The sequence below is a fragment of the Urocitellus parryii genome, chromosome 2, assembly GCF_045843805.1.
Source record: "Urocitellus parryii isolate mUroPar1 chromosome 2, mUroPar1.hap1, whole genome shotgun sequence".
Taxonomy (NCBI): domain Eukaryota; kingdom Metazoa; phylum Chordata; class Mammalia; order Rodentia; family Sciuridae; genus Urocitellus; species Urocitellus parryii.
The window spans coordinates 224,493,561-224,764,831 of NC_135532.1; the positions used below are offsets into that span (position 1 = coordinate 224,493,561).

The 271,271-nt window shown below is 56.1% G+C and overlaps 5 protein-coding genes and 1 non-coding gene across 13 annotated transcripts; 4 read left to right on the forward strand and 2 right to left on the reverse strand.

The window, feature by feature from the left end:
* Nucleotides 1-6,997: 6,997 nt before the first annotated feature.
* On the forward strand, nt 6,998-80,126 carry Agpat3 (1-acylglycerol-3-phosphate O-acyltransferase 3). Of its 4 annotated transcripts, none has more exons than XM_026410110.2 (10): nt 6,998-7,113; nt 22,789-22,848; nt 56,249-56,475; nt 61,757-61,926; nt 65,088-65,249; nt 65,904-66,057; nt 66,525-66,627; nt 69,605-69,680; nt 74,841-75,039; nt 76,029-80,126. In XM_026410110.2, the coding sequence occupies exons 3-10, from the start codon at nt 56,298-56,300 to the stop codon at nt 76,115-76,117; spliced, it is 1,131 nt and encodes a 376-aa protein (XP_026265895.1). In that variant the 5' UTR covers nt 6,998-7,113; nt 22,789-22,848; nt 56,249-56,297; the 3' UTR covers nt 76,118-80,126. The 4 variants fall into 4 exon arrangements, with proteins under 4 accessions (XP_026265895.1, XP_026265898.1, XP_026265897.1 ...); XM_026410112.2 differs by lacking the exon at nt 6,998-7,113 and adding an exon at nt 9,588-9,611; XM_026410113.2 differs by lacking the exon at nt 22,789-22,848.
* A 22,876-nt stretch (nt 80,127-103,002) lies between these two features.
* Trappc10 (trafficking protein particle complex subunit 10) lies at nt 103,003-179,572 on the forward strand. 3 transcript variants are annotated; one of them, XM_026410060.2, is made up of 23 exons: nt 103,003-103,129; nt 119,206-119,287; nt 123,580-123,715; nt 135,351-135,547; nt 139,683-139,878; nt 143,432-143,543; nt 145,463-145,710; nt 156,659-156,805; nt 157,365-157,479; nt 157,890-157,966; nt 158,958-159,049; nt 160,595-160,735; nt 160,997-161,109; nt 163,510-164,024; nt 164,742-164,883; nt 166,098-166,256; nt 166,913-167,142; nt 168,128-168,228; nt 169,448-169,574; nt 170,421-170,591; nt 174,442-174,619; nt 177,223-177,417; nt 178,178-179,572. In XM_026410060.2, the coding sequence occupies exons 1-23, from the start codon at nt 103,063-103,065 to the stop codon at nt 178,414-178,416; spliced, it is 3,780 nt and encodes a 1,259-aa protein (XP_026265845.1). In that variant the 5' UTR covers nt 103,003-103,062; the 3' UTR covers nt 178,417-179,572. The 3 variants fall into 3 exon arrangements, with proteins under 3 accessions (XP_026265845.1, XP_026265846.1, XP_026265848.1); XM_026410061.2 differs by lacking the exon at nt 119,206-119,287 and having other exon boundaries at nt 103,062-103,129; XM_026410063.2 differs by lacking the exons at nt 103,003-103,129; nt 119,206-119,287; nt 123,580-123,715 and having other exon boundaries at nt 135,423-135,547; nt 139,796-139,878.
* Trnav-cac (transfer RNA valine (anticodon CAC)) lies at nt 137,681-137,754 on the reverse strand. The gene has a single exon. It is a non-coding gene; the product is annotated as a tRNA-Val (tRNA).
* A 1,913-nt stretch (nt 179,573-181,485) lies between the features above and the next one.
* Nucleotides 181,486-198,040, forward strand: Pwp2 (PWP2 small subunit processome component). Its single transcript, XM_026410070.2, has 21 exons — nt 181,486-181,568; nt 182,303-182,415; nt 183,709-183,803; nt 184,098-184,197; nt 184,628-184,771; nt 186,218-186,353; nt 186,609-186,838; nt 188,893-189,036; nt 189,358-189,428; nt 189,806-189,942; nt 190,200-190,348; nt 190,443-190,590; nt 190,855-191,005; nt 191,773-191,953; nt 193,357-193,504; nt 194,347-194,455; nt 194,777-194,842; nt 195,863-196,081; nt 196,182-196,332; nt 196,483-196,557; nt 197,541-198,040. Exons 1-21 carry the CDS (start codon nt 181,551-181,553, stop codon nt 197,725-197,727), a joined length of 2,772 nt encoding a protein of 923 aa, XP_026265855.2. The 5' UTR covers nt 181,486-181,550; the 3' UTR covers nt 197,728-198,040.
* A 6,541-nt stretch (nt 198,041-204,581) lies between these two features.
* On the forward strand, nt 204,582-213,702 carry Gatd3 (glutamine amidotransferase class 1 domain containing 3). 2 transcript variants are annotated; one of them, XM_077795426.1, is made up of 7 exons: nt 204,586-204,844; nt 205,105-205,157; nt 207,437-207,550; nt 208,139-208,258; nt 210,809-210,901; nt 212,146-212,302; nt 212,922-213,702. In XM_077795426.1, exons 1-7 carry the CDS (start codon nt 204,683-204,685, stop codon nt 213,048-213,050), a joined length of 828 nt encoding a protein of 275 aa, XP_077651552.1. In that variant the 5' UTR covers nt 204,586-204,682; the 3' UTR covers nt 213,051-213,702. The 2 variants fall into 2 exon arrangements, with proteins under 2 accessions (XP_077651551.1, XP_077651552.1); XM_077795425.1 differs by lacking the exon at nt 212,922-213,702 and having other exon boundaries at nt 204,582-204,844; nt 212,146-212,572.
* A 48,930-nt stretch (nt 213,703-262,632) lies between these two features.
* On the reverse strand, nt 262,633-271,090 carry Icoslg (inducible T cell costimulator ligand). Of its 2 annotated transcripts, none has more exons than XM_026410086.2 (7): nt 270,974-271,090; nt 270,069-270,109; nt 268,934-269,284; nt 267,828-268,031; nt 265,656-265,823; nt 264,910-264,945; nt 262,633-264,118 (listed from the first exon to the last, which is right to left on the reverse strand). In XM_026410086.2, exons 1-6 carry the CDS (start codon nt 270,982-270,984, stop codon nt 264,926-264,928), a joined length of 795 nt encoding a protein of 264 aa, XP_026265871.1. In that variant the 5' UTR covers nt 270,985-271,090; the 3' UTR covers nt 262,633-264,118; nt 264,910-264,925. The 2 variants fall into 2 exon arrangements, with proteins under 2 accessions (XP_026265871.1, XP_026265868.1); XM_026410083.2 differs by having other exon boundaries at nt 267,828-268,112.
* Between the last annotated feature and the right edge of the window lie 181 nt (nt 271,091-271,271).

The window sequence follows — 271,271 nt, forward strand, 5'->3', positions numbered from 1 at the left end:
GAAGGAGCTGAACCTTCCAGGGTGATGGCCATAGTGGGAAGGCGCTCCCCAGGAGGACCGTGGAGCTGATGCCGTGGGATGCAGACTCCTGCATGGCCGCTGTGGACATTGCACGGGTGCCTCTACCTCATGGCTTCGGGACGGAGGGCCACAGGCCCTGGGAACGGCAAGCATAGGAAGGCTTTGGTGCAAGGGTTTCAGCCAGAGAGGGGACAGGCCCCAGCCAGGTCCAGCATTCAGGAAGGTGGAGGCAGGATGTGGGGCACAGCAGCGGGAAGGGCACACCAGCCTGCAGGGAAGCAGGCACTTGGCGCTCACTGGCCAGGCTTCAAGAGGGGAAGCCCTGCAGCTGCCCAGCTGTGCTCTGGGCAGGAGGCGGGAGCAGGCGCTCGCACTGTGCGCATCCAGCAAGGTCATGGGCAGCATCAGCTGGGAGCCGCGGGACGCAGGGCACTGGCCTCTGCAGCAGGGCCACTCTTGCAAATCCAGACCTAGTCTCCTCTGGTGCAGACATTTAGAAACGTCACAGCCCCTGGGTCACACGGGCTGGGAACTAGGGTTGTTGACTGCACTGAGGAACAGCTGCTCTCAGCAGGCCGCTGCCAGGTGACCAAGCAGAGTTCAGACCCAGATCTCAGGTCCTGGGGGTCCAGCTGTGCTGCCCACTCAGTGGGCCCGTGCTGGACCTGGGGGGGGGGCTTCCTCTGCAGCACCAGCCACTCTTGGGCCCACAGTGCCCACGGTGCACTGCCCTGGGTGGGGACAGCCCGTTCAGACTCCCTTCCCGTCTCACTCAGCCTCACGACCCTGAGAGCAGGGGTCCAGTGCCTGTCCTTGGAGGCCAAGCCACTTGCCAGGGAGACAGACTGTGAGGTTGAGACTGGCCGCTGAGGGAGTGGGCTGCGCAGGAGCCAGAGGGTGCAGTCCCCAGGAAGAGGGACCCAGACAGGACGGGCACACACTTGCCCAGGTGTCCCTCTTGCCCACGGACTCAGCCTCACCTGAACTTTGAGACGGTCCAGGCCAACCTCTCTGACCACTCCCCAGCCATGGCCTCTCCCCTCAAACTGGGAGCCAGTGTCCCTGGCCAGCCTTTAGCTGGGCACAGCAGGAGGTGGGCCTTCCCTTCTGTTTTTACTCAAATTATTTACCAGGGACTGAGTAAAGACACTTCATGGCTGAAGGGACATTTCCCAGCTGTGTGACCTCAGGCAAGTTACCTAGCTTCTCTGTGCATCCTCAGTTGGAAACCAGGAAGAATAACCATCCCTCCCTGAGCGCTGGAAGATCATGTGAAAAGCACTTAGCATGGTGCTGTGCGTGCAGCACGTGCAGCAAAGGCCAACTGCTGTCACGCCATCATCACTGCCTGTCCTGATGTGGTCGCTCAGGTTCACAGGGTGGGGCTCTTTCTGAAGAAGGCATGGACAGAGGCAGAGCAGGCCTGACCCTCCCTTCAGATCCAAGGTTCCTTTAGGTTCTGTCCCAGGAGGTGGCAGGAGCTGTAAGTCCCAGCTGCAGGGGAGGCAGGGACAGTGGAAACCAGGCGAGCCTCTGGCTGACCCGGCCCATGGCGTCTCCCTTGTCCACGGGAGCTTATAGCCAGCCCCGGCTCCCGCGCTGCATCGCTGTATTTACCTTAAGAAGCCTTTGGCATTACATAACCCCCGTGGTCCCCGCAGAGACAGGACGTGCACCACAGTGAGCCTCTGGGGCCGTGGGGCTCCGCCAAGCTGGTGTGTCCTGACCCCGGGACCTTGGCATGTGGCTGGACACGGAGGCAGGGCCTTTGCAGGGCGATTAAGTTAAAGTGAGGTCACAGGGTGGCCCTAATCCAGCAGACCCGTGTCCTTATAAGAAGATTAGGCGGGTACAGTAGCACACGCCTGGTCCCAGCTGCTTGGGAGGCTGTGGCAGGAGGGTCACGAGTTCAAAGCCAGCCTCAGCAACCTGGCGAGGCCTGAAGCAACTGAGGGGGACCCTGTTTCAAAATAGAAAGTAAGTGCTGGGAGGTGGCTCAGGGGTTAAGCACCCCTGGATCACACGTGGAGAGACATCCCCGTGGGGACAGAGGAAGACACCTCTATGAGCCCAGGGAAGATCCCCGCAGGGATCGGCCCTGAGTCACCTTGACCTCTGACGGCCAGCCTCTGGGACGGAGAGGACATCAGCGTCTTGTGAAAGCCCGGCCTGTGTCCCTTCTCAGAGCAGCCTGAAAAACTCACACAGCACATAAACAAATTAAGAATCACCTGTCCCCAGGGGTGGGGGCCCTCCTGAGGTCTCCGAAGAAGCGGGGAGTTTGTTTTGTGCCTGCTCAGGCAGCGGGCATGAAGAATGGGCCTCCGGGAGCCAGACTCTGCCTAGGGGCTGGGCACAGCAGGGCCAGGACAGGACGCTCCCTCCCTGGAGGTGGGCTGCTACACAGAGGGGAGTATGGGTGAGGGCCCAGCGGGCTGGCGGGTGGCTCCCTAGGAGGTAGCTTTGTGGATGAGAGACCTCCCGGTGGACCTCCCAGAGGCCTGGTGACCCTTGCCAGGCCCATGCATCGACCCCTCTGATCAGACAGAAAGCCTTGACTGAGGCCGGTCCACTTGGCTGGCCGGTGAGTACCCTGTCCCGAGGGGCAGTGAAGGTAGGTATCCTCCCAGAGTCTCTCGAGAGGGCCCTGACGCTGCTTGGCCGCCTGGCCGTGCGCGTGGACTTGCAGACCAGCGCGGCGGGCCCTGGCTTTCCCGGAGCTTGCTTCTATCCCAAAGGTGCAGAGTGCCTCTGTCTCCCATTTCCTGGGAGTTGGATGGCGCAGGGTCTGTGAATGGGTTAGGCTTCTCCTGCATGCATCAAAAACATCAGTCTGAGCAGTGAATTTTTAGAAACAGCTTGTCTATATTTTTTAACCCCAGAGAATACCTCGGAGAATATTTGTGCCAAAAATAGTAATAAAGTTTTTCTTTTTAAACTTTTACTTTATTTTTGGTACTGGGGATTGGATCTAGGGGCACACTCTCACTGAGCTACATCCCTGGTCTTGCCACGTTGCCCAGGCTGGCCTTGAACTTGCGACCCTCCTCCCTCAGCCTCCTGCCTCCTGCGTATCAGGGATCACAGGTGAGTGCCGCCACACCTGGCTACAGTTGTGCTTGCTCACCACGTCCAGGTGGGGTGGGGGCGGGAGGGAAGAGGGGAGGGTAGCTGGGGCGGAGGCTGCCCAGGGGGCTCCTGCGTCCTGGGGAGCTGGGACTCCCTGGCTGCCTCTCAGGGGTGGTTGTGGGTCTTGGGTCCAGAAGGATGCAGCACAGGGAAGCGCCCCTCCGCGTGCCCTGCCAGAGCAGCCTTCCCAGGGAGAAGGCTAGGGGTGCTGCGGCAGGGGGGGGGGCTCGGGGGCACAGGGCCTGGGGTCTGGCGAGGCCTGCGAGAGACAAGGAGGGGAGGAGGGTTGGTCAGGCAGGTGGCGCCTCAGACCCACGGTCCTGGGGAAGACCTCCGGGGTCCTGCCAAGGAAGCTCACCTGTCCCTGACGGGCCGGGGCAGTGCTGTGAGCCTGCAGCGTCATCCTGGCTTCTGGGCCCTGCCCCTGGGCCTGGCCTCTGCCCACTGGCCCCTCTCTCCAGTCACACTGGGCCCTGCTGGCGGGAGCTTCAGCGCTCACCTGCCCCGGCCTGTGCCCGTGGAGGCCGAGGCCCACAGCCTGGCAGCACCGCGGTGCTCTTCTGTTCTCCCCGCTTCACCCTGGGAGGTGGAGCCTGGACTCGAACCTGGGGCCTTTCTGTTTGTCTGGGTCTGCTCTGGGTCGGATTCTGGCTTCGTGCACAAGACAGTGGCCCTGGCCTCGGCCCACGTGGGTCACTCCTGTGTTCTCAACTGGCCGCTGGGTGTGTGCTGGCCAAGGCCATCTTGTCCCGCTGGGGGGTCCACACTTCTCAGAATCACTCCGTGGGCGAGGGCTTAGCTCGGGGTCTCCAAACTCTTTGCTGCAAAAAAAGCTCCCACCTACAGCCTTTGCCTCTGTGCAGGTCTCTGTGCAGTCTGTCTCCTCAAGGACCCATGTGGTCGCTTTCCCGACCCGAATTAGTTGGAGAACCCATGTCTCTCCACTTGTGAGGGGTCCCCATGCTGGGGTTGCCCTGGGGCCATTGACCTGAGGCTTTCTCAACCCTGGACTTACCGGACGGTCTAGGGCCCTTCTGAGCTGGGAGCCTCCTCGTTTTACAGAAAGGAGACTCGACCCTTGTGGGTCACTCCCTTGTGTGAGGTCACAGGCCAGCACTGAGCCTTGGTGCTCAGTTCCCCAGCGGCAGCAGCTCCTGGGGGTCCTTACTGCGACTGGCCATGGCCTGTCCTCCCCATGGACTCTCCAGGAGCCAGACCGTGGCACAAGCCCTTGGACAGGGCTTGATGGGAAACCTCTCCAGAGAGGCCACCTTAGAACTGGGAGACCACCCCAATTTGGCCTTGGGGTGTGGGTGTGGGGTTCCTCGAAGACTCGGTTTACTTGTCCATGAAATGAAACGCCAGAAAATCACCTTCTGAGAACTAGAGCCAAACTGAATGGGGGACTCAGGTGCTGTCCTCCTTCTCGCACCTTGAGAAATTCCCTAGCTCACCTCCTGCCCCCACCCCCATTTTAAACATGAGAATCTGGGGACCTGTCACCAGCCTGCTCTGTCATTAACAGAGATGAAACACATTTGTCAGAACTTACGGAATAACAATGGACTTCCAGGGTCACCACCTTCCCTGCGGGTCACCTGTGGGACAGGCAATCACAGGTGCTCTCTAATATCTGTCACGCTGCAGTCACACCCGACATTTCATACAGTTACAGATAGAGGTTTCAGAAAGGCTAGGACAGGGTTATGGCAGCCTCAGGGGTCAGATGGCTGCCCTGAGAGCCCAGGTTACTGACCAGCCCAGAACAGTTCAGGGGCAGAGCTGGGCAAGCATAGAACTTATTCTAGACCAAGGTCCTGTCAGACGGCAGTTTCACAGTGTCAGCTTGGAGTGGGACTTACGGGCAGGAGAAATGGCACTCTGCTAAAGCCTGAGGACAGACTTTTGGAAGGTCATCACAGTGGTGGTTTTCCTGGGCAAGGCTCATGGTAGGGACCAGGTGAAGGGGTCAGGGTGACACCATGTCCAGTCTTAGGGGTCTCGAGTGACCCATCATTTGGTGTCTGCTGTGCCCCGTTGGCTCATGGGCCTGCTCTGTGTAGAACCCGAGTTTCTCCCCTAACAGGAAGGCAGCAGCATCAGTGTCCATGAGCAGTGGGTGCACTGTGGACAGCTAGGCTGGGCCAGGGCGGTGGGCCCTGCTGCTGGGCGCTGGGGGACACCAAGGAGCAGCGGGCATTTCCTTACATGCACAGCAGGATTTCAGAAGCCTCCACCTTGCGTCCTTGCTGTGCCAAGTGGAATGCCCCATGCAGACACATGCACACTCCGTGGGCGGGTGCATGACTGAGCCGAAGTCATGAGCCAAAGCACAGGCACCTGGTAGAGCCCAGGGAGATGTCCTCCAAGCCCCCTTCCAATGTGTATGTGTCCCACTGCAGCTTCCCAGGGGGAAAGTCTGCGCATGTCTGAAGGACCACACCTCCTAACCGAGCAGAGATCAGATTACATCCAGGAGGCATTACGCCACGCAAAGTGAAGGGGCATCAAATGTCAAAGAAATGAGATGCATTTTAACTAGTCTGAAAAAGTGACTGTAAAATGTTTACTTAATAAGTCTAACATCACTCTCTGGCATATAATAAGAAGTTTACACCTGCCCATCAATTTTCCTCATGTTCATTCTTTCAGTAGCTTCCTGGACAGCGGCATAGACTGTTTTTTAATATAGTAGATCATTGTGTATCTGTTGCTCTTTTTATTTTTAATTCAGCAAACTTTGGAGATTATGTTGTATCAGTGTACACAGCATGACATTAAAATGTTTTAAGTTAAAGTATGAAGTGAACATTCTGGGGTTATTTAACCAGGTGCCCTTGGTTATTTCCAGGTGTTTTGTAATTACAGGTAACACTCCCAAGTCAGCACATCCTCCTAATCAGCCTGCAGGTGCCTGTGGGAATTTATCCGAGGGCTGGATTACTTACAATGGAAGGCAGGGATCAGGGTTTTGAAATATTGAATTTCCATGAACCATGCAAACCACAGCTGCTTTTCCAGGAGGAGGGGAATTTTGAGTAGGACAGGTGACTCACTTTTTTTCTACTCAGGTATTTTCTGAAAAAATTTGGTGAGGCTCAGCCGAACAGTACAAGCTCTAGGTGTCTTCAATCAGTTTGAAGCCGGTCCAAGCTCAGAAAATCCAGTGAGGACCTGGGCACTGAAGCAGGGCCCGGTCCACTCGGTATGAAGCGGAGCCAGGGGAGGGCAGATGGCCCTGCTCCCGGGATGAGCCCTGCAGGCAGGTCCTGTCCTGGGCCCTGTGTCCCCACGGGCCTGCTGGTAGGATCGTCCTGCCGGCCAGGTATCAGAGAAGGCAGGTGGCGGCTCCCTGGGCGCAGTCTTGGGCCAGGAGGGGACAGTGGTCAGTGACTGCGGGCTTGGGGAGGGGGTGCTGTTCCGGAGGCCAGCTCTGGGGCGCCGGCCCTGGGAGTCAGGTATCGATACCCTGTGGCCAGCCCGGGCCACAATAAATAAGTCAGAGAGCCGCACGTGGGTCTGGAAGGCGATCCCAGCCAGAGCCGCGCTCGCAGGACAGTCCCCGCCGCTCCTGGAGGCGACCCCGAGCGGGCGGGGCGCGGCCCACGCCCCCAGGCTCCGGCGGCGGGGAGGCCAGGAGGCCGGAGGCCGGGGTCTGCGCGGCCTCGCCCGCCGCCTCGCGCCGCCCGCCCGTTGGCCCCGCGGCGGCCGGGTCGCGCCGAGCCGCCCGCGTCCCCCTGTCCCCCGCCCGCCGCGCGCCGGCGGAACTGTGGCTGGTCGCGCACAGGAAGTGGCGGCGCGGCGAGGGCGGAGGGCGGCGGGCGGGGCCGCGATGGGGGCCGGGGGCGGCGGGCGCCGCACTCGCTGAGGCCCGACGCAGGGCCGGCCGGGCCCAGGCCGAGAGCGCAGCGGCCAGCGCGGCCGCGAGCGACCCGGACCGCGACGAGCAGGCGGCGGCTGCAGGTGAGCGGCGGCCCCCGCCCGGGGTCGCCCCCGCCGCCCGAGGTCGGGCGTCCCGGGCCTGCGCCGCTGCGGGCCCGAGAGAACGGGGCGGCGGGTCCCCGCGGTCCCGGGCCTCCGGGCCTCCCGGGCAGCCGGTCCCGCTCGAGGCCCGGCCTCCTCCCGGCCGCCCGCCTCGGGCCCAGGGGCCTCGGCCCGGGAAGGGGCGCCCCCAGAGGGGCCGGCGGCCGTGGGGGGGCGACGCGAGCTCCGGCGGGGCCCGGGCCCCCTCTCCCGCGGGACCGCGCTCGGGACCCTCGGGGCTCCAAGGGGGACGCGACGCGCGCGCCCCCTGCCTGATTTCGGGGCGCGGGATCCGGGACCCCGCTGAGCGCCCCGGCCCAGCCGCCGGCTGTGGGCTAGTTTCACTTTTTGCTGGCTCAGGCCGAGAGGAGGGCTGCAGGTGGGACCGCCAGGCCGATGACGCGTGCCCAGGGTTCCGATGTGACTTTGGCGTGGAGACCTCAGGCTGGCTGTGAGCCTCCGCCGGTCCAGTCAGGTGATGGGGTCAGTCGATAGCCAGAGAGCCTTTTGGGAGGAAAATACCTCCATCCCAGGGCCACCCGAAAGACCCTTGGAGCAGTGGACCCAGGTACTTAGGAAAGGAGAATCACTAGCAGCTAGGCTGCACTGAGAAAATGCAGGTTTTTTTTTTTTTTTTTTTAACTTTGAGAGAAGTTTAGTGAAATAGAGAAAATGATTCTTACCAGTGGCCTCTCTGAAAAAAAAAATTAAATCCAGTATTTAAAGTCTTGTCTAAGAGAATAATGCAGCAATTGGGTTATTTTCCTGGGAAATGTTAAGGTCTTATGAGAGAGAACCGTGTGCAGTGCTGTCCCAGGCAGAATGGGATAAGGGCCACCATGTTAAAAAACAAAACCGTCCCAGAGAGCCAGGATACAGGGTCCCTCTGGCTGGCCAGGTGCTGGCGGGGAAGGCTATGGGACCCATGCTGTTGAAACTAAAAGGGAGTCTCCTGTTTACACTGCGGCTCATTTAGGGATTGCTGATCCATGTTTCCCCAGTTGGCAAGCCTTGGAGGGGCCTCGGTGGGGTCCTTTCCTTATGGCCACCCACCCCAGTTTAGGAGTCAGTCCTGCGCTCACCCTGTATCCACTTTCCCTGCGCTCTCAGGAAGCGCCTTGGTTACATTGTTTCTGACCACTGCTACTTGGCCTGATGGGAACAGAGCCTCTTCTGGCCTTGGGAGAGGCTTCAAGGAGTGATTCCCCCTGCAGCCCGCTGTCCCGCTGACTGTGGGCCACCTGGGCTCATCTGCAGCCTGTCCAGCGCCGGAGGTCTCCATCTTGGCAGGACCTGAGAAGTGTGTCAGATCTGGTTGAAGACAGCCAGGTGACAAAGGCCGACATGATGTGGGGACTGTGGCAGTGCCGCCTGGCCCCAGACTGGCCCCTACCCGAGGCCCCCCCTGGCCAGGATGTAGCCTGTGCTGACAGGTCTATGTGCCAGGGCTGGGGCGGCCAGTGGGAGATGACAGTTTTGTTTTTGATAAGTGACCTGTTCAGTCGCGGTCGTGTCTGCTTCCCGCGCTGTCACCGCACATGCTGACACGCAGGTGCCTGCCCTCCACATGTGCTGTGGCTGGCACTGGGGGGTGCCAGACAGTGGTCTGAAGAAAGAGAGGGTCAGTTACTTGCCCACCATCATGTCATAGATGGGCACAGCCAGAATTTGAAGATCCTGGGGACGCCCAGTCCTCAGACCCACCAAGCTTCATCTCTGATGGAATTGGAGGTGGAGGAGATATGGAGGTCTGTTTGTAAACAGGGGAAACGAGGTGTTGGAGAAGAGCCAAAGTCACTGGCTTTTTGGAGCAGAGAGAAGGACAGTCACTGGCCCAGTCCCATGTGGTCCTTTCCTAGGCTCCCGGCCTTGCTCAGCTCCCACTGTACTGCCCAGGGGTGCAGCCCTTGGGGCCACATGTCCACCCTAGTCACCATCAAATCCACCTCTGGCCAAGGCTCAGCCTCCCCTCCCCACACTCCTCTTCCTCCCTTGGCCTGTCAGAATCTCTGTCTTGATTTTCCTGTCACAAGTTGGGCAGGCTGGTATTTAAAGAGCCAAGCGCTGGCCACATCTGTTTCCTCTGTGCTGACTTGTGTGATGTGGGATCCCCACACCTTAGTCTTCCCATCGTCTGCGTGGCCGTTCGGTTGGACTGAATTTTATGAAACAAAACAATTGCTCAGAAATTTTGTGGGGTTTGCTTTAGTTAACCAGAGTTTGGGGGTTTACATGAGCTGTTCTATGTTCTAGGTCATAAAGCAAAGCGACCGTGACAGTCTGTTATTCCTAAAGCCACTTCATGGTGTTGAGGATTATTCTGAACTACTAATTTCAAAATGCTGCACTTAGTCACCGTTCTCATGGGTCACCTCCAGATAGTCTCCCCTGGTGATTTAGAAGAATCTGCCATGTTTTGATTATCTTTGCAAAACAAGGTATGGAGTTCACACTGATGACACAGGTTGGGTCTGGCTGAGTTGTGGGGACAGAGAATCAGGTTGATGGTGATGAGAGGGCAGTGGGCACTGTGCCCCATCGCCACACTGCCCGTGTTGTGTGGAAGGGCTGCAGAAAGGGCACGTGCAGTGGCAAGCAGGCGCAGCTCGAGGGCCACGGGGATGCTGTGGCAGGCTTCTGCTGGAGAACTTGTGTCACCTGGGGCCAGGAGCTGGAGCCAGTGCCCCTGTGCCAGCATGCGTGCATCAGTGATGGAGACTGTCCCTGTTGCTTTAAAAGTGGGTGGGGAGCGAAATCCATGATAAACGGCCACGGTGAGGAGCTACTAAGTGCACAGCACTTGGAAGCTGTTGCAAGGCCACGCTGTGCCCACCCTGCTGCTCACGTGCTGCTGCTGTCCCTGCCACGTCCAGCCACAGCTCCAGGCAGGACGGTTCTTGGGCTCTTCCTTGCAACATTTTGTAAGTGTTTGCTGATATTAAATCTGCCCCTGCTTGATAGCTTGCTCTGTTTATTGTTCTGGGGGGCGCCAGGGTCGCACCGCTGCGAGCTGCTTTACGTGCCTGTTGTTTTAAGTCTCAAGCCCACAAGGAGAGTGGTGCTGCCCCGTGTCTGATGAAGAGACTGAGGTGGGGAGGCCTGGGCAGCATTGCCCAGTTTGATGGAACTGGACTTCAGAGGTTATTTTTCTACCCACCCGCCTTGATGCTCCGAAAACTCAATATATGAAAACCCACTTTTCTAAACCAAGGAACTAAGTGATTGGCTCGATACCTATATCGCTCTTAAGATTTTTCACTTGTAGGAGGCTGTGCTTGCCAGACAGCGGCTCAGAAATTCCATCCAAAACAAGAGAACGGCCATGTGCTGAGTGTGATGCTGGATGGGGGCCGGGAGCCCCAGTCGGTGTGCACAACTCGGGGCACGCTGAACACGGAACGCAGGGGCTGAAGAGCTGCTGGTGACTTTTTTGGCAAGGGGGTGGCTGGGGACGGAACCCCGGGCCCCACCCTTGCTGGGCAAGTTCACTACCACTGCGCTTCACCCCAGCCTTTTGAATTCTGAGACAGGGTCTTGCTAAGTTGCCAGGTTGTCCTGAGTGCCAGGCCTCCTGTCTCGGTGTGCAGCGTGGTGGGGACGACAGGCCTGCCCCATGGTGCTGGGCCATGAGCTGATGCTCAGGGCGGGCTTCCCAAGGATTGATTTCTGATTTCAGCTGCTGTCCTGGTGTGGCTGGAGTCGCTGAGTGAAAGAGTGTTCGTCCCTCTTCCTAGGGAGGTGCACAGACGCTGTTCTTGCAGAGAAGTTTGCAGTGGGGGTACCTTTGGGTTTGGTCTGGTAGTGGTGATTTGTGCCAGAGGAGACAGAAATCAGATTGTGAGGGGAAGACCACTCAGTTAGGTTGTGTGGGGAGCAGGTGCCGGGGTGAAGCTCAGCCTGCGAGAGAGGTTTGCTGAGGTAGCTCCGGAGGCTGGAGGGAGGGGCAGGAGCGGTGGTGGAGGAGGCTGGAGGGCGGTGGCTCCAGAGCAGCTCTGAGGAAGGGCCGGCCAGCGCAGGACAGAGCCCCTCACCTCCCTCAGGATGCTCCATGTGCATGCCCCCTTGAGTTGCCCTATGGTGCAGCCTGAGCGTGCCCCTGCAGAGGTCCCAGGGTGCTGCAGTGAGCTCTTAGCTCCCCTGGGGTCACTCTCCCTGCCCCCTTGCAGCAGCTCTGTGGCCGAGAGCAGGAAAGCCCCTGGCTCTGGGTGGCTGACTTGAGTACCTTTGATAATCCACAAAGATGGAAACACACAATCTCACGTGTGAGCCATAAGTGATGGGCAGTATTTTGGTTCAGCTTTAGAAGCAACCTGGGGCTGAACCCCCGCTGGGCGGCTTTGCTGGGACCAGCAGGCAGCTGGCACGTGGGGATGCTTGCCAGGTAGGAGCAGTGCTGCCCGGCAGACCCTGGAGACCAGAGCGCACTTTCCAGCAGAGGGCGCTGCCTTCCGATTCCCACCATGGGGCAGGTGTGCTGTGGCTCACTTGGGTCTTGCTCCAGGCTGGTGGTTTCATTTTCCTGGAACCCCATGGTACCTTTTAATTTTTTTCTTTGATTTTTATTGAGTTATTGGTTACAGAGCGTTTCTTTTTGATGAACAAAGTTACTAAACATCGCAGAGACTAGGCAGGAAGGTCAGGGGAAGGGCGGTGGGCAACTGCAAACAGGGCGTGTGGCCCAGGGGCCGGCTTGCCTGACCACCACCACTGACCTCAGCCACATGTGGCCTGGCAGAACCAGGACCAGATTTACCATGTCAGTGTTCTTCCAAAAGAAGTCAGAAATCTGGATTTTCCTGCAAGTTGTTTATTTTTAACACCGCACATGCAAAATTAACAATGTTGCTGTCTGGTTAGGCCCTAGGCCACTGTCTTTACAACTTCCGGTCTACAGTATTTGTTTATTTCTTGAAATGAAAAGCTGAACTAATTAAATGAGGACAAAATGGGCACTTCCAAAACACATGCAAGGGAAACAGGAAATGAATAGCAAAACTAAACATTGTATGTGTATGTGAAAGCCGAGAGTTGTCCACCCTGCCTCAGGCATGGCTGCTGGGCACAGGCCAGGGCTCCTGTGATGGTCTGAGAAGTGGGCAGGAAGAGGGCAGAAGCTGGGGAGCCCGGTGGACGCCACATCACTCAGGGGACTTGGTGAGAGTTCTGTGGAGGTCAGGTCAGTAAAGGGACATCTCCAGCGCAGTGTGGGTTACCGGAGGCCTGGCTCCTGGCGCACACGTGAAGAGTCCTCCAGCGGCCAGTGCTCTGGCCTCGAGGTGGCTTTCAAGAGTGACTGTGCTGGATCATGCACCAGCGTACACTCTGGGTGCCCACGCTGGCCTCCTTCCTGCAGACAGGGCGGTCAGAGTGCTGTCTGCTGGCCTTGGCCGCCCTCCCTGCTCAGGAGCTGGGAGTCCGTGTGTTCGCCGGCCACCGTGTTTTCTCTGTGGCCGTGTGCTCACGTCCATTCCCTGCTCGTCAGGTGGTCGTTTCTCTTGGCGTCCTTCACATCTGGCCTCTGTGCGGTGCACCCTCTCCACTCGGCTCCCCTGGGCTCCTTTCCCGGGCAGGCCTTCCGCTTGCTTAGTCGTGTTTTTACAACTTATTCACCTCTTATTTTGGGGCATTGCCTCCCTGTGCTGCTTAAGAAGGTCCTTCTGCGCCCAGGCACACGTGCGTTCTCGTTCTCTTGTGAACTGTGTGGTTCCTTGGCAGTCCCTGGGCCTTCGGTCCCTGCAGAGTGGCTGTGTCTTGGCAGCCGGGTCCTGTGAGCCCGCGATGCTCCGCCTGCCGCCCTGTCCCCGGGTCCCCAGATGCACTCGTGAGTTCTGTTGCTTTTGTAAATCGTGTTTTTGAGATGCCTGGCTCCTCGAGGTGCCGCAGAGGGATGCGGTTGACTTGGGGTACTGATCCAGCTGCCAGTGACCCGACCGTTGCTGATGGTTCCTTGGTGTATTTGGAACCTTCTGAGAGCCACAGCCTCTGGGAATGGCCGAGGTCTGTTTCCTCCCGTGGCTTCAGCAGCCTCCTTTCTGCTTTGCTGCCCGGGCGGAGCGCGGTGGGGCACCCCCATCTCGTCCTGACCTAGAGAGTGTTCCAGGCTCCCCTTCTGGGGTCGGTACAAACACAGTGGCTGCCTGGTTCTGACCCGTTGCTCCTCCTCAGAACATGGAGAGTGCGAATAAACTGCAGCAAAGCACAAAGGTACGAAGGTGAAAGGCTTCCCCCCACCAGGTGCCTCAGGAGGTGCCGGCCCAAGGAGGTCACGTGGCTGAGCGCTGGCCACACTGTGGGCAGTGGAATGCTGGTCCAGGTGTGGTATGGCAGCCACACCTGTGTAGCCACCGTGGGGGCCTCAGACTGCAGGGCGGCTGTGTCCCACAGAGGTGTGCACCTACTGTGCGCCTCTCAGGAGCCAGGTGCTGGAGTGCCTACAGCAGGTTTATTATTACAGCGACCCCAGGAGAGCCCCAAATGCCTGTTTTCAAATGAAATGAGAGAACAGCTCTGGCACCTAGTAATCCACTGCCTGTGGTCAGTGGTGGCCCAAAGATATTAAATAGCCCAGAATGAACACTTCCTAAGTTTGAAGTGTCACCCCATTCTGCGTGCCTAGTGAACTCTGACCCCTCCCTGCCCCATCCTACATGAGATGAGAAGCGCTCCTTTGTCTAGCCTGTCCCTACTGTGCGCTGCCTGCTGGCGAGATGCTCAGTATTCTCTTGGTTACCAGATCCACTGTCTGGGTATCAGCACCGTGATCAAGTGACCCCCAGTGACCTGATGGTGGACACGTTAAGGAGGCGCTGGCATAAACACAGAAGGACAGGTGGACTCCGATGAGACGGGGCGATGCTGCAGGACCTCAGGAAGCCCTGCATCTGCAGCAGGGCAGCACTCCTCACAGACACCCGGGCAACGTCCCGAGGATGAGGGGCACTACGGCATTCACGCCAGGGAGAAGCAGCTCCGGACCTGCTGGTCACTCTCCCGAGGATGGTGGCCAGCCATGGGAAGCCAGAGTGCGCCATTATGTCCACGTGAGGTGCCAGCAGGGCGCGTGGGGCACTGGCTCCCCTGGGGCACTCCAGCGATCCTCCTGGTGCTGGTGCACCTGAGGTCTGGGCACCTTCACCCTCGGGGGAAGTGAGATCAGGAGAGTCGCAGGAGGTGGGCGGCGGGGTCCAGCACATACCAGGGGAAGCCAGCTGTGCCTGAGCAGGGGCTCAGAACAGCGGCACCTCCGGCCCGCAGGTCACGGCCATGTCTCAGGGGACACCAGTGCTGGTGCCGCTCCGCTTCTGCTGGGAATATTGCTGGCTTGGCCGCCCTCAGGCGGAGGGAGGAGGTGACAAGGCTGTCCCTTGGCCTTGGGCTTCTCTGAAGTCCTGGTTTCTTGGCACATGGACTGTGGTTCCTACCTTTGTGCCCTCCCTCTGTAAGCGACAGGCAGTCCCCCCCATTCCTGAAGCTTTGGCCCCTTCTCCTTTCTTGTCAGACGGGGCGTACTTGTTCCGTCATTGTCACAAGGAGCCACCTAGGCTCTCGGTTCTCCCTGTGTCTGCTTCTGTTATTTCCTCCTCCCTGGGGTTTATCCAGGGTGCTCTTCCAAGGCTGTTTTGGGTGGAAGCTCAGCTTTGTGATGTTCTCCAGGCTTGCTTCCTTGCGCGGGTTCCCTGGAGAGACTCGGGGCTGTGCGGTCCTGCTGTGCGGGGCTGGGCCTCTGAGCTCGGGGTTTTCACTGTTCAGTTCTGAGGGCTGAAGAGTTTGCCTGACTCTCCCCGACCCCCGAGTTTCGCAGTGGGTGCTGTTGTGCCCTGAGTGCGGGGCCTTAGGTCAGTGTTTATTCCTGGCTTGGGCTCAGAGGCCTCCCGGGCAGGGCCGTGTGGGGCTGGCTCTGGCTCTCCCAGGGCTCCACGTGGGCTGTGTCGCCCTGCGCCCCGTCCTGGGCTCTGGCCTCCTGCCTCGTGGGGCAGGGCTGCACCCTGCGTCCTCCCAGGTCTGCCACAGGTGCCACTCTGCTGCGTGCTCCTGAGCTCCCCGGGGTGCCAGTGTGGCCCTCTGCCCGCAACGCCCCAGCCATCACGCCCCTGGGCCTCTGACACACGGTCCGTCCTCTTTGTTCAGCTTTGTCTCGTCTATTTAATCAGTTTTTAAAAGCAATTTATTTCAGGGATTATATTTTTCATTCCTAAAAGTTCTCTGGCACTATTTAATAATAATACAAGTGGAATGGCAGAATCTGAGCTTCTTTCTTTCTCTTGCTGTGGTGGGGATGGAACCCGTGGCCTCGTGTGTGCCAAGCAAGGGAGCAAGCGCTCTACCCTGTGCTTCCTCCGGCCTCCACCCTTCATGCTGCTGCCCGTCGCTCAGCCTCGTCCACGTGCCTGTGGTCCTGGGTTTTGGGCAGCTTCAGGTCAGGAGTGGGACTGATCTGAAATCACTTCAGGGTAATTTCCTGCACTCAGAGGGGACCTGTGAAGATGTCACTCACCAGGAAGGAAAAGGACCCCCACAGAACTCTAGTGTAGAGGTTGCTGTTGGTGGGCGTGAAGCTCTCCGAGTCCAGGTGGATGAGCAGGACTGGACAGGTGAAGGTACAGTGGACTTGAGAGGCAGGATGCTGGGGAACCTTGTCCTGGTGGGCAGCTGCTTCGCAGAGGCAGAGGGCAAGGTCCGGGCCCTTCCACTGGAGCACCTCCCGTCCGTCATCCCCCGGGCTTTGAACCAATTTGGGACACACTTTCAAAACTGAAGCCCTGGTGTCCTGAACTTCCCTGTCACTGTCCGACTGCAGATGGAGAAGGGGCCGTCACTATCCTGTCTGGCAGCTGAAGAACCACCACAGGGCACTGTGCATGGGACCCCCAGCGATGCCCGGGAGCGTGGCATTTAGAGGGTGACTTCTGAAGGAGGCTGACTAATGGTGAGCCAGGAGCGTGGTTTATAAAAGGTGGAGCCTCTCAGCCCAGCAGAGTTTGAAAGCAGGAATTAAGTGTAAAGGGAAGGCTTCCGGCCGGGCGCCTCTCCTGGGCTGTGCCCCCAGACCCACTTCTCCCATCTTCGTGTCTCCATGGCCGTCTGACCCCTCCTCTATCCACAGCCCTGGCCCGGCTTCACCCCTCACCTGCAGCACCCAGGGGTGCCCACCAAGTCCCCTGTGCTGTACAGGAGGCCGCAACTCAGAGGTCCAGATGTTGGGAGCTCCATGTGGCTCCTCTTCACGCTCCCTGCTCCCCACCTCCAGCCTTCAGACTTCTACGCCAGATGCTCTCTGCCCTGGGCCCGCCTCCTCCCTGGGCCTCCTCTGACAGCCTTCCTGTCTTCCCTCCCTGTTACCCAGCCAGAGTCTGAGTCAGGTGTGCGCACACGCAGGCTGCACCACGGCTCACATGCTGTCTCCACACCTGAGTCAGGTGTGCGCACATGCAGGCTGCACCACGGCAAGTGCGCCCTGTCTCTGCACCTGAGTCAGGTGTGCGCACACGCAGGCAGCACCACGGCACACGTGCTGTCTCTGCAGTCCACTTGGTTTTCTTCTTGCTTTTTCTAGCGCTGGGGATTGGACTTGGGGCACAAGCACACTAGACAAGTGCTCTCCACCGAGCTGCGCCTGGCCTCTGCAGCCCACTTCTTCCAGTGATCCTGCTGACCTTCCCTACGGCCCTTGTCCCTGGGTAGGACTGGGGGGCTGTGCTTGGCTCTGTGGCATGGCCGTGGGGGTATGGCACCCATGGTGAGCACTGGAGCTGTTCCACCTCCCCGGCTTCAGCAGGTGGGAACCCTGGCATGGCTCTCCTGGGGTTAACAGGCTGTGGAGACAGAGTCCACATTTTGGACTTTAGATTCAAGTTGCCAGCAGTCAGGGCACACCTGTTCCGCTCACACCAGGAGCTTTTGGAGAATGGCAGGGATGCAGGTGCTCGACAGACTGACATTTCCACTGTTTCCTGGGCCTGAAAGCCAGTGTGCTGATCTCGCACAGCCATGGGCTCCCATCACGAAACCCGCAGTCGCCTCGCTGGTGCTGTACCCGATGTGTGAAGTTGGGCACTGAGGACGGGTAGCAGGTCACTGGTCAGCTGTGCTGCGCACAGGCCTGGTCTCCCCTTGGGCTCGAGGCTGGATCTGGGTAGTGCTCACTGCAGCCTCAGCTCCAGCTCCGTGCTCCCCAGCAGTGTCAGGGTTGGAGGGAGCCCGTGTGTGCAAGGCCTGCCATGTGAGCCCTGGTCACAAGTACCTCACCGAGAAAGGACCCAGGGACTCTGGGTCTTGTGGCCACAGTGCCCTCGCCGTCTGGCTCTCCCCTTGAAACTGGTCTTGAACATGAGGATCCCGTCCTTGTCCCCCGTGTTGAAGATCAGACATCCGAGAAACACTGAGACAAGGAAACAAGCTTTGCTTAAAGGGGAGAGGGGGTCCAGAGCTGGGAGTGGGGTGTCTTGCCCCTTTCATAGATTTCAGCCCTACGTGACCCAAGGGCAGGAAGACAGCCTTCCACGGGGTGATTGCTTGTGGTGGGAAGGGATCCTTCCCCTCAATGGAGGCTGTTAGCAACCAGGTGGTGGGGATGTGCCGTCTACCCATTTCCTTGTCTTGGACAATCAGCTACCTGTCCTTTGCCCTTCTCACTGTCTCCTTCCTCCTCCGGGTGGCTCTCCCAGGGTGGCCTCGTCAGCCCCTGTCTGTTCCTGTTCTGGTTCCTGGGCTGTAGGGCTGCTGACCCCTGAGCCAGGACTCATCCTGTGTTTCCGGGGTGTGCCTGGGAGGTCGGGGAGCTTGCTGGGGTGGTGGCTCCTCCCTCCCTCACCTTGGTCTCCACAGACCTGCTGTTGGTCAGTGCTGGCCTCAGGGCTCCTGGGCCCGAGTCCTCCCATGCCCAGCAGGCTGAGGGCAGCCTCCAAGCCCCCCACTGGGGCAGCGAGACGCTGCCACTGCCAAGCCTCCGCGAGCTCCTCGTCCACCTGCCCGCCCTCCCCGGGCTGCTTCCTGGAGAGCAGAGACAAGGGCGTTTGCGGGGCCTGCTGGCTGATGCCGTGAGTCCCTCGAGACATTTTGGAGTCCGGCTTCATGGGCAGGCATTGCCACACTCAGAGCAGGGGGATTCCCGTCCTCAGGGAATGCGGGTGAGGATGGGTGGCGCGGACGCCCGGAGCCTTGCCACAATACGCCAGACATCTGTAACGCCTCGATGGTGGCGCAGGTTTCAGAGACCTGGCCCATCATTCCCTCTGCTGCATCTACCCGAGCCATGATGCCCCGTGGCCTCCTGGGCTGGCAGGCAGTGGGCAGGGACGGTGAGGCGACCTGGATTCCCATCAGCTGGACACTGCGTGGAACAGGGGCCGGATGGAGTGGAGTGCGCTGTCTGCCCAGCCTGGTGGTCTTCCTGACACGGGAAGGGGAGAGAGGATAAACATAACTTTAGAAAGGAAAGAAACTTGGAAAGGAAATGATAATTACTAACTGTTCTCACTTTTCATCCATCACTTACTTATTCCAGAGAGGAATCCATTTCTTCCAGATTTTCTGGAAGAGAAAAAAATGAGAAGTATTTAATAGTGTCGTATTTTTATTGTGCACCTTGTGGTTTTGTGGTATTTTGGGGGAATGGCTTGTCTTCTCTTTTTAGTTAAGAAATGCTGTAATATGTGAAAATACATAAATAAAGTATGGGACCCCTGAGCCTCCCATCTAGTGGAGGAATGGCCATGTGAATACGTTGGATGGAAACCTTGTGGAATTCTTCCCACGTCAGTGGCTGGGGGAGGCGCCCACTGTCCCTGCACACAAGCTGAGCCTCAGGGCTCTGGAGCCACTGGGCCAGAGGCTGGTGGGAGCTGAGGGCACTCAGGGTGCCACCACACCTGGGACTTTTTTTTTTCCTTTTTTACGTGGGAGGGAACCTAGGGCCTCATGCCTGCTAAGCGTGCACCGAGCGTGGCAAAGAGCAGACGCCATTCCCTGTATTTCTGAATTTCTTAGCACAGGAACGTCAGAGGCTGACCAGGCCATGTGTTTGCTCTCTGGAGGGCCCTGATGGCCTGTAGTCCCCAGACACTGGGGAGTCTGAGGCAGGAGGATCGCAAGTTCAAGGCCAGCCTCAGTAACTTAGCAGGACCTGTCTCAAAGTAAAAAAGGCTGGGGACATGGCTCAGTGGTCGAGTGCCCCAGTGGGGAGGTACGAGCAAAAAAAACGCTACTGGTTGTGCAGCTGTGACACCATGGGCATTGTGTCTTCTCCCCTCCTGGCTGGGATGCCAGCCTGGCCAGGGGACATGTGCGCACATGTCCCTGGGCCACCTTGGAGGCTGGCCAGGCCATGTGTTTGCTCTCTGGAGGGCCCTGATGGCCTTGACCTCCTTGTCTACCCAGGGAGGGGAGCAAGTGGCCCCAGCTCCAGGGGCCCAGGTCCCATGTCCCCCTCCCTCTCGCAGCGCTGGGATGTTGGGGACGCTTTCCCAGGCCAACCCCCCAGGCCAACCCCCCAGGCCAACCCCCCTGGCCAACCCCCCGGCAAGTCTTAAAAGCAGGAGCTCCATGTAACTGAGCCAGGACATCCCGTCAGACCACGTGGTCTCCGGGATGTGGGCCGCTGGGGCTTTCCCCTTGTTATTCAGCCCAGCTTGTTTGGAGAGTCCTAAATAGGCCTAGGGCTGAGGGCCAGGTCACATGTCCAGCCCCGCTTCCCCGCCCCCTTCACCCCTGCTCCCCCACCGGCCTCCCCATCCCTCCCGCCCTCCCCTACCCTCTCCCTCCCTCCCCCACCCTCTCCCGCCCTCCTCTGGCTCCATATTCTGGAGGTGTAGGGCTACAGGGGTTGGGTAAGGCCTCCTTCAACCAGCAAACCGGGCTGCAGTCCCTCTGCTAGGTTGGGCTGAGGGCTGCTCTGCCGGCTCGTGGGTGACGAGGACAACGGGAGCAGCCTCGGGCGCCCTCTCTCCTGGGCGCTCCTGTCCCTGTTTCTGCTCAGGGCGGCCCTTTGCGTCTGAGGGAGCCCTGGCAGCGCCTGCCCTGCCTAGGCCGGCTGACCTGGCCCACTGCTCACGTCCCAGTCCCCACTAGCCTGGAGGTCTGAGGCACTCCCCGAGTGGCAGGACTCTGCCATCTGTCCTGGGTGAGAGGACCGTCAGCATTCCAAAGCAGATACTTGGTGACTGTGGTCGGACTTCTCTCTGTCTCTCCCTCTGACCTCCTCTGGACTCCCTGGAATCACTCAGCACCGACCATCGCGCCTCATGGTCCCTGCAGATGGTAGCGTTCACCCCACAGGTTTGAAGTGAAGGCTCAGGGGCTCAGAGTCTTCCTCTTGGCTGGGGTGAGGTATTTACTGTCCTTACAGAGGAGGTTGCCGACCTTGCTGCAGGAGGGCCCCGGAGACCACAGTGGCCAGGTGCCACATGCGCCTTGGTGACAGTCTGGCTGGAAACCCAGCTGTGTCCTGTTTCTGGACACGTGGGTGTGCGGTGTAGATTGCTGTTCAGTGGATTCCAGGCCTGGTTGCTGAAGTGATCAGTGTGATAACTGCTCTGGTTACGGAGGATGCCACACCCTGAGGAGAGACCCTCGGGATACTTAGGTGTGAAGCACTGTGGGGTCTGAGCAGCCCCCTGGCTCAGGAACGGGGAGGTGTGAGGAGGAGCCTGGTGCCCAGCCTGGTGCCTACCAAGTCTCGGTGGCTCGGGGTCAGGGAGCCAAGACCTGGTGGAGCCAGAGCGGTGTGAAGTGATCGTGAGAGGCTGGAATTAGTGGAGGGAAATAAAGGACAGGAGGGAGCTCTTAGCAAAGGAGCCCCGGGGAGCAGAGAGGCTGCTCTAGCCCCAGCCCTCGGAGAGCTCCTGGCCTTGGCCCAGGCTGGGGTGCAGTGTCGCTGCAGCTAGCAGAGAGGCCCCTCGGCTCCTCCAAGCAGCACCTGGCCTGAGCTGCAGGCTGCTGGGCCTCAGCCTTACAGCGCTTGACGGTGAGACTGGAAGGAGTCAGGCCGACTCAGCCACAGCCTTTCCAGGACCAAGCCCAGTGACAGCTGAAGGCCTGCCACCGTGCACAGCGTCCAGTTCACAGTGACCCCAGCCACCAGAGGAGAACTGTCAGTCATCCAGATGGGAGTCAGCAGATGAGGGGTTCAGGGCTGTGGGTGGATGTCCAGCGACAGGCCAGCTGAGCAGTGAAGAGGACGTGGGAGACAGAGAGGCCCAGTAAATGGAGAGGAGAGCAACGGGGGATTCAGTCAGTGTTGCCGGAGATGAGGTTGGCGAGCCTGAGGACACAACCCCGTGACGTGGGGCAGAGAGAAGAAAGAGAAGGGGGCCCTGGAGCAGCCTCATCTGGTGGAACAAGGGGCACGTGGTAGGAAGCCCTGGAAGAAAGGCAGCAGTTCTTCCAATTGGATGAAAACTTCTATCCAAGAAGCCGGCGCCTCCCGAGCCGAGGAGACAAAACCACAGCAGCGCACGTCAGACCTGTCCCGTGCCAAGGAGCGGGTGAGAATTAGAACAGGTTCTCCTTGGAAAGTGCAGTTCAGAGACAAGGAGGGGCAGTACTGGGCCCCTCTACGCAAAAGCAGCGGCTTGACCCTGCCTCACACCATGTTGAAAGTGAGCTAGAAGCGGGTCCCCGAGAGAGTGAGACCGTAAGACCGGAGAGGAAAGGCTGTGTCACCGGCCTGCCTCGGCCAGCTTGGCCGACTGACGCTTCTCACAGTCCTGGGGGCAGCAGGTCCTGGGTCTGGGTGCCGGCAGATCGGCTTCTGCCCGGGTCCTTCCCGACTGCCCTCGCCTGGCAGAGGGGGAACGGGCCAGCCCAGGCTGCGGGCCCGCTCTCAGGCCCCAGAACCTCATGAGGCCCCACCTTCGTGTCCTGTCACGTTAGGCTCTGGGGGAGGGGACACAGCCCACGGTGTGTGTTCAGTGGAACAGATGGCATGGCGACCTGAGGCATCAGGGCGAACCTTGGGGACATGGTGAAAAAGGCCAGTCACAAGAAGACAGATGTGTGATTCCAGCAGAGTTCCAGAAGTGGTGGGAGTCATAGACCAGAAAGGCGGATGGCAGGGCCGGGGAGGGGCAGGTTGTGGAGATGTCTGACCAGTGTCAGGCGGCCAGCGCCCCGGCCTGTGCACCAGGCGCAGTAGGATGGTGAGTTCTCTGTGGTGCGAATCTCGGCCTAGTTTACAGCAAGTGAACCCAGGATTTGGTGACCTGGGAGGGCTCGCTGTGACGGAGGGAGGGCTTGGTTGGGCTGGTGTCGGGGACTGTGGGAAGGGGCAGTGTGGACAGGGCTGGGAGAGCCCTAGGGGGGGAGGAGCAGGAACCTGGCACCTTCTGCTCCACCCGGGGACAGGCCACCCTGGCTGCTGCCAGAGCCTCAGGGCTGCAGGTTGCTGCCCTGTCCTGGGTTGTGGCCTCCAGCTGCCTCAGCGTCTGCTCGTGTCCAGGGCGTCCATTGGCCTCTTTGTCACCTACTGATGGGTCCCAGGGGCGGCGCTCTGGTGCTGGTGGGAAGGGAAGGTGAAAGTGCAGCTCCGGGTCCCTCCCGGCCTCTGTTGACAGGAGCCTGCCCGTCCGGGTCACCTGGCGGTCCTGTTCCCTCACTCATGGTGTGTCCTCTCCCTTCCAGGCCCTTCAGGTCAGACATCTCCGAGGAAGTCGTTGCCTGCCCCGCTGACCCCGTGCCTTGGTGAGTGCCGAGGGTGCCTGCAGCATGCCGCGTCTCCATTCGTGTCCCTGGGCCCCTTGGTGACATGGCCAGCTTTGGCCAGTGGAGGCTGGGGACCAGTGACCTCTGCACCCCAGGTTCCCACCAGCTTAGATGTGGCTGTTGGCACCACGGGGGCCGTGGGCGCGTCCCGAGGGCCCGCGTAGGTAGTTCCTGTGCTCAGAGGGGGTCCACAGAGCTGCTGCCGCCTGCTCCAAGTCTGCAGGGTGAAGTTCAGATACTTCTGTGCCTGGGAGGGACGAGCTCAGCTGGAAGGGGCCCAGCCCAAGTGCCACTGGGCCAAGGCCACTGCTGGGGCACAGCTGGGTAGGGGTCCCCCCAGCAGAGTGGCCCCAGGAGCCCCTGGGTCTCCTGGAGACTGGCTGGTAGCCCTCCATCTGGGACCCCTGGTGAGGCTCTGGGTCAGTGCACATGGACCTGAGAGGTGGAGCCTGCTCCTGCAGGAAGCCCCCGGAGCCTGTGCTGGTGGGGATGCAAAATTGGCTGGCCACTCAGGCAGGTGACAGGCCCCAGGCCCGAGGACAGAGCTGCCCCTCCAGGAGGTCTGCAGGCCTGGGGCGTCTCTCCTGGGCTCCCACAGCCCCTCCTAGGGGTCTGCGTCGTCCGCGGGGCCTGCTGGTGTTAGGGCTGCGCCACAGGCTCATCCACAGTGGTCAGGCCTGGGCGGGGGCCTTGGCTCTCTTCCGTGGACCTGGTGACAGCTGCCTTGGAAGTACCTTCTGTGGAGGTGGATCCTGTCCCCTCTGCCTGGAAACTTCTAGGGTTAGCTCATAGTCCAAGTTCTCAGTGGGCAGTGGCCAGGCAGTGTAACCTCCTGGGTCGCAGCATGACCCTGGTGGCCGAGAGCCACTGCTCCATGAAAACACACCTGACGGGACGGACGCAGCCTGCCGCCAATCAAGTGGTTATTTAGGAAATCTGACTCAAAATAGCGTCAGCCCTGTGGCCCGGACCCTGAAATGCCTCTTTTTTCCTGAGTTGAAATGGCTTTGTGTGGTGTCTCTGTGGAAGTGAGTGCATTATTGACTACTCTGTAAGAACTACTGTCACAGTGAGGGCACTAGTTGGGGAGCCCCTGCCCTCCGGTTCTCTCATTTGCTCCTTATTGATCTGCTACCTAGCCGTGTGCTTTGTTAAATTGCCACAAACCACTACTATGTACCAAAGCAAACAAAGCACATTCGACCTAAAGCTAAACACCCTCCCTGCTCCTTTCTTTGGACTTAGAATAGTGGTCCCCTGCTGGGCTGCCAGGAAGGGTGAAAAGGGTTGGGGTGGCATCGGGGACCCTGGGGCGTCAGGAAGCCTGGTGGGACTGCAGCCGGAGCCCGGGAGGCGCCTGGTCTCGGGCACACTAACCCTTGCTGTGCTGGGGTTCCTCGCCCCAGAGGGGACGTGAGAGGGCAGAGGCTCAGACTTTGCCCCGCCAGGTGTCTGTGGAGGCCGGTGTCCTCCAGGGGCAGCCCTTTTCTTAGACGCAGCAGCAGATCTCACCAGGTTCAGGGCCGTCGAGGAGCCTGTGGAAACCACCGCAGACAGAAGGTCAGAGCGGGTTAATTTTTTTCTTAGTATTTAAATCTTAGTCATAGAAGTAATATGCTTGTAAAAACCGCACCCAGATGCACATCTAATGAGCAGCTGAAAGTGTGCTTCCCCGAGCCCTGGGGGGTCTGTGCAGCCCGCGGCGTGGGGCAGCTCTGGGGCGTGGTGCCTTCGCGGCCAGGTCGCGCTGTCTTGGGGCTCCCTTAGCACAGAGCTGCTCATCTGTTAAGGCCCCTGTGTTTGTGCACGTCCTAAACCTCACACATGTGCCTTGCACACGTCCATCTGGGTGATCCTTAGGTGCAGACGCCTGGCCATCGGTCATTGCTGCGGCATGGCCTGGAGAGCCAGTGGAGCTGGTGGGCTCGCCCTGTGTTGAGGGGCTGGCTGGGGTCAGAGGTCACCTGTCCAGATCAGAGGAGCCCTGGCTGCTGGCTGGCCCAGATGCCGCCTCCGCGGAAGGTGGACTTTGCCTTCCAGGTGGTGTGGACCTGGCCCTGCCTCTGTCCCTCTGGCCTGTGCTCTTTGTAAGTCCCTAAGGTGACGAGGTGGTGTCCACGTGGCCTGGGCTGGGATCCATTCTCCACTGGGAGCATTGCTACCTGATCCGGGTGGCCGCGCCCCTCCTGTGAGGCATGGGTGAGGTCTCGTGTCCGGCCTCTACTTTCTGGTGCCTGGTGTTCAGCAGTGCTGCTTCCCCAGCCCTCTGTGGTGCTGGCCAGCAGATAAGAGGGGCTGTGGCCTCTGTCCAGCTGTGCTTGGCCTTGCAACTGCTGAGCATGACCATTGTGTGTCTTGTCTTACGGACGCCATCTGTCCGACTGGGCGTGGTGCTGGGCGTGGTACACGATCCAGCAATGAAGGCTGCCTCTGAGCGGCCTGGCCCTGGGGACCCCAAACGTCTTCCGTGCTGGTGATTGGGTGTCCAGAGTCACCAGGTCTCGGGATGGACTCCTCTTGGCAGGTGTCCCAAGGCTCCAGTGTGTCCTGTGGTGGAGGCTGGGAGGCAGAGTCTGGGAGGTGTCCTCCTGCTCCTCGGGGCCCTGCCTGGTCTTTCCTGGTCACTCCCTGGGAGCTGGCATCAGGAGGTCAGAGCTGGAGGGCCCTGGGGGCACCCACCTGATGGTGGACACAGGGGGCCGCACCTCACGCCTGCTGTCTCCTTGTCCCTCTAAGCAAAGGTGGATTTCTCTCATGAGGCTGCTGGCCACTGGAGGCCCTCGCGGAGGGCAAGAGCCGGCTGTGTGAGCACTCTGCCTGCCCATGGCCTCCTGCCACACTTGTTACTGCCCACAACTGGCCTCGAGAACTTGGGCGTTCTGTGTGGACAGCTGGGCGTGCCGGTGGAGGGAGCGTGCTTTCTTCTTCCTGATCTTTCTCTCTCTTACTCTGTTTTTAAGAGACAGAGTCGTGCTGTGCTGCCCAGGCTGGCTCCAAACTCATGGGCTCCAGTGACCTCCTGCCTTCGCCTCCAGAGAGGCTGGGACCACAGGTGCTCGCCTGGCGCCGGCTCTCAGGACGGACACCTCTGTGGCAGGTGTCCTGAGGCTCAGCACCTGCTCTTCTTGCTCTGATGAAACACATTGTCTCCCTCCTCTTGTCTGACAGTGGTCACACTGATTGATCTTCTGTGGCAAACAGAGAACTCCTGTGTGCTCAGCTCAGCCAGAGCTGGCGTGGTCATTGGCTGTCTTTGTCAGTACGCGGCTGGGACTGGTTTGCTGATAAGTGTCATTGTGAGTGTCCGTTTATTCCTGGGCGAGGCTGGCCAGTCTTATTCCTGCTGCTTGCCATGTCCCTCCATCAAGTGAACCACTGCCATTGGAGAGGGTGGCACCTGGCAGGGGCCTCAGGTGAGTGTGCACCTGAATGGACCCTGGTTCCAAGCGTCTTTACAGGAAGTGGTTGAGTTTGTCAAGCTGGTCCACATGGTCAGAGAAACACTACGGCCTTCCTACAGGTCACCTCATGCCCTCCATCCTGCGTCCACGGAGCCAGCCCCGGCGAGGGGTCACCTGTCGGCTTTTCGACTGTTAGGCTCTGCTTGCTAGTTCTTTAAAAGGACTCTTGCGTTTGCTCTCCGTAGTGGTGAGCTCAGGAAGGGCGTCCACCTTTTGGTCTCCACACGCTCTGAGAAGAGCACTTGTTTCCAGGAGTTGGGTCTGTTGTGGTTCTCAATGAGGCGAAATCCCCTGTGCCCTAGTGGACACCTGGCAAGGTCCGAGGTGGTTTTGATTGACACAGCTGGTGGGGAGCAGTGGCCGCTGGTATCTAGTGGGTGGACACGAGGGAGGATGCCGAGCAGCTGCGTACACAGGACATGCCACCCCAGACAGGGTCCTGCCCAGGTGTGAATAGAGTGTGGTTGGGAGATCCTGTTAGTGACATGTATCATATTAGAAATTAACAGAGGACATGGAAAATATTTGTCACAGGGCTTGGGTGTGGGCCAGTGGTGGATCGTGTGCTTAGCGTGGCCAGGCATGGTGGTACACTGGTAATCCCAGTGACTTGGGAGGCTGAGGCAGGAGGATGGAAAGTTTGAGGCCAGCCTGGGTGACTGCAAGACCTTGCTTCACAATGGAAAACCAGGTCTGGAGGTGCAGCTCAGGGATCGAGCACCTGCTTCAATTTCCAGCATCAGAAGAGAAAGTGGCGGGGAGGGGGGGTGGACTTGAAGACTGCTAAGGGCAGGGCCTTGTTTCTGGTTTCACACGGCACACACCCCTGGTGGGCACACACCCCTGGCAGGCATCACTCTGCACACAGCGGCCCTGGGCCATCTGGATCTGGTGCGTCCTGGGCGGCTGTGTGTCTTCCTGGCGTGTCTGCTGCTTACCTTTGATCCACACTCCTGTCCCTCCAGCCTCCTGTGTCCCAGGCCATGTCTAGGGCTTTGCTTGTCCTTCAGCCTGTGCCTGCGTGTCGCCTCTCACTGCTCCGGGTCAGTCTCCCTGCTTCATGGCCTCTGGCCGCACCCCTACTCTGGTTTCCCACCCACCTCTCGCTGCTCCTGCGGCGGGACGCCCACCGCTGTCCACCTTGCCCGCCTTCCTCCCGCAGGGCAGGACTCAAGCCAGCCTTGGGGTTCCTGAGTTTCCAGACTGTGTCTCCCGGCATGCTGGCCACCTGGGTGCCCAGGTCCACCTGCAGCTCTGGAGACAGGCTGGGTCATGGCCTGCAGACGAGGGGCCTGACCCTTGGAGAGGGGACCCTGGAGCGCATCGCAGGACAGGCCATGGCCACCAGCACCTGACCCCACGCATGGCTGGGGTCTTCCTACGTCACCTCCTGCTCCATGGCATGAGGCTGTTCCCCTGTGCAGCTGGGGACAGAGCCTGCCCTGGACTCAGGGCCACCCGCAGGTGTTTACACGTGGCATGTGGGGTGTGGCGTGGTGTGGGTGCTGTGGTTTGTGCTCTGGTGTGTGTGCTGTGTGCACTGGTGTGTGTGTGCGTGCTGGGTGCTGTGGTGTGCTGTTGCACTGGTGTATGTGTGCACTGGTGTGTGTGCTGTGTGCACTGGTGTGTGTGTGTACTGGTGTGTGTGTGCACTGGTGTGTGTGCTGTGTGCAGTGTGGTGTGTGTGCTCTGGTGTGCGTGCTATGTGCTGTGGTGTGCTGTTGCACTGGTGTGTGTGTGCACTGGTGTGTGTGTGCACTGGTGTGTGTGTGCGCTGCGTGTGTCCCCGGAGGACTGCTTGCTGGGGCAGTCCGTGCACACCAGCTGAGTGTGCACTGTGGAGCTGTGGACAGTGGCTGGCCTTGGAGAGGCAGCCTGAGGGGCAGGTCTCCCTGGGGGACGCGCTGGCTCAGGCTGCTCTTTCTGGACTGATGGGAACCGCTGGGTGGCTGGTTGTGCCTGGTTAATCAGTGACCAGCTGCGGCTGGCTGGTCTTTCTAGGGATGAAACATGCTGTTTTCTTAACTGGACACTGACCTCCTGGCCTGGCTTCTGGGTCTGGAGGGTGAGTGACCAGAGCAGCACTGGGACTGGAGCTGTGGGATGTCTGACGGCCATGTCTACGTCCTGAGGCTGCTGCGGTGCGGGTGCAGGTTCAGCAAGCAGTGGACGGCTGAGGCAGGCTGTTTTGTCGGTGGGTGTGTAGCAGGGGCTTCCCTCTGTGCAGTCAGCCCTGGGTTCTGTGATCCAGGTGGAAGAGGCGTAGCCCGGAGGGAGGCGCAGCTGGCATGGTGGGTGGCAGTGCCAGCCAGAGCTGGGCCTGCTCTGCAGGCAGGCGCTTAGCCATGTGACTGGGAGACCCACTCCAAGCACCAGGAGTGCGGGATCATGTTGTTTGTGAGGGAGGGCCTTGAGGCGGACAGACTGGGACAGGCCAGGGGCGGTGAAGGCACAGTGGTCGTGGGCTGGGAACCTGGCTGGTCAGTGCTCAGCAGACAGTGCGTGTCCTCCTGTGGCCTTGCCGGCTCCCCAGGGAGTGCCCTGCTCCCTGCCTCTTGGTCACCCCAGGAGCGTGGAGACTGGCTGCACTGACCTTGAGACCCCCGGGGGCCTGCAGCTCGTTGTTGAATAGTGGGAACCGAGGGCCTGCCCTGTGCCGGGCATCCCCTTGGGGTCAGGGGCTGAGGGAAGGCTACAGGTGGGAGTCCCCTGCAGTGTGTGCTCTTAGGCTTCCTGGGGCCCGCTGAGCTCCAGAGACTTGTGGGACTCCCGTCCTGGGAGCCCTGACCGCACGGGGCAGCAGTGGGCAGGAGGAGGCGCGGTGCTGGCCGGTAGCACGGGCTTGGTCAGGAAGGCAGTCCCCTCTGGTGCTGTGTGGGCCCTGGCGAGGGACAAGGGGTCAGAGCTGCTCTGCACCTCCTCAGTGGCCCCGGGGGAGGTGAACCACAAGGGCCCCTGCCCGGCCCCTCCCATGCCAAGAGGGTACCATGAGGAGGAGCTGTCCCTGCAGAAGCCAGAGCCCGGCCGCAGCCACCGCTCTGCAGCCAGAGGTGTGGGTTGCCAGCAGAGGAGGTCCCAGAGAGGGACTTTGGTTCAGGGCTGGCAGGGTTCTGGGTGAACCTGGGAGGAAGGAATTTCAGCACGAGTTTTTGAGAGAGTGCGTCGTGTCCAGGGAGAGTGCGTCGTGTCCAGGGTGACCGGCTCAGGGAATGCCGAGGGGCTGCTACTTTCAACAGAGGGCCTGTGCTGGGGCGGGTCTGTGCGTGGCGACGGGCGGAGTCACTACTGCAGCACCCTGTGCGACAGCTCTGCTCTCACGGAGGTTCCTTTTGGCAGTGAGGATGAGGCGGGCACCCGGGCAGGGTGCAGTGGCAGCTCAGGGTGGGCTTCCCAGCGCAGGGCTTGCCGCCTTTCCGAGACTCAGCATCTCTCTCTCTTGGTGTCCCCAAGTTCCTGTAGGCATGCACACCCTACCCTCACCATGCACAGTCATACGTGCACGCACGTTCTTACACACCGATGCACGCACCTCACACACTCACACACACTCGTCACAGGGTCGTTTGTTGGCCAGATCAGTGGCGGTCTTGGCCAGTGCAGGGCCTGTGGCTCTGTGCCTGCTCCTGTCAATCAACACCACGTGTTGGTGTTGCGGCAGGGAGCTGACAGGGCGTGCTGAGGGACAGCAAGTTGGGGCCGCGTCCCAGGGTGGAGCGATCTGTAGGTGACAGGCCGTGGCAGGCACCAGGCAAGACAGTGGGCGTGAAGTCACAGCGTCTGCCCCTCGTGGGACCAGTTGTGCGGGTGCCGTGGGCAGACCAGCCGAGGGTGGGGCCTGCAGCACAGGAGCCTGTCCCGTCAGGAGGCCCTGCTTCTTCTCCCAGCGCTCTGCACAGTGTGCCCACACCGCAGGGTCTGCCCTGCAAAGGGGAAGAAAGGCCCGGGCACTGGGCACATTTGAGGAGTTGGGGATCGGATCTGCAGCCTGCAGGGGCAGTAGGCACGGCCTTGCTGTCTCTGGGTGGAAGTGGGCTCGGCACCCCTACACCAGTGTGTCCGCCAGCGTGGACCAGTTTGTGTGCTGGAGGGACTGAAGCCGGGGAGCCGGGGAGCCGGCGAGCTGCAGGTGAGTATGTCTGCCGTTTCTCGACCCCTGGCCATGGCCTCTCCGGATGCAGGCTTGCCTGATGGTCGGACCTGAGCTCCTGGACTCTCTCCTTCTGCCACTCCCTCGACGGCCAGTCACGTGTCGCACCCTCGCGCCTGCTGGGTCTATGTGGACGCCAGCTGGGCACCCTCTAATCTGATCCCAGGCTGATGCTGTCTGATCCCCTGGGTTGAGGGCTCACCTCCACTCCAGAGGCTGTGACCTGGGCTGTTGAGCTCAGGGCGTGGTCAGGCCCCCTCCTCAGGCTCTCTGAGCTCAGGAGACACCTGGATTGGCCAGTTCCTGATAGAGGGTCCCGTGCACACCATGCAGGGAGGCGGAGGGTCCTCCTGCGGGAGACTCCGATCAGGGCTGGCTGGGCCCCTCCACAGGTGGATCCGATCGCAGCCTGGAGCCCGTCCACTCTCGGGCAGGCGTCTCTGGAGCTGGGCTGCCAGCCGTCCTCCCGAGGTGGGTGGTGGCCCTGCGATGGCCTCGCGGGTGTGACGCCCCGAGCTCCGGGAACGCCGAGTGGCAGGGCGCTGTTCCTGAGTGTGAGCCGACTCCTCTAACAAGAGCTGCTTCTGCCCCTGGCCACTCAGGAAATCCCAAGGGGTCTGGGAGCTTGAGTCAGGAACTGAGACCAAGATAAAAAGTCAGTGCTTCCTATTTCACAGCCTCTAGTTCTAGGCCTATGGACATTCTCACAGCAGGTCAGTTTGCTCCTGTTGACGTGGCTGGTCGGGGTGGGCCTGTGCCTGCTGCTCTACCCTGGCTCTGCCCTCCCAGTGGGGCCTTCTGACCTCAAGGTGGCTACTGCCTCCTGGCCATTTCATCTGCATCCCAGGCACATGCAGACTTTTCCTTTTGAAGAGCTTGCCCCAAGTCGCTCTGGTGGCTGTCCTGTGGGTAAGGAACAGGGACATGGCAGCCAGCTCTCCTGCCTCTTGCCAGGATTCCTCTGTATTTGTCCTGCATCCAGTTGGGTGCAGACAGGAGTTTTTCTGTTTGTGCCTCCCTTGTCCTGCCTCCAGGCACAGCCCCTTGTCCTGGGGTCACTCCGCAGCCTTAGCTGGCCAGGTCCAGATCTCACTCTCTGTGGAAATCTGAAGGCACTGGGAGACTCAGGGCGCCTTCTCAGCTGGCTGCGGTCTTGGCTCCGGGCCTGGGCATGTGCAGCTGGCAGCCTGGGCACCGCTGAGCCTCCCCCTGACAACTCGGTCACAGGTGAGGGGACCGGAAGTCCCTCTCTTGCTCCTTTCAGTCTGGGAGGGAACGAGGGTGGATAAGACCTGGGCTCGTCACCTCCCTGCCACCTCCTGTGCCACTCAGCCCCACTGGGGACCCACCCAAGCCTGGCTGAGCCACAGGTAAGGGCTGAATCTGGGCACCCTGAGCAGTACTGGCTCTCAGCCTGCCCCCGGGGACACTCCCCACCCCAGGAGTCCAGGACTCGTGTGTCCCTGCTAACCCCGAGCTCACAGCACAGGGGACCCTGGGTGCGTGGGACCTCCCCGCCCCTCCCCTTGACACCGAGACGTGCCTCCCTGCTGGAGCGCATCTGGGAGGTCAGAGGTCACCTGAGTGACTCCACAGGCTGGCTGCCAAGGCCAACTGTGAAGCTCTGGGTCTCAAGGCCGGACTGCGCCCGGGGCCTGTCACCACCCCACTGCGAGGTGCAGGGTGAGTGGACTGTGACCTCAGTGTGGACTCCCCTTCCACCCTTAAACTTCAGTCCTCTCCCCTCAGTACCGTCCGCCAGGCGGGGCAGCGGATCTTGAGTTAGCGTCCTGTTCTGGGAGAGCTGAGGTGACCAGCTCCCACGTGGTTTCTGAGGAGCTCATGCGGGCTAGACGCGGGGCCCTGGCCTGCACGCCCCACCTCCAGCAGTGGACGCCAGGGTAGATGTCGGGAGCCACCCCAGTCACCCCAGGTGCTGTGTGGCCTCGCAGTGGGGTGGAGGAGAACACTTCCTAATGGAGTGGGTGGGGGTCCTGCTCTGCAGATCCTGGTGCGTGGGGAGCCGGGCTGGGACAGAGCCCCTCACCCTGAACTATGCCGGCTTAGGCCGCAGGGGAGAGGCAGACTAAGGAGATTCTTTCTGCACAGGGCCCACCCTGGCGCCTTCGGCAGACCCCTCTACCCTCTGGGAACCCGCCCCATGTGTGTGATGCAAACAGGAGGCTGAATTTATGAATCAGGTACAGGAGGAGACCCACAGTGTGACTAGTAACAAAGTAGAGCCTCTGCAGCGCTGTCCTGGGGAGAAAGCCACTCACAACGCGCGCGCGGTTCTTGGCGCTTTTGGAGGGTTGACCTCAGGTAGCTCAGCCCGAGGGTGAAGCCACGGTGTGGGTGGCAGCGCCGGGCAGTGGACCAGGTGGTTGTCCCCAGAGGCGCTCAGGCTCTGCTGGCTGCAGGACAGGTACGGGCACCTGTGGCTACAGGAGCGGCAGTGGGGTGGGCGTGGAGCGCGTGAGCGCCCTGGCCTGTTGAGGAGGGGGTGCCCGTGCCTGGCTGGGCAGGAGGACCAAGCCGCAGCCCAGCCCCGCGCACGTGGCTCCTGGAGTGCTTGTCTCGGTGTCCGGCGCCTGCGGTCTGCCCTGCTTTCCTCTCTTTTCCTTTCTGCTGGGGGTGGAACCCAGGGCCCTGCACGTGCCCGGGAGGCGCTCCGCCGCAGAGCTGGTGGGAGCCCCCGCTGTGTCTCTGAAAGCAGCCTGCAGCTTTCTGGGGGCTGTCGGTGCAGAGTCCTTCTGAAGGGGGCTGCTTTTTCTGGTCTGACAGTCCCCCCTCCCTGTGTGGTCTGACCACTGGCCTCTTGTGCTTATGAGACGTGTCCACAGGAATGGCCAGCTGTGGTCCGTCCTGCACTCCTGTCCCATCCTGTGCTTTGTTGGATGCAGCCACTTGGCCCCTGAGTGAGGGAGGGCTCAACCGAGTGCGCAGGAGGAGTGGAGCAGCCCCACAGCCCTGTGGCCGGGGGTGCCGGGCTCGGTGCTCTGCACAGGGGTCTCTGGCTGAGGGTCACGTCGAGGTTCACTGTGTGGAGAAGACACACTGGCTCGTTCGCTGCCCTCCCCCGGGAAACCCATGCCACCGAGGACGGTGCCAACGCACAGTGCTCAGGGCCCGAGGCCTGCACGGGGCGGGACAGGGCAGGCCAGGTGCAGCTCAGAACCAGGGGGGAGGGACAGAACCAAATGGCTGCTGCCTGTTTCTGTGGCTGCTGTCACTCAGGAAGCTGGGACAGAGGGAGGAGTAGAAAAGGACAGTCCCTCCACACTGCAGGAAACTAGCCAGCCTTGAGCAGGAGGGGCTGTGGGTCGGGGCTCGGAGGGGCACACGCAGTGCCAGGCTGGCGGAGGTGACCGGCAGCCCTGCTGCTGCGCTTGCTTGTCTGGCCACGTGGCCTGATGCCAGCTGCGGAGGTGAGGCCCGAGGAGCCCGACTTCAAGGCCATCCTGGGCAACTCAGCAAGGCCCTGTCTCAGAATAAAACAAAAGGGCTGGGGAGGTGGCTCAGGTAGAGCACCCCTGGGTTCCATCCCCAGCACCCCTCCGAAAAAACCCCCAAACAAACCAAAATGGTGGAACTGGGCTTCCTGGCTGAGAGCAGCGGGCAGCATGGCTGGGGTCTCAGGGCAGCGGGCACCTGGGGCGCATGTGACGAGCCCGTCGGCGTGGGAGACTTGGCACCGGGTGGGGCCGTGTCCGCCAGGGTCTGTGTCGGGTGGTGGAGGCCTCTTTCTGGAGGCCCTGAGAGGGCTCCTGCTGTTGGTCCCTAGGAGGGTGAGGCGGAGCCGCCCGAGGGTGCCTTGCTGTGCAGAGGGCAGAGAGGACCCGGCAGGCTGGGGAGCAGGGGCTCTGGGCCGGGCCTGGTGAGCTGGGCAGGCAGGACTGCTCTGCGCCCCTGGGTTCCCAGCCGCTCCGCGTGGCTGCAGCCCCCCTGGGCTCCAGGGAGACCGTTTACCTCCCACCAGGCACATGCGTGATCAGGGGCCTGCTGTGGGTTGGGAGGCCATCCCAGATGCCCAGTGCAGGCTTCCGGAGCCACGGCAGCAGGGAACCTGCCCTTGCAGGCCATGGCTGCTGTCCTGCGAAAGCTGCCACCACCCCTTGCTCCAGCTCTGGCAGAGGCCAGGGACCCTCTCTGCCCCTTCTGTTGCTCCACATCCCTCTGTGGGCAGCAGGGCTCATGGGTCCAGGGGTCCCCCACTTGGGAGCGTTGAGGCTGGGCTCCCCAGGGCCCCACAGCCTGCTCTGGGCTGAAGGGAGGAGGTGCCCTGGTCACAGGGATCTGTACCCGGAACCTCCCTGGGTAGCAGGTGCTTCTCACATGGTGGACTGGGCCTGGAGCCAGCGCTTCATGGCTCAGCAGCTGGCCACAGGCTTTGAGTTGGGAGCAGGCCTTCCTCTGCATGCTGCTCTTGTCCCCAGACCTTGGTGGCTGAGGTCCTTCCAGTGAGAGACTGGCCCTGCGTTCACTGCAGCTGTTGAGACCCTCTGTGCCCCCCCACCCCCCGGGCAGCGGGGCAGCACCCTTGCTGGGCCCTGCCTTCCCAGGCCTTCCGTCCTGTGTCAGGGCCTCTGCCAGCCCTGCCCCCCTCTGAAGCCCTGTATTTTTAGTAGGTGACCTTGGGGAAGTAGGTGACCTGGTGCCTTCAGGGAGGCACGGAGCACACTGAGGCCACTCATCTGACCAGCCTGGAGAGCAGGAGGGGCCGGAGGCCTTTGCCAAGGGCCTCCTTCCTGCCCAGCCGTCACCCCCAGTGGGGGCGTGGCTCCCCACTGCTATTGGTGCTGTTTTTTGTCCTTGGCTCCTGGCTACTCAACCAGATGATTTTAAAATTTAATATTGGCTTTCTCTGGAAGGTTCTAGGTGTGGTTTCCAGATCACTTGGTTTCTACTAGGAGTTTTCATAGCAGGAGTCTCAGGAAGGGCCTTGGTCACCACTGAGACTCCCTGGGCCCGTTGCACATGGCTGTCCCCGCCAGCGGTGCGTCCCCTCCCAGGCCACCTGTCCAGTTGTGGCTGCTTCTCACCTCCTCTTGGCTCTGCAACTTTTAATGGAAATCATCTCTCCATGTGTCTTTTATGTTCATTGTCTATGTAAAGATCGTAATGATAGTGCATGCTCATTTAAAAAAATAAAGGATTTTAGACTGACTTCTACCAGGGTTCTTCGACGACTGGACAGGGATAGCGAGGGAGGCCCTGGCATGGCGCCGTCAGCTGTGGGCAGCTGTGGGAGCCAGGGGAGCTCAGTCCTCTTTGGCCAGCTGTCTCCAGTGTTACCATCATGCCCACCGCGGGCAGGTAAGGGGTTGCTGCTGGTCAGCTGTGGCCCGAGAGCCGCCATGGGGCCGGTGGTGGCGGTTTCTAAGGTGAGTGCCAGACCTAGACCAGGCAGGCATGAGGCGGTCCCTTGTCTTTTGAAGGTTGTAACTTGAGAAGTGAAGTGCTTTAGACTTCCTCGCACAGAGCCCAGTGCTCTGCCCTTGGGGGGCGTGGCTGCTCATGATGTGGGTGCACAGATTCTTGGGGTGTCCTTTCTGCTCCCCAAGACTTGGTGGAGAGGGTCACTTTTCACTGCTGCACTGAGGACAGCCGGAGCCTGGGCAGTGCCCTGGTCCATCTCCCTGTGCTGGTGAGCCTGGAAACATCTAGCCGGGCTGGCGCAGGATGGGGACTTGGGTGGGGCGTAGAGCCGGGTTTTCCCCTTGATCACACTGTGGTTAAAGGGCCTGAAGACTGCCCCACCCGGGGGGGGGGGGGAGACCTTCTAAGGTGTTGGCAAGTGGGGTTTGCTTCTTAAAATTCCTTCCTTCTTGTCCCAACCTTTTTCTGTAAAGTTTTTTAAAAAGGTCTTTTTACTCCTCTTGGCAATGGTCCACGTGTCCCTTGGGCAACGTGAGTGATCATCCGAGTAACTCTGTCACCCTACCGGCACGCCACTCTGGTTCCACCTCTGCCAGCTGCGGGCACATCCTCTGCCAGTTTACATCCTGATGCCAGCAAGCCAGCAGGTGTCCAGGCGTGGGTTCCGGCCTGAGAAAGGCACCAGGAGTCCCGCTCTGCCCTGCATGTGGGTGTGGGGCGGGGTTCCGCGGCAGCAAGGCGTGCTTCTCTCAAGGGGAAGAGCCACTAGAAAGTCATTAGGAGTGTCACTTTTTGTATTTTTGTTTTCTGGCACTGGGGATTGAACCAGGGTGCTCAACCACTGGGCCACATCCCCAGCCCTCTGTATTTTTCATTTTGAGACAGGGTCTTGCCAGGTTGCCCGGGCTGGTCTTGAACTTGCAATCCCCTCCCCCAGCCTCCAGGTAGCTGGGATGGCAGCCGTGGCCACCGTGTCTTGCTTGGTTTGACTCCTTCGAGGACTAAATGACGATGCCTTGAACATGCACTTTGACCGGGCTGTCCCTTGTGTCCTTGTCTTACCTCACGAGCGTGTCGGGACGTGTGTGGAGGATGTGTCAGGCAGGGGTGTGGCAGGCCCAGGGTCCTCAGAGCGAGTGTGGTCCCGCACACCTTGCTGCATCCACACAGTAAAGGTCTCGCAGATGATTCCACCAGAATGAAGGACAGCTGCCCAGCCCAGCTCAGCCCACCTCACTCCGGTAAGCCTTGGAGCCCAGGATGTACTGTCCTGTCCTGCCTGGGCAGCGGGTGGGTTATGCAGAGGCCAGAGAAAGTGCCCGGAGCAGCATGCAGGACTCGGGCTTCTCGGAGGAGGCATGTAAGAGGTGGGAGTCTTCTCTGAGAGGAGCCCAGGGGCCTCTGGCCAGTAGGGCTGCCTGCCCTCGAAGCACTCAGGCCAATGGTGGCCAGGGGGACAGGCAACACGCATCCTCTCCACAGTGCCCTGGGCTCTGTGCCTGTCCCCGTGCAGAGAGGGGTTTCATATCTCACACTGCAGGGGCAGTGACATCACCAGCAATAGCCTGCCTGTCTGACCAGCATCCCGAGGAGCAAGGTCCCTGAATACATGCAAGGAAGTAGCCTTCTCAGATCACACACCTGCCAGATCCCCGAGTGCAGAGAAGGGCCGCGTCCCGCGAGATAGTACACATCTAGTCTGCAGCCTGCTTGTTCTCATTGCTCTCCTAACTTGGTGAGGTTTTCAGGAATAGAGAGGGGGCCCTCAGGGACAGGTGTTTTTCTCTCCACATTTTCTTTAAGGTCAAAACGTGTAGGAACTAATTACCCCCATTCTACAAATAAGGGAATGGAGGCCCAGAGAAGTTCAGCATCCTCCCCAAGGCCACGCAGCCTGCTGGCGATGAGCCAGGTTCACCTGGCAGCGTGCGCCATGATCTTACTTACTGCACGTTCTGCTCACGCGGCGTAAGGACCCAGCAGACGACTGTCACAGCACCCAGTGGGGAAATCAAGTCACAGAGCCACATGATGCCACGGTGTGCAGTCATACTTAGTGCTAGCCTGTGTCCAGCATGAGTGGGCTCAGAGTGTGCCACCCTGCTGCATCCAGTGCCCTCTCCTGGCTCACGTTGGCGGTGCTGGGAAGGGACCCCTGCTGCAGAGGTGCCGCCGAGCTGCCCCACCCCCGGCCTGCTCTGCCCTGCTAACACCCACCTGCCGCCTCCTGCAGGCTCCTGAGGCTGTGCACCACTTCCCCATTGTCCCTGCAGGGCAGTGGCCTCTGCCCACCAGACCCCTGACTTGCTGGCAAAACAGACTTGGCAGCCCTGTGCCTGCTGCCCGAGGGCATCAGGTCCCGCAAGTGGCCCCCATCTTACACCAGAGCCCACTGCAGAGGGGGCCCTTCCTGTGGGAGGCTGGACCTGGCCTCTGCGCTGTGGGGTCACGGTGAGGCACACGGGAGCCCAGGAGCCGCAGGCAGAGGAGGCTCCCCGGTGGCCTCCGCGTGCCGACCGGATCCTGTTTGCTTCCCTGGCTGTTTGCTCCTTGTTTGGTTTGCATAGTAACCTGCTCTCCAGGTAGGAAGGATGGTTACCCCTGGCCCCTGAGGTCCCGCCAGCCTCCTCCTGAGCCTTTGCCGCTGTCTGTGTCAGCACAGTGACACAGTGAGCTTAGCGCCTGTTTATGGGTGGGGCTGTCCTTAGTGGCACGTTCTGGGGGAGGGCAGGTTGGGTTGAGGAGGGGGTACCTCCTGGCCAGAGGGCACAGTCGCTTCCCGTGGCCACCTCTGTCCTGTGACTGAGGCTGGCCCCTGCAGCACTGGGAGAGCCGAGTGGGCATCCAGGGCCCCAGCTGCCTGCTGCTTCTCCGATGCCTGCCATTCCATAGTGAGTCCCACAGAAGCACCTGAAGGAGGGCGCCCAGGGCTCTGTGCCAGCCAGGTGGTGGGTACATGCCCTGAGCCTGGGGGCACCTCTCCTTGCCCCTGGGCCCTGGCCCTGGTGTCTGGGCTTCGGATGTGGTCAACAGGCTGGTGGGGGCCACCCCCAAGGAGCTGCATGGGCTGCATGTGACACGTGGGCTTCCCGGGTGCGGAGGTGACTTGGGACCTTCTCCCGCCCTGGGACCTGCAACCCCTGTTTTCCATCCTGTTCAGCCCATTTCTTGAGGCCCGGACATCTCCCAGGCAGGTGGACAGTGTGGTTCACCTGTAGCTCACCCTCTGCTGCCACCCGGCTGCCGGCCCTGGAGCACTCCTGAAGTGACTGTCAGGCTGCTGGGGTAGAGCCACCAGCCCTGGACTGCGGTGGTCTGGGCTCCTGGCGGGGCTATTTGGGGTGGCCGGGGTCCCAGCAGGGGAGAGCTTTGGTCACTAACTGAGAAGGCTCCTGGCCGGGTGGCCTCAGAGGCCACACTCTTCTGTGCCTCCGTGGGACAGGGAGACTTGTTCAGTGGAGTGTTGGCCGGGCGGCCCTCGCGGCCACTCTGGGACCTTTGCACCCAGCTTCTTGATGGCGTGGAACCTCGAGGGGGAAGGCAAGGAGTGTGTTCGTACCTGGGCGGGGTGGCAGAGCGCAGCAGGGGCTGATGGCAGGCCGAGGGGACCAGGGGCCTGGCACCTGGGCTGCACCATCTGAACCAGGGCTGGGGCCGCCTGCCTTCACCTTCCCCGGAGGTGCAGATGGGGTCGGGCTGGGGGCCAGAGGTGGTGCTGGACCCAGTAGGTGAGGTTCCAGACTCTTTAGGAGCCACCTGTTTTCCACAGCGGCTGAGTCTGTTGGCATTCCCACCAGCACTGTGGAGGGTCCCTCCACTCCAGCCTTGCTGGCCTGTCCTCATGAGGGCCGGGTGTGGCCGTGAGGCTGACCTGTGCTGCCGCAGCTCTCTGCAGGGACAGGAGCCTCCCCCGGGAGATTGCCCATGGCTCTGTCGGAGCCAGGCCCTGCGGTCAGCGGCCTGACCACCTGGGGATTAGCCTTAGCCAGCACCAGGATGCTCGGGGGATCCCCGTGCCCCGCTGGAACCAGGTGGCTGGATCATGACGGATGGTGTCCCCGATGGTTTTCTGACCTGCTGGAGAAGCCGCAGGCAAGGTGTTCCCACCCGGGGCGCGCATTTCCCCGTGGTGCATCTGAAGCTATCTCTCGGGGGCCTTCAGGGGGCCGAAGGAGCAGCACCCCTGGAAGAAAGTGTGCAGCGGTGGAATCTCACCCTGGCTGTCCTCACATCCTCTCCTAGCAAATGGCCTTGGACCAAGCCGGTGTTGGTGGACAGCAGGAGGCCCTGGTTGCTCCTGATGCACCGGGAAGTCTCTGGCAGAGGGAGGCTCCAGTGGGAGCCTGAGCGTCCCAGAGGTGTCACACCTGGAGGCCCATGAGCTCCTTGCGCCCTTGCAGGTCTCCGCTTTGCCATGCATGGCCCTGGTGCTCCGTGATGGCCCCTGGCCCTGGTGTTCCGTGATGGCCCCTGGCCCTGGTGCTCCGTGATGGCTTCTGGCCCTAGTGCTCTGTGATAGCTCCTGCAGACATGGCCGAGGCTCGTGGGCCCTGAGGGCATCAGAAGCCATCCTCTGGAGGTTGTGGCACAGGCCAGGTGTCTGAGCTTTACCCCAGCACCCGCTCTGCTGGGGGTGGCCCCGGGGGCAGAAGAGCTTCCCTGCCTGCCCACTGTTTGCCCACCCCCTCTCCCTGGGGTGCATTACAATCTGGATGACGTGCCCAAGCTTCCCGGGGATGCCTGTTCCCAGTAGCTGTCTTTGGTCTGGTTTTAAAAGCACACTCTCATCTTTTGTGCTCTCCATACTGTTCACATCTGCTTTACAGTAAGACCGTCCCTGCCCTACACCTGAGTGGATGGACGCTCCTGCTGGCCAGCCACGTGGGCCCCGGCTTCTCTGCTTGCGCTGTCAGCTAGAACCCTAAGGGACCCTGCCTTGAGGAGAGGGGCCCCGTAGAAGGTGGCCCTTGGTGGCCGTAGTCCAGGGTCCCTGGGACGGGGCATGTGCATCGGGGCAGAGCACAGCAGCCTCTGAGCCACCCTGGGCATGGCCGCAGCCAGCTGGGACCAGCCACGGCTCAGCTTGGGCGCCCACCTGCCTTTTCCATGGCCCTTGCCACACTCCTGCCAGGTCTTACTAGCAGGAGGAAAGTACGAGGCCCTCGTGGCGTGGGCTGCCGGTCACGCTTGCCCAGCTGGGGGCAGGAGTGGCGTTCCTGGGGCCCTGTGAGCTGGGCTCTCTGCACGCCTGGGACTTGCAACACGGCCCAGTGGACCTTTGTCTTGCCCCTCGGTGTCCCCGGGGAGCTGGGTTGGCAGCAGTGCTCTTTGGAAGGGGGGATGCCGGAACCTGTCGATGGCCACCTTGTGACGGAGCAGTTCTGAAGCATGGTCAGAGGGCCACACGGGCCACAGAAGCTGCTCCGCGTTTGCCACTGCCACTGTGCAGGAGGCCCCCCACGTGTCTCACGCCACCCAAGTGACAGGCGTCCAGTGCCTCACACAGTCTGGGGACGGAGCGGCTCAGCAGGCAGTGTGGGCTTCCATGGAGTCAGGCAGGGTCAAGATGTTGGCCTGGGCTGAGCTCCTGAAGGCTCAGTGGGGCCCAATGCCTCCTGAGGCCCAGGTCACACTGCCCCCAGCCCATCACCAGGGAGGAAGGCCAGCAGCCTCAGGATGGGAGTGAAGTGTCGGCCCTGCCAGAGGCCCTGTGTGGTGGTGTGGGCTGCTGTCCAGCCCCAGTGTGGGGCCCCACCAGGCCTGGAGTCCTGGTGTCCAGTACCATTGGGCAGCTCCGCTGTGTCTGGGCTGTGGAGGACACAGAGGAGAGCCTCCCCCGCCCTCCCCATGTGGCTGTTCCCCTGCAAGAAAAGCCATGCTGGGCGCTGCTGTCTTCCAGGCGGGTTCTTGCCGGGTCTTGTCCGTCTCCCAGCCCGGCCTCTCCCAGCCCGGCCTCTCCCAGCCCGGCCTCTCCCAGCCCGGCCTCCTGGCTCTGTCTGGGGCACCTTCCTTTCAGAGTCAGCTTCAGGCTGGAGCTGCAGGGTCAGACCTCCGGCACCCACCACTCGTCAGCCAGGCCACCAGCTCTGAATCCGGGGAGTCCACACGGAGCCCCTGCCTGGAGCCGGGGACAGGTGAGCTGGGCGTGGCCTCTGTGGACCCTGTCCTGTGCTCAGGGCCACTTGGGGGTTCCCTCAGCCCTGGCAGATGGGGTAGGAGCACATGGTGCTCTTGGGTGCCCAGCCACATGGGTCAGTGCTGGGCGGGGCCCAGTGACCTGCGGCTCTCCTGTTGACTGTGGCTCCCGTGAAAGCTGCTTACTGGATTAGTGGGCTTGACGGCAGCGGGTGGAGGAAAGGCCAGTGCCGTGTGTCCTGCTGCGGCGCATCCTGCTGTCCCTGCGGGAGTCTCTGCGGCCGCCAGGTCACTGTTGGACTGCTCAGCCCCAGAGTCCGTCTCCCCAGGAGGGTGTCTCTGAGCACCCGGCTCCCTCCTGAGCACAGGCTCTGGGCAGCTGTGGCGCCCTCCAGACGTGGCACGGGCCTGGTCACTGTGCACATCTTGGATCGCATCCCTCACCTTCTGGCCTGAGGCCGACACCTTCTCACCCGCCAGGCTCCCTCCTCCCATTGAGAGAAGCCCAGGAGGCTGCAGGATGCTGGCCGGGTCCTCAACCTGCCTCTTCTCGGGGGTCTGCGCTGGGCTGCTGGCCGTGGCCCTGGCCTACTATCTCTACTGGTAAGCGAGGCCAGGTGGCCTCCCTCTGCCCACCACTGGCGCTCCACTCCCCCTCACAGGTCCCTGCTGTGGCCGGGGTCTCGGGGCCAGGGAAGGGGGCCCAGGTGGCAGCATGCATCTGGCCCTGCACAGGGCCTACAGGACTGTCCCCTTTTCAGCAAAGGCGTCTCTCTTCGGGATGTCCCTGAAAATGGCGCAGAGGTGTCACTGTGTCCTGTGGGTCCTGAGGCTGGCTGCCTTCCCCAGGAGGACAAGGGTCCCACCTGCAGACTCAGCTGTGCCCTCTGCCTGCTCTCGCCGTTGAAGGCCTCTGTGTCCTGCAGGGTGCACTGGGGGAACAGAAGATCACGGTGCTTTAACTTGATAAGTGGCAGACGTAAAACCCACTGCCCCGTCGGTCCACGCCAGGCCCTGCTGCTGGGCTGACCCAGGGCACCTGACCCTGGGTGGGAGTGGCAAGTGGGGTCCAGAGCATGCTGGTCACTCTCCAGGGACAAACCAGGGAGAACTCTGGCATTACAGGCTTGGGCCGTTGACCTTTTTGCTAAATCTACTTGCTGGTTGACTTTGGTCTTCAGGATGGGGAGAATGGGGTTGCCTGTCCTCAGTTTCAGTGAGACCCTCTTGTAGTAAGTCATTTCTTGGGATTAGGGCTTAGTCATGCAGTTTTGCAAATGCCAGAAATGATCAATCAGAAATGATCAATTTGTTGGGAAAATGGCACCTTTGTTTCTGGCTAGAACCTGAGCGACCTCCATAATTGGCTTAAGGGATCTTTCAGATGTAAGCCTGTCACTGGGTGGGGGACGGCCCTTGCTCCCGTTAGTCCTTACAGTCACCTAGTGGCACTGGTGGCCGAGGTCCGCTTGTTATTTTAACCTTCAGGTGAGAGACTGGCCTTCAAATAGTCCCCTCATGTGCCGAGACAGAAACAGGTCAGAAACCCTGGCTCAAGCACTCTGGCGGGCTCTCAGTGGACACCCGCTCCTGTGCCAGGTGGAACAGACTGCAGCAGGTGTGCGGGGCCCGCTGGGCCTGGGACACTGAGAAGTGACCTTCTCTAGATCATTCTTTACCAAGTTGCAAAAGGAGCTGTTTGTCATCGTCACATAGGACACAGATGGATCGTTACCTTGGTTCAGACATCGGCCTGTTAACTGGAGTGTGCAGACAAGAGCCAGGCCACCCCCCGGCACCCGGCGCGCACTCACGGCTGCACGGCCCTGGGGCTCTATGGGGCAGCTCTGCTGATCTGGGACGGGGCAGATACAGTGACCTCCAGAGAGAGTGTTGTGGGGCTGGGGTGTTGGCCCGGCGTGCTCGAGACCCTGGGTTCTGTGCCCAGTTCAGAGAGGGCGAGAGCAGATGCTATCAAACATTTCCACCTCTGTCGCCGTAAATGACTTTGGATGCTGTTGACTTCCAGGATGTCTTTTGGGTTCTGATGACATTTATCATCATATAAGTGACGCCCATTTCATGACAAAAACGAGAAGAGCCCAAGTGCCCTAACCTGCTCCTGCCCGAGGCCATCGTCAGGAGACCCCCTTTGGTCTTGCTGGGGACAGTGTCCGTGTGCCCTTCTCGCCCAGCTCAGGGAGAGGTGTCTGGGTGTCAGTAACTCCCGCGGCTGGCTCTCGGTGGCCACGTGTGTGCTGGAGGCCGTGCTGTGGGTTCCCAGCCTCCCTCTCCTGGGCATCCCGACTGCCACGGCCGCCGGGAACCCCAGCCCCGGTCTCCTCAGGCTGCCTTCCGTGGCCTGGGGGCTGGAGGGCACTTGCCTCGGAGCCCGGGGACAGCAGGGAGACACCTCCCAGGTGGCCACGTCTCTCCCGGTTCCTAAGCCCTTTCTCTGGAGCCTGGTCTTTCCGAGGTAGGTTGTTGGAAGAGTCGAGGGCACCTGAGGCGGCTTCAGGGTCAGCTGGTGCTGGCCAGCAGCTGTCTGGGGTGTGCTGGGAGCTTCGGAGCCTGGGCTCGTGGGCCTCTGCCCTCCCAGTGGCCTGAAGGGCCTCCTGGGCGGCTTGGCTTTGTGGGGACAGAGAGCTGGAGCCCAGGTTGGCTGCTGGACCTGATGTCAGGAAGATCCTGAGTCTGACAGCCCTGTTCCCAAGAGTGGCCTTGACCTGTCCCCTCACAGGATAGGAAGGGGACTGCAGCAGGGGCACCAGCCCCCACGTGGTCACTGTCCGCTGCACACTGGGGAGATGGTTGCAGCAGCTGCTGTGGTCTGTGGGTGTCCCCAGAGGTGCTCTCGAGGCTCTCCATGTGGCGCTCATGCGCTGAGTCAGGTGATGCGGGTGACGGGTGGTCACGCTGCTGGGCGTCGAGTGTGGGATTTGATGTCCTTCCTGGGGGCCGCCCACCCAGCATGTGAATCAGGGCCTCTCCCCGGCCAGGCTTGGTGGTCTGCACGTGAGGCGGGCCCTGGGCAGTGAGTGGCGGCCCGCCTCCTGCCCTCCCTCCGATTCAGAACTAGCCTTTGCCAGGGGACCAGTCCTGGGTTCTGTGCCCTGAGCTCTGCCTCAGCGTGGACTGGGAAGGTGGACGCTGTCTTCCTCCCCAGGTGGCAGCAGGTCACTCTCGCAGCCCCCAGCCCTCTGCAGTGGAGCCGGGTTCCCATGTCCCATGTCACCGCAGCTCTGTCCGACACCAGCGCTGCAGGTTCTGCCCCTCCCACTCCCAACTTCCCATTTTTCGGGGGGGCCCAGTCCCTCATGGAGCCAGCCCTGCTGTGCCTGTGCTGGGCTGGCCGTCCTCCTGCCCAGCAGCTGGGTGAGGCCGGCTGCCCAGGGCTGCCCTGTTGGCTCAGAGACAGGAGGTGGTTTCTACATTTGGCAGAGGGGGCAGGGGACTTGGCAAGGTCAGGAGAATGAGGTTCACAGAGTCAGGAGTGGGGGCTGCGGGGGACTGCGGTGGCGGGCGTGGGCCCTTCTGTGTCCTCCGACTTCCTTCCTCCTGGAGGCGGGGGCATGGCGCTGCCAGGCCGGGGGTTGCTTGAGGCTGCACCCTCAGGAGCCGCACGAGCACCGCAAGCTTCTGGGTCCCCAGGGTCGGGCCGGTGTCCCAGAGCTCCTTGCTGTGTGCCAGGTCCCCATCACACAGGCCTCCACAGCCTTGTCCCGCCCTGGCCAAGTGGGAAGGAATGGCCCCACGGCTGGCCTGATAGGTCACCCACTTGGCAGCATGGCTGTTGTCACTCGTGGCCGAGTGGTCACTGGGCTGTCCTTGTGTCCTGCTGGCTGAGTCCTGTTGTGCTGCTCTTGGGCAGGAGGCCACAAGTTCCTCCAGCCGTGTGCCCTGGTGGTCAGGCACCCAGAGCTAAAGGAGACGAGGAAGATAAAGGACGGGTACGGAGCCTGTGGCCGCAGCCCAGCGTCCCTGCCACATTGGGGAGGGCCAGGCAGCAGCACACCAGGAGGGACAGCATGGGCCAGGGCCTGAGCAGCTCTGGGGGCCTGGAGCAGCGCAGAGTGGGAGACAGGAAGGTCCCCAAGCACAGAGAGCCGGGTGCGTTCCCCAGCTCCAAGATGATGTGCCTTTCCTGGCAGCCAAGGCAGGTGGCACGGTCAGGGGCGGGGGGCACCTCTCCCGTGGGGACCTCAGCCCTGGCCTCTGTGGGTGGAATTACCAGTGGGAGTTGTGGACAGAACTTCAGTTTAGTTTGAACTCTGGGACTTCGGCGGGGGAGCCAGAGAGAGAACACAGGCCAGTCTGTTGAAGGAGAGGGCAAGGGACGCAGGTGCCCGGCTGCTTCTAGACCAGCCCCGCGTCGGGGAGAGAGGGTTGCAGTGGGTCCACAGGGCTCTGCAGACCTGGAGATGGTCGCTTTCCCCGGAGAAGCTCATGTGGGCAAGGGGAGCAGAGCGATGGGTTTGGCACTGTGTGGCGGGCATAGGGGGCCTCACACAGTGTCCACCTGCACCAGAGGTGGAGCCCTTCCCCTGGGGACCGCAGCGGGAGAGCCATGATCCCTCTCCTGTTGGCCTCACAACTCCCACCCAGAGCTCCACGTCCACGGTGCCAGGAGGGGGTCGTGCACCCGGGATGGGGTGCAGGGTGGGAGCTCTGCATCAGCACAGCTCTTCCTGGTCCCTAGTGTGGGACAAAGGTGGCAGGAGGAAGTGGGAAAGCAGCTGGTCGCACTGGGGAGACCCCGAGCACCACACGCCTTCTCAACAACCCCAAAGAAGAGGCCCTGGCACTGCGTCTCGGGGCACAGCCTCCGCCGTGCTTCCCCTTAACGTTGCATTCTGGTTTCTGGTGCTGGGGATCGGGCCGGAGTGCTTCTCCCCTGAGCCACATCCCCAGCCCTCGCTGTTGATTTCTTATTTTGACATAGTCTCACTAAGTTGCTGAGGGTCTTGCTAAGTTGCTGAGGCTGGCCTCAAACTTGTGACCATCTTGCCTCAGCCGCCCGAGTTGCTGGGATCACAGGTGTGGCCACACTGCACACGGAGCCTTACGCGTTGCTGGCGTGGTCAGGTGTTTGGAGACGTCTATAGGTAGAACATTTTTGTAGCTGAGATCTTTCTGAACTTATGTCCAGACAGGTAACTCCAGTGGAAGCCTGGCCTTCCCCGGTCGCGACCACAGGGGCCTCCGCAGCCGTGTCCCTCGCTCTTGAGGGGCATCCAGAGGCGGCAGAGGTCCATCCAGAAACCCACTTAGTTTAATTCATGTTAAAGCTGTGGGTCATGATGCCTGTTCAGGGTGACTGTGGCGACATTTCTGTCTCTGTAAAGGGCTGTGTCCCTCCTGAAGCCTGCTGCTCTTGTCTGAGAACCTGTTGTGCCTGCCATCCCAGGCGCCTGGGGCCGCCCTCAGGACCCTCACGTCCTGCGAGCACCTGGGGTAGGGCCTGGGGGCCTGGAGGAGGAGCATCAGGATGGCCGCGCCCCCTTCCCCAAGACCACCCAGGGCCGCGTCCATTCCTCTCCCCACGTGGTGGGGTTCTGCCCTGCCACTTCTGTTTTTAAAGTACTTTTTTGTTGGTTGGACACGACACGGTACCTTTATTTTACTCATTTGTTTGTACGTGGTGCCGAGGACCGAACTCAGTGCCCCACATGTGCTAGGCAAGCGCTCTGCCACTGAGCTGCAGCCCAGCCCCCTGCCCTGCCACTTCTGACCTCCGAGGGGATGAGGAAGTGCTGTGGACTTGCGGTCCATCAGCCTTACATCTGCCCTGATGGGGGAGTGACAAGCTGTCCGTGTCCCAGGGGACCTGCACTCCATCTCCCTTGTGGCCTTGTAGGATGGAATAAGACCATGTCTGAGAAACGTATGAGCCCGCATGATGAGCCTGAGGCAGCGATCTGCAACAGGCACTGCTGCAGGCCTGAGGGTGGACTCTCGCTACCATAGCCCAGTTCCCCATGTCCAAGTCAGCTGGCTGTGACCACCTCATGTGTGCACACCCAGTGGGTGTGCACACGGGCATCTTGCAGGGGTACATGTTGCATGCACATGTTGTGTGCATAGACATGGGCGTGCAGCACCGCGACTGCCCCGCCACAGAGCACTCTTCTGCCGCACTTGGCGGCACCTGTGTGAGCAAACTGCCATGCCCGCAGGCCCAGAGGCTGGCCACAGGCCCGTTGTGCAGTCACCAGGCCCTGGAGCTGTGTACAGCCCTCTGCCCACCCCAGCACCCCCTCCACTCAGGCCTGGGAACCAGCAAGACACTCTGGAGGCCACTGAAGAGTTTGGAGCTTGGAGGATTGGGGGAGGTGGGGGTTCTTCACCAGCTGCCCTCTTGCTTGGTGGCACCAGGACACAGTCCTTGTACCCCATAACCCCCATCCACTGACCCTGCACAGCCCCATCCCCCTGTGCTCTCCTGCCAGGGTTTATGGAGTGGAGATGGCCAGTGGCCCCCACACCTCGGGATCAACCCTCGACCTGTTCAGTCTGTGGCCCCACCCCCGTAGGGACCTGGGGGAGCTCCCTGCCCCCTTCTTGCCTCCCTGGGGCCTCTAGGCTGCTTTAGCAACCCACTTTGTGGGGGGTCAGAATGGAGCCAGGACACTGTGTGGCTCCTGTAGGCTGCTGTGTGGCTCTTGCCCATCTGCCGGGCAGCCAGGCTGGACTTGCTTGACCCTGCCTGCTGGAACGGTGCCCAGCGTCCCCAGTGAGACCGGAGCCACAGGGCTTCCTCTTCACTGGGCGCAAAGCCACTCCCTTCTCGCCCTGGGCACTGCTATCCATGGCCCTGCCCCGGATTTAACTCTCGGAGTTTTGGGTTCAAGTGCTACACAGGCCCTCGCATGACCTTGTTCTTCCAGGAGATTGGTCAGGTCAGCTCTGATGACAGGTGGACGAAGCCTCGCTGCAGCTTGGCCCCAGTGTATTTACGGCAGGCGCACAGTGTGTGCACAGCATCACCAGGGCCACTCACCGTAGTGTGTGCCTGGCCGGCCACCGGCACGACCTCAGCTGCCCAGCAGTGCCCAGGACCTGGTCAGCCACCTGCAACCACGGCCTTGGTCTCTGGTCTGCCCCTTTGTGCTTCAGACCCCTGGGAGGCCCCCGCCCCACTCGGGAGGGAAGGGACTCTGAGGGCGGGGCCAGGGGCGTTGGTGCTTTCCCTCAGAGAGCGAAAGCCTCCCCCAAGGCCCTGCGGGCCCCGCCGCCATCTCCCTGGCCTGACCTGGCCCCTACCTGCCTCAGGTCAGCTCCTCCAGGAGCGGCTGGGTCACCTTCCTGGCTCAGCTCTGGGCTGGGGCTCCACTCCAAGAACCCGGGGGGTGGGATGGTCCTGGTGGATTTGTCCCCAGCAGCAGGCAGCTCGGAGCCGCCAGCCACAGCGACTGGTCACCATGAGAGCAGAGTTCTGTCAAGGACTGGAGGGCAGTTTAGGAATGTGATTGGATTGCACCTTCTGTCCCTTGGTGGGGAAAATAAGTGCTGCTAAAAGGTTCCTAGAACCCAGTGATGATTTAAGTCAGTTTTGCATTTTATTGGCTTTAGCGATATCTAAATCCAACAAATGCAAAGCCCGAGGCTCAGGGAAGGCACGGGTGAGCTGTTGCCACTCTCGGCCTGTGTGCTTGGTGCCCAGTGGCTGCGGTCAGCCACTTTCCATGTGAAGGACACAGAGCACCTGCCTGGTGGCTGGCCCCTGGGACGCGGGCGACTCGAGGGGTGTATTCAGTGGGCTCCGTGGGCTCGGTCCCTTTCACGGTGGGTCTTTCACATAACTGTGGAGTTGGCTGGTCCAGCTCGGGACCTTGGGGTGTTCTGAGGAGGCTCCAGCTTTATCCGTGTGTGGCGCCTTGGTCTTGTCTGGTCAGTCTGACCTCAGAGTGTGGCGACCAGAGACCCTTCTTCAGGGGCTGCAGTTGGGGCGGGGCTCAGCTGGGTGGGTTTTCTGAGGTCATCTGCCTGCTGGCAGCCGGTCTGGTCTGGGGACCTCGGTAGGGTGGTCCATCTCTGCCCCCGCAGGCTCACCCCTGTGGGCTTGCCCTCCTTTGAAGGCCAGGGGGCAGAAGGGAGGCTGTGGGTCGGGAGGCCAGCTGGAAGTCACAGGATGCCACTCCCACAGCCCCGAGCCATCCAGGTTCCAGGATGGGAGTGGGCCCCACTCTCAGGGAGCAGGGGCGTGGCTGGACCAGGGCAGCTGTGGGGAGGGGCATGTGGCCCGGGCACAGGGTGCCGTTTGTTCTGTCTGCGCTCATGTCCGTCTGTCAGCATGCAGAGAGCTCCTCCTTCACCTGCCCTGATGCTGTGTCACAGGCCCTCTCCTGTGTCCTCCTCTGCCTGGACCCACAGCTTCCCCTTTCTGCCTGCCCAGAAGGCAATGCGCAGGATAAGCTGGAAGCCACGTGTTGAAGATGGCAGAGCTTCCAACCAGGACCTCAAGTGACCACGTGGGGAGAGCTGCCAGCAGCTCGGGCCCTGAGTGACCACATAGGACCCAAATGACCACGTGGGGTCCGATGGGGTGGAGCAGAGGTTCCAGCAGCCAAGGCCCAGATGACCACATGGTACAGAGCTGTCAGCGACTGAGAACTGCTGAGGGGGGAGGGAGCTTCTCCTCTGGGTCCCTGCGACCCCTGGGGTGGCCTCGAGCTCCACGTGGGGTGTCCCTCCCTCTTAGCTCCCCGGCGTCTCCTGTGCACACGGCACTTGGTGAAGCAGACCCCTGGCCTCAGGTGCCCTGTCTGCCCTCTGCGAGTGGCGATTTCCCTCCCCGTCCAGGCCCAGACCTCCTGCCAGTGCCAGGTGTGGCAGGTGGGTGGGCCAACGCGCAGGTCCATCCGCTGCCCCAGGCTTGTTGAAGACAAGGTGTCCCTCTGGCGTCACCCCGGACTGAGTCAACCTTCAGACCTCACGGTCAGATTGGGTTTGTTTCCTCTAAACTTCTAGTTGTGCCCTCGATTTCCAGACTGGCTGAGTGACTGATGAACAGGCTGCACCCTGCGGGGAGGCCCGGCTGGGCCACAGCTGCATTATGACCTCGCTAGTGATGGTCACCAGATCTGTGCCCCCCGCCCCCCCGCGCTGCACAGCCTCCCAGGGGCGCCGTCTCTGCTGCTGGGCTTCTGTCCTCTGCTTGGCTGCCATGGTGTCCCGCCCCACAGCCCCTGGTGACACGTGTGGCACTGAGAGGCAGGGGCCGAGGGCATGGGGGGCTCACCATGGGGAGCCGACTGACTCCTGCACCCAGTTGGTGGCACCTCTCAGGTCCCTAGACCTGGCCCTGTGGGGCAGATGCTGCGCCCTGGATGGAGACACCTGAAGCTGCGCCCAGTGCCCTGCTGCCCTTGTCCCTCACGCCGTGCTGCCTGTGGGCTCCTTCTCCAGCATCTCCTGGCCCAGGGCCTCCGACCACGGCAGTGATGGGCAGAGGGTGGGCGGACGGGGAAGGGAATGAGGCCGAGGGAAGGGGCCAGTCATTTCCCCGTCCTCCTTTGTCGTACCCTTGAACATGTACATCACTGAAGATCGCAAACAACCAGAGGGCTCTGTATCCTGGCGGCCAGCCTCCTGTGTAGGTGTGGGCAGCAGACGAGGCCTCGGCACACGTAGGCTGGAGGCCAGTCTGGCCAGGCGCCGCTGGTCGTGGGGTTGGGTGTGTCTCCCCCAGAGTGGCCTCGGCACACGTAGGCTGGAGGCCAGTCTGGCCAGGCGCCGCTGGTCGTGGGGTTGGGTGCGTCTCCCCCAGAGTGGCCTCGGGGCTGCTACCTTCTCGCTGGACTCTCAGGTCCCAGGGGCAGCAGGTCACCTAGAGCAAGACCTGGCTGAGGGTGAGTGGGAGGCAGCTGGGGGAAGCTGGTGGCTCTTCCAGGGCCGTCTGCAGAGCCAGAGGGCTCTGGACGGAGGGACTGACCTCCCCCTCAGGGGAGCCAGACAGTCCTCTACATGCAGAGCAGGTCAGCAGGGTCTCGCGTGAGCAGAGTCTCGGGGCCCTGGCCATCACTGGTGGCCAAAGGGAGCTGGACCAGGGACTGAGGTTCTGGCAGAGAAGGGGCGTGCCCGGGAGGTGACCCACAGGGGCCCTCTGGCTGGCTGGTTCTTGAGGAAGTAGATGGAAGGGACCAACCATGGGGAGCAGGACTGGTGAGGGGTTGAGAGGGACACAGGCACCTGGCGATGGACTAGGAGGTCGGGGAGGGTGCTGGGTCAGCTGGTGTCTGGGAAGGCAGGGGACACTGGGGCAGCCGGGCCCCGTCTTTGGCATAGTGGGGCAGGGGCAAGGATGTTCTCAGGACCGCGGGATCCAGGAAGCCGAAGGAGGCCCATGTGTCTGAGGGCATGTGAGCTCACCAGGGCTGCAGCAGCTCCACAGACCAGGGCTGATGTCCAGGGTTCCTCGTCTCAGGGCTCTGGAGCCGGGAGCCCTAGGTGGCAGCGTGGCAGAGCTGGTCTCCTCTGCCTGGCTTGTGCCTTCAGTCTGCACCCTCCAGGAGTCCTCGGGTCACACTGGATCTGGGCCCAGCCCATGATGTGGCCCTGATCACCTCTGCAGCAGCCCCATCTCCAGATAGTCAGGTTCTGGGTCCTTGGGTCACCTGGGGCGGGCTTGACTCACTCAGGTGCACTCAGAGCCCCCCCAGCATCCTTGGCAGGTGCCACGTGGGTAGGGTGGGCTGGGTATTCACCTCCAGCTGCTGAGCACTGGCCTCGGAGGTCACACTAGGCCCCAGAGGTCATGCCAGTGCCTGGAGGTCATTCCGGGCCAAGGTCCTGCCCAGTGTGACTTCCTTCCTGGGTGGGGAGAAGCCACTGGTAGTTCCTGCCCCAGCTCTAGGGATGTGCGGGGTGTCCACGGGAACCCAGGGTGGGGAGGGTGTGAAGAGGACCCCACCCCCATGAACCCCATCCTCACGTGTCAGACATGCAACTAAAGGAGGGCTTTGCGCCCCAGAGCTCGGCTCCGGCCCTTCTGGTCTTGGTTTCCCATCTGCGATGCAGGGAGTTAGACCTGAGGACTGGCCGCATTGGGGTCCTTATGACATCGCAGCAGCAGGAACATAGAAGTCACGCCCGCCCCGTGATGCCGCCCCGTGATGCCACACCGTGGACTGTGCAGCACAGTGGCCCAGGAAGCTCTGCAAGCTGCAGTGCAGTGGACGCTGGTTCCCACTGGGCCCTCCCTGGGCACCATGGGCACAGGAGAATGCTGGGCACCTTCGTGCCTTCTAAAGACGCAGCGCCTCTCCTCCCTGGAGGGCGCAGGCTGGCCACATGTGCCCCTCCGGCAGGATCTGTCCAGCGTGGGAGGAGCTTCAGCTGCACGCAGTGCTGCAGAGGGGCTTCAGCCAGGGCTGAGCCAGGACAACGGTCAGAGGCCTGAAGTTCGGGTGTCTGGCCTGTGCCCTGTGGGCTGGCGGGTGCCCGCTGTCTGTCTTGCTGTGCTCTTCGCACTAGAAGGCCGCCCGTGACATCCGAGACCTCAGACTCAGTGAGCGTGGGTGGACCTGGGGCCTGTGGCTGCCTGTCTGTTTCCTTGCCCGGTGGGCACGAGCTCTGCTGGCCTGCTCAGGGAGGTCTTCAGGGATGAAGCAGGAAGGTGGTGTCCCAGCGCTGCCTGTGTTGATGACCACATGGGATGGAACATCGGCTCAGCCCAGACTGCCCCTAGCCAGGCTGCTGGAGGCTCAGCAGCCACCAGCTTCCCAGTGGTGGTGGCCAGTGGTGCAGCTTCCACCCTGGCTGGGCCGGGACCCTGAGGGACGCCTGGTGCAGGGTACCCAGCCCCCCGTAGAGTTTCCAGAAATGTCGAGCCTACAGCAGCTGAGGACGCAGGCACATCGGCTGGGGGAACAATCTCCTCGGCCACTCCGTAGGCCCAGAACCTGGGGCAGAGGACCTGAAATCCTGGGAGGGGTCCTGAATGTCATCGGGACCCTCGGTGGGCTCCGTGTGGATGGAGCCCTGAATGCTACTATCATGGCAGTGCCGAGGTTCTTGGGTGCCATTGAGATCATCCTGACTCTGGGGACAGAGGGTGACATCCAGCTGTGGAGTGTCCTGCAGCCAGACACTGAGCCGGAGCCTGTGCAGGAGAAACATAAAGGGAGCTGCAGAATAGTAGGTCAGAGTGTTCAATAAGCCCTTCGTGGGTAGCATCCAGCCCTGGGGCAGAAGGCCCCTGGGCCCGGACAGCCAGGGAGCAGGGAATGAGTGGTCTTCCTGGTGAGAAGGGCCTGAACTTATATCCTGTTAATCTTGAGTTTAAAAATGTGAAAGTCACTTTAAAACCGGGGAGAACATTGTTTGGAAGTTGCTCTATCGGGGCACCTGAGCAAACCCTCCTGGGGGTGGAGTTGAAACCCTTCCCCATGCTCTTCTGCTCCGCCATCCAGAGGAGCTGGGAGACAGACGGGCAGCTGAGGGCTGAGAGGGGCAGAGGTGTTCTGTGCGGAGGCAGCTGCAGGTGGTGTGTTTATCAAGGTCCGAGCCGCTGAGGCCGGAGGTGGGACAGGGCACCCAGTGGGTCTGACAGCTACAACAGACCCCCTGGCAGGGGCGCAGTGTGGCGATGGCTGAGGCGGTCATCCAGCAGGTGTCTTAGGATAGCCAGGTGGAGGTGCTCCTGAGAGCAGCCGGCTGAAATTAGCAAGTGAACAGAAGATGTCCCCCAGCTCGGGGTCTGGCCACAGCACATGGTGAAGTCATCACCTGAGCATCGGGTGGGGGGGGGTCGATGGCCCAGCAGGGGGTCAGTGGTGAGGAGCCACGTCAGGTGGCCGGGAGCCTGGCAGACAGGTGGCAGGATACCATCTCAGCTTGGGGTGGATGAGTTGGGGGGCCTTGCTGCCATCACCAGGCCCCGGGGCTGAAGTCAGTTGGGCAGCCAGCTGGGCCTGTCTGTCCTCGGCAAGGTTCCCACGAGCCTCGGAGACTGCGACCTTGAAGCTGGACTCCAGGCACCAAGTTCCAGACAGCAGAAAGGAGTGGGGTGCGGCAGCTGGGCTGTGAGCGCAGGGACAGAGAGGGTGGTGGGGCTCAGGTGTCCTTCAGGGCCACATACATGGGGGCAGCCTCCACACAGCAGGGCTGGGGGACTCCTGTGACAGCCCTGTCCACTCAGACACTGGGATGCAAATGGGCGTGATCTCCAGGCTGGATGCAGCCCTAGGGCCCCCAGCAGGTGGGGCATGGTGGTAGCCCTGGGAAGGCCACCCAGGGACTGCAGGTGAGGCCTGCACCCCCCGACGGCCAGGCCAGGACCCCCTGAGCCTTTTCGAAACAAGAACAATGGGTCTGTCGGGAGCCTGTTTGGTGTTGCTAGCTTGGAGACCAAAGGGGACAGCACAGCCCATGGTCTCACCGTGGTGGCTCTTGGCGCCTGGACGTGTCAGAACTCACCACACTGCACCTCACTCAGTGAGCGTGATGTGTGTGTGAGCCACACCTCGAGGTGCTGGCTCCACATCAGACTGCTGGGGCACTATTGAGGGCAGGCACCCGCTCAGCCTTGAAGCTGGGCAGGGAACCTTACTCTCTGGCAGGCCAAAGGGCAGCAACCAAGTGGCCTCTGCGCCCTTCAGCCCCCAGCAGGAGCTACAACACATCTATTATAGCCCAGACCACCACAAAACCACAGGCAGAGGAGGAAGTGGGTCGGAATAACCCAGTTCTAACCCAGGTTAGGGGACATTGCACAAGAATAAAAGCCACTGCGCATGGCCACACAGGTGTGCTTAGCAGGAGGTGGGTTACAGAGGCGGGGTTCTCACGCGGAGTCGAGGGTAAGACGAGTTGTCTGCTCAAGGCACGTCTAGCTTGGCCCACCGCCAGGCTCCTGAGCCTTCCCTGGAGATGGAACCGCAGGAGTGGTGTGGAGCTGGACCCTACTCCAGGGCATCAGGGCAGCTGTGCCGGTGTGCCAGCTGGCTTTAGGACCTGCTCATCCTGGCCCAAGTGGAATAGCCAGAGAGCCAGTCAGGCTCCATGATGGCTGCACAGCTGCCCTGGCCTGCCAGTTGTGCTCCAGACTGCCCGGGGGGGGGGGGGGCTGCTGGACCTGAGGCTGTGCCCGTGGACTCTCAGACCTCATGGCCTAAACTGGCATCTGGCTCACCTGCCAGGCTCCTGTGTGACTCTGAGTAAGGCACCCAACCTTTCTGTGTTTCAATTCACTGACTGTCAGGTAAAGTCAGAACAGTGTCCACTCTCTGGTGCTGACCGCTTCCTATCCTTGCAGGACTGCTGTGCTCAGCGAAGGACCCTGCGCCCGCCCCTGAGCAGCGACCATGGGCCTGCTCGCCTACCTGAAGACCCAGTTCGTGGTGCACCTGCTCATCGGGTTTGTCTTCGTGGTGAGCGGGCTGGTCATCAACTTCACCCAGCTGTGCACGCTGGCACTCTGGCCCATCAACAAGCAGCTGTACCGCCGCCTGAACTGCCGCCTGGCCTACTCACTCTGGAGCCGTGAGTGTCCGCCCGCCCTCTCCTCTAGGGGTGGGCCTGAGGGGCAGAGCAGGTGGGGCCTGAGCCCTCTCCAGTGCAGGGACTGAGGGGCTGCTCCGTGCTGTCCGAGTCACGCCTGGCAGCGGATCTCAGTGCCAGCCTTTGCTGGGCTGAACCATGTTGTGTCCACACGCGGGAACATCGGGACCCCGCGAGGCCGATCCACCTGGTTTAGTGCTGGGGATGTCTTCAAGAAAAGTGAAGGCAGCCGTCAGCTCAGCCTCCCAGCCCAGCTCCCAACACACAGCTGGTCTGGCTGCCCGGTACCAGAGCCTGGCGGAGCAGACCTCAGGCACTCCACGCTCCTGAGCGTCCTGCAGTGTGCGTCACCAAGAGAAAAGGACGGGACTGCCCTTAAATAATGTGTGTGTGGGTGTCCGTCTGTCCATCTGAACGTGCTAGCGCACATGTGTGCACCTGTGCACAGACCCCCCATCCCCCGCCATCTGCAGGATGGCAGAGAGCTGCTCACGCCAGCCCAAGGGCGTACAGGCAGGCATGTCCTCGCAGGGAACATGGCAGTGCTGCTGGCAGCTCTGGTGGTTTGGTTTTGGGTCCAGTTCCTCCACGAAACAGGAACACAGGCTAGAGATCTGCAGGAGCACCTGTGCGGACAGGCGCCCGCATGGTACCGCATTCATTTTGGTGCAAAGCTGGCAGTAAGCCTGGTGCCCTTGGTGGGGACTGCACGTGGCTGTCCCCACAGTGGGAGCCCCCATGGACACCAGGAGCACCTCTGCTGGTAGCAGCTGTCTGCCAAACACTAAGTGAAAGCAAGGTTCACCACAAAGTTCAGGTGTGCTGTTGTTTGTGTTTTGTGGTTTTTTAAGACATTGTGCGTGGGTGTGCGTGTGAGTGTGGCAGAGTACGTGACACGCTGCCAGAGAGGTGTTCAGGGAGGCGCAGGAAGGGTTTCTCGTCTCCCTCGCACGGCCTGCTCCTCAGGTGTCTGGGCATGCGTGTGTGAGCGTGCGCAGGGGGAGCGCGTCTCCTGGCCTCGCCTCCACCCCACCCTGCTCAGGAGCCAGCAATGGCCCCCCGATCCACTGCCTCAGAGACCCAGCCTCACCCTCCCTTCAACATAAGAGACCTCGGCTCCTCTGTGGGAAGGGAGAATTAGGAACCTGCTGTCCAGCACCTGTGAATGAGTGTGGGTAGACTTGGTAGAAATGCACACAGAAGGGGCAGCATTAGTGAGGACTGAATCAGACTCCCATTTCCAGTAACGTTCAGAAGCAAAACATAAAACAACCAAATCTTTAAGGAAAGGAAACCTCTCAGCAGAAACGGAGAGTCAGGTTAAAGTAGGGTGCTCGTATTCAGGCCCCGACAGCAGGCAGCCACCATGGAGTGGAGCCCACACCACCTGGGGGCATGCACAGAGGGTCGCCAGCGCTGGACTCCGCAGAGTGGGCGGTGCGGGCTCTGCAGGCTGGAGAGCATGCAGTTCACACCCATGATCAAGGGCAGACCCCAACTGCAGACTTGAAACTACCAAGACCAAATTGAGAAGGAACCAAGAAGAACTTAAATAAATGAAAATCGTAGACTAGACTTTTTAAACGTGAAAACTTGATGGGTTGATTGGACATTGCGTTAGTCCCACAGAACAACAACGTACCATCCAGACACAGCAGAGGGGCCGGAGATGGGAAGTAGGGAAGGACATTAAAAGAGATGGCGTGAATGTCCTTGCCACGGGGTTCGGGTTCCCATCCCAAGGAGGGGGGCAGGTTGGAGCACGTAGGAAGAGGTGGTGGCTGAGAATTTCCCCACGCTGACTCGAAGAGGGTTCTGCAGGCGCAGGAAGTAAACACGTACAGACCTTGCAGGAAAAAACACAAATGTGCACCTGGGCACCAGGCTGAGATAGAGGGGCCTTGAGTGTGCCAGGAGGAACGTGGGAGACCGGTCAGGGCAGGCAGGGCCTCACAGCACTGCAGGAAGAGGGCCCGATGTCCTCCGTCTGCAGAGGCCAGCTGCCTTCACCTTCACCTGGCATCAGCAAACGGCCTTTCAGGAGAAAGAATGAGATAAAATAACGGTGGCCATGTAGACAGACAAAGGAGACCCCGCAGAGTCTCACCAGTGTCTTCTGAAGAGCATGTTTCCCTAAGAACAAACCGTCCTGGAGATAGGGACTGAATCCCGAGAAGGAATGGCGGCTGAAGACATGGGCACAGGTGACTCCAGACGGCCGCATCACACAGCAGTGATGCCCAGAGGGTAGGACGGAATGAACCGTGCTGGGCAGCCTGCTCGGGAGGGCAAGCCAGGTGACCCTGCCTGGCCTCAGGCTGGTCGGGAATCGGGTGAGAGTCTTACCTGGAGACTTCACCAACTGCGTGGGGGGAGGGCAGCGAGAAGCAGGCAGGACTCCCAAAGTCTGGACAAGGGTAGATCGAGCTGGTGTCGGCTGTGGCCCCAAGTCCTCGGTGTGCTGAGGAGCATCCCTTGAGCCCTGAGTTCAAGGCCAGCCTGGGGAACACAGCGAGACTCAAGATGAAATGGCCTGGGGCTGGGGCTGGGGCTCAGGGGCAGAGCCCTTGCCTTACATGGGTGAGGCCCTGGGTTCCCTCCTCAGCACTGCACAAAAATGGATAAACAAAACAAAGACATTTTGCCCATGTACGATTAAAAATTATTAAAAAAAAAAAAAAGATGGACTAAGAAAACAAAGACAAATCCTGGTTTAAAAGAAGACAAGACAGTTTAAAAAAAAAAAAGACATGAAAGCCCAACAGTAAGAATCATTGAGGCAGAAATCAAGAAAATCAGCGTCGAATCCTCAAATATTTGAAATGAAGGCAGCCCAGGGACGTGCCAGCCCACCTGACTCCAGTGGGGGACATTCCTCGTCTGCGTCTCTCTGATAATGTCCATGTGGCCGCAGCCCACAGCATGCACTGGGGACCTAATCCCTGCTCCATGCTGCCCCCAGCGCTGACCCAGCCCTTCCTGCTGCCCCTGGGCGAAGCCTCACACAGCAGGACGCAGACTCCAAACCTCAGCTCCAAACCTCTCTCTGTGAAACAGACGCGATCCCCCTCTGCTGTGTGGTGGAGTTACAGGAACACAGAGCACTGTCCTACAGTGGTCAGGGGACCCCTGCTGCTGTCAGGCACTGTGGTGAAACGTGCAGAGACGGCTTGGTCGTTGAATGAGGGGGACGTTAAGTCAGCTGACTGAATCTCCGCTGCCGGCTCTCAGACTGGAGGGAGGCCAGCTCTGAGAACGCCCGCCCCAGACACCTGTCTCTCCCTTCACAGGAGCAAGCAGCAGTGGCCTGAGAGCCACCAGCAGCTGGGGGTGAAGACAAGGCGCAGCGGGTGATGGGGTGCTGCTAGCAGTAGACAGAAAGGGGATTTCTGGGGGGGGGCCAGTGTGGGTGACCCTGAGGACGTGGTGTAGAGTGGGTGAACCGTCACTGGAGGACAAATGCTGCGCACCTCAAGTGCCAGGAAGCAGGGTGTGCACCGAGGAGGGGAGGGGCAGCAGCGGATCGGGGGGTGTGACAGGTCCCAGTGCCCACTGTGCCTCCGATGGCCGTGCTGCACTAGACACCTGAACGTGCAGTAAGAGGGCAGATCTCATGTGGAGAGTTCCTACTGCAATTAAAAGAAAAAGTCCCCATCTAGCAGAATGCACTGTGAACAGCAGCCCCCCAGCCCTGGGGGGCCCTCCCCCAGTTAGGTCCGAGTGTGCTGGTGGGAAACAGAGCCACGCCACCAGGTCCTGTCCGTGTCCACCCCAGGTGGCCCTGCTGGAGAGGGGAAGCCGGTCAGCGGGCCCTTCTCAGATGCGCAAGCCAGACGTCACCTTGGTCACCTTTGTTTTCTTTTCAGACAGTTTTACTGAGTTAAAAGTCCCCACTTAGAGTGCATGGCCCCCTGGTGGGGCCCCACCAGGCTCCTGTCTGAGCCCAGAACGAAACCTGGGGCCTTAAGGGTCATTCCTCAGCCCGCCCTGGCCCAGGCAGCCCTGAACTGCTTTCTGTCCCTGTGGTATGCCTGTCCGTGTCACGAGGTGGAATCACAGTAGGTGCAGCAGCCTCCGAACTCAACCCTTGCTCTGGCTGAGCTCCGCCCGTGCGCCCAGACAGCAGCGGGGCTGTGGGTGTCGGCCACGGGCTGCGCAGCCTGCGGCTTCCCAGGCACATGCCAGGTGGGGCTGCTGGCCTAGGTCGAGTGTGCTGGGGACCGTGGCTGCAGACCCACCCGCTGCTTTCCAAGGCAGCTGTACGATTTGACGTCACCACCATGAGTGCACAAGGGTCCCAGTCCCCACAGCCTTGCCTACTCTCGCTCTTGTCTTGGTGGCCGTGAGTGCTCTCTGGACTGTGTCCCGCTGGTTCTTGGCAGGGGAGTCGGCGGGGGCTCCCTCGGGAGCTATCAGTTATCATCCTGTGCCAGAAACACACGGCCGTCCTCTGGTTGTCCTGCACCTGGAAGCTGTCCTGGTCCTTTGAGGTCACCCTTCTCAGACAACTGGCTATGGGTCTGGCTCCAGCTGCCCTTCCATGGGCAGATGAGTGCCTGCCCCCCACCCCCTCCCGGGCTGCACAGATGCAGGGTTCTTACAGCAGAATTCTCTAGACCCCGAGTTCTCTTGAGAGTGAACGTGTGCATCCCATGAGCCCTCCAGGAGGAGACACGGTGGATGCCACACGCCTGAGTTGTCCTGAAGCAGCCACTGTCCTGCAGGCTTTGTGCGGACGGTGGTGGACGTGGGGCTCTCAGTGAAGGTGACCGCCCAGGTTCCTGGGAGCGTGCTCCAGTGCTCCCGCCCAGAGCCCAGGAAAGAAGCCGGCAAACTCCTGTTGCTCTTTGTTTCAAGTCAGAGACACAATGTAACAGGAGAGTGGACCCCAGAGAGAGCCTGGCAGGGGTTGCTTTTCCATGGTCCTGTGGGGGGGGGGGGGCTGCAGCTGTCACCAGCTCTCAGGCTGGGCCCCACTTGGTCCTTGGTCCCACCTCTGCGCTGCAGGCTGGTGCAGTCCCTGTGAGCAGCCGTGCAGCTGGGCCTGCCCATCACCTTTCACCTTGAGAAAGCTGGGTTGGGAAACTTGTTAATATAAGTCCTCAAAACTTAGTTTGGGAAGAGAATTCTCCTCTAGTGAAAATACTGGCCCTGCAGGCACTCCCAGAGCATGCCAGAGACTGCGGGGGACACGGCTGCCTGCACAGAGGCGGCCCTGCCATGGTCAGGGCTGTGCAGTGCCAACTCCCTCCTCTGCCCCCAGAACTGGTCATGCTCCTGGAGTGGTGGTCCTGCACGGAGTGCACTCTGTTCACCGACCAGGCCACGGTGGAACACTTCGGGAAAGAGCACGTGGTCATCATCCTCAATCACAACTTCGAGATCGACTTCCTCTGTGGGTGGACCATGTGTGAACGCTTTGGTGTGCTGGGGGTGAGCAGGGGGCCCCAGGGAGGCTCTGGGAATGAGCAGCAGGGAGGTATGGGGGGGGGGGTGAGCAGTGGGTTCCCAGGGAGGTGTTGGGGGGTGAGCAGTGGGTTCCCAGGGAGGTGTGGGGGGTGAGCAGCTGGGTACCAGGGAGGTGTGGGGGTGAGCAGTGGGTTCCCAGGGAGGTGTGGGGGGAGAGCAGTGGGGTCCCAGGGAGGTGTGGGGGAGAGCAGTGGGTTCCCAGGGAGGTGTGGGGGTGAGCAGTGGGTTCCCAGGGAGGTGTGGGGGGAGAGCAGTGGGTTCCCAGGGAGGTGTGGGGGGAGAGCAGTGGGGTCCCAGGGAGGTGTGGGGGGAGAGCAGCGGGGTCCCAGGGAGGTGTGGGGGGTGAGCAGTGGGGTCCCAGGGAGGTGTGGGGGAGAGCAGTGGGGTCCCAGGGAGGTGTGGGGGGTGAGCAGCAGGGTTCCCAGGGAGGTGTGGGGGGAGAGCAGTGGGGTCCCAGGGAGGTGTGGGGGGTGAGCAGCGGGGTCCCAGGGAGGTGTGGGGGAGGGGTGAGCAGTGGGGTCCCAGGGAGGTGTGGGGGTGAGCAGTGGGTTCCCAGGGAGGTGTGGGGGTGAGCAGCAGGGTTCCCAGGGAGGTGTGGGGGGAGAGCAGTGGGGTCCCAGGGAGGTGTGGGGGGTGAGCAGCGGGGTCCCAGGGAGGTGTGGGGGAGGGGTGAGCAGCAGGGTCCCAGGGAGGTGTGGGGGTGAGCAGTGGGTTCCCAGGGAGGTGTGGGGGTGAGCAGCAGGGTCCCAGGGAGGTGTAGAGGGTGAGCAGCAGGGTCCCAGGGAGGTGTAGAGGGTGAGCAGCAGGGTCCCAGGGAGGTGTGGGGGTGAGCAGTGGGTTCCCAGGGAGGTGTGGGGGTGAGTAGTGGGGTTCCCAGAGAGGTGTGGGGGTGAGCAGTGGGTTCCCAGGGAGGTGTGGGGGTGAGCAGCAGGGGTCCCAGGGAGGTGTGGGGGTGAGTAGTGGGGTTCCCAGGGAGGTGTGGGGGGTGAGCAGCAGGGTCCCAGGGAGGTGTGGGGGTGAGCAGTGGGTTCCCAGGGAGGTGTGGGGGGTGAGCAGTGGGGTCCCAGGGAGGTGTGGGGGTGAGCAGTGGGTTCCCAGGGTGTTGTGGGGGGTGAGCAGTGGGTTCCCAGGGAGGTGTGGGGGGTGAGCAGTGGGGTCCCAGGGAGGTGTGGGGGTGAGCAGTGGGTTCCCAGGGAGGTGTGGGGGTGAGCAGTGGGGTCCCAGGGAGGTGTGGGGGTGAGCAGTGGGTTCCCAGGGAGGTGTGGGGGGAGAGCAGTGGGGTCCCAGGGAGGTGTGGGGGGTGAGCAGCGGGGTCCCAGGGAGGTGTGGGGGAGGGGTGAGCAGTGGGGTCCCAGGGAGGTGTGGGGGAGGGGTGAGCAGCAGGGTCCCAGGGAGGTGTGGGGGTGAGCAGTGGGTTCCCAGGGAGGTGTGGGGGTGAGCAGCAGGGTCCCAGGGAGGTGTGGAGGGTGAGCAGCAGGGTCCCAGGGAGGTGTGGGGGTGAGCAGTGGGTTCCCAGGGAGGTGTGGGGGTGAGTAGTGGGGTTCCCAGGGAGGTGTGGGGGGAGAGCAGTGGGTTCCCAGGGAGGTGTGGGGGAGAGCAGTGGGGTCCCAGGGAGGTGTGGGGGTGAGCAGTGGGGTCCCAGGGAGGTGTGGGGGTGAGCAGTGGGTTCCCAGGGAGGTGTGGGGGAGAGCAGTGGGTTCCCAGGGAGGTGTGGGGGGTGAGCAGTGGGTTTCCAGGGAGGTGTGGGGGAGGGGTGAGCAGAGGGGTCCCAGGGAGGTGTGGGGGTGAGCAGTGGGTTCCCAGCGAGGTGTGGGGGTGAGCAGTGGGTTCCCAGGGAGGTGTTGGGGGAGAGCAGCAGGGTCCCAGGGAGGTGTGGGGGGAGAGCAGCAGGGTTCCCAGGGAGGTGTGGGGGGAGAGCAGCAGGGCTCCCAGGGAGGTGTGGGGGTGAGCAGTGGGGTCCCAGGGAGGTGTGGGGGGAGAGCAGCAGGTTCCCAGGGAGGTGTGGGGGGTGAGCAGTGGGGTCCCAGGGAGGTGTGGGGGTGAGCAGCAGGGGTCCCAGGGAGGTGTGGGAGGTGAGCAGTGGGTTCCCAGAGAGGTGTGGGGGTGAGCAGTGGGGTCCCAGGGAGGTGTGGGGGTGAGCAGTGGGGTCCCAGGGAGGTGTGGGAGGTGAGCAGTGGGTTCCCAGAGAGGTGTGGGGGGAGAGCAGCAGGGTTCCCAGGGAGGTGTGGGGGGAGAGCAGCAGGGTCCCAGGGAAGTGTGGGGGGTGAGCAATGGGGTCCCAGGGAGGTGTGGGGGTGAGCAGTGGGTTCCCAGGGAGGTGTGGGGGGTGAGCAGTGGGTTCCCATTGAGGTGTGGGGGTGAGCAATGGGGTTCCAGGGAGGTGTGGGGGGTGAGCAGTGGGGTCCCAGAGAGGTGTGGGGGTGAGCAGAGGGTTCCCAGGGAGGTGTGGGGGTGAGCAGTGGGTTCCCAGGGAGGTGTGGGGGGAGAGCAGCAGGGTTCCCAGGGAGGTGGGGGGTGAGCAGTGGGTTCCCAGGGAGGTGTGGGGGGAGAGCAGTGGGGTCCCAGGGAGGTGTGGGGGGTGAGCAGCAGGGTCCTAGGGATGTGGGGGTGGGGGAGGGATGAGCAGCTGGGTACCAGGGAGGTGGGGGGTGAGCAATAGCAAGGTGGGTGGGCTTTCCTTCCTTGGAGGTTTTCAACCCTGATTCCTCGGAGCTAGGCAGTGAGTGGCTGGTTCGCAGGGCCTGTCTGCAGGATGCCCTCCACAGTCCCCACCTGTCCTGGAACTAGCTGTCAGCTCATTTCTCATGGTTACCTTCTCCTGTTGGACGATGGCACCTGAGCTCTCGGAATTGCTCTCACTAGCTGAGTGGCTGCAGACAAACGCAAACACCACTGAGGCAGGATGAGGGGCTTTCACTGTAGCAAAAGCCTCTGTCTGTCTCAGGAAGCCATGGCACATCTGTGCCTCCAGGTGACACTGATTCAAGTCACATACTCTTGCAAGGTAGGGTCCCCATGAATAGCACATGCTTTGAATCAGGTCCCTGGGGCAGGATTGCAGCTGGCCTCATGCTGCCCTGCGGTCTGCCCCTCACCATGTACTCCATGCCCCCCTGCCCCCGCAGAGCTCCAAAGTCCTCGCTAAGAAGGAGCTGCTGTACGTGCCCCTCATTGGCTGGACGTGGTACTTCCTGGAGATCGTGTTCTGCAAGAGGAAGTGGGAGGAGGACCGGGACACAGTCATCGAGGGGCTGAGGCGCCTGGCTGACTACCCCGAGTACATGTGGGTGAGTGCCTGGTGGGCAGGGACTCCCAAGGGGCTGCCCTGGCTGGTGACAGCTGGCATTCGTAGCCTGCCCCTGTTCATTCCGGCAGCCCAGATCACGGTTGTCAGGCCCCAGGGGACCTCCTGCCTCTGGTGGTGCAGACCTGGGGGCTTCCTCAGGGAGGTGGGGTGGGGTTTCTGCCACCCCACCCACCACAAGACCCTCCCCAAGCCCGCAGGCCCTGCTCAGCCTGTGCCCTTGTCTTTTTCTGCATCTTCCCTCTGGTCTGTTCTTGGAAGCCTGGCTCCTTATTTAGTATGTTTAATGCCCATGCTGTCAGGGGTGGACAGACCTTCTCCACCCTGCTCAGAGGCTGCTGCCCAGAGCTGCTTTCAAGTTTCACTTCTTTCTGGAGACTTCTTTCAGGAAAGCTGGGCTGCATTCCATTGCAGCTAGAAGGCAGGGTGCAGCCCTAAAATAAAATTGCATTTCAAAGAACACCATGGCTTGTCACCAGAGTGGTTCTGTGTCTGGTTCTACCAAGTCAGCAGCAAGTGCTTCGCTGTGGCTCAAGGCCTCCTGAGACCTGGATCATGCTGAGCCTGACACTTCCAGGCTTCGGTTCCAGCCGCAGGCCCTGGCATAACCCTCTTGCCCCCATGTTCCGTGCCCTAGTTCCTCCTGTACTGTGAAGGGACGCGCTTTACGGAGACCAAGCACCGCGTCAGCATGGAAGTGGCCGCCTCCAAGGGGCTGCCCCCCCTCAAGCACCACCTGCTGCCTCGGACCAAGGGCTTCACCACCGCGGTCCAGTGCCTGCGGGGCACAGGTAGGAGCCCCAGGGCCGGAGCAGAGCCTGCCCGTCGCGGCCCTCTGGTCCCTTGAGCCATAAGAAAAGCAGGGACTTGTTCAGAACAAGCGTGTTTCCTGTATACACAGGACACCAAAGCATAAAGGGGAGAATGGAGTAGGTGGGTCATTGGTCTGCAGGTCACTTTCTGAGGTGATGAGATGCTAGGTAGTGGGAAACAACTTTAGTAAAAAATAATAAAATAAAATAATAAGAAAACGTATGTGGTGGCAGACTTCACGCAGGAGGACAGAGCAGCAATGTGTCTAGTTAGTCTGAAAGGCTGGAGGGAAAGGGAGACAGTAGGGACCCTGGAGCCACAGCCACATTGGGGAGCAGGCTGCATGCTCTGTGGGTAAAGCTGTCCAGTCGCTGTCCCTCGGGCAGCAGCACCGCCCTGCAGTGTCCGTGTCCATCCGCTCACAAAACCGGTTTCTCTTCCTCAGTTGCAGCCGTCTATGACGTGACCCTGAACTTCAGAGGAAACAAGAACCCATCTCTGCTAGGGATCCTCTATGGGAAGAAATACGAGGCGGACATGTGTGTGAGGTGAGCACGCTCCGCCCCTGCTCCTGCCAGGAGCCCAGGCTGCACAAGCCGCAGGGCACATCGCAGTGTCAGAGCTCTGCAACAGCCCTGTCCTACCTGAGCGGGAGGCCTTCCATAGGTCATGTCCAGGCCTGGGGGCTTCAGGCCATCCACTGGAGAACGTGGGACCAAGGGAGGAATAGAGGGGCCTATGCGTCCCCAGCTGTGTCTGCCCTGGGCCAGCACAAGGCTCCTCTCCTGCCCCTCCCTCCACCCTTGGAAGCCCAGGCGGATCCCTAGGAGTAAAGCTCCCTGTCCCTCCCTGGTGTGCTGCAGGTCTGGCCAGGGTCAGAGGTCTGGAGCCCCAGGTGCTGACCACTGACCTCCTGTGGAAGGCTGAGAGCCAGGTCCCTGCAGAGCCTTCTGGTGGAGAACACCTGGCCCCTGAAGACACCAGTCCAGGGAGGGCTTCAGCAGGGTCCAGGAAGGCAGGGCCTGTTAGATGCCGTGTTGGGTGTGAGGGCTTCAGAACACTGTGCCCTGCCCTGTCCTGTGAGGCTCAGGAAGGATGCCTCTCATGCCCGTTCACAGAGCGCCCTGTGCCATCGCCACTCCTTGGTGCCCCCAGTCTCTCTGGCTCCTCAAGAGGAGGTGACCCACCGAGCCCCGATTCGAGGCCTAGGTGTGTCTGAGTTAGCCACAGGTGTCGTCCCTGTGGGCCTCCTTATCTGTCTCTCCTCTGCGTGAGGGGCCAGGCGGCCGGACGGTGCTCTGCCTCTTCTCCTCGGTGGCCCCTGGCCTTCCCCAGCCTGGCGCTCTCCTGGTTCCTGTTGGCTGTCCAGCCTTTTCTGATGGGTTCATCCTGGTCACTGACCTGGGAGATGGCACCTGCCGCCTTCATGTTAGCGAGTTTATAAAAAAATGCCAACAGCTCTTGTGTCCACACTGTGGGAAGTTCCCAGGGACAACTCGTGACCTGTACAACAGGCTCGATGACTTTCCTGGCAGTTGGCAGGCTAAGCAGAGGTTAGGGTCTCTTTGCACCCTAGAGGTGCACAAGGGGTGCGAGCCGGGCTCTCCTCCTTGTATTGCTAATCTCTGGCACAGGTATAGTAGTTCACCTGGGGCGCTGGTCAGTTCCCGTGGCCAGGTGCTCGTCAGCTTTGTGTCACTGTACAAGTACCTGAGGTCATCACCTTATAAAAAGGAAAGGCTCAGCTCAGCTGCCCCTCAGTCTTCACCCACAACTGGTGGGCCGCTGTTCCAGCCTGTGGGGAGGCAGCGCCTCGTGGCCCCACGGCCCCCTGTGAGGCAGGCCCCTGACCAAAGGCCGCCCACAGCCCCTCGTGAGGTTCCCACCCCCCGACAGCCTCCCTGCAGTCCACACCTTGACAGCTGGGTCTTTGGGAGACACTCGAGACCCAAGCCCTAGCTCTAGGCTGGCGCCCAGACCAGGGTTGAGCCTTGGTGGTTCTGTCACCCTGGCAGGGAGCCCTGGGGGATAAGTGGCAGAGACTGTCTGGGCAGCTGCCCAGGGCCAGAGCTGCTCGGTGGCCCCCTCCGGGGCTCAGCCTGCAGAGGCCGCCTTGGTCTGCCCATTGCCCTTCGTGGGGTCTGTTCTGCCGTCCCACTTCAATAGCTGGGTCCTGAGAGCCCCGGGGCTCAGTGGCTGGTCCTGGCCATGTCGTCCTTCAGAGCAGCTCCATCCAGCGGTCCAGCGTCCCCGCCCTGCAGGGCCCAGGTCTTCGTGCCATGGCCTTCCGCCTCCCTCTCACCCCACAGGGGCTGAAGTCTAGGAGCTGTGGCCGGCCTGGCTGGTCATCGCCGAGGCCCCAAGGGCCTCTGTTCTCTCTGCTTTCTGCTTTTCACTGTTAGTTTGAAGCTACGATACAGCTGATTTGGCCCCCGTTAAGTCCACCTGAGCCTGGTTGGCTCTCAGGGCAGCTGACCTGTCCCCACAGGCGGCTTCAGTGCTGCTCCTCCTTAGCCAGGTGACCATGCAAAGCTATGGCGGAGTTGAGCAGAGGTACAGCTGCCCCCTGCGAGTGACACGGGTCATCTCCTCTGCTGCCCTTCTGTGTGCCAGGACTTGTGCGCCTTCCCAGAGGGAGGAGGAGCCAGTCCTGGGGCAGAGGCCCCTCCTGCCTGTGCCCTGGTGAGATAGGTGTGGCCCTTCCCACGGGCCACTGCTCCTCCTGCTGATGAACACAGAAGCACTGAACGGTCTAACGGGATCTTAGTGACTTGTACTTTCTATTTATTCAACGTCCAACTTACCTTCAACATGGGAGCTGTGGTATGTCACATATGGAGATTTCTCCAGTTACTGTCAGGCTTTACCTGCGTACCCCTCTTCCCCTGCAAACGGCCCCAGGGCTGGCGACGCAGGTGTAGATTTGGATGCAGCGGGTCAAGACTCCATCTGAAGCAGCTGTTGGGAGGCTAGTTTAAAGCTGCTCTGTTTCTTAATTTCCACATTTGAAGCAAGTAGGTTCCCGTTGTGAGGAAGTGACCTTCTGTCCCTAAGGAAAGATGTTTTCACTCAGAGAACGAGCATGTCACTGGGCGCAGTGGCGCACGCCTGCAATCCCAGCAGCTTGGGAAGCTGAGGCAGGAGGGTTGAAAGTTCCAAGTCAGCCTCAGCAACTTACCAAGACCTTAACAACTCGGTGAGACTCTGTCTCTAAATAGAATATAGAAAAGGTCTGGGGACATGGCTTAGTGCTCCTGGGTTCAATCCCCAGTACCAAAAAAAGGCGGGAGTGGGGGGCTTGCTGGAAGACCCAGCCTCCCAGGAAGCACAGTTAATGTGGTGGCCTTCACAGGGGACCGGCTCATGCTCTGTGGCTGGGTCACTTGTGGTTGTCCCCAAGCCTAGAGGCATCCCTCGGCCTCTCTGGGTGCCCAGCAGAGTCAAGACTGCAGTGGACTTGCAGTAGTGTGTGCCTAAGAACCGGCGTCCCCTGTCACTCACTCTACTCTTGGTCCCATGAAACAGGAGGTTCCCGGTGGAGGAGATCCCTCAGGATGAGAAGGGGGCAGCGCAGTGGCTCCACAGGCTGTACCAGGAGAAGGTAAGGACATCCGCTCCCCTGGGCCCCGACTCCCAGGCAGGTGTCGGGCCGGCGAGGAAGGGCAGCCGGTGGCACAGAGCACACGCTCCTCACGGGCTTTTGGTCCTCCTCTTTTTTCTTCCCTTTTCCTCAACTTCTGAGATGTTAACTAGAGAAAAAGGAGAAGGATGACATCACGTGCACGTAAGCATGCTGAGACTGTCTCATCACACCTGTTCTTTGTACGCAAAACAAATTCTAGGTACTGAACAGAGACACTCAGGTCCTGGATGAGATACAGACAATGCTAGAAGGCTCTTATGGGAACCACCCATGTCCTGTTCCCATCCCCCACAGCGCCTCCCCCATACCCGCTTCCCATGCACTTTGAGCACACAGTACCTGGGATGTTGGGTCTCCATTCTCAATGTGCTCGGTAGTCACTAGAGAAATTCCTGGAGCCTTTGAAAAACAGCATTTTAAATGCCCTGATAGGTTCTTAAGAAAGTAAGGGAAATCTCTGGGGACCCAAAAGGGAGACAGAACTGAACACCAGGGTGACCAGCCCACACACCATGTTACAACCTGGCTGCGGCATCTCCTCTGACTTCCGTGCCCTCAGCCTGGGCATGGGACTTGTGCCAACAGGCAGCTCTGGAAGCATAAAAAGTGATTCCAAGAGAATCCCCTGGAGTTGCTGAGAGAAACCAGCACCACACTGGAGGAGCATGACCCAAGCCACGCTGTCCAGCTTCGCACGGAGGAGACTCCGCAGAGATGAGCTCCTCACTCCAGTCCAGGCACTGGGAGAGCAGACCTCCTCCAGCCCGGCAGGCTGGAAGCCACAGCCTCGACAGAGACTGACGGGCGAGCAGGGAGAAGCCCACCCAGGAGGAGGGTGTTCAAAATGAGAAGCACAAGAAAGAAGGGAAGGGAGAGGACGAGACCTGGGAAAGGAGGGGAAGTCCTGAGAGCAAGCAGAGGACGGCAAGCGGCCAGAGAGGGCAGGCACTGGACGGGCGTGAGCCGTGCCCAGGCTCCCCATGCTGAGCATGCACATGTGCACACATTTACATGTTCGTTATGTACAGGTGCACGATAGAGCAAACCCAGAGAAAGTGACAAAAATGACGGCAGGAATTATTTAAACAGAAATTAAAGCTATAGAAAAGCAAGTGAGATACACCAAAAGCATTTTCCATAGGAATATTAATGAAATAGAAAACCTTAGGCAAGAGCAGTTAATGAGATTGTGGACTGAACAGGAATGTGAAAGGAGAGCAGGGAGGAGTGAGGTGGACTCTGTGCCGTGTGCTTGGGAACTTGGAGAGAGCACATCATTTCTGTCAACCTCTCTTTATGATAAAAGTGCTCCTCAACACAGTTAAGGCCAAATATGATAGCCACCGCGAGCATCATCCTGAGTGGGTGGAGACCGGAAGTCCACGGTTTGCCCTAAGGCCTGGGGCGAGGCGAGAAGGCCCACCCTCACCGCCCTACCCAGCTTGGCCCGAGCACTTAGTCAGGAGAAGGAAAGAAGGGCCATCACAGTGGAGATGGCCTACCCCATTTGCAGAGGGTGTGATCTCATGAAGAGAAAAGCCTAAAGACACCATCAAAACCATTAAGATTGATAAATTCAGTAAAGGTACAGGATACAAGATCAACGTATAGAAATCAGTATAGCTTCTATGCACCAAAAACGAACTAACTGAAAAAGAAATCCCAAGAACAGCCCAGTTTACAACAGCTACAAACAAAACCTAGGAATACACTTAACCCAGGAGGTGAAGAATCACTACCATGAAAACTGTAGAACATTTATGAAAGAAATTAGAGACATACAGCAAAAACTAGAGACGTTCAATGTTCACGGGCTGGAGAATCAAGATTCCTGTGGGACCACAGCACAAACCAGCAAGATCAAGGTGGAGGCTGCAATGCCTTACTAACTTCAAAGCACCCTTCAGAGTCCCAGGGACCCAGACAGCATGGTCCAGGAGTCACACGGGCCCTAGGCCAGCAGAACAGGACAGGGAGCCCAGGAATAAGTCCCTGTGTTTTAGCGCCCTCACTGCAGGCCTCCCCTCGGAAGAACTTACATTGGAGCCAGGACGTTCTCGCCAATGAGTGGTCATGGCAAAGCGTTCTCCTCATGTGGAAGACTAAAAGCAGACGCCTGTCACCACACACCAACTCAGAGCAGGTTGAAGGCCTCAGTATGAGCCTCGAAACTGAAACTGCTACAGGAAAATACAGGGGAAATGACCTAAGCGTGTCCGTGGTTTGGACATAAGCCCAGAAGCCTAGGCACCAAAGGCAAAGTTTGACAATGGGATTCCATTCAACTAAAAAGTTTCTGGACAGCAGAGGAAACAATCAGCAGAGGGAAGAGATAACCCAGAGGGTAGGAGAAAATGTATTCCAGCTATTACCTGAAAAGGATCGATAATCCACAGTACTGTCATTCAAGCAGTTGAGTACGAGGAAAAGAATCCAGTTTAAAAATGGGCAAATGATCTGAAAGGATGTGTTTCAAGAGAAGGTCTGCAAACGACCAACAGTACATGAAAACATGCTCAGCCTCACTAATGACCGGAAGCGCAGCAGTGGCATCTCGCTCTAGTTAGGACAGCTCTTGTCAACAAGACCAAAGACAAGCCTGTTGTTGAGGATGTGGAGGGGGGACGCTCATACACTGTTGGTAGCAACATAAATGGTACAGTTGTTATGGAGAACACTACGAAGAGTCCTCGGAAAACTAGGCATAGGGTGGCGGGCGGCTCAGTGGCGGGGGAGTCCTAGAACACATGAGGCCCAGGTTCCACGGCCAGCCCACGAGGCAGGGAGGAAGGGGGGACTTGAAATGGCACCATGCAGCCTCACACCCACCCCTGGTCTCTCACAGTGCTCATCAAGTAGCCAAGATGTGGGATGGACCAGGCGTTCCTCAGTGGATGTACCCAATATGACACTCCTCACCCTAAAAACTATTACAACCCTCATTTGAGTAACAGAGATGGAACTTGAGGACAGGGTGTTAGTTGAAAAAAGTCAGGCATAGTAGGACAAATACCATGTGTTCTCACTCAGATGTGAGCTCCAAAAGAAAGCTCAGAGGTAGAGAGTTCTGAGATGCTAGGGAGGCAGGGGATAAGGAGGGTGGAGAGAGGATGCACGCAGATGGATAAGAGACACCCTACCACCAGCACAGCAGTGATTAATTATGTGTTTCACAGTCAATAGTAGAAAGGTTTTGACTGTTCCCACCATGAAGAAATGATAAGTGTTTGAGTGACGGATGTGCATTTCCTGAACTGGTCATCACACACTGCATGCATGTACTGAGACCTCACTCTGCGGCCCATAACCATGTGCACTCACTGCGTGTCCTCCAAAATGTGAGGGCCAAGTGTGGGCCCCTAAAGCAGCGTGACTCTCACAAGAAGAAAAGACAAATGGAAATAGTGTGTCCTGCATCCTGTAGCTGCACGGCTGTGTCTGTCTGGTTACACCAAGTGCTAAGAAAAGTGCCTCTGGTCTCAGGTCACGATTTGAGACTCTGGAACTCCTAAGTGGAGTGACGCTTGCCAGCAGCAGTACTGGTCAGCAGGAAATTAGAAACAGCCCAGAAGTTCGTGATTAGGAACAGTTACGTCGTGTTCGTCGGTCCGTTTGAGGTGACTTGATGGTTAAAATGAATGAACTAAATGTGCTCTCAGCACAGCTGGATCTTGAGAATGTGCCTGTGGGAAAGCAGGCTGCGGGATGCTTGCAGCCTGTCTAGCTCCCAGGACGCTGTGGAACCTGCAGGCAGCGCCGGGCACCTCTGTTCATGCACACAGGGCATGGCGACGCGGGTGAGCCAGGCACAGCCCTGTCCTCCACCTCTGGCATCTGTTGTCTAGAATAAGCTGAGGCCAGTGCAAGTGGGAGTTCTGACAAGTGACCCGGGCTTGGGTTTCACGTCACCTGCAGTTTTCCCAGAAGGTGTGATGCACAGTGACAGCACCCTCAGTTGACTCTCAAGTCCTTGTTTTGAGGTTTGCATCAAGGACAGTGCACCGCAGAGGGACACAGTGTCCGTGGCAGTCTTTTGTTTCTTTCTTCTTGGTCACTGCTGTTTCTGAGGTCCATCCTTAGTGACAGACTCGGCTCCTGCTCCTGTAGGAGCCGGGAGGCTCCACGTGAGCAGTGTCCATTCAAGTGGCTCCTTTTCCTGCCTGTGAATGTTGAGGCCATTTGTACTCCTAACAAGAACAGTGCCAGGCTGCTATGTGTGTCCAGCACAGCTGCTCCTGGCCATGCAGGTCCTCCATGAGCGGCGGGAATGGGCACAACTGCAAGCCCGTGTTTGTTACCCCGCCCCCCATTTTCTATACCACAAAATACAGCAGAATAAAATTGAATGCGAATTGAAAATGAAACTGAAAACGAAAAGGAAATAAAGTGTATGGCGTCACACTCCCCAGGCAATTACTGACATGCGCTGCATCTTTCTAAATTCAGGACTACACACGCTCATAGTCATGCGTATTCTGTAATTTCGAGGGCATTGTTTGGCACTTTAACCTCTTCTGTCAAAACACTAATAATGCCACACATGTGTCCCCTTCTGGATGTGGAGCTACCTGGCGGTGTGTGCTGGCTGCAGGGACCTGTCGTGGCAGACCTGCAGCTTGTCCCCCAGCCAAGCTCTGTGTGCAGTGAGCCCCCGTTGTCACTGTGGAGAGAGCCTGGACAGTGTTGTTGGCGGATCAGCTGTGGCCAGCTGCACCTGCATGCCACCCAGCTCATACCTCCTCCACCCCTTCCATTAGCAGAGGACGCCTCTCTGCTAACCAGGACCTTTCAGGGGCAGGCACCCCATGGTGGTAGTGCAAGACGTTCCAGGTCCAGGACCCCAGCAGGTCCCAACAGCTGCCACACCTCTCCCGTGGAGCTGCGGCCCTGCAGGGCATGCCCCTCCCAGCCAGCCCTCTGCTTGCCGTCCTGCGGGGCAGCCTCTCTGGCTTGGCAGGTTGCTTCCTGGCAGCTTCCCGGTCAGAGGGCTGCGTGGTTTCTAGGACCACTGTGGTGCCATCGCTTGGCAGGACACCAGAGTCAGCTCTCGCTGTGGACAGTCCTCCTGCCTGAGCGCAGTGTGGGTCGAGCCTGACCCTGTTCTCTCCCTGCCTCCAGGATGCGCTGCAGGAGATGTACAAGCAGAAGGGCGTGTTTCCCGGGGAGCAGATCCGGCCTGCCCGGCGGCCGTGGACCCTGCTGAACTTCCTGTGCTGGGCCACCGTCCTCCTCTCCCCGCTCCTCAGCTTTGCCTTGGGCGTCTTTGCCAGTGGATCCCCTCTCCTGATCCTGACCTTCCTGGGGTTTGTGGGAGCAGGTAATGAGCACTACGGTAACAGCCCACCGTGTGGGAGTGTCCCCGCATGCCGGCTTCGGTGCCCAGGACTGGACAACTCATCCTGGTGGCCCTGTGGGGCTGTGGCTCTCGCCCCTAAGCTGCAGGGTCAAGGAGTTCACGGGCCATGTCCTCGGCCCACCGCTGCGGTACTTGCACTGAAGCTGTCTGGTGAGGACACCATTGAGATGTCCCCAGTCACTGTGTCTGCATTCAGGCCCCTGGGGGGTGGGCTAGGCTGGTGGCCTGAAGGTCCACCTGGGACATTCTCATTATTCAGCCCCCTCTTGAGCTTTAGTGATCCTCCTGGTGGGCCTGTCCTGGATTACATCGCCAGGTGCCTGCTGGACTTGGCCTGGCTGGCAAATGGACACCCACTGTGCATGTGCCCCTGTGGACTGTCCCTGCAAATGGATGGGCTTCTGTGGAGGGACACAGTGTCCACCTGCATGGCCCCCAGCTGCCAGGCCCACTTCCCTAGGCGGCTCCTGGCGTGCCCTGCTTCTCCTTCAGGACAGTGGGGGGGGGGGTCCTGAGAGGTGACTGACCTCTGCCATGGGACAGCACGTTCACTTGGGACCACCCTCAGGGGACAGGACGTGGCTGGTTTCATCTGAGCATCCTGCTTGTCCGTCTCACCTGCTGGGGTTTTGTAAGGCCAGTCTGTTCCCGCCTCTTAGGCCCTGCTCAGAGCAGCCAAGGCTCCTAGACGGGCAGGCCGGGCACCAGGCACGCAGGTCGGCTGCCTCTGCCCCTGCGGGAGAAATGCCTCAGCCCTCACCCGTGGCAGTGCAGCCCAGACCCTGCCTGCCCCCAGTGGCAGCCCGGCCCCGAGCTCAAGGAGAAGCCGAAGCCCCCTCCGGTGGCCTCCCTGGGTGGGGCAGGAGAGAGGCTGGCAGAGGAGGGGCCGAGCCTCGCGGCTCAGTGCGGAGCTCAGCCTGACCTCTTCTTTCTCTCTCCTGTTTTTCAAGCGTCCTTTGGAGTCCGCAGACTGATAGGAGTGACTGAAATAGAGAAAGGCTCCAGCTACGGAAACCAAGAGTTTAAGAAAAAGGAATAATTACTGGCTGTGATTGAACGCACATAACCCGACGTGGTATCAAATTAACTCAATTAAAAACAGAACAACACCCACAGAGCGAGGGGAAAGAGACACTTAGAAACTATTTTTCTTATTAACTGGTGACTAATATTAACAAATAAAACTTGAGCCAAGAGCAAAGCACTCAGAAGGCCTGCGGTGACGGCGTGCGCTCCCAGCTCCCACGTGCAGGACCCTCCCGAGTCCCGAATCCCGGGCAGAAGCAGCTCCTCCCGGGAGCCCCTCAGGGCTGGCAGGATGGAGGAGGCCCCTGGGGTGCTCCTCAGACTCCCCTCCAACAGGGGCCTGGGCTGCTCTCTCCTTAAACTTTGGTGGAGGTTTTGGTTTTTATCAGTCATCTCGGGAACCCACCCTGGCCCTCCTCCTTGCGCCCCAGACACTGGCTCTTAAAGAACTTTCTGCTGTCCTCCCCGTGTGGGGGCACGGCCCAGCCCCAGAGCGCACTCATCCCACCCGCTTTGCACCTTGGCTTCTGGATGGTGGGAGGGCTCCAGAGAGAGAGTCCCTTCTGTGATCAGCACACACTGAATGTAAATCAGACTGATTCCCAGCAGGCCCCATGGTTGTCCTGCCTCCCCTGGGGCCGGCTGCCCCCCTCCTTAACCTGTGTGGAAATGCCTTCCAGCTCTTTTAAAGTGAGTGGGCTCCTGGCAGCTCCAGGGAATGCGGCATTCTCCTGTTCCCAGAGCTGCATTGTCCTGTCCCTGTCCTTGTCTTCATGGCCACCAGGCTCTAGCCCCCTGGACTGGGGCTGGGCTAGAGGGTCATGCAGGGCCCACAGATTAAGAGCCAGCCCTGTGGGGGCCTTGGAAGGAGGCGCGTGGGGACAGCGGATGCCACCTGTGGGCTGACTTGATCTCACTAGCTGGCCTCTGGCTGGCCTTCCTGATGGAGGGGGCACCCTGTGTCCCGGGGAGGGCCTGCCTCTGTCCAGGCAGATGTCATCTCACCAGGCCTGTGCCCACAGTGCCCCGCTCCCACCTTGGTGACGTCCCTGAGTGTCCCCACAGGACAGGGTGTTCTCACCGAGGTCCCCTGGGCCCACCGGGAATGCTTCCTCCTGCAGCACAGTTAATGCACGCTGGGCTTGGTGAGGGCAGCTGCTGGGTGGACAGGAGTGTGTCAGGCCCCTCCTGGCTTCCAGTGAACCCAGGCCTCCTTGGCTGCTGTCCACCCTGTCCACCACCTGCATTGGGCTTTTGTCTTGAACCTTGAACTGGCTCTTTTAAAGTCACTCCCTTCATCTTTTTTAGCAAGGGAGAAAAAAACGGGTGTTCTCTCTGATACATTGTAACCAGCATTCTGAACACAGGCAGAAATGGAGGAAGGGCCTGGAGGAGACTAGGGACCGAGCGAGAGTGACCGTGCCTCGGCCCTCAGTGCTGGGGGAGATTGGGCGAGGTGGTGCCTCCTCTCTAGGGGACGCTTCTGAGCCGTGTGGTCTGTGTGGAAGGCAGAGGGGAGCCCCCGTGGGCATGTGCGGGCTGGTGGGTGACAGGGAGTGGCACGTTCCTTGTGAGGGTGGCGGACAAACCAAGCAAGACAAGAGGAGACACTGAACCTCTTCCCTCGGCCTCACCCGTCACTCCCGGCCTCCTCCTTTGCACAGAGCCGGGTGCCCCTCTGGGTGGCCCCACCCTGAGGTTTCCTCCCGTGCTGGCTGCTCCTCTCTCTGCCCCTGGTTAGGTCTGCATCTGCCACTAGTTCACTGTCACCTAGGAAATCCCAAGGGAAAAGGCCAAGGGCACTACATGCACGTCCATGCCCCAGGAATGCAGTCTCCCATTCTGCCATGAATTAATAGCTCTGGCTTCCCAGAGAGTCTCCCTCCCTTTGAAGTCAATATATAATATAGATTCCGCATTGAGTCCATGAGTGAACCGTGAGGGGTCCAGGCACAGGCTTTACCTCTGCCGTGGAGAGGCTGATGACCGCAGCCCAGCGTGCACATCTGATACGAGCCTTCTGAGAGCAATAAAAACTACACCGTGAATGTTTGGGGTTTTTTGTATTGTTTTTTGAGGGTACTGGATTTTGCTTTCCATTTGCTTCAGAAGGAAAGGGGAGGAGAGCCCCTTGATTTTAAATTAAATGAGTCTCTGCACGGTGCTGTTCTCTCTTCCTTCATGCTCTACTTCTGAATCCAGTCGTTTCTGATGTCATGTCCAGGTTCAGGCTGTGTTGGGGCAGAAGCAGTCCGACGGCCCTCAGACATGTACTCATGTCCTCCGGGGCTACAGGTAGGGAGGTCCTGCCTGCTGCCCTGTGGCTCATGGTGCTCCTCCAGAGCCCAGCACCTGGCCGGCTGAGCTCAACCTGGGACAGGGTCTCCTGGGCTGTCTGCTCCGGCCCAGGAGCAGGTGCCCTGGGGACTCCATCCACAGCCTTCTGCTGCGGCCAGTTTGTGGAGTTGCCCCCACAAGCCAGCTGAGGCAGACTCTGATGCCGTGGGGAGCCGGGAGGAAGCGGCCAGCTCTTGGGGCCTCTCTAGGGAGCTGTGTGATGCCTGGCATGTCACAGTGCCTTTGTGCAGCTACCAGTGTCTAGGGACCTTGTGCTCTTCTCCAGGGGTTTTCTACTAGTGTCCTAACAGTGGTTGTCCCCAGGGCTCAGGGAGAGAAACTGGGGACAGCTGAGTGGTCAGAAGGGAAGGCACTTCTTCAACAGGGACACTCTCTCCTCCCAACAAAGGCCTTGAGGGGGTCTGAAAAGGCTTCTCCCTGACAAGCCGCCAACCCAGAGAAGGGGGCCACCCAAGGCCCAGCTGGTGAGGTGCTGTGAAGTCCCTGTCCTCAAGGAGCAGAGCTGGTTTGAGGAATTGAGCTCTGAATAGATGAACCACTGAGCAACCCAACCAGCACCATAAAGCACTTTCTTATAAAAAAAACCATGCCAGTCATTACCACCAACCAGTTCTGAATCTGCCTGTCTGCCCCGTCCTTCCCTCTGCACCGGCTGGAGAACCCCCCCGGCCCTGGTCTGTTCGGGGTGTTGCTGAGCACTGACGCTGAAGAAAAGGCAGTGGCCGGACCCAGCTGTGTGTCACGCTCTTGTGTCATTTATGAGATGTCAGGAGGCCACCGTGCCCCTGGGGACTACCAGCTAAATCTGATTCCGGGGGATGAATAAGTGGCTCTTTCTGCATGTTGCTTTGTCTCTGCCTGAGACCTTATAGGACAGGCCAAGTGACACCCTCCTAGCCTTGCTGACTGTCTTCTGGATCGTGCCACCCAGGCATACCTGCTGCTGCAGACCCCTCCCCGCTGGCCGACTGCATGCGGTCCCTGCATGCATCTCTCGTGCTGAGCGGTGTGGCGTGGCGTGGCAGATTCTGACCCTTCTACAGTGTGACGAGGCTCGGGGTTAAGACAACGAGTCTGATGCACCCGCCTACCTTCTTTCTGTCCCTGGTCCCCGGGCCTGCCCCTTTCTCTAGTGGGCTGTCTCCCCAGCCCCAGGCAAGCCACCCCAGAGCAGCTTGGGCCTGGGGGGTGCACCACTGATCTGGGCTTTGGCTTTATCCCAGAACACTGCTGGGGACTGCCCGGAGGGTACTGGCCATGGGCTCCAGATTCTGTTGTATCAGGGCCAGGGATGTCACCCTGCGATCTGCTTGCTGGAGAGGGGTGGGCGTGTATGAGTGAGGTTTGTTACAAGCATTGGCAGCTTCGGGGGAAATGGCAGCACTCTCCTCACCTGCTCCGAGAGCACTCTTGCGAGCCCAGGAGGTCACCGGAGACGCTGACGTGAGTCAGCCTGGGCAGCAGCCACACGGGCTCTTCACAGATGACGGGTTGTTGCAAATTGCTTTGTGCTGACAAGGTCACCTGGAGCTCTCTTTTCTCCTTAATTTTTCAGATTAACTTTTTGTTGCAGAAGTATTTAGACAGCAATTGAACTGTGAATGAGATACTGAAATGCACTAAATCGTATTAAATTAAACTGGAGTTACTTGATCCAATGAAGACTTGCATCTGCTCTAGTTGTATTTATTGTCTCAGAATTGTATGTTGTGACAATCAAATGTTCCTTGCCTCCATGCCAGGAGACGCCACTGGCTTCTTAATCCTGAGGATTGCCAGCAAGCGCGGACTCCACACGACCATCTCTGGAAAACCACGCAAACCACCGACTGCAGTGCCGCGTGGCAGACGTTGGGGTTCTTTTTCTATCCTTGAAAAATTGCCATGCCCGACGTCATCGCCACTTTCAAAGGGATACATTGTATACAGGGTGCAAATGTATTATAGGGTGTTTCCTTTTGTATACTTCATTTTTACAAGTTTTGCTACTCACGAGCTTTATGTAGTCGAGGAGAGGTATTTTGGTGTGGAAACTGGTCGGTCGGGGTGGGGGTGACTTAGACTTCATAGGCCCGTGTCCCCAAGGACTGGCGGTGCTGTTCTGCAGATGTCTGTCTGCAGGGCTGCGTGGAAGGCTGCGTGAGCGGCGCTCAGCTCTCGTGCGGTGGTATTTTCTGGATAAATGCTGCAGGCATCATTCTTGTTTGTTAGAAATGCTGCTGTGAAGGAGAGAAAATGTCCACAATATAAGAGAAAGTGACTCTCGGCCTCCTTTCGTTTCTTTATTTGTGGTCTGCACAGATCTTTCCAGGGGGGAAGCAGAGGGCCACCGGACGGTCCCTGTGCCCTGGCTCTGACCTGGGAGCCACACAGCTGAGGGCACTGCCCTGTCTCTCCCTGCTGCCTGATGGACAGGCTTCTCTGGGGCCTCCTTCCAGGTGGCCTTGGCAACAGCGACCTGCCCCACTTGGGCTCCTGGGAGGCTGGGAAGCCAGGGCTCAGTCAGGATCTCTGGAGAGTCCCACCCGTGCCCTGTCTGTCACACATGCACACACCGCACACCCACGCACGCGTGCCGTGTGACCCAGCATAGGTAAGGGCACACACATCCCGAGTGGTGTGGTCCTCCAAGTACAGCCCCTCTAGGAAACGGACTTTGGAGAGTGTCCTCACGAGCAGGCCTCCTCCAGGGCCAGGACTCGAGCCCTGACGTCCGGGTCCCTGCAGCAGCAGGCGCACGGGGAGACAGCTCACTGAGAACACGCTCCCAGATGGCCTGCGGTCCTGGGAGGAGGCCGCTTTGCGGCAGACACTGCTCCTCCTGCTCAAGGCCTGCTGCTGGGCTGGGCCAGGACAGGCCAGGGAAGCTCGCCATCAGACTTGTCCTACCTGTGGTCAGTGGGCCACGTGGGTGCACCCACACCACCCGACTCCCATCCTGAGCCCCGGGAAGGGACAGGGAATGGTCAGTGCAGGCGCTAGAGGACCAGCTCACCAGGGCTCCCAGGGTCTCTGCAGCCCCCTGCTGTGGGTGTTGGCCTCACAGCACCTGCCAGGATGGAGTCGCTCTGAAGCCTTAGAAGCTCAGGCATAGAAAGTACCAGAAAGATTCTTCCGTCAAAAATCTGTCATAGCTTCTGTTGCCTGCAAAGCAGCCTGCTCTGCCTCTGCCCGACCTGCATGGTGCTGGCCTCCACTCCCCCTTCCTCTGGACAGCCAGAGCCAGCAGCTGTGTTTCCATGGGACAGGGTGGTGGCGGAGGGGGAAGGATTTGGATTCGGGGTCTGGAGGCCTCTGAATTTTAATCCAAAACACACTCCTTATTGCCAGAATGGCCCAGCACTTGCCCTGTGTGCCCTTGAGTTTCCAGTCTGTAAAAGAACTTTGAACAGAAGAAGTGAGTGGTCGCAGACCTGGCAATCTGCACACCCTGGAGCACTGGCCTCACTAGAGACCTGGTGTCCTGCTCTGGACCCTTTGCCTGGGCAGCTGCCATGGCCAGGTGGAGTGACCCCTCAGAAGGGCTCCTTCCTACACAAGGGCACTGTCCTCCAGGGAGGAGAGGGCATCACTGTGGCTGTGGCGGGCTTCTGGACACTTCCCCGTGGACCTCACACAGCTCCTCTGCCCCAGTGTCCATTTTTCTGTCACTTTCAACCTTCTCTGTGTCATATTTTCCAAGCCCAGTGTGTCCTGACACTTCCTTAGGTCCCTGCCTCCGTCGTGTCCACTGTGATGTGCCGAGCTGCTGTGGTAGAGATGATTGCGTGGAGCACCGTGGCCAACAGCGTCCACCTCCACGAGAGAATGGCCTCAGGCACCCAAGGAGGTGGGCGCCTGGCCAACCACACCATGACCTGACCGCCCAGAGCAACACATGGAAGCCGGGGATGGGGCCCCAGTCCCCCGCCCAGGCAGAGAACCCCGCACCCGAAGCAGCGTCCCACCGAGGAGCCTGTTTGCAGAGACCTGAGTCAGGAAGTCAGATCAGGCAGCAAAGGTGCACGGAGCTGGGGATGTCTCTACAGAGCTCCCCGGGGAGATCCTGCCTCTGGGCACACTTGTCCCCAAGGTCCCCAGGTTCTCATCACTTTCAGGACAAGAGGCTCCACACACTGTCTTAAAAGGTCTCAGTTCATCCAAAAGACTCTCCTGATGGCGATGGCTCAGTGGTCAGACCCACCTGCCAGGGCTTTGTAAGAAGCCTGACTCACAGGGCCAGCCGAGCCCACTGCCCTATGAAAAGGGGGCAGTGGTGCCTCCTTCAGTGTCCTGCTCATCTCCCATCGCCAGAGCCAGCTGAAGGACAGGGTCGAGGACACCCCGTGGTGTGGCCATTCGGGACACGGAGCCGGGGAACAGGGCGGGAGGGGGTGGAGGGTGAGGGACTGCAGGAAGGGGTCTTGGAAGGGGGGCCGGTGGGTCTCCAAGGGGAATGTTGCTGGAAGCTCCCAGGCTGCCTGCACGGCGGGCTCATCTCTGTCCGGGGGCTGTTCTGCATGGCTCTGGAGGCCTGGGGAGCACCGGGGTGGGGGGGGTGAAAAGGAAGAGCCATGAGGCCTTCAGAGAAGTGGGGGGCTCCAGGAAGAACCTGCCCCAGCAGCACACCAACCCGCGGGCAGAGGAGAGAAGGGGCGCGAACACTCACGTGCCCACCCCGGACTTGGGGGCCCCGGAGTACCTGCCCATTACCACTTGGTCCCCTGTCCCACAAGGGATGGGGTGTGTTAGGTCAGTGGTGGCAACTTGGTGGCACTTAGAACAAAGCAGCCCGCGGGTGGGGGGGGACATCAATCAGGCGCCAGCAGAAATGCCTGTCAGTCAGCCAGATCTCCTGACTAACGCCTGTCAATCAGCAGGACCCCCTGGCTAATCCTGGAGTTCAGCCAACTCCCCTGACCAACTCCAAGGGGACAAGGGACACTAAGAACACCTTTTCCTGTCCCAAACCCTTCCCTTCCTGCTGTGAGTCCCGTAAAAGTCCAGTCCGGTCAAGCTCCCACGCGGTTTCTCCTCAGACCCTCCTCCTGTCCACTCTGTGAGTCTGATCGAGTTCTTCCCGGGGGTGATATCTCAATAAAGCCTGTTCAGCGGCCCTTTTAAATCTGCCTCCTTGGGTCGCTGCCTGCCTCGCCTGATCTGACAGAGTGAGCTCAGGAAGTGCCAGTCTTCCCACGGCTGGCACCTTGATCCCCAAACCATAACAAAGGCAGGAGCGCCCCTGGCGGCGTCCTCAGGCCATTACAACCATCAACTCACCTCGCAGTGACATGAGTGGCAAGGCTGACCTTGAGCTGGTCAGCCTGGTGCCAGCATCCACAACAAAGAAGGTGCTGCGCAGCTGCTGCAGCCTGCGGAGGCGCCCCACGGTTTTCAGACCGAGGGAATCCCATCAAGGGGTCGATCTTATTTTCTCAGTGTTGTTCAGAGCCAGGACTCAGTGGGCTGGTCCCCAAGTTCATCCTCACAGCTGTGTCACTACAGTCCATGCATTTCCTGTGGGACTGCGGCTTCATGACACTGACCACCCCACACATACCTCTGAGAGTTCAAGGTGAGATACGGAGGTGCAGGCTGAGAGAGGACTCACTGGGAAGAGGTGGGCTCTGCTCCCTGGACCCTCCCACTGTGGCTGGGCTTGCTCCCCCCTTGCTTGCTGCCGTCGGGTGGCTCTTGGTGTTGATTTTGGTTCTGGTGCTGGGGAGCAAGCCTGGGGTGCTTCACCCCGAGCCCCACTCTCAGTCCTTTCATTTTCAAACAGGGTCTCACTAAACTGCTGACAATCTTGCTAAGTTGTCCAGGTTGGCCTTGAACTTGTGCTCCTCAGCCTCAGCCTCCCGAGTGGCTGGGATCACAGGTGTGTGTGACCACACCCACTTAGCTGACTTTTAAAGTCACCAACATTGGAGGTCAGGCAGCTGCAGTATGCATCCCACCCGGTAGCGCTGCTGTAGATGACACCTCTGTCCCCGGTCCTGTGGGTCGTGATGATAATGGTTGTCCAGGCTGCTTTTCAGGGACTTAAAGGCTGCTTTTGTTGATCACTCACTCTTGCCTGGGGACTGCACAGGTGTCAGATGGCTGAACTTTGACCTCAGGGGTCCAAAAGTCCACACCCAGAGCAGGGTGACACTGCCATTTTCTGCACATGCATTGTGCACAGACGCCGTGACTTCACCTGCACCGGCCCTCCGGGCCCCACCGACTACCCTGCCCCTCTGCCCCTCACCTGGGGAGCTGGACTCAGCCCTTCTCTTCCGTCTCTCATGCTGACTGCCCAGGGAGTGGGATTCTCTTTTGGAGGCTGGTCATCAGGGTGATGGTGCAGTGGGCTGAGTGGTGGGCAGATGTGACCTGCTGGTGTGGAGGGGGGTCTGTCTCAGCTCGAGGTGGCCAGGGAGCGAGCGTGCTGGACGCTGGGGCTTCCTCTCCTGAAATCTCCACAGCTTCCCTCCTTTCCTACGGCACGTTTACCTTTTTCTGATTGATTCACAAGCATTCTGCATAGAATTGGGATGCACTGATCTTTCTGTCAATCTTTTTTGTGTTATAAAATTCCTCATTTCTGGCTTGCGTTTTCCCTTTTTCATATCTTGTGATGCACAGGCTTCTTTCATTTTAATGAAAGTGACTTTAAGGATTTTTCTGTTATGTTTTTCATGTCCATATCTTGCTAGGAAATCCTTTCTTGCTTCCAGTCATAGAATCAGTCTCCTGCATTTCTCTTCTGAAAGTGGTTGTTCAGTTTTTTCGCCTCTGAGTCGGAGGCACGGCACGTGGAGGTGTGTCCAGCTTTACCGCAGTGTTTCCTGCCTGAGAAGCACCTTGGCCAGGGCGGCTGATGGAGCAGCCCACCACCTCCTCCCGGTGCTGTGAGGAGCCCTCCTGGAGCACGTGTTGGGGGCTGACTGGGTCGTCAGTCCACTTGTCTGTCTGCACAGAATCACACTCTCCTGATGACCGGGGCTTCGGAAGACATTCCTTAGGCCTGGCGAGGCTCAGTGGTAGAGCCCTTGCCCACAGGCATGAGGCCCTGGTTCTATCCTCATGGCCAAAAATAAAATCTGGTAGGGCAAGCCCCCACCTTTTGTTCTTCAAAATTTTCTTGGTTACTCTTGAACTGTATTCTTTCAAATAGATTTTAGAATAAGGCACACATGTAATTTTTTAATTTTTTTACTAGGGTTTGAACCTGGGGGCACTGAACCACTGAGCCACATCCCCAGTTCAATGCTACCATCCAACTGTGGCACTGGCCACCTGAGGACGGTCACTCTGGGGCCCTAGTGACAGCAGTGCCAATCGCTCATGCAGCCCTCTGCCTCAGTGAGGGGTGTCTTGTGGGGAGCACTGACCGCACCTCCTCGAGCCTCTGCCCCTTCCCAGCACGCGGCCACTGCAGGGCAGCCCTGACCACCATCAGCAGTTGACCCGCCTCAGTGTCCCACCTGTGGCTTCTCTCCCGCAGAGCTGCGGAGTGTGACCAGGTGACATGAGGTGATACTCACCACCCCAAGCCTCAGGCCTTTTATCCATCACCCAGTTAGGCCCCTCGTCCCCAGCCCCAGACAATCACTACCCCGCTTTTTGAACAACGCCTGCAGCAGCACCACGCAGCCCTGATCTTTTGTGTCTGGCTGCTTTCTCTGAGCATGATGTTTTCGAGGTTCAACCGCAGGGCGGCGTGCGGCAGTGCTTCATTCCTTTTTATGGCCGAATACTATTCCACTGCGGGAGAGACCCGCTTTATTTACCCATTCTTTCCTAGGTGACATTTGGGCCGCTTCCACATTTTGGATCTTGTGATGCTGCCACTGTCCAAGTTTTCCTGTGGACGTTTGCAATGTCCTAGGAATGGAATTGCTGGCCACACAGTAGTTCAGTGCTCGGTGCTTTCCGCAGGGGCTGATCATCTGGCACTCCCACCAGCGCTGGGAGAGAGGCCCCCTCCAGCCCCACCAGCACTTGCTCTTCTGACGTTTTGAGTCTAGCTCGGCTGTGGTGTGAGTGGCACCTCGCTGACGTTGGGGCTGTGCGTCATCCTCAGGGTGCTGGACTTCCTTTAGCACAATACCTGCTCTCAAGTCAGCAGCAGCACGCCTGTCCTCCAAGGCCACAGAGTAGTTTTAGTCAATGACATCACCTAGAACTGCGGCTTAGCTTCTCACTGCTGTGACCAAATGCTGACAAGAACAACTGAGAGGAGGAGAGATGTCTTTACTTTGGCTCACGGTTTCAGAGGGTTCTGTCCCTGGTCAGCCAGCTTTAGATCAGAAAACTGATGGTGGAAGGCCTGGCGGCTGCCAGAAACCAAAAAGAAAAGGGAAGGGCCAGGGGACAGATCAAACCCCCCCGACCCCCCCGGCATGCCCACGTGACCTACTTCCTCCAGCCGGGGCCCACGGCCCAGTCGCCTGTCCAGCCGACGGAACCTGGTGCCCAGTGCGTGTGTGCGATGTCCCCAGCCATGGTCTTCTGGCAGACATTCCAGGCCCAGACCCCAAGGAGAACTCCACCACAACCACCAAATGCCCGTGACCCTTATCTCTCAAAGACCATGAAGAGAAGGTACAGCGCGAGCCAGCCCATAGTGGATGAGGGTCCGCCTCACTCCACCTTCGCCCCCCATGATGGACCCGGCTTCAGGGCCAGGCTCAGGCTCAGATCCCTAGGAGTCTGACCTGGGTGGTCCCAGGACAGACTGGGTACCCTCCTCAAGCCCACCTGCTGTGCCCTGCCTGAGCCACCCCTCTCACATGAACCCCAGAAATGTCTCGTCACCACGGCTTGGGACCGGAGTCACCATAGCTGATCCTTGTCTTTTAAAAGCCTGGAACCATCAATAGCAAAAGCACAGGGAGGGAGGTCAGCCCCGGGGGCCCTGGAGAAAGCCCTCAGGAAGCACCGGGACCCAGCCCCACCGCCCGGCGCCTTGCCGCTGTGCTTTTGCTGGCCTGGGCTGAGAGCCGCTGGGACAGTCGGTCTCAGAGCAAGGAGGAGCAGGGGGCCTGTTCTTGGTGCCCTGTTGGGTTCCTGCCAGGAGGCCACTGAGGGTGGAGATGTAACCCTGCCCTGCATCCTCTCCGGGGCCTCCTGCCACCTGGTTGGAGCCACTGAGGTTCACACAACCCATTTAGAGGGTGACCCCCAATTGATGGCCATTTAAAAATGCATGAGGAAGCTCCTGCCAGCTCCTCTGCTTTGGGAAGGATCGATCCTGGGGAGTCCAACAGGCTCAGGAAGCCCTGGCTCAGCCCCTGCTTCTGGCGCTGCCCACCTTCCCTGTGCCTCCAGGGGCAGGAGCTGCTCTCCTGAGCCTGATCATGGGTCTTACCAGCTTCACGACTTCTCTGCCCAGTGGGGCTCAGGGTCCCCATGTGTCCTGCGGGATCAAGAACTGACCCTCGCCTGCGCTGGCCAGGGCTGTGGTTGGCCAGTGCCCGGCTCTGAGTGCAGGAGGTGCCTCAGGAACCCCGTGGGTGCCCTCCCCAGCTCTGGCCCCGGGATGTCTCCTGGTGTGGACCAGCTCTGCTTAGGCTGCAGGACTCGCTCCCGGCCCCATGGCTCCAGCTGACTCGCACAGTGGGTCTCGAGGCTCCAGTGAGCCTCTTCACGCCCCTCTGCTTTCCAAGCGGCCCCTAGCTCCGAGCCCTCCCTGCCCTGCAGGACTTCCTGTAGCTGGCCGCTCACATCAAACCCCTGCACACTCTGCCCACATGGCGGGCAGCGCTGCTCCTGTGTTGGGGGCACAGCCCTCTGGGGCCTACAAGGGAGGCTCTGGGGTGGCTTCTTGGCCAGGTGTTCCTGGAGCAGGTCACACGTCCCTGCACCTGTTCCCGGACACGTCAGTATGTCTTGGGAGCCCCGGAGTCTCTGGGTATGCTTCACCCACGGAGAGGGACAGGCTGCTGGTGGTCACCACAGTCCCAGCCAGGGACACAGGGGCCCGAAGGTTGGAGAAAAGGGCTGACTTCAAAGAAAAGTCCGAAGGAGGCTGCTGTGGTCTGATTGTCTTTGTCCCCCAAACTCACATCTTAAAACCTACCATCCAATGTGACCATGCTACAAGGTGGGCCATGAGGCTGGGGCCCTGTGATGGGGTTAGTGTCCTTTAGAGGATCCAGAGAGTCCACCCACCCACAAGGGGAAGTCTCTGAACCAGGACACAAACCCTCACCTGGACGTTGAACTGCCAGTGAGAAACGCATTTCTGTGGTTGATGAGCCAGATTTACGGTGTGTTGTTCCAGCAGCCTGACGCACGAGGCCAGACGGCTCTGTATTACAACAGAGCCCCAGCTCTCCCAGATTTACTCATTACATCTGACTGCATAGGAAGTTCAGGTAAGAAATTCCCTGCATCTCGCACTTTTTACATTTCAGGGCTGAACAGGGCTCCACTGTGTATAAGCGCTATATTTTCTCTGTCTGCTCGTCTGTTAGTAGACGCTTAGTGTTAGACCAGGACGCAAGAAAAGACCACTGACTCGAATTAAAATCAAATTAAAGCAAGCTTATTACTTCCACCAGCCGGGCTGCCTCTCCCACCCCAAACCGCAGGAACAAGACAGCCCCCAGCTTTCCTGCAGCCCAGCTTTATAGCCCAGAAAGTTACACAAAGGGGGGGCAGGGTTACAGATAGCAAACTCTGATGGGCATGACAGTTTTGCTAGCCCCGACATCAGAATTTATGAAGGTCCTTAGAGCCTCAGAGAGGGTCGTTATCTGGCCAGGGAAGGCCAAGATTTGTGAGACATCACTAAAATTTCAGAGACTGAAATAACTGGTTGGAGAGCCAGACAGGGGTGAGTTCAAGGCACGGGCAGGCATTTCAAGCTAGTTCAGAATTTGCAGTAACTTATAGTAAAGCCAAAATTAGCTTTTCATGGCTTTGTGGCAAGATGGCTCCCAATTTTAAGAGAAAACCAGACTGGGTCTATCATTAGGTTGACTCCTTGTCTAGGCGGCTGTGAAGGATGCTGAGGATTCTTCCCCGAGCCCACTTCCTCTCCTTTGCTGTCGTCCGGGCGTGGGGCTGCGGGTCTCATCGCAGCTCTATTTCAGCTCTTTGAGGAGCTTCAGTGCGGCTCCCCACGACGGCCATGCTGGCTGGCCTTCCCCCCTGTTCTCCTATCCTCACCAACCCTGCTTCCTTCTGTCTTTTTTAGAGTAGCCATTCTGCAGGTGTAAGGTGACATCTCACTGTGCTTTCAATTTGCATTTCCCTGCAATGCAAATGACTAGTGATGTTAAGTGTTGTTTCAAGTACCTGTTGGCCATATGTCTGTCTTATTTTGAGAAATGTGTATTCAGTTCCTTTGCCACTTGAAAAATCAGGTTGTTCTCTTGCAATGGAATTCTCTGTGTTCCTTATGTATTTTGGATATTAACATCTTATGGCATGGTGATGGTGATGCATGCCTGTAATCACTTGGGAGGTTGAGGCTAGAGGATCTCAAGTTCAAGCCCAGCATTGGTGATGGCGAAGGTGTTGGTAATGATGGTGGTGGTGGTGATGTGAAACTGGTAATAGATGATGGTGGTAGTGGTAATAGTGGTGGTGATGGTATTGGTATGGGTGATGGGGTAGTGGAGATGTTGGTCATGATGAAGGTCAGGGTGATGGTCATGGTCATGGTCATAGTAGTGATGGTCATGGTGGTGATGGTCATGGTGGTGATGGTCATGGTCATGGTGGTCATGGTCATGTTGGTGATGGTCATGTTGGTGATGGTCATGGTCATGGTGGTGATGGTCATGTTGGTGATGGTCATGGTGGTGATGGACATGGTCATGGTGGTGATGGACATGGTCATAGTGGTGATGGTCATGGTGGTGGTGGTCATGGTCATGGTGGTGATGGTCATGGTGGTCATGGTCATGGTGGTGGTGGTCATGGTGGTCATGGTCATGGTCATGGTGGTGATGGTCATGGTGGTGATGGTCATTGTGGTGATGGTCATGGTGGTGATGGTCATGGTGGTGATGGTCATGGTGGTGATGGTCATGGTCATGGTGGTCATGGTCATGTTGGTGATGGTCATGGTGGTGATGGTCATGGTCATGGTGGTGATGGTCATGGTGGTCATGGTCATGGTGGTGATGGTCATGGTGGTGGTGGTCATGGTAGTGATGGTCATTGTGGTGATGGTCATGGTGGTCATGGTGGTGATGGTCATGGTGATGATGGTCATGGTGGTGATGGTCATGGTGATGATGGTCATGGTCATGGTGGTCATGGTCATGGTGGTCATGGTCATGGTGGTCATGGTCATGGTGGTGATGGTCATGGTGGTGATGGTCATGGTGGTCATGGTCATGGTGGTCATGGTCATGGTGGTCATGGTCATGGTGGTCATGGTCATGGTGGTGGTGGTCATGGTGATGATGGTCATGGTGGTGATGGTCATGGTGGTGATGGTCATGGTCATGGTGGTGATGGTCATGGTGGTGGTGGTGGTCATGGTGGTGGTGGTCATGGTGGTGGTGGTCATGGTGGTGGTGGTCATGGTCATGGTGGTGATGGTCATGGTGGTGGTGGTCATGGTGGTGATGGTCATGGTGGTGATGGTCATGGTGGTGGTGGTCATGGTGGTGGTGGTCATGGTCATGGTGGTGATGGTCATGGTGGTGATGGTCATGGTCATGGTGGTGGTGGTCATGGTGGTGGTGGTCATGGTGATGATGGTCATGGCGGTGATGGTCATGGTCGTGGTGGTGGTGGTCATGGTGGTCATGGTCATGGTGGTGATGGTCATGGTGGTGATGGTCATGGTGGTCATGGTCATGGTGGTCATGGTCATGGTGGTGGTGGTCATGGTGGTGGTGGTCATGGTGGTGATGGTCATGGTGGTGGTGGTCATGGTGGTGATGGTCATGGTGGTGATGGTCATGGTCATGGTGGTGATGGTCATGGTGGTGGTGGTGGTCATGGTGGTGGTGGTCATGGTGGTGATGGTCATGGTGGTGGTGGTCATGGTGGTGGTGGTCATGGTCATGGTGGTGATGGTCATGGTGGTGGTGGTCATGGTGGTGGTGGTCATGGTGGTGATGGTCATGGTGGTGATGGTCATGGTGGTGGTGGTCATGGTGGTGGTGGTCATGGTGATGATGGTCATGGCGGTGATGGTCATGGTCATGGTGGTGGTGGTCATGGTGGTGATGGTCATTGTGGTGATGGTCATGGTGGTCATGGTCATGGTCATGGTCAAGGTGATGATGGTCATGGTGGTGATGGTCATTGTGGTGATGGTCATGGTGGTCATGGTCATGGTCATGGTCAAGGTGATGATGGTCATGGTGGTGATGGTCATGGTGGTGGTGGTCATGGTGGTGGTGGTCATGGTGATGATGGTCATGGTGGTGATGGTCATGGTCATGGTGGTGATGGTCATGGTGGTGGTGGTCATGGTGGTGATGGTCATGGTCATGGTGGTGGTGGTCATGGTGGTGATGGTCATGGTGATGATGGTCATGGTGGTGATGGTCATGGTCATGGTGGTGGTGGTCATGGTGGTCATGGTCATGGTGGTGATGGTCATTATGGTGATGGTCATGGTGGTGATGGTCATGGTGGTGATGGTCATGGTGGTCATGGTCATGGTGGTGATGGTCATGGTGGTGGTGGTCATGGTGGTGATGGTCATGGTGATGATGGTCATGGTGGTGATGGTCATGGTCATGGTGGTCATCATGGTGGTCATGGTCATGGTGGTCATGGTCATTGTGGTGATGGTCATGGTGGTGATGGTCATGGTGGTCATGGTCATGGTCATGGTGGTGGTGGTCATGGTGGTGATGGTCATGGTGGTGGTGGTCATGGTGGTGATGGTCATGGTGGTGATGGTCATGGTGGTGATGGTCATGGTGGTGATGGTCATGGTCATGGTGGTGGTGGTCATGGTGGTGATGGTCATGGTCATGGTGGTGATGGTCATGGTGATGATGGTCATGGTGGTGATGGTCATGGTCATGGTGGTGATGGTCATGGTGGTCATGGTCATGGTGGTGATGGTCATGGTGGTCATGGTCATGGTGGTGGTGGTCATGGTCATGGTGGTCATGGTCATGGTGGTCATGGTCATGGTGGTGATAGTCATGGTTATGGTGGTCATGGTCATGGTGGTCATGGTCATGGTGGTGGTGGCAGTTGTGACAACAGTGGTGGCATAAATCATCCATCCAACTAAATCAGCCCTTTTTTTAAAATGGCAGTAAAAGGACTGAAAGACAATTTTGTGTTTCGTTATTCAATGCCTCTCCTCCTGCTCTCTTCTAATACTTCCAAAATATTCATGTAAAGTCCATTTTAGTTCCCTTCTGCTTGAAGTTCCCAGGAGCGCGGAGCCTGCCCTGAACTGCGCCGTCTCTGTTATGTGGGTGCCCACTTTGCGAGGCTCTGCAGAGCGCCCTGCGGCCTGGTCGGCTGGGCTCCCTGCTCTTCCTCTGCACATTTTCCTTTCCACTCATTTCTGTTTATATTTTGTGTATTTTTGGAATCACCTTCTCTTCTGCAGCAATCCTACACCAGTTAGTATATTTTATTATAAGGAGCTCATTAGATTTAGTAATGACTTAGGAGTTGGCAGAAGTGTGACTCCGTCAGCTTCCTGGCCGGTGTTTGTTCAGGTCAGTCTGGGTCTCTCAGGGATTCCTTCCTGTGTCATACCTTGCTTGGGACATGGGTTTCTTGGCATTTTATCTTTTACGTGGCTCTTGTGAGTCCCTTCTTCCATCACTTCTTCTATATCACACACACACACACACACAATCTCTCTAGTTATTGATGTATTATCATTAATATTAATTGATGACATAGATATGTGTATATATATAATATGAATGCTATTGCCTTTCACCCATTAAGGTTGATGTTATGATGAGTCTACTGAGTACTCCTGTGATGGTGTTCATTTAATATTGATTTCATATAGTCGTATGATGATCTAATTTCCAAAACAGTGATAGTCTTTACACCTCCAATTTCTGTGTCCTGTCAATTTCATTGGCCAATAATGGACTCGATGTGAAGTCCGTCTCGTTTCTGACTTTAATGGGAAAAACTCTGCTGACTTTGGCATTTATGTGTGTATAATGCTGCATATGCTGCCCTGTTCAGAAAGCATCCCATTTTAAATGATACCCATTTCATTGAGAATTTAAAAAATTAAGAATGTGTGTGGAACTTGAGTAAATGCTTTTTTTTTTTTTTATAGAGGGGTACCAGAAATTGAGCTCAGGGGCACTCAACCACTGAGCCCCATCCCAGCCCTATTTGTATTTTATTTAGAGACAGGGTCTCACTGAGTTGCTTAGCTCCTCACTTTTTCTGAGGCTGGCTTTGAACTCGTGATCCTCCTGCCTCAGCCTCCCAAGCTGCTGGGATTACAGGCCTGCGCCTCTTACCCCGTGAGTAAATGCTTTTCCTGGAAGGATTGACCTCAGTCGTTTTGTGCTACATAGCAAATGCCTCCAACTGGGTAATCCGTACCCAATAGGAATTTGCTCCTTGTGGTTGTGGAGGCTGGGAAGTCCCAGGTCCAGGTGCTGGCATCTGGTCAGGGCCTCCTCTTGGAGTGTCATCCATGCTGGAATAGGAAAGGCGGAGAGGGTGAGCGCAGGAGCCAGAGGGTGAGCTCAGAGCCTCCAGCCCTCTGTGTGCGCCGTAGGGCTCTCGGAAGCTCACGAGCCGACAGTGCTGCAGGGGGTAGGTTTCCAGCATGTGGCCTGTGGGAGCCACATTCAGACCACAGCAGTGACCACGAGGCTTTCCCTGTAAGTCCTCCAATATGCTCGGCTCCAGGATCGTTTCCTCTACGACCTCATCTCTTCATTTTGCAATAAACCCAGTTAAGTGACAAAGGGTGTTCTTTGTTTAGCATGCTGATGCTAAGTCATTTGTTAATATGCTATCTGGGTGTCTGAGTTTTGTCAGGTACGCGGGTGTCCGCGTTTCTCTCTGTGTGCAGTCTGTCTCAGGCTTGGGCGTCAGGCCACACTTGTGTGGTAAGAAGCTGTGTGTCTTCATGCTCTCCTGGTGCTCTGGGGAGGGGGCTAAAGGCTGCTGGACCTTCCCTGGGAAGCTGCTGGTCGGTGGGATTCTGTGGAGGGAGGGGAAAGGGCTCTCCAATAAATGGAATGTTCCATTGGGTCTGTCTGTTCCAAGGTTAGATTTCCCTAGATAATCATATTTCATCCTGATTTAAAATGCAAAAGTCACTTGGATTAAGAACATCTTTTCTTGGCTCTGGGCGACTCTCACCTTGTCTTTGTCGGGGTTTTGTGTCCGGGCTTCCTCTGCCTCCGCCTCGCCTCCTTACCCACAGTGCTGGTCTCTGCTGTCTTCTGTTCTCTCATCACTGATTCTGCTTTGTCTTGTGACTCGTTCCTTCTACTCTCCAATTGTTCATTTTGCCTTTGGTTTTCCAGCCTTTTCAGTCAGTACAAAGTCCCTCATTTTCACTTCTCCTTTAACAAAGTGGACTTTGGGGTTCAGGATGTGTTTTCCAGGAAGCGCGGCTCACCGTCCCGCCACAGCGTGTTCTCGCTGGGTTTGATTTTAGGGATTGTGCGGTTAAGGTTTATATTGCCCTTTGATCCAGGAGTTAGGAGACATTTGTAGATTTCCAGGTAAACTCGTGGGTTTTTTCCTTGTTGTTGTTGTTTATTTTTTTTCCAGTTTTGCCAAACTCTGGTGTGTTTGTATCATTATCAGAAAATGTCCCCCTTCACATGGTGGAAACTCACAGAAATTTTCCTGGTGGCCTAGCATGAAGACAGCATTCACGAATGTGCCCTCGGCTGGGGGAAGAGGAAGTGCACCTCTCTTCTGCCTGGGCCTGGGAAAGCCCTGCCTGGCACCTGCTCCGTCGGACTCCCCTCTGAGCAGCTGGGATGGCCACTCACTTGTTTCTGCTGGGAGGGTGCATGTTTTAAACTCACTTCTTTTTGTGAGCCTGGGGATTAGAGCCGAGGCCTTGCACATGCTAGGTCACGCTCTGCCACGGCACTGTGCCCTGCTCCAGGATGTACCCTAAACAAAGACCTGCCTTCTCCTGGGCTCGGGTGCTTCAGCTACCCTGGGAGGGCAGATGCTTTCCTTCCCAGCTCTCTGCCAACCTCCCTTGGCATCTGCTCAGTCACATGTGTCTGCCCAAGGCCTCTGCATACATCTCCAGGAGAAGAGGCTAGAAAAGGAGCTCAGGGGGCAGAGTGGCCCCTGGCCCTGGGAAGCAGCCCTTGGGGTCAGGCAATGGCAAGAGCCACATGGAAAAAAGCAAGTCTTTGCTGAGAAAGCCCACTTGTCCCTGTGCCAGCCTGGACATAACAGGGCAGATGGACCTCTGTGGACACATGCCAGCCCTGTCCTATTCTGCCAGGGAGAGCTGGCCAATTGCTTTCAGGGTCCTTGCTTGCCACTGGCACTGTGCTAGGCCTGTGGGCTAAGGCCTGGCCAGCATGGCCACTCGGCCCTCTTTGGCCTGTGATCTCCAAACATGAAAGGATACAGGAGAAACTGGGCTTTCTATGAACAATAGCAGAAGCTCTTCATGCTCAAAAGGCAGCCCTTACTGCTGCACTCGCCTTATAGCCCCTCCAGGGCGTGGGCTGGACAGTTACCATCCAGGCAACCAGGCCACGGAGGCACCTCTTCTGCAGTCCTGGGCAGCCCTGGAGCTGCTGGACAGCAGCCTGAGTGGAAACGCCCCACCACAGAACAGCGAGTCCTGAGAGTGAGCAGGGACCCGGTGCAGGTGGTGTATTTTGGGCATGGAGGGTGGGGAGGGGAGACAAAAACAGGTAATTGTGACAGGGACTGTCACTGAGAAGGTCCCACTTGGGCTGTCTCCTGAGCTTGAAGCCCCTCTGAGCCCAGGGAGGTTTGCCCAGATATCTACCCACCCAGAGCCCCCGTCTGCGCCTCTATCCTTGGAGAAGTTTCCAGACCTGGGGTAAAATGTGCAGTCCTTATCATCTCAGATGGGTGAACTTCTGGTTCTGCATTTGAACCAAAATGAGCTGGGTTTCAAGGGACCTGGGACACCAATGGGTCTGCCATCATCTATGTGTACTGCAGGGACCCCTGTCTTGTGGCCATTTAGGCCACTCCCCTTGTCCCAGTGATGTGGGTCAGACAGGAATTCTGGTAGCTGACCCACCCTTCCAGCCTCCTCCCACAAAGCTTGGGTGCCCTTGGAGTCTGGCATCCTGGCAGCTCAGCTCTCCCCTGGCCCTTCCTTTCACCACCCTCTGTCATGTCACCCCAATATCAGATGTGCCAGGAGCTGATGTGAGAGAAGTTGGCCTCGTCCTGTGGCTAAGCCAGGTCACAGATGGCTGTGGCCCCCGGGGCAGTGGGTGGCTCTCTGGGTCCTGAGAACAGCTAGTAAAGTGTGGAGTCAGATGGCAGCATCAGGAAGGCCGCGGCTCCGGCCACATTGTGCCGGGATACACGATGGGGACAGGAGGCAGGAGCACAGCAGGCGTCTGGGGGAGTCCTCTCAGCTTGGAGAGAGGGCATGAGAGTCCAGACTGTCAGGAGGCCAGAGAAAAAGGCAGCTGTGTTAAAAATAGGAGCATGGACTAGAGTGTCCGGAAACACCGTCCACGGTGCCAGGTCTGATTTCATTATTGCTGCTTATTTAAATCCCATGATGCAGAAGAAAGCCCAGGAGGGCGTGCTGTTCTGTGCAAGCCGGTGACGCGAGCAGGCTCTCTGACACTGATGGCTCGGGTGTGCTGAGCACTACTGAGACCAGCAAAGGGGGGCAGGCTGCTGAGGGCTGGCGCAAGCTACGTGGCCACACGTGGTTTTATTCACCGAGGTCTGGGGGGTCCTTCCTTGGAGCACTCTCAAGGTGCAGTCACTGGATCAAGGAGCACAGGGACAGAATTCCTGCTTCTCAGGGAGTGGGCCCTTGTTGAGAGCCACAACTAAGTCAAGATGGCGTCTGGCATTTTGCCAGGAGTGGTTGAGAAGTGACACCAGCGAGCCATTAAGATGATGATAATTAAGTTAAGCTGTGTATAATTATTAAGATAATGACTGATTGCTGTAACTGGATGATGCGAAATTGAAACAAACTGTGTATTCAGTTGTGTATATAAACCCCTGCTGTCCGGCAATAAGGCGGCTCCTGCTACCTCGGGTGCCCGCTACTTTTGAGTTCTCACGGAGTTCCCGTTGAGTGCCCAAGGAGTTCGAGTGGGTTCTGGAATAAAGTTTGTTCCTGATTGAATCTACATGTGGTTTGTTACCTCCAGGTTATTCGTGCCCAGCCAGGCGGCAGCAGGCCCTCCCCAGCCTCCCTGGATCCATGGCTGACTGGGTGCTGCCCCGCGCTCTGCCAGTTCTCCCCGCCCTCCCTAAGTTTTAATTCATTTAGTGAAACAATGTCCCCATGGCATCTCCTGGGTTTCTCCTGAGGGGATTGCTCCCCCATAAAATCGCACTGCTGCTGTCTCCACTGTGGACAGTTCGCTTCTGGACGGGAGGATGGGCTGACCGTGTGCAGAGACTGCCCATCAGGAAACATCTGAGCCAGAGGGCGGGGCTGGGGGCCTCGTGGAGCCAGCCTAGCGCTGCCTTGGAGACCTCCCCAAGCACCTGGAGCCTGTAGGAATGACAACCAGGATGGGGAGCTAAGTCAGGGTCCAGAGTAACAGCCACATGTGGCTCCCTTTGGCAAACTCGGGAAATCCACATGACACCTCTCAGGTCAGCTGGCTTTTAAACAAAACTTAATTTTGAGATAATGTAGATTCACGTGCAGTTGAGAGGAATCTGGTGTGCCCTCCCCAGTTCCTCCCAGCGGTAACACCTTGCAGAACAGCTCAGTGTCACACCAGGTATTTGCTGAGAGCCATTACCAAGTAGGAATGACACATCGTATCCTTGCCAGAGTACCCCATGTTAAATGGACTTGCCTTGGAAATTTGCTGCGACCTTGCTTGTGTGTTTGAGAAAGGTGACCCTGCTCAATCACCAGGGTGGATCCAGGATTAGGGTGTATTCCTGCAGGAAGTATCCCCGTCCTTGGGTTTAGGGCGTGACAATAGGAGTTTTAGGGAAGTTGGAGGTTGAAGATTATTCCTGCTGGGAGTAGGGCATGCCTGCTGCCTGAGTTCCCGCTGAGTTCTCGTGGAGAGAAAGTATTTAGGACGTGAATTGTGCGGGGGATGGGGATTGCCCCTGTACGTGTGTGGAGGCTGGTGTGAGATCGGGAATAAAGAATTGCTGTTTGAACCTACAAAGCTGTGTGGTGGCTCGTGATTCTGTGCCAAGCCGAGACATTGGCATTTGGCAGGTATTGATGGCCATACAGTCCAGACAGAAGGCCCTTCCCCACCAGGCAGCTGCCCTTGTACCCACCCCACTGCTCTCTGCACGCCACAGCCCCCTTTGCCCCTGAAAACCACCGACCTCTTCTCCAGTGCTGTGATTCTGTTACTTCAGGGGGGTTCTATTAACGGAAGCCACAGTCGATAAGCTTTGGCATCAGATTCTGTCCACTGAGCCCTATTCTCAGGAGGCCCCCTAAGGCTATCACCTGTGCTGGGACTTCCTTCCTTTTCCTTTCTGAGTAGTGCTCCAAGGTGTGGATGTGCCAGTTCATTTAGCTGCTCACCCACTGCAGGGCGGTGGGGTTGTGCCTGTTCTGGGTTACTATGAATAGAGTGCTATGCATATTCACTGACTTGCCATTACTTTTGGCTCAGTCCTCTGCGGAGAGGGCCTAGGCAAAGCCTGTGGGCCGCCCTTTCAATGTAGCTCACACAGTATCCCCACGCACCATTTAGCAAGCTCTTTGTAACCTGGAGGCAAAGTATCAGGAAAGACCATTTGAGCTCAAGTTCCAGCAACTTTTCAAACAAACAAATAAACCCACCAACCAAACCAAGACACTATCTCATGAGAAAAGGGAGTGGGAAGAAGCATGGACACTGAGGAAGGGAGCAGCACTGTATTTACCATTATTAAAAGGAATTGCTACATCAGCTTTTAGGCTCAGTCTGAGCACTTCCTGAGCTCCCTGTTAAAAAGTAACAACAACAAAAAACAAATAACAAAACTCTAGCAGGTGTCCTCAGAGGGAAAACAGCCCAGCAGTGGTTTCCTGTCCAACAATCAAGCCAGAGAGCTGCCTGGAAGAGAATGAGAGACCGCCGGCCTTTGCCTTCCCGCCCTCCCATGCCCCGCTGTCCCATGGTCAGACCTAGCCACGTCCATATGGCAAGCTGCTAGGGCCTGCTTTTCCAGAATATCTGAACTTAGCTCTCTTTGAGAACAGACTGAAGATGTAAAAGACACACAGATTCCTTGGCTAGGAGTCTACACTTGGTATTCTCTGGGTTTTAAAAAATTTCATTTTAGCTATTTGAGTGGATGTGAGGTAGCATCTTATTGTTGGGCATTATTATTATTATTATTATTATTATTATTATTATTATTATTTTATTATTAGTGTGTGTGTGGGGGGGGGCGTGCTGGGGATCTCAGGGCCTCACACATGCCAGGCACACCTCCACCCCTGAGCCCACCCTCTCTGCACTTTGATCTGTACCCTCACATCTAACAGATGTGGAGATCTTCTCATGTTGTAACTGGTCATTTGCATTTGTCCTTTCTGTCCATCCTTCTTGCGGTGGGACCGAGGGCCTGGTGCATGCTTAAGCAGGTGCTCTGCGCTGAGCTGAACCCCAGCCTCCTTTCTGTTTTTTTATTCTTCAGTTATTCTTTTCTTGTCTGCTTTTGGATTGATCAAATATTTTCCATTACTTCATTTTCTTTCCTCTATTGGCTTCTTAGCCAAACCTCTTTCATTTATTTACTTTCTAGTGGTTTTGCTCTAGGGCAGAAAATAAGTCCTCACCACATCACATTCTACTCTTCCCTCTTTGTACACAGCCCTTTCCGTTTCCCACTCTGTACCTGAAATTTCACACTGCATGCATGTAGCAAGCTAAAAATCTGATATCCTTTCTCCATCCATTGTTCACGCTATCGTGGTCTTATCTTTACCTCTACATACATTCAAGAGGAAAAGGCATACTCTTTACTATTTCCCACTTGGCATTAAGTCCAGAGCTCTTCCCTCCCTCCTGACACCAATTCCCACATTTCCTTTCATGGAAGAGCACCCTGCAACAGTTTGTGAATGCCCTGCCCTCTGGATATGAATTGTCTCAATTTTAGTTCATTGGAATAAAATCTTTTTCTGCCCTCATTCAAAAATAATAATTTTGCAAGTTACAGAGTTTGGGGTTGACAGGCTTTAAACCTTGGCATTTTAAATATTTTTACCATTGTTTTCTGGCCATGATTGTATCAGATGAGAAGTCTGTGTCACCCCCACTGTCCTTCCCTTGAAGTTCATGGCCATGTCTTAATTTGCTGAATGCTTTTTTTTTTTTAAAGATGGACACAATACCTTTATTGTTTATTTTTATGAGGTTATGGGGATTGAACCCAGTGCCTCATGCATGCTAGGCAGTGCTTTACCACTGAGTCACAACCCTGGCCTTTGCTGAATGCTTTTAAGATTTTCTCTTAAAATTTTATTCTCTGTATCTCTTTTTTCTGACAGTGATGTGCTTGCATGTGATTTTCTTTGTATGTATCCTGCTCAGGTTTTGCTAAGTTTCTTGATCTGTAAGTACATATTTTTCACCATTTAAAAAAAATTTTGGCCATTATTTTTTTTAAAAAAATGTTCTGCCCTGTTCTTACTTTATTTCCCTCTGGAACTCCTGTAACGTGAGTGAGGCCACTTAATACCGTCCCCTAGGTCTCCGAGGCTCTATTCATTTTTCTCTAGTCTTTTTTTTCTTCTTCAGATTCTGTGATGCCACTCATCTGTCCTCAAGATTGCCAACTCCATCCTCTGCTACGACCTATCTGCTGACCATCAATACAGTTAGATTTTCATTTCAGTTAGTGTCCTTTCAGTTCTACGGTCATTTTAAGAAATAGTTTCTATTTCTCTGCTGTGAGTTCCTGTGTCTTCATTTAGCCTTTTGAATGTACTTATTGGAGAGCATTTTGAGTCTTGGTCAATCTCACCTGGCCCTTGGTAGTTGGTTTCTGTTGGCTGCCCTTTGTCTTGGCTGTGGCTTATATTTTCCTGCTTCTTTGCCTGTCACTAGTAATTCTCTAGGGTGTACTGGACATTGGAAAATAACAAATGTCAGAGACTCTAGATTATCTTCCTCTCAGGAGTCTGTTCCAGTTTGCAGTCCAGTCATTCTCCCTGTGGGCTGGCCTAGCCTTAGTTCTGCGCTGCCCATTGGGTCTGCTGAATGCCTGGGGTGTTTCCGGCCCCCCTAAATGGCAGAACTTGATGTCCAAGCTCCTTCTTTCAGGAGGATCTCTCAGGGTTTGCTGTAGGGTTTCTTCAGGCAGGTGTAGAGTGGGCCTTATTTTAGGGTAGGGTCAGCAACATATGGCTCACAGGCCACATCTGGCCTGTGAATGCATTTTTTTTTTTAAAGGTGGACACAATACCTTTATTTTTGTATAGCTCTTGAGCTAAGAATGGTGTTTATATTCTTAAAAAGCTGTTTTAGAAAAAAAGAGAATGACAAAATCTGTACTGTGGCATGTACAATTCTGTGACTTTTCAGAACAAGTTTGCTGGCACCTGGGGACAAGGTCCTTAATCTCTGTCTCAGTTAAATGTCCCAGATGTGTTAATGGCATGGACAGGTCTTCCCTGCAGCACTGCTCCACCGCAGTCTTGGTGGCATTTCCAATCTCTAACAGCCACTCCTCCAGGAGCTCCGTGGGGTCTCTCAGCCCCAGCCCTCGCCTCCCGGACGCCGGAGGCCTTCTCCTTCAGCAGGCTGCCGGGGTCCCCGCCCGCCTCCCGGCCCCGCAGCCTCGCACCCAGGATGCACCCGGCACCCTCCTCGGCAGAGGCGTCCGCTTGCGGACTCGCCCCCGGTCATTCCCTTGCAAGTCCCCGCAGACCCGCCTCCGTGCCGTGAAAAGCCAGGCTTTATTTCGCGGCATTCCCAACACGTACCACGCCAGGCCCGGCGTGGCAGGCGAGGGTGAGGGTGGGGACACCAAGGGACCGCCGCGACCCGCGGAGCGGTTAGGAGCGGACGGCGGCGGGGGCGAAGCGCGGGGACGCCCGAGGGCCGGCTCGCGCCAGGGGAAGCGGGCCTCTGCCCGTGGGGGCGGGGCCGGGATCTCGGTGGCGGGAAGGCCGTCCCTCGGGTCCCGCCTCCTGGCAGTGACGTGACCTCGCGGCCAGGGAAACCCGCGAGCGGAGGCCCGCCGGAGCCTGGGGCGTGGGCGCGCGCAGGAGACGCGCGCAGGTGCACGGCCGCGGCGCCCCGGGGCCCTTTCCGTCGGAGGGCAGGCGGAGGGAAGGCCCAGGGAAGGCCCGCCCCTTTAAGCCGCGCGCCCCGGAAGTGGTCATGCGGCGGCGCCGAGGCCGGAAGTGGACGCGGCCGGCGGCGGCGGGCGGCGCGGCGGACGGCCGGCTCGGGAGCGGCCTCGGGGCCGGCGGCGCGGCTCGGGCTCGGGCGCGGCGGGCCCGGCGCGGCCTCGGGGGCCCATGGGGCGCGGGCGGCCGGGCCGGTGAGTCGGACGCCCATGGACGCCCCTGAGGAGCCGCTGCCGCCGGTGATCTACACCATGGAGAACAAGCCCATCGTCACCTGTGAGTGCGGGCGCGGGCGGGGGGCGCGGCCGGGCGCCGGCCACCCCGGCCACCCCGGCCACTCGGGCCCTGTCGGCCGCACCCGCCCGGCTGCCGCTTCCTGGAGGTGTGGCCGGAGGCGGCCCGGCCTCCCGCTCCCGGCGACCTGCGACCCGCGGGGACGCCTCTCGCCGGGCGGTGGGACAGCGACTGCCCCGGGCGGCCACTGCCAAGACCCGGGCGGGGAGCGGGGCCGCGGGATCCAGCCTAGAGTAGTCTAGCTGGGTGCAGCCCCCAGCACGCCGCCGGCCAGCGGATGTCACCTGGTACAGCCCCCAGCGACCCGGGCGGCCAGCTGGTGTCACCCGGTGCACCCCCCAGCGACCCGGCCGGCCAGCTCCTGGTCACCCCGTGCTGTGCCCAGCGGCCCGGCCGACCAGCCAGGTGTCACTCGGTGCAGCCCCCAGCAGTCCAGCCGGCCAGCCGTGTCACCCCATGAGCCTGCAGCAGCCCCGCCGGCCAGCCCCTGGACACCCAGTGCAGCCCCCAGCGCCCGACTGGTCAGCCCCTAGTCACCCCAGATACACTGGCCGGGACCGGGTGGGCCTTTCCAGTGGGCTGGGTCAGCTTGCTGGTGGCAAGCCTCTCAGTTCCGAGTTGCAGGCGCACAGGGAGTGAGCACAGGTTGTTTTTGGTAAGTGTTAGGTAGCCAGAGTTGCAGGTGACCAGTGCAACCCCGTTTTGACACAGCTGGTGTTCCCTGTCATTGAAGCTTCCTGCAGCCCTCTGGGCAAGTGCTGGGCACTTTTTCAGAGGAGAATCCTAGGCCTGGTGGTCAGAGGAGTTGTTCCACGTGCCAGGCCCAGCTCAGGACAGCTGAATTGCTATCTCTGTGCCTGTGGTTATTTTCCTTACATTAAATGCACACACAAAGGAAATGCTTTTTAAAGTATAACTTTAGAAATAAAAACTTTAAAAAACAACGGGGCTTGTGGGAAGTGTTGAGATGTTGGCTGACATTTTGATGACTTGCTGAGCAGGATTTCAGACTACAAGTATTTGGATTTTTGACTGTTGACAGCATGTATTTTCTATATATTAATGACATTGTGCAGTTAACTTTTTCCAAGTTCTTTCTATGCTTTGAAAAGAAGCAGAAGCTCTCTTATGTTGCAAAGCCCAGTGTTATGTAGGTCTCCAGAACTCTGCTCTCTCTATTTGTTCCTCTTTCCCCCTTCATTCCTTTTATGAATAAGCATGATCCTTGTAAACTCCTCTTGTTGGATGCCTGAGAAATTGTATAAAGTTTACGTTATTGCTTCCTCTTTACATAATGGATTTTCTTATAGAGGTGACTGTCTGATTTAAAGTTGGAGTCTTGCATAGTTTTGCAGTAACTTCTCAGAATGTTAATTGAAAGTCTTGCTTGACTCTGCACATTCTCTTGGAGTGGATAGATGTGTCAGAGCTTGTCTGGAGGCCTTGCCACTCCTAGGTGCTTCTTGATTCCTCAGGGAAGGTGAGCTCAGTTCACGTTCAGTTTCAGTGTCTTCCAAATCATGGAAAATTTTCTCATGGAGTGCTGCACGCAGTATGAATGCTGGATAAGCGTTCATTGCAGGTGGGGCATCTACATACCAGATTGTATTTCCTCCTCTTAGTTTGGGAAGAATTTCCACAGGCATTGTATAAATGCCCGAGAGCTCCTACTCTGTTAGGTTTTGCCAGGTCTGAGGGCTAGAATCTGTTATCCTGTAGTCAGTGTTTGAGAAAACTTTGATGGTCAGTTTTGCACAGGTATGCATGACAAGCAGCTGTGGGGTGCAGTTTCCTTTCCTTCAGCTTCTTGGGATGTGGTGTATTGGTGGAACGTTTTCTGTGTGTGAGTAGCAGAACGAGGAAGAGTTGTACTGATGGAACCGCTGTCTCAGAAGGGCAACTTTCATTCTTTGGAATCTGAGAAAAGAAAGTGGCTTCAGTAAGTGTTCAGAGAAAGTTCATTTGAAAAGTAAAACAGATCTCTTTGAAAGTAGAGTTTTAATTAATTAATTAATTAATTTTTAGAACCAGGGATTAAACCCAGGGGCACTTAACCATTGAGCCATGTCCCCAGCTGTTTAAAATTTTTTTTTTTTTGAGACAGTCTCACCCAATTTGCCTAGTACTGAGCTAGGTTGCTGAGGCAGGCTTTGAACTTGCAATTCTCCTGCCTCAGCCTCCTAGGTTTCTGGGATTATAGGAGTGCACCCTTGCACCTGGCAATAGAGTTTTTTTTTTTTAACATGGTTCATGCTTGAGATTCCATTCCTGCATGTCTGAGGCTGAAGCATTTGTCCTGGTTTCACTTCATCCCACTGTCGTCCTCTGGCTTTCAGCCGGCTTGTTTAGGAGGACCTGGCCTAAGCAGTGCAGACAAGGGTAGTAGGAAATGCCTGAAGAATTCTACTCAGGGGCCAGTTTACAGCCTTTTAAATATTATGTACATATTATGTTAGTTTGAAGCATTTTTGCTTTAAAATATCTATTTATGTCTTATTTGCAATGTTCTTACTTCACATCTCCTTGAATCCTTAGCCAGCCCTTGAACTCTTATGGGGGCTGTATTTGTTTTAAAATAAAAGCAGTTTATGCTTATTATCAGTTTTTTCCATAGACTTGGAAAATTTTGCTTTAGTGAAAAAAAATTGTGCTTACCTTTTTGAGAAGTATCTGAAAAGTAACTGGTTCAGGTAAATTTAGGAACATAATGGTACTAACATTGTTAGGCAGATGCATGGGCATGAGAAGAATGAGAGATTCCCAGACATTAGGGGTAAATAGAGTAGATTGTTACTTTAAACCTTGCTGAATTATTTAAATACTATTTTGAAGCTGCCTGAAAGTTTTAATACATTTTGATCCATCATTAAGATTGTTAACTTTTGCCTAATGGGCTCTGGTGAGGAGAGACTACTTCAGGAGAGGATCCACTTTGCACTAAGGCTAGTTAGAGCTTGTAAATACTGAAGAATGCTTCTGAAACTATTCTGCAGTGGGGCTGGGCGATGAATCACCCAGTCAGAGCAGTTTGAATATCTATTGTATAATATATTAATCATGAGAATGCTCAATGAACTGAAACAAATCCAGGGAATCCATTTGATCTAAATTTAAGTTCTAGCTTAGATTCCCCTACCCCACCCCAACTATATGGTCAATTCTGTTTCAGAATAAAGACTTAGGTTTCTGACCCAGGACCTGCTAGGAAAGACCTGTTCTTTCTCCAGGTGTCTCATTCATGGACAAAGTCAACATCCTTCCACTGATTTGTGACTTTTCTTTGTTCACTGTTAGGCACGGTGCCTAAGATAGCACATGCTGTCAACTTGGAGTTATATAATATCGAAAAAATAATAGTTCTCTCCATCCAGATGATCTTTTTTTGCTGGTAACATCTTATGTTGCCCATTTCCTTTTTCTGAATCTGTTTTTGGGGTTCCAGATCTGATGTTCCAAATCTTTCCATTTTGACAGGGGAAGAAAGGCAGCAGGGATGTAAATGTGTGTACCTGGTTGGAGTGTGGGTTCCCTTGCAGGCTAACCTTTTTGCACTTGAACATTATAATTTTCCTCCAGGTTTGGAGGTGTGGTGCTTGGGATGGAAGCATTGTTTTCCACTGATTTGGAAGGAACTTTTTTTTTTTTCTTAGTTGGGAAACACACATGTAGGTTTTGAATCATGTAGGCTGAATCATGATTGAGAAGGGGGGAAGCTGTCCTCCTCCAGATCCTGGGTGTGTTTGGAGGCAGGAGTAAAGGTATCACCAGAGTGCTCACCTTGTTCTATAGGTGTGGCATTCTGCCTGAGGCTGGTTAGGAGCAATTGTGTCTTCAGGTAGTGACCTTGGCCACACTTGATCTCTGCAGACCTCATCTGTGACATGGACAGTTGGGTCGACTAAGTATGAAGCTCTGGAGAGAGTGGCTGGGAGGTAGTCAGTGCACAGGAAGTCAGCTGCTGAGAAGAGACCCGTCTGCTCACATGCCTTGGGTTTCAGTGAGTTTCCAGACCACCTCTAGGTTAAAGGGGATACCTGGGGCTTGCGTTCATTAAGCAGTTAGGTCTATTAAGCACTGTATCCCAACAGCTGCCGTGGAGTTTTTGTACAGGAATATTCTTTGCCAGTTGATGGGGTGAGGTGACTTAGTGTATGTGATCTCACAGGATACAGGTGGATCTCCAGGGCCCACTCTCTTACTGGCTTTGTGCCCATCTGCAGACCAGGAGGATTGGGACCACAGGTCCTTAATTGCCAGCTTCCTGTTTCTGTCCTTTCCTCCTCTACTCCTGCCTTCCTTTCTGCTGTCCTTCCTCTTCCCAAGTCATTTCTCGTCTGGGTCTGTTCTTAAAGTGAACTGTAAATCTATTCACGGTTCTTTGGCCTTAGAGAACTTTTGAGTTTAAATTACAGATCAATGACTTTGGAGTTGTTCATGAATCCCTTTTTATCCCACTATAGCTGACGTTCAGTGGTCAGCACGTGTAATCTGTTTAGTTTTGAACTATGTCTAGAGTCTGGCTGTTTCTCTCTCCTTTACTGCTGCTCCCAACTCTTCGGTGTTTTCATCTTCCCAGGACCACTGCCTCGGCCTCCCAGTTGGCCTCCCTGTTCCATCTAGCCTCCTTCCAAGAAGTTCCAGCGTCTGAGCGCTCTGCTCCGCCCCTCCAGTGGCTCATTACCTTCCTGGAACCTCCACAGGACTGGGGTATACCTCAGTGGTGGAGCTCTTACCAACATTCACGAGGCCCAGGGGTTTACCCCCAGCACAAAGAAGCAAAAATGAAAAACAGAACAAGAGCAATCTTCAAAGACCCCTTAGACACACAGCCCCCACCCTGTTGCTGGCTTCCTTGCTGTGCCCGGGACCCCTGCAACCTGCATTGGCCTCTGGCCTTTGTCACTGTGTCTCTCTGCCTTCTCTTCTCCTGAGTTCCTGGGACATGGTGGCTCCTGCCTGCCCTCTGGTATCTGCTCAAATGTCACCAAACTCTAGGTCTGCTCTGACCACCTCCCCCACACCACTTAGGTTTGGGATCCCATTGATTTCGCCATCTTGGCTCAGCAACCCCCGACGCCAGTGCTTGTTTTTGTGTTCATTGTCTCTCCACCCTAACCCCGGCTGGTGTGAGGCTCATGACTATAGGGACGTTGTCTCTTTGGCCACTGCTGTACTCTGGCACCTTGCACAGTGCTTGGCATGGGCAGGTGCTGAGTAAGTAAGATGAGTGAGTGAGCATTTCTCCAAGGGAAAACCCTGCTGTATGTCGTCCTTGTTTCCATAAGACGGAAGGTTTTGCTGCCATAAAATTATGAAGTACAAACAGAGCTTTGTAGAAAATCCTTGGAGAGTTTGAATCCTGATCTCTCTGGTTTGTTTTAGGTAAATTATATGCCCTTTTTGACACAGGCACATTCTCTGTTTGGATGTTTTGAATTGAGGAACCCATTAATCCAGTAAAACAAATAGAGCTAACTGGTTGGCCAGGAAGCAGTTTTTTTTTGTACTGGGGATTGAAATCAGGGGCACTTAACCACATCTCCAGCCCCTTGTTTTTTTTTTTTTAATTTAGAGACAGGGTCTCACTGAGTTGCTTAGCATCTCGCTGTTGCTGAGGCTAGCTTTGAACTCGTGATCCTCTTACCTCAGCTGCTGGGGTTACAGGCGTGTGCCACAGCCGCTGCACCCATCTGGAGACCAGATTTGCAAGGTCTTAGGAGCTGTGTTTGGTTAGGCTTTTTTTAAACCTCAAGTCAGTAAAATATAACTAGGTGACCAAACCAAGGTACTCTTGGGGCCCAGGAGGATCTTCTGAAGCATCCTTAAGGAGAGGTCATCTGGTGTTTGGAGGAGGCCTTGGACAAAGATACACTTCTTATTCTATAAAACTGAACTTGAAACCTTACAAATGCACTAGGAGAACATCAGTCCATCTTTATTATCAAGTGTGGAATCTAGAAGTGGAATTTTTGGATCAAAAGGTGAGGAGTTTGACTTGTGAAACTTTCTTCCAAATGATCCCTGTGAAAAGCTATACCCAGGTTTGATTTCCCTACACTAGGTAGGGGAGAATGTATCTTTTTTATTTTTTGACAGGCTGATGGGTTGTGGGGATAAAAACCCAACTATTATTTGGTAGGAAAAAAATCATAGTTTTAATGGCTTTATTGACTTTAATGTACATACTATAATTGAACACTACTTTTGGTAAGTTTTTAGAATTCTCTAGTCATCATAACATTTCAGCCTGTTACCTCCAAAAGAATGCTGGTAGAGGTAGCAGTTAATCCCTGCTCTGCCCCAGCTGGGGCACCCCGTGCTCCACGTCTACAGGTTGGTTTCCTAGATATTGTGCGCAGTGCAGCCATGCAGGTGTGGTCTTTGCATCTGGCTGCTTTTATCTGCGGAGTTTAGGTGCACGCAGTGCACTGCTGTCAGCATGCCTTCTGTTAGTGCTGAGGAGGATTCCACTCTATGGCTGTTCCTCAGCATGGTCATCTTGTCACCAGTTGATGGGCACTTGGATTGTTTCCACTTTTTGGCCTTGTGAATAATGCTGCCATGAAAATTTGCTTGCATGTACACCTGTGTTTTCATTTTTCATGTGAAGATTCTTAGGGGAGAATGGCTGTGTCACATGATAAGGTTATGTTTAACTTTTTTTAAAAAATATTTTTTGAGATGTTGGTGGATCTTTATTTTATTCATTTATTTATATACTTTTCAAGGTGGCTGTCCTGCTTAACATTCCCACTGCAGTCTAGCAAAGATTCCAGTTTTCCCATATCCTCAGTGATAAGTTGTCTTTTTATTTTTTAACTATTATCATCTTATGAATATAAAGTGGCATCTGCTTTAAGTTTTATTTGCGTTTCCCTAAATGCTGTATTCTCTTCAGTGAAATGTTTATTCGGGTCTTTTTCCCATCTTTTAATTGCATTAAAAAAAATTTTTTTTTAGTTGTAGATGGACAGAATGCCTTTATTTTATTTGTTTATTTTTATGTGGTGCTGAGGATTGAATCCAGTGCCTCACGCATGCTAGGCAAGTGCTCTGCCACTGAGCTACAGCCCCAGCCCTTAATTGCATTACTATTGACTTGCAAAAGTTCATTTAATTTTTCTGTATATATGTCCTTTTTTGGACATGATTTGAAGATTTTTTTTCCCAGTTTGGTTTGCCCTTTCATTTCCTTAATGGTGTCTTTTTGAAGTGCAAACTATTTAATTTTTGACAAACCCTTAATTTTTCTTATAGTGCTTTTCATGTCATACGTAAAAACTCTCTGGTCAGGATCAGTGGCTCATCCTATAATTCCAATGACTCGGGAGGCTGAGGTAGGAATATTGCAAGTTCAAAGCCAGCCTTGACCACTTAGTGAGACCCTCAGCAACTTAGCAAGACCCTGTCTCAAAATAAAAAATATAAGGACTGGGGATGTAGCTCAGTGGCAAAGCACTTCTGGGTTCAATCTTCAGTGCCCTCCCTGCCCCTAAATAAAACCCAAACCAAAAAGCACTCTTTGTCCAACCCAGTGTTATCGTAATTATTTTAGTGTGTATGTATCTTTTGTCCATGAGGTTCTTTTTATAGATTTATTAGTAGTTTGATGTCTCCTGAATTCTGGAGTACCTGTTTACTTGTGCTGCCTTAACGTTTATGAGGTGAGGAGAAACGTGCCCTGGTGAGTTGGAAGGGCACTGTATTCATCCTGCTTGTATCAGTTTCCTAGGGCTGCCATAACAGAAGTAGTACAAGTTGGGTGGCTTAAAACAACAGAAATCGATCCCCCACCCCATCCTGGAGGTGGATGGCTGAAGTCAAGGAGCCTCTGTACCTCCTGCGGCTCCCAGCAGCCCTAGCATCCCCGACCCTTGGCTGGTCACTCCGTCATCTCTTGGCCACCTCCTCTCCCTGTTTATTTCACCTTGTGTTTTCTCTTTCTCCTATACTTGTCACTTGTCATCAGATTTAGGGCCTAGGACAGTATGTATCTCCAGGTAATCTGGGATGATCACCCTGAACTTGATCCCATCTCCACAGAGCCTTTCTCCAAACGAGGTCATGTGGACACCCAGCTCTGAGGGTCCGCCCCTCAACCCCCTCTGCTGAGCGTCAGTGGCTAGCATTCACCAGGTGTCAGTTTTACATGCTTCTTCTGCTTCTGTGAATTTGTCCTTCCCGACCTCTTGACCAAGAGTCCGTGTTCCTGGCTTTGGGGCTTTGGATTCTTCTGGGTGTTGACACCGAGTGGAATTGCCTCTTCTGAGAAGAAGAGCAGCCCCTTCTGCACACTCTTACTTTTTCCCTGTGGAAATAAATGCCTTTGTTCGGCCTTTTTTGGATATCTATTATACGGTATTTCCTTTCTCAATATTATTTTAGACCCTTGTTTGCAAATTAAAAAAAATACATGAGTAGGGAAATAATGAAGAAACTAAAATCAGTTTTAGACCTTGGTTGCACCTGAGAGCATTGTATGTTTGGAAAGTTTTCCTATTTTCAGCTGAGAGCAGTTAACATTTAGGTCATTGCATACATTTCAGAGTTGAAGTTTTCAGCAAAGCCTTAGAACTGAGAACAACCCATTTGGGTGATAAAATCTGGAGCACACCAATTGTGGGCATTTTAGTTCACCTGGACCAGTCAATAAGCTTTTAAACAAATAGAGATAATTTTAAAAATAAGCTTTTAAACATCAAGTTTGACAATGGGAGGGCTGTCTGAGGTTATTTTGAAGTTATTTTGAAGAGCAGAGGGCCAGTTGTGCTCTGGGTGACCGTGGTTATCAGTGCTGAGTAACCACAAGGGCCAGCTCCGAGAGGTTTGGCTCTCCTCCAGCATGGGCTCACCAGTGCTCAGGGAAGTCAGACTCCATCTGCCCACAGGCACAGGCAGGTCTGTCTCTAAAACTAGCCCTCAGAGACAGCCTTTTCCAGAGAGTTAAGTAAAATGGAAAATCACTTTTTAAATTTCATTGAGGGGCTGGGGTGTGGCTCAGTGGTAGAGTGCTCGCCTGGCATTCGCAAGGCACTGGGTTCAATCCTCAGCACCACATAAATGTAAAATAAAGATATTGTGTCCACCTAAAAAAAAAAAAAACTTAAGAATAAAAATTAAAAATAAAATAAAATAAATTTCATTGAGCATTCTAAGAACTCAAACTCACACTAGAAATTCTTAGTAGTCTTACTCATTCCAAAATGTAATTTGGAGTCTGAAAATTTGCCATTACTCCATTACTCCTATCCTGTGGGGTCCTGGTTTGATTGGTGTGTCACATGAGTGCTGAGGCATTTTTTTTTTTTTTAGTGAGAGAGGAGAGAGAGAGAGAGAGAATTTTTTTTTTTTAATATTTATTTTTTAGTTCTCAGCAGACACAACATCTTTGTTGGTATGTGGTGCTGAGGATCGAACCCGGGCCGCACGCATGCCAGGCGAGCGCGCTACCGCTTGAGCCATATCCCCAGCCCGCTGAGGCATTTTTACTACTTGAAACTGTACCAGCCCCTGTTCCATGCCAGGCACTATTGTGGGTGTTTGGTGGGGCTTTATCTGTGAGCAAAGGTCCAGCTCTCAAGAGCTCTCCTCCTAGCAGCCAGTGAGTTGGGCAGTCCCTGCCTCATTCTATATTATTTTGGAGCAAATTTCAGACATCATATAAATGTTTATGATAAAGGCATGTCACAACTGTATCTGCTGTACACTAAATGTTTGTGCCCCCTCCAACTCCTATGAGACTCCAGCTCCCACGTGATGGCATTTAGGAGGTGGAGCCTTTGGTTACATTAGGCTAAGAGGGTGGGAGCCCTTCGTGATAGGATCGGTGGCCTTGTAAGAAGAGGAGAAGAGGTGCTGAGTCTCCCACTCCTACTACTCCATCTCACGGAAAGGCCAGGTGAGATGCATTGAGAAGGTGGGCATGTGCAAGCCAGGGAGCAGGCCTCCCAGCAAGTGGACCTGCTGACACCTTGGCTTGGACTTCCAACTCTGAACTGTGGGAAGTGCATTTCTGCTGTTGAGCCTACCTGTCTGTGTCACTTTGTTATGGTATTTGAGCTTAGAATATGTCTCTAGATAAGGACTTTAAAGACATCACTACCAACTTTTTTTTTTTTTAAAGAGAGAATGAGAGAGGAGCGAGAGAGAGAGAATTTTTAATATTTATTTTTTAGTTCTCGGCGGACACAACATCTTTGTTGGTATGTGGTGCTGAGGATCGAACCCGGGCCGCACGCATGCCAGGCAAGCGCGCTACCACCTGAGCCACATCCCCAGCCCACTACCAACTTTTAACATACCCCAAATAATTCTTAACGTGAACTATTCAATGTTTATATTTCCCATTTGCCTTAACCTTCCCAACTTTGTAAACTAGCGTTCAGACACAGTTTTTATGCAGTCAGTTCCCTACTCCTCCTGTGGCTTGCCATGTGCTGTAGGCCACCTTGTGTCGGCTGCTCCGCTGCTGCTGAGTTCCTTTTGGTTCTGCACGCTGTTCAGTGGTGGTGTGTCTGATTGGTTTTCCATTCCATCCTTAAATGTTGCAAGATGGTAATATTGTAATTTTGGCATTTTTCATTTGTTGGTTGGAATCTTGCTACAGAAAGGGTGTGTGTGTGTGTGTGTGCATGTATACATGCATGCTTACTGCTTACAGTGTTTGCTCACCCAGTAGTGCAGTGGTGCTGCACAATTGACCTTTCCCCAAAATGAGCTGGTTCACTAGCACCCTGCAGTGGTGATCGGGTGGCTTTTTTAAAGGGTCACAGAATTGCTGGGTGTACTTGAGGCTGTGGTGGCGGCTGTCTCATTGTGTGCATGTTGTCGCATCTTTGGCTGCGGAGAGCCTCTTTCAGGCTGGCTTCAGAGGCTGGTTCTCACTGTCTGGCGTGGCAAGTGCCCCAGCTCACTTTGTACATTTCCCTCCCCAGTCCACAGTCCGCTGATTGTGCAAGGAGCCCTGGTTCCTTTTAGGGAAAGCAGTATTTTAAATTAAAATCAAAGACTGGGGTTTCAGTGAACTACGCTGTCTTTTATATTTTCTTGTGCACTGAAAAATCTCAGCTCTCGAGGGACTTGGGGTGATTGGAGGTTCTCAAGCTTGAGTTGTGTTGGAATCCCCTGGTGGACTTGTTAGATGCCTGGAGTTCTGCATGAGCAGGGCTGAGCAGGGTCTGACCAGTGTGTGACCAAGGCCAGATGATGACTGTGCTGCAGATCCAGGGAGCCACCGTGTGGGGTGCCACACGACCGCCTAAATGCCTTGCCCCTCGTTGCACTCAACATGTGCTGGGCTGTATGGCACACTCCTTTTCACAGTTGTGTAGAGTTCCACCGTGTTGTAGCAGTTCTGAGGTCTACACTGCTAGTCCCCATTGGTACATTTGAGTTGTTTTTCATTTCGCTGTTTTAAATGCCCTGTGTCAGACAGCCTGTGCTGGCAGCTGCCTTCTAGCATGCGTTGGGATAGAGCCCTGCAAGAAGGCTGTGGTCTGTGGTAAATGTTAAGAGTATTTTGCTAAACTGCCAAATTCTCCTCTTTCATGTCTGTACTGTTAGGAAACTGCCGGGAGGTGAAGGGTAATCTGGATAAAGTGGTTTGAAAACGCGTCCGTCCATAGCCCAAAGCAGGGCACACCTGGAACAGGTGGGGCCTCTTCAGTGTCACGACTCCTTCCAGCTGCTACAACACTCCTGTTTTCTTTTGTGTAATCTATGTTAACTGTTAAATACTGATTCTTTGGTGTTTTTCAGTTTGGGTACATTTATCCAATCTTTTTCTTTTGAAATTTTTTAGAATTTTAAGTGAAGTCTGGTCTTAGAGGGCTGGAGAAGATGACGGTCATCTCCTTGGATGGACCTCTGAACCTCCATGGCATGTGTGCTCAGTTGTCCCTCAAGTTAAAAGAGAGAGGACTTTGGGGACTTGGATGTGTTTCAGTGGTTAAGCACTCCTGGGTTCAATCCCTGGTTACTAAATAAATAAATAAGAACTTTGGGTTTGGGGACTTTATATCTTTTTTTTTTTTTTTTTTTTTTTTGGTACCAGGGATTGAACTTGGGAGCACTCAGCCACTGAGCCACATCCCAGCCCTATTTTGTATTTTATTTAGAGACAGGGTCTCACTGTGTTTTTTAGCACCTTGCTTTTGCTGAGATTGGCTTTGAACTTACAATTCTCTCATCTTAGCCTCCCAAGCCACTGGGATTGCAGGCCTGCACCACGGCTCCTGGCTGGGACTGTATATCTTTGTCTCGTCTTTATGTGTCTGTCGTAGTCCCTTCTCTGCAAATTCCCATAGCATAAACTCAATGAGCACTAATGTGCTGTGCTGTTTTCTCTTGGTCACCCCTGGGAGAGAAGAACAGAGGGAGGAAGAGAGAATATACGAGTGTGTGTATGCAGGGCTGAGGATCTGGAGGAGGAGAAGCAGAGGCCACATAAGGACCAGGAGGAAGGCCAGGTGGGTGGGCATACATAACTAAAGCCAGTGACAACCGGGCAGGTCCCCTGTGTGTGATGGAACTTCGTGGCATTCCAGCAGACCCGAGGCTGGGGTCCGTGACATCAGGCAGCCAAGGGAAGAAGATCCCCATCTCACTGACTGCAAATGGCTTCTTAAAATGAGGTCTTCTTTAAACAGTGGAGGGCTTCCAGTGAAGTGGGGCAGTGTCTGAGTAAGAGACAGGGGTGACTTGGCCTTGCTTCCTGCTCATGTAATCTGGATCCTTTTTTTTAGGCAATGTTTCTCCTTGCTTCCCACCCAGCCCCAGATGTGGAAGCCTTTCATACATATACTTCAGGAGGACGCTGGTGTGGGGGTTCCCTGCTCCATAGTTATGTGTTCAACATTAGTTTTCCCCATGACAGAATTCCCAGTTTGAAAGATTAATTTTCATTATGGTATTGACATTGGGCATGAATTACAGCAAATCCACACTGTACATTATTGAACAGGCTGAGACAACTTCCCAGTTTGTGACCTCAGAGGTTTTTTATTTTATTTTATTTGAAACTCTGTCTTCCCGAAAGCTGATAAGGAGCAGTTAATGAACATGTGGTCTCTGAGCAAGCAGGGGCGGGCTTGGGCTTGAAGATGCGCCCTCCATAGTGACGTTTCCAAACTTGAGGACATAACCTAAACTGGATCGCGGCTTGCGTTCAGCAGCATGTTTGAAGAGCTGCCGTCTCTGCAGAGTCTTCTATTTAGCGCGTGTTAGATAGATCACATATTTCATTCTGCTGTTTGTTATTGAGGGGCCACTCGAGGCCGGATCCCACCACCACACTGCTTCTCTGAGTCCCGACCAGGGGCTCACCCAGCCCTGGCCGAGAGCTTCAGATGTGAAACGCTTGCTGCCCCTCACCTGTGCAGGTTCTGTCGCAGACCAGAGCTCTGGTCGACCCTGGTCGACATACAGAAGGCTGTATGGGGCAAGCTTGTGAGGGTTATCAGACTCTGTGTACATGTTCCTTGTGTACTTATGTGACACTGCATGGCAGGGACTGTGTGTGCATGTGTGTGTGAGTGAGATGTTATATGGAAAACTAATAAAAAAAGAGAAAGCTTCCATGTGGTTGGCTTAGTTTCCATCTAGTGAATAGTAAAGATTTTTATATATCTATGGAAACCTTTAATGAGGCAATAGAAATTGGCAAAAAATAAACTTGAAGCTGACAGAAGAGGTGTTTTTGGTTTCTGTTTTGTTTGGTTTTGGTGGTGCTGGGGATTGAACCCACGGCCCCAGCATGATAGGCAAATGCTCTGCCATTGAGCTACACACCCTGGTGCTAAAGATTTTCTCACTGAATTGATTTCTGAGATGACTGCCAAATAAATGAACAAGATGAAAGTGCTAAGTGAAAATATAAAATTTATTTTTATCTCCATAAAAATGTAGCAGCAGCAGCCCTTTTACCACTACTCTAGGTTACATCTGCACATCCACTGCTCACTCGCCCTGTGGCCTTGCTGGGGAGCCGTTTTTACTTTCTGTTTTACATCTGATCCCCGAGGCACTAAATCCCCAAGCTTACTGTGGAGAGTAGGCTGTCCCTGCCCTGGGTGACCCCATGGTGTACAGGACGGCGGCTTTCAGGCCTTGCTTGCCCCGAGTGACTCCATGTCATAAAGCAGCAGTTTGCCATGTTACTACATTTTGAGTACAGGTGCCAAGGTAGAAACTTTACTACACCTTGTTCGTACAGGTGAGCCACCTGGTGCCCAGCCCAATCATAAGGCACAAACTGACCAATGACTTATTCATGCCAAAAAGAAATTACCATCTGTGAACTTATTAAATAGGAGTCCGTCCATGGGCATGTGGCATGTCAGGTCCCATCAGACACACAGAGCTGCCAGCCACACCAGATGTAGCCCCTTGTGTAAGAGGAGAGTGCCTCACGCTGGCGTGGCAGGTGTGGACTTGTCACGTGGCCACTCCTCAGGATCCTTGCCCAGGAAGATGGCCAGAGCCACCTCTCCCAGGTTTCAGTTCAGCCTGTCTCCCCTGTGGCCACACAGCCCACTTACAGCTGACACCTCAGTGCTGCCCTGTGCACCGTGTCTGGTCACCTGTGTGACTTTCTGCATCTGTGTCAGCCCTGCCTTCACTTCTAGCGAGGTCTTTGAATCCTGTGGCTGTCTTAGCCTTTCTCAGCCTTTCTGTGACCTGTTTGTCATCAAGTGAAGTGTGATGCATGACTTGAGTTTGTTGATAATAGAGGTTAAGATTGGAATAGAAAGAAGACCTTGTGATGCTGGGGTCACTGTCACCAAGTGAAATCACGAGTACCCAGTTCAGTGAAGTGGATAAATGGACTGAGTAGGTGAATTTATTTTTATTTAGTAAATTCTGACATTGTGAAAAGACACAGAGGTGCCCTGTCTCTTTTGATGGCATGGCTAGCTCATGACCCTTAGGCAGCTGGTCAGTGGAGGAGCAGGACAGGGACTGGACAGTGAGGTTCCCAGTGCCACCCCAACCACTCCACTCATATATAGAGAAATGACCTTTCTTGACAGGAGAGTGAAGTGGACATAGCTTTCCTATGTTCGTACATGAATACATGACCAGTGTGACTCCATATCGTGTACAACCACAAAAATGGGAAGTTACACTCTGTGTATATGTGGTATGTCAAAATACTATCAGGTATAACTAAAAAGAACAAAAAATAAATAAATGAGCTTTCTCTCTGCAGTGACTTGACATCATCATGTGGGTTTTTTTTTAGAGTTTTTTTAGGTTCATGATCACAAAATAAGCAAGTGTGTTAATGGTCTACATCAGTTTCTGATGACTTCTTTAGATCAGTATAAAGGCAGTGATGAAAATGGTTTTGCTTAAAGAGGACCTTCTGAGTGTAACAGTTTTAGCATCCATTAAAAGGTTATGCCATCATTTCTTGAGAGAAGTAAATGGATTTTTTGCTTCTGTAAAGCTAGGATGAAAGAGCTGGGTGTGCAGTGTGAACCTGCACGTCCCTGCTGTAACCATACCTGCCGTGGGCTGGCTTTGCACCCCGACACAGCCACCTCTCCAGCCTTGCTTTCCTGTCTGTGAGTTGTTTCCTCCCAGGAGATCCTGGCCAGGGCCAGGTGAGAGGCTGGGGGGTGAGCACTGCAGCTCCTGCTGGCATTGGGGGACGCTGGAGTTACTTGGAGGAAGGCGTCCACGTTCATCCCTTGGGTTTCCCTTCCCATGTGGAGTTTTCTGGCTCTTACACAGTTCCGAAGGCTGGAGAGCACAGGGCTGGGGGCTGAGCAGCTCCTGACTTCATGGCCTCTGGCGGGCCTCTCGCCTTCCTGATCCTTGTTCTCCTGTGGAGAGCCCTGGCCATCTCATGGGGGTATTGAGAGGTTAAGTTCAGCTATATGTGTCAAGTGTTGGATGTTTTTGAGATTAGTCATTTAGAGACACAAAACAATCTTGTTTGTGATGTCCTTTTACTGAAAAAAATTGCCCAACAATACACTTTGATAAAAGCATGTTTTGTCTATATTTACCCACCTACAAGTGCCATAACTGGATTTCTCTTCATTCCGTTGTAGGTGCTGGAGATCAGAATTTGTTTACCTCTATTTATCCGACACTTTCCCAGCAGCTTCCCAGAGAGCCAATGGAGTGGAGAAGGTACAGTGTCTGGGTTTGGGCTGTAGCCCCACCTGCAGTTTCTGGGTGTGAGAGCAGGCGAAGCAGCACAAGCGAGGGCCTCTGTCATCAAGAATGGAAGGGCTTCCCCTGAGCTGCGTCTTACTGTTGAAGGCATTGGACGATGCTCTGTAATTTTTGGGGTGCTTGATCCTTGAGCATTCTAGGCAAGGGCTGTGCTTTCTAGCTAGCTCCAGCATGATTTTCTTAATGAGACATTGGATGGCAATTTTTTTTTTTTTAAGTTAAAGACTAATGTTTGTAGGAATGACTTGTGATTCTTTCTGGTGAATCACAGTATCTTGAAGGTACAGGCAGCTTGCTGGGGAGACATATACCCCTTAGCAGCTGGGCTACCAGAGCTTCTCACCAAGCACCCGTGTACTTTCCTTAAGGATAAGAAGCTATATGAAAAGATGTTACTTAGAAATTAGAAGGAAAAATAGAAGAGAGGCCCGGTCACCTGTCCCTGTAGTTGGCCTCTTGAGTACACACAGGTCCCATTGTCTACGGACTTGTCCAGAGGAAGTCATTGGCTGGGAATCTTCCTGGTGAGATATTATTTGTGGAAATGTTTGGGTTTTTACACATCAGTAAGGTAACCTGATGTAGTCAGGGTGCATCCTGACCTCCTGTTGTTCCCCCGTCCCTGTCACTGTGGCTTTTGTGTGGTGTTCCTCTCTGACCATTGGTTTTGCCTATCAATGTGAAAGGCTCTCTGGTGACTTGCCCTGGCCCTCAGGCATGAGTCTGGTTTCTGTGCCTGATGATGGTGTCTCAGTGTTAGTGAGCCTCAGCTGTACTGTGGGCGTCAGGAGTGCCGCATGAGAGAGGATGTTCTTAGAGAAAGCACGTTCACATGCCGGGAGGCCCAGTGGCTGAGAGAGAGAACACTTCAGCCAGTGCAGAACTTAATGCCTAAAGAAGCGGAGTAATTGTGCAGGATTTCAAATAAGCATGTGTTATTGAACGTTCAGGAAGATACAAGAAGAAAGGGATGTTCGTGAAGCAAGATGGAGGTAATGAGGGAAAGAAAACTGAATGGAGAAGCCACTTAGATTGCATATGTTGCCATTTCTGCACCTTCTTGAAAGCCCTCTAAATGAGAGCCAAGGACTGCACTGTTGGACCCACACAAGGATGGTGCCTTGGCCCTTTAGTACTACCAGAGGAACGCCACAGCCTGCAGCTCCCACAGCGAGCAGAAAGTCACTTGGCTCGCAGTTCTGGAGGCTGCAAAGGCTGAGATCGGGTGGCATCTGCCGAGGGCCTTCTACTCTGTGCTGATGTGGTGGAAAGATCCCACAGGGAAGACGGAGAGGCAGAGGGCCAGACTCTTCTTTCCTAAGAAACCCACACCTGCAGCAGTGGAACTGCTGCCAGATAATGGCACCGTCCAGTCCCATGCAGCGGCTCCTATTCTAAGCTCTTCTTGAGGGTCCCACCTCTTCACACTCTTGCAGGTTTCCAACATATGAACTGTGGTGCACATGTACAGACCATAGCAGAGAGAGAGAGGGGACAACAGCAGCTGAGAGATGTGGACACATCTGTGGGAGAAGGAGGAAGATGGAAAGGTTGGGAAAGAAAAGCTGAGATAGCTGAGCCCCAGCCTGGGTTCATAATGCATGACCAAGTGCAGAGCCTTGGCAGGCAAGGGCGAGGCCCACTCTGGGAAGTAGGCTGGCAGAGGTGTGGACAAGGAGCACAACCCAGGTGCCCACCCCATCCATCAGTGGCATCCATGCAGATGGCTCTTGCCTTGCCTCAGCAGAAGCCTGAAGGACCTTCAGTGGACAGAGAGGCTCTCGACCCATGGATGTGAGGCCCTGCAGAAGTCAGGGAGAGGGGCCATTCTAAGACTAGCAGCTAAGTTCTGAACAGCTCAAGCCCAGGGCCAGGAGGTCTACAGCCAGACCGCTCCTGGGCAAGAAGGTGGAGAGTTTATCTCAGGAAAAGTAGTGGCCTGGGAAAGACCGATGGAGTGCCCATCAAACTCAGGAGTCTTAGGTGAGGGATATCCACCTGAAACATCAGAATGGGGCCTTACTAGGAGTAAGTGTCTTTGAAGGTATACGTAAGGTAAGGCTCACTGTGAGATCATCCTGGGTTAAGATGGACCCCAAATCCAGGAGGTGTCCTTATAAGAGACAGAAAGGAAGAATGCAGAGGCACATGGGGGAGGTGGAGATGGAGCCACAAACCAGGGAATGCCCAGAGCTGTCAGCAGCCCCCAGAAGTTGGAAGGGAGACAAGAAACCTCCCACTTAGACTCAGGGGAGCTAAGCCTGCTGACTTTTGATTTTGAATTTCTGGCCTCCTGAAGTGTGAGGCAGTAAGCAAATGTTGTTTCAAAGCCCCCAGCTCCATGGTAATTTGTTACAGCAGCACTAGGAAACTCAGACAGAAGGAAGGCAGAGACGGGCAGGACAGGCAGCACCGTCGCAGGGTGTGTGTGTGTGTGCACACGCGCGAGTGAGTGTTCCAAAAGCTTAATACTGTATGTTATGCACATATAACTTTGGTAAAAAATGGGAATTGATTAGATCTTAGAAATAAAAATATTGAAACAAACCTTATCAGATGCACAATAGCTGTCTAGCTGAAGGGCCAGTGAGCAGGCTGGAGACGGAGCTCGGAAGACCATGGCCCATGCTGCGCAGGTGGGTGAGTGGAGAGGGCAGCTGGGACAGAAGGGAGGGGAGACTGGCAGAACCAGTACCAGGAGTGTCCCAGAAGCTGACCAGGACTCTGCAATAATCCCTGGATGTCACATAGTTGAAGAGAAAATGAACACCGAGCTAGGAGACTGGAGGAAAGCGAGGAAGAGCCAGATGTGTAGTGTCTAACTGCATCTAAAATGCAGTATGAGGTCCAAAATTAACAGCAGTCGTCTTGAGGTGGTAAGGGAAAATGCTCTGAACTAGGGCTCATCGTTCATGCTTTAGTGAGAGGGAGAGCTGAGCCAGAGCCTCTCGAGGTCTCGTGCTGAGAGTCTCCTGCTCCTGGCCCTGGGCTACCCCAGGGACCTCTGCTTTTAGTGGGGAGGTACTGCAGTAGGCGGCAATGTTCACAGACTTCTCTAAGATCAGAAGCTGTACTGGCCTCTCTGAGTAACTCGAGGGTGCGTCCCACAAAGAACGCCAGTGTTAGTCTCAGAATGTAACTGTAGACCAGGTGAATGTGGTGTGTTAGAATATTTAAAGTAAAAACTTGCTGGAGTGGGGATATAGCTAAGTGGTAGAGCGTTTGCTGAGTGTGCATGAGCCCTTGGTTTTGACCCTCAGCACAGCAAAAAAGAAAAGAAAAAAGTGTTGGAAAAAAAAAACTGCCGTGGCTGTGCACCATGGCCCATGCCTATGATCCCAGTTACAGGAGGCTGAGGCAGGAGGATTGCAAGTTTGAGGCCAGCCTGGTAACTTATCACCCCAAATCCCCCAAAAGTGAAAATATAACCAAAATAGAAATAGATGGCTAAACTTTGAAGCTGGCAGAACAAAAGAATGGAAGAAGAGAACTTGATTACCCTCACAAAGGATGGGGAAGATGGAGAGCTTGCAAATAGTGAAGGCACCCTTTCAAGCAGAAGTGTAACTGTGTGGAGTATGATCGGCTTCAACTGACTAAACCCAGAGCCTCCCTAGACTGAATTAAAACAATCCAGCCGTAGATGTTTCAAACACAGCTACCGAGGTGGAAAATAAAATGCACAGGGAAAAGACACATGGTGCTTAATTTGTTTTTTAGGCATGAGCACAGCAGCCTCCTCTCAGGACCTTAGGTTAGCTGTGTGACTCATGGGATCTCTCTTTGGCTTCTTTCTTGGGCTGAGGAAAAAGGGGAGGTTTGTGCCACTATTTTATTTGAGCTCTGCAAGAAAAGCCTGTTCTTTATCACGAGGTAACTCTGCTCCTTGGGTAACACAGGTTGCCCCCGAGCACCAGTGCTGGTGCAGTTGACTTGTAGAGCTGCCCTCGTTTCCTCTTTCCCAGTGACTTCGGGGTGGTTGTCGTGCGAGAGCTGTCTCGGGCTGTGGGGCCTTGGTGGAATGGGACCCGTCAGGGGAGCGTTGCTGTGTGTGTTCTGCAGCAGCACTTTACAGGAGGGAGCGTGGGTGTGTGTGAGGTGCTTCCAGTACTTCTGCACAGAGCATTGGTCATGCTCATACTGTATTTGCTTCTGAACTCATAGATAGGATTGAATTATTTATTGTTGCATCCCTGCTGAACCTTGTTTAGTTGTTTTCTCAGTTACTTTTTAAAAATTGTTTGTAGATCCTATGGCCGGGCTCCAAAGATGATTCACCTGGAATCAAACTTTGTTCAGTTCAAAGAGGAGCTGCTGCCCAAGGAAGGAAACAAAGCTCTGCTCACTTTCCCCTTCCTTCATATCTACTGGACAGAATGCTGTGTAAGTATTGGTTCAGGGAGAAGAAGATGTTGGGAGTGGGCTGAAGCCCCGTGGGTGGGTGTGGAAGTCCAGCCTGCCTTTCAGGTCGCCTCTGCACTGTGCTCTCTCATCTTCATTGCTTTGCGAGATGCGTGGCTATGTCCTTGGGTGTTTCTGCTCCTGGCCAGTGTGCAGCACTCTGGGATCCCAGTACATCTCAGTTCCCGTGTTCCGTGCTGGTGCAGTCTCATGGTGCCTTGGGGCCATCAGGTTTGATCTGTTTGAGCTATGTTTAATTCTTACTTTAGTGCCCCTTTCGCAACCCTCCACCTTGTGCTGTCCTTGGTGGCCGTCGTCATCTCATCTGCTTAGCCATGACCTCTTTCACTGACTGGGTGGCTGTAGAGGGAGCATTCCAGAACCTGGGTGTTTTGCAGCTGTGTATTTATGACCCAGACATAATTCTGGGTCCTTTCTTGCTATGTGGACTCTACTACGCATTTAGCAGCATTCAAGGCACATAAGTCATCACCAGGGGACCTTTTAGCCTGTAGGCTGGGCTGCAGAGATGTTTTGTGTGTGTGTTTATTGTGTTGGACTCTGGAGACCTGTGCCTGGTTTCCCCTGCACTTCACCCCATGTGCCTTTTCCCAGCAGAGTCACGTGTAGGCAGCGACATGCTAGTGTGTGTGAGGCACTGCATACTGGGGGAGCTCACTGGCCACTCAGCACTCAGGGTTTTTACTGAAATCAATCACCTGAAACCCTCTGCTTGGCACCTACAAAATTCCAGAAGCAAAGCAGGTGTTTGGCATAAACCCACTGTGCACGCACACAGTATCGGCCCACTGAGGCCCTCATACTGCAGGCTGCTGGAAACCCCCCCACAGTCCGGGTTCCAGATGTAGCCAGAGGCCTGGTAGGCAGAATGGCCTTCCCAGCCTGCCAGGCAAACCCTCCTCTTCTTGACCCCTCATGCCTAACTCCAGAGCCTGGGTGTTTTGCAGCTGTGTATTTCTGACCCGGACATAATTCTGGGTTTTGATCATAATTTGGATTTTGACCATTTGCCCAGAGTTGTCTGATTTCTTCCTAGTTCTGTTGCTTTCTCCCTTGATGACTAGTAAACCGTCTCTGGGGTGCCACTCCAAGACTTCAGTACCCTGCATCCTGTCCAGCCTTTTCACACTTACATCTGGCCTCCAGTGGCGGTTCTTTCCTGAGATGCTCTTTACAAAGAGTCCTAAGCATCTGCCCCCCCATCCTCTACCCCGAGGAAGACACAGTGCGTGTTCATTTATTCAGGGGTTATGGCCCCTTCCCTGTGCTTATTTTGATGCCCAGGCTGGTCTAGATTTGGCCAGTGAGAATCACTTCAGCTGACTTCTGTGTCCTTTCAAGCACTTTCTAACTTTTGTGCATACCAAGGTATTCTAGGTTCTTATAGCTTTTTTTTTTTTTAATATTTATTTTTTAGTAGTAGTTGGACACAATACCTTTATTTCACTTTTTTATTTTTTTGTGGTGCTGCTGAAGATCAAACCCAGGGTCTTGCACGTGCGAGGCAAGCGCTCTGCTGCTGGGCCATAACCCCAGCCCTCTTGTAGCGTTTATTCCAGCTGGACATAGCTGTTTCTTTGGAGTCCTTGTCCTTGGGCAGCACGTGTGCTCTTGGGTACCTACGGGCATGTTGCTGTCTCTGGCCTCTCGGTAGACAGAGCTGAGAAGGAAGTGTCCAACAGACTGTGAGTCGATAACAGTGCCTTCCAGCATGGCCTCCACCCTCAGGCTCTTCCGGTAGCTTTTCCACATCTGCTTCTCCTCACTCAACAGCATCAGTGTGGATATTATCCACCCATTCCTATAATATGCGAAGGATAATCTCAGAGCTGCTAAAAACATGCACCACAGTGAAAACAAGTCCAAGTGGAGCTCAAGCCTTTGTGCACTTGTGCTTCTCTAGCCTGACAGAGTGCTACGGAGTCTGTCTGGCTGGCCAAGTCCTCCCCAGCTCATCCTTTCCGCATTTGCCTAGCTACGCTCACAGGTTGGAAAGTGCAGAACATGTACATGTGCAGAACAAGTGTCTTGCTGATGTCTGGGCCTCCTAACCAGGAGCAAGGGCTCTTGGCTTTGTGCACGCTTGCTTTTGTGTTGTACACTTGCTGTATTTCTTGTTAAATCTGTATGACTTTGTTGCTGCTTGTAAATGGGGCTTTTGCTCCCATTGTATTGTCTAGTTATTTTTGTGTATGTGAGGCTATTGATTGATTTCCTTATTAAGTAACCTAGCCGATTTCTCTGATTGTAGAAATTAGTTTTACCTTTGATTCTCTAGGTCCCGAAGTCTGGGGCTTTCTGTCTTGCCATATGCAGAGGGAGAGAGTTTACTTTTTCAGTCTTTGTGGCTGGAATTTTATCTCTGATCTGACATTGTCAAATAGCAGAGGAGATGGTGGCTGTCTCTGCCTTGTGCCTGACCTCTGTGGGAATACCTGTCGCAGTTCCCATCAGTGGGTGCTGGCTGAAGGTCAGAGGAATGTGCTCATGTGGCCATCCATTTTCATTTTCTCAAGAATTCTCAAAGAATACTAGTTGCAGTTGTCAAAGGGTTTGTCAGACTCGGGGGACACAACCCTGTTTTCCCCTGCATCTCTGATGTCCTGAATTGTTTTTGTGGGTTTCCTCTGGGGCCTGCATCCCTGGGTGAGTCCACCTGGCTAGGGTCTTATTTTCTTAGTATGGCTTTGGAGTGGGCTTGTGTTTTATTTAAGGCTTCTACAGTCTGTGCTCACAGGTGGCTGGTCTTTAGCTTTTGTTTGGTGTTGTCTGTATGAAGTGCAGGTGTCAGTGTCGTACTGGATTCCTGAGTGGCATCTGGGAGTTCTTGTTTTGTGCTTCTGAACAGTCGGTTATGTTGGGGCCGCCTGGTCTTCATGTGTACTGGGATCCCCCCCCTCCCCCGCTGGCTGGGCCCACGTCTCTTTTTTTAACTTTTTAGTTGTAGATGGATACAATACCTTTTTTTTTTTTTTTTTTTTTTTTAAATGTGGTGCTGGGTACCGAACCCTGTGCCTCATACATACTAGGCAAGCACTCTACCACTGAGTCCCAACCCTGGGCCCTGGGCCCACACCCTTTTACAGAGTATTTCCTTGGTAACTTTCCGGGTCCCTTCTGTGAAGTTGGTCTGTTTCAGCCCTTTATTCATTTTAATAAGTTATATTTTCCTTAGAAATTATGCATCTCAGTTAAGGTTTATTTTTACTGAGGTGCACATACAAAGAAGTCTGTTTTGTAACTTTGAAAATGTGGCCAGGTTTCCCTTACCTCTTCTGTATTGTGCGCTCATGCGTGCTCTCATGCTCTCTTCCTTCTTCCTTCCTCAAAGTAGGAGTTCCTTGATTTTTTTTTCAAAGAGCCAGGATTTTTATTTATTAGTCTGATTTACTATTAGTCTTTTTTTTTTAGAGAGAGAGAGAGAGAGAGAGAGAGAGAGAGAGTTTTTAATATTTATTTTTAGTTTTCGGCGGACACAACATCTTTGTTTGTATGTAGTGCTGAGGATCGAACCCGGGCCGCACGCACACCAGGCGAGCATGCTACTGCTTGAGCCACATCCCTAGCCCCATATTAGTCTATTTTTTACCTCATTAATTTCTGCTTTCATTTATGTTGTTTCCTTCTTTGTATTTTCTTGTGGTTTACTTTATTCTTTTTCTAGTTCTTTTGAGTTTGAAATGTGTTTATTTTCATTCTTAAGGTTTTTTTTTTTTTTTTTTTTGGTGGTGCTGGGGATTGAACCCAGGGCCAGGTGCAGGCACGGCAAGCCCTCTACCAACTGAGCTGTGTCCCCAGCCTCATTCTTAGGTTTTGATTGATATCAGTCCTCAAAGTCATGAATGTTCCTTTAATTAATTGTTTAAATATATTATAGGGTTTATCCTTATTTTTCAGAAATTCTGTATTTTGTTTGTATTTCTCATTTTATCCAGTAGTTGTCTAATAGACAACTAGTTTCTAGAAGAAAAAAATTTTAAAAAATTTTTATTAAAAAATTTCTGATTTTCTTGCATTGTGATCAGAAGTGTTCTTAGGGTGTTTTCCTTATGGCACTTAATTGTTCTCTGGGACCAAATGCAGGATGAGTTTGGTGGACACTTCGTGTGTCGGGTGTGTCCTCTGGTCTTCAGCCTGCAGTGCTGAAGCCGCTGTCACGAGGTCTCCTCCCGGTGCTGCTGGGGCGTTGCTGGCTTGGCTGCCACCAGTTGGCCTGTCTTCAGCAGGCGGTGGCGTGACAGTCTCCAGGTGGTGGGTGTTTCTATTTCTCTTGCATCTTCTGTAGAGAGACGTGTGTGTGTGTTGTCTGGTATGTGGATATTTGTGACTAGCGTGATTTGTGAAATATGTGATTTACCAACAAGGCTTCTACGTAGTGTATCTTGCTTAGGAAGGTCTTGTCTACCTGAGGATAGTGACTGATTTTCTCCTATGTTTCCTTTCAATAAGTTTAGAACTTGTGGCTTATGTCTGATCTGTTAGTTTCAAGTTATTTTTCTGTAGGTAGGAGCTGTAGAGTTGAGGGTCTGATTTTCTGGTCTTAAGTGGGCAGCAAATGGGCCTAACAATATTTCATAACAGTCTTTTTTCTATGCAGTAGGTATGTCAACGCAGTTTTTAAATCAGCACCCTGCATGTATAATATTCTGGACACTCCTGTTGATCATTGTCTAGTTTGGGCTAGAATCAGGCTTTTAGTCATTACATTTTAGTAATATGTATTGATATCTCTTCTTTTAAAATAAGCCTCTTGGCTGGTACACATTTTCTCTTCCGCATGGCAAAGGCGCAGATTGTACTTTTGAGCGAGGCTGAACAAGTGTGTCCTGTCCTGCCTGTTCCTCTCTGTTGAGAGGGTGGGTCTTTGCCCCTCAGGTTGAACTTGGGTGGCCTCTGATGTGCAGAGAAGTCACCCGAAGTCTTGCTGTGCTTTCCGATGGGCCCCTTGTTCTCAGAACCAGCTGCTCTGCCAGGGTATGGATCCCTGGGAAGGCCTCCTGGCCCAGCCTTGCAACCCTGCAGTGGCCACCAGTGGGGTGGAGGTGAGCCACTGTGGTTGGAATGGGAAAGAAAGAGGGGCAGGAGGGGTTTTTCCTGAGGTCATCACTGTGACTTCTCAGAAGAATCTCAGCAGCTGGGAGTCTTCTTGAGTCTGTGTGCTTCTCCACACTTTGTGCCTTTTTTTATAGGTTTAGTCACAACATTTTTCATAAAGTCTTGCATTTTTTTGGTACCAGGATTGAACCGAGAGAGGCTTAACCACTGAGCAACGTCCCCAGCCCTTTTTCTTTCTTTCTTTCTTTTCTTTTTTTTAAAATATTTTATTTAGGGATGGGTCTCACAGAGTTGCTTCGGGCCTCACTGAGTTGCTGAGGCTGGCTTTGAACTTGCGAACCTCCTGCCTCAGCTTCCTGAGCCACTGAGATTACAGGTGTGGGCCACTGTGCCTGGCACAAAGTTTTGCAGTTTTATTCTTAGGCTGTTTTTGTCATCATTATGAATGAGATTTTTTTTTCCTTAAAATTACATTCTATGGGGAGCCTGTTTTTTTAATTAATCTCGACTTTTGTTTATTAAAAAGGTGCCTATACCAGGTGCGGTGGCACATGCCTATAATCCCAGCGGCTTGGAGGCTAAGGCAGGAGGATTGCGAGTTCAAAGTCAGCCTAAGCAATTTAGGGAGGCGCTAAGCAACTCAGTGAGACCCTTTCTCTAAATAAAATACAAAATAGGGCTGGGGTGTGGCTCAGTGGTGAAGTGCCCCTGAGTTCAATCCCTGGTAACCCCCTCACCTCAAACAAAGGTGCCTAGAGTCAGTTGGCAGTGTCGAGGGCTTTAGCACACGTGACACTGTGTGTAGGCAGTGGTTGCGTGAGGTCAGCCAGCAAGTCCCCAGTCTGTAAGTTCTTCTTTGCGGGAGGGTTTTCTTTTTTTTTTTTTCTGTTCATAGTTGCTCTCATTATATCAAAGAAGACATTTGGTATTTGTTTTTTAGGGATTGACTAGCTTCACTAAGCATAATCTGCTCTAGTGCCATCCATTTCCCTGCAAATTCTATGATTTTGTCATTTTTTATTGCTGCATAGTACTCCATTGTGTATAGATGCCACATATTTTTATCCATTCATCTATTGAAGGGCATCTGGGTTGGTTCCACAGTCTAGCTATTGTGAATTGTGCTGCTATAAACATCGATGTGGCAGCATCCCTGTAGCATGCTCTTTTAAGGTCTTCAGGGAATAGTCTGAGAAGGGCAATAGCAGGGTCAAATGGTGGTTCCATTCCCAGCTTTCCCAGGAATCTCCAAACTGCTTTCCAAATTGGCCGCACCAATTTGCAGTCCCACCAGCAATGTACAAGAGTACCCTTTTCTCCACATCCTCGCCAGCACTTGTTGTTGTTTGACTTCATAGTGGCTGCCAGTCTTACTGGAGTGAGATGGTATTTTAGGGTGGTTTTGATTTGCATTTCTCTGACTGCTAGAGATGGTGAGCATTTTTTCATGTACTTGTTGTTTGATTGTATATCCTCCTCTGAGAAGTGTCTGTTCAGGTCCTTGGCCCATTTGTTGATTGGGTTATTTGCTATCTTATTGTCTAATTTTTTGAGTTCTTTGTATACTCTGGATATTAGGGCTCTATCTGAAGTGTGAGGAGTAAAAATTTGTTCCCAGGATGTAGGCTCCCTATTTACCTCTCTTATTGTTTCTCTTGCTGAGAAAAAACTTTTTAGTTTAAGTAAGTCCCATTTATTGATTCTTGTTATTAACTCTTGTGCTATGGGTGTCCTATTAAGGAATTTGGAGCCCGACCCCACAATATGTAGATCGGAGCCAACTTTTTCTTCTATCAGGCAAAGAGTCTCTGATTTGATATCAAGGTCCTTGATCCATTTTGAGTTAACTTTTGTGCAAGGCGAGAGAAAGGGATTCAGTTTCATTTTGTTGCATATGGATTTCCAGTTTTCCCAACACCATTTGTTGAAGATGCTATCCTTCCTCCATTGCATGCTTTTAGCCCCTTTATCAATTATAAGATAGTTGTAACTTTGTGGATTAGTCTCTGTGTCCTCTATTCTATACCATTGGTCCACCCGCCTGTTTTGGTACCAGTACCATGCTGTTTTGGTCACTATTGCTCTGTAATATAGTTTGAAATCTGGTATCGCTATATGCGGGAGGGTTTTCTGCTTGTGTGCAGCATGTCCCTCCAGCCTGGGTGGTGCTGCCATGCCTCCTGGACTTGGTGTCTGTGTGTTGTCGCTGTTAGACGAGAGTACAACACGGACACCACCTTCCCCTCACGCGGGGGTGACTGCTGCGTGCTTTCCACGCCCCTCTGGAGTGGTGGGATCTCACTGGTGTGTGGGTGCGGCTCTGTTGTGGGCAGGTCCCGGCTCTTCACCGCACCTTGTTTCTGAAGGGTATTTTCACAGAATGGGGACTTCGGGTTTGGCAGCAGCCCTGCCTGGCCCGGAACCTCCGACTTTGGTTTCCAGAGCTTCTCTGAGAAGTCTTTCACTTTTGCTTCTGTTGCTTTGTATGTAAAGTGTATTTTTCTCCTTTGGTATTTAAAGATTTTTTTTTACTTTATCACTGGTCTTTAAGTTTGATTAATGATCTGCTTTGGAGTAGATTTCTTCATATTTCTGAAGGGTTTGGGGGCTTTTATAATTTTGATCAAGTTTGGAAAAATTTTGGTCATCATTTCTTTAAGTATTTTTTCTTCTCCCCTTGGACGGAGCTGGAGAGTGTCAGTGATGACTGACGGAGTGGCCCCTGGCCTCAAAGTCCCACAGTAGTTCTCTGGATCTCGCTGGTGTTTTTCCAGACCCCCACCCCCACCCCCATTCCACTCGGACAGTCTCTTCTGTTGGCCGTCCTGTCAGCTCGTCTTTCTTCTGCACGGCTCCGTCAGTCTAGTTTTCTCCCAGTGCATTTCTCCTTCAGACATACTTTTTGTCTCTGAAGGGTGCCCAGGGGTGTCTCTCCCACCTCAGCCCTCTGCTCCTGGAGCCCGCGAGCTGTGCTGCGGGGACAGTGTGTGGTGCTGGTCCTCCCGGGACCCGCCTGTTGGAGTGGTCTCCTTGCTGTGCAGCGTGCCCTTCCCCCTTTGTCTGCCTGCCACTTCTCATTAGACAGACACTGTGGACTTCATCCTGTTGGAGCTGGGTGTTAGATTCTTCTAGATGTTCTTGAGCTTTATTCAGTTGAAATCGTTTGCTGAGTTTGGTTCTTTTGGGTGTAGCTTCTGACTTGCTGGGACTGGAGCAGCCAAGTCCAGGACCACTTCTCACTGCTGTGGCAAGGCTGTCCCAAGCTCTCTGGCTCTTCATCTGTGGCAGGGACCTGCTCCTGCCCTTGGGTGGGTGCCCAGCACTGTGCCTTGGGTGCTGGCTGATGGCCTTGTCCTGCCTTAGACAGTCCTCACATGTGCTTGTGATGGGTCTCTGGGAACACAGAGGGTTTTTGTGCTGGTACTCTCCCAGTCCGTTTGCTGGCCAGTGTGGTCTGGCCACCTGGACTCTCACTCTACGTCCTGTACCCGGGGAGTCTGTCCGCCTTTACCTCCGTTCCCCTCCCTTGTGCCGAGGGCAGGGATGACCCCCATAGCTAGCTGGAACACTTGGAGGGCCCCTGTCTGTTCTTCATCTCTCAGGAGCTGCTGTCTCTTACTGCCACTTGTGTTTCTTGGTCTTGCCTCGGTTGTGTCAGATGCCACATGTATCTGGTCCCTCCCTCGCCTTGCCCGAAGGAGGGCCCCGCTTCCTGGTTGGTTCTGTGTGCACTCCCTTTCTTGGTTTTCAGTGGAGAGTGTTCTGTTACTGTCCTCGTAAACTGGAACATGCAGTTGTCGCTGACTTGGTTCCTGTGAGCTTTGGAAGTGCACTTACTCTCAAGCTCATCGTGTCCTCCCCTTGTCTCATCCTGGGGTCCACAACTGTGAGAGCCTCTGGGACCTCTTGTTGGAAAACAGTGCTAAGAACCCAAGATCTAGAGTGAGGTGTGCTCTGTGCTAGGTACTCTCAACCAGCTCCACTGGAGAGCGTGTCATGTGCACACGTGTGCACACCCAGGCGGCCACGTTTCCCCTGCTGTTCATGTCCATATGTAGTTGTCCATGTGCAAGCACTCTTGACCATGATTCAGCCAGCGCAACATTCCCACTGTGCCGGTTCCCGGCTCTCCTGGGAGAACCTGGCACATGTTCCCCGCTGAGGGTTTGCTTATTTGAGTCACCCTGGTGATTAACCCTCCTCCCGTCTCTGCTGTCCTGCTCCTCCAGGTGATGCCCCAGCCCTACACTTGGCTGATCGCATGCTGGACCCTACCCTCGGCATGCCTTGCTTGATCTGTGGTCATCTCCAGCAGGGATGCCCTCTTTGCCCTGCTTGGTCTCTGACACCCTGTGTCTCATGTCACTTGGAGTCCCACAGTTTGACACATCTCCCCTACTACCACTTGGGCATCCTCCTTACACAACTGAGCTCTGGCCACTGGGGTGGCTCCTGGTGCCTGCCCTGGGCTGCTGCCCCATCATCTCTTGTTTCTCTTCCCTGATCGTGGCTCTTCCAGTGTTCATGTTCCTGTCACCTTCCTGTCAACTTGGTTTCCTAAGGGTTCCTGAGTGACTTTGGAAATGCCTCTTTGCTCGATGTGAGGAGTGACAGCTGTCTAGAGTGAGCTGATTTGCCTCAGGGTTGTTTGGAACACTACATTCCTCCTCTGTCTTGCTCTTTCTCTTGGAAGGTCACCTCTGGAGAGTCCCTGAAAACCGGCACTGAGAGCTGCTCTGGTGTCCCTTCAGGGTGCAGCTGCTCCTTCTAGTGCAGAGACACCTCCAGCCTGGAACTAGGTGGGGGTGGCCATGGGGGCACCTGTGGGCCTTCCAGCAGAACAGAGAGGACCAGGAGCCAGGCGATGCGCTGCAGTCCTGGACTGCAGTCCTCTGGCCTTGGGTCTCCCCTCCAGAAACAGTGTGCGTGGTACACGTGAAATTCAGACTGAGTCCTGAGACCTGCTGTGCCTAGGAGAATGTGCCGCACATGGTTAAGGTGCTGCTGCATATTTACTCACAGAAAACGAATTTGTTTGAGGGGGTACTGGGGATTGAACTCAGGGACACTTGACCATTGGGCCACATCCGCAGCCCTATTTTGTGTTTTATTTAGAGACAGGCTCTCACTGAGTTGCTTAGGGCCTCACTGTTGCTGAGGCTGGCTTTGAACTCTCAACCCTCCTGCCTCAGCCTCCTGAAGAATATGGATTTTTGCAAGATGGTTTTCCTTTTAATTTTTTTTTTTTTAAGAAAGAAGAGAGAGAGAATTTTTTTAAATATTTATTTTTCAGTTTTCGGTGGACACATCTTTATTTTATTTTTATGTGGTGCTGAGGATCGAACCCAGCTCCCTGTGCATGCCAGGCGAGTGTGTTATCGCTTGAGCCACATTCCCAGCCCTCTTAATTTTTAAGGAAAGATCTTTTGGGGTCATATTTGTTTCTAATTTAAACCAGGGCGTATTTTCTTAAATCAGTATAGAAATGATCAGTACTGCCTTTTGGTACTTGCTATTCAGTGATTTAGCCAAAGATGGCACTAGATATAGGATTTAAGATTTGACTCATTTGTGATCAGTCAAGCCAGCACACATCTGCATTGTTCATGTTCTTGGGGACATGGGGCGGGATGGTATGGAGGAGCTGCTGAAGAGGGGAAAGTAGGGCTGGCACTTGGCTCTGTGGGGGAGCACCTGCCTTGCATGTGCAAGTTCCGGGTTCAGTCTCCAGCACCACAAAAGTAAATGTATAAACAGTAAATGAGGGGAAAGTAGGTATTTGAATGTGGCCATTGTTTCCAAAGATTTTTATATGCTCAGTTTTGAAATGAGATACGTCTTGGTTTTAGATTTTCTGAAAGTAAATGGAATTAGTGTCTGCTGAGTGGATTTATGGCTCAGACGGGCAGTTACAGGTAAAATCACCGTAAAGAAGGAGAGTGGGATTTCCTGGTTTGGGTTGGGAGAGAACTGTCTGACCCGGTGCTTCTCTGTAGGAGGGTGCTTTCTGGCATGCTCAAGTGTGGGACATGAGGGGGCAGAAGAACCGGTTGTGAGGAGCAGTGCAGCTCCTCGCTAGCTCCAAGTTGGAAGGCCTTGAGGGCCATGAGGAAGGCTGCGAAGGCCTTGCAGGTTGGAGCTGGTCTAGGGGCTTACGTGGAAAAAAGATTGTGGGGCAGCCACAGGAGGCCACCCTGGGGTAGTGCAGGCACAGAATACCGCAGAGGTCTGGCCGGCACAGGGTGGTGTGGCAGTCCTGTGGTGATGGGCACAGAGCCCCTGTGGTGGTGCCGGGCTTTAACGTCCCTGGTGGCTTTGTGAACAGCATTGCCATTGGTGTCCTTCCCGGCTCACAAGCCCTTGCTGCCCGCAGGCCACTGGTGTCCTGGGAGAGTGCTCTGGGACAGGTGCCAAGCTGTACACAGCACCCAAGCTTGGTGTCCTGGGCTCTTATCCCGTTCCAGTGTGCTAGCACGCTGTGGCCACGTGCTGTGTGAGCTGAAGGAGTAACTCACTCTCACAGTGGTGTGTTCATTTCTAGGATACAGAAGTGTACAAAGCTACGGTGAAAGATGACCTCACCAAGTGGCAGAACGTCTTGAAGGCCCATAGCTCTGTGGACTGGTTAATAGTGGTGGTTGAAAATGATGCCAAGAAAAAAAACAAGACCAACATCCTTCCCCGAACTTCTATTGTGGACAAAATAAGAAATGATTTTTGTAATAAACAGAGCGACAGGTAAGTGTATCTTTACATTTTCCTCGTTTGGTTGGTTCTGGATGATTGCTGGCTTCCTGGGTGGTAGCAAATGTTGACTCATCAGGGTTTGGGGAACAATGGGGAGCACTGATCCCACCCTCTGAAATTCCCGTCAGGCCAGGGAGCTGTAAGTGGTCACCCCCAAGTGCCACTGGGAGCAGAGGCTCCTGGCCCTGAGCCTCTGGGAAGCCCACACGGTGGACCCTTTCTGCAGCCTGACAGTGAGACGTCTCACAGTCTTTGTGTCAAGCAGCGTTCCTTAAACTTTTGTTTTTAAGGCTACGGGACTGCCTTCTTGTATTTACTGTGGTCAGCCCTGTGAAGAGCCCACACAGGGAGCTTAAGTGCTGCCTTTGCCCCAGGGCCTACCTTCCCATCTGCTGCCCCTGCGGCCTCTGCATGCTGCTGCCTCTCTACCTGGTTGTACCACTGAGGGCCATGTGTCCCAGGCTGGCACTTGACCTCACTGGCAACAGTGCTGAGCTGTTCTCTGCCTGGCGTGACAGGTCATCATTCCGTGGTTACCACATGGCAGGGGCTGCCAAGGCGGTTTCTGGTGCTGTGCGAGCTGCGGGAGGGGAAGCCTACCTACTCAGGGAGGGGTCCTGGGGCAGGAGGCCCTGTAGCACAGCATGGGAGGGGGTAAGGAAGGAGCAGGGGTGAACGGTCTGGAGCGCCAACCAGCCAGGGCCAGTCCATGTGTCGGCGGTACCCCAGTGAGCTGGGATTCTGGGTGCCTTTCACGTTCCACACAAAACCAGGCACATGGTCACGTTCAGACTTGATGGATATGTGGCTCAAATCAAACGTTGCCGTGTGGAGACCCGTCTGACTTAGTGTCATGCAGCCTGCGCTCACGGGAGGTTTTCTTAAGGAGTACTTGGTGCTAGGTAGCCACATTCTCCAGCACCGTAGCTGAGTGTCGTCCCCGGGGGCTCAGGCATGCTCACGGATGTCTTGAGCAGAGCACGCAATGGGGACTTGAGAGCCCAGCTGCAAGGAAGCTGCGTTACACGGCCAAGGAAGTGTCTGTGTCGTGGGTCTGAGCCGAGAGTAACGCGGAGGCCATCAGTCGGACTGAGCCAGTTTCCAGTTGTGTAATGTTTTTTCCAAGGTGCCTGTTGCTTACTATTAATCACGTTTGCAGTTTTTACTTAAGTGCCAAAAGTATGTTTCTACCGAGCCCATTTAAAAATAACTTATTTTTTGATGACTGTTCTTTTATATTTACAACTTAACTTACTGAAAATTAAAAAAAAAATTTTGTAGTTGTAGATGGACTGCATGCCTTTATTTTTTTATCTTTATGTGCTAAGGATTGAACCTCGTGCTTCACACGTGTGAGGCAAACACTCTGCCAGTGAGCTATAGACCCAGCCCAGCCCAGCCCTACTTACTGAAATTTTAACATTTCATTCTCTGTAAGTTAAACATGCCTTATTCCATTTTGAATAAGTCTGACTGGTTGGTAGCTGCTGCCTTCTTGGTCCACTGTCAGTTCCCCACTCCCTTAGCTTTCTAGGCTCACCCTTTTCCAATTTGCATTAAATTGCATTCAGTTATTTATTTATTTATTTATTTTTAGTCATGCATGACAGCAGAATGAATTTTGACATATAATACATACATGGAATGTACATACATCAATCATATTGTCCATTCTATTTTGCTGCCCTTCCTATCCCCCCTACTCCTCCCCTCCTCTCCCATCCTTTCTCTCTATTCAATCTAATGTGACACACTTTTTTTTCTTTTTCTCATTACAACATCATATATGTATTCTGTATAATAATGAGGTTCTCCTTCCATCTTCCGTGCAACTCGAGTCCCTTCTCCCTCTTTTTCCCTCCCACCTCTCTTGGTACTTAGGGCCTCTAAACCACTGAGCCACATCTCCAGCCCTTTTGTGTATTTTATTTAGAGACAGGATCTCACTGGGTTGCTTAGGGCCTTGCTGTTGCTAAGGCTGACTTTGAACTCGTGATTCTCCTGCCTCAGCCTCCTGAGCTGCTGGGATTACAGGTGTGTGCCACTGCTCCCAGCCAAATTACAGTCCTTTAACAAAATTCTGTGTGTGTGTGTGTGTGTGTGTGTGTGTGTGTATTTTTTTTGTGTGTGGTGCTGGGGATTGAACCCAGGGCCTTGTGCATGTGAGGCAAGTACTCTACCAACTGAGCTACATCCCCAGCCTGACCTATCTATATTTTTAAACATAAAAGCTAGATTGGATTCTCATAAATTTGAAGATAGTGGTCTCTAGTGACACTTGTCTTTTAGCAGCATAATGTCTGTTCTTTGAAAATATGGCCCTGAAGTGGCTTACTGTGTTTTTAGGTTTGTACATGTGTTTAGTTTTTTTATTTATGTTACATGTTCTTGGTAGTCATTGGACTTTCCAGGTTTTTTCATTATGCATTTATACATTTAAGGTGATATCAAACTATACATATTATACTTGCTGTTTTCACTTAACACATTGTAAAAATTTTCCATGAACAATAAATGTGTTTCTGTACCTTTACTGTTAGTGAGTGTATAATATTCCATAGTATTAAGTGTACCATAGGTTATTTCTAGTCCTCTGGGTCTGCAGGTTGTTGTTATGGTTGTGAACATCTTTCTAGCTCACTGTAGTGAACATCCTTATTTCCTTAGGGTTAATTCCTTAAAGGAAAATTGCTTGGTTAAAGGTTTGTGTATTTTTCAGACTTTGGGCAAATGCTAGAGAGTCTGAGTCTGACTGGTTGGTAGCTGCTGCCTTCTTGGTCCGCTGTCCCTCCCCCACTCCCTTAGCTTTCTAGGCTCACCCTTTTCCAGTTCACCCTGTGGGCTTGTTAAGTACTTTCTGAAGTTTAGTTCTTTTTTATTGAAACAGTGAGGGCCGAGAGATAGGGGAAGTTGGAGGGCTCAATCGAGGCTGGTGCGCGGTGACTCTTTCCTGTCTGGTTGATAAGCACAGGTTACCAAAGGAAAAGCTGTTGGTGGTCAGTGTGTCCGTTCCGTCCCACTGTCGGTATGCAAGAGAGTTCTTGTGTGGTCAGGAGTGATGTTGATAATTATGACCCTGGGGATACCTGAAGGATGCGTTGCTGAACTGAGGGACTAACGGTTTGTACAGTAAATAAAGACACTTCAACTCCTGGGGACCTCAGGAGTGGCTGGTGCTGGCCCCACCTCTCAGGGAAGCATCCGTGTCCCGGGGACAGTGGCCGGGATGACTCGGTGTTCTTGGTTCTGATGACTCACAGGGTAGACGTGTAGACTGGTGCTGTTTCCCCCGGTTTGTTTTGCCCGCTGGTGGGTAACAGCATGGGTTCAGCCAGTTCCCACCGGGGCTGTGCTGGGGCACAGAGTCCATGCAGCAGTTCATTTTGCTCCTTGTTGATAGCTCACATAAAATATTTACTAGAGATGTTGACACTCATAGTATCAAGGTCTTAAAATCATGTTAGCAAGGCTAAGTAGAGGAGCCTTTTCTCCTACTGGGTGAGCGCCTGGCCTTTCCAACTCCCAGGAACTCTCCTAACAGTAGTGCCTTGGCATTTCAGCACCATAGTGCAGCTTCTCTAGTTAAAGGCCTCAGGCCGGTGTGAAGCTGTGATCTAGGGCCTGTTTATCAACACTCCTTGAGGAGCTCAGGCTAATGGTAGGGGCAGATCTGTGGCCAGGGCAGCTTTACCTTGAAAGTCACCTCAGGGTGAGCGGGGTGCCCAGGGGTGCAGTAGGGCACAACAAGTTTGGTGGCCCTGGGCTGCAGTGAGAGGAATTGAGGCAGATGCTGAGGTGGGCCCTGGTCCCCTCTGCTGGGTGGAGAGATGCGGATTTCATCCTGTCTGTGAGGAGCCAAGGATTCTGAGAGGCAAGCTAAGGAGGGCTGGGTCACCATACTTGATGAAGTCCCCGGTGGGTCTGAGGTCCAGGGCCCCTTGGGAGTCCCTCTCCCTCTAGTTTGCTGTGCGTAGACTGTCCTTGGAACCCCTGCAGTCCGACTGCCCATGTGGCAATAGGCTGCTTGGCCCCTGCCTGTCAAACAGATTTCACTGGTGTGAGGAGGAGGGCCGGAGGGCAGGAGGGATGGAGGAAGCCTCACAGATGGGCCCCGGTGTCTTTGCAGGTGTGTTGTGCTGTCCGACCCTTTGAAGGACTCTTCTCGAACTCAGGAATCCTGGAATGCCTTCCTGACCAAACTCAGGACATTGCTTCTTATGTCTTTCACCAAAAACCTAGGCAAGTTTGAGGATGACATGCGGACCCTGAGGGAGAAGAGGACTGAGCCGGGCTGGAGCTTCTGCGAGTACTTCATGGTGCAGGTACCTGACTCGTGGTTCCCGCCCCATGCCCCCCTTCCTGAGCGAGGCAGCCCTCCCAGGTGGTTGTCACGGGCCTGGTTCTAAGACCAGATGGCACAGTGGCCAAAGTGGACACTCCATTCCTGGTTGGAGAAGCAGAGGGTGGAGATGGTGTCTGCAGGGGTCCTGCTGCCTTGGGGCTCAGCACAGCTTCCAAGACGAGCTTTTGTCTGGCCTTAGGGGCCTTCTGGGTGTCTGCTGTGAAGCAGGCGGAGGGTCCCAGCCATGGGGGGTGGGCCTGAGCTGGAGGTCCTGTTCCCTACCTGCTGTGCCTGGGCATTGTGACTAGGGATGGCTTCTGTAAACATGTCCTCCATGGTTTTGTTTTGTGACCTGGGTTCCAATAAAGACTTGGGTTAAACTGGAGCTTTATTCTAATTTGCTAAAATATTTGGGATTTTAAAATCGTAGTTTCTAGTCAGTTCTTTTTCCCTGTTAAGAAAATTCTTCAACTCAGGGACGTGTAGCAGTTGCATTTGGGAAGGGAAGCCCTCCTGACACTGTGGAACAAGATAGGTGTTGCTGGCAGGGTTCCGTGCTCTTGTCCAGCATCTCCTAAGGGAAAAAGCCCAAGTTTCACTTGTAGATATAATTTAGTTGGTTACTGAAGAAATAGTGCCCTTTGAATAAGTAGAGGACCCATTCTGATGAACAATTTTGAACGTTATTTTTTATTCCGGGGCTTACGTCTTAGGGATGTGTGAAGACTTGGTACGCGGAAGGGGGTCTGAGCATGCTAGCAGTGCTCTGAGTGATCGCTACGTTGCAAACCTTTCCAGTTGTCCTGGCCCTTCACTCTTCAAGCTTATTGGTCATAGTCTCTGGGGATTATAAAGGAAAGAGAGAGGCCACAAGAAGGGAGGGTGCTGGACTAGGATGGAGGTGCAGTGTGAGCCCTGAGATGGGTGGGTGGATGGGTGGGTTCAGAAACGTGGACTGTGTGAGGATTAATGTGCATGTGTGCATTTCCTTCTCTGGCCTTGGACAGGCCCAGCAGCAGCAGTACTGCAGAAGCAAGGGGCACACGTAGTGCCCAGACCTTGGTTTCTAAACTCCATCCTCAGGTTACAGGGAGCAGAGCTCCTTGGAGAAGTGGTTTATAACTGGGTTAGGGTAGGCAGTACACGGGAGGGTCCTGGATACCAGGGAGTAAAGAGTACCCAAAGGGACAGGGCTCCAGAGGCTATAGGCGTCACCCGAGGGAACTGCTGAAGGCCACGGCTGCAGTGGGTGAGGACAGGATTGGACGTGACCCAGGGAGCACAGTTCACCTCCACTCACGTGTTCCTGGGGGTACGTAGATGGTTATAAAGTCAGCGGAGCAGGAGGTTCAGCTCTTCCCTCCAGCACCCAGGCCAGGAGCAGGTCTATCATGTCACAGTGAGAGGCCCAGTGCAGACCCTGCACCAACCCGTCCAGGCCAGCAGCGCCTGCAGTGAGACCATCAGCACGGTGACCTGCTTGTTAGGGGGAGAGAAAGACACATCGTCCTTGCTAAAACAGTCTCATGGCAGTCACAGAAAAACACCAAATGGACTCAGGTGAAGGGGCACTAGGCAAAGTAACACCAGCCTCTTCCAAGGTGCCATGGTCAGGAAGGACCACAGAGACTGAGGGCAGTGGCAGCCGGGGGCCCTGTGGAGTCCTGGTGGGATGCGGAGCAGAACGAGGGCTGCTAGTAGGAGAGCCGGCAGGATTCAGATGAGGCTGCCTGCTGGACTTCCTGTGTGATCACAGAACTACTGCTAGATGTTGACGTTTTGGGAAATGGACGAAGGGCTGGATGGAGATGGACAGCATTTCAGGGGCTGCACTTCTGTGAGTCTAAAATGAGTTCATCGATGCACATGAGCGAGGAGAAACCTCTGACCCATGCTGTGGGCGATGGGCTTTGAGGACATTGTGCTCAGTGGAAGAAGTCCGCGAGGACAGACACTGGGAGACTGTTGGGCTGAGGACGGACCAGTGCAGTTTGTGGTCAGTAAGGGAAGGTGCCAGCAGCTAGGGGCCCTGGGGAGTCGTGGTCTAATGGGAACAGAATTTCCATTTGGAAATGGGTCACACAGCAGTGTGCATGTGCTTAGCACTGCTGAACTGTACAGTCAAAATGATTGATACGGTAGATGTTATCACTATTGAACAAATTAACACTGCAGTGCTCATTCTCAGGAGGACTTCACGAGAGAAGAAAGAAAGGGCAGGGTGCCAGAGGAGTCCCCTGTGAGCACGCCCGCCTGTGTGTGGAGGGCTGCAGGACACAGAGCTGGGTCTGTAGGGAGCAGGTCAGATCGGGTGGAGCGTCACAGCTGGCATTGAAGCCTGCTGACTGTGCTGGGCCTCTTGTGCATGCCTTACAGACAGAACTCTAACCCTCCCACAGAGACCTCAGCCCAGGGTGCCATGAGCCCAGCTGCAGCTGGAAAGTGGTACCTAGCTGTGGACGTTGCTCAGGACCTCCAGCACAACCCCGGCCCCGGGGCTTGGAGTCGTCGCACAGGGTGGAGCTGGATCCCACCTGTGGACCGTGCCAGTGTGTGTCTGTATGCGTGTGCACACCCTCCTGGCTCCACCTTAAACCTGCCGTGGAGGAAATCAGAAAAAAGTCCTCCCTGCCGGTCTCTGTACATTTTTCCATTCGGTGCATGGCAGGTTGTCCCAGGGCTAGGGCCAAGTCCATATGCAGCTTTGGTGAGCTCGTGGCTCACACACTGTAGGGATGCAAGCCCTGGGAGCAGAGCTGGCTGTGGAGGTCCAGGGCAGGCTCGGAGGAGGATGGCCATGCTGCAGGAGGTGTGGGGCACCTCATTGAGCGGGCGACGGCCACACCTGCAGGAAGCTGCAGAGCAGGCCTCGTGGGCATTTGAAGGAAGCGTGAGCAAGTCCCACAGGCCTGGGGATGTGTGGGGACGAGGGAGCTGTGGTGGTGCTGAGTGAGGTCCCGGGGTGGTGCAGGGAGGGGGGCTGGCCTTGGGGCCTGGGAATCTCTCACAGACTCGGGACTCCTCCACATGGGATGGGTGGCTGTGACGGAGGTGACTCTGGGAGGTCAGGGCGGGAAGACTGTAGTCAGGTTTGGACGTGCAGGCGTGCAGGCGTGAGGTCTGCTGGGCACCCTGGAGACGTATTCAGCTCGCAGATGGGGCCGCGTTTTCTTGAGGCATAGTGCTGTGTGAGGCCGTGCCCTGGTACACTCACCAGAAGGGAGTAGAGGGAGTGTGGGGGGACCTGCAGCGGAGAGCCTGAGGGGACCAGAGGGACCGCAAGCAGGAGCTGCAGCACAGAGGCAGGGAGATGCGGATGGCGTGTGACAGGCGAGAAGGGCCACATGGTGGCATGCGTGTCCTCCTCTTGCCCTGCTGCTCTCTGGTCCCTGTCCCTGGCGTGCACAGGTGCTGGCGTCACCAGGGGACTTTCTGCTCTGGTCGGGGGCATCACTTATGCGCTGTGTGCTTCTCTCCTGCCCTTCACTGCCACGTGCGGCTTCAGAAAGCTGATTGACGTCTCTTGGGCACAGGAGGAGCTCGCCTTTGTCTTTGAGATGCTGCAGCAGTTTGAAGATGCCCTGGTGCAATACGATGAGCTGGACGCCCTGTTCTCGCAGTACGTCGTCAACTTCGGGGCCGGGGGTGAGTAGATGTTGCAGCGAGTCTCTCCTCAGTCTTCCCACTCCCAAGTAGTCTGCTTACCCCACGTTCAGTCACTGTTCGTGGTTGTCATGCAAACTACAGAGGATATGGTCTCACAGTTCCTCAGGGTGTAAAAGGAGGAGTAGGAACTGGTCACTCTCACTTTAGGAGAGTGGAAAAGCACTTAACAAGCTGTTTTCAGGTGTGAAGTCTTATTTCCACAGCTTAGCTGCCTGCTGGCGATGCTTCTGATTGCAAGCCTCCTATTACCATGCAAGTGGACGTCTCTCTTGGTTTGGTTTGTAGTACTTGAAGCCCATCGCTGTGAATTTTATGTGACCACCGTAATGGGCATTCATCAGTCTTTTAAAAACCTTTAAGTAGCTGGGCGCGGTGGCGCACGCCTGTAATCCCAGTGGCTTGGGAGGCTGAGGCAGGAGGATCACGAGTTCAAAGGCAGCCTCAGCAACTGGTCGAGGTGCTAAGCAACTCAGTGAGACCCTGTCTCTAAATAAAATACAAAATAGGGCTGGGGATGTGGCCCATTGTTTCAGTGCCCCTCAGTTCAATCCCTGGTAAAACCGCCCCCTCCAAAAAATCTTTATTAATTAATTAATTTAGGGCAATTTAAAACACCAAAGCAAGCCCAGACCAAGCGTGGCGGCGAGTGATGAGCTTGCTTTAGCACACTATCGAGGGTCTCCACATGCCAGGCACGGTCCTAGTACGGTGAGGAACTCGTCCCCTCCTTCATGGAGCATTCATGGAAGAGAAGTAACAGTAGCAAAGACCATGGGAGGGGACACATTGAGACAGGCAGCTGGGACAGCTGCTCTGGGCAGGTCGCTTTGACACAGAGACCTACATGGAACTTGGGAGTGACCATGAGGACCCTTGGGGGAGGATCTGGCAGGAGATGCTGCCGAGTGGGCAGTCACCAGTGTGCACTTCAGCAGCCCGAGCAGGAGTTGGCAGCGGTGAGTGAAGGTGCTGTAAGCCTAGCTGGTCAGGTGTGTAGTAGTGCCACACACCAGTGTCAGCCGTTCCTTACAGGAGCAAAAAGGACCTGGCAGCCACACCTCTCTTTTGGAGTGAGAAAAATAGATTAAACAAGTTTTTCAAAGATTGAATGACTTGAGGCTGGAGTTGTGGCTCAGCGGTAGAGCGCTCACCTAGCATGTGCGAGGCGCTGGATTTGATCCTCAGCACCTCATAAAAACAAGTAAATAAAGGTATGATGTCCAACTATAACTAGAAAAAAATATATATATAAAAGATTGAATGACGGTAGAGCTCCACATTTAGTTTAAGATCGTATTTGAGTCTCAGGGCTGTTTGTTAAAATGGCAGCCTTGTTGACATGTTGACTCGCTAGGCTTTCCCCTCTGTTGCTGCTGTCTCCTCCCGTGCCTGCTCTCCTGTCTCTGGAAGCTGCACTTAGTAGTTGATGTGGTTGATTTAGGGAAATAAGTCAAGGGAAACCTGATGAGTAATGAAGACAAAACACTAGGATTTGAGCAGGCTGCACTGTAGGTAAAGGTGAGGCCGCCTCCACGCTCCTCCCAAGGCCTCATCTTGACTGGCCCAGAGCCTGTGGTGTTCCCAACTCGACCTCTCAGCCTCTGCCTGGCTGCCCAGGTGTTCTGTTCCTACTTAGGACCCCCTGGGCCTGGTGAGATGGTGTGCCTTGCTGCCTGGACTCTCAGACCCTGTGCTCAGCCGTGGGAAGCCAGGACCCAGAGGCCTGTGCTCATGGAACCACCCCATCCTGAGGCCCTAGCCCAGTGTATGGTGTGTTGGCAGAGAGTAACTGGTTGCAAAGCTGCCTGCTCTTCCATGCGGGCTCCTGGTCCTGAGCAGGAACCTCAGCCAGGTGAGGTACCTGTGGTCAGCAACTTTCATGATGTGTATTTGTTTAGATGGTGCCAACTGGCTGACTTTTTTCTGCCAGCCGGTGAAGAGCTGGAATGGACTGGTCCTCCGCAAGCCCATAGATATGGAGAAGCGGGAGTTGATACAGAGGCAAGAAGCCACCCTGTTGGACCTGCGCAGTTACCTGTTTTCGCGCCAGTGCACCCTGCTCCTCTTCCTGCAGCGGCCGTGGGAGGTGGCTCAGCGGGCCCTGGAGCTGCTGCACAGCTGTGTGCAGGAGCTGAAGCTCTTGGAAGTGAGTTAGCTCCTCTCCCCACTTACTTGCCTTGGACTCTCCCCACAGGAAACTGAACTGTGGCCTTCCCCAGACTCTCCCTGCTACAGAACCGGCTGCCTTTTCTGCATGTTCTTGACTTAGTTGATTGTCTGCTTAGTCACTTTTTGTATAGATCAGCTGCTCAGAAGTCTAGTTTCTACTCTCCCCGTGGTGATGTCCACGCTGGCCAAGTCAGCCTCTCAGGTTGGGGTCTCCGTGTAGCTTGTAAGGTGACTGTGGTGACACCAGGGGAGCAGCTTTCCCTGATAGATGTCACTCACCTGAAGGGTACTCGCTGGATTTTGTATATGGACATTGTTTCAGGACGCCCTTCCCAGATAGCTGGTTATGGGCATGGACGTGTGGCTAACAGGGCCTGAGTGACCTGGCAAGCTATGTTGGTGACAGTGACATAAAGCTTACTGGATGACTGGGGTGTGTGTATGTGCATTGAAGAGTAAGGCTTTAGACTGATCACCTGTGCTGATACACAGGGCTGCGGGCCCTCCCTGCCATGGAATCATGGGCTGTGGTGCGAGAGGGTTTCGTAAGCCTCTGTACCCAGAAGAGCACAGGTATGCCCATGTGGAGTGCCACCTGCCGTTCTGAGCACTCACACACATCCCCACCCATTGCCCTGTTAGACCTCTGAGTGGGCGAGGTGACTTCCCCAGGTCTAGGAACTGGACCCAGCCAGCATCCAGGCCAACCAAGTCCCATCATGGGAGTCCCCCCTGGGTACCCAAGGGACACAGCTGTTGTCAAGCCCTTGCGGAAAGGTCTCAGAGCTTGCATTTACTCTATTGACTAAAAGTTTGGCAGGAGGGTATTTTATGATAGAATAACTTATTTTTTGTACACTAGAATACTAAATAACAGGCCTGATACTTAGTTTGAAATCCTCTTAAAAAAGATTTAATCAGGGGCTGAGGCTATAGCTCAGTGGCAGAGTGCTTGCCTAGCTCATGTGAGGCACTGGGATTGATCCTTAGCACCACATTAAAACAAAACAAATAAAGGCATTCTGTCCATCTTTAACTGAAAAAAAAATTACAAAAAAAAGATTTAATCATTTAAAAATTTTTTTTTAGTTGTAGATGGACACAATAACTTTATTTTTATTACTTCTAATATGGTGCTGAGGGCCTCAGACATGCTAGGTGAGTGCTCTGCCACTGAGCCACAACCCCAGCACTTAAATACTTTTTAACCTAAGTGAAGAGAAATTATTTTAGTTAATTTCTAATGGAGAAATTCTTAATTCAGAGCCTCAGCTGAGTCACAAACTCAAGAATTTAAAATTTTCATCCAAGTATTTTTCTTGTAAGTCAAGCAAATGAGGAAAAATGCCACTTTTCAACCATTTTTCACCTTGAAATGAGATATACTTGGCCACCTAGGACGGTATGGCTGTAGGGAGTCTGCTTTGGTGCCCACCCTCAGGGTGTTGGGGCCCCAGTGCCTGGTAGAACAGAGCTCCTTGGCCCATGTGTGCAGGAGTCAGCACCTGATGGAGGTCTCATCACCGAGGGGAGAGCCCAGGAGGCTCAGACGTGGCATGGAAACCAGCACAAGCCACGGCTGTGACCTGTTTGGGGTGAGCGTTGGAAAGCCTGGAAGGATGGTGCAGACCAGTCTGTGGCCCAGTCATAACTCCAATATTTAACCATCTTCCTCATATCTTCTCTGTGCCTCGGACCCAGCACAGTAGTAATACACCCTCCAGCCTGCCAAAGGAGGGGACGAGCTCCCGGAGCCAGGTGGGACCTGGGCAGAGCCCACAGTGTATGCAGGAGCTGTGGCCTCTGGGGAGGGAACTGCTGGTCCCAGGCAGCTCTTCAGGGAAGGAGTGAGGTGCCTGCCACTGCGACCTTGTCTTCCTGTCCCTGATCTCCTCCAGGCTTTGTGAATGCTGGGAGGCCTTGAGTGCACTGATGAGTACCTCCAGCTTCCCCAGCAGGGCCAGTAGGGAGGGTGTGAAGTGGCCCGAGAGGTGGGCTGTGACCTACAGAGGGAGTGGCCTGGCGGCCCTTCTTCTGAAGGCTGCTCTGGCCTCCCATGTGCCATGGTTCTGCCCGTGGTGTTTGCAGAGTGTGCGGTGGCTGTGGAAGACGTTCACTACTAGGCAACATGCTCCCGCCTCTGTATCGCTGTGCAGCACTGAGTTCTGCAGAGCCTCTGGCTGCGGGGGAAGGAGCCTGTCAGCTACCCCTGATCACTGGAAAGAGGGCTGGGAGGTTATGAGGACTCCGAGCCTCCTGGGGAGTGTTGGGCTGGCCCTGAGCACATGCTGCCCTTGGCTCCCTGGCCTCCTCTGCTGGTGGGGAGTGCACTGCGCCTTTGACTGCCGTGTACTGTTTCAGGTGCTTCTTGTCCACTGTGGGTCTCCCACCGCCTGTCCCTGTGAAGTGGAATTGTCATTGTCGTCTTGACTTTCCCTTCTCTGAGTCATGTTTATGGCACTTGGCGGCACTTTTCTAGCTGTGCGGTGTCCCCTTTAGGAGGATCAGACCAAGCTGCATGCTGGGTCCAGACAAGGGTGTGCCACCCTGTCCCTCGTCCCCTTTGGTAGTTTCTCCCTTCCAGTGACCTACTTCTGGTTCCTGCTTCTTCCCAGCACATGGATGGGTACTCCTGGTACCTTCCTTGTCCCACTCACTTGTCCCTACTGCTGAGGTACCCACAGTCCCCTTGGTACCATCTGCCCGTTTCTCAGCACTGAGGTGGGCACTGTTTGTGGTGACCCCTGCAGGTCAGGAGTGGCTCCACTGTGTACTGGTCGTCTGGCCCCATTTGACAGTTGTGTGAGAATCAGGTTCTCAAATGACCGTTGAGCAAGGAGACCTGGGTGGGCTGGGTGCAGACTTACTGCCTCTGCTGGGAACCGGGGCTCCCTTACCTTTCCCCCAAGTATCGCTCTTTTCACCCTTGAGGTGGGGGTGAAGACAGCTGTCCTTTGGGTGGTGAGGACTGAGTGAGGTAGGGCATGGGAAGGGTGGTGTGGTGCTAGGCTTGTGTGAGGCCCAAGGTGAGTAATTTGGAGCCTTTTTCAGGGGTCTCAGTGGGCCTGCTGGTGCTGGCTGGCATGCAGGGCCTGTCACCAGCTCATCTCCACCCTTCACATCTGAGGTGGGGTCTTTCTGTGAGGTTGTGTTTGTTTAGCGGGGAGGAGGCTGTTATATCTTAAGTTTGGCAGTTGGTAAGTAACTTGAAAGACTTATTATAATTTCTTTTAAATTTTTGTGGAAAGATTTAAGATTCAGAAGACTCAAACATATTTAATTTTTCTACAAGTTGCCTCTACTCTCAAAAACAAAGCCGTTTACCATTTTGGGTTAGCTTTCTTGTGGGTTGTTTCTTGTGTTCATGTCCATGGGCAAGAAGCTGGTGTGGAACTGGGCGGTGGTGCACACCTGTAATCCCAGTGGCTCGGGAGGCTGAGGCAGGAGGATCAGAAGTTCAAAGCCAGCCTCAGCAAAAGCGAGGTGCTAAGCAACTCAGTGAGACCCTGTCTCTAAATAAAATATAAAATAGGGCTGGGGATGGGGCTCAGTGGTTGAGCACCCCTGAGTTCAATTCCAGGTACCAAAACAAAACACAAAGCTGAGTTCTGACATGCAGGGCCTGGCGAGCCGAGCCGGGGAGACGAGAGGCGGGGCTTATTCAGCAGCAACGCTGGCAGGCGTGTGGCTCCTCAGGCTTGTGTTTGTCAGCACACAGGGACACAGAGCCTACATGAAGCTGTTTGGCAACTGTTGTGTTCTCCTGCGGCTGGGCTGTGACCCAGTCCTCCATCACCGAGCTCCTTACTTATGAGGTCACCGCAGCAGGGGGTGCTCTGTGTGCGCTTCTGTGGCTTGTGCACCGTGTCCCAGAAGCCTCCTGTTTAGTCTGCCTGTTGACGTAAAGTGGCTCTCAGAGAATAGGAGGCATCGGAGCGGATGTCAGGCATCAGCCTGCCACTGTAGCAGTACCACAGTGGTCCTCCACCTGGGGGTGCCCACCTGGGGAGCCACTTCCTAGCCTTGGGCCAGTGACCTGATGGAAATGTGTAAAATGGGAGATCGTGCCACCTTGTGCAACACGCTGGGGCAGCCCTGAAGTTGCACCTGTCCCACAGGAGTCGTGTGTCTACACAGGGCCTCCCTCCACTCTTTTTTTTCCCTCCAGCTGTGTCTTATTTCCCTCCGTTTATCAAAAGCGAATATATTCCCTGTGTGACAGCGTACAAAAGCACCTGTGAGGGGTCTTTCCTCGTGGGTCCCTTTCTGGTCTGGGCCTTCTTGTGCTTGCTGAGCTGCAGTCCTGGGCTCCTGTTTGCTCTTGGAAGAGCTGCGTTGTCCGGAAGCCTCGAGTTACGGTGTGTGTCCTATATTCACATTTTTGGAAGACACTGGTACAGGTGGACTTGTGAGGCCAGGGACACACATGGCCAGTGGCCTTTAGAAGGCCCTCCTCATTCTCAGCCACACCAGCAGTGCCTTTGGCACAGGAATAGTATGACACGTGTGTCTTTTTTTTTTAACCAAGGGGGCATGGAGGGCTACAGGAAAGTGTTTTCCAGAAGGCCACTGTGTGTCTGTCATGGTGAAGGCTCAACGTTTGTTTGCTTGTTTTGAACTGTGTTTTCTCTGTGGCGTTTAACCTTTGTCAGCTCAGGTTCTGCTGTGGAACAGTGTGGCCAAATGGGACAGGGCCCCCTGTGACCTCAGAGGAACCAGCCAGTCACAGGTGTGGTGGCCAGGCTGAGGCATGACACATCATTGTGATCAGCTGGTCAGCCTGGGATCCCAGGTCAAAGCAGGGAAAGAGGCGAGGGTGCAGTCCCAGCTGGCGGCGGGCTCCGCCTGGCAGAGGCAGAGCAGTAGAGCTCCCTGAGCGTTGCACAGTGGACACCTCACTAGTCTCTTGAGTGGGGAGGTCCCTGTGGTGGCACACACTAATCCTGTGGGACAAGTGCAACTTTAGGGCTGTGACATGGAGCCAGGGGGACCAGAACTGGAGGGTGGCAGCTGATGAGAGGCTGGCTGTGGTCTCTTCCCTGGGAGAGAGAGGGGAACGTTTGCTTGCCTGCCAAGCACTGTGGTGAGAGAGTAGTGAGTGGAGAGGAAGCCCCTTCCCCTTGCAAGAACCACGGTCAGCCCACTGGGGCTGCTCCTGCTGGGCAGCGATGTGGTTCCGGCATGAAGTGGGGAGGGTGGGCTACACGCAGCACATATTGGGTGACGGGGAAGGTTCTGGAAGAGTCGTCTTAGAAGTCATTCCTCCAACTGATGGTTGCTGGGCGTGTTTTGTGCCAAGTGTTGTAGGCTCTCTTTCCAGCAGAGAACACACCCACCTGTGTGAATCAACTTTTAAATACCCGACAAGAACAATTTAAAGAAGGAACGGTTTATTTTGTCTCATGGTTTCATGGTTCAGTCCAGGGTTGGCCAGCTCCACTGCTCAGGCCTGTGGTGAGGTAGGACATCGCAGTGGAAGGGCGTGGGGAGGAGAGCTGCTCACCTCCTGGCGGCTGGGAAGAGGAGCTAGAGGAAGGGACCAGGGACAAGATACAGTCCCAAGAGCACAGGCTACTGACCTGTGTCCTCCAGCCAGCCGCACCCCACCTGCCTACAGTTCCCACCACCTCCCAGTTGTCCACTCAAATTATGAAGCCGTGACCCCATCGCTTCCCCAGACCCCAGCCTCCAGGCTTGCTGCCCTGGGGACCAAGGCTTCCATACACGGACCTGTGGGGGACAGTCCAGAGCCAACCATGCACTACCCCTGTGGCCCATGTACTTCAGTGAGAGGGCACTCCCCAGGTGACCGCTCATAGGAGTGGATTTCAGGCAGAGCAGACAGTGTCCCTTAAGAGCTGTGAAAGAGCTCAGCGTGGCCAGTGCGTCGGGGCAGGTGTGCTTGGAGAGGAGGCCCAAGGGGAGGCAGGGGAGGCCGACGTGTGCACCACAGCTAGTGATGTGCCCCCTTAGGCTGAAGCCACGTGCCACAGAAGCCTTTAGCAGCTGGGGGCCCTGGCAGGAGGAGCAGGGCGCATCCGGAAGCCAGAAGAGTGTACAAACCTGTGTGGGGGTCCAGGGGGACGGGCGAGGTTCTGAGGTAAGACTGCCGGGGTAGGTTTTAAGTGAATGGATTGGAGAAATCCAATGAGTGGCGCTGAGCCCACTGTGCATCCGCAGATAAAGGGTGCCTGTAGCTCAGCTGTGGACACAGTGTGTTCCAGGAGGATCTGTGACTCAACACGAGAGGAAGAGGCCAGCTCTGGGAGGTAGCGTGGGAGAGTGTGTGTGAGGTGGGCAGGTGCTTCTCAGGAGCACACAGAGGTCAGCGGAAGGCCATCTGTGGTGCAGGAGAGTGGCAGCTCGCGCGTCAGGAGAGGATGAGCTCCCTTGGGTAGGGTGGGAAGAGCTCCCGTGGGTCCCAGGGCAAAGACCAGCTGCCAGGCACTAGACAGCCTTGGCCGGGAGGCGTGAGCAACGCTCAGTCTTTCTGGGCACGTGAAGAGCACGCGTGCCCACCACCAGGACCAATGGACAGCTCAGCAGTGGTGGCCAGTGGAAGAGCAGGGTTTGCACTTACTGCGGTGGGAATGCCACACCCATGTGGAAAGGTGTGATGCAACAAGGCAGGCACGTGCTCGCCACCACCAGGCAGGTACACACGTAGGTCTGACTCACGGCCTGGTATGGGGAAAACCCAAGCTCCCACCCCGTGTGAGGGCGACGTTGTCCTGGTGGTCATGCAGAGAGGAGCAGCATGAAGTGAGCAAGCAGAGCACGGGAATGAGTGGACGGATGTGTGACTCGCAAGAACCATGCCTTTGGATTCCTGACACGCCGAGGTCCGCTGTGGACAGGACCACTCTGACGAGTTGTCCTGCTGGGGACTTACGGAGGGAGGGTGACAGGCTCGGAGCTCCCGGGGCTGCTGCTTAGTCTGTATCCAGGGTGGACACTCTGGGGGCGTCATATTCTGTAGGCTGTATTCACAAAAAAGAAGACAGGAGTGGCTTTGATTTTATGCTTGGAAAATATGACAATGGCTCTTTGCATTACTTATTTTTCAGGAATCAGGAGACAAGGAGGGACTTTAACAAAAATTACAGAACATATATATTAAGAAATTCATTTTAGAAGTGTGTTGTTCACTCAAGACAAAGAGTGAAGTGTCCCGGGAGTCTGTGGGGCTGCCCTGAGGCCACCACTGGCTCCTAGGTGAGCCCCAGAGTTGCAGTTGGGCAACTTAGGTGCCCAATTTAGAGCAGAGCAGAGTCCTGTGTCAGGGTGGCAGGGAGTTCCAGGTGCACCGAGGGACGCAGGCCAAGACTGAGTCCCGTCGCCTCTGTGCATGTTTGTCACTGACACCCTCCCACACCAGCCACCTTGCAGGGGAGGGAGCAGATGCTCATTTGGACAGATTTAAAACTGTGGCTGTGGAATCATTTTTTTCCCCAAAGTTTGTGGGACCTTTTCTATTCTCAAGTCCCACCATTCTGGATTAAATGAGATTTAAGAAAAGATTGAAGTTCTACATGTTGGTAAAGACATAGAAAAACTAGGACTCCCATGAGCTAGATGCTGTGTGTGTTGGTGTGTACCACCACATTGGAAAACTCTCTGCCAACGTCGACTGATGCTTCAAATAGCCTGTCCTTTGACCCAACTATTCTATCCCCAGGTATATCCCCAAGAAAAACGTGTCTGGCCATAAGACGAGCAAAGGGACTCACTTGGAAGCTTGTACATTGGTGAGGGAATCAGTGTTGGTTCATCTCACGGCTCTTCTCCTGGAGCAAAGAGCAGTGTGAACACTAATAATAATAATAATAATAATAATAATAATAGCAGTGTGCAGATGTGTTCCTGGGCACGGTGGCTTTGACGCTTAGCTAGAGGTCACATGTGCCTACAGATGGCTGCTGGGAGGCCCTGCTTTGGGGGCAGCTCCCAGCACCACCCTGGCTGTGTGGGGCACTGTTGGAGGAGCCAGTGAGCCTCCTGTGCTGCCAGCTCACTCCTCTCAGTGTGCACACAGCAAGGGCATGGCGGGGAGGAGCCTGAGCCTCAGGGCCATTCTAGTGGACGGAGCACAGGTACAGCTTCTGAGTATGTGAAGGCTCCCCCAGGAGGTGGGGTGGCCTTGCAAACAGCATTACCCAGGGTGGACAGGAAGCACCCCCTATTTAGCAGTGATGAATTCATAGAATATCAGGCACAGCATGAGAAGAAGCTGCCGACAGGGTCCTGAGGACATGATGCTGAAGAAGGAGCCATGCATGCTAGGGAGGATAGAGTGTCTGACCCCATGCATCTGAAGTTCAAAGACAAGCCAGAAGCCAGAACTAGTAGTTACCTCTTGAAGTAGATACTAACTGGGGCAAGGAGTCGAGACAACCTTCTAGTAAGGAGGTTTTTATTCCTTGGGTGGTGCTTACATATGGAAAAATTCATTGAGTTCTAGATTTAGAATTTGTGCTCTTTACATATCTTAGTGTATGTGCTTTGAAATTTATTTTTTAAAAGCAATGAGGGAATATCACTACAACTGTATTTTTAATAATGTGTTTCATTAAAGTTCTCGAAAGTCTTAGGAGAGAGAATACTATACAGCCATTTCCATCAGGCCTTTGGAATGTGTGGAGGAGAAAAAGGATGCCTTCCCCTTTGGGGTGCTTAGCTGGGGTCTTGCTGGAGCCCTGAGGGGCACTCACAGCTACACTTAGAGCTTCGGTAGCTTGAGAGGCAAAAGGAAGTGCCAGGAGTTGAAGACACCACCTGGCTGGCAAATGAGCATGCGTATCTCTTTGCTTTTTCAGTAAAACCTCAGTTTATAATGGGTGCTGGGCCCCAAGCGGCAGGGCTGTGGGGAGGCTCCAGCTTTGAGCTGGTGAAACGAACCCTGTGTGTTCCCTGTGCCTCGGTGGGTGTGGGCCTCACTGCCCATGGCCGCCCCAGGGTTATCGTTTTTGCCCCTAGGAAGGCAGCTGCTGCTCTGTCAGTGGCTTCTAGTCTCTGTCGTTGAGGCTTGCCAAAGCAGGGCTTGCTCTTTGCAGAAACATACACCAAGGAAACATCTGTCTGCTCACGGCGCCCTCTCCCACCTTGGTGTGGCCTCTGGGTCATTTCTGGGCATCTGCTGTCCCTTGTGTTTCTTTGATTCTCCACTGCCCTTGCCCTGACCTTGAGTTTGGAGAGCAGCTGTGGCCAGAGGTGCTGATGCAGCGTGCCCCTGTGTGCTCAGACCGATGTGTGCTCCTGGTGCGCCGCGGCCCCAGTGCCTCTTCTCTAGCTCCAGTGCTGTCTTTCCCTCATTGGATTTGTCTGTGTAGGTCCTCTGTAGAAGCCTGTCATTCTCTCAGGAGGTCCTTTTGTGCCCATTGCATGCCCAGGTAAGTTGGCTTGTTTACAGAAGGCCTCAGGGGGTCAGGAACAGGGTGGCAATGTCCCATGAATGAAGTGGCCCTGCTCCGCCCTGGCTTGATGGGTGAAGGTCTTGCTGTTTGGGGTCATACCCTTGGCATGGCCTGCTGTCTGCTGAGAGAGTCTCACAACTTTGTGAACAGAGCTTCTGATGGTGCATATTTTTCTATGCTGCTTTATTTGAAAGGATTTTAATGGTTTTTCTCATCTTTCAGAGCTGGGCAGGTCGGCGTCTGTAAGACATCTTTGGTTCTTTCCATTTGATTCCCGGTCCTTGTGTTGTTTGTTCCCAGGTGTCTCGAGGACACCTTCTGTGACCATTTCCTCAACATGAGGTAGCTCTTCCTAGGTCTGGTGCAGAACTGGTAGAACTCACGTTCCCATTTGAGTATTACCCAGTAGCCTATTTCACCAGAACTAAGGTACTCCTTGAAGTTAGTGCCACCAAGACCAAAGCTAGCGTTGCCGTTATTGTAAGTGAAGGTCGATGGGGAGACCCAGTCCTGTTTCAGAGAGGCTGGATTGGGGGCAGTGTCTTAGAGTCATCTACCATACGTACGGTAGATGCTTTTGCATTTCTGATAATAGAACTTTTTTGTCTTTTAAGTGGAAAGGGAATAAGCACGGAATTAGAGAGGATAGTCGAGGGAACTTACTGGTTTCCATCAGCAGCTGCAGCGGCTCTAGTGACAGCCAGTCTGTGTGCCCATCCACATCCCCCAGTCTTCCAGGCACACCCTGGATGTTGCATTAGAGTTGTCAGGAACATTCTAGTACATAGCTAACTAAGCGACAGGAGTTCCTTAGTACCCCATCCCCACACGCCTTGATCGTGGCTGAGCGTCCCTGGGTCATTCCTGGGAGCCATTGCATATCTGCTGTCGGGTGGTCTGTCTTAATGTGACCAGTCTCCTGAAGTCCTCCCTTCAAACTGAGAAGTTGCCAGGTCCCACGCTGAGTGTAAGTGAGCATAACTGGCCTTTGGGAAGCCTTTCTTTTCTTAATGTGGTTTCAAAAAAAAAAAAAATATATATATATATATATATTTTTTTTTTTTTTCCAGTATTAGGGATTGAATCCAAGAGTGCTCTACCACTGAGCTGCTCCCTCAGCCCTTTCTATTTGGTATTTTGTGAGAAGGCCTCACTAAGTTGCTTATGCTGGCCTTGTACTTAATGACCCTCCTGCCTCTGCCCCTGGAGTTTCTGGGATTATAGGTGTGACCATGACTCCCAGCTTGTTTAAGTTTTTAATTGTATAACTGAAAGTCATGTCCTAGCTGAGTCACTCAATAACATCAAATAACAGACAGAGTTGTCTTTGGATAAGTTCCGTCCTTTCTCCCTGTGTGACCCTGCAGTGGCACTTCTTCCCTGCAGCTTTGCAGGCTGCAGCCCTGAGTTTGGGTGGGTGCTCCCGGGCTGGAAGTCTTGAACACCCACGTGGCCTATATGGGTCTCTGCTCTCCCCAGCACCCTGACCTGCCTGCACTTGTGTCCTTACAGGTTTCCGTGCCACCTGGCGCTCTGGACTGCTGGGTGTTTCTGAGCTGTCTGGAGGTGTTGCAGAGGATAGAAGGTTGCTGCGACCGGGCACAGATAGACTCCAACATTGCCCACACAGTGGGATTATGGAGCTATGCCACAGAAAAGGTACTGCCTCTGGGTGCGGAGTGCTCCCGATGTCCACATGGTGTTGTGTGGCAGGTGCCCTGAGCTGTCTGGAGCAGTCTTGCTTGTTGAGATTGCGACAGGTGCTCTTGTAGCCTGAAGTGCCTGGATGGCTCTGGGGTCAGGGCTCCCTACTGCTGTGAGTTTACCCAGTAGATAGCAAGTGCTTCCTGTGCTTGTGCTGGAGACGGGGCTGCAGGTGAGGAAGGGGTGGATGAGAAGGGCGGAGCTCACCACCTAGTGCGGAAAGGCAGAAGGTGGCACTCAGGCGGGCTGCTGGGGAGCAGAGGAGCAGCCAACTGGGAGTTCCACTGGCACAGGGGATGGAGGGTGGAACCAGAGGCTAGCTGGCTCAGAGCCGTGCCAGGGACCACCTTAGGGAGTGTCTCGGTCTGAGATGATCCTAATGGTGTGGATTTCTGTATCCAGATTTGAGTCATTTCGATAGGAAAGCTGAATTTCAATCTTTTATCTTTGAATTCATTAATTTTCTACTGTCTCTTAAGAGAAATCAGTTGAAATTGTGGTTTTATCTCAACAGCTAAAAGCCTTGGGCTACCTCTGTGGACTCGTGTCAGAGAAAGGACCTAATTCAGAAGATCTCAATAGGACAGTCGATCTCTTGGCAGGTTTGGGAGCCGAGCGACCTGAAACAGGTACTACTGTTGCTGAAGTACGGTAAGGAACGCCTGCTGAACTGAGAGCACTCCTACTAGTGGAATTCAGAAAAAATGAATAGTATCTATATCACACTGTTTGGATTTGAGGCCGTCTCAGATCATTTTAATAATTTAATCCATTGGAGTGTTTGTAATGCATGTTTCTGAAAAGTCTGGCCTCAGAGGTCAGTGAGAGGTTATGAAGGGGTTAGACTACTTCATGAGTGTGCTAGCTGGAAAGAGCTCAGGGGGGGGCGAGGGCAGAGGCAGAGGGATGCTGGCCTTGACAGTACAGTTCTGGTTGGCCTGGCTGCGTCCGTAATGCCACCGAGTCAGATGCAGCTCTGCCCTGTTGGAAGGGAAATGTGACTGCAGATGAGTAAGGATCTTGTCTCTCTTGGTTTAAGCCAACACAGCTCAGAGCCCTTACAAGAAGCTCAGAGAAGCCCTGTCCTCGGTGGAAGCTTTTGAAAAGCACTACTTGGTGAGTACTGACAGTGCTCCCTGTGCCCGTGGGGCAGCTCCACCTATAGGAGACTTGCCCTTTAGCCTGACCTTTGGAGTTGGGATGTGCTTGGGTTATTTCTTTGGCATCCTTGGGAACTGTGGACAAAACGTGGAATGATTGTTTGTCAAATGTTTATGAATACCTCGTGCCATAATTAGGCATGGATGCATCTTTGAATACTTACAATTTTGTTCAAAATGGGTTTGCCCCTTTAATAAGTAGAAATTATGAAGGGAACCATTTGTTGGGCAGAGCTATTATGCTTGATTTTACAAGATTTGATTAGACAGACTTCAGAAAGCAGCATGGATAGTAGCGTGGGAGATCCACTCGGTTCCTGGGTTGTGGGTAATTCAGGTTCTGAGCGTGTCCCCTGGGATACAGATGGGTGGGAACCCTCAGAAATGTTGTTAAAGGGTCTGCTCTAGGAATTGTAAAAAAGAAAAAGAAGAGAAAGAGCACCCTCAGATAAAAGGACTTTGAAAAGTTACTCTTGTGATGAACAAATTCATGGGCATTTATTATCGTCCTTCATTATTTATATGTATGTATGGACCCATGCACGTTATTGACTATACTGGTTACGTGTTACAGAAAAACAACACAAAAATAAATGCCAAGTAAAAAATGATGTTACTATTAATAACAATGTCTTTTGCTATAGCTTTGGATAAATGCACATAGGATTTGTCTAGCATTAAAAATTCAAGAACTTTTGCTGGGCATGGTGGCACCCTCCTGTAATCCCAGTGGCTTGGGAGGCTGAAGCAGGAGGATCGTGAGTTCAAAGCCAGCCTCAGTAACTTAGCAAAGCACTTAGCAACTCAGTGAGACCTTGTCTCTAAATGTTAAAAAAGGGCTGGGGATGTGTCTCAGTGGTTAAGCGCTCCCCTAGGGCAATCCTCAGTACTAAAAAACAAAAGAAAACCAGATTCAAGCATGTAATTCTGCTTTTCCTTTTCCACAGGATCTGTCCCATGCTACCATTGAAATGTACACGAGCATCGGGAGGACTCGATCTGCCAAACTCGTTGGGAAAGATGTAGCAGAATTCTACATGTAATTGCTCTTGAACTTTTCTCTGAATTCTAAACATTTCACATATATAGTGAAAGAAGATTTGGGTGTGGAGTTAATGTCAAGAGTACCTAAATGTAGAATCTATTCTTCAGCTACCGTCATTTTGGTTTTTAATTTTTTTCTGAAAAGTGAGAGAGAGGCTTTTAGCTTGTTATTCCTAATAACTTATTGGTCTTTGAAGTTCTTTTATTTAATATCTCTCTCTCTCTAACACACACACACACGCACGCACACACAATATTATAAGTAACTTTGAAGATCTGTGTGGGGTATTTGGGAATCTTCTCCCCGAGGGAACGTGGACTGAAGTGTTGTTCTGTAGTGTCCGCTAGTTCCTCCCTCGGGTCTCAGCAGGATGGGAATGGAGCAGCTGCGTGTGTTGGGCGCATGCTGGAGGGCAATCCAAGGTGATTGCTAAGTGTGTTCAGATAGCACACGAATTTCTGTTCCTGTTCCAGCTGCAGTTTGAGTGCAAAGAAAAGACCACGAATTTAATCTATTTCTAAGGTGTTTGATAAAACCAGCCTGTAGAAGAGAAGAAAGCCTGGCTGGCCATGCAATTGCTGTTTCAGTTGGAAAGAGATATAGAGTATAAGGAAAAGACATAAAGGCCATGTATTCATTAATGTTCTCTCAAAAAAAGATACATTTGAAATGAGGTCTTGAAATCTGTGCTTATAGTAAGTTCAGCAGCTGAAGCAAGAGAGGAGAGTGTGTGAGCTGATGTGAGCGGCTGGGAAGGGGCTCACAGGTGGGTGGTCCGAGTGCACCTTCTGTTTTCCAGAACATCGATGGCAGAGCCAAGGCTAGCACTAGGCTCTCCTGAATCCCCTCTGGTGCACCTGTTACCTGAGCAGGAAGGCCACGTCTAATCCTAACCCTAATCCTAAGTGTGTAATTAGGAAAGGTGAACTCTTCCCACTTCCAGAGTAGATTGACGGACTTGGGAATGTCCCCTGGTGCCCTGGCGCCTGCTTGGCAGTGCTGGCCTTCCCCTAGCTCAGCCCTGTGGGGAAGGAGGGGGTCCAGCTTTTTTCTGAACTGGGCAGGCCCCAGTGGTTTGTACCTTGAACTGTTTTGGGTTTTACTCTGAGCCTCTTCAGTTTCCCTGGGACCGGGCAGCTTCCTCCTAATGACACATGTTGCTGATTGAATCCCTCCTGGCTCTCTGTGGCTCTCTGCCCGAGCTCCCCTGACTGGGCCTCAGGGCTCTGTTTGCATGTGTCTCGGGTGGCATGACTGCTGGGCAGCCCTGGCAGTCCCTTCTGCTCTCACCTCTCACCCAAGTTGATGAACGATGCCTGGCGCTGGCAGCAGCGAGGTGGTCCTGTTACTGCCAGCCACTCCTCAGCCCTCGCCTGGCAGCCCCGGGTGGATCTTGGGCTAGAGCACTCTCCCGTGAGGGGTAGCAGCCAGAACTAGGCAGAGGTGGTGCTTGTGTCCTGCAGGGTGTGAGGGGCAGCAGGTGCCCCCGGAAGGAGCGCATCCCCTTCTCACAGGAGCTGTGCTTGTTGACTTTGCCAGGAGGAAAAGGTCTGCACAGAAGGCAGAAGCTCACCTGCAGGGGGCTCTGAAAACCTACCTGGCCGAGGGCTGGGCCCTGCCCGTCACTCACACGAGGAAGCAGCTGGCCGAGTGCCAGAAGCACCTTGGGCAAATCGAAAAGTATCCTTTTCTGGACTAGGACTGTTGCTTTCTGTTCTTAGAGGAAGGTTGTTTACAGCATTCTGGTGTGAACTGAATGCCTGGCCCCTGGTTTTTAAACTAACTTCAGGTTTCTGATAATTAAAAACACAACAATCACAATTTAAAAAATGAAGGATGCCCTTTGGGCCACACTTGGAAGGCCAAAGAGGACTTTGGAAGCCCTTTTGCCTCCAGCACTCCCTGTGTGAGGTCCTCTGACCCCTTAACTCTCCACTCCAGCTATCTGCAGACGAGCAGCCTTCTGGCCAGCGATGGTCACCTCACCCAGGAGGAGCGGGCACACTTCTGCCAAGAGATACTCAGCTTTGCCAAGCAACAGGTGGACAGCCCGGGTAAGACTAACCTTTTTTTTTTTAAGAGAGGAGAGAGAGAGAAGTTTTTTAATATTTATTTTTCAGTTTTCGATGGACACAACATCTTTATTTTATTTTATGTGGTGCTGAGGATCGAACCCAGCGCCCCGCGCATGCCAGGCGAGCGCATTACCGCTTGAGCCACACCCCCAGCCCCAGACTAACATTTTAAACTTTATTATGGATATTTTCAAATACTAGAGGAAAGTAAGAAGAATAACACAAGCTACACTGACCTCTCAGAGTCAGCAGTCAACGTTTTGGTGTACAGCAAGCGCATGTCTGTGTCTTTTTTTTGCCTTTTTCACTTTTGCTGAACTTCACAGAAACTCCAGATCATGGTGTAATGCTTCAGTCTGAGAGCAGTTTAGATGGATGGTCTCTACCCACACCCAAGGGGTTCTGCTAAGGTCTGTGTTCAGGTTTCTCTCGTCATGAGTTATTAGCAGGATCAGTGAGGAATCACGTGCTGCATCTGGTTGTGATGTCTCGGTTGCTCCCGTCTCTTTCTTTGTCCAGACACTGGCTTCTGCTTGTGGAGGTGGAGTGCATATGCCTGTGGCCCTCTCACTGCAAGCGCCCTACTTAGCAGCTGTGTGCAGCCACCACTGCAGGCCACTGCAGAACGCTGTCCTCATCCCAGAAGGTCCCCCTGCTGCTCTCCCAGTCCCTGCCAGCCATCAGTCTGCTTCCTGTCTTATGAGACCCATCTTGGGTGCTCCACTCAGAATCCTGGTCTCTCCCTGGCTTGATTGGGTGTCTTCAAGCCCATGTGACCCTGCTTTATCTCTTGTTAGTGTTCCACGCTCGGATCCAGTTGTCCCCCAGACTGGCCCACCTTCTGGAATTGTCTCAGTGTTTCATCAAGGTTACCCCTAAATGGAAGTGAGACTGCAATGCTTGAATGCAGGTTGACTTTTTTTTTTTTTTTTTTTTTGGTACCAGGAATTGATGCCAGGTTAAATGTTCTGGCAAGTACACTTTATGATGATGCTGTGTGGCAAGATTAAATTTATCATATCATTTAACTCCTTATGTTGAGCTTACCAAGAGGAGCACCTTTTGAATCGGTCACTCTACTGCTCAGCTCAGGCTGCTGTAACAAGATACTAGAGATGGAGTCGTGCCACGAGCATTTGTTTTCTCAGTGTTCTGGAGGCGGAAGTCTGAGGTCAGTGCGGCAGGGCAGGTTCTGGTGAGGCCTCTTCCTGACTTGTAGACGACTGCCTTCTCGCTGTGTCCTCATGTGGAGGAGGAGAAGAGAGCAGCTCTGTGGTGTCCCTGGCTGTCTCAGAGGGCACTTTCCCATCAGAAGGTCCCACCCTCCTGATCTGAGCCAGCCTGATCTTTAACCTGACAGGGCCACCTCCAGATTCCACATGCAGGGTGTCAGGGCTTCACCACAGACGTCTCAGGGCACAGCTCCGTTCATGGTAGTTATCACGTGAAAGCTGAGTTTTCCAAAGGCTTTGGCTCCAGGTTCGCCTGATCCTTGACAGCTAGGATGGGTTTCCTCCAAGAGGGCTACCTGGATGGGCTTCAGGAGCCACAGGACAGTGGTTTGGCTTTATAGCCTTATTTAGTGTGCCTGACCAGGTTGTTAGTGTGGTGCCCACGTCTGCTGTGGTGTGGGAGGTGATGTTGGCACTTGGCACCCTGTGTGAAGGGCGTCCCATCGGTACTTACCACATGCTCTTACGCCACCTGTCTCAGCAGGTCTCCTTTAGGTAATCAAAAATGATTTGTTTTTCTTTTTTTGAGCTGGGGATGGAAGCCAGAGCCTCGCACAGTCCAAGCCAGTGGACAGCACCCAGCCCTGTCCTGAGGCTGATGAGTGGTGGTCTCTTCAGCCTTCCCCACCAGGGTGCTTATAGAAAGGAGGCTGCAAGGCCGGAGTGGCAGGTTCTTGCCCAGCAGGGTGACTACAGCCACCCTTGGCTGCAGTTTTGGTCAGAGGCCCCGAACACTGGTGCTCACTTGCAGGTGTACAGGGGCCTGAGAATACCTTGAATCAAGAGAAGGAGTTGGGATCCCCTGAAAACAACTCTAGGGATTAGACTGTTGACAGAGTTTGTTTTGAAACTGAGAAGTTTGTTGACCTATTTCTCTCAAATTTGCTGGAACATATTTGTAAACCCGAATTTTGGTTGATTTTATAATTCCCCAGAAGTATCTGGGCATCAGTTCATGTTCTGCTTTTAACAAAGTGCTTCTGAGGGGTTAAGATGGCAGAAGATGGTTTCCCTGCTCTCCCGCGAAGGTCACTGCTGCTTCTCCTGCTGAGCGAGTGCTTCCGCCCTGGCCGTGCCCAGGCCCTGCTTCCTGGTGCCAAAGGAAGCGTGCCTTGGGCTCAGGGGCAGCGGTGGTGTGTGCTCACAGGTCACAGGATCCTGCTGCCCATGCACTCCTTTGCACAACTGAGGGATCTCCACTTCGACCCTTCCAATGCCGTGGTCCACGCGGGTGGCGCTCTCTCTGTAGAGATAACCCTGTACAGCCAGATGCCTGTCCCCGTCCACATGGACCAGATTGCTGTCAATGTCCACTTCAACATAGAGAAAAACAGTTACCGGAAGACTGCTGAGTGGCTGACCAAGCACAAGACGTCCAACGGGATTATTAACTTTCCAGCCGAGACTTCACTGTTCCCTGTGTCCCAGAACAGCTCACCTGCGCTGGAGCTATCGGAGATGTTCGAGCGCAGCCCTTCTGATAATTCCTTGAACACAACAGGGATTATTTGCAGAAATGTCCACATGCTCCTGAGGAAGCAGGAAGGCGGCTCTTCTCTAGAAACACCCTCGGGGGTGGCCCTGGAGGACGGGGCCCACGTGCTGCGGTGCAGCAGTGTGACTCTGCAGCCTGGGGCCAACAGGATAGCCTTCAGGACCCAGGTACATGCTTGACTGGGAAGTGGATGTGGGGGTGGTGGAGAGGATGGTCAAGTGTGAGAATCAGGGGAGACCCTGCCTGGCTCGCCTGTTTAGTCTTGTCCCTAAGGAAAGATACACTAGTGTTTAAAAAAATCTTATATATATATATACAGTTTTTCAGCTGTGGATAAATTCTGAGTGAAGTTCTTTGTGTAGCTATTTGGGAGTTTAGCTATTTCCCTGGGTATTAAAATGCTCGTTTGTTATCAGAAGATTTTGAAGGAGATGGCGCGCTCACATCAAACTGTTTTCCTTTTGTGGCCACTCAGTGTCAAAGCAGTTGCCTCTAAGATGAGTCTGCTCAGACTCATCTTAGTTGCAGCACGCCCAGTATAGTTCGCTCGCCCAAGGGGCCAGGCTTGGAGGAGGAGGCACTTGGCTGCCCGTGGGCTAAGTAGGTCTACTGGGCATGTCCACAGGGTGCTGTCACAGAGAGCGCCATGGCAGGGGCTCATGTTGGAACTAGAAGTGTGGAGTCCACCTGAAGCATCAGCTCAGAAAATCAGGGAATGGGAGATGCAGAGGGCACCCTGGAACAGCCCAAGTGTAGGCGCGGATGCACAGGGCAGAGGGTTAGAAGGGAGAAGGAGAAGCATTTGGAAGAGATTATGGTCCAGCCTTACTAGAAAACTGGTAACCTCAAAAGGCTATCTTTCCAAATGTCTGATTTGACCCTAGGCCAAGGAGCCTGGAACATACACACTCCGCCAGCTGTGTGCCTCAGTGGGCCCCGTGTGGTTCGTCCTTCCGCACATCTACCCCATCGTGCAATACGATGTGTACTCTCAGGAGCCCCAGCTGCACGTGGAGCCGCTGGCTGGTGAGTGGCCTGCAGCCCTTGAGGAGGCTGCTGTGGCAGTGCCGAGAGGTTCCTCTCATGTCCGTTAGCCATGTCTGTCTGCAAGCAGCACCGTGGTAGCACAGTGGAAATGTGCCTGGCACTAACCCGTTGTCACTCTGCTGCTGGTCAGAATATTCATTTTCCTATCACTGCTGGCTTCCATGTTTATGGTAGCTGTGGTGTATCTGAAAACAAGAAAGGAGAAAGTCAGCCAGTGTCAGCAAAGGTCAGCTGCAGGGGCCCAACTGGACGTAGTCATGCTCCATGCTCACAGCCAGCCTTCTCCTTCAGAGGTGCTGCGAAAGCCTCACCCTCTGGCATGGCATTTGAGAACCTTGGAGCTACTGTCCTTTTAGATAAGTTCTAAAACGAGAAGAGGTTGGTTTTCAAAATGATGGAAGACCACAGGGTGCTTCCTCAAACACTGGTGAATGGATGTCTTAGTCATTAGCTTGGTTCTTGTTTCCTCCATTTGGAAACAATACCAAGGAAAGCCTTTTTTTTTTATTCTTTCAAACTTCTGCCAGAGTCACCAGCAGAGGCTCTCAGATGCCACACACAACAGTCAACAGTCCATCTCTTAAGGGGCTTTTTCTCACAGAAGGATCAGGAGACAGGCTGAGCTCTGTTCCTTTGAGGGACCAAGTAGTGGCAGCTGGGCAGGGCTGCCCCCAACCCCTCACTGTCCTTCCTGCCTTCAGCCATGGCCTCCTGGACTCATCTGTTCCTTCTTATTCTTGGTCTCTTGCCTTCTCCTGCCAACCCCAGATGGGGTGCTCAGAACCTCCAGTCCACTTTCACCCTTTTTCTGGCGGGGTGTGAGCAGTGGCCAGCCATTTTGCTAGGCTACTTCTGAATCAAACATGGGGACCTTCTGAATGGCTTTGGCCACGCTGTTACTGTGGCTGTCTTTGAGCCTCATTGTCTGCTTCTCTCTCACTGACTGGCAGGTGGGTTTTGAGACCCCCATCTGTGTCCAGGCGCACAGTTCTCAGTTCCCAGCACGGTCCCCCTTGATTCTGCAGTTAGGCTGTTGCGAGGAAGTCGGGGCAGCAGGGAGCGGAGACCGAGTGAACTCAAGGAGTTTCCCCGTGCACAGGTCTCGGCTAACAGCATCTCCTCTGGCCTCCTCTCAGGCTGTGAGCCTCTGCTCCCTGTGGGAGGGATGCTGATTGCCATCTCGTTTCTTTCAGATAGCCTTTTGGCGGGTATTCCTCAGAAGGTCAAGTTCACTGTCACTACTGGCCATTATACAGTAAAAAATGGGGACAGCCTCCAGCTCAGCAACGTGGAGGCCATGCTGATCCTGTGCCAGACCGAGAACAGAGCCACGATCTTTTCCAACTCGAGAGGTAAGACTCCTGGTGCCACCTGTCGTGAGGCAGGTGGGTGGTGTGCTGGATCATAGGAAAGTGACCCATGTCCCACCATCCAGTCAGCATGCCCTGATGCCTCCCAGTGCCCCTGCTGTCCTCACAGGCATCTGATGGAGGTTCCTCAGTGGACTGACCCAGCTCCTGGTCTGGTGCCAGGTGGTGTGACCTTGCTGGTGACACATGGTGCAGCTTCACAGCCATGCCACTCCACAGGGACACCCCCGACCACCACCATTGGAAAGCTCGAGCAGTTACCCTTTTTGTAGGCCTTGGTCAGAGCCCTTGAGGATGCCCAGGGCCCACAGACCACCCGTGGAGTGCGAAGGAAGGCCTGCACTGCTGTTGGGCGGGCCATGGTCCACTGGAGGCATGCAGCAGCAGGCATACGGGGCCACGCCCGAAAGACCTGCCCTGTCAAGTCTTCAGCCTGGGAGCAGTGGCCACCCTGCGACTCCCCTGTTGACCCATTTTGTCCTGGGGCTTTTCTTGGACTTGCTGCCTCTCCCTTGGCCCCGTTGTCTTTCCCTGTGGTGCACAGGACAGTGGGAACTCATGCAGGGCCCACTACCTGCTGACAAGAGGGGCTAGCAGGGGATGCGTGTGTCTGAGGGGGCTCTTTGCACCCCCCACAGAGGAGTCTTCTGTCGCCTCGCTCCGGATCCAGGCCTCTGACAAGGTCACAAGCATCGGTCTGCCTGCTGCGCCTGCGTACCACGTGATCGAGTTTGAGCTAGAGGTTCTGTCTTTACCTTCAGCTTCAGCAGCTATGGGGGAGAGGGGCACTCAAGGGACACCGGAGATCCACAGGAAGCAGAAGGACAGGCAGAGAACTGGTCACTGCATGGTTACCACAGACCACAAGGTAGGGAGGCTGCAGGCTGGCTGCGTTTTTGGCAGCTTCTGTCCGTCTGCCTGTCGTGTAAGGTGGCTTCTGCTCCCGCCTGTGAAGCGTCCCTTTCCTGGCTGCATTGCAGGCGCCACACTGAGGGAGTGAGGGGAGTCTGCTGGTCTTGTGAGTGGCAGAGCAGCTATGTCAGGTGTGCATCTTGTGAGACTCAACCATGGGGAACTCTGTGGGCAGGCTTTGTGGCCGCTGTTTGTTGACAGTTACTGGAGAGATCCTTGGCGCTGGTCCCAGGTCCAGGCTGCCTACAGCCTGTTCCTTCAGGGGTCCACACCCTGTAGTGCAGGGACTGATTCTGAGGGTTTTTTTCCACTGCCCGCAAGTTGTAGCACATGCACCGAATAGGAAGACATACACAGTCACTTGGAAGAGTCAGGGGCTCAAGGTACCAGACAGCCAGCATCTGAGAAGAGCACACGAGGAAGTTTTCTCCTCACCTCATGCGGTTGGGAGGTGCAGGTGGTGTTTTGCAGGAGGCCTGGCTGGTACTGGATGGGTGCATGTTCTGTGTCTGGTGTATTCATTTGTTCCACGTGGGGACACAAGGAAGTTCGAGGCCACTTTCCTTCCTGCCCTCATCTGAGTTCTCAGTGCACAGCACTTGGACAGGGTGACTAGATGGCGTCCTTAGATGTGTCTGAGGTCTCAGCTCCACTGTGGGAGAGCAACTGGCAGGCTCCCTGCTTGCCAGGTGCCTGGAGCCCTCAGGCCACGCTGCAGAGCCGCACCGCGCCTGCCCGATCTGTCTTTGTTGTCTATGTGATTAACTTCTTACTTGCTTGTTTGTGCGTGTGCTTGATAGAAGTGGGCTTTCTGAAAAGTGAGTAAAATGAGCCATAGTGAGATGTCCAGGGCATGAGCAGCGCTGCAGAGCCGGACGGGTGGTGGTGGTGGAGTGCTGGTGGGCAGGCAGGCTGAGTGTGCCCCTCTGTGTCCTCCACAGGTGTCAATCGACTGCCCATGGTCCATCTACTCCACTGTCATTGCACTGACATTCAGTGTGCCGTTCAGGACCACGCACTCCCTACTCTCCTCTGGAACCCGGTAAGGAGGCCCAGGACTCTGCTGAGGGGCGGTTGTTGATTGAGAGCATGGCTCCAGTGAGAGTGAGGTGCATTCTCTGCACACAGGCTGTCTGCAGCCTGCTCGTTCAGGGGTCCACGCCCTGTAGTGCGGGGACTGATTCTGAGGCACAGATTCCCAGTGTGTGCTCCGATTTTCCTGCCTGTCTCACAAGTGACATTTTATAGTTGGTTTATTTGATCTGGAGTCCATAAAAGCCCATCTAGTAGCTCTTCTTACCTGTCCTCCTGTATTTTGACTCTGGGACCTCTAGAAGGACTGCCATTCTGGATTTGGCTGGTTGTGTCCTCGATATTTGGGTAACTCGGCTCCCTGTTCCTGGATCTCTTGTCAGTTGCTAGTTGTCTCCAGAGAGGGATTTCCAGAACCTGGCCTGGGCCCGAGGGTTCCCTGTTGCAGGCTGCCCCGTGTGTACTCCAGGGAATGCAGCAGCATCTCCAGGCTCTCCTCTAGGTGCTAGCAGCAGCCCTCCCCCACCCCACACGTCTTCTTGCCCTGCTGCTCTAGAGGCCACTCAGCCTCTATAGAGACAGGAGGGACAGGAGAGTTTGGAGGTGACGTGGGACACCATTGGGGAGGCACATGTCTGCTTGTTCTGCTTGGAGTGATGGTGCTGCGCTGATCACGGGGCTCGGGCACTGCCTGCCTCTCACCGTGTGGTTCTCTTTTGTTCATCCATTGATGGTATTTGGGTAAATTGGAGAAATTGATAAAGTGTCAGAATTGAAATGACATTAGCAAGAAAATTGTAGATGTTAATGGTGGAAGCTCAGTGCGCTAAACAGAAGCCACAGTGCTGTGTGGCACATGTGAGAAACCTTGTCATTAGAGAGCTGATGACGAGCTGTCTCACAGCTCCATGGGGTGGCGCTGGGGGAGCCCCGACCTGGGCTTCCCAGGAGGAGGCAGCTGCTCTTCCTGGCCCTCCTCGCAGTCTGCTGTCTGCTAGAGAGGCTGCGTCATGAGCATGGCGCCATCCCTCTGCCGCCGAAATAGCTTGTTTTAAAAGATTTATTTTTTTCTGGCACTTGTATGTGTGGAATCTGAAGTAAAATCTATGCAACGACTCACTCTTATTTTGCTGTAGTGGCTCGCTAGTCAGTGAGGGTCTTCCTATCAGAGATGAAATGTATTTCACAAGACTTTCAGATGTCAAAGTCACATTTTGTCTCTGCTCTAGGAAGTATGTTCAGGTGTGTGTCCAGAACTTGTCAGAACTGGACTTCCAGCTGTCAGACAGTAGCCTCGTGGACGTCGGCAACGCTGCTGACCTGCAGCTGGCTCCACTGAATGCACAGTGCCAGCAGGTAAGCTTCTTGGGGGCTGAGCCCGGCTCTCAGCAAGCAGCGGTCCACGTCAGGCTGCAGTGTGCGTTCAGGGGAAAGGGGCGTGGCGTTCTGTGAGGCAGAGCCTGTGACTGCAGAGAAGAGTCCTCGTGTAGAGCGGGAGGAGCTTCTAAGGTGCCTCGAAGACACCGTAGTGCTGTGTGAGCACCCTTGTGGGGTATCGGGCTTGTTAGGGTGGGCTGGGGGATGCAGCTGATGGACCACAAACAGATGTAACTTCGGTTTTGGGAGAATTTCCTCTTCAACTTGTTCTGTTCCAGACATGCCTATGCAGATGCAGGCTTGTGCTTGCATCTCCCCTGGGAGATGGCTCCCTTCTGCCTCCAAGTAAAACTGCCTGTGCCGGGGAGGAGGGGCCCCAGGTCCCGGTGCAGTTCTGTGAGGTCGTGTCAGGGCCTCCCTGCCTGGCTGGGTGCTGCGCAGCTGGTCCGCCCTCCCGTGTGTTTCCTGTGGATGTCTGCACCTTCAGCGTCTCCACAGGGCTTTCCCACGGACACGTGACATGCTCACACCTAGCGCATCCCCTGTGTGAGAGGTGTGTGGGGTACTGCAGACTCACACACCCTCTTGAAACTCCTTTCTTGTGATCACTGGTGCTGTGAAGTTGGGCCCCTAAGCCCTCAGCACCTTCTTCCTGTGCAGTCCTGTGGGACCAGGCCGAGGTGGCAGTGGCACCACAGGGCCATGGGCAGCATGCGTAGGCAGGTGATTAGGCTCCGACACACAGGTCCCTTTGTGTGCAGTGCAGTGTCTGGTCCTCTGTGTCCCCCGTGCTGTGTGACATCACAATGATGGCTCTCTTTGCAGCACATCCACAGCAAGCAGTCGGTGTTCTTTGTCTGGGAGATACAGTGGACGCAGGAGCCTCCCCCAGCCTTGCACTGCCAGTTCTCCGTTGGATTCTCCCCAGCTTCTGAGGAACGGCTGTCCATCTCCTTAAAGCCCTACACTTATGAATTTCAAGTGGAAAACTTTTTTGTATGTAATGTATTATTTGGGAGGGGAAAGCAAAAGGTGGCATCTTTTTTTTTTTTTTTTTTGTGGTGCTAGGGATTGAACTCAGGACCTCTTGCACTCTAGACTAGTGTTCTGTATCCCCTGCTTAGTTGAGGCAGGGTTTTGCTAAGTTACTGAGGCTGGCCTTGAACTAGAGATCCTCCTGCCTCACCCTCATGCTGGGATTAGCATGACCTACCACACCCAGCTGGGTGGCGTATTTTTTATATCCTCAAGATTTCAAGTTGTTTGGGGCTGGGGATGTGGCTCAGCGGTAGCGCGCTCGCCTGGCATGCGTGCGGCCCGGGTTCGATCCTCAGCACCACATACCAACAAAGATGTTGTGTCCGCCGAGAACTAAAAAATAAAATACTAAAAATTCTCTCTCTCTCTCTCTCTCTCTCTCTCTCTCTCTCTCTCTCTCTCCTCTCTCACTCTCTCTAAAAAAAAAAAAAAAAAGATTTCAAGTTGTTTGATTATTCAGTGTTATGAAGCAGCAACTCAAGGAAAATGGCCAGTTCTTGGGGTAACTGAGTCACTGGTTGTCTTTACTGTGGAACCCAGGTCCTTCCCAGGTGGCAACCCCAAGGAGCACACACACCTGAGGCACAGATGCCCCTCTTTTCCTCGCAGTGCTTTGCACTCCATGGAAACACTCGTTGGAGCCATTCCATCTTGATTGCTAGCTCCTGGGGCAGAGGGGCATTGCTTTCCAAGGCATGTCTGGTTTTTTTAGATGAAAAGCCAAAATGTTTTAGAAACTTTTCTGTGGAACATAGCACATCTTCTTACCGTCTTTGCCTCTTTTGGTAGAAGGTGGTTTGAGTGTGGTGTGGACGTGGCACTCAGCTGGGTGAGCGAGCCAGTGGGTTTCGCGTCCCTGCAGGAGGTTGCGTGGCTGAGTGCTGGGCCGACCCAGAGGCAGCGCTCAGCTTGTGGCTCCTGCTTTCTGGTCTCGAGGCTGCTGGGAAGGTGTTTGTGCCTGTAGTCCTTGGCAGGAAGCCTTCACCCCGCCTCTCTAGCTGCCTGGTCTGCCTTGGAGCCACATGTGGTCACTGGCACAGTGTGTCCTTCTGGAGCAGACAGGTGCCTTTGTGGCCTGTGAGCAGCTGCGGGGTGGAATCAGTGTGGTGTGCACACGTGGCTGTGACTAGGCAGCACTGTCTCCGTGCTTTTCTTCCTCTTCAGGTCAAGAGTGCAGAGAGTTTCCTGTGGGGAACTGTGGAGGTTGAGTGAAAGGTAGAGGAAAGTGTTTGGTAATTATTGCTCTTTTCAAAACTGGAGTTTTGAGACCAGAAATATATATGGGACCACTTGCTTTTGGAATAGCTTTATTAAGATGTTACCCATGTGCCGTTAAGTTCACCCATTAAAGTGCACAAGTTGGGTCTGGTCATACTTTGGAATGCTGTATCAGTCCACAGGAAACCGGCACTTATCAGTGGGGATGCAGATGCTCTCTCCTCCTTCTCTCTTCCCCTGGCAAATTTATAGTCTGTGGGCAGATTATTATTTCCTAGATGTTTATCCAAGAGAGTCAGATATATCTGTCCATGTAAAAGCTGATACCCAGATGTCCCCAAAGTGAAGCCACCAGACTCCAGCTGCCGCCGAGTAGGTAAACAGGTGGTTATGTGGCCCACTCACACAGCGGGTATCACCCAGCCAGGAAAGGGGACCTGGCATTTGCCTCTGCTGAACCTTTTACATTAATGCATTAATGGGATCATATCAGGTGTGACAGCTGTGACTGGCTTTTTATAGCACAGTGTCTTCAAAGTTCTTTTTTTTTTTTTTGCTTCTTTTGGTACTGGGGAGTGAAATCTAGGGATGCTGTTCCACTGAGCTACACTCTCAGCCCTTTTTATTTATTTATTTTTTATTTTGGGACATGGTCTAAGTTATTATAATGCCAGCCTTGAACTTGTGATTCTCTTGCTTCAGCCTCTGAGTCTTTGGGATCCCAGGTGTGTGCCACCGTGCCCTGCGGAGTTCATTCATTTTGAAGCACTCGTCAGGACTTTGTTTCCTTTCGGGGCTGGTTGATAGTCCCCAGTGTGGATAGACTATGTGTTTATGTATTCACCAGTGGCTGGGGTTGGGTATTTCCACTTTGGGGAAATCTGTGTGCTGGTTTTTGCGTGGACAGATGTATTCAGGTCTCTTGGGTAAACCCCTTGGGGGTGAACTGTCGGTGGAAGAGGGCTCACCACTCTTGTTTCCAGCAGCAAGCCATCGGCTCCAATTCCCACACATTCTCACCAACTCTAGCTTCTGTTTCCTTTCCTTGGTGTGGTGCTGGCGACTGAACCAAGGGCCTCGTGTATGCGAGACAAGAGCTCTACCAGCTGAGCTGTGAACCAGCCCTCCTGTTTCCTTTTGAGTGCAGTCATTTCTGGGGATGCAGATGGCATCTCATGATGGTGATGTCCATTTCCCTGTGGCTACTGATGCCACACATGTTTTGGCTGACGGACCATTGTATGTCTTCTTTGGAAAGATGTCTATTCAAATCCTTTGCTGATTTTTAAATGGAGCTCTTTGTAACCCCACAGTTATTTAATTATAAGCTATATATCCCATGTGTCAGTTCCTTACCATATGTATACTTTGCAAATACCTCCCCCATTCTGTAAGTTGTCTTTTTACTCTGCTGATGGTGTCCTTTGAGCCCAGAAGTTTTTAATTTTAATGAAGTCTAGTTTCTCTCTTTTTTTGCTTGACCTTCTGATATAGGATCTAACAAATCATCTCCTAACCCAGGGTCATAGCTCTCCTCCTCCATTTTCATCTAAGAGTTTTATAGTCTTAATGCTTCCATTTAGGTATGCAGTTAGTTTAATTTCTGCATATTGAGAGGGAGGGCCCGCATGTAGTCTTTCCAGGTGGCTCATCACTTGTCTTCATGCCACTGATTGAAAAGACCTCTTGCCCCATGGGGTGGTTTGGACACCCTTGTCAGGAATCTGATGACCATGCCTGTTGGGGCTCATTTCCGAAGAGGCTGATTTCTGATCAGTGCTGCAGCCTCAGCAGCTGCTGTCCAGCAAGAGGCGCTGCCCGGCTCCTCTCTGAAGGACCCCGCTGGTCCTTGGCCACACTCCTCCCTCCCAGAGGTGGCCAGGAAGCAGCATACAGGGACACGTGCTTGGGAGCAGACTCACCATCACCACTCGACTTGAGCTCCCTCCACGCTCGGGTGAGCTCACCTATCTCCTTCCCAGGGCTCAGGAGCATTCAGGACCAGGTGTGCTCCCCTGGGCCTCCTCAGATGGGCTTGTGTTCCCCTGCAGGCTCCTTCAGCCCTGGGCGTGTTGAATGAGCCTCTTGCCATTTTCTGTGTGAACTGAATGGATGATACTGAGGAATTCATGTTAATTTTGCTTCTTGTGGTAATAGCATGGTGTTTTGGTAAGAAAGTGTCTGTGTGTTAGTAACGCGTGCTAAACACAGAGGGTGCAACGACAGGGTGAGCAGTATTGCCTCAAAATACCTCAGGCATATTCAGAAATATGGATGACTATACAGAGGGGGAAACAAAGCAAAATGCTAGTCTCTGAATCCAGGTGGGAGGCACATGAAGACCTGTTGGACTCTCCTTTCTTCTTGTGCTTGGAAATGCCCATAATTTTAGAAAAAGGCATCAAGGCCCTGGCACTAGGACTCCTGAGCATGGCGTCTCCAGCAGGAGCTGTGTAGGGCAAGGGTGCAGCTGCCCTGCTAGCTGACTGAGCAGGCAGCTGCTTTGCTCGGCTGCTCTCAAGCGTGTGGGGAGCTCTGTGCTGGCCTCTAGCAGCGTTTCTTCAGGTCATTTCTGTCCCTTCTTTCCCAGACGCTGTACACCGTGAAGGCTGAGATATCCCCTGCAGTGGGGGCAGAATATTGCAGAACAGGCTCACTCTGCTCCTTGGAAGTGTCCATCACACGACTCGCAGACCTGCTGGAGGTGGACAAGGACGAAGCTCTGACAGAGTCTGATGAGTACTTTTCGACAAAGCTTATGTATGAAGGTAGGTCTCGAGGCTGCTGTTTCCTGACTTGTGGCAGTCCACTGCATCAGGTGTACCCCTTCCCTCACAGTGCAGTCCTAGGAGAGAGTGTTCTAGAATGACAAGTGCCGACTGACAGGTTCATGTGCAGCCTGGGCTCCCGGGTGCTGAGCTTCATTACTTGGAGTGCTTTTTAGTGAGGATTTATGTGGCCGTTTCAGGGCTTACATGGAGAATACAGTGGCACTCCTGCCTATCTGGGTCCCAGGGTCTGACCACTGCTCCCCACTGCTCAGCTGCTGAGGCTCCAGGACCACACGCCTGCCAGCCTCCCATACTGCTCTCTCCCAGGCCCTCTCGTCCCTCCTCCACCGAGGCCCTGGCTCGGAAGTTCTCAGTCCAGAAGTTCTCAGACCCACTGTAAATGTGACTGATGAGCCAAATATGTACATATTTACTTTAAAACAACAACAGTAACCCCATAGCATGGCATTTTTCATGAAAGTAACTCCCCAAAACAGTGAGAAGAATGACATGGCAATCTCTTAGATGTCTAGCTTAATAGAAGCCACTGAAGCTTCACTTGTGCTTTGAGGTGATGGGTTGATTATTTGGAGAACATGAAGCATCTCCAGCTGCTCAGACTTGTTGCTGGGAGAGGGACATACCTGAGCAGCCTCTCAGCTATTGGGCTCTTCTTGTTGATGCTGTGGGTTTTAACACCCGGTGTGCCAGGAGTCTGAACTCACATGGGTGCCCCTGAGGCCCTCATTTCTGTAAACCCTTCTGCTCATGCTGCATTTGAGTGAATCTCTGCCTGGCCCTCCCTGTGTGATGCCGAGCACTGGCCACTGGGAAAACAGGCAGATCATCTAGCATTGACATGCTCCACTCTACACTTTCGGAAGTCTGCATTTGAGCTGGGCGTGTGGCGCACATCACATCAGCTCTGGAGGCTGAGGCAGGGAGATCACAAGTTCAAAGCCAGCCTCAGAAACTTAGTGTGTGGTGTGGGCTGGGGAATGTGGCTCAGTGGTGAAGAGCCCCTGGGTTCAATCCCTGGTACCAAAAAAATGTCCACATTTGGAAGCTCACCTGGTGAGTCTTTGAGCACTACCTTTGCCAGGCTGCAGTGGTAATTGCAAATTTCTCCAAATCCTGAAGAAGTTTTAAATTCTATCACTGGCAACAAATACTGTTAGGTTTTCTCTGAAGTGACAGCCTCATATGGTCCACTTTCAAGAAATGTTTGCTGACTACCAAGACCACTCGTGTTTCTCTGTCACTGATTCAAGTAAGAAGACTGTTCCCTGGGAACAGCAGCCAGCCCAGTGCACAGCGCAGCCTGCACATGCCCCCTGAGAGGCCAGAGGTGGTGAAAGCACAATTGCTCAGGACCTGGGGACCCTGATGTCCTTCAGCTCCTAGGGGCTGAGCTCCTAGGGTAGTCTGACAAGCCCGCCGACTAGGTGCTGCCGTTCCCTTGTGATAGTCTCATAATGACAGCAGTACAGGGAGCAAGAGGGGGTCAGTGTGGACAAGGTCAGTGTGGGTGGGGAGGCAGTGGGGGCTGGTGACAGTGATAGCAGACGGTTCTGTGCCTGCGCTGTGGTGCTTGGTCTCTGATTCCACATGGGGGGCAGATGCTGTGGAATTGTACCCAAAGGCAGACCAGGCCACAAGTACCTCTAGAAGCTGGGCATCCCAGGAGGGCTATGGTCTGGTCACTGTTGTCCAGGGTCTGAATCCTGTTGTTACGTGAGGTGGCACAGGTTGGCGGCTGGTGATGGCTTCACCCTCTTCCCACTGTTCCTCCACAAACCTCTGTGGTTTTTAAAGGTGCCTACCCAGGCTCCCTGTTTGATTGGGTTGACAGTGGTGGATGCTTTTAGTTAAGCTGCAGTTTGTTCCTCTAGGTTCGTGGTGGTGAAGAACAGGAAGGTCAGGACTAAGCGAGTCTGTGCCTCCATAAGTCCCTGGGATGGGGAGCTGCAGCCCCCTTGCTGCATCTCCTTCTTGAGGCCAAGTCCTGTCTTGCTTGCCTTCCTGTCCCCAAGTTCCACCCTGCTACTGTCCCTTCCCAGGCTGGTCCTGCTGAGTGCCTGCTGGGGTGCTAGACCTGGCTGAGCCAGTACAGGTTGTCTTGAGCACTGCTGTTGATGACAGCAGCTGTCAGACCTTGGGACTCTGCTGCGTCCCAGCGTGGAGCTGCGTGCTTTCTGTGCATCTCCCTTTCTCGTTCTTAGGAAGTGGCCTCTACAGGGCGGTTGCACCTGAGGCCCGGGAGGCTTGTGTGAGTGGCAGGACCTGGATCCAGACTGCTGGTCTTGATGCTGCTGCTCATCAGAGAGAACCGCTACCTGTACTGCTGCCCCTGGCTGTTTTAACCATTCTTTATTCAGAAAGAAAAAGTGCTTTTCTGTGCGGGCCAGTGTGATCCAGTCTGAACCGGGGCTGATGAGCACTGGACTAGCAGAAATGCTGACCTTGGCCACAGAAGCACAAACGGCATTTTAAGGAGCAGACACCTCATTTGGAGCTTCCGCTGTCAGGGCGCAAGGGCTAATGTATGGTGGTCCTCAATTTAGCGTGCGTACTGAATGTCCTGTGTCTCCTCATTTCAGTTGTTGACAACAGCAGCAACTGGGCTGTGTGCGGAAAGAGCTGTGGTGTCGTCTCCATGCCTGTGGCTGCTCAGGCCACTCACAGAGTCCACATGGAAGTCATGCCTCTCTTTGCGGGCTACCTGCCCTTGCCTGACGTCCGGCTGTTTAAATACCTCCCTCATCACTCTGCACACTCCTCACAGCTGGATGCTGGTAAGGACTTCGGGAGAGAGGGCACAGACCTCCTTGACCTATGACAGGCCATCTGACAGCCCGCCATCAGGCCAGAGTATCGTAAGCTGGAAATACCTCCACTATGCCTGACCCACCGGCCATCTGGTTAGCCAGGCCTCCCTTCAGGGGCTCAGCACAGCCCTTAGCCTGTAGGAGGGCAGACTCCTCTGATCTGAAGCCTTGTGAGCACAGATAAGTGCAGGTTCCAGAGCATTCAAAACGCAGTACCCAGAAGACACTGGCACCACGGTGCACCCTGGGGCTGGTTGTCCCCTGGTAATCACAGGCTGCTGGTTGCTGCAGCTCTCAAGAGAGGGTCAGACCACATGTCACCAGCCTGGGAGAAGATTAAGATTCAAAATCTGAAGGGTAGTTTCCACTGAATGTGTACTGCTTTCACTCCTTTGGAAAGCGGAAAAGGTCATAGGTGGAACCATTGTAAGGAAGGGACTGTCCATGTCAGTTCAGTAAGCAGGCTATAGCCTCTCATGGAGAGGTGCTCTCCGAATGCAGGGCAGACTGGAGAATCAACTTGTTTTCAGAGCTGATAGAACTAGTACAGAACCTTGTCCCTGGTCACAGTTGGCCTCGCTCTGAGGGTTGAGCCTCTCTCTATCCACAGGGTTCTGTTAAGGCAGGGCCTGGGGTGACACTCTTTCACACCCACAGGTCAGCACAGGGCAGCTTTGCCTCTCTGGGCCGGTGCTCCTGCTCAGTCTCACTTTTGTGTGTTCTGCAGACAGCTGGATAGAAAACGACAGCCTGTCGGTGGACAAGCACCCAGACGACCAGCTGGACTGCAGCAGTGTGCGGAGTAGAGGCAGTGTGGCCTCAGTCGCCAGCAGCGAGCACAAAGGCTTGCCCATGCCCCGGCTCCAGGCGCTCCCTGCCGGGCAAGTCTTCAACTCCAGCATGGGCATGCAGGTCCTGGTCATTCCCAGTCAAGATGACCATGTCCTAGAAGTCAGTGTGACATGACAACCTGCGGATCGGCCGACACCGCAGACTGGCTGTGAGTGCACTTGAGGGATCGTGCCTGGACTGTTCTCTGGTGAAACATGCTAGTGCTAACCAGACTTTGGCTGTTCTGCTTGGCCAGGGAGGTGTCGGAGAATGGCATCAGTCAGCTGGTCAGTGGAGAAAGAGCGTCCTTTGTGTTGTCTTTGGAACAGGATTTCTTGTCGTCTTCCCTCCCCTTCCCTGTGCTGGTGTCCAGTGTTTGCCTAGAGCCCCAGCTTCCTTCACCTACCCACTCGCTGCTCCTAACACACCTACCCTGGGTCTCCCCCACAGCCTCCCTCTGCTGGTTCTGTGTGCAGGCCCATCTGACTTTCAGATGGAAGTTCAGCAAGCCTTGCAGTCTTCCTGTGACATCTGTGTGCCCTCTGGCCACACAGCTGCCTGGCCTCCTGACCGGGAGGACTGTGAGTCTTCTAAGGGGTGAAATGCATCCCTTCCTTCCAGACCACTACTATGTGCTTTTCTACAGTAACACCTCCTAGGGCAGGTAGGCGGGGTGCAGGGTGGGCTTGGGAGAGAGCAAACCCCTTGTGTGCCTTGGGATGCCAGAGCCAGGCTGACTGGGAGGTCCACGGCTGAGCTGCTAAAGGTACTTGAGGATGTCTAGAACAGGGCATAAGGAACAACGCAGCATTGGAAGCTCTTTGGAAAGAATGTTTCTGGACCCATTTCCCCTAATGTTGATTGAATATCATATGCACTTGGAATTAAATATGTATTTAATTGTCATTACATATGTGAGGGTTAATATTGTTTACTTTTCTCTCACTTTTAAAGTCTGTACATGTAATTGTAACTGTATAATCAGCATCTTTCTTTTGCACCTTAAGTCTTAGAAGCTTAGATGCTCCATCTAAAGTACAGATTAGAGGGGTCTTCTTGGTGTGTTCCAGGCTGTGTGTAGGACTCAGGGCCTGGGGTAACCTCTGCTGGTCCACTCAGTTGCAGTCAGACCATACCAACAAGTTAATTTACTTTCAGTTGTAAATTTAATTGTATATATGGTTGATTTATTATTTTTAAAAGTACAGACTAACTAATGTAATGTTTATGTATAAGTTGCACCAAAAATCAAGGACAAAATAAATGTTTGTTTTTACTGGTGTGAAAGTTACAGCTTGTAAATAAGTGTTGTAGGTATTAAACCTTTTCCAGCTCTCCAAAGCGATGTATTTTTGTACATATGAAATTGTTCTCTGAATTCACCGGTACAGTGTGCTTAGAATTGAACTTGTCAACATCAGTGGGAGCAGAGGGTGGGGCCTTGGTTAACTTGAGAGATCAGGAGCCTCTTCAGCAAGGCTGACCACAGCAGGTGCCACGCTCAGGAGGCTGAGGGGACAGGGAGCACAGAGCCCAGAGTGAAGCCAAGCAACTGAGCAGTCATTTTCAGACTTCTGTACGTTGGGGTTTGACTCATTCAGTTAAATAAAGGTGGTATGATTTTCCTCCCTTTTTCATTTTTTAGAAATTGGAGAAACGTGTAAAGAAGATATTCATATAAACTTGGTCAAACTAGGTAGGCAAATTAGAACTCCAGGCGCTAAAGTCCAGGGTCTCCAACGAGTTGTTTTTTTTTTAATTATATATATATAATTTTATATATATAAATGATGCTTGGCTTGCCATCCTGCCCAGACCCTGAGCAAAGGTCTCTGTTAGCCTAGAGCCAAAAAAACAGGCCTTTTTCATATGCAGTTCCCCTGTTTACCCTCTGGGAGAGGGGCAGAATTCAGTGTCTAGTTTATTCTATTTGGGTTTTCTGGCGTCTGCTTTCTCAGGTTGAATTTTCTAATTACATATATCTACAGGAGGAAAACAAAGGGGAGGTTCAAAATGTTTATGGTGTCTCTTCTGATCTGGAAAATGAGTGAAACCAGTTTTCCCCAATCACTTAGAAGATCTTTAGCCAACTAAGATGAATGTTGTTTTGTTTTGTTTTTTTTGACAAAAGAATGTCACTCAAAAAAAAAACAATAACAACAACAAAAACATCTTTTGTCTCTTTAATTCACCATACGAGTAACCAAGAGGCTGTCACTGGATTTTTGTTGCAAGGTTTTGTGTTGAGGAGGCTGGTTTTGTTGAACAGTTGTGAAGCCTAATGGGATGTGTGTATCAAAAACAAAGAATCACGTGGCCATTGTACAGAGAACCTGTGGAACATGGAAGTGGAAAAGAAAACTGGTTATAATTTTTGTGAATTTCATGGGTTCTCCTATGATTGGAAAAATTATAACTCCCGATTCTCCTGTGGGAATTACTGTACCGAGATGGGTGACTTCTGCCTCGGCCCCGTGGGCGCCGGCCGCTGGGTTCCCGTGGGTTCCTGCATTACCGAGTCTGCGGTCCTGAGGCTGGACATCCCATAAAGACACACAAAGCTTTATGCACTGTTTGTGTATAAAATAAACTGCATTTTAAAATGAAATAAACACCAGGTTTGTTTAATTTAAGGTACAAAGTCACGCTGCTTTTTCTGTAGCTGCGCTGCTCGGCTTCACTGTCGACCACGGAGTCCGGTCCGTCGCCGCGCTCCTGGCTCTACCGTCGCGGGTCGGGACAGGCCGCTGCGGCCGCGGCGCCCCCCTGGACAGGGCGGGACTCGCTCCGCAGGGCGGGGTCCGCCCGAGCTTCCCAGGGAAAGCCATCTTCACACCCTTCGGCGACACTGTCAGGCTGCAGCCACCGTGTCAAACCGTTTAAAATGTAATAAAACTCGGAAAACACGCAGTTTGACCAACCGTGCTTCTCTGAACCCGCTTCCGGCCGCGGTGCCTCGCGCTCTCGCCCTCCCGGCTCGGGGGCAGCCCGCGCTGCGGCTCTGTAGGGCGCCGCTGCGTCCAGTCCCCAGGACTGGGCTGCCCACAAAGGGGCTGCCACTTACGCCCGCGGCATCTGCGCTGCCAGGCTCGGCGAGCGCCGGCCTCGGGGCGCCAGGTCAGCGCGTGGCGGAACCCTCCCACGGCCCCCCGGAAGTGCGCGCGGCGGAAGTCGGCCTTGGCTCCGCCCCGGAAGTGCATTGTGTGCACCCACCTTCGCAGGCCGGAACTCGGCGCTCGGACTGGGGCGCGGCACGTGTGGTGGCCGCGATGAAGTTCGCGTACCGGGTGAGCAGGACGGTGGGTGCGGGAACCCCTGGTCGGCCTGAGGAGGGGGCGGCCGCGAGGCGGAGGAAGGCGGGGTCGCACTGTGCTCGTCCCCGGCCCTGCGAGCGCTCCCTGTGTCGCCGCCAGTCGCAGCCGGAGCAGGACCCAGCAGTGCAAACCAGGCGTGGCGGTGTGTCCCCGAGGCGTCGGGCCCCAACCCTGCCCGTCCCCACAGGGTCCGAGGGCCCTGGAACGGCGACAGATGGCCCTCCTGCCCACAGAGGCCGCCGCTCGGTGGCCCCTTGAAGCAGCCCCCCACCACCTTGCTAGTAGCCGCTGGGGGTCGCTGTGTGTGCGCTGAGCCCCTCTAGACGGCGCGCGAGGTCCAGGTCTGCGGGGTTGACAGCATCTCCTGTATGGCGCGTGCTGGCGTGTGACACTGTTGGGGGTGTCTTGCACCCTGGATGCTCCTCGCCCTGGTCCAACGTTGCAGCTTTATTCTCATGAAATGTGAATTCTGTCGCCTCCCCCTGGCAGAGGCCGCCGCCGCTCTTGAGGGCTTACCCTTTTGGGGGAGCCCTGAGGTCCTGAGGATTGGTTTTTCTGCTCCTGCCCAGGAAATGCCCCCGATATGAGCAGGAACCCTGCAGCCTGGCCCTCGGTTTCATCTCTTGTCAAGTACCCTCACTTTGCCCTTCAGGGAGTTGAGACTATTTTTTGTTGTTGTTGTTAAGAAGGCTTTATTTTCCTTTCAGTTCTCAAATTTGCTGGGTACAGTTTATCGGCGTGGAAACTTAAATTTCACATGCGATGGAAATTCAGTTATCAGTCCTGTGGGGAATAGAGTCACAATATTTGACCTTAAGAAGTAAGTATGCTGAAGTGACATTAATAACAGTGGTAACCTGTGTGTGAAGGCAGCTGGCATCTTTCTCGCCTGCCTTTTGGGGCACACCCGTTAGTTAAGTGGCCTGAGACAGATCAAGGATTTAGTAGGGTCAGTAGTGGAACTGCCTGCCCAGTTCCTTGTTCTTTATTCTGGTGTCTTAGCTCAGCCCCTAATGTCTACAAGGCTGACATTGTCTTTAATTGTGTCACTCAGGTCAGTAACATGGGAAAGGACCCTGCCTCTCCTATGGAGGTACAGGCAGGTGGTATATGGCTCAAGGTTAGTACCTCCCCATTGGTGGAGGTGCCTCAGTTCTCTAAGGCTAGATGTTGGTTGGGGGAGCAAAAGCCATCTCGACCCCTGCTCAGAGGCCTCCCGAGTGGCCTTGCCTTCTAGTTGGATGGGCAGTCCCATGGTATCCAGTTCCAGTTTGGCAGCTGGAAACCATTTCTGGTTGCTCAGGTTTACATGTTTCTTCTGAATACATGCATAGTTCCCCTCTATCTGATTACAGGCATTACTCAGTTCCTTCCCAGAAGTGTTGGAAAGTCCTTGGGCCAACCCTCCACAATGGTCTGAGTGGCATCTTTTTCTTTCTGAGGCTGTTCCAAGTGGGTGACCCTGGGCCATGGTTTCTCCATCTGTAAGATGAGATGGCAGTGGTACCTGCTTTGCCTGCAGGCAGTGACTGGTGAAGGACGTCGCTGACCTCTGGGACAGGTCGGGTGCTGTGTTGTTAGGACTGTTTTGTTTAAATAACATCTAGGGGGGGCTCTCCAGAGTTAGGAGAACATGCTCACTAAGAATAAAACAACAGAACTAGAACCCAGCTCTGACACTTAGAGGCATACTCTGTCATTATTGCTAATTTTTTTGTTTGTTTGTTTCTTTGCATTTTCTTGTTTCTATAAAAACATGAGCAGTGTGCCAACATGTGGCTATTGTGGTGGGACCCTTTGATGGTCACTCAGCTTGTTTCCAGTTTCCTGACTTTGAACTGGTACAGAATCTAATTGGATATCAGTCTAGAGGCAAAGTTGATTGTAACCAAAACCTGTTTTTAAGGGTTTTAGTGTGTCTTGCCAAGCTTCTTCCAGGGACAGTGCCATTCCTTCTTCCTCTGTGGGGAGTGTGAGAGATGAACTCTGAGCAGAATCAGTGGCATGGAAACGAGGCCATGTGGGGAGGGTTGGCTTCTGGTCTGAAGCCAGCCCTGTCTCCATTGTCTGATGACACAGACCCACTACACAACATGGTTTTTGTCTCTTTCAGCAACAAGTCTGACACACTACCCCTGGCCACTAGGTACAACATCAAGTGTGTGGGGCTATCCCCAGATGGCCGCCTCGCCATCATTGTTGATGAAGGTAAGAGGATGGGAGGAAGGACTAGGGTGTGAAGGTGGCATAAAGCAAACACCAGGTCCGCTGAGGGTAGGCCAGGGGCTAAGACATCCACTGTACACTCCAGTGGGTCTCTAGGACAAACATGTACCAAGGATGGGTTCTGCATCCTCTCTGGCCTCCCCTGGGGCCAGAATTCTGGTCCCACAGGGGCCATGGTTAGCACAGGACCTTGCTATGGTTTGACCTTGCAGATGAGGCTTGTGTGGTGTCTGGGGATCCCCAAGTAGCTATAGGCTTGTACTTGGCCTCTTGCAGGGGGTGCTGCACTCCTGGTCAGCTTGGTCTGCAGGTCGGTGCTGCACCACTACCACTTCAAGGGCTCTGTGCACAGCGTCTCCTTCTCTCCGGATGGCAGGTAAGGGTGGCTGGATCGCCAGCCCACCTGCCCACTTCCTCCCACTCAGGCTCAAGGCGGTCACCTGGGCACATAGCCCAGAACCTAGCTCTGACACTTAGAGGCATACTCTGTCATTATTTTTAGGTTTTTTTTGTTGTTGTTGTTTCTTTGCATTTTCTTATTTCTATAAAAAATGAGCAGCGTGCGGCAGCAGTGGGCACAGGAACCCCTGATCTGTCTGAGGGAGGGGGCAGCCGTGAGGCAGAGGAAGGTGGGTTCTAGGTCCTCTAGCATTGCTGGTGTCCTGCAAGCAGAAGGCTTGTGTTGCAGGATGCCACTTGGTTCTGTTTCTTCGTGTTCCCTCCCACGGCCAAGCTGTGTCTTGAGGCTCTGCGGCATCAGGGCTGTCATTGGTTCTGAGTGTTGTCTGTGCCCCTATCTCCTATAGAAAGTTTGTCATCACAAAGGGCAACCTCGCTCAGATGTACCATGCCCCTGGGAAGAAGCGAGAATTCAACGCATTCGTCCTAGACAAGACCTACTTTGGACCATATGATGAGACCACATGCATCGACTGGACCGATGACTCCAGGTGGGGCTGAGGTGCCTTTGACTGATCTCTCTAGCAAACAGCTTCCTTCTCACCCCCCAGGGTTGCATTTTGAAATGTCTTCACCTGAGCCTTGTGTGGTGTGGGTGTGGCCCACAGTATTAGGCCCGGGCGGCTAGCTCCTGGTCAGGTCTGCGGTGATGTGACATTTTATTACTAGAAATCAGACAACAGAATCTGGATCTTGGGGAGAAATGAGAATTAAGTTTCAGTCTGAGTCACCGCACACCCTAGGCAGCTGTGCTGCCAGGAGTTGGTGAGTGTCATGATGTGCAGGCTGACTGCCTGAGGCCCTGCCACAGCAAGTCTGTGTCCACGGCTGTTCCTGCTCCAGAGGTGACCAGGGAGTTCCTGGCCTCCTAAAGACAGTGTGCATTCGATTGGGTCGGCAACTGGTAGAGGTGGCATGGCTTTTGTTCACAGGACCACCTTGTTCTGCACCCAGGACAGGCTTGCAGTGTGGGAGAATGCACCAAGCATGCTTGAGTGTCCTGTGGTGCTGGGTTTCTGTTCTCGAGTCTAAAAGACTTGGTCAGGGGTCACTCCAGTTAAACTGGGCTAACTGGGCTGCACAAAATAACCACACAAGAGACACAATACCTTTTTCTTTGGGTTTGCTGTGATGGCTCCTCTGACTTTAAGGGTCCGCAGAAAGAGAGCGAGAGCAGGCGCTGATCCCTTTATTGAGAAGCTATTCAAATGAGGCAAGGGGTCAGGTTTCAGGGGGCTGAGTATCTTCATGATGTCCAGTGTCAGCAGGTTGACTGACACCTGGGTTGGCCACCCCCAAGGGCACAGTAAGAGAAGGGGACACACACAAGGCACTTCCATGGAAGATCTATCCTAAACATGGCAAGGGATTATATTACAAAGGAACAGGTGAGCGTAGCTAGACCCATGGGGCTGTAGCAAGACACACCCATGCACGAGACACGGACCCTCGCACCCAAGAAGGGTGGGGAAAGCTCTTCCACATTTCTATGAGTGAGTGCCTCAGCACCTAGCCAGGGAGTGTGACTCAGTCACGTGTAAGGATGGTTTCCCACACTGTGGGTCAGGCTTGGGCAGGTGTACCTTGTGGCTGTCTTCCTTCCACCGAGGGCCACTAAGTCCTATGCGTACGGCTATTTGTGCCATATATAGAGTGCACTGGAATTGAGTCTTGGCTGCACCTGGAGGGTGTAAGGAGGTGGCCTCCCAGGAAAGGCACATGATGGGTGCAACAGCTCCAGAGAGGAGACAGGGCTGCTTTGGGATGCCTTTCCTGTGCCCACAGGCACCCGAGCCACCTCTCCGTCCCTCACAGGGGATCAGGTGGTCTCTGCACAGCTCATGTTGGAGGGCAGATGAGTCTCCATTGCCATGGACTGCTGTGGTGGTAGTGGCACTTGGTCACAAACGCTGAGGAGCTGTGTGGTCTTGTTCCAGGTGCTTTGTGGTTGGAAGCAAAGACATGTCCACCTGGGTGTTTGGAGCTGAACGCTGGGACAACCTCATCTACTACGCACTGGGGGGACATAAGGATGCCATTGTGGCCTGTTTCTTCGAGTCCAACAGCCTGGATGTATGCCCTGGGCCCCAGATCCCTAGGCCAGCAGTGATGGGGGAATGCCCTGGGGCAGGCTGCAGGTCCTTCCTCCCTGAGCTGCTGCTTGGCTGTCCTAATTGTCGGGAAGACCTTTAGGGTTGCAGTTCTGAGGGGCCTTGAGTGGAACTGTGCCCAGAAGCTAAGCGGGAGAGGGGGTTCTTGGTGTAGAGGCTTGTGGCTGGCCTGGCTCAGGTTGGTTGGCTCAGGCCCAGCCATGTGCTTCCCTTGCAGCTGTACTCACTCAGCCAGGATGGAGCCCTGTGTGTGTGGCAGTGTGACACACCCCCAGAGGGCCTGAGGCTGAAAGCCCCCACAGGCTGGAAGGCAGATCTGCTGCAGCGAGAAGAGGCGGCGGAGGAGGAGGAGGAGGAGGAAGGACAAAGAGAGATCACCATTCGGGGGAAGGCCACACCTGCTGAGGAGGAGAAGAAGGGAAAAGTGAAGTACTCACGTCTGGCCAAGTAGGTCTTGAGGGCAGTGGTAGCCTTGGTGTGGTACTTGTGTGGTGGTGGCGTCTCCTACCCTCAGATGTAAACATGGGTTTCACATGGAGGTCCAGAGGACAGACCTTTGTCTGGATCTGGGTTTGAGACCCCGTGAGTACTGTGGTGTTGAGACTATGCCCAGGACCTAGAGCCCTGGCCTGCCTTAGTGATCTGGGGCAGAGGGGGGGGGTGTGCCTGAGAGTGCTGTGGCTTTGCCAGCCCCTGCACTGCTCAGTGCAGGTGAGCCTTCCCCTGCCTCGGGGTCAAGGGGTCCGGAGTGCGCTCAGCATGATCTGGGCTGAGGTGATGAGGTATGAGACGAAGGCGAGGAGGACGCACTGGTGGACGTTGGCTGGGTGTGCAAGGTGGGTTCTCTGGCTCCTGTCCCCTAGAGCTCTGGGCTACCCCTCTTCCAGGCATACCACACTCTCCTGCTTCATGATTAGCACCCACCCAGTCAGCCATTCAGACTGGGGTGGGTTGGTTAGGTCACTACTCTCACAGTTGTGAACATCCCTGCATCGGCTGGGCTGGGCAGCGCCACGCACTTCATTTTCTCTAGCAGCACCCACCCAGGTGGGTGACCAGGACCTCACAGACTAGGGTTATGGCCTCTCCAAACTAGGTCTGTTGGGTGGCTGAGAAACTGTCCTAGAGTCAGGGTACAGGGCCTAGGTAGGTTGTGGGCACTTGAGGACCATGCATCACCTGTAACCTGCCCTGTTGTGATTTTACTAGCCTAGATGCCTCCATTCAGCAGTTACTTTGGCCTGGACCTGTTATTTGTCTAGTGAGGCTCCCTCCTAGTTGAGAGGCAGGCAGAATGAGAGATGCACAGTGGTAGTGTGGCTGTGTGGGATGGCAGGTGGCCTCATGCTAGGCCATGGGGTGGGGGTGTCCATGTTCAGTTCTGTTCTGGGAGGTTCCCTGGCTTGAAGGGGAGTGGACCTTGGGGAGGGACAAGGGCAGGACCTTGGGGCTGGGACAGCTGGACTAGACTGGCCTTGGAGGGAATTTAGGATGTGACAGGAGGGAGCGTGCTGGGCCGTGGGCAGGCGGAGGTGGAGATGGGGGAGCAGGTCTGGCTGGATTTTGGGTGCCCGTGGGAGTCTCAGAACAGTGCAGCTGGAGTGAGGAGTTGGGTGAGGACTGAAGGAGACCCCAGGAAGGAGGAGCTGCAAGGCACTGTCCAGTGAGGGTCACTCACTGGAGGGACTGCAGTCACAGTGTAGAGTGCGGGGGATGGCCCTTTTGGCATCAGTCACCTTAAGAGGGAAAGGTGAGGACAGCTGTGCTGTGCCTATGTGGAGCCAGGAACGGGTTAGATCACAGAGAGCCAGAGGTGTCATCAGGGTCACCTTGGTTATATGGGCAGAAAGTGATGGGCACCTACCCCCTGCCTCCCTGTAGGTGATGTTCCCTGTGAACACCCTACCCTCTTTGGCAAGGGGCAGGAGGGGAGACCATCTAAGAGGCATTGTTTACTTTTGTGTTGTTGTGACCAAAATACCTGTCAAGGGTCACCTCCAGGAGGAGAAGTGTGTTTTTGGTTCATGATCTCAGAGGTCTTAGTCCATAGATGGCTAACTCCATTGTTGTGGGTCCATGGTGAGGCAGCAGCGTCACGGTGGAAGGGCCCAGCAGAGCAGAGCTGCTCAGCTGCTGGCTAGGTCAGGAAGCAGAGTGGGGCCAAGGCTGCAGGGAAGAACAGGCACCCTTCCAGGGACCCCTCCTCCAGACATACCACCCTCTCCTGCTGCACGATTAGCACCCAGTCAGCCATTCAGACTGGGGCGGGCTGGTTAGGTCACTGCTCTCGCAGTGCAGTAGTGAATATCCCTGCCTTGGCTGGAGCTTTTGAGGGACAGTTCATATCCACACAATCAGAGGTGTCTTGGTCCTGAGCTCAGAACATAGCTGAGTGAGCCGGTGTCCGGGTGCAGCCGGGGTGTGGCCATCTGAGGTGAGCAGGGTGATCTGTCAGCTAGGTCCGTGGTCCTCCTTCTACAGTACTCCACCTATCAATCCAGGTACTTCTTCAATAAAGAAGGAGACTTCAACAGCGTGACAGCTGCAGCATATCACAAGAAGATTCGCCTCTTGGTCACAGGTTTTGCTTCTGGAATCTTCCATCTGCATGAGCTCCCAGAATTCAACCTCATCCACTCACTGAGGTGAATCCTCTGCTCACTGGGCTTTCATGCACCTGCCCCGGGGCTTAGTGATTGCTGGGGGGCCATCAGGGAGCCTGCTATAGTCCCCGGGGTGGCTCCCACCAGCCTGTAGCCTGTGTTGTGGCCCTGGATTTTGGTCTCAGAGGTGGGGTTTTTATTCTTTATCCTTGGTTTTTCTCTTCTGTTCTTCATCTTTGAAACAGAAAAAAATTAAAATACTAGTTCCACAAGTGAGTGCGGTTGAGGATGCTGCAGGGAGAGGGGTGGCCCTGGGTCGACGGGCACTCCTCTGCTCATCTCTTCTTGCCCTTTTCTGCTCAGCATCTCAGATCAGAGGATCACTTCAGTTGCCATCAACAGCTCTGGGGACTGGATTGCCTTTGGCTGCTCAGGTTTGTTTCCATGCCGAGCTGTAGAGATCGAATGTCCTAGAAAAGTCTGCCAGAGGACCATTGAGGCCCCTCGGTGTCGGGGGCTTACGTGGCCAGGAGAGTGATTTCCAGGGTGATTGCTCCTCTCCAGTCTGGGGCCTGGGGTTTCTTGTCTGACTTGTGGTCCTGCCCACAGCTCCTTGAATGGCCTCTTGGCCTCAGTCTCTCGGTCTGCAGTCGTGGCTAGTGGCCTGCACTCCAGCCACCTGCCAGGCAGGGGCTGCTCTCTGCCCTGGTCCTCGGGTCTGTGCTGTGTGCAGTGCCTATGAACAGGGCAGTCCAGCCCCAGCTGACCTGGGGTCAGGATCAGTCAGGGACTTGTGGTCCTGTACCCACAGGCCTTGGCCAGCTGCTGGTATGGGAATGGCAGAGCGAGTCCTATGTGCTGAAGCAGCAAGGCCACTTCAACAGCATGGTATCTCTGGCCTACTCCCCGGACGGGCAGTATATCGTCACTGGTGGGGACGACGGCAAGGTGGGCATTGGCCAGCACTGGAAGCAGGCAGCTGGGTGGGCCTTCATCCATGCAGAGCTGTGGGTGGCTCCTGCTGGCTTCTGAAGATGGGGGACATGTACAGGAATTTGAATGGCGAGGGCTGGGGTATCCCTGTGTCCCCATTTCTGCCCCAGCTGGGTCTGAGGTGGCCAGGTGCTTGCTTCTCTGCCTCAGGCTTCGCTCACCTGGAGGCAGGTGGCTGGCTGTGCTCACACTGTCCCTTGGTCCCGCTGCAGGTCAAGGTATGGAACACCCTCAGTGGCTTTTGCTTCATCACTTTCACGGAACACTCCAGTGGGGTCACTGGTGTGGCATTTACTGCCACCGGCTTTGTCATCGTGACCTCTTCCCTGGACGGCACCGTGCGCGCCTTCGACCTCCACAGGTGATGGCCTCTGCCGTGGGTGTGGCTGCCCACGTACAGGCGAGGGTGTCTGACACTGGCCTGTAATGCCAGCCTGGGGCTCTTTTCCCCACAGGTACCGGAACTTCCGCACCTTCACATCTCCGCGCCCCACCCAGTTCTCCTGTGTGGCCGTCGACTCAAGTGGGGAGATCATCTCTGCCGGGGCCCAGGACTCCTTTGAGATCTTTGTGTGGTCCATGCAGACGGGCAGGCTCCTTGACGTAAGTGCCTGTGTGTGCAGTGCCTATGATCAGGGCAGTCCAGCCCCAGCTGACCTGGGGTCAGGATCAGTCAGGGACCATGCCCTGATGGGGAAGGGGCCACCCTGGTCTGGCCCCCAGAACACTGGCATGCTGGCTGGGGACGTGGGGCCTTCTCCTGCAGGCCTGGCAGAGGGCAGGGGTGGAGCTGGCCTCCCTCTCAGGTGTGGTGTGGAGCTCTTGGAGCACTGTGTCAGCCCTTCTCACGCCTCTGTGCCTCTGTAGGTTTTGTCTGGCCACGAGGGGCCCATCAGTGGTCTGTGTTTTAATCCAATGAAGTCCATCCTGGCCAGTGCTTCCTGGGACAAGACGGTGCGCCTGTGGGACATGTTTGACAGCTGGAGAACCAAGGAGACGCTGACCCTCACGTCGGATGGTGAGCTGCAGCTGGGGTTGGCAGACAGTGACCAGGGGCCAAAGTGTGTCTTGCTCTGGTCTAGCTCTGGTCTCATCTCATCCCTTTGTCTGCCTGGCTCTTGGTTGTGTGTGTGACATGAGCCTAGCAGGTGAGAAGAATAGCCCAGACCCCGCAGTGCAGGGCAGCCCGGAGGCTGACGGTGCTTATCCAACACTGGGAGGCAGTGCTTCTAGCATCACGACCCTGGGGCTGGGAGGTTCAGCGGGGCTCCCAGTCTGCTGCGCACAGGGCTCCCAGGAGCAGCTGCTCCCCCTGCTTTCTAGAGTTGCCGCTGTGCTTGACCAGTCAGTGGCTGGTGCACTGCTGATGCGCCTGGGATTGAGCCCGCTGTGGGGGTGCCTGACTACCCCTCATTTTTCCTGAATCAGGCCTTAGGCCCTGCTTCACCCTCCACCCCTAGTCCAGGCTCAGCAACTGCAGCCCTCGCTACATGTCCTCTCTGCACTTGGCCTGTCCATTTACCCCTGAGTGGTCTTTCTGTGACTCAGCTGCCAGCCTCACCTCTGGACAGTCCAACCTGATCCAGGGTCCTGGGGGTCTCCCTGTCCCCTCCAGCTTGTTCCCAGCTAGGGTGTGCAGTTCCCTTGCCTGTTGGCGTTGGCACCTCCCTTGGGGGGGAGCTTCCTGTGCACTAGAGGGGCTGTGGGTCTTCTGGGGTGTGGAGCATGGCCTGTCTGCCAAGCTGGGTGTCTATTTCTCAGAGCCTGAGGCTTGTTTCTCTTTAGCTCTAGCTGTGACTTTTCGGCCTGATGGTGCAGAGCTAGCTGTGGCCACGCTAAACTCACAGATCACCTTCTGGGACCCTGAGAACGCAATACAGACGGGTTCCATCGAAGGCAGACATGACCTCAAGACAGGCAGGAAGGAGCTGGACAAGATTACGGCCAAGCACTTGGCCAAGGGCAAGTGAGTGCCAGCAGGGCACAGGCCAGAGCTGCTTCACACGTTCCTGTTGGCTTGTCAGCCTGTAGGGACTGGTGGTTTCTGAGGCCTTCCCCCAACCAGGACCCTGGGACCAAGTTCCTACAGCCACTTTTTTGTGGGTGGGGGGGGGTACCAAGGATTGAACTCAGAGACAACCACTGAGCCACACTCCCAGCCCTATATTGTATTTTATTTAGAGACAGGGTCTCACAGAGTTGCTTAGCATGTCACTGTTGCTGAGGCTGGCTTTGAACTCGTGATCCTCCTGACTCAGCCTCCCAAGCCGCTGGGATTACAGGCCTGCACCACCACACCCAGCCCTACAGCCACTTTCTTTCTGGTGTAATTCTTAGTTCTTGAGAGTGCCACTGCAGGAGAAAGGGGTTGGGGAGGCCGTCTTGATTTGCTGAATGTGAATGTGCACAGCCCAAAGTCTGAACCAACTCCAAACTTCCCTCTCTCCAATGATGTCATCAGCCTGGTGTTTAAAACAAAAAGGCCCAAAGCTGCCCTGCACAAGAGCAGACCCAGCCTCTGTACACCAGCTGCCTTCCAGGTGCTTGGCAGGCATCCGCCGGGCCTGGTTCTGTGTTGGTGGGGAACCACCAGGCTGTTTCTGCAGTGGCTGCCCTGTTTTACATTCCCACCAGTTACGCACCAGGTCCCTTTTCCCTGTGTTTTCACCAACGTCCTTTCCTTAGATAGAGCCAGTCTTCTCGGGTGCATCGGTGTCCAGAGCCGGTATTCCTCTGCCCAGCAGAGGTGGTGCACTTGCTGGCTCTGCCCTCCATGGAGGAGGGGTAGGACCTTGGTGCGTACTCACGGGTGTCTACTGAGCTGTGGTGGTTCTTCCTGTTGGGCATGAAGCCTCTGCGGGTGGGGATTTGCAGATACCTTCTCTTCTGAGTTGTTTTACTTTCTGTGGTGGTGTCACAAATTTGGGTGGCATCCAGTTTTTTTTTTTTTTTCTGCTGTCCCTTGTTCTTTTGGTGTCGTATCTCAAAAACCCTTGCTGTCCCAAGGCCATTGTTCCCTGTTTTTGGCACCCAGGGCATAGCTGTTGCTTTTTGCAGACCTACCAAGGGGCTGTGGGAGAGCTGGAGGTGGGCGGGTGACTATATGTGCCAATATGGACCTGGTTTTAGCCATGTGGTCCTGTTCTGCCTCCTGGCAGATGTATCTGGTTCTCTCCTGACAGAGTGGGTGCACACACTGTTGGAGGCCCTGGGTGTGAGAGTCTTATGTAAGGTCAGGCAGGGAGCCTCAGAGGCGTTGGAGAGGAAAGAGGGCTCCCCTCTGGGGACGCTGGTGTGGGGTTCTGACTTCTTCAGAGCTGCACGTCAAGAGGCCTGCTGTGAGTCTGAGTGCCTTTATTCTCTGCCCAGGGCCTTCACCACTCTGTGCTACTCTGCAGACGGCCAGAGTATCCTGGCGGGGGGCATGTCCAGGTTTGTGTGCCTTTACCACGTCCGGGAGCAGATCCTGGTGAAGCGGTTTGAGCTCTCCTGCAACCTCTCTCTGGACGCCATGGAGGTGAGCAGTTGTGTGGGCCCTGACATAGGTGCTTCTGACAACCTGGGCCCCAGCCAAGCTGTGAGGTCAGCACCAACATACAGCTGTGACTGGCTGAGCGGTTCCTGAGCCACATGCCTGCAGTACCTGCCAGGGCCTGACACTTTCCCCACTTTTAGAGTTTGACCCCACCTGAGCGGGTGGCCAGGGCTGGAGTGCCCAGTGCACTGGCTTGGGCCATACACTAAGCCCTATAAGGGAAGGAGTGGGGGTGGAAGGTGCTGGTGGACTGCCTGCACCTGGGCCATCCGTCTGGTTGCAGTGTGGGAGGGCTCTTCCTCCACTGCCCACAGGTGCCTGCCCTCTGCACACCTCAGACTGTGGTCCAAGTCGCTCCTCGTGCCCTGGTCTCTCAGGAGTGCAGGGTGTGGACTGAGGAGAACCGAGGCCTCTGGGCAGAGTTGAGGGCCTTCTGTGGTACCAGAAGCCACCCTCCTGCTCCTGAGAAAGTGTCCACATTTCCCTCGGGGAGCAGCTGCCCTCATGTGCAAGCAGATGTCCGCTGTGGGCGAGGGCCTGTCCCTGTAATGGTGGCAGTGGTGTCCAGTGTGCAAGGGTGAGTGGGACTCCTACACTCGGCTCCAGTGGCCTCCACCTGCGCCTTGTGCAGCCAGCCCTGAAGGAAGACTGGGGACCAGGAACAGCGCCCCTTGGCCTTGGCCTGTGTTCTCAGGGCCCACTTGTGGTCTGGTCTCCATTCCACTCATGGCTAGAGGCTCGTCCACTGTGGGCGGTTTGTCTGCTTGGCACACAAGCAAGAGAGGGAGATGAGGAGAAGGTGTTCATGGCTCTTGCTGTTCTAGGAATTTCTGAATCGAAGAAAGATGACGGAGTTTGGCAACCTGGCGCTCATTGACCAAGATGCCGGGGAAGAGGACGGGGTTGCTATTCCGTTGCCAGGTGTGAAGAAAGGTGAGCAGAGTCCCCTTCTGTGTCTTGCCTGTCACCTGGTCTTCTTTGTGGCAGTGTTTCTGCTCTCTTGGTTGGGGCTGCAGTTTACGGAGTCAGCGGTTACTGCATCTTGGTGTCTTGCTGGTTGGGGGGGGGGGTGTGCTGGTGCCATCATCCCTGCCGGGCACAAAAGACTGTCCTGTGAGTTACTGCACGCAGCTATGCCACTGTGTCCTGTGGGGGTACAGGGTGGATCAGGGGTTCCTGTGCATCTTCTGATTACTGGGGAGCAATCTGAATGTACTTGCTCCCCAGTAACTGCAGTTGTTCTTTTCTTCCCAGGTGACATGAGTTCTCGCCACTTTAAACCTGAAATCAGAGTGACTTCACTGTGCTTCTCTCCCACTGGTGAGCCCTGAGTGAAGGGTTGTTGGTCCCAATGTGTCATGACCTGTGTTCCCAGGGACAAGGTCAGTCAGAGCTGCCCTCAGGCTCTGCACTGCACTCTGTCCCTTACAAGTGGGAATGTGGTGATGAACCCTGCTGCCATATGGTCTCCTTGTCCCTGAGAAGGGACAGCTATTGAGAGCTCCTGCCCCAGGCACATTCAGCTTTGATATGTGGTGGCTCAGGGCCATCCTGGGAGGTGGCCTCCTCAGACCTATTAAGCACACTCAGGCGTGCAGGAGGGTCCATCTGGGCCTTTCAGGAACACGTGGTCCCCTTGGGCAGAGCAAGGTGAGGATCATCAGCCAGCGCTTTCCAAAATGGATGAAGCAAAAAAGCCAGGTGCAGAACCACTCATGAGCCTTGCATCCTGTGAACCAGAGGACCCCAGGGCCACTTCTGCCCAGCCACCTAGGGTTTTTTTTTTTTTTTTTTGGTAATGGGATTGAACTCAGGGTGCTTAATCTGAGCCACATTTCTAGTATGGTTTTATATTTTATTTAGAGACAGGGTCTCACTGAATTGCTAAGTGCCTTGCTAAGTTTCTGAGGCTGGCTTTGAAATCAACGATCCTCCTGCTTCAGTCTCCACAGTCGCTGGCATGACCAGCATGCACCACCACCCGGCCAGCACCCTAGTTTTGTAGCTCAGGTTTTCCTGAGACAAATCACTTGTGATCGTGTCCCAGGCACTGTGCAGCTACAGCAGGGACCATTTGGCTTCTCTCGTACTGAAAAGTTTACAGGCTCCTGGTACAAGCAGAGGGAACAGGCACGTGTGTCCTTGCTCACGTGTGCAGGCAGTAGGCCTGGCGTTCCGTCCACCAGGGTGACCCAGGCAGTTCCTTCCCCAGGGGCAGGGTGGCAAAAAGAAGATGTCCCAGTGCCCTCCTGCACTTCGGTGTTTGGACCGTGAGCATGTATTTAACATCTTGCCTTTCTTTTAAAGATTGAGAAATCTCTTTCACTCTTCATCCCCCAGGGCGCTGCTGGGCAGCCACCAGCACAGAAGGGCTCCTCATCTTCTCCCTGGATGCCCAGATGCTCTTCGACCCATATGAGCTGGACACCAGCATCACCCCTGGGCGGGTACGGGAGGCCCTGCACCAGCAGGAGTTCACTCGGGCCATCCTTATGGCCTTCCGGCTCAATGAGAAGAAGCTGGTACAAGAAGTCCTGGAGGCTGTGCCGCGGGAAGACAGTGAGTAGGGGCCTGGTCAGGTGGAAGCTCAGGGGTCCGAGGTGTTGCTCTCTTTGCTACTTTGGTTCGTCACAGAATAAGCATAGCTTTTCTTTTGCAGTTGAAGTTGTGAGTGCTTCTCTTCCTGAGCTGTATGTAGAAAAGGCACTTGAGTTTTTAGCTTCCTCATTTGAAGTGTCTCGTCACCTTGAATTCTACCTCATATGGACACAGAAGTTGCTCATGTCCCATGGACAGAAGCTGAAGCCCAGGTATGTTGGGCTTCCCTGCTGTTGGTGTGACCTTTCACATGGCCAGCTGATCCTGGTGGTGATGGGGAGCTTTGTGTTCAGGAGCAGCATGCACTGGGCCTGGTGTTGCCCCCCAGTAACCACTGCACTCTGAGGGTGTCTCCTTTCCAGTGCAGGGCGGCTGCTGCCTGCCGTCCAGTTCCTTCAGAAGAGCCTCCAGCGGCACCTGGATGATCTGGCAAAGCTGTACGTGCGGGGCTGGCGGTAGGGTGGGGTTCGAGCTCTTGTCGTGGGTTCTGTGCCTGGGACTGCTCCCTGCACCACCTGACCTGGGCACAGAAGGTTCCAGGGTTGGAGAGTGTGCCACCCATGCTGGGTTTGAAGCACAGCTTTGGTGCAGCTGGTGCTAAAGGAGCTGAGCCAGAGAAGGGGTGTGCCTGAGGTGCAGCTTGAACCTCCAACCTCAGGGCATTTGTCACAGTCCTAGGACAGGGTTGTCTGTTCTGGATTTCCATGTCTCCTGCATGAGCAGTAGGAGCTGGCTGGTAACAGGGTGCCTGGTGTTGATGATGAGAGTGTATCTAAGGGGCTTGGACAGTACCTGGACACTGAAGGTACTCTGCAAGGCCACCCCTTCTGCTTAGACAACCTGACTGCATCTCCCAGCTTGCCCTGACAGGATGTCTGCTTCTCTTTGGTGCCCATCTGGGCTGGTGACAGGTCTGTTCCCTGCCCTGTCTGGGTCCCTGGGCCAACGCTCGAGTCTGGTCCCAGTGGTGTTCTATCCTTGAGCTGTCCCCCGTCTTTATAATGGGGCTCAGTCTAGAACAAGTCCTTCCTCCAAATGCCTCTGCTTCCTTGGCATCAAGGCTTCCCTGCAGGAAGGCTGGGGCTTTAGGGTGCCATTCCTCATCTGGTAGCTTATTGCTGATTTGCTACTGTGCTCCAGCTTATGGGTCTGGGGGAGGACCCTGCTAGCCAGCCCGTTGCCCCGGTGATTCTTCACTGAGTCGGTTTGCTATCTTCCTGGGAGCTGTTGGTGTCAGGAATGTGTGATGTGACCAATTGACTTTCTAAATGACCAGTGCGAGGGCCTGGCAGGGAGGCCATTCGTTTGGGCAGAACCCAGATCTGGGCAGGGAGGGCAGAGGATCCTGTGGAGCAGGTGGGCCGGGGTGCTGGTGGAGTGGACCTGATGCCTGTACTGACGTGATGCCCTGTACCCACAGCTGTGACTGGAACCGCTACAACCTGCGGTATGCTCTGGCCATCTCCAAGCAGCAGGGTGTGAAACGTCCCCTGGACCTGCCGGGAGTTGAGGATGATGGGGAAGCATCCGATGAGGACAGTCTGAACCTGCTGGGAGGGGCCAGAGATGAGCCCACTGCCACTGCGGCTCCTGACTGTCTTGGTTGAGACCTTCCAGAGGGATGGAACCTCCTGTCACCTGGGCCCAGGACATGGGAGTGCATCCAAAGTGCTGGGATGTTGTCACGGAGTCTCCCTTTTCCGTGGAGAAGCACACAGCCCATCAGGACAGCGAGCCAACCTGCTAGCACCCAAGCAGGCACTTGGGTGCCATGGGCCAGGATCCCTCAGTGAGGACTTTCTAACATTGCCTTCACGAAATGTAAATAGGTTCATGTTTGTGGACTCACATAAACTTAATGGGAGTTATTTATATTTTTAATACAAAGTTCTAAAGATAAACTTGGGATTAGAAACATGAGATTCTGGAAATGTGTTAATATACTGTTAGTGGGTGTGAGAAGCTGGACGGCATGCCTGGGATGAGGCAGGGAAGGCAGGGCAAGTGGCCGCCTGCCTGGGCCTGTGATCTGGTGATCTGTCTGCACAGGTCAGGGCAGGGAGCCCCTCAGAACGCTGGCATTGGAGGGTGTACATGGGGGAGCTCGCTCAGAGCTACTGTGCCAGCCTGCACGGCCACACAGTGCCACCTCCGACTAGCGCAGGACACAAAACAAAATACAGACACAACTTACCTTTACACAAGCTTCAGGACGGCTTCCCTGGCTCTCAGCCTCAGGTTCCCAAAAAGGGAGAGCAAGAGAAAGTCACGAGAGGCTGGCGAAAGAGCAAGCGAACACGTTCGGAAGTCAGCTTTTCTTGGGGAGACACTGTTCTTAGAAGGTTCCATCCGTAAAAGGGCAGAAAGGGGTAGGATTTCAAGGGAACAGGTGAGTGTAACTCAACGCCAGGGGCACTCCTACAAAGAAGACAGTCTTGCTGTCCGAGCTGGGTCAATGCCCAAGCCACAGCAAATGTGGTCAGAGACTGGTGCATCAGGCCTGGAAGGCATGGTCATTCAAAGCTGCAGCTCCCCACATATTTCCCCTTCTTTCTTTGAAAAAGCAGGTGATGAGTCACTATCTCGAGTCCCTGGATTCTTGTCCTGAAGGCATGACATCCTATGATTACAACACAAGAGAGAATTAGTAGCAAGGAGAACAGTACAAGGATGTACCATGCAGAGTGTTTAAGAATGTTTCCAGGGTTAAAGCCACTTAACTCTCGAGGTATTTGATCAGTTAAAGAAGTAGGATCCGAAAAATCAATCTTACTCTTTTGTATATCTTGGTATATAGTAATGTAACTCCAAAAGATCCAAGCTGCTCTTATTACTCTGCAAAATACCTAACAAATGGTTTCTAGCCTTCTCCCAATCCCATTGTGGAGCACTGTATTTGGCAGCACTAATACACACACAGTCAGCATTATGTTTGAGCCTTTCCTTGAATTTCAAAGCTGAAAGCTCATTACCAATATTTATGACAGTAGCCTCGAAGGCATTTAGCTTAGTCACAATCCTTTTATCAATATTTGTTTGTTTATGAAGAGTTTTGTAAGTGTTCTTAGTCAAATTATTAAGAAAATCTGTATGTTGAATATTTTGAGATTGGCCACCGAATCTGTGACCATGGAAGCAATAAATGAAACTAAGGCAACTACTCCCAATACTCCAAGTCCAAGAGCACATTAGGTCTCGCTAGCTGGGCTTGTGCCTGTTGTAAGACTTGGAAACCAGCCGCAGCATACCCTGGCTCTGAAGTATCAGCTGGCAATGAGAGCAAAGAGGGCTGATGACATCATATCTGCGCTCCTTTCCCTCTACTATATCTGGTGATACAGTGAGTTAAATTACAGTTATTACATGCTACAAGATATCTATTCTTTAACTTTCACATTTCCAGTAATTAAAGGAGATTGGACACAGGCCATAACAGTAACCCTCCTTACAATTTTTGCCTACAAAGTCTGGTAAAGATTTGTCAGTAAAATGTAAAAATTCTGAGGCAGCAATTAAGCACCAGACATCTTTCTGAATACCACCTTTTCTGCAGGTCAAGATGTTACTAAAATTTCCCAGGGGTCATGGCAGCACCCTTGCATAAATGCTTTTTGTCAAATCTAGGAGGTCAGTCTATTTCTAGACACCTTATGCTGTACTGGGAAAGTATTTCTACAATCCATCCACTTAGGAAAGATGCCAATTTGTATTGCAGAACAGTTAGGACAGTGAGGTATTCATGGACATTCTGCTGAAATGATTGGCTTGTTATGAGAAAGTTCCATTTTAATAACTGATCTGATTTAATGCTTTGAGTCTCTGGGGATAGTACGGTTAGCTGGTCTAGGTCCCCCAACTGCTATCTTTTCCTCAAAGGATACTTTTGGAAAGCCAGCATGTTTATCATGGGACCAACACCTAGGAAATTGAGCACTATAGCCAGACAAGTAAATCCAGTCATGTGGGTGACAGTAATATGGGTGTCTGTAAATCCTCCCATTGTGTATGAGTCATTAGTAAATACTGGGATGGATTCTCCAGTCCACACCACTGGGTGTATAAGAGGTGGATCTGGAAAATATGCCCAACAGGTTTCTCCCTGATTCCCCTTTACCTCACAGCTCGGTAGAGCTAGTATTGTGGCGAGCATCATTGAGACTTTGTTTTTCCTTGCTGCAGAGTCATTTGCTCAGCCTGCAGCATCAGATTCTTTAGCTGCTTCCATGAGGGTAGCTTCACTATTGGGTCTCTGGGCCATCTTCTTTCCCCTCTTCTTTTGAATTCCTCTTACTGGGGGGAGACAGGTCTGGTGGCTCTGGATCGATCCTCAGTTGTTTCAATCTTTAAATCTTGGTTCTAGGTCCTCCATGTCTGATGGCACCTTCAGGTACCCAGATAGAAAGAAAAGCACCTTCTGGGAAAATACAAACATGAGCTCTGCCCCACATAGTCACTGGATCTGGTCCTCTCCATTGGCCAGTCTGCAAATCTTCCACCCTTCCTTAAAGGCCTATTGCTGTGGAAGACGTGTTGCTCAGCTGCAGTGCGACCTTCTGAGCCACAGTTTGGAAAGTTTAAAACAAACAGAGCATGATTGAGGTTATTTGGGGGGTTCTAGTCCCATCTCCCCCTTTCTGTTTTTGTGATTATAGCTTAATAGATAAATGAGCTTATTCGACAATAGCTAATCTGATCGTAAACTGGCAGATCATAATTTAGCTGCCTTTTCAACTTGGCAAAATCTCCAGTTCCAGTTAACATCTCTAGAGGGGCTTCAAAGCCTTGCCTGCAGTTTCTCTCAGCCTGTTCAGTGCAATAATTGGTCCAGTTGGACTGCCACAGTAAATAATCACCCCCCCCTCAAAAAAAAAAAAAGGCATGCTTTAGCCAGTGTAATCCAGTCATGCAGGGGCAGAGGCTCACTACATAAAGACTGGAGCAGGCTTTGAACAAATGCTGAATTTAGACTGTAAGTACAGCAAGAATTTTTGAGTTCTTTAGAGTTTTAAAAGGAACCACAGCATGCACATGGACACATTGGTTTTGCTTGTTAACCTGCTCAAAAACTGGGAAAAGCTGAAAACCTGCAACATCCTCCCCGCCTCCAGTGCTGTCCTAAGGCCACACTGGCGTGGCAAAAGTGTGGCTACAGCCAGTACAGAATAGTTATTGAACCTCGTTCTCCTGGAGGAGAGTGGCCAGATCAGAATGGTGGACGCAGGGCCCATCAAACATAACCTACCAAAGCCCTCCTCCAGCTCAGTCTCACTCTCTGATTGGGAGTCTTCAGACTGTGGCTCGCTTCATCAGTATCTTCCTGTCCATTTTCCTTCCCTCCATCCTGGATCAGCCTCATGGAAACCCAATCAGGGCTGGTTTCCTCTCTAGCACATGCCCCTACCCATGAGTTCTGGCCGCTGGTGAGTCACTGTCTGAACATTTGGTCTCACCCCAAGGCCCTCTGTCTGCTGTTTGTGAGCTGCAGACTGGGCGAGAATTTACTCTGCCCTCAGTTCTGCTACAGATAGAGAAAACCGCCTGAGAGCAGTTGTGGGCTGTTTTCTTGCTCCAGTCTTCTAATTGCTTTTTGCAGCCCTTTCAACAAATCTTCCGAAAACCATTGGTCTTTGTCTCGGTTATCAAAAAGACACATTTCTAGAGCAGTCAAGACTTTTTGGATATTTTCTATTGTGCCCCTGGATAGCTTGGCAGAGAGGCAGCCTTCAGGCAATTTTCTACCTGGCCTTTCCCAAGTACGCAAATCTGGTGAATCTTCTTCACAAAACCACGGGCATATGTCACTGTTTTTAGGAATTGAGCCAGCTGGGCCCTTTTGACCTGTTTCCCTCTCTGGTTAATTAAAGTGTCCAGGATCATCAGATAAATCTTTCTGAAGATGTGCAATTGCCAATAATAATTTTTAAACGTCCCTGGCTCTCAATTTGTCTGCTTTTTTCACAACCCCAAAACACCACAATTCTCTGAATTTCTTTCTTTTTTTTTAATATTTATTTTTTAGTTTTCGGCGGACACAACATCTTTGTATGTGGTGCCAAGGGTCGAACCCGGGCCGCATGCATGCCAGGAGAGCACGCTACCGCTTGAGCCACATCCCCAGCCCAATTCTCTGAATTTCTAAAGCATGCTCACCCAAGTCTACTTCCAAATTCACCCCCCCAATGTCCCTGTTCGGGCGCCACCTGCCACTCCCCACCAGCATGGACAGCTGAACTAAGGTCACTTGTGTGAATTTGTAGGGACACAGACACAACTTACCTTTACACAAGCTTCAGGACACTTTCCCTGGCTCTTGACCTCAGTCTCCCAAAAAGGGAGAAGAAGAGAAAGTCATGAGAGGCTGGAGAGAGAGAGAGAGAGAGATAGATATTGAAAGTCAGCTTAATTCTTGCGGGGGACACTGTTCTTAGAAGGTTCTATCCATAAATGGGCAGAAGGGGCAGGGCTACAAGGGAACAGGTGAGTGTAACTCAACCCCAGGGGTATACCCACAAAGAAGACAGCCTTGCTATCCGAGCTGGGTCAACACCCAAGCCACAAAGAGTGCAGTGATTGGTCAGCCTGGTGCATCAGTATTGGAAGGCATGGTCATTCAGAGTGGCTCCCCACAACACAGAAGGGGACACCATTCCCCCATGCAGTGCTTCACCCTTGTAGCATATGTATGATGTCTACCAGGACCAAACAGCCTCTTTGCCAGCAGTGAGACCCAGGTCAGTGGATGGTGCACCCAAGCCACCTCTTCTAGTTGCTGGAGCTGATAACATGCCCACCTGCCTCCAGCTGGTGCCACACCACAGGTTGGGGAAGATGGCTCATGTGACACCCAGTGTGCTAGGAGCTGCTACCACCAGACCATCATTAGACTCACAGGGTGTTCTAACCCAAGTGCTTCAGCCACCTGCACTTACACAGAAGCTTGCAGACTAGAAACAAAGCGCTCAGGCCTGGTAATACTGGTTTTGATCCTATATAATCTCTGCAACACAGACTGGAAAATAGGGTCCCTTGCTATTACCTGCCCTATATAGGATTTCTAGGCTCCCTCCTCACCTGAGGCTTTTGGTGATATCCATGTCCAGTGACTAGCTGAGCAGTGCTCTGGGTGACATGCTAGAGGTGGAGCTCAGCAATAGGGCCCAGGAGCCTCTGCCCTGTGTCCCAAGCCTGTGGGTGGGACTCTGGTCTCCCAGACCCACTGAATCAAAGTCTGCCTTGCCTTGCACATGTCCTGTTCTTAGCACCCATCTGTGGTAGTGAACTCTGCCATCTGGGTTACCTCATCTTTTTTTTCTTTTTCTTTCTTCTTCTTCTTCTTTTTTTTTTTTTTTTTTTTGTTTGTTTATAAGGCTGGGAATGGGACCCAGGGCCATCCTAGGCATGGATGCATGCTAGGCAAGCACTCTACCTCTTAGCTGTACCCCTATCCTGGTGATAACCAAAATGGATGCATTTTGAAGTTTAATTCCTAGGAGCAGGACTATTTCCACTATTTGCTCCCTCATCCCCTTTCTTCAATGTGATCTATCCAGGTATCTCTGCCTCACACTGCTACTCCCTAGTGACCACCTCCCTGCCTGATTGGCCCCACTGACTCCCCACACTCTGTATAAACTGGGCAGATATGCCACAATGGCAATTGGAACTTTGGCCTGCTTGCTTTAAGCCCCCGACGGAAGTCTGTGGCCCTCGCCACAACTGACTCCACATGGGCTGCTCTCCCTGCACTTGTAATAATCTTCATGTGCGTTTGGCTGCCTAATCACAAAAGGGATAGGTGCCTTCCATCCTGGGACCCTAAATGAAATCAACACTCCCAGCAGTTGGTGTCATGTGCCCTAGGAGCCATAAGAAGCCAGCACACTCCAGGGAACCTTCCCCAGCAGCAGGAGAAGGTTCCAAGGGGCTCTTCAGGTCCCCGCCCCGGAAATAAGGAAGTCGGAACAGAGGCCCAAGAGTAAGGAGTGGAACTTTCCGAGGGCATGTCCCCCATGCCTCGTGCTTGTTATTCTAGACCCCCAGTCTTGTAGAGTTTAACAGTAAGTCTTAATGACGGTCACTTTAGGACAGGAAGGACCTTGGGTGAAATCACTTGCTGCAGAGTCCTCCAACAGCGAGCATCTGGTAAATCCGGGAGGAAGGCTGCTGCCCAGCCTGCCCCGCCATCCACTGCGGGCCAGCGGAAAGCGGCCACTAGCGGGGACTCAATGGGGTCACAACTGGGAGACGCGGGCAGCAAAGCGCGAGAGCGGGTGGACACAAACTAGGTGTGCGCGGCTACTCTGGGCACGGCGCTGAAGAGCTACAAGACAGTGACCCGTGCCCAGGAACAAGCGGATACCACCAGTGGGGCGGCCTAAAGCCGGCGGAGCAGCGCTCCCAGGGCCACTGCGCAGGCGCGCGCTCAGAGGGGTGGAGCGCGAAGGAGCTTGGCCACTGCGCAGGCGCACTCGGGATCCGCCCCACGGCGCAGCTGCGCAGCTCCAGCTACTGCGCAGGGCTCCGCCACGCGTGACCCGCCGACCCTGAAGTCTCTGCGCTGTAATGGCGGCCGTGAGGGCCCTAGTGGCCCCGAGGCTGGTGGTCGCCTCCGCGTTTGCGCCGTTCCCCGAGCTCCTGCGGCCGCTGTCTCTCTGTGGGCTGGCCCCCTCCCCGCGCGCGGCCCTCCACGGCTCGGCGCCGCGCCCCGGGGCCAAGGTCGCGCTGGTGAGTGCGGCTCCGCCGGCCGAGCTCGCCCCCTGCCCTGCACGGTCCCCGCCGGCCGAGCTCGCCCCCTGCCCTGCACGGTCCCCGCCGGCCGAGCTCGCCCCCTGCCCTGCACGGTCCCCGCCGGCCGAGCTCGCCCCCTGCCCTGCACGGTCCCCGCCGGCCGAGCTCGCCCCCTGCCCTGCACCGTCCCCGCCGGCCGAGCTCGCCCCCTGTCCTTCACGGTCCCCGCCCCCTGGTCAGCTCCCCTCTTTCTGCAGGTGCTGTCGGGCTGCGGAGTTTATGACGGGTCGGAGATCCACGAGGCCTCAGCGTAAGTCCTCAGCGGGAGCTCTCCAGCGATTTAGAAAAGCTCCTGTTGTCCATACCTTTTCTTGCATTAAAAATGGCAAAAGTTGTCTTCACTTCGGTGACGTTTCACTTGCTTTTTAGTACGTATAGAAACCTGGGGATCAGGCTTAGTGCACTTGGTAAGTGTTTCCTCTGCAAGGAAGCTAACTTCATCTGTTGGTGGGGTGCAGAAGGTAATCTTCTAGTGGCCGAGGTAGTGACTGGGGGTTTTTTGCTTTGCTGGAAAGGTAGGCAGGCAGTAGGGGGCTCAGTGCCCACAGGCAGATCCCCCACCTCACTTCTGGTCCATAGGTTAGAAAGGAACGTCATCCACTAGGAGCCCTAGGCTGTGGCTCTGCAGGGCAGCCACCCTGAGGGTGCTACCACTGTGCTAGCTTGGGCCTGGAGTTGGCCCAGACATAAGGAGCCTCTGAGTGATTGAGCTGGTGTACTAAAGGGCTCGATGCCTTTCTTAATTTGGGCATGGATAGAAAGAGCAGATGAGGCAGGAACTGGCCAGTGAATGGGGATGTCCTGGGCTAATTGGCAAGGCACTATTTGAAGCATTAAGGTGACCAGGACCAGATCCTATCTGCAGGCATTGTGTGATCTTGGGCAAGTTATGACCCTTCCTGCCTCAGTTTCCTCCTCTGTGTATTGGGGGGCAGTCAGAGTAGCATTCTGGGCAGGATTAGGGAACCTGGACTTGTTGGTATTTAGAATTGTGGCAGACAGAGGAAAACCCTAGTCAATTCCAGTATTGCCCCCACTGTGGTCTAGTGCCCTTGGGGAGATGGACCTCATTCTATCCTGTTCCTATGTAGCTCTGCACCTCTCCCCCACTACTCATGCAGGAAAGTTAGGGGAGATGAGGAATGGGACTTCCTAAATGGTAACCAGAGGCCCCTCATTCTTCTGTGTTGCATACCTGCTGCTGTCCCCTCTATTACAGGGCTGGGGCCTTCCAGGAAACTGAGGCAGCACAAAGACCCCCCCCTTCCAAACCCCATTCTTGTGATCAAGTCAGAAAGGTTTCAGACATGCTGCTTAGGGTAACAGGAATGAGTTTACTGCAGGGTGAGAAAAGGGAAAGGGGACACTCTCAAGGGACAGAGTGGGAAGTCTCAGAGAGGAGAGGGACCAAGGACCTCTCCTGCACTCCAGTTTTATTTGGGATCCCAGGAAAGTTTCCAGAGAGTCCTGCCCAGGTCCACCTCTTGACTTTTGACTGATAGCAAGGTGACATCAGACCCTTCAAGTTCCCACTGCCTTGACAACTTAGCTCACCTTGTCCTATGCTGACCAGTTCTAATTGGATTCTTTCTTTTTTTTTTTTTAAAGAGAGAGTGAGAGAGGAGAGAGAGAGAGAGAGAGAGAGAGAGAATTTTTAATATTTATTGTTTAGTTCTCGGCGGACACAACATCTTTGTTGGTATGTGGTGCTGAGGATCGAACCCGGGCCGCACGCATGCCAGGCGAGCGCGCTACCGCTTGAGCCACATCCCCAGCCCCTAATTGGATTCTTAACCATACATTCTTATAGATTTTATAAGAATTAGGAAGAATTATTTTTATCTCCCTCACTTTCAGAATCTGGTCTATGAAAAGGCTCACAAAAGTCTCCCCTTCAGGGTAACCTCGGTTTCTCCCATCAATATTATCTCAGTCCTGCATTTTTAATGCAGGTAGTTTGCTGAGGAATAAGTGACATAGCCTGTCCACTCAGGCCAGGCAGGGCTTCAGGTAAATTGATTCTTGGAAAATAAATATGGGGCTAGGCACACACCTGTAATCCCAGTGACTGAGGAGGCTGAGGCAGGAGGATTGTGAGTTCAAAGCCAGCCTCAGCTTAGCGAGATCATAAGCAACTCAGTGAAACCTTGTCTCTAGATAAAATATAAAAGGCCGGGGATGTGGCTCAGTGGCTCAGTGCCCCTGCGTTCAATCCTGGTACAAAAAAAAAAAGAAGAAGAAGAAGAAGAAAGCATGTGGGGGTCAGCAGAGTGGGCCCATTTATAGAATTATTTCCTAAACTTGTGCTCCCACCACCCTCTTCTGCTTGTCCCCTGACACTTGGAGGCCCATGTGGGCATTTGGGTCATTAGCAAAGTGACCCTAACTTTGCAGAGCAAATGTGGTATCCATAAACACTAGGAATTTTTGTCTGTCACTTAGCTGAACTCCATTTTCAAAAGCACATTGACATGAATCTTCTGGATTGGGCATGCCCCAAGCTGTGGTCTTGTGGTTCTCTCCCTGTAGGATCCTGGTGCACCTGAGCCGTGGCGGGGCTGAGGTCCAGATCTTTGCCCCTGATGTCCGTCAGATGCACGTGGTCGATCACACCAAGGGGCAGCCTTCTGAGAGTGAAAGCAGGTGTGTCCAGGAGCGCCTGCTTTGCTCGGGATATTCCCCACCCGCTATGCTTTCTGGAAGAGTGGGAGCACCTCGCGGGCTGCCTCTTGTGACTCCAGGTGCTCACGCCTTCCTTTCCATACAGGTGGTGCCTCTCAGGTGCTGCTGCTGTGTTTCCTGGGAGCCCCATTTAGGACCCCTGTCGTTTCCCCTCCTGAGACCCTGGCCCCTAAAGCCTGCACCTGCCCCACAAGCCTGGGCAGGCGGTTGCTTCCTGCCGTGACTGAGCCTTAGCTGGTTCACACCTCTGGAGTAGTGGTGCCTTCCCCGCCCTCCTCTCTCCTACCTCCTGATGAGTTTCCACTCCTGGTGGCTCCTGGCTCCAAGTCCTTGGGCAGGGCCAACCTCTGACATAAATTTAGGGCCACTGGAATTCTCTCACCTCTTCTGGGTGGCCATCCTAAGTGCTGATTGACAAGCCTGAAGTCTTCACACACAAACACAGTCCCTCTGTGCTTCAAGCTGCACGCAGGACGCGTCCCCATGGGTACCTGTTTTCTGTTCCCGACTGCACACTGTTCCTCTGTGTCCCTCTGTGTTCTCTCCCAGGAACGTCTTGACGGAGTCAGCCAGGATCGCCCGAGGCAAGATCTCTGACCTGGCTCAGCTCAGTGCAGCCAACCACGATGCTGCCATCTTCCCTGGAGGCTTTGGAGCTGCCAAAAATCTGTGCGTATCTAAGCTTCAGGGTCTAAGCAGCATGCACACCTGCCCTGAGCTGAAGGTCTGGCTGTGTGCCTGCCTGTGTCCAGCTCAGGGAGCCACGTTGGCCTGGGGCCCAGGTAGCATTTCCGTGAGGCGTGTCTCTTTCCCTGCATTCTCTGAGCTCTCGTGGCACCTGGTGGCCCTCTTAGCTAAGCTCCATGCTGCTGGATCTCGTCTGGGCAGAATCAGCCACTGATGCGTATTCCCTCCCAGGACCAGTTCTCTCAGAGCCTGTAGCAGGGAAAATTGGTCTCTGTAGCCCGAGAGGGAAGGGCCTTGCTTGCTCTCCTCCTGGGCTGCTGTGTAGGAAGCAGCGTGGTGACTGAGGGCCTGGCATGCAGCCACAGTCTTAGGCAGAGGTCCTCATCAGGTTCGCTAGAGGTCCGTTCTCTGTCCCTGGACATTCGTGGAAGTCCTCCTGGGGCTGGCCTAGGTGTGTTGTAGCCTAGAGATGGCAATGCTGATTCTCCTGGGAGAGCCTTGAACAGAGCTCTGCAAGTCCCCAGGCCATTTCCCTGGTGCTATCAAGTGCCACAGTGCCCTGTGGGAGCCAGAGTCCAGCTGCCTGCACCTCTGCCTGCCCCATGTCCAGCCCTCTGGTGCTGCCCCCCCAGAGCCCGGGCCGCCCGCCCCTCGCCTGCTGATCTCTGGGTGCCCCTCGTGCTGCCCCACCCACCTGGCTGCCCTTCCCGTGTGTCCTCCCCCTGCATGTGGCATTCACACCTAGGTTGCAGGCATGAGGCTTTCCTGACCCACGTGTCCAGCAGGAGTCATTTGAATGTTTGAAAGCCGACTCCCCTCCACTGCCTTGACCTCCGCTGAACCAGCTCCTGAGGCCCTAGGACTCTGTGCGGGAGGAGTGGGCGCACCCGGGTGCTGCAGCCAGCTGCCTTGAGGCCGGGTACCCGCTGATTGTCCTTTTCTCAGTGTGGTCAATGACAAATTGACCTTTATTCAGCTGGCCACGACACAGCAACCTGTTGGCCACTCACCTTCTGGGCACCCTGGGCCTACAAGGGAGGGACAGGCCCATTGGGCCTTCCTGATACGGAAACTCAGCTCCTGGGCTCTTCCCGCTCCCACCCCTGCTGCAGCACCCACACCGCTCTCCCTCGAAGAACTGTCCTGCCTCACATGCACTCCCTGTCCCCAGACCAGGGAGCTGGTGAGTGCCCCCTGGGCAGGCAGCAGGCACGTGCCTTTCCTGGATTCCCGTGTCCTTTGGTTTTGGGGACACAGCAGGGTGTGCGCATCGTCAGCTGGGTTTCCGCTTCCTACGGGACCAGTGTTCCCCTGAAAGACAGAAGAGTCTTTCTGAGTCTTTCATGACCGTACCCCTGCCCATCGGCACCTTGCCCCGTGGGTGAGAGGCCAGCGGTAGGGTCTGTTCATGCCTCCTGTGTGGCTTGCTGGTGTCCCCTGTGTTCACTTAGAAGTAGATTCTGGGGCAGTCCTCGGTGTTTGAGGACTGTGGGTCTCCCTCACACTGTTGTCTGGGCTCGCAGTCCGCTCTGGGAGACGCTGCGGTGTTCTTTGTGACCTTGTCAGGAGAAAGGTAGGCCCTCCAGAGAATGGCTGCCGCTGGGCCTGCAGGGCTGGGTCCCGCAGTGACAGAGGCTCGGTGGGGATCCAGTCCCCCTCCCCCTCCTGACCTCAGGCCCTCTCTGGCCACCACTGCCAGCGCCCTGTTTACATGGGAAGGTCCAAAGGTAGCCGGACAGGAGCATCTGAAGCCTGGCCATGGTCTAGTTCAGAGCTGGTTTGTAAGCTGTCCAGCACGGCCCTGCTGGGGAGGATAGGTTGTCCCTGCTGGTGGTCACTAGGTGTTTCTAGTAGTTTGTTTTTAGTGGTGTTTGGAGTTAACAGTCAACATGCACACATTTAAAGGGTGAATTTGGAAAGTTCAGCACACTTATGTACCCTCTGGAATAGTGGCTGCGACAGGACACTGAGTGTCCCTCACCCCCAGAAGAGTGAGGACCTAGAGTGGGAGGAGAACACAGAGCAGGCCGAGGTTCTGGAGGCAGAGCGTGGAGAGGGCGCAGGGGCACGTGCACTTGTGAGTGTGAAAGGTTCTGCCAGCTGCATACCCCCCAGAGCAGAGGCCTGCCCTCAAAGGCAGGAAAGTGGACATTTGCCAAAGGTCGTTTCAGTCCTTTTTGGTGAGCAAGCATCTCTTGCTGTTTTTAGGCTGGTTGCAGTCTTTTTCTGGAACTTTTCGGGGCTTGTGCCTGGATCCTGGAGCTGGGTGTAGTTGCAAACTGGCTCTGTCCATGTCTGGCGGCCTCCCAGCTGCCTCTTGCCTTCCTGCTGCTCTATGGGAAGCAGGAATGTGCCTGTGGCTACGTGGACGTGGGCAGCCGTGCACCCCTGCACATCCACACACGCTGCTTGCTCGGGTTGCTAGTGGGCTGAGGTGGCCCTGGGGGTGGGGTTGCACCTGGAGTGTGGATGCCTGGGCACACCACACCACGGCCTGCCAGGCCACGCTGAGAAGGCCCTCTCCTCTGGCAGGAGCACATTCGCTGTCGACGGGAAAGATTGCAGAGTCAACCGGGATGTGGAGCGGGTCCTGAAGGAGTTCCACGGAGCTGGGAAGCCCATTGGGTAGGTGCACCTGCCGCTGGGCAGCCTCCACTGGAGCCGCCCCCCTGAGCCACATGGGCTCCAAAACCACTCACTTGTTGTCCTCGGGAGTCTATTTCTTTTGAGAATGACCAGGAAGGAGGGGCTCCTCCCCTCTGGTGGGGACTTTCAGAATTATCGTGGCTGCAGCCGTGTCCCTGTCCTCCTGACCCTCTGTCCTCCATCAGAGCAGCCTCTGAGCCTGTGCAAGCTCACCCCCCACTCTCTCACTGGTGCCGTCACAGCTGTCAAGGGCCAGGTCACAGTGGCCGGGCAGCGCTGCGAGTTTCCCTCAGGAAATCCCACGTAGCCCAGGCTCAGTGTCCCACGTGACCTCGTCCCAGTGCAGCCCACAGCTGCCACTGCACTTGCTGCTCAGTCCTCCAGCCCTGTTGCAGCTCATTCCCCGGCTGGAGGCGGTGCAGTGTGGAGGTGGCTCTGCCCTGGAGACGGCCCCTGGGCTGGGCACCCCTGAGGAGCAGAGCAAGCCCAGGTGCGCTATGGGAGGAGTGGTCAGGGTGCGGGCTGTGCGGGGACCCCAGCACTGCGACAGTCTACCCAGGGGCCTGGGGTCTCCCTGCGCTGGCTGTCTGGGGTCAGAGCTCTTGGTGGAGAGCAGAGCAGGTCCCCTAGGGCAGGCACTGGTGCCTTAAACCGGGCCTGTCCTTGGTACCTGGCCACCACAGGAGCACTGTAGGCTCTGCCCTGGGGGTGGATGGGGCTGTCACAGCCCCTGGCCTTCTGTGCCTGGGGCCCTCTGACGCACACCAGCTGGGCTCTGCACACTGAAGGTCACAGCACAGGTCAGAGCTCAAGCAAGACTGCCAGCAGAACCTGATGTGTCCCCACGCCAGCCATGCCCCCAGACAGGGTCTGGTTTGAGCAGTGGGTACAGATGGAGGCCATCAACGAGGCCAGTGGCCTCGTCCATTTTCTCAGTAAGAGGACGTCTCTGTTCCTGTACACCAGGGTTCTGGGTGTCACGGGGGCTCTGGGCGGCTGGCAGCCACTTGGCTTGGGGGAGCTTGGCCTCACTGTGCCCTTTGGTCCTCACGGGCTGGCTCTCCCAGGACTGTCCAGTGCCTGGGTGTCCCGAGGGGTCTTTTGGCTCATGGAGAGCCCCAGGTCATCCCGTGCCACCACCTGCGAGGCACCGGTTTGCGGGGTATGGACAGTGCCCCAGCTCCACAGAGCCCCTGTGCTCACGGCGGGCTTTCTCTTTTCAGCCTGTGCTGTATCGCGCCTGTCCTTGCGGCCAAAGTGCTCAGAGGTGTTGAAGTCACCGTGGGCCATGAGCAGGAAGAGGGTGGCAAGTGGCCCTACGCAGGGACTGCCGAGGCCATCAAGGCCCTGGGTGCCAAGCACTGTGTGAAGGATGTGACCATATCCTTTTTGGTGGCTATGGCCTCTGTGGTGACATGGCGCACATGGGACACTCTCTTTTGGCCCTTCAGGGTCCCCTGGCAGAGGGCCTCGTCCCCAAGAACTGTACTTGCTGGTTTTGCTGTGGATGTCCTTGGCCAGGAGGGCAAGCCTAATGCCATGTGTTTGGAGGATGGGCCTGCATTGGCCAGGGAAGTCCGTGTGTCCATGCCCACTGTCCACCTGCTCACTGAGTGGTCAGTGAACGTCCCCTGACCGGCAGCACCCTGGGTCGCCTGGTCTGTGGTCCTGAGCACGGTGAGGGGAGGTGCCTGTGGGGACCTTGGGGGCCCAGGCACCACCCGGCGGTCAGGAGGGCTGGGGCCGTGGAGAGCCTCCGTCCTGGGTGGAGCGCGTTGGAGCGGTGCCTCTGGAAGCAGTTCTCTGCTCCCTGGGCTCCCAAGCTTCCTTGTCCTCTTGAACACAGGAGCTGGAAACCAGTCTTCCACCTGACCGAGGGGCCCAGCGGCCAGCAGGGGCCCCGAGGCAGGGAGGGCACCTGGGGGGAGTCTGCGCCCGCCGAGGCTCGCCGCCGCCTCTGGTTTTGCTGGGTGATGATTTTTCCTTAACTTCAGCGCACGAAGCTCACGTGGACCAGAAAAACAAGGTGGTCACGACCCCGGCCTTCATGTGTGAGACCGCCCTCCACCACATCCACGACGGGATCGGAGCCATGGTGAAGAAGGTGCTGGAACTCACAGGGAAATGACGCGGAGCCGGCGGCCACCCGTGACAGCTGGGCACAGGGCCAGAGCTGCTTTTCTGTTTGACTTCGTGTTTTCTGCTTGAGCAGCGAGCTCTGCTGTGGGACAGGGGTCTGGCCTGAGGCTCCTCGACACAGGAGGGTGGCCAGCCACACCTTGACAGGGCAGCTGAGCATTCCTTGTCCACCCCTGAGGAGCAAGCAGTTGCCACTTCCCCCAGCAACTGTCCCTGTCCAGGAGAGGCCCTGAGGGAAATACCACGCTGCAGTCTGGGTTTGGAAGAAAACGAGTTGTTATGTTACCTGTCTGATAATCAGGAGACCAGAAGTGCACGTTGATGGGTGGAGACCCTCTTGTCTCAAGTGGACACTGATTAAGGGAGGGACTTTCTGTAGCAGGCAGTCCTTTAGCTGCAGCATGGCTCCTGTCCAAACTGGAAACTCCTGACAGGGACATCTGGGCCTTCTGGAATTGGTGAATGGGCTGTATCCATGAGGTTTCTTAAATCAGCCTCAGTTCTCTTAGTTTGGGGGGTAGGGGGAAATTGCTGTCACTCAGCCTCCCTCTGTGACTGGGTGGGTGGATTGTGGATTCTTGGGTGGCAGAAGCTCACAGGTGTGTGGAGGGGGAAGAATAAAGGCTGCTTGTGTGCTGGTGTCCTTCGGGTGACTTTGGTTGGCGAGGGGCTCTCTCAGCTGGAAGTCCCAGTCTGCACACTTCACCTGGACGTCCTTCTGCTCTGTGGGCCTGAACAGACGGGCCAGCGGGGGCAGTGGCTGCAGCCTGGGCTTGGTTGGTAGAGCGCTGTTTGTTCACGTGTGCAGGGGGCACTAGCCAGACCCGGCCGTGGGCCCTGTGCAGAGCAAGACAGGGCCCTGGTTGTGCAGTGTCTGCACACCCCCAGCCCTCCTCCCACCACAGTGCCTCTGGCCCTGGCCAGGCCCTGCAGAGCTGAGGGGAGGGGCCCTGCAGCTCCCTACGCTGCAAAACAGTTTTAGGTTCTTCTCCATGGGACTGTGATTCTTGGTGGCCTGTCTTTCCACCAGTGCTGAGCCTTGGGTGGCAGCAGGTTGGTCCTTGTGTGAGGCAGCCAAGGAGCCTTCCTGGGCTATCCAGAGTCAGGAGGCCAGGGTCCAGGCTGCCTTCCTCCTGAGCGTGTGTGCTGAACCCACACAGGTGTACACGTGTTCACATGTGGCATCTGGAGAAGTGTACAGATTACACATGCACTCACTGGTCTCCAGAGTGGCAGTGCCGACCCTGAGTCCCCTGTGCATCCTGCCAGCCGCCGTCCACATGAGGATGGCTCCTTTCATTTAGCCCTTGGTGTGAGCACCTCGTCCATATCCCACTTGCTCAGGGAGTGGCCACTTCCCCTGTGGCACTGCAGTAGTGGGCATGACATTGCACACCTGCGCAGGCTCCAGAACGTGTGGCTCTGGGTGATGACGTGGCAATGTAGGTTCATCCCCAACAGACGGGCCATCTGATGGGACGGCAGTAGTGGAGAAGCTGTGTGGCCTTTGGTGGCCACCCAAGGGCAGTTAACCACTGAGGGAAGTGAGGACTTGGGAGAGGCCCCCAGACACTGAGCAGTTAGTTAGGTCTGCACAGGCCCTGTGGACAGATGTTACTGTCTGTCTGTGCTCAGGTGTGCAGCTGGCTGTCCAGTCCAGAGTGTCCAGGTGCATGTTCTCTGACCTCAGTCTGAAGTGGCCAAGCGTGGGCACACCCAACTGGCAAGTGTGTCCAGAGCACACCTGCAGTCACCATGTCTGTGCCCTGCACTGTCCCTGCTCACGGAGTTCCTGGGGGGCTGGAGCCGAGGGGAATGCAGGTCCAGGCAGGACAGCACTAGGACCCCACTGTAGAGGTGGTCTGGACTGTGGGGAGCCCAGGGCGGGGCTGCGCCAGAGCAGAACCGAGGCCTCAGCCAGCGACTCGTTGGACAGTATTGGAGGCCCTGCTGCATGCACTCTTGTAGGTGACAGTACTGCCCCTCAGGGCTGGGCACCCATGGGCAGGGGTGAGCCTGTGGATGAGCTGGGAACAGGTCAGGACAGGGAGCAGGCCTCGTGGAGGAGGGAGCCAGGCCTGCACTGCCCTGGAGGGGCTGTGGTGTGGGGCTCCACACCAGGGGTCCTGGCAGAGCCGTCTTGGCTGGGCCCTGCTCCCAGGTCGACGGAGGGAGGTAGGGGAAGGTGCACCACCCTACAGCTTCCCCCACTACCGCCGTCCCCCCGGACGGCCCATCTGTTGGTGGGTGAGCCTACATTGCCATGTCATCGCCCAGAGCCACATGTTCTGGGGCCTGGACAAGAGTGCAATGTCATGTCCACCTCTGCAGTGCCACACGGAATGGCTTTACTGCCCCAGAAATCCTCTGCACCCACCCCCAGCCCTGCCAACAGCTGGGCCTTGTCCAGAAGAAGGTCGGTGCTCTCATTCATACCTGCCCAGTCTTCGCGGACTGGCTTCTCCGTATGCTCGTGGCTGATAGCTCACTCCTATTTGGCAGTGCACTCTGCTCCGCTGCCTGGACGCACACCATCTGTCGTCATCTGCTGAAGGACACCTCGCACTCACCTTCAGCCGTCAGGAGGTGAACTGCCGTACGGGTTTTTCTGTGGAGTGAGTGGTCAGCTCCTGTGGGTGAATGGAAGGAATGCCTGCCGTGTGCTGGCTTCGGCTGTTCTGATGCACAGGTAATGGCTTCTCGTTGTAATCTGCAGTTCCCTAGGGATGGGCGGTGTGCTTTCCTGCCACCTGTGTGGACCTGCTTGGCAGGTGTCTGTCGAGGTCTTTCATCCATCTTTAATCAGGGTCCCTTCCCTCTGGTGGAGTGTTGGAGTTCTTTGTAGTGTGAGCTGCCTGTCCTTTAGCCCCGTTTCTTGCCATTCTTGGCCACTCAGTTGCTGGTCCCATGTCTCCTGACGGTGTCTTCTCAGCAGGGATCTGATTTTAACCTCTCCTGGCAGTGGTTGGATGTGGAAGGTCTGGGTCTGGCTCCCCTTCTTCATTCCCTGATCTCTGCACGTGGATGTCCAGTTGTTCTAGCACCTGTGTTGACAAAGGCCGTCTCTGCCCCAGGGTACTGCCCTCTCCGCCTGTCAAGGTCAGCTGGCTGTGTCCATGTCTGGGCCCAGTTCCTCCACAGACCTCTGTTCCTTAACCACTTCTCCACCGTTTGGTTACTAGACTTTACAGCGAGTCTCCAAGTCCGGTAGCGTTGCTTCCTCAACTCTGTTCCCTTCAATTATGTGTTGACTCTTTGGGGACTACACCTTGCTATGTAAGTTGTTGTTGTTGTTTTCCCTTGTTTTGGCACTGGAGATTGGGCCCAGGGGTGCTTTACCACTGAGCCACATCCCCATCCCTTTTGATTTTGAGACAGGGTCTCACTAAGTTGCTGAGACTGGCCTTGGATTCAATTCTCCTACAACTTGGGAATCCCAGCTTTCCAAGTTGCTGGGATTGCAGGTGTGCACCTCCATGCCCTGCTGCTATATAAACTGTAAAACCAGTTGCTGGTATCCATAAAATAATTTGCTGGGGTTTTTACTGAATTGTGTTAAATCTACAGATCAAGTTGGGCAGGACTGATGTCTCAACAGCACTAAGTCTTCCCTCCATTTGTTTAGATCTTTGATTTCGTTCATCAGAGTTTTGTAGTTTTTCATAATCTTATACACATTTTGTTAGATTCATACCTAATATTTCACATTGGGGATTCTAATGCAGATGTATTTTAATTTTAATTTCAAATTCCAGTTGTTAATTGCTGGTGTATAGGAAAGCAATTAATTTGGTGTATTAACCATGTGTTCTGCCACCTTGGAATGATTGCCTTTTAGTTCCAAGGGATATTTTTGCCAGATCTCTTGGATTTTCTACATAGACAATCATTTCATCTGCAAACAAAGATGGTTTTATTTCTTCCCAATCTGCATACCTTTTATTTCTTGTTGTGGTCTTACTGCATTGGCGAGGACTTCCAGTATGAGGTGGAACAGCAGTGGTGAAGGAATGTACTCGTCATGTCCTCATCTTGGCAGGAATGTCCTAGTTTCCCAGCATTAAGAATGATGTTCGTCTCACTCTAATCAGAATGGCAGTTGTCAAGAATACAGGCAAGAGGCTGGGGCTGGGCTCAGTGGTAAAGTGCTTGCCTCGCACATGTGAGGCACTGGGTTCAATCCCCAGCACCACATAAATAAATAAAGGTATTGTGTCCATCTACAACTAAAAACAAAAAAGAATACAAGCAGGAATAAGTGTTGGTGAGGATGTGGGGAAAAGGCACACCCATTCACTGCTGGTGGGACTGCAAATTGGTGCAACCACTCTGGAAAGCAGTATGGAGAGTCCTCAAAGAACTTGGAATGGAACCACCATTTGACCCAGCTATCCCACTCTTAGGTTTATACCCAAAGGACGTAAAATCAGCACACTGCAGAGACGCACGCAGCCACATCAATGTCTATATCAGCTGAGTTCACAATAGCTAAACTATGGAACCAACCCAGGTGACCTACAACAGATGAATGGATAAAGAAAATGTGCTACATACAAAATTGAATATTACTCAGCTGCTGAGGGCCATTGCCAAGTAGGAATGACGCATCGAAATTTCCTTGCCAGCGTACCCCATGTTAAATGGACTTGCCTTGGAAATCCGCTGTGACCTTGCATGTGTGTTTGAGAAAGGTGACCCTGCTCATGGACCAGGGTGGATACAGGTTTAAGGTGCATCCTGCAGGTTTGAGGAAGTATCCTGCTCCTTGGGTTTAAGGCGTTTCCGGTTTAGGACAAGTTTAAGGTGTTCCCGGTTTAAGACAATATGGGTTTTAGGGAAGTTTCAGGTTGAAGATTATTGCTGCTGGGAATAGGGCGTTCCTGCTGCCAGAGTTCCCGTTGAGTTCTCGTGGAATTTGGGACGTGAATTGTGCGGCAGAACTTGGATTTCCCCAGAACGTGTTTGTAGAGGGCCCCTTGTGAGTTCGGGAATAAAGAATTGCTGTTTGAATCTACAAGGTGTGAGTGGCTCATGATCTTGTGCCCAGCCAAGACCGTGGCACTCAGCCTTAAAGAAGAATAAAATTATGGCATTTGTGGGTAAGTGGATGGAAGTGGAGAACATCATGCTAAGTGAAATAAGCCAATCCCCAAAACCAAAAGCTGAATGTTTTCTCTGATAAGCAGATGCTGATCCATAGTGGGGCAGGGGGAGAGGGTAGGGAAGAGTGAAGGAACTTTGGCTTGTGCAGAGGCGAGGGAGGGGAGGGGTGGCAGTGGGGATGGGAAGGACCATAGAATGAGACAGACATTGCTACCCTACATACCTGTGTCACTACTGGAGTGACTCTGACCATGCACAGCCAGAGGATGGAGAAGATGTGCTCCTTTGTGTACAGTGTGTCAAAATGCATTCTACTGTTTAAAAAAAGTAAAAACACAACATAGGATATTAGCAGCGAAGGAGAAATCACATCAACCTTAGGCTCTTAAAAAGAAAACAAGAATGATGTAGTTGTCGGTGTTTGTAGGTATTCTCTGTCCCACCGAGGAAGTTTTCCTCTGGTATTAGTTTCCTGAGCCGGAAGGTGTGTGGACTCTTTCTCGGGTTTCATGGATGGGTAGTGCGGTTTGGCAGATGGTTTTCTGATGTGTTGATGTGATCGTGTGCTCTTTCACCTGTGGATGTGGTGGGCTACATTAATTGATTTTCACATGCTGTACCAGCTTTTCCTGAGACAGACCCGTTTGGATTTGGTGTGTAACTATTTCCAGATGTTATTAGGTGGGATTTGCTGGTATTTTCTCAAGGAGGTTCTCTGTGCTCGTGGAGATGCTGGTCTGTAGTCTCTTTTTCTTGGACTTCTGTGTCTGGCTACAGTAATGTAATGCTGGCCTCACAGCATGGATTCGGATGTGTTCCTTCTGCTCTGACCTCGGCGGTCACCGTGGAGAGCTGCTGTTGGGCTCGCAGTGACCCACCTGGTGCTCTCTACTAAAGGCCGTCTGTGGCTGAGGTTCGTGGGTGTCGCCTGCTGTCTCTGGAAGCTGGTCCCTTCCCTTCATCAGGGCAGCTGGGAGCCCAAGGCTGTGCTTCTGGCCACACCCATTTGTGACGTTCACGGTTCGGTTCGTGTCTTCAGTGTCTTCTGCAGTTAGCTGAGGCTCATCCATTTCACTGATCCTTTCAAAGAACTGAGTTCTGTGTTGAGCGCCTGTGTTCAGTTTTGTTAATTTTGCTCCCGTCCGTCATCTGTCCTCTCTCTGTGGGTTTAACTGGCTCTTCTTTCCCCAGCTGCCTGCCGTGGAAGCTCAGGTTGGCCTCTGTCATGCACGGTTCCTGCTGTCGGTCTCCCCTGGCCACTGTTCTCACCACATCTCGCTGCGGGTTGAGTAGCGTCAGCGCGTTCTCCGTAGTGCAGCAGGCCTCAGCGGTTCTCTGGTCTGAGTGGGGGTGTCCAGCTTTCTGTTGTTGATTGGTCTGTTCAATTTGGCCGTCTGAGAGCAGGCCTGTGTGACTTCTGTTCCCTTGCACCTAAGGTGTGTCTGTTGACCTGGATGTTGGTCCATCCTGGTGAGTGTCCGTGGGCGCTCAAGAGTGGGCTCTGCCCTCGTGGGATGGGGCAGCCGTAGCTGTCCATCGAACCCAGGGGACCCATCCTCCCGCTGGGCTGGGACGTCCCGACCCATCCTGCCTGTGGGTCTGGGGTTGCTGAGAGCTGTTGCTGTCCCAGCGACCATGGAGCCACCTCTGGTGTCCTTTGTCACCAGGCAGTACCCTCCTCGTCCCTGGCCAGCTTCCTTGCCCAAGTCTGCTGCCTGGAGCCATTCCGGCCTCCCCCTTTCTCCTGATGACTGTGTAGGATCTCTCTCTCTATCGCTTTATTTTATTCTGTTTTATTTTTTTTGTACCAGGGATTGAACCCAAGGGCACCCTACCATTGAGCCACATCACCAGCCTTTTTTGGGTCTTGCTAAATTGCTGAGGCTGGCTTTGAACTTGTGATCTCCTGCCTCAGCCTCTGAGCTACCACACCCAGCCCATCTCTATTTAACTCTGCGTTGCCTTCATGTTTAACGTGGGGTCCTTGTAAGCACATATAATTGGATCTGGTTTTTGATCCACTCTGGTGCCTTCGTCATTTGGGGCCTTTAGACCTGATCGTTTCCGTGTTTCTGAGTGAGTTGGGTTGATGTCCACTGCCTCTGTGTCTTCCCGTGGGTCTTTGCGCCGGTCGTCCCCTCTTCCCTGGCCGCTGTGGGTCTGTTTGTGTCTTCATGGGAGGACCAGCCAGGCCTGCCCGTGGTGAGCACGCTCGGCCCTTGGTTCTGTTTCCCTCCTTTTGTGGCATATCAGTTGCACCACTTTTACTTATTTTTTAACTTTTTTAAAGTTTGCTCTAGGATTTGCACACACATTTACCCACTTTCAAATAACACTGCCACTCAGGGGTGGCGTCAGTATCTGTCAGTAATCACGCATTCCCGGGCCCCTCCGGGTCCTGGCGTGCCACGCCCAGGGTGCTCCTGTGCGCACAGGTACACAGGGCAGGTGTGCCCAGGGCGCTCCAGTGCGCACAGGTACACAGGGCAGGTGTGCTCAGACTCAGTGCTGCCTGCCCTGGCTGCGAACCGGCCGCCTCGGAGAAGGGGAGTGCCACCCGCCCCACCTTCCCCTCGCCACCTGTCTCCGCCCGCCTTCGCCCCGCCCGCCCGCTCCACCTTCGTCTCGCCTTCGCTTCGCCCCACCTTCGCTTTGTCCCGCCCCGCTTTCGCCCGCCTTCATTACGCCTCGCCCCACCTTCACTCCGCCCCGCCTTCGCCACGCCCCACCTTCACTTGGCCCCGCCCCGCCTTAGCCCCGCCCGCCCGCTCCACCTTCGCTTCGCCCCGCCCCCCCCCCCCCCGCCGGCCCCCCCCTCTTCCGGTTGAGGTCTGAGCGGTAGCGGCCCTCCTTCTCCCTGGAGACGCCTCCCTTGGAGGTTGAGCCCCCTGGGCGGACTCTGGCTGGTGTTCCCCTCTGTGTCCCTGTGGGCTCTTAGGACTCCCTACAGGGAGGGTGTGTTCCCTGCTCCTTCCCAGCTTGTCTTTCTGACTTCCGGCTGCTGGCATGCTCTGAACCTGGCTCTAGGCTTCCTGACAGTGTCCCTTCCAGTCAGCTCTGAGTTGGGGCAGGGCCAGCCCCAGGGCAGGGCACCCAGGCAGGAGGGAGCTGGCTGGGAGCCCTGGCTTTCTCTTGCCTGGTGCTGCGGGGTAAGCGACTTCCTGTGACCTGGAGGGATACACGTGCTGGCTCCAGTGGGTGGGGAGGCGTTCCCTCCCCAGGTCTGTGCTGCTCTCCTCGGTCCCTGGGTGGAGGGGCTGGGAGCTGGGGGAGGGCCACAGCATGGGGGGTGGGCTCTCTGGAGCCCCCTGGGTAGCCCCGGGGCACTGGCTGCACGTTTCCCTTGGCTTTGCCAGGGCCAGGCGTGAGCAGGTCACCCGTTGCCTGCCTGTCCAGGCAGGTGTAAAAAAGAAGAGAGGGGGTGGCTGGGCAGCAGGCCTGGGCTGGATGGAGCACTGGGAACCTGCGTGGGCATCATGTCTGTCTAGGTGGGCCAGGGCCTGTGCTAGGAGGAGGCACCAAGGGAAGGGGTTCCAGAGGATCCATCAGCCAAGACAGAGACTCAGGCTAGAGGTGGGCTCCTGTGTGTGTGTGGGGGGCTCCAGGTGGGGAGGCTCAGGCTGGGCTACCACCCTGTCTTGTCAGACTTGATTTATATTTTTCCATGTTGGGGATTAAGCTGAGCCCAGGGCCTCACACATGCTAGACAAGTGCCGGAGCTACATCCCCAGGACTTTTATTTTTTATTTTGAGATAGGATCTCACTAAGTTGCTGAGGCTGGCCTTGAACTTGTGATCCTCCTGCCTTAGCCTCCCATGTTGCTGGGATTACAGGTGTGTGCCACCGCACCTGGATTACTTGCTTTTATATTTTGGTTAAATACACTGTAAGAGGGGTCCGGCGGAGCGTCGGAGGGAGAGACCACACAAGAGACTTACTCCATGCAATTGGCAAAAGGGGATTTATTGGGGATCCATTCCAGCGCGCTGGGACTCTGTGCTCACTCAAGAAGGGAGAGCAGCCCAGAGCCCCGAGCAGAGGTTAAGCAGAGCTTAAGTACACTTTTTGGAGAGGGCGGTGGGCTTTGCATACATCAGAACAAATCATCATGAGGCGCGGGGAAATTGAACAACAACTCTGAGATGTGATTGGCACATTCATTGGCGGGAACCGGCCGGGCGGCGGTGATTGGTCATTCGTAAGCGGGTTACATATTCAAACTGATTGGTTCGGGCCCTGTGAGGAACTGCACAGGGCCCTAGGCTAAACGGCCAGTAGGGCCAGTAGGGCGTTGTTTTAACTATCTCAGGAATCTGAGTGTAAGAGAGGAACTTAATAATACCTAATCTTTTACATTCAAGCTTTCCAGCTTAGAAACTTTACCCTTTCAACACAACATGAGGGGCTGGGGATAAGCTCAGTTGGTAGAGTGCCTGCCTTGCGTGCACAAGGCCCTGGGTTCAGCCCCCAGCAACACACACACACACACACACACACACTCACACACACACACACACAGCATGAAAGGCATCCCTTAGCCATCCTTAGCAGCACAGTTCAGCAGCATTAAGGACCTGTGCAGCCCCTGCCACCCCCCATCCCCAGGACTCCATCCTCCCAGCTGAGGCTCAGTCCTGAGCGCAGCTCCCCTCTCCTCCCAGCCTAGGCACCCCCACTCCGGGGACCTCCTGTGGGTGGGATTGTGTGCACAGTCCTCAGGGCCCACCCACGTGTAGCGGTGTCAAGTCCTTTGGGCTGAGTGACATTCCACCGTGAGCCTCGGCTCCCCTGCCCTTCATGCAGCCAGGGCCACCTGGGTCACGCCCCGCAGTGGCTCTCGTGAACATGGGTGTATGGGTGTCTCCCTGACCCCTGGAGTGAGGCAGAGAAGTGTAGCTGCGGGCCGCGTCCCTTTGCCTCCCCCACTCCCCACGCACCAGCTACCCCTGGCCGTCCTGCCCACTGTGATGCTTTCCTGCTGGCCTGGCTGGGGCCCTTCCCAGGGAGCTGCTCTTGGCCTCACGGTCACTGGTGGTGGTCTCACTGCCCACCCTGGACTCCTGTGGGGAGTGCAGGAGCCCCAGGGGCACCCTCATTCATGACTGGAGCAGTTGCTCTGGGCCGCCCTGAACTGGACCTGGGAGGCCCCTGTGGACATGAGGACAGCCCTGCCTTGTGCACCAGCAGAAAGGCAGAGGGCACTCCAAGGCTCGAGCCACAGCCCGTCTGCTGGAAAACAAGAGGACACGGCGCTGTGTGGGCAGGACAGGGTCACCCTGGAGATAGGCCACCAGGCTGGGGGCCTCTTCAGGACAGACCTGCCAGTCAGGGGCACTGTCAGGTCCTGCCCGTGCGTCCTGGACAGCTGCTCACAAGGCCTGAGGGAGGGCTGTGGACACCTGAGCTGGCGCGGATGTCTGCTTCTGACACTGGTGGCTCCGGGCCAGCTGGAGAGTGCTCGGTGACTGCTGCTGCCCGTCTGACCAACAGAAGTGGGAGGACAGCAGCAGGTTTTCTCCGTGGCTTGTGAAAGCGCTTGCCTTGTGGCCACCATGGGAGGCTTCATGGGCAGGGAAAACCCATCTGGGGTTGGAGGCACCGTCGGCCAGCGGGGCCCAGTTCCAGATCCAGCCCACGGCACGCATGGCTGATTGCACTTGGACACTATGATGTGGGCGTGAGGAGCTGAGTGGTGTCTGCGGGGACATGTGGGGTGAGGGCCATCAGCCAGGCCCTGGTGTGTCAGGGAAGCGTGAGTTGACTTCCTAGAACACACCATAGCCACAGGAGGTCCATGCCAAACGGGCTGACCCTCAGGCGGACGCTGTGCCCTGCAGCTACCGGCAGCAGAGCCTGCAGGGGAGACAGGAGGGAGAAGGCTGCTGCTCTGGGCTGAGTCCTTACCTGGTTGCTGGCCTTGGTGCTGTGGCCACCCAGAGAGGCTTCGGACAGCTCTGCGGTACCACTCCCCACTGTCCACCTGGAGGTCAGAGGGGTCTTGGGGCCTAGATGTGCTCAGGTATGAAACCACAGGGTCCTGACCAGCAGGACCCCAGATGAGCTCTGGGGCTTCTAGCGTGGCAAGTGAGGACCCTGGTCACCCTCTCGGGCTGGATTCTGGTTTGTGCCTGTTCTGCCCTTTCCTCCTCGGCCTTGAGTGTGGTGGATGGCATCTGTCCTGAGATGTGTCTGTGGCTGGCATGGTCCCCCAGGAGCCCACAGCCCAGATGGCTCAGTCAGCAGGGTGCAGAAGGGACAGCGTGGGCCCCACCAGAACCTGCTCTCTGGTTTTCCAGGGGTCATGGAGGGTCATGCGTGAGCTGGGAGTTGTCCTGCCTCTGTCTCCTCAAAGCCCAGCCTCGGCCCCCGAGCCACGGGCTGGAGGTACTTGGACGTGGGGTGCTGGGCGGCAGTGCAGGGGTCAGCCCAGCCTGGACCTGCTGGGCCCTGGCTCAGGCCCCTTCTTGGTTCCTTGGTCAGTCCCAGGGCTTGGCCCACATTCTTCCCCCATCCTGTAGGCTTTCTGGAACCTTCCAGCCTTGCTGCGCACACCACCACGTGCCAGGCACCACACGTACTTTAACTCAGTCACTACAGACTGCAAAGTAGGCGTGTTGGTCACTGCTGTGACCAAGTGCCACATTCTTTTTTTTTAATTACAAGTCTTGTTTATTTTTAACATTTGAGACACCGGTTATCTTTACAATTTTATTTTTGTGTACATATTTGCTTAAAATCAGTGAATTTTTAGGCCACATTTTGGTAACTGAAGGGCCTTTGTGAGTCGTTCACATGGTGAAGGTCAGGTCTGCTGCACGCAGTCTGAAGTCAGAGGGATCACGTCTGAAGATAGGCTCAGGAATTCTGATCCAGTGGGAGCACGTGTTCCCCTCTCTGGCAGCCGGGCTGATTGATACCTGGCTGCCAGGCCACCATTCACAGGTTCCAAGAAGACAGGGCACAGACCTCCTAAAACGAGGCCACACGTCCACCCCTCGTGGCGGTAAAGGTCTCACAGTCCAGGCCACCTGTGCTCAGGAAAACTTATAGACCTGGAAGAAGCATCGTGTCAGACATGGGAGGCTGGGCTGGGGCTCGGTGGGAGGCCTCCTAGCCCGGGTGAGGCGCTGGGTTCCACTCTCAGCACCACACAGAAAGTAAAGGTGAAACCCCAGGGAGCACTGCCCTGGGCGAGCCAGCGGCTGGCTGGGCCTGTTAGGTGTGGACAGGCCACAGGACATCCATCAGGCCGCAGAGCAGCAGTGGGTCCTGGTGTGCCTCTGTGGTCAGCTGGAGCCTTCCTGCTTCTGGGAGGTACCCAGTTTTCTGGCTGTGATATCAGAGATGGGGTTCCCCTCGATGTGTCCCCTGGTTCATGGTTTTCCATCCTGACCCTGTTGCTCTCCTCCCACAGCCTGGGCCTCTCGGGCCCCCCTCTGACACGGGCTTGAGCTGCAGCCTTCACGCTGCTCGTCCCTGGGCAGCGTCTTCCCAATCGCCACATTGTTAAACTCGGGGCACTAGACCTCTGAGCCACATCCCAGCCCTATTTTATATTTTATTTAGAGACAGGGTCTCACTGAGCTGCTAAGAGCCTCGCAGAGGCTGAGGCTGGCTTTGAACTCGTGATCCTCCTGCCTCAGCCTCCCACACTGCTGGGATGACAGGTGTGTGCCCCACGCCCGGCCCCAATCACCACGTTCTTACAACAAGAGAGTGTCCAGTTCTGGAGGCCTGGGTCCTGAGCTCTGCATCTTGGGCTCTCTAGGCTCTGAGGAGCGCTGGTCCAGGCTGTCCCCAGCTTGGTGTTTGCTGTCCTCTTGGGCATCCTCGATTTATTTGTAGCAGCATTGTCCAGGTCTCTGCCCAAACCTCCCTTCTCACAAGTACCCTGACCATGAGTTCATTCTTCACCTCACTAGAGACCCTGCCTCCAGAGAAGGGCACCTCGGTCCCAGGGCTGAGGCCTCCAGCGCATGAATTTTGTGAGGACGTGGCTCAGGCCCCTCGGTCGGAGAGCGATCCTGTTCTCAGGAAGGAGACCGGGCATGACCGGGTTCTCAGCAGGGCCGTGGCTCGTCCTGCTTGCTGCCCTGTGCTCACGTCTCTCCAGCTCTGGGTGGAGGAGTGGCAGGGGGCTGCCCTTCAGGCACCCACCCCTGCCCTGGGGGTTGGGTCATGTCCTAATCTGAGTCTGAGGAATCCCGTGAGCCCCTTGTTTCAGGCCCAGCATGGAGAGGGGGTCAGCAGCATGGAGAGGGGTCAGCTGCAGCCGGACTTTTGCGGCAGTCTGCTTACCCTTTCCCACGGGAAGCCCCTCTGCCCGGCCCTCGGCCCCTCTGCCCTCTGCTGGCCTGGGATGCCACGGAGGCCTGTGGACCTGGTGGACGTGGCCCTGGTTCCTGGCACTGGAAGGAAAGGGAAGGGGAGCCGTGGCGGGAAGGCTTGTGGAGGGTCTGGAGATCACAGCGCGGCCCACGGTTTGGATGCTCTCTCATGTTCTCATTTCCCAGAGTCCTGACTTCCTGGTTTTGGCCAAGGCCAAAAAGCAGAAGGACTGAGATCGTTCTCATTAAGCTTCTTATGGTGTTTCTGATGGGGCCTGAAACAGGAAGTTGCACGGCCTGCTGCCGGAAGTCTACGACCTGCTGAGCTCCGGGGAAGTGGGTGTTCCCAACCTGCGGGCTCCGAGCAGGGGCCAGCGCGGGGGATGCAGGACAGGGACCCCGGTGGTTGGGAGGCATGGCTGAACCGACCTGGGCTGACAGCGGCTGGGGGAGAGACGTGTTCCTCTGTACTGATGAGTCAGGGCTCTACGTTAATGTGTTAGGGCCACCATGACAAAGCACCCCACACTGGGGACCACAGACCTGGTCTCAGTCCTTGGGGCTGGGAGTCTGAGATCCAGGTGCCACAGGGCTGCCCTCTCCATGGTTTGTAGACGATGACTTCTCCTGTGTCCTCACGGTCATCCTTGGAAGCGTCTGTGCCCTGGCCTTCGAGGGCATGGGTCGGATCAGGGTCACCCCAGGGACCTCAGGTTACCTCTGTCCCCCTGAGAGCCCCCTCTCCCCGTGCACTCACGTGCTGAGGTCCTGGGGTCAGGCGCGCACAGCATGAAGTTTACCGTCTGGCCGTTCCCGTGGCTCAGCAGGCCCACAGTCTTAACAGGGCAGCTGCAGGATCCTCGACACCCATAGATGCCACCTCCAAGGACTAGCCATCCCGCTGAGGGGAACCTCCTGGCTGGTCCTCAGGAAGAAGTAATGAACCAGGGGCTGCCTGAGTCTCAGGCCCTAGCTCGGCGCCACCGCCGTGGGAGCAGGGATGCACCTCAGTTCCATCCATGAGCACTCACAGGGCTCAGGGACCAGGCAGCTGGGAGACTATGGATGTCAGCCAGGGGTCAGTGTCTCCCAGCAGGAGCCGTCCCTGCAGGGTCCCCCTGATGCCCCAGACCTTCCTGCTTCTCGGCTCTCTGAGCTCCCATGGGGATTCCTCTCTGAGCCTAGCTCCCCAGCAGGGTGACCAGCCAGGCCAGCTGTCCTGGATTGTTACTTAGGCCAGTCGAGCTGGGCAGCTGGCAGAAGGATGGGCAGAGGGGCAGTGGAAAGTCAGGCCCTCGGGTTCTGGCTGATCCTGCAGGAGACCTGGGGTGAGTGGACAGGGCAGGCAGGGCTTCCGTGGCCTCCTGTCCGTGGTCCTGAGCACAAGTCCCAGGAGCCCTCCTCTGTCTGGGGGAGAGAGGGCCTGGCTTCACAGTGCCCACCGAGGGACAGGCCAGGTGGGGGCCAGAAGGAGCTGGGCTCCGGGGAGGACGTCACCCCTCCCAGTACCCTCCGTAGTCAGGAAGCAGATGGTGTGGCTTTGCCAGGACACTGTACTGCCACGTGGAGGACAGAGCCGAGGGGCCCACAGGCTCCCACGAGCCTCCCACACATGCCGCAGCCCCTGACCCCTGACCCCTCACCTGACCCAGCAGTTCCTATGGAAGGGACCAGCACAGGGCAGGTGCCACCTGCCCACAAGAGCAGGTGACGGGGTGCTGCCACAGTCATAGCACTCTGGGGAGGAAGTGGTCTCTTCAGGGGATTTCCAGCCCAGGCACCGTTTTTATTGTGGGCGCAGTGATTGAAAGAGCTGTACTTTATCCGACGTGTCACCAGAGGTGGGGACAGAGACACAGATGTAGAGAGAGAGAGAAAAGGAGAGAGACAGACCACAGTAGTGTAGGTCCCCAGCAGGGCTGTGCTCAGGGCTGCAGCCAGGAGGGTCTGTCCAGGTTCAAGGGAAGGTCAGCCTGCCCGTGGCCCAGCCCTGGCTCTCTGGAGCAGACCAGGACTTGCTTCCCCAGCACACGAAGGCAGGAGCCCAGGGGCCCTCAGGCGTCACACCCCGGGCACACTGTGTCTCCAGGATGGACCAGCTTCCTCTCTGCCCCTTGCCAAAGTCAGCACAAACCTAAGCAAAGACCAGAGGGGGCGGGGTTGCAGCTCAGCCCGGGCACCTGCCCAGCGTGGGCCAGCTTCCCGTGCTCCATCCCAGCCCTGCAGAACCAGACGTCAAAGCCCAGGATGGCGTGGCCTCAGATTCTCTACTGACCCCGTCCTGCCTTCCGGGGCAGAGGTGGGCACGGCCTGGACTTCAGTGCCCTCTCTGTGGAGGACTTTCCTGACACCCCTCTTCTAAGTGAGGCTGCCCAACCCCCTCTCTGGGCCCCTGGGGAACAGGTTGGGAGGGGCCTCAGGGTGAGGTTGGGGTGCTGTGGGCAGTGGAGGTGCTGGTGACCCTGGAAAGGCCTCAGTTACTCCCAGACGGTTCTCCCAGCCGGCGGGGAAGGCAGGGAAGGAGCGCTCTGTGCTGAGTGTCCTGTCATCATTGAGGAGAAAGTCGCAGAAGCAGAGTGTGGCCACCGCCCGTCAGCCCCGGGGCTGCAGTCTGCACCTGCCTGTCGGGGGCGTGGACAGCTTGCCTCCTTGTAATGATTCTGCTGCGTGGATCATTGTTGTTGTTATTGTATATAATATATATTATTGTCATAACCTCTAGCCTGGGAGGTTCTGTTTGGATTGATGTTGTTCTTGGTGACAGCAAAGTCGGAAGAACAGGGAGTCTTCTCAGCAGCGGGGTCCTGACGCCAGGGCTGTGCGTGCTCAGCCGCAGTGTACTGCTGAAGCTCCTGCCGCTGGCCACCATGAGCTGTCATTCTGTGGTCATTGCCACCAGGATCCAGGCTGCAGCACTGTGAGGCCACTCTGCCCTGCCCTCCCCGGGGGCCTGCAGTGGAAGGGTCCTCCACATGTCCCCATGTTTATGAGCTGAGGGGTATCCTTGCACCAGCGACCCCTCTCCCCAGCTGCTATGGCCAGCTGCTGCAGGTCTTCTGGTCACTTGGGCTTGGGAGGCGAAAGGAGCTTACGTCCTCTTCCCCTGGAGCCCAGGGGAGGAGAGCCGACAGGGAGCTGGGGCAGGCAGCTGCTCCCAGGTCGGGGCCCCCTTTCTTCAGTGCCAGTGGGCAGCGTGGTGTCAGGCCAGCAGGAGCACAGTAGGCAGACGGCCCCGGGTCAGCTGGGCTGGACCAGGGCAGGGTCCTCCCCAGGGTGGGTGTGGCCCTGGGTTTGGGCTCTGTGTCAGTAATTGGGCACAGGCAGGTGGCCCACCCCCAGGACCTGTACTCATGGCCACCTGTCTGCTCTCAGCCCCTCAGGCTTAAAGAACTGCACGGTTCCCTCAGGTTCCCTCAGAGCTGCGGGACACCCTGCGCTCTGCTCTGGGAGCCTGGGCCGCCCCACCCCAGCTCCCCAGGGGCTCCCGGAAGGTCCCGACCACCTCCGTTCCAGGTGCCTCCTGCTGTACTGTGCCTGCCCTTCCTCCTGGCCTCTGCTCTCCCAGGGTCCACTGTGGCTGCAGGGCCAGTCACATGTAAGGTGGACCTCACACTGACCAGAGGACGCTGGGCAGAGGCTGCACACTCACAGTCGGGTCCTCTGAACTTCTTCTCCACTGGGCCTCGCCCTTGGGCTTCGGCCTGTGCCCTTCCTTGGAGGTCCATCCAGAGCCCAGCCCCCGACAGGGCCCCCTCTGGAGCTAGTCACCCCTCCAGCAAGCGCCCCCGTGGTCCCCCTCTGATTGTCGATGCCCCCTCCCCTGTTCTCCTGGCAGGTGGACAGCATGCCAACTGCCCCTGCTGACCACACTGGCCAGGCTGCCCCATGGTGGCTGCAGATACCAGCTCTCTGCAAAATGGGGTCCCCCAAGTCTGCAGGAACAGAAAGGTCCGACAGATGGCATAGGACAGGTGCCTGGGGTGGAGGGGGCTGCCACCCCTGGAAGCTGGGTCACTGGCCCCAGGCATCCCAGGCCACAGCCCAGCCCCTTTCGCTGAGCACGTCCTGGGAACATGCGTGCGGGATGGAGGGGTGATGAGCCGAGGACTGGCTCTCAGGGGGACCAAGCTGGCCAGAAGCAGTCCTTCCAGGTGGTCCAGGACAGAAGCAGCCGGAGCCAGTTCCTGGCCCACCCGCCCCACACAGCTTCCTGTGAGGGCACACTGCCCGGGGGGTGCGGGCTGGGTCCCTCAGAGAGGTTCTGGCGCCGCACAGAGAAGCCACTCCGCTGCCTGGAGCTGGGGCTCGGATGGTGGGAGTCCGTCCCCACGTTTTGTTGTGAAGGAAGATTTGAGGTCAACACTAAAGTTCTGTGGTCACAGACTGCTCAGGATGTGGATTCCTCAGCGTCTCGGTCCACAGTGACCACACCACGGTGCTGCGCCTCCGTCACCACCTTCCAGAGCTTTCTCACCTTTCCAGATTGGAGCCCTTTCCCCGTGGATGCTGCCTGCCCTCTCTCCGAGCCCTGGCCCCTTCCTAGGCCCTGGGACCGGCAGGTGGAAGCAGGCTGTTGGTGGGAGAGTCAGCGACCCCTCAGCAGGCGGGAACGGGCCTCCTCCAGCCTGGCCTGTGTGGGGACCTCTGTCCCTCCTCCAGTGAGTGACCCTGCAGACACAGCGGCACTGTCAGCAGAGCCACAGGGCTGTTGGCCAGGCACACTGCTGAGTCTGCCAGGAGGGACGTGTCCTCCTGCTCCGGCCCAGGTGTGTTCAGGCCAGTGGAGAAGGTGCTGGGGTGGGACCATCCTAATGCCCCCGCGCCACTCCCCATTCCCAGTGACAGGTGTGGGCTGCTCCCAGACAGGTTTCTCGTGGTCTCCCTGCCCACCCTTAACCAGAGGCCTTGGGATTGTGGCCTGATAGCCCCCTCTCTGGCCCCCACTGCCTGTCTACGTGGCCTCCCCGCCTCGGCCTCGCCCCTGATCTGTAGTCACAGACTCAGTCCTGTGTCCACTCAGACCTTAGGGATCAGCCCTGCTGGGCAGGACCCAGGGAGTCGGAGCCGTGCTGGAGGGCACAGAGGTCCTCTGCCAGGCACGGTCCGCTCCAGCCCAGGCCAGGCACGCAGCCCCTCCCTCAGGGCCCCACGCGTCCCCTCTCTGCCTGTGCACTGGCTCAGCTGGTCTCCTTGCCCCTCCAGACTTTCCCCCAGTCCACTCCCAGCCCCAGGCTCTGTCCCTTCCTGCCCAGGCTGCTGGCTCCAGACCCCCAGGAGCACCCTGTGGCTCCCAGAGTCCAGCCAGAGTCCCTGCCTTCTGCCACCACTCCATTGTCCTGCACCATGCCCACCCTAGGGGCCAGCTGTTGGGGCACACCCACTATGACCTTGCCCTCCACTGCCCCTCTCCATCTGCCCTCCAGGCCCACGGGCCAGGCTCATGACCCCTGCCTCCGGTGGCATGAGAAGCGGGGACCCTGTGCCTGAGGACTGGAGCAGAGAGGAAGGAAGGGGCAGTGCTGCCGAGTCCTGCTGTCCCTGGGGAGAGCCCCAGGTGCAGCTGGGGTCTGCAGGTCCTCCAGGGTGTTTTCTGGGCAGGGGCCAGCCCCCAGCCTGGGGCTGGAGATCCATGCTGCCCAAGCCCCTGGACTGGCCTGGCCACAGCCTGAGTCTCACTCCGGGTCCAGGACTTCCTGGACAGACTCCCTGCCACTGAGAGGGCTCCAGGACCCCCCGTGTGTGTGTGAAAGTGGAGCTGCCCATCAGCAGAGGCATGGGACAGTGCCCTGTGGAAGAGCTGCTGGGGTCAAAGGGCCCCTTTACGCTGGGCGGGCGGCTGCACCCCAGGGGCCTCTCCCACCTCCAGCCCCACCTCGACTCCCACCTCTCTGACCGCAGCCCTCCACCAGGTCTGAGCAGCTCTGCCAGGACCTTGGCACAGCTGTGCTTCTGCCGGGAAAGGCGTGTCCTCCTGGAGAGTCGCTCCAGGTGGCTCCCAGCTCTGGGTCCCTCCTCTAGGGTCACCTGCTTGGTGAGGCTCTCTTGCTGCCCACCCGCCTCTGCTGTCTTCCACACTCATGTCTCCATCTCTGCCTCTTCTGTGTCCCCCAGAGATGTGGCCTGGTGGACTCCCACTGCCCAGGGCCCAGGGAGACCTCAGCCTGTCAACTAGAGGGAGCCACCGCCTCCCTGGAGTTGGGAGCAGAGGAAGGAAAGGGGTGGGGGGGGCGGGGACATGCTCAGCTCCTCCCTGGGGACTGCCCCCTTCTGGGGTCCTGGGGCTCCTGGCCAGGAGCCGGGGTGCGCTCCTGCTCTGGAGCTTTGGCCTCCCAGGCAATTGTTCCTGGCCTGGCTTTCTGCTGTGGGCCCTGGTGGGTGAGAGGGGCGTCCTGCTCAGGTGTGGGCAGACATCCCCCAGAGCGGGCATAAAGGCTCTGACATGGCAGGGAAGAGTGTCCGTGCTGCTCATGGTGGGTGGGTGGGTGCTGGCCTGTGGGCAAGACCCGCCTCCACTTCACCCCTCCAGGTCCCGCGGTCCAGCTGAACCTCCCGCTCCCTGAGATGTCACAGCTCTGTGGCTTGGCCCACAGCCAGAAGACACACCAAGGACATGTGACAGGCACCGAGTGGCTCTGATACTCAGGGAAAGAAATCCCCTTTCCTGCTGCAAGCGTTGGGAAGGAACGGGGACTCTGTGGGGACTTTCCTGGGAAGCAGTGGGACTTGCCCGACTTTTGGTTTCTCCAGGTTGGAGCTGCTGCCTGCCAGGGCGAGGCTGGGCTGGGAGGAAGTGAGCTCTTCTCCCAGAACCTTCCGCTGGCCCAGCCCAGGGGACACACCTCAGTGCCGGGTGGTGGGGATCGGCCTCGCGCTCCCTGAGCTCAGCCCCCTGCCCTGGCTCCTGGCCTGGGCCAGCTCCTCCTGCCTGGGGGCTTGGCTCCCCGACCCGGCTGGGCCTCAGTTTGTGATTCCACCTGCAGAGGACACGTGGAGGAGTTGCAGCCCAGGGCTGCTGGGGTGGACAGTGAGCCTGTTGTGCCCCCTCCCCCGGGGCCTGGATCCCCCCTGCCCGTAGGTGCCCACACCTCTGCCCCGTCGGCCATTCCCCACACGCTGGGGACCCCAGTCTGCCTCCTTAGTCTGGGACCTGGCCCTGCCCATCTGGCACTGGCCATATCTCTATGTTCACGTGGTCCCCAGGGCCAGAACAGGTGTGGACTGTGGTTACTGCGTCTCGAGACTCCTGTGGGCACGGTGGGGTGCACATTTAAGCATCTCAGCTCAGTTCTGTCAAGTGAAACATCTTTTTAAAGGCTGAGTGGGCTGGTGGTTTTTAGATTTTTCTCCGTGTTGTTCTGTACTTTCCAAATTTCTGTTTAATCAGATATTTGGTCTGTTTTCGTAGAAGCCAGGCAATCTGCATTAGGACCTGGTCCCAGGGTGGCAGACACATCTGCCAGTGTGGACACTGGGCCCTGCCCTGGTGCCCAGCCTCCTCCCTTTACCCCCATGGTGGCCACACCTGACCTGCAGCCCTGGTCCACAGGGGCTGGGATAGTGAGGTTCCTGGAGCCCTCAGCTGCCGGCCAGCCGCTTCTCCCGATCCACCGCAGACCCTGCCGAGCAAGGCCACCTGCACAGGTGTGGGCAGAACTGGAGCACCAGGGTGGAGGCCAGCCCGCCGAGGCCACAGCCAGGCCAGTTCAAGGCACTTTTCAGGGAGGAAGCCACGGCCAAGATGGTGGGCGGGGAGCAGACTGGTCCATGGCATTTCCAGTACTCAGATGGGCAGAAAGAAGGTTCTAGGACAAGACCCTTTCTTGAGAGGTCAGGAGGAACCAAACCCCCCCCCCCACCACCATCCTGATCTGGTTCCCTGTGGGAACAGTGGCCTCTGCTCCTGACTCCTGCCTGCTGGACTTCTGTGGCTGGCTCACTGCCTCCTGTTTACATTGCCATGTGTGTGTGTGTGTGTGTGTGTGTGTGTGTGCACGCGTGCGTGAGAGCCCAGGTATGCACACGTGCAGTCCAGGCAAGGAGAGGCCACGTCAGCAGGCCCTACTCCAGGGGGGAGGCTTCCTCAGCTGGACACCTCCATGGGGCCCAGCAGGTCAGAGGTGACCTTGTGACAGGTCCTGGGGAGGTCACAGCCTCCTGACAGGGCCAGAGCAGGGGGCAGTTCTGCAACCCAGCCCCACTCCTGCCGCCCGCTCCTGCTGCCCCTGGAGAGCTCTCAGAGCCGCAGGGTGGCCACCGTGAGGCCAGGGAGCATCCTGGGCAGAGACCTGCGGCCCTGCTGTCCCAGGTCTGGCAGGACAGAGCCTCTTCCTCCTCCTGCCAGACGCCAGACCTGAGACCTTTGGGCCTGGGGAAAGGTCACTCACTTCCTCCCTGCCTGAGGTCTGTGGTAGGACGCGGGCTTTCCCTGGCCTGGAGAAAGTCCTGCTGGGGGCTTTACTGGAGACCACAGCCGCGAGGACGGGAGCCAGCGGCCGGAGGGGGTTCCTGGAGACCCACAGACTTTCTCTGGGCTGAGTCCTGGAGCCGGCCCCTCCTCCCCCTCCGGCCCCTCCAGGCCCCTGCTGGGTGAGTGCAGGGGTGTGGTGGCTGGAGGCTGTCCTCCCTCCTGGCTGGGAAGCCTTGCTCTCTGCCCGTGGCCTCCTTTCCTTGGCCTGAGAGCCTTTTTCCTAGGACATGAGCTTGGGCGTGGGGTCCGCTCCCCTCCGGGAAGAGCTCCTCCTGATCCTCAGCTAATCACACCTGACAGCTCTAGCTCCAAACCAGGCATCTTCACGGGCTCAGGGGACCTGCACTGGCGGGCACTTCTCGCCCAGGGCCGGGCAGGGCTTGGGCTCCACCACTGGTCCAGCTGCCCACAGTGTGGTCCTCCTGCTGTCTGCCAGTCAGACCTGTCACCCCTGTGTGCTGGGGTCTCGCCATGGCCCTGGGGGCTGTCTGACCCCATCTGGGGGCTCAGGGAGCTGGGGCGGAGGCTGGCAGCCTGGGACGAGGAAGGTCCCGTGGCTACCCACCTCCCAAGCCTGACCAGCCCCTGAGCTTGTCTCCTACCTCCTCCTGCACAGCCTTGCGCTGTGGTGGACAGCAGGGCTGCCTCTCGGGTTGCAGGGGCAGGCAAAGTGCAGCAGCTGTGCGGAGACCGGTCTGGGCTCCTCAGCCAGCCGCACGTCCACTCCTGGGGATGGGCACGCACCACAGAAATGGGAGCAGGCGGCCGGGCAAAAGCCTGCACCAGGCTGCTGACAGAGACAGAAATGGCCCGAGCGTCTACTGACAGATGAAGAGAGGGCATCCTCACGCTGATGCTCCAGGGGGCCTGGGCAGCGTCCTGGTGGACGGAGGGGCAAGGCAGGCCATAGTCCCGCCCACACGGAAAGCACAGAAGGCAAACCCCAGAGAAGGAAAGTGGGTGGTGGTTTCTGGGCCTGAGGGTGGAAGTGAGGTGGACTGACAGCCGACGGGTCTCCTTGGGGAGGGGAGAATGTTCTGGAACTAGAGAGGGCAGTGGTTGCCCAATCGTGAGAGTGCCCTGAATTGTGTATTGTAAAATGTTAAACAGTCGGGCTGGGGATGTGGCTCAAGCGGTAGCGCTCTCTCCTGGCATGCGTGCGGCCCGAGTTCGATCCTCAGCACCACATACAGACAAAGATGCTGTGTCCGCCAAATACTGAAAAATAAATATTAAAGTTCTCTCTCTCTCTCCCTCTTTCTCACTCTCTCTCACTCTTACTTTAAAAAAAAAAAAAATGTTAAACAGTCGATTCTACCTCCTCGGTATTTTACTTCCCGAAAAATCAGCCAGCGAGTGGGACAACGGCACCCTTTCTGGGATCCCAGCCTGGGGTCAGAATTCTGGCCAGGTCCTCTGCACAGGAATCAGGGGCTGACCCCAAATGTCACCAGTCTGCTCTCTCTGGGTGCTCAGGACCCCTCTTGACTCATTCAGTGGTCAGCAGAATGTGGATGCCGGATGGAGGTCCCCTTCCTGCCTGCACTCCGGTCCTGGGGTCACTCTCGGGCCTTTCCTGGGCCCGTCCCTCCAGGACCAGCTGTGGTACCTGAGATCTCTGGCCTCTCTTCTCTACCGGCAGAGGAAGTTCTGCTTGTCAGGCACAGTGTGTCGGGGGCCTGTCCAGGCCTCCTCCCTGCTTGTTCTCAGGTCAGCTGATGAGTGACCCTAACCCACCTGCCCAGTCCCTCTGACCTGAATGTAACCACCGAGGTGCAGCACTGACCGCAGGACTCTGTTCCCACGTGCCCTGTTGTCCCTTCCACAGAGCCAGGTCCATGGCAGGTTTCTGAGAAGTGGCACTGGTCACCTGGGCTCCCGTTGGGACACAGGCGCTGGCTCAGGTGACTCAGGTGAGGCCCGCGCAGGGCAGCCTGCTCCAGAACTGGGAGGCGGGGATCCCTGATGTGCTTCAGGGTGCCGACGGCCCTGCCCACGAGGCCCACAGTGTTGGGTGGGGTCTGGGGAGCGCAGTAGGGTGTGCCTGGCCCCCTGCCAGCCCCGTGGCCGCTTTTCAATACGGGCTTTCAGACTTCTCTGCCAGGGGCTTGACCCAACTGCCTTCGCGCTACACAGATGGAGCCCTGGGGGCCAAGTGGCTGCCGGTGGGAAGGCCCAGGGTGGTGTCCAGGGGCCAGCAAGGGAGGCGAGAGGGGAGGGGCTGCCAAGGAGGGACACAGATGGCCTTGGCCCGTCTCCCTGGGTGGGCCCACTGCTCCTGGCCTGGGCTCAGACAGGCTCCTGCTGCCCCTCACGCTTGACACTTGCTGGTGACAGGTAGGAGGGGCTGCGGGCAGGGTCCCCACCCTCCCTGCAGATGCTGGCTGTCTGGTTATACAGCCATTTCCTTGGGAAAGAAAGGGACCCGGGGGATTCCTTTTTACTTACATCATCTTGCCAAACTTCAACATCCGACTTTAAATCACCGGTTGAACCTCAGCGCCCAGGTTGACCTTGGCCTGCCCCACGGCTCGTCTAGAGAAGCAGAGGGGTTCCGGCTCTGCTGACCTCGGCCGTGAGTCCGCTGATTTGCAACGGGTCTGCCCTCAGCCCTTGCCAGGCCCCCGGCCGCCTCTTGCCGCTCTGTTCTTGGGCCCTGATCCTGAGTCACCTCCTGTTTTCCTGGGGTGGTTAGTTTTGAGTTGTCTCCTCAGGAAGGGACGGTCCCTCGGGCAGCTTCTGAGCCACTGTGTAGTGAGAATGTCTTTCTGTTGCCTGGACACACACCACAGTGACCCACCGTGACCCAGCGGGAAGCAGAAGTCCGGTGTGCAGGGGTGGGGGCTGTGCCTGTAACGGGGGAGCCCCTGGGCCCTCGAGGCCCCTGGGCACTTGTCTGAGGCCCCCACTGGAGGGGCGGGGGGTCCCGGGCTGGTCCTCCTCACCTTTGCTGAGACCCAGAGAGCTCCATGTCCACCGAGGTCTCCTCCGTGGCCTGAGTGTGGGTGGGCTCGCTTCCGAGATGGAGTCCACTCTCTACCCTGCACTGTCCTCACCCGCCAGGGTAGGGGACGGTGGGCTTGGCCACGGGGTGCCATCAGGAGCCGGGTCTCCTAGGCAACCAGTCGTTGGCTCATGGACAGCGAGAGCCACTTCCTGCCTCGGTCTCCCCACCTATGTGACAGCCTCCCTCATGGCAGGTGTGAGGAGAAGGCCACACACACACGGGCACCTGGTGGGGCAGGTGTGAGGAGAAGGACGGGCACCTGGTGGGCAGGTGTGAGGAGAAGGCCTCGTACACACACACACATGGGCACCTGGTGGGCAGGTGTGAGGAGAAGGCCTCGTACACACACACACATGGGCACCTGGTGGGCAGGTGTGAGGAGAAGGCCTCGTACACACACACACATGGGCACCTGGAGGGCAGGTGTGAGGAGAAGGCCACACACACACACACATGGGCACCTGGAGGGCAGGTGTGAGGAGAAGGCCACACACACACGGGCACCTGGTGGGGCAGGTGTGAGGAGAAGGACGGGCACCTGGTGGGCAGGTGTGAGGAGAAGGCCCGCACACACATGGGCACCTGGTGGGCAGGTGTGAGGAGAAGGCCTCGTACACACACACACATGGGCACCTGGAGGGCAGGTGTGAGGAGAAGGCCACACACATGGGCACCTGGAGGGCAGGTGTGAGGAGAAGGCCACACACACACACACACACACGGGCACCTGGTGGGCAGGAGTGAGGAGGAGACCATGGCACGCGCACACACACACACACACACACACACACACACACACACACACCTTCTGCTCACTTTGCGGTGGTCATGAAACGAGGACAGCAGACAGTCCTGTGCTGCAGGCCCACCAGGTGTGACGTGCCGGTGTGCTGGGGTGACACTCCCTGCCTCTCCTGAGGGGGGGTATGGGGAGGAGGGCTGTTCCCTGACCCACGGCTCCTGTCCACAGGATGCCGTCCCTGACCTTGGGCCCAGGAAGGCCGGTCAGACCCCTTCCTCAGGCTGAGAATCTGCAGCTGAGCCCACCTGCTCCAGGTCTCTGCTGAGGGACTAGACGGCCTCAGCCCCAGTCCCAGGGACTCGATCGAGGGGACTGGCGGTGACAGGGTGGTGTCCAGTCTCTGGGGAAGCAGGGACACAGTCCAGGTGGGTGGTTGCTCCTGCCTGGGCTCCGACATAGGCTCCCTGCTGCCCTCACGCCCCAGGACAGGTCTTTCCCTGCCGTGGGAGGCCTCCGACAGCCTGGAGCCCAGACTGTGGCAGCCCAACCTCCTGGACCTGCCAGGCCCGGGCCGTGCAGCAGGCAGCCCACGACCAGAGCCCCAGGACCTTCACTGCTTTGAGAGCACCCAGGTGTCACGAAGGTCCTGCCCTCCGCGGCGTCGGCTCACCGCCTGCCCCTGGGTTTGGCTTCTGCCTTCCAGTGCCCTGCAGAGCCTGCCTGGCTCACGTGGAAGGGGACCTGCCACCCAGGGAACCCCGCCCCTGTTAGTCCACCTTACCTCCGCCTCCCCGGCCCCTGGCACCGTGACCCTGTGCTGTGGCTCCGCCTGCTCGGGACCCGGTAGGTGGTGTCCCGTGCTGCCCTGTGGCAGACTCCCGCTCGGCCTGGGGTCTTCGGGGTTCATCTGCACCATAGTGGGCGTTGGGGTCTCCTCCCTCCCGTGTCCCCTCGTGTGTGGCCTGCTATGTGAGCACGGGGTACCCGTGTCGGCTCTGTCTGTGCCTCCCATCCTCTTAGGTCGGACCCACCCACGTTGGGGAGCTTCTGAGCCCCTTCCCCACGGCCGGCCACGGCACCTCCACGCGGGAGGACAGGGGCGCAGGGCCCTGTCTCCCCACACCCTGGCCAGTGCTGGGTTGTTTGGGTGATCACCCTCCGGGTGAGGTGTGGTCTTGGTTTGCACTTCCCCAGTGACGAGGGATGCTGAGGGTCTTTTCCTGTGCCTCTTGGCCACGCTGTGTCTCCTCTGTTCAGTTCCTTGGCCTGTTTTAACCCTTATCAGAGATGTGATCGGCAAATGCCTTCTCCTGTCTGTGGGCTGCCTGTCCGCTCTGCTGAGAGCGTCCTTGGAGGAACAGAAGGCCCGCATTTCCCTGTAGACCAGTGTTTCTGGTTCTCTCTTTTGTCGCATGGGCTTGGGCCTCACATCCAGAGATCTCTGCCAAACCCGGTGTCGGGAGGTTTCTGCTCCATGTTTCCCAGCCTCCCTCTCCCCTCGTCCTAAAGAGGGTCTCTGCTGCCCTGGAGTTGGCTTTTGCACGTGGCTGAGGCGGGGGTCCGGCTCCACTCCTCTGCCTACGGGTGGAGAGTTGAAGGGCTTTCGAGGCAGAGCCAGCCTTGCCTTGGTCCTGTGGTCTGTGCTGGTCTTGTTCTGCCCTGGCTGGGAGGTGCTGGTGACTGTGCAGACGGGATCCAGCGGAGCGGTAGTGCAGTGCCTCTGTCCAGCTTGCCTGCGCCCTCAAGTCCATGTGCTTGGAGATGGCCCACATGCAGACCGCAGAGAACCAACGTCCCCCCACAGAGGGTCCTGCCTCCTGCTCCTCCTCTCCTCAGTAAAGACTGGGCACCTGGGGACAGTGCCTGGGTCCTGACTTTGCTGTTGTCCACAGTCAGGCTGTAGAGCCGCTCCTCCCGCCCTGGCCTGCCTGTCCACGAGCCGACTGAGCTGTGTCCTGCTCTCCCAGGACAGTGGCCTTGGAGCTGCAGTGTCACATGGCTGCAGTCTCCACGGTCACCGTCGAGAGGGGCCTCGTGTCCCTCTGCCCTCTACCTTCTGAGCCTCCCTTGGTGCAGCCCCACGTCCAAGTGCGGACGAGGCACCTCCCCTGGAAACGTGGAGGGCTCTACCTGAGGGCGGGGGCTGGAGCCCCAAGGCTGTGAGGTGTGGACCTGCACTGGAGTCCACGGAGAAATGGGCTTGCCCTGGGTGAGCTGCTGACCTGCTGTTACCCCGACGGCTTCCTGGGGACTGGGTCTTCCTCAGGTCCCAAACCACGAGTCTGAGGTCAGGGGCAGGCTACGCCCCGATGCCCACCTGACTGCAGCAGAGACCTTGTCACCTCCATCTTGAGCTCCCTAGCAGCCTGACTGCCCAGGGTGAAGCTGGGTGCCCGTCTCCACACTGCCCCCCAGCCCTGCTCAGGCCCCCAGACTCGGTTCACACACCCCTAACTGAAACCCCGGGGCCCAGGACACTTAATAAGCAGAAGCAAAGACCTGACCAGAGGCTGGTGTGCAGAGTGGGAGTGGAAGCTCCTGGTGGGGAGGCGGAGGCCAGGTGTGGCTGGTAGAGGCTGTGGGCCTGTGACACTGAAGGCTGCTGCTGATCAATTTGAGGGATGTGTCTGGCTCCTTAGAGTTGCCCTGAGATGGAAGTGGGGACAGAAACCCAGAAAGCTAATTAACTGCTTGTATCCATTATTTTTTCTACTGATGAGGTGCCTGCAGTGGGGCCAGTTGTGACAGGGGCACATCTCACTGGGTTGGCCGAACGGGGGTTGGAGCTCCTAGGCCTGACTCGGTCGGCAGCCTGGGCTGGAGATGGGCTGCCACAGGGGAGGGTGGGCTGCTTCCTGGGCGCATGGGCCAGTGTGGGTCGGAAACCCGTATTTGTACTTTCAGATTCTCACAGCCGAATTTTCCCATCATCAAGTAGTTGTAAAGGAGATAAGTTCTGACATCTTGTGAAATCCGGCATTTAAAAAGTGATTGTGATTTCACACTTGTACACGTGTCCCAATGCCTCCGCGGTTTGACACTCAGAAGCCGTGAGCCCAGCTTCCTCGCCCCTCGGGCCTTCTGTCTCTTCCTCTCCCTCACCTCATTCTCTCCTCCCAGAGCTAGAGTCACCCAGACATATTCTAGTCTTGAATGTGTTTTCCCGACCGCTGTCTTACTTTTCTGCAACAAATTACACACTAGGAGAACCAGAGCCAGAGACGTTCACTGTCACCACGAGGCTCTGGGTGTAAGATTTTTTTCTGAATTATAAGCAGTGCAATAATTAATATGCATTTGATGAAGGCAACCAGCAAATATCAACATTAGATCAATAACCCCCCACAGGGGATTGAGCTCAGGGGTGCTTAACCACTGAGTTGTAGACCCATAATACCCAGTCCTTCTTAGTTTTTGAGACAGGGTTTTGGTTGCTTAGGGCCTTCGTTGCTGAGGCTGGACTTGAACTTGTGATCCTCCTGCCTGGGCCTCCCCAGCCCCTAGGATTACAGGTGTGCACCTCCGCCGCTGGCTGATGTCTGAAGGTGAGAGGCAGATTGCTTGGGAAGCATCTCCTCTCAAGGCCTGTTTTTCCTTACTGTCTGGACTGGGTTATGGCTAGAATCACCGGAGCTCAGCATGGCTGGGTCTCTCCTGGGTTCCACAAATGGAGATGAATGGAGGTCTATGGTAGCAGAAAAAGAAAGAAAGAGAAATCAAGCCTCTGAGTCCTTTCCTAGCCATGTTCCAGACACCCCGTGACAGGTGAGGAGGCGGATCTGCCAGGTGGGCTCAGCTGCCCTGTCCTCAGAGTCCCTGGGAAGTTCCTGGCACAGGTGTGGCCGTGAGCGGGCGAGGTTTCCGGGAGGCCCTCCAGGAGCCCCTGGCGGTGGCCACACCGTTGGGTCCCTGCCCCCGCTCTGCAGCGCGGCGTCTCCCCTGGCATCGCCGCACAGTGGCACAAGGCCATCCCCTGCCTCGAGTGCTCCAGGTTCCACGGCCTCACGAGGGGCATGTCACCATGGCGCTCACCGACGCGGTGGACACTCAAGGTTTCTCTCAGAGAAGCTGCAGATGGGCCGTCTGCTGTGTTCGCGGGGGAGGTGGATCCCAGGAGCTGTGGCGGGCGTCTGCACAGCAGGCCCTCGGCAGCACCAGGGTCGGCAGCACCAGGTGTCACCGTGTGGCCAGGGTGAGCGGAGCTGGCTCCCTCCTGTCTTCAGTGGCCGTGCGATGAGAGTCGGGGTCCTGGAGTTCAGTGTGTGAGAGTGTGTACCCGTGTGGGGGGGTGTGTGAGTGGGTGCACCCTGGCACCCTGCTTGGGAATGTTACTAAAACCACCAGGGCAGCCCCATGGGGGCGGGAAGGGGCTGGCGGGTTTGTTAGTGGACTCTCTGAGTAAGATGTGGGTTTTGTCCTGGGCAGCCTGGGACCTCAGCTGAGCAGGTCACCTTGTCCCCACACCTGCCGGTGCCCGAGCGGCTGGCCTGTGCCGTCCCTCTCTGCCCATCACCCTCAGCAGCGCCACGGTGGAGAGGAGCTGAGATGGCTCACCTGGTGCGTGGGAGGCAGGGCCACCACACCCTGCTCACCTGTGGCTCGGGAGCCCCACTGCAAACCCCACCCTGTCACCTGGGAACCTGTGACACCTGCTAGGACCCACGGAGCCCCGTCCAGGGTGGGCTCATCCTTGATGAGGACGTGTACTGTGGCCAGTGCTGGTCACTGGGGGACCTAGAGATGGGGCTGGAGCACCGGGCGCCACAGGCTCTGGTGCCTGGTCCCCAGCCTGCCGGGGGGAAGTGCTTGGTACCTCCCTGCCCCCATGTCAAGGCCACCAGCCCAGAGCCCCCTCCAGCCTTGGATTGAGCCCTCCTCCCCACGCCCCCACTCTGCTCGCCTGACCTCAGCACAGCCTGCTGTACGCAGGGTCTCCACCTCAGGCCTTTAAACTCAGGCACACCCCCGAGGGGCCAGGGTCTTGGGCGCCTGAGACATTGCCATCGTTTCTTAGTTGATTTAGTAAGTTATTTTTTGGTGGCACTTGGGATCGAACCTAGGGGCACTCTTGCACTAGCTAGTCCCCAGCTCTTCTTAATTTTGAGACAGGGTCTTGCTAAGTTATCCAGGCTGGCCTTGAAGTTGCCATCCTCCTGCCTCAGCCTCCAAAGCAGCTGGGCAGGGGTGCGCCACCACACCCAGAGCCATCTTTTCTCTGTGGTAATCCAATCACTGATTTAATTAGCTAGTAATAATAACGGCGATTCGTCTCTGAAGACACGGTGGGGAGCTCATGAAGAAAGCCCTCTGTGGCTGCACCCACTCCTCCCCGAGGGGCCACTGCCGGGTCCTTGGCTGCGTTGCCACGGGTCACCTCTGCTACGGTGTATTTTCTTTAATTCTCAGATACTTCCCATTCCACTAGAAAACTCTGATATGAGTTAACAAGATCTGTGTGTAGTGGGCTGAATCACGGCCCCAAAGAGATCCTCGGCTCCATCCTGGAGCCTGTGAATATGGGCCCCACACCTGGGGACGTCTTAGCAGGTGGGACTGACTTAGGGACGGAGATGGGGACATTGGCCTGGGTGATCCTGGTGGGCTGGAGTCACCACAGGGTCCCTGTCAGAGACTGGGACTCAGGAAGAAGATGTGAGGCAGGAGCAGAGGCCAGAGAGGGGGAGCCGCACTGTTGCTGCTGCGGTGATCAGGATCCGGAATGTCCTCAGAGTCTCCTGGGTGCAGAGGGGCTTTGGGGAAGTGACTGGGTCGCGGGGCTCTGACCGCAGCAGTGGGTTCCCCACGGAGGGCTGAGAGAGTCCTGGAGCTGGGACCTGGTTGGAGAAGTCAGCCTTGGGAAGCCCTAGGAAGTTCCGTCTTCTCCGCCCTCCCCCACTTTCTCCTTCCCGCGGCTCTTCACTAGGACCTTCTGCCTCACCTCGGGTTCAAAGCATGGAGTCATCTGACCAGAACTCTCAAGTCATGAGCCACAATCAATCTTCCCTCCTCTAAGTTGTTTTCATCAAGTCTCTTGGTCACAGTGACCCAGTGTTGACTGATACAGAAAATTGATTCCAGAAGTGGGGTCTTTGTTGTGACTCTGTGAACCGCTGGCGCTGTGGTCTGGAAGCCTTTGGGACTGGTTTGTAGGAGGAGTTTGGAAAAGTTGGAGATGCAGGCTGGAGACTCTCCTTCGAATGTAAGGAGAACTTAGTGGGTGATTGGACGGGATCCCAGAATCCAGAATGCCAGTGGGAACGCAGACAGGAAGACTGTGCTCAGGAACCTTCGGATGGGATGAGGTCTCTGCTGGGAATTGGACCAGGGGCTGTTTGTTACATTCTGGAAAATAACTTCTCTCCATTTTGCCCGTGTTCTGAGACTTCCTGTGAGGCTGAATTTCAGGTGATGGACACATCAGTGGAGGAGATTTCAAGCAGCACCCATTCAGATGTTGGCGTAGATATTGTGGGCAGCTTTGGGCCAGATTCACTATGAGAACTGGAAGCAGAAAACAGAGGGAAAAGGCTTAAAAACTAGCAGTTTGGCCAGAAAAGCATGTAAAGTCGGAGCCAAGGAGAAGGCAGGTGCTCAAGGAGTAGATTAAAGAGAAGCTGAGAGTGTTGCACAGGGACGGTGGGAAAGTGGCCCCGAGGGCAACTCAAACACCAAGGCCACACCCACTGGCTCCAAAGTAGAGAAGGGTCCACTGGTTTGAAAGGCTCTCTTGGAGAGGACAGCACCAGGAAGTCGTGGGGCCTGGCTGCTGCTCGAGCTGGTGACAGACCTTGGCATCGCCCACGTGGTGCTGGTTCTGCAAGACGCTGGAGTTCGGGGGTCATGAAGGCTTCCCCTGAGATTTTAAAGGAAGGTCCGCAGGGGCAGACGCCGTGTTTCAGGGTCCTCGCTGGCAGTCCCTGACCGGGTGACGTGGGAAGCTGAAAGCTGAGGCTGTGATGGAGAAGCCAAGAAGTTAGGGGTGCGGGAAGGCCGACTGTTGGCAGAGGAGAGCCAGCACAAGAGAGCCGCCCAGGCAGGGCTTCCCCAGCCCCGGGGGACCCACCTCCACCTCCCAGGGTCGTGGAGCGGAACGTGGAGCCACAGGGTTTGCCTGCTGAGTTTTGGTGTGCTTTGACCCCGCCCTTTCTGACTTGCCTCTATTCCTTCCTTTTGGAATGGGAATGTTCTGGGGGCTGTTTTATGTGGTATCTAAGTAACTTGCTTTGGATTCTGGGGCTCACAGCCCGAAGTCTCCGAGGAGACCTGGGACTTGGGTTTTTGAGCAGTGGAGGAACTGTTGAGACTGCGGGGACTCTGTGGATGGACTAGACACATCCTGCACTGGGCGATCGTCGGGAGACGCTGGGGCCAGGGATGGAATGTTAGGGGTTGTATCTGGAATGTCCCCCAGAGTCTCATGCGTGCTGGGGACGGGGGGAGTAGTGACTGGATCACGAGGCTCTGACCCCAGCAGTGGATTAATCCGCTGTTGGCTGAATGGATGGCTGAGCCCAAGTGGAGGGAGGATGTCACTGGGGTGTGCCTTGGAAGGGTCGTCTTCTCTCAGGCCTCTCTTAAAAGCCCACATTTAAAGAAAGCTCAATAAGAACCAGAGTGATTCATGATCCAAGTTGTGTACTAAACCACAGCTTGCAAAACAGATGCCATGGCCCCCAGCCAGGGCTTTGAAGCCCATATTTATTTGGCCACTTGAGAGGACAAGAGCCCTCTCTGGCTCCCTGCGGAGGAGGTTTCGACACGGCTCTGCTTTCCTGGCAGCTGTGGAGCGAACCCTCCCAGCCAAGCCCTGCGGCCTCTGCTTCCCCATGGTGATGGCTGACCTGGGGAAGGGCCTGAGACCAGGCAGGGAGCAGGCCCAGGCGCCTCCCGCCACATCACTGGGCCTTGTGGAGTCCCCGCAAAGGAAACCAAAGTCTTGCAGGATGTGTGTGTGCAGGCTGAGGGAGCCCCAAGGAGCACCTGGGTGTCACAGTCCCCTCCACACACAGCCCCCCCATGCCCCTCGGGCCTCTCAGCTGCAGGATCGGTGGGCAGCCGCAGGCCTGGGTGGAGCTGGGCACTGCTCCGGGTTGGCTCCTTCTCAGTGCAAGCCCCTTGGAAGCGCTGTCGGCGGTGGTTGGGGTCATGGTTACCATTCCCGCTGCCTCTCACAGCAAAACAAAGTTGACCCATGATGACCCGGAACAAAAGACTGACATCTCCCACATGGTGTCGGGCGGGAAGGTTCCCAGGCCAGGCCCAGACAGAGCAGCGCCCACGGAATGCCCCTGAGCCTGACGGGGCACTGGGCACCATCCTGAGCGGCTGAGGAGCCAGAGGCCCTCAGAGCCACTGACCGCCCCCTTCTGCCCAGGGGCCTGGGGTCATGGGGCCTTCTCCTGTGGCTGTCTTCCACTCTGCTGAGGACGCCAGTTGTGTTGGACCAGGGCCACCCTGATCCTGTGACGTCAGCCTCAGGCACGGCATCGGTGACCCCAGCTGATCTCCGGGGGCACGACTCCACCCCAACACGTCTCTCACTCATTGAGAGTCCCCTCTCCAGAGCCCTCCTGCTGTCCTCTGGGCTGCTGGCCCTCTGCAGCGGGGAAGGGGGCCACCAGGCTTTGTCCCCTCGTCCTGAGAGCTGGAGAGGTTGGAGAGCCTGCTGGGGCCCAACCCCACTCAGCTCCTCGGGGTCCTCCTCATTTTGCTGAAGCATGTCCTGGAGGAGGCACGAGGGCGTACCTCCCAGTCCCCGGGAGCCTGAAGACCTCCATCCACTTCCATGCCCCGTGGACAGTTTGGCTGGGGATGAAATCCTCAGCAGAAAGCCTTCTGAGGGCACTGCTGGGGCCGCCCACCGGCTCCAGCAGCTCCACCTGCCCGTGGGGGGCCTGATGACAACTTCGTTTTCAGGGAGGAGGGAGATGTTCCTCAGAAATATTTAAGAGTCTCCCTTTTTTCCCTTTCGTGTTCTGAAATTCACAATATTTTAATTCATTATTACTATTCATGGTTGTGGCTCCTTTTCAACTGGACCTTTTGGCCTGAAAATTCACATCCCTTCAATTCAGAAACTTCGGTTCTCTGGTTATTTCTTCTGTGTCAGGCAGCCTGGTGTTACTATAACAAAACCACCAAGGCAGGCTGTTTTATAAAACGGTTTATTTTGGCTCATGGTTCTGGAGGTCCAAGGTGAAGGGCTTGCCTCTGGTGATGGCTTTCCTGTTGGCAGAGTCCTGAGGCAGCACAGAGGATCCCATGTTGTGTGTGTGTGTGTGTGTGTGTGTGTGTGTGTGTGTGTGTGTGTGTGTCCTCTGGTCTCCCTCCCTATTTTATAAACCCCCTATGGGTCATAGGGGCCCCAGCCTGTGGCCTTGTCTAATCCTGATCCCTCCAAAGGCCCCACGCTCAGCACCGGATGGCCTTTCCATCCTCCTGATACCACGGTGGTGACTGAATCTCAGCAGGGTGCCATGGGGGACACCCAAGCCCCCCAAACCACAGCGCTCTGCCCCGTCCTGCCTGGGCTCTCTGGCTGGGGTCCCACTGGCCACACACCCAGCCTCTGCCTGTCTGGCTTCCTGTCTTCTCTGTCAGAGGACCTTCCCACTGTCCACTGAGTTTCAATGGTGGCTGCACTTGAACCTCAGCTCTGTCCTGGGCCTGTGCTGCGTGGTGGGGGCAGCCTCTCCTCTGGGCCGGGAGCAGCAGGGGCGCTACGGCCAGCACTGTCCACCCATGACCTGCCTGTTTCTTCCCTCTCGCCTGGTCTGCCTCATGTCACCGGGCACTCACTGGTGGCCTGCTCTCTGGTAACCACCCACGAGGATCCCCTGAGACTTGGGGACACAATGCTGGGGCGCAGGAGAGGCCTCAGTTCTAGAACCTGGGTGGCCTCCAACACGTGTCCCTTCAACTCAGAATCAGAACCCGCCACCATAGACTGAATGTCTGCGTCCCAGTCCACACACGGGCATCTATGCCCCCGGGGGCTGGTGTTGACGTGGGCCTGCAGGAGGTGACAAAATCCTGATGGGAGACCCAGCGCTGTCCTCTCTCTGCTGCGTCAAGGCACAAGGAGAAAGTGGCCATCCACCATCCTCCCCAGACACGGGCCTGCTGGCACCTCCACCTCGGACGTCCAGTCCAGAACCAGGAGAAACAGCTGCTGGTGTTGAACGGCGAGGGGACAGGCGCCGGGGTGGGGGCAGGAGGGAGGGACTCATTCTCTGAGTGGCCCACATGCTGACCCACACGAGCCTTCTTTGTCAGAAGCACTTACCTGCAGCCCTGCCTGGCTGGAGTGGACCCATGAGGAGACACAGTCCCCAGCACACTACTGTTATCTGCCGGAGAAATGCAGGCGCAAAATCATGTCGATAAGCCTGCCCTGAAGGGCTTTTGTGACCAGATCTAGGAACTCAGGATATTAAGGATCATTCTTCCTCACCATAAAACCTGAAATGATCTATGTTAAGAATCCAATTAGAGGGGCTGGCGATGTGGCTCAAGCGGTAGCGCGCTCGCCTGGCATGCGTGCGGCCCGGGTTCGATCCTCAGCACCACATACCAACAAAGATGTTGTGTCCGCCGAAAACTAAAAAATAAATATTAAAAAAAAAAAAAAAAAGAATCCAATTAGAGCCAGGAACAGTGGTGCACGCCTGTAATCCCGGTGGCTTGGGAGGCTGAGGTAGGAGGATCACAAATTCAGACCCAGCCTCCACAAAAGTGAGGCACTTAGCAACTCAGTGAGACCCTGTCTCTAAATAAAATACAAGATAGGGCTGGGGATGCGGCCGAGTGCCCCTGGGTTCAATCCTCAGTACCCGGCCCCAGAAAAGAAATCCAGTTACTACTGGTCAGCGTGAGACCAGGTGACTAGAGTGGTCATGGCAGTGGGGACTTGAAAGTCTGATGTCATCCTGCTGCCAATCAAAAGTCAAGAGGTGGACCTGGTGGGACTTTCTGGAAACTTCTCTGGACTGCAATAAAACTGGAGTGCAGGAGTGGCACGCTGTCCCTCTCCTCTCTGAGAGGACCCGCTCTCCCCTGAGAGTGTCCCTGCTCCCTTTTCCTGCCCCTTGGATAAACTATGCCCCTTACTCTGAGTGACAAGCCTGAATCTTTCTGACTTGACCACTAGACTCAGGGTTTGAGGCGGGGCAGGGGACGGTCCTTGAGCTGCCTCAGGGTGTGACAGACCCCGGCTCTGTACAGAACCACCACATCACCATGCTTTGTGACCGCCGCCTGAGCCGGGCCAGGACTGTCACCTCTGCAGCCACCTGCAGAGCCTGACAGAGCAGGCGTCTGGAGAAAAGACCCCAGGCGGGGGTGGGGGGGGGTGCCAGAACCCAGAGTGTCCCTGTCCTTTGGCCTCCCACCAGCCCCTTTGCCCTCTGGCCAAGCTGGACACAACCATCTGTGCGGCCGGCACAGGAGGCCAGAACACAGTGAGGGCTCCGGGCCGCAGGAAACGTCAGGTAGGGGTGTCGCGGGGAGCGCTCCCAGTGCCTCTCTGCATTGGCTGGCACAGACACGGCTGTCCAGCTGCCAGGGCTGGAAGTCCTCACTGCGCTCCACCCTGGATCCCTGGCCGCCTCCAGCTGGGCTGCCCTGCCCTCCCTCCTCCTCTCTCCACCAGGGTGACTAATAGCCGCTCCCCTGGGTGTAGGCCGGGTCTGCTCCCAGGCCCTCCTGCCCCTGCACATCTGCATGGAATCCAGCATGACGCAGCGCAAGGGGGGGCTGAGGGGGAACATGGGGGCCGTGGGGGAACATGGGGGCCGTGGGAGCCGTGGGCGCTGGGTCGGTAGCAGGGGCTCTTCAGCTCATCCTGGGACCCAGTGGCTTCTCTGAACCAGAGGGATGATACACAATCTGCCTCTAGCTCTCCCTGTGGAGCATGTAGTAGGTGCCTAATGAATGCTGAGAGATGGATGGCCAAAGCCCTCAGGACCTCGGCTGGCGAGTGCTGGCCAGGTGGACGTCCCGTGCTGAGGGGAGGGATTGCTTCTGTTTGCTTCGCTGGGAGCCATGGACACAGGACTTGACCCCTCAGCCACGGTCAAGAGTGCAGACTTGGAATGTGCTTCTCTGGAAGATCAGCCCCAGCGTTCCCAGCATCTGGGGCTCCCGCCTGCCTTGCAGATGTTGGGGAAGAAGGAACACACATGGGTGTCCTGAAAACCCCTGGGTTAGAGGTCCCAGGCCACGACAGCCCAGGCCCGAGAGAATGCCCAGCCCCGGGGGCCATGGCCGACCCCAGCCAGACTCTGCTGAGCCCTGAGACCACCTGAGACCACCTGAGTGCCCAGCAGAGGGCAGGGGCTGAAGCCTGGGCCACGGGGGATGGGCCAGTGTCAAGACACTGCACACTGCCCATTGAGGAGGTGCCGCAGGCCCCAGGGCTGCACCGAAGGAGGATGGACTTAAGGACGGGTGGAGAGGAGGCTTGTGGGGCCACCAAGAGGGGCCACACTCCGACCCAGACCTCCAGGCACGTGCACACGCTTGGTCACACACAGCAGCTGAGTCAACCACGAGGCCTCACGCCTAGGAGCACAGAGGGATGGTGTGCGCAGAGCAGGACACATCAGCAATGAGGAAATCAGCCCTGTGGTCAGCCTGCCCAGTCGCAGCCCGGGGGCCGGCTGGAAACACCCCTCCGCCCTCTGTCTGCCATGCTGATCTGACTGTGCCGCGAGCCTGGCCCGCACAGCTCTGCTGCCCGACGCCCACACTGCACCCTCTCGGAGTGGGCTTCCTCTCTCACGGAGGTCAGCCGGGCCTCGCTTTCACCTGTCCTGAGAGTCCTTTCCGTGATGACGTCAAGGACCCTTATGGCCTGAGTTGAGGTCCATCCCCCTTCAGGGGACCTCCTCAGGACCCTTGCCCCTGGGACACAGCTGCTCCTCAACAGCACAGCACAGGGCTGGGCCCTGCTGCAGAGTGGCCAGGAGGTGGGCACCGGCTGCCCAGCACCACAGGACAGAGGGTACCCAGTGGGGGGAGGGCCAGCCCAGTGTACCTGCCCACATCTGCGGGATCCAGCTGCTGCCCTGTCCTCTGATGTCATCCTTCTCCATAGGTGACTCCCCCACCACATCACGACTCCCGGGCCTCCCTCCTGCCCCACCAGGCTGCCCCCACCTCTGCCCTCTACAAACCTGGGGTGGCCCCCGAGCCCGCACCCCTGTGGACCTCTGTAAAGTGGGCGGCTCGATGCCATCCATCAGACCCGGGAGGCCTGCCCTGTGCCGGGCTCTGCACCCGACTCACCCTTGACCCACCGTCCCCAAGGACAGAATCTGTGGGTCTTCACTGGAGGTGCACGGTGGGGTGGGGGAGGGGCCCATCATGGGCACGTCATGGACAGTGGCGGCTGCAGAGGACACAGGTGCACTGGACAGGTCCTGGCAGTGCAGCACACCATGCCATGGCGGCCACAGAGCAGGAGGGCGTGGTGGGTGGCGGGGACCCCAACGTGAGCAGGCACCCCATCCCTGAGGGGCCATTGCTCCACATCCGCTCATGCCTTTTCCTTCTCCCTCGACCTCGCCAACCTCTGACAGATTTCCCCCCAAACACGTGCCATCCTTTTCTCTGTGTGCGACAGTCATGACTTGATCCCTCACAGGTCACCTTTGAGCATGCGTGGGTATGAGGCGGCCCCTTGGAGCAGATCTGGGCCCTGCCCAGTCCTACTTACTCATGATTTCAGAAAGTAACAAGTCAGAGTGCTCGCAGAGGAACAGGCTCAGGTCCCACAAGGCGCGTCAGCGTTAAGCCAAAAGGGAACTGGCCCTGTGAGCAGGCTGGTTCTGGTCTGGGGGCCCCGGATGTGCGGCCTGTGGAGGAGACACACACGGGTGAGCTCAGGAAACAGCGGTGCCGGCACCGGAAGGCCACTGCAGATGGGGGTCAGTCCAAGTCCCTCCAGGATGTGGCTGTGGGTTTACCCTGCGCCATGGCTGCCCCCTGTTTCCCCTTTGGCTGTAGTCCTGGGCAGTGGCCAGCCGAGGCTCTGCCCCCTGTAGCAGTCATCCCCAGCCCCCTGCCTTGTGCCAGCCTGCACATCCTCACGCCCACAGCCAGCCCCCGCCCCTTCCCACCAGCAACAGCAACAACAGCAGTCACCAGTGACAGGCTGGGCTTGGGGGCCCTGCAGGCCTGCAGAAGCCTCAGCCTCGGGCCCGGGGTGTGCCCTTTCCTCTCGACGACGCCTGTCCCAGGCTGTCCAGCTGACTGCCTTGGTCATCCTTACAGCTGCAGGCCTGGTGTCCTGAGGCCGATGAGCAGTTGCTCACCCTGACCCCTGCCTCCTGAAGCCCTACCGAGCATCCTGGTCAGGAAGGGACTGGCCACCCAAATACCTAGCAGTTGCTGCTCTGAGCCCAGCACCCCTGAGCCTGTAGGGGGTGGCCTAAAACAGTGTGTGGGTGGCTGGCCAAGCATCTGTGCTGGGGCTGCTGTTTCCCCCTGAGCCAGCCACACACCTGCCCGCTCTGCTCTTCTGGGGGCGTCTCCACAGTGGGGCTCCTTCACCCCCAGGAAAGAATGGGGCAGGTGGGGCTCTCTGAGCAGGGAGCTGTGGCTAGGGAGGTGTCATCCTCCTGTCCTTGGTCAGGCTGAGGCTTGGGAGGCAACGGTAGCCGGGCCACAGGTAGAACAGGCACCACCTGCAGCCCGGGGACAGAGGGCTCAGGCACAGAGTGCATCCAGGGACACAGAGGCATGGCTCAGACCAGGGCTTCTCACCTGCGGTGACTGAATCCCAGAGGATACTTGGCAAACTCCAGAGAACTTCACGTTGTCACTCCAGTCCGGCGGCAGTGGGGACGCTGTTCACACCTGCATGCACTTGTCCTCTGTGCCCCTCCTCCATCCCTGCTCCGTCTCCTGCCCTCCTGTCCTGGGAGGCCCAGGTTTGCTCCTGGAGTTTAAGGACGGACCCCAGAGGACACAGTGCTAGTGACCACATCAAGGGTGCGCACCCAGCTCAGCGCCACACCTGCTAGCCCCGAGGACCTGAAGGTGTCAGGCTGGTGACTCACGGGGCTCCCTGCTGACTGGACCTCCTGCAGAGGCCCGGGGTCCTGACACCAAGCCTCGGGCCTGGAAGGGCTGGGGCCTTGGGTCAGGTTTGCTGGAGACAAGGGCTTCAAGGGGCCTGAGGCCCTGGGAGCTGGGTGGGTGCCTGAGAGGAGGGGCCACCAAGGCTGGCGAATGGACACTGAGAAGGGCCAGAACAGGGCCTCTCAGAGAGCCAGAGAGGGAGAAGGGAGGGTCCGGAGGGGCCAGGAGGGAGCAGTGGGCATGGACCAGTTGCATGACCTTGACAGACTGGCCTTGTCCTGCCAAGAATGATCCTGGTGGGTTTGGGATGGGCCCATACACAGCTGGACCGAGGAAGGGAGGGATGAGGGCCCACCTTGGGCAGCTGACCTGAGGCTGGAGCAGGCAGGTGACGAGGACCTCATCTTGATGAGGTGGCAGCAGAGGACTAGGAATGAGGAAGGCAGCTGAGATCCTCAAGATGGGGTAGCTAGTGGAGGCTGGCTGTGGAGGAGGCCCAGCCGTGGGAGGCCGGGGCATACGGGAGGCCGGGGCGCACGGAAGCCCTCCTGCACACCCGGGCTTCCCAGGACGGACAGGCTGTGGCAGGTCATCTGGAGTTGTGTCCGACCACTCAGGAGTCAGGAGATCGGGGAAGAAGGTTCCCCATCCTGTTCCACCTGTAGGGTCAGCCACCCACTCACCTCCAGGGGAAACGGGCATGACTCAGAGCCCAGGCCTCTGCCCACAGCCCGCAGCTGGCAGCTCTCAGACCGCTAAGAATGGAGCCCTCTGCTTGTCCACTGGCTGGGAGTAGTGGTCACTTCAGGAGAGGATCCTGCCCCCAGGCTGCTCCTCAGGACAGCAGGGCTCCGCTTGCCTGGCACCCTGTCCCTTGGCCAACACCCTTGGTGCCCGTGTGGCCTGGGAAGTGGGACCTGTGCAGACAAGTCCGCAGGTGGGGCGAGGCCCGCAGGAGCCAGGGCCTGGCAGCTCAGGGCAGCATCCTCACCCCGAGAGAGAGTGTCTCCAGGTGCAACCCCACCCACAGGAAGTAGAGGACAGGAAGGAGCATTCCTTGGTAATGGGCACCTCCATCAATTCAGGGAGGTTGAGATTTCTTCCTTCCGCTCATTTACTTGTTTGCTCTGTTCGGTGCTTTGCAGATGTGCATGAGGGTGGGCGTCTACACGTGCACAGCCAGGTCTTGTCACGGTCCTCTGCATCTCCTCCCCTCCCCTGCCCTCCACCTCCCTCTGTCCCCATGATCTCCCCTCTACAGTGCCACTCTGCCCACTCTCCCCTTCCCTGGTCAGCCTTCTGCCTGGCCTTGACTCTCCGGGTCTGGCTTATCTCACTCAGCATGACCTTCTCCAGCTCCGTCCATCACCGGCCATAGACCTTAGGAGGAGCCCCTGTCCCCATCTGGGGCATGGTGGATGGGCCCATGTTCCTGCCTGCCATGGGAGACTTCGCCCTGGCTGCCCTCCCACCCTCCTCCACGGGCCTGCCCTGCTCTGGGGAGGAACATTCTGGTGTCTCGTCAGCCCCTGGGCCACCTCTTCTGGTGACGACGTCTGACATGCCATGTCCATCTCTCTTGCAGGCGAGGAGTGTGGATGCTGCCGTCACTGGGTTCCCGACCCCAGACGGGGCGTGTGAGTGAACGAGTAGTGAACGAAAGAGGGATGCGGGGGACCAGCGCCCAGCCCGCCAGCTGTCTGTCCTCTTCCAGAGCCTGGTCCCCAACAGCACCTGGTGTGACTGACTGCTGCCTGGCTCGACCCGCCCCCGCCGCCTGCTCGGCATTCTGAGCGAGGGGTGAGCGCTGCATGATGGCCAACGAGGGGCAGCCAGGTGCCACCGCAAGATAATCAGAGAAGGGAGGTGTGCCTGGTCCTGGGCCCATGTGACCAATGTGGGGGCCCCAGATGATAGTGTTGACAATAGACACCATTAACAACGTTTTTAACCAACCAGGCGAAGTTCTCTTTGTTAAAAAGAGCCATGTGACCCACGCCACAAGATTTACATGTCCAGAGCTGAGGGCTGCTAGGCTCTGGCAGTTCCCCCAGGGGACTGCACAAGGCCAGGGAGCTCTTGGAGGCTGGCTGATGCCGCACAGCTTTGGGGAGCATTTGGAAAATAGTCACTCAACATCCACTGACACAGAGACTGCCAGGCGCAGTGGTGCACAGAGCAGGCGTCTGGAGAAAAGACCCCAGGCAGAGGGGGGGTGCCAGAACCCAGAGTGGCCCGGGAGTTGGGCCAGCTTCAGCAACTCAGTGAGCCCCTGATCAAATTAGTGAGACCCTGTCTCCAAATTAAAAACAAATAAGGGCTGGGGACGTGGCTTAGTAGTAAAGCACGCTGGGTTCAAACCCCAGTACCAGAAAAAAAATAATAATAATAATCCCACAGGTGTGGACACCTCCTTCGCGGACCTTGCCAATAAGCCACGGCCCTGTGGAAAGTTTGCTGTTCACGGAAAATGCCCTCAGCCGCCTTGTGCTGGGGACTCTGGACCGACAGTGTTCCATGAGGCAGGACTTACTGCAGGTGACCTGGAGAGGTCCAGGGCTCAGAGTGGGGCCTCAAGGCCAGGGTGCAGCCTGCGCTGGACCCTGCTCTCCAAAACCCAACCTCACACTGCACCCTGCTTGCAGGGTCTGCGGGTCTGCCAGCTGCTGTGGGCCCCTCCCCAGGGTCCTGTACTGCATTTGTGAGCTGCCAGCTGTTTCAGGAACACACGGTGTCACCGTGCCACTGCTTGGGCTCTGGCAGGGCAGGACAAGGTGACACGGGGAGAGCACACCTGGTTTGTAGCAGGCGCGGGCCCAGGTGCAGGTGCAGGCTGAGCATGGCAGGACTCCGGCCTCGCTGGTCTCACACTCTCACTGAGCTCTGGTCTGACGGGATTCGGTTCCTGCTTTGGGTCACAAACAGGTCAGGTGAACTCACTTCTGGTCAGTAAATTCCGGGGTGGGCCTACACTCGTCGTGGGGAGTGGCCCACATGGTCATGTTGTTCTGGGTCTGCCAGGAGTGGGCACAGCGTACAATTCCAATGCCCGGGTTGCACTCGGGACCTTCAGTATTGTGCAGGGGTGAAACTTTGCTAAGCCCCCAGGTCGTCCTGAAATGACCCCAGCGTGTCCTGGCAATTTCTCCGGCTCAGAGCAGGCGGCACCTGGAGCCAGGCCGAGCAGCAGGTGGATCTAGCAGGGAGAGGCCAGGTGTGGATCCCTCAGAAAGGACTGATCCCACTGTGCCCCGGGGCATGGGTGGAGCATTCGCCCTGGTGCCACACCTCTGTGCCTCCCAGCCTGCAGGACAGGACCCGCCACCATGCCATGCAAACCAAATGCCCACGTTGGCGAGTGGCTGAAGATCTGGAGGCTCGATGGAGGAGGCTGGGGCATCCACAGGGACGGAGCGGTCAGACTGCGTGGGGAGGAGGGGCCACCTGCCGCAGGGGCACGGCTGCCTGCTGGGGCGTGAGCTGAACGCCCAGTCCCCCCTCCTCCGCCCAGGCCAAGGGCAGGCCTGGGCACAGTTCTAGAAGGTCCTTCTTACCTGAATAGCTCCGTCTCTTGTGAGAAGGGAGACCATGGTGGGTCTGTGGACATCAGGGGGCCGTCGTGGGGCTGCAGGCTTTTCTGAATTTGATACAAACAATTAAAAAGCCAGTCTGACTGACTCAGCCACATCCTGTGACGGGCCATGGTCTCCTCTCAACCTTAACCCACTGGGCAGTTCTGCCTGGGCCCTGGCTGGCGGCCTGCTTGCTAATGCACATGGTCTGTAGGTGACCCTACGGACAGGCTGACCCACCAACCCGCCCTGGGAAGCGGTGTCTCCCCCACACCCCAGAATGTGGCTGGACATCCTGGACAGGCCATCCCTTGGGCCTGTGTGGGCAGCCCCAGGCACCTGTCCTCTTCAGGCCTCAGTAAGGGTGCAGAAACAGCCAGTGGCTGGGAACGTGGCCACTGCTCGGCCGTCAACCCTCCATAGCCACCGTCACTTTGTAGCACCCCCTCTGGAACCCTCCCTGAGCTGGTCAGGGTGGCCCTGCCTGGTCTGCACAGAGGGGCCTCTTCCTCTTGGGGTCGTGGGGTCCCTGTCCCTGCGTGTGGGAACTGGGGCTTGCCTGTCCCCCTCTGCTGGCTTTGGGGCCCTCCATGGGAACCTTGTCCACGGGGTCCTGGGGTGACGACTGCTTGGGTACGACAGTGTCGGTTCCTCTTTTAGGCTCTGAAGGCAGACAGGAAGTCGGGACGTCATTTTAACTAAATGTCTGCTGCTTTTTCCTCTTAGAGGTCGGGTTCTGTCACGGTTCTCCATGGGGCGGCTGGCAGGTGCTTGTCAAGGACCACTCTGGTCCACACGAATGTCCACCGGGGTAAGGCCCACCGCAGAGCAGCCTCTGCCTCCCGGAGGCCCAGGACCACATTCCCCGAGCCCAGGACCCTGCCCCACAGGCCGATGGGTTGGCGCTTGTTCCTGAGTGGACAGCCCAGCTGTGCCGGGGACCGAAGCCAGTACCAGGCGCCCTAGGAATCAGGCTCCGGGAGGAGCCCCTGGAGGAGTGTGGGTGTGCAAGGAGGAGTCCCTGGAGGAGTGTGGGTGTGCAAGGAGGAGCCCCTGGCGGAGGGCGGGTGTGCAAGGAGGAGTCCCTGGAGGAGGACGGGTGTGAGGGCAGGAGCCCCTGGCGGAGGGCGGGTGTGCGGGGAAGAGTCCCTGGAGGAGAGTGGGTGTGCAAGGAAGAGCCCTCCTCCAGGGCCCTGCAGCACACCCACCCTCCTCCAGGGGCTCCTCCCCACATACCCGCCCTCCCCCAGGGCCCTGCAGCACACCCACCCTCCTCCAGGGCCCTGCAGCACACCCACCCTCCTCCAGGGCCCTGCAGCACACCCACCCTCCTCCAGGGCCCTGCAGCACACCCACCCTCCTCCAGGGCCCTGCAGCACACCCACCCTCCTCCAGGGGCTGCTCCCCACATACCCGCCCTCCTCCAGGGAGGGCCCTGCAGCACACCCGCCCTCCTCCAGAGGCTCCTCCCCGCACACCCACCCTCCCCCAGGGCCCTGCAGCACACCCGCCCTCCTCCAGGGGCTCCTCCTTGAACACCCGCCCTCCTCCAGGGGCTCCTCCTTGCACACCCACTCTCCTCCAGGGACTCTTCCCCGCACACCCGCCCTCCGCCAGGGGCTCCTGCCCTCACACCCGCCCTCCTCCAGGGACTCCTCCTTGCACACCCGCCCTCCGCCAGGGGCTCCTCCTTGCACACCCACACTCCTCCAGGGACTCCTCCTTGCACACCCACACTCCTCCAGGGGCTCCTCCCGGAGCCTGATTCCTAGGGCGCCTGGTACTGGCTTCGGTCCTGACAGTCCTACTTCACGGACAAGAGTGGAGGGATGGCCAAATCCAGGCCCTGTCCTCCTTGAGTCCATGTTGCTCTGACAGTTGGTCTAATTTCCAGAGTGACCTTTTCTCTGAGGTCCACCAGGGGCTCTATGTCTAGGCTCTGGTCGCCATCAAGTCTGCATCAGACTCTCCCTCGGGGCCAGGGCTGCTGACCTCTGTGGCCGGGGTGCAGGTGGCCTAAGGCTCCTTGCTGTTGCTGGTGTGGGGCTGTGGGGGTGGGTGGCCGTGGGTGGGAGGTGGTGGCATCGGGCAGAGCAGGGCTGAACGGGGCTGGGTGGGCCCTCTGGATCTGAGGCCGGAGCCCAGGGGGGGCAGAGCTGGGAGCCTGCTGCACGCGGTACTCCCCAGCTGTTTCCTATGGATCGTGTTGGTCAGCGTTTTTGCTGCTGTGACCGAGAGACCTGACAAGAAGAGCTGTGGAGGAGGAAAGGCCCATTTAGGGGCTCAGGGTTTCAGAAGTCTCCGTCCACAGACAGCAGGCTCCATTCCGTGGGGCTCAAGATGAGGGGGACTTGGTGGCCGCAGAGTGAGGTGGAGGGAAGGGGCTCACATGATGATCAGGAGCCGAGAGAGGCTCCGCTCGCCAGATACAAATCTATACCCCGTGGCCCCCCAGGGCCCTCCTCCTGCAGCCACACCCCCTGCTCCAGTGACCACTCAGCGAGTCCCATCAGGGACCAATCACTGGTGGGGTCAGGCCCACAGCCCAGTCATCTCCCCCAGACCCTCCCACGTGTTTCACACACGAGCTTTTGAGGGATCCTCACATCAAACCATAACAGATTGATTGATTGGTCATTGATGCTGGGAAGTAAACCTCGGGGTACTTGACCCTGAGCCATGTCCCTCCCCCGGCCCTTCTCAGATCTGAGACAGGGCCTCACTAATCTGCCTAAGTTGCTGAGGCTGGCTTTGAACTCGCGATCCTGCCTCAGCCTCCAGAGCGGCTGGGATCAGAGGTCTGGGCCACGGCGCCCGGATGCCATCTGTTTTAGTCGGCTTCTTCATCACGGTGACCCCAAGGCCCAGCAGAGCCCTGGGAGGAGGGAGACTCGTCTCGGCTCACAGAGTCAGAGGTCTCCATGGTCAGCTGACTCCACGGCTCTGGGCCTGACCTCGTGGCAGAGGGTGTGGTGGAGGACAGCAGCTCAGGACATGGCCACAGGGGACAGAGCGCTCTGCCCACCAGGGACAAAATACAAACCCCAGAGCACACCCCAGGGACTCTCCAGGACCCCACCTGCCTGCAGTGCCCGCCCAGCAGGTCCTATGGGGTAACCCGGGCGTCCCACCCTGACGTCCTGCCCGGTCTCGCCCGGGCTTCCGGGCAGCTCACAGCTGCACCACACCCCTCACGTTGCGTGGCCTTCATGGCCAGCGCTGGTCCAGCAGGCCTCGCTGCCTGTACTTCTCCCGCAGCGACTTTCCTCCGAACCTCAGCTGGCCACGTCCATCCTCCCTGGGATCAAAGACATCTCCTCACTACTCTGCCCTGTGGTTCACGTCCTCAGGTGGAGGCCGGCCCTGCAGGAGGCCTCCCCAGGGTGAGCACTTCCCCTCCCAAGGGGGATGGTGGCAGGAGAACCCCCTCCCAGGACTTGGCCCGCCCGTGGCACTGAAGACAAGCTGACCTGGAGAAACAGCTGCTGAATTCTTGCACCACAGACCGCCTGCCCTGGGACGTGGGTCATTGTCCACCACAGCGTCTCACGGGAGCCCAGTCGTCACTCCCCAGGTGAAGACCACTGGGAGGCTGTCCAGGAGGCGGCCAGCAGGGGCACCTCCACAGCCACCCCAGGGACCCCAGGACTTGAGAGCTCCCTGTGGACGTCTCCCCCAGGGGCAGGGCAGCAGGGATTTCTGACCCTTGGAGTTGGCACAGTGCTGACCAGAGTTCCACAAAAGGCCACCACCCTCGGCTCCTGGCATCGCTGGCTGATGGAGGTGGCCGGGGCGGGTCCCAGGACAAGAGCACTCCCTCATCCAGCAGCGCGGCCGCCTCCTCTTTAGCAGCCCTCTTGTTGAAGGATGGCTGGAGGGAGATGAGGCAGGCCCAGAGTGATCCCAAGGGAGCCAACTGCGCCCACCTATGGGCAGAGTCAGGAGGGGCAGAGCCCTCTCCTGAGATGCCAGGCCTGGCCAGTGGATAGAACCACGGCTGCCCTCCCGGGGGGCGGCCTCAGTGCCCACACCCAGCTCCAGGACCCTGCTCCATGACACTGGTGGGTGGCACACTCAGGGCCATCAGGGCTGGCTCCGTCTTGTCCTGGGCTGGACCACCCTCGCCCGCTGCGGCGCCACCTTCCTACTGTGTGCTGCTGCACCCCGACTGCGGGCAGGGCAGTGCGGCTGGCGCAGGAACCATGGACGTCCTCCAGGGGTGGGGCTTTCCAAGGTAGAGGGCCGTGGAGGGCCCCCGGGCCAGCTTCTTTCTGAGCCCCACACGATGATGCCAGGGGCCCAGGCTCCAGGCAGGTCCCAGGACATGGCCTGTGCTCGGCCGTTAACCATGCCCCCTCCCCAGCCCCAGTGCTGGCTGTGGCAGGTCCTCTCCGCCAGGCCCCTGAGGCCACAGGGCCCACCTGCCCTGCCCACCTCGGCAAGGAGACCCGGGGAGCAGGGACTGTGCTGTCAGAGACAGTCGGGCTGCACCCCAGCTGCTGCTCCTCAGAGGCCAGCGACGCCCCCTGTGTGACCACCCACTGTCCCCTGGAGCAGAGCCACAGTGCAGGGGCCAGGCCCTTGGAGCAGTGACAGGGACACAAGGCCGGCCCTGCCCAGATTCAAGACAGCTGGGCTGACCAACACTGTGGGCCAGGGCACAGCTGGCACCTGGCATCCCTGGTGTGGGGTTTCTGGAGGTCAGGGCGCCAGGACCAGCCTGGCAACCCCAGAGGAGGCGCGAACAGCCATGTTGAGGCCAGGAGGGGCAAGGGTGGCCAGTGGCCTCCCACAGAGTGCTGGGCCATCCCCAGGCACCCAGGGGCAGCCCTCGGAAGACGAGGAGAGGGAGGGCTCAGGTGGCAGGGCCTGCGGGCAGCAGGGAGACGATGACCACTCTGCCCAGAGCCCAGGGTCCAGGCAGAATTCAGAGATGGGCGAGAGCAGCCATCAGGGCCCAGCTGGCCATGGTGCGGAGGCAGGAACACCCGAAGCCAGACTCAGGCTCCTGCTGACTGTCACCATCCTGTCCTTGGCCCTCAAGCCTCTCTAGGGATGCCCAGGTCTCCTTCAGGACAGGCCAGCGGGGCTCAAGGCTGAAGGGAGGCCCAGCTTGCCAGGCGTCTTTTCCAGAGCCCTCGGTCACGCACGGGCACTGCGCCCAGCTCCCCACAGCCCTTCCACCCCCAGCAGCTCCTGTGCTTCAGCCCGGAGTCGACCTGCCGTGATGAAGACATCGTCACCTCTTTTTGCAATACCGGGCAGGTGCTCTGCCCCAGCGGCACCCCAGCCCGTTTTTATTTCATTTTGAGAGAGGGTCTCACTAAGTTGCTGGCCTGGAACTTGGGATCCTCCTGCTTCAGCCTCCGAGTCACGGAGCTCAAAGCGTCCCACTGCACCCGGCTACCTCATTCTTTCACAGTGGACACACACTCCCTAATGCTTCTGGTGAAGTGTGGGTGGCTCCGTCACCATGCTCTGTGACAGGCCTGTGAGCACAAGTGTGAGGTCTTGTTCTGCCTGGGTGAGAAGTGCACCCCTCACACACCTGTTAGCACCCAGCGACCGTGGACGTGACACACAGGCCCTGACCATGGGGGCTGTTGGGGGGCTCTGGGCAGGAGGAGGGTGGGCATTTGCCCACAGCCAGGGGTCAGACTTATGTCTCAGGGGAAGCCACGCCTGGCTCACCTGGAAGTGCACACACACACACAGGTGTGCCCCCAGCAACAGCGGCCTGCTGTATCCATTCTGGACAGCCACACGGAGGCCGCCCTGGGAGGATTGGCCAGGGCTGATGCCTGTCATGGAGTGGCCTGTCGGGCTGCAGAGACTGGCACTGGACAGGAGGCCTCACACTGTGGAGTCCTCGGGGGGGTGGGGGGCGGGGGGGACTGAGGGAATTGCTGCTGGAATGTGACAGACCTCGTGGCTGGCAGGGGACCTCGGCCTCCACTGGGCAGCCCCTCCTGCAGGACTCTGACGGTCACTGGGGTGCAGCCCACATCTGCTGCTCGTGTGTTTTTAGTGCTGAGTGGGGAGAGGAGAGGGACAGGTCCCTGTACCCCGCGTAGCGGCAGGTCCAGGAGGCCCCTCGTCCAGGCAGTGGGCCCTGGAGCACACCACCTCTGTGTCTCTTGAGGAGGACGATGGCGCCTTTGACAGAACAGGCCAGATCCAGTGCTCTTTCCGCAGGGATCCCAGAGGAGAGAGAAGTCCAGCGGGTCTTCGGGGCTTCCGGCATGGCCACTTCCCGCATGCACGCACGCACACAGGTGTGCACACACAACGCACACTACACAGGAGCTCCCGGCAGGGCGGCAGCTGGTAGGCCCTGGGTCAGGTCTCCTGCAAACACCCTCAATGCTCCGGCGGTCACAGAGGTCATCCTGGAAGGGCAGGTGCACGTTCCTCCTTCCTTGGCTCTCAGGAACCCCTGTGCCCTGCGAGGCCTGTGCCTGGTTCCTGGTTTGGGAGGAGCCTGGTGCTGAAGCGCAGAGGCTCAGCGGGCTCCTGGGCACTTGTGCGGCTGCCCTGTTGGGAAGGACCTCGCTCTGGGTGGGGCAGTGTCTGAGGCATCTCCCCAGGGTCAGCCTCTTGACCCCTCCTGGCCAGGTGGATCCTGTCCTGGCAGACAACATGGGCAGGTGGCTCACTGTCCCCTTTGTCACCAAGCTGTGTATGATGTTCACCCAGTGGCACCTCAGAGAAGCCCTGTCCCCGTCCTGGGCAGTGAGTTCCTGTCAAACATGGTCTTGGAGGGAAAGAGAAGAGAGGGACGTGAGGCGCTGGCACCTCCTCTGGTTTCTCTCGGTGCTGGGGACAGAACCCAGGGCTTCTCACGAGCCAGGCAGGCACCCTGCCACCAACCCGGGCCCAGCCTTCCTTCCCATCCTGAAGGCAAAGAGGCCCAGCTCCCCAGGACCCAGGAAGACCCTGGAGTTCTAGCAAGTTCTGTTCCGAGGTGACCTGGGGTTGCTGGGCACAGCCTGGGGCTCCCTGCAGAGCAGCCATCACACAGCTCAGGTCCCTGGGCCCCGGGTAAGAGGCCCAGGTCAGGAGACATGCAGCCACCGCCTCAGGTAGAGCCCCGGCCCCTGGTCCAAGCTCCTGCCTGGGGCTGTAGCCCCCGACACCGAGCTCTCCCTAAGCCGGGAATCCACCTCTACTGCTGCTCCTGAGACCAGGGTCACCAGGTCCACAGGGCCACAGAGCTGCCTGCAGGCCACGGTCCCAGCTAGGGAGGGGCCAGGGACACACAGACTCTAGGCAGTGCAGGGGCTAGGGAAGGACCCGGGTGATTGGCTGGACCCTGCTGTATGCAGTTTGGAAGTTTCTGTCGTGTGTGGCATCGGGAAGAGCACACAGGGACAGGTCCTGGCGCTGAGGGAGCCAACAGGAATGCCAGGTGCACCTTTGGGATCTCCCTGCATTTCCAGGACCATCAGGCGCTAGGGCAGACAACTGAGGTTCTGAGTGTGTGAAGGTGCCCCAGCCGTGCCCGCCTGGCGGCCCCTCGGACTGTGTTCTCTGGGGGCAACTCACCTGTGGGCTGTTCCTCCTACCGCACGAACCTGGCACCTGTGGGACGAGTCAGAGAGACCCAGGTGGCGTGGAGGTCGGCAGGCACTGTAAAGACCCCCGGGGCCCAAGCGCACAGCAGCCCCACCCTCTGCCCAGACACTGCCCCGGTCTTGCCCTGGGCAGGAGTGGACTCCCAGGTGAGGGGCTCCCAGGCCTCCTGCTTTTGAGGGAAGAGGCTCTTTCAGGCCCGTGTGTGTCCTGGCTCAGGGGCCCTGTGACAGCCTGCCTGGGCCAGCGGGGGACTGTGGGCATGCAAAGTGTTTCGGGTGGCCACACATGGGAACCCCTGCAAGCAGCTGCCAGGAGGCTCTTCCATGGGGCCCATACTGGGCTCCACTAACCGTCTCCCCTTCCTCTGCCCTCCTGGGCGAGCAGGCAGGGCCTCTACGTGGCCATCGGGGCAGTACTGTGGCCTGCAGCTTCTGCGACTCCATCTCGCCCTGGGGATCTCTCCTCCCGCAGCACAGGACCCAGCCAGTCAGCCTTCCCAGAAATCAACCCCATCGCCGTCTCTAACTTGGAACCCGTCGTTCCCCATGCAGCTGGGAGGGGGCGGCTTCCCGGCTGCCCCTGGGGTTGGCCCTATCAGGAACACGGCCCCTGAGAGGCGGCCGGCCTCTCACCCACCTCCCGGGGGCTGGGTAATGCTTTTAAATGAAACCCACATTTCCGAATTCTGGAAGTGGACAGCCAGGCCTGGTGCGCACCTGTGTAGCTGCGACGGGGACACCTGGTTCTGCACAGGCAGCCTGTGGCCACAGCCACGATCACCACCGCCAGCAGGACGGCCAGGGCGCTGAGGACGGCCGCACTCCCCGCCTGGTGGGGACGCGCTGGGCTGTCTGTCACCATGGCTTCAGGTCCAATGAAGGTTTCTGTGAGGGGGACAGAAACAGCTGTGGCTGGGGGTCCCAGAGGAGACCCTAAGAGTGAGCCCTGCAGGGGAGTGCTCCCAGGGACCGGCACTGGGTGGTCAGCTGTTCCCTACAGTGGGCTCCCCGGCAGGCCCAGCCCTGACACGGGGCCCTAGAGGGGCTTCTTAAATGGAGGTGAAATTCACGTTCCACGGACCCCCCCACAGGGGGCGGGTCAGTGCTGTCGAGTGCTCACGGCAGGGACAGCAGCCTTCCCAGGAAACCTGGTACCCACGGGCAGCCCCTCCTGCTTTCCGCTGTGCCCCACCCCTGGCCCCTCCGCGCCCCTGACGGAGCACCGCCTGCTCTGGGTCCTCTCTGTGAACGGACCATACCACGTGTGGCCTCTGCGGACCAGCTTGGGCCACTCAGGCACCATGTCCTCGGGGTTCACCAAATGCAGCCTGTGTCAGCACCTCATCCTTTTGACAGCTAAGGGACACTCCGTCATGTGATGGCCACAGTGTCCAGCCAGCCATCTGTGGTGGCTGCTTGGGGCCCTGTGGCTGTGGTGAACATGCTGGGCGTCCACAGGCACTCTCCTGAGTCCCTGTCCTGGGCAGATAGGAAATGGAACCGCTGGCCACCAGTCTGCCTTTGTCAGCAGTGCACGAGGCCCTGCCCGCCGTCCTGGCCCGTCAGAGGGTGGGCCTCACAGGGAAGTCAGCCATGCCATCCAGGGGCGCTGGGTACAGATGCCAGTGTGTCTCCAACACCAGAGAACAGTGCCCTCAACCACGGGTCGCCCTGAACGTGACTCAGGTCACCTAGAAGCTTTGTGACACTGTCTTAGTGGGGTGGCACACTCCTATGATCCTAAAGACTAGAGAGGCTGAGCAGGAGGGTGGCAAGTTTGAAGCCAGCCTGGGCCACACCCTGTCTCACATTAAAAAATATAGTCTATAGTCCCAGCAGCTCAGGAGGCTGAGGCAGGAAGATCACGAGTTCAAAGCCAGTCTTAGCAACTTACCGAGTCCCTAAGCAACACAGTGAGATCCTGTCTCTAAATAAAATACAAAATAGGGCTGGGGATGGGGCTGGGTGGCAAAGCACCCCTGGGCTCAATGCTCAGGACTATAAACAAAACAAAACAAAAAAACATTGTCCTGCTGCCAGACGCCAGGGTCCGGGCTGGGCTCCAGGTGACCCACTGTGCAGCTGAAACTGAGCTGGCCAGAACCCTGGGCTCCACCTGCCCGGGCTGCCTGGCAGGAGGCAGCGGCCAGAACTCTTGGTGCTGCCCTCATCCTGCTCCAGACCGTGCGCATGAGTCAAGGGGCTGCAGCCGGATTCTGAGGGAGGAAGGAGGAGCCTGCTGGGTGCTGGTGGTCAGGGCCGCTCCACCAGCTTGGGCCTGGGCAGCCCAGGCCCCACTCAGCAGCCTGCACTGCTCTGACATTCACCTGCGTTTCCACTTTCACTGCTCCTGCAGGTTCCGTAGCAGATCCTGTGGGTGGCACCCCTTTCCTGCAGCGGGCAGGGCCCACAGAGTCTAGGCTGCAGCATCTCCCACCTCCACCTTCTGTGTCCCATCTGACAGTGGTGACAGGGACACAGACTGGGAGAGCCTGCACCCCAAGCACAGGAGGACCCGGGCCAGCAGCGAGGCCCAGCCCCGTTCCCCGTGTGGGGGCTGATTCTTCTCAGGGGCCTCGGGGTATGTGCCCGGGGCAGAGCGCTTGGGGCTGCACAGGGGTGGCTCCACCCTGGCCAGCTGCTGCCTAGCTTCGTGGCTTCTGAAGTGTCACACAGTCCTTTCGGAGCCTCAATCCCGCTGGCCACGCAGCTCTGCAGGTGAAGCTGAAGCTGGGGAGGACGGGGCAGCGTCCTCTGCTCTGAAACCGTGGGTTTCCCGGTCACCACCACCTGCCCTCACCTTCCTTCCTCTCAGCCACCTTCCTGACGCCACTGCACGGTCCCTGTAGGGCCTGCTCCAGTCCCCACCACCCCCCGCCCGGGCCTCACCTGTCCCCGTGAGGTTCTGGTGCAGAAGCGCATTCTCTATGCAGCAGCCGACGTTCACGCTGGGCGCCCAAGGGATCCTCAGGACGCTGACCACATCGTACAAGCCCCGCTGGTTCAGGGAGACCGTGTCATTATGCAGGGCCTGGTCCAGCTGGCTGTTGTCCGTCTTGTTGATCCAGTACACACTGGGCCTCGGGTAGCCGTCTGTAGACACGCAGGTGAAGGTGAGCTCCTGCTCTGCAGAGGGGCGGCTGGGCGTGCTGACCACCGGCATGCTGTAGTTGGCTGCAGGGGAGGGAAGGGGGTGAGGGAGGCCAGCTTCTGCACCTCAAGAGGCGGAGGGTGCAGGTGCCAAGGGCCAGGGCCGGGGACGGTGGCCCCTGTGGCCCACCCTGATAGAGCGGCCAGATCAGGGCTGTGGTCTGAGCTGCCAGCACAGGCCTGCATGGACACCCAACTGGGGAGCCACTGAGCCTAGCAGGCAGTGTCCTGTACCTAGGGCCAGTTCAGACCCCTCATTGGATCTAGTATTTCTCACCAGTGACACTGCCATCTCCTTGCTGAACGGTGCCTTGACTGTGGTTATCTTTAAAATTTCCTTGAATTCTGCTGGACGTAGTTGCACATGTCTATAATACCAGCAGTTTGGGAGGCTGAGACAGGAGGGTCACGAGTTCAAAACCAGCCTCAGCAACTTAGTGAAGCCCAAAGCAACTCAGTGAGACTGTCTCTAAATTTTATATACATATACAGAGAGTTCAGGGTTGTGGCCAGGGGTTAAGCACCCCTGCGTTCAACCCCCCAAATCCTGAAATTCTCATCTCATTTTGTGTTTTATAGCACTGTCTTCTAATTCATTTTGAAAAATCTAGCTCGAGCTGAAGAGTTCAAGGCAGCTGGCAAGGCTGGGGGTTCTGTGAAACCAGGGGGTCTCAGGTTGAAGTCCTAAAACTGACCAGGTTTTCACCCACTGCCTCACAGGTGGGAGAAACCCAGTAACCAAGACAGGACTTTCTTCCCTGAAGGGAGCAGGCTGCTGGGCCCCGGCTGGGTTCTGGGAGCCTTCTCCAGGTGGGTGAGACCTGCGCTCTGCTCTGCAGCCTCACCTGCCACGTGCAGTGTGACCACGGCTTCCAAGATCCTTCCCAGCTCTAAGGATTTCCTAAACACCAGGCACTTGAACTTCTGCTCGTCCTGGGGGGTGACATTGCGCAGGTGCAGGGAGAAGTCCCCCTGCTGCATGCTGTCCAGTGACAGGTGTGCCCTGTTCTTGTAGTGGCTGTCCTCGAGGCCTGTGGAGCTGTTCTCGGGGAGGTAGTAGGTCACCACTGCGTTTGACTCGCTGACTTGCCAGTAGACAAACAGGTCGTCTAGGTCGAAACGATCTGTTCCTGGGTAGACGCAGCTGAGTTTGACGTCACTGCCCACCAGGGCCCTGACTTCCTCTGCTTCAATAACTGCAAGAGTCCAAAGAGGAGATGGATATTCTGAGGGTGACTCCCAGCCCATGGAGTCACCCAGACTTCTGGGTTACAAGGCTCAGACCCTGATCCTGACACATTCAAGCAGAAAAGGAATGTGTTGATCAGCTCCACCCAGGAGGGCCAGGGGCCCAGGTGGCAGCTCAGATGCTCGATGTTGAGCCACCTGGCTCTGTTGTCCAAGGCCAAGACCTGGCTCTGACAGGGCACAGCTGGCATGCAAAGCCACCACTGGGGGCAGCCAGGAGGGTGCCTGGGCTGCTCTGCACTATTTCTAAAATCTGGCATGCAAAAGAGAACGATTTCTTGACATTATAAAGTCATTGTGCTCATGACAAAAGTTCACGCGACATACAGAGGTGCTACCATTTGCACAATCACTTAACTGCCTGGCTCAGACTGGAAGGCTTGGTGGGCCTCGGCTCTCTGCTGCAGGGCCACATCATTGCTTCTGCCTCTTTTCAAACCTCAGAAAGGCTGACTGGGACAGAGAGACTGGGGGACAAGAAGCCCCTGACTCAAAGGAACTGCATCTACCTACCCCGAGCATTAAATCAAAGAACTATGGCCTTTGGAAAGGCAGTGTCCTCTGCGGCCTTCTGTCCTGCACCAGCCTAGGTGTGAGGCCCAGAGGACCCTGGCAGGAGGTGGTGAGGACCTCCGGAGGCCCTGGGTGTGAGGCTCTCACAGCTCTGCATGAGGTCTGGAGTCTGGGTAAGGCTTGGCTGGGTAGAGCACCCTGCATGAAGCACTGACTCACCAGCTTGCAGGCCACTGAGGAGGAGCAACAGCAGGCCAGGACTGGAACAGAAATGAGGGAAGGCAGGTGAGCTGCAGGTCTCCGCTTCTCCTTCCCAGGAGCAGGGGTCCGCCCACGGGAGGCCCTGGCTCTGTCACAGAAATGTGAATTCACCGTCTGGAGAGGTCCTGGGCTTCCCTGCACGGGGAGCTCAGGGAGAGGGGCCGGACCACACCTCCCTGCCCCGCAGAGCAAGACCTCAGGGCTTCCAGCCAGATCCCCCAGACCACCAGGACAGTGAGTAAAGAAGGCTTGGGAGCCGCGGCCAGGTCCAGGCTTCTGCCTCCGCAGCCGCCTTCCTGGGGAACCACAAGAAACCGCGGAAGGCCGTGCGAAGCTGCTGCCGTCCCGGCTCCCACCGCCCCCTGCTGCGCGGCCCGCAGCACCCCCTTCCCTGGTTTGGAACTGTTAACGCGGAGGGGGGATCCCAGGTGTGTGGGGAGAGGCCGTGTCACTAAACAGTGGCACTTGCTGGCCTCCGAGGTGTCACAGGGTGTCACATCCTCCCTCCTTCTGGGAAATCAGCGGAGCAGCGGAGAAGGGCGGCTGGCGGTGCCCGCGCCGGGGTGCGCCTCCCGCTCTGCGCGTAGCCTGCTCGGTCCCTGCCTCCGCACGGCCGCCTGGCACGCCCACGCCCCGCCCGCGCGCCGGTGCCCTCCGCCGGCCCAAGCCGCCCCCTGCCGTCCACCCGCGCTTCCCTCCTGGGCCTGCAGGTGAGCCCGCGAGCCCCGTGGGAGCCGCCCGGAGCTGGGGACGCGCGGGACCGCTGCCTTCGGGGCGCTGTCGGCCCCACTTCGGGCGGGGACACCGCGCCCTGCCCGCGCTCCCTTCCCCGCACCGCAGGGCGCGGCCGTAGGGGGGCTCACCTCAGCAGCATGGTGGGCACCGCGACCTGGGGCGCCGAGACCTCGGGCGCCGAGACCTGGGGCCGCGGAGACCTGGGGCCGCGGAGACCGGCTCTAACTGCGTTCCCAGTTCCCAGGGCGTCGCGGAGGCTCTGAGCGCCAGCGCGCGGCCGCCTGGGTGCAACCCTGGTCCCCGCCCCCGGCCCGGCCCTCCCGGACCGTGACCGCCCCCGGGAGGAGGCGGGGCGCGGCGGAGAGGAAGGTCGCCCTCTGGCTCCACAAAGTTAATCTCTACCCAGGCCCGCGTTCCAGTCTGCCC

Coding starts and splice junctions, on each gene's coding strand:
- Trappc10 (XM_026410060.2), top strand. CDS start 103,063: ATGGACGCCCCTGAGGAGCCGCTGCCGCCGGTGATCTACACCATGGAG. Junction 164,025..164,741: donor GGATAGCCTTCAGGACCCAG/GTACATGCTTGA, acceptor ATTTGACCCTAG/GCCAAGGAGCCTGGAACATA. Junction 170,592..174,441: donor TTCAAGTGGAAAACTTTTTT/GTATGTAATGTA, acceptor CTTCTTTCCCAG/ACGCTGTACACCGTGAAGGC.
- Icoslg (XM_026410083.2), bottom strand. Junction 269,285..270,068: donor CCTCAGTGGCCTGCAAGCTG/GTGAGTCAGTGC, acceptor GGACTCTTGCAG/TTATTGAAGCAGAGGAAGTC. Junction 268,113..268,933: donor GGTCACACTGCACGTGGCAG/GTGAGGCTGCAG, acceptor CCTCCCCTGCAG/CCAACTACAGCATGCCGGTG.
- Agpat3 (XM_026410110.2), top strand. CDS start 56,298: ATGGGCCTGCTCGCCTACCTGAAGACCCAGTTCGTGGTGCACCTGCTC. Junction 56,476..61,756: donor GGCCTACTCACTCTGGAGCC/GTGAGTGTCCGC, acceptor CTCTGCCCCCAG/AACTGGTCATGCTCCTGGAG. Junction 75,040..76,028: donor CCTGGGGTTTGTGGGAGCAG/GTAATGAGCACT, acceptor CTGTTTTTCAAG/CGTCCTTTGGAGTCCGCAGA.
- Pwp2 (XM_026410070.2), top strand. Junction 190,591..190,854: donor AGACGGGCAGGCTCCTTGAC/GTAAGTGCCTGT, acceptor GTGCCTCTGTAG/GTTTTGTCTGGCCACGAGGG. Junction 196,558..197,540: donor CTGGATGATCTGGCAAAGCT/GTACGTGCGGGG, acceptor CTGTACCCACAG/CTGTGACTGGAACCGCTACA.
- Gatd3 (XM_077795425.1), top strand. CDS start 204,683: ATGGCGGCCGTGAGGGCCCTAGTGGCCCCGAGGCTGGTGGTCGCCTCC. Junction 207,551..208,138: donor CCTTCTGAGAGTGAAAGCAG/GTGTGTCCAGGA, acceptor GTTCTCTCCCAG/GAACGTCTTGACGGAGTCAG. Junction 210,902..212,145: donor GGAGCTGGGAAGCCCATTGG/GTAGGTGCACCT, acceptor TTCTCTTTTCAG/CCTGTGCTGTATCGCGCCTG.